This window comes from Tenrec ecaudatus, chromosome 15, assembly GCF_050624435.1.
Source record: "Tenrec ecaudatus isolate mTenEca1 chromosome 15, mTenEca1.hap1, whole genome shotgun sequence".
Classification (NCBI taxonomy): Eukaryota; Metazoa; Chordata; class Mammalia; order Afrosoricida; family Tenrecidae; genus Tenrec; species Tenrec ecaudatus.
In genome coordinates, this window is record NC_134544.1 from 15,055,532 (window position 1) to 15,343,889 (window position 288,358).

At 44.1% G+C, this 288,358-nt stretch overlaps 2 protein-coding genes across 5 annotated transcripts; both read left to right on the forward strand.

The window, feature by feature from the left end:
- The first annotated feature begins 14,540 nt into the window (after positions 1–14,540).
- On the forward strand, positions 14,541–99,509 carry PIGN (phosphatidylinositol glycan anchor biosynthesis class N). Its single transcript, XM_075533215.1, is given in 28 exon segments — positions 14,541–14,780; positions 21,297–21,418; positions 22,055–22,153; positions 25,772–25,878; positions 28,238–28,295; positions 28,298–28,361; positions 30,222–30,352; positions 35,858–35,972; positions 41,804–41,846; positions 45,713–45,772; positions 47,915–48,007; positions 48,735–48,790; positions 52,985–53,063; positions 54,650–54,832; positions 56,002–56,141; positions 57,629–57,692; positions 59,709–59,800; positions 64,842–64,950; positions 68,843–68,951; positions 70,942–71,044; positions 74,980–75,082; positions 79,590–79,676; positions 81,576–81,631; positions 85,363–85,438; positions 88,529–88,602; positions 92,090–92,132; positions 98,882–98,934; positions 99,386–99,509. Coding segments are annotated over 28 exon segments (2,664 nt in total). The 5' UTR covers positions 14,541–14,559.
- Positions 99,510–105,535: 6,026 nt separating this feature from the next.
- Positions 105,536–203,534, forward strand: LOC142427300 (GPI ethanolamine phosphate transferase 1). Of its 4 annotated transcripts, none has more exons than XM_075532535.1 (29): positions 105,536–105,636; positions 107,763–108,016; positions 112,719–112,840; positions 113,318–113,416; positions 117,363–117,469; positions 121,431–121,555; positions 122,576–122,706; positions 125,590–125,706; positions 128,229–128,380; positions 130,137–130,196; positions 130,726–130,818; positions 132,283–132,338; positions 157,298–157,376; positions 158,312–158,494; positions 159,810–159,949; positions 165,603–165,702; positions 165,794–165,886; positions 166,758–166,849; positions 170,753–170,861; positions 173,280–173,388; positions 177,111–177,213; positions 182,113–182,215; positions 183,110–183,196; positions 184,112–184,167; positions 184,476–184,551; positions 186,693–186,766; positions 188,887–188,929; positions 189,378–189,430; positions 201,289–203,534. In XM_075532535.1, exons 2-29 carry the CDS (start codon positions 107,796–107,798, stop codon positions 201,410–201,412), a joined length of 2,907 nt encoding a protein of 968 aa, XP_075388650.1. In that variant the 5' UTR covers positions 105,536–105,636; positions 107,763–107,795; the 3' UTR covers positions 201,413–203,534. The 4 variants fall into 4 exon arrangements, with proteins under 4 accessions (XP_075388650.1, XP_075388649.1, XP_075388652.1 ...); XM_075532534.1 differs by lacking the exon at positions 105,536–105,636 and adding an exon at positions 105,655–105,945; XM_075532537.1 differs by lacking the exon at positions 105,536–105,636 and adding an exon at positions 105,655–105,945 and having other exon boundaries at positions 189,399–189,430.
- Positions 203,535–288,358: the final 84,824 nt, after the last annotated feature.

Here is a 288,358-nt window from a genome sequence, read left to right on the forward strand (position 1 = left end):
AGCCGATGCTCTGAAGGTGCCTTCCTTCCCTTCCCTCCCGCCATGTGCTGGCTGTCCCTGCAAGCCAGGCGACAGTTCCACTGCCGGCTCCTTGGGGAGAGCTCCTAACAGGAAAGGATCAGCCTCCGTGTGGGGGAGGAAGCATCCCCAAAGTGGCCCTGGGGCCGAAGCCAGTACTCTGTTAGGTGTTCACTAAACACGCTGGATTAATACGCGAATCGCACCCTGAAAATATCCATTTCCACCCCCATTCCCAGAGATGTTAAGTCACCTAAAACCCAGAATGGTCCCCTGACCTGTTCAAGTCACCAGCACCGTTCACCACCGAAAGAACTAAAGTCGGGTCTCTCTGACTTGCTCTGGCAAAGACGTTCTTTTTCCATGATGCCCTGCAACGTTCCTGGCTCATCCACGTAGAATGGAATCAAAGTTTTGATTGTGACACAATTATTTTTAAAAGTTTTATACTGACGAGTGGTCATTTCCTTTATCAAACGTTTGCCCATAAAGTTAAGTATACCCCTAACTAGGATTTCAACGCATATCTTTTATGTCCTTCCTTGACCCCAAATCCAAGTTTGTTGGTTGCGGTGGCGTGGGCTGCTGTCATGGAGTCCATTCTAAGAGCCAGTGACTAGACCAGGGCGATAACCCTTGTTCTGTCAGGTGCTATTCGGATGTTTATAACATCATTTACCGGCCATACAAAATTATCAACTTGGAAAGGAACTGCTGTATTTAATCAAACCTTTTAATTAGCTCGCTCCTAATGGGATGGCTAGAATGGCTGCTCATTGGTGAGGTGCATGATGTTAGCTATGGAGCCCAGTGGTGCAGTGGTTATGGGCTGGGATATCATACGTGTAGTTGGCATACATAAGGTTGTCAGTTCAAAACCACCTGCAGCTCTGTGGGAGAAAGACTGGGCTTTCCACTCCCATAAACAACTACAGTCTTGGAAACCCACAGGGGCTATGCGTTAGCATTGACTCAATGGCAGTGAGCGAATTGAATGAGGTTAGCTAGTAATTTCATGGGCCTTGCCAGCCAGATCCTCCCCACCCCTGCTATTGACCTTAGGGTCAAAAACATTTGGCCTACTGCCTGCCTTTCAGGGGAAAAAAAAAAGACTCAGTGCCTCTCTGGCAATTAAAAATTTTTGTATGATAGCTCATCATCCAGGATGAATTGTAGGCATCTGCGTTTGCAGCCCACTTTAGGAACATTGTTTATGGACAGATAGGAACTGTCCCAGAGAGTTTTCAAGGCTGTAAATGTTTATGGAAGCAGACTGCCTCACCTTTCTCCGGTAGAGTGACTTGTGGGTTTGAACCTTTGAGTTAGCAGTCTAATGCTTAACCCATGGCTACCTGAACCCCACATATATATAGGCATGCAGATAGACAGATAGGGATGTTTACAGGTGGTCTGTTTTCTTGCTGGACAGCTTCCAGTAAGCACCGGGATAAGTAGGTGGCAGCTCTGGTGGCACAGTGGTTATGCACAGGGCTGCTAACCACAAGATCTGAAGTTGGAAACCATTGGCCACTCCAGGAGGGAGACTGGACTTTCTACTCCCATCAAGAGTTACAGTCTTGGAAACTCACAGGGGCAGTTCTACCCTGTTGGAGAGGGATGCTGTGAGGCAGTTGGTATGAATTTGATTTTAATGCGCTTTGAATTTTGACTAGCAGCTAAGTTGCATATTAAAGCAGTAAAGTATCTCTTCTTTATCTCTGTGGAAAAATGAAAATGGAGCATTCTCGCATAACCTTAGGTCAGGTTATTGATTTACATGTAAAGGTATGCCAGCAGTTAAGTCCCAGTCTTTCATTTTAGTTTACCTGGGCTGTGGAAATGAAAGTTTCATTTGGATGAGGTTTTGGTGTAGAGGGAGTGTTTTTGCCTGTTTTATTTTTTAGTATGTTAGCATCAAGGAATCATGTATTTAAAAAATAGAATAACGAATGAATCCAAATGTTCTAGTACAAATACTTTTTGTGCTACACATAAAAATATGTTTAATAAAAGACTCCTGGTCACAGGAAAATTGTATAGAAATAGCTAAGTACCTATCTTGTTGCGAGACCTAAGGGCATAGTGGGTTGTATATTGGACCTATCTTGTTAAATCCACTACCATCAAGTACATTTGACACACAGTGGACTCTACAGCACACGTTAAAACCATCCCATAGGATTTCCAAAAGCTGTATGTACATCTTTAGGGAAGCAGAAAGCTTTGGCTTTCTTCCTCAGAGCACTTGGTGGGTTTGAACTGCTGACCTTGCAGTTAGCAGTCCATTGTGTAACTGACAGTGCCACCAAGGCTCCTGTTAGATATTCCCTAGCATAAGGGATTACAGATCCTTATGTTAGGTGAATGTTCCTGAGAGATTAAAATGGACCCAATTTCAGCAATGGAGGAATTGGCGAATGGCATAAAAGGGCATGACTAGAAATAGATTACATGTGTACGGTATTTCCATCTTTTTCATGAAGAAATTTCAGGAGAAAGATGAGGCTTTGCTACTCCCGTGAAGAGTTACAGTCTTGGAAATCCACAAGGTCAGTGCTTACCTGTTCTGCAGGGATGCTATGAGTCAGCGTCAACTCTATGGAAGTGAGTTTGAATTTTTGAGAAAGAGGAGTTTTAGACATCTCTTGGGCTGCTCACCAAAAGGTTGACAGTTTGAAGCAACAAGGCGCCCATGGGAGGAAGATGAGATGGTTTGTGCCATAAGATCACAGCCTTTGAACACGGTGTGATAGTTGTGCTCTATCCTATAGGGTCGCTGTGAGTAGGCATCAATTTGATGGCAGTGGGTGTTTTTATTTTGCATGCAGGTCCCCAAGCAGGATTGTGCTTATGAGGTAGAAAACTTAAGTTTAAATCTCAATTCAGCCAATTCCTGAATGTGAGACCTTGATAAAGTTCCCAGCAATACTTGTATCCGCTTTCCATAGGCGATAAAGTATACAGATCGGTAAGATACAAAGAAATATCATTTGCAACGGATTTGTCACAGCTCTTGGTACCTAAACCAGAAATTATGCTAACTTGGGACAGCCCCACGGAGTAGAACTATGCTCCATAGGGTTTCCAGTGGCAGCTTTTTCCAAAGTAGATCATTAGGCCTGTCTTCTGAGGCCTCCCTGGGTAAACTCAAACCACCGATCTTTCCATGAGCAGAAAAGCACGTCTGCTGTTGGCACCACCCATGGACTTTGCCCTTGTACCAAGTACACCATAAGTGTTGATATATAAAGTGACAACGATGTTTTTAAGGTGAACCAAAGACATACATAAACCATAGGTACATGAATAGATTTGGGGCTTGCACTTAATTCTAGCCCCAATTGGTTCTTATGAGATGGCCCTGCTTGATGCTCACCATCACAAAGGTACTGGGTGCTATAGCAAAGTGCGATGAAGAAACTAGATGATGCTCGGCTATCAGAACGAATAACTTCTGAGGTTTTGAAGGCTTGTTTTCAAACAAACAGCTATATTAGTAAGGGTCAACAATCCACATGAAAGAAGCACACCAGCCTGTGTGATCTAAGGATTGTAAATAATCAAATTCTAAAGGAGGGAATTGTACCAGAGCTTAAATTGTGAACAGCTGGTTTGCAGGAGGCTATGGATGAAAGTTGAAGCTCAAAATCCGTTTGCAGAGTTCACACGTGGATTAAGCCTCCAGAGGACCCTTCTGATCCCAGATGAGAGTTGTGGATGTTCTGTTATCAGAGAGCATCGTAGAGCTAATTATGACAGATGCAGTTAGGTTAAAATGTAATATCATTTGATCTCCCTTTTTTCTGTTGAAAAAAATGGAAGGGGAAATGCATGTGGATTAACCCCCCCAGTGGTTCCCCTCTGACCATTGAGCAGGGGTGTGAGTAGCCTGGCTCTCATGCAGAACACACTGGAAAGTAAATTGTTGCAGATGCAGTCAGGTTAAAATTCACCTTATCATTTGATCTCCCTTATGATCCATTTACATTTATTCTACTGTCTTTTCAATTGAGGTTTTTATCTGTTTTACTTTATTATTGTTGTTCGATTTTTTTTAATTAAATTTTTTTGTATATGCGATCCAGGACAGGTAAATTTATAGAGACAGTAACTGGATTACTGGTGCCTTGGGGGTATGATTGAGAAAGTTGGGGAGAAATAGATAGCTAATAACAAATACAAGAATGAAGAAAATGTTTTCAAACTCATTGTAGTGATGATTGTACAACCCTTCTTGATGTGATTGAACAATTGAATTGTATGATATGTGAATTATATGCCAAGAAAACTGTTGGGGAAAATGTTGCTGTTATAATCATTCCAGAAGCCCTTTCTTGGTGCAGTGGATTAAGCACTGGGCTAAATATGAAATCATGGAAACACTTTGAAGCAGCCCTACTCTGTCCCATAGAGTCATTGTAATTTGGAATCCACATTGGGCATTGGATCTGTTAGTCCTTGATTTTTTAAGGCAATTTTGGTTCATTCTAGATTACCTACCAGTTTTTAAAAGAAAAAATGACACAAACATAAAAATATCAATTGTTTTTGCAGCTAAAGTCTGAAAAGGTAGTTAAGTCAATAGGATGCCAAGGGAATAAGTTTTATTTAAATCCATAAAATATAAATTGAAAATAAATTTAAAATGTTTCCACAGAGAGTTGTGAGAAGTTACATGTAGAAATTCTCCCAGGACTGACTTCCTATAAAATCTATTTTTTCCTGATTCTACTTCCCATTATCATGAACCTGTTTCTTTGACTGACAGGCCCATTACAAATCATTTGGCCATTTCCCAGTATTGAAACCTATTACACAGCCACTATAATCAAAACAGCTGGACCTGATACAACATCAGACACATAGACCAATGGAACAGAATTGAGAACCCCAAAGTAAATACATCCCCCTATGGACAGCTGATTTTTGACAAAAGGCCCAAGCTCATTATATGGGGAAGAGACAGTCTCTTCAACAAATAGTGCTGGCAAAACTGGATTATCTATTTGCAAAAAAATGAAACAGGACCCCATCCTGTACATCATATCCAAAAATAAACTCAGGAGGGACCAACAATCTAAATCTGAAACCTAGAACTATATTATCAATTAATAATAGGGACACACTTCAGGCCCCTCCAAGACGGCATAAACGTACGACCAAGCACAGTGAGAATCACAAAAAGCAGAAGACCAACCAGGTGACTGGGACCTCCTAAAAATAAGACACTTGTGTGTATCTGAAAAAAAATAAAATCATGAGACTTAAGAGAACCCGCGGATGGGGAAATGTGGGCAATGATATACATATCAGACTAATCTTTATAGAAAGCCTCAACCCTTCAACAAGACAAAATGGGCAGATGAGATGGGTGAAGTCAGGTCACTCACAAACATGAAGAAATGCTCCTGGTCATTAGCCACTTCAGAGATGCAAATGAAAACAGCAATAAGTTAACAGCACAACAGAAAACAACTGCTGCTAAGGACATGCAAGACAGGACCCCTCCTACTCTAAACGGAGCAACCCCTGTGGAAAGCCGCCTGGCCCTTCCTCCAAAAGTTGGACCTACAGTGTAAGATGAGTGGCTTTTGTCTATACCCAGTGCGTGTATAGACAGTGGGCGACTTTTGTACTTGTCCTTTTGTGATTGGCTATCTTCGCTGAGCATAATTTCCTCCAACTCTTCCCATGAGACCATGCGCTTCATGTGACCAGCAGGGAGACAGCGGTTGGTGTAAGATATGAAAATAAAAATCATTTATCAAGGGGTTATGAGGGTGGGAGAGGGGTGGAAAGGAAAAAGAGGAGCTGATACCAACGACTCAAATAGAAAGTAAATGTTTAGAAAAGTTGGGCAGAGAAATACATTATGCAGAAACCACCCAGAGGCCGCATCTGACCTCCTCGGGCTTCACAAGGAAGGAGAATCCAAATTCTCACCAACTCAAGGCCTAACCTGTTTGCCATGAGGCAGAGGTCTGACACAAATTCTCTACCCTCCACCCTTCCTTCCCCCGCTTCTGACACCGACTGTCTCCCCAAGACACTGTTATGTTGCTGCCATCCATAGTTTGCTGCAATGGGCACACACAGTTGACAAACAAAATTCATGATTAAGGGGACTTATTTAAAGTTAATAGATTCCTACAAGCCAGGGTCAGAAAACTTAAGTAAACTTTAGGGTGATAATACATATTTTCGACAGAATTTGAGAAACAAAAATGTTTATGTTAAAAGTTTGAATAATTAGTGTTCTAATGATATGAAACCCCTTATTGAATGATGTATTATAATTTCTAATCTTATGAAATAAAATTTCAACACAGAAAAAACAAGAAAACTTACGATACAGTCATCGGTCCCCCGCCATGCCTCTCCTCGGCTAAGTGTCTTTCTCTAGTCCTTGGATTCTCAGACACGTGGTCCCTTGGCCTCTGGTCTCCTTAGACCAGTGACCCACCCACTGTGCTGCCTCGACGTCTCATAGTGTCTACAGTGTTGCTCTGTTCTGTCTCATGGTCCCCTTGCTTGGTCTCTCACTTCAAGCACGGGGATCTCAGTCGTGCTCTGCTGAATGGAGGTGTGGTTTTTTTGTCTGGGCAGACCATACCTCCAAGGAAATAAAGGGTAATGTCCTGGTTCACAGGTCTGGAAATGAACTCACCCCAATTATCAGCCAAACAATACTTGTGATACTTTAAAGCAATAAACCATTTGAGATCAGAAGTGCCGTATTTACCCAAGGACAAAATTCTTAAGAGTTAGGAGAGAAGAAGGGATAGAAGCAGGAAACAGAGGAAGTGAGATAAGTGCGTGTGGGTTGTAATTTTTTCAGTGTCTTGAATTTTGACCGGTTGTGTGTTGGGAGCAAAACGAGAAGAAAGGCGCGACCTCTAGTGGTCATAGGTGCATATTGTGTGTCCTTTAGCAGTGAAAATGCTAAAGATAAGGCAAATATTTGCGTTCTAATTCAGTGCCTGGGATTGTAATGGATGATGCCAGAGATACAGTGTCAGGAGTTAAAAACAAACCAAACCTGCAGTACCTGTCCGAGCTGTTATGGAATTAGAGTAAAATGACAAGCAGACATCCAAGTAGTCAAAGCCATACCCATCATGACAAACAGAAATAACGACTTTGGTTTCTGACTTGGACTGCAATCAGGTGAGACCCCCTTGCAGTGATGCTTGACTGTTCAAGGAGCTGCTGCTGCTGTTAGGTACCATCGAGTGGATGTTTGACTCCAAGTGACCCCGTGTTACAGAGTAGAACTTCCCCCTCTGCTTTCCTAGGTGTTAATTTTAACAAGAAGATTCGGTGCGTCTGAATTACGGTCTTGGGGAAGCATGTTGACAGTGCCATGGACTACCAGAAGGAGGAACGAGTCTGCCTTGGAAAAAGCAGTCAGAATGTTCCTTGGAATCAGGGTGGTGAGACTTGACCTCCAGTACTTTGGATGTGTGATCACTAGATCACACGTTCCTAGTGAAGCACATCGTGCTGGGTAAAATAGAGAGCAAGAAAGAAAAAGACCCCCAACGAGATGGGTGAACGCAGTGGCTGCAGCAATGTGCTCAAACGCGGCCGCGATCGTGAGGATGGTGTCTCATTCTGTTGCGCATGAGCCAGAACCAACTCCGCAGCACGCAACAATAACCGTCTGAGGGAGTGCTTCCCCGGATCTCTCTCCCATGGAGCCTCTCGGCGACTCTACCCACCATTCTGCTACCAGTCAGCAACATCACATCACCTGGAATTCTTTTGTTTTTTTAAAAATAGTTTTATTGGGGTCTCTTAGAAATCTTATCACAATCCATCATTCAAATGTATTAGGTACACTTGTACATATGTTGCCATCAACATTTCTAAAACATTTTCTACTTGAGTCCTTGGTATCAGCTCTTATTTTATCCCCTTTCTCCCTCATGAATCCTTGATCAATTATATGTTATTGTTGTAATTTTGTTTATTACACTGTTGTCTCCCTTCACCCACATTTCTGTTATTGGTCCCCCAGGGGGTGGGGTAGGCTATATATCCAACCTTATGATGGATTTCTCCTTTATTTACCCCCACCAGCCCCTACTCTATAGATATTGCTACTCCCACTACTGTTCCTGAGAGTTTTATGTCTTGAATTTCATGTGTCGAGGACACTTAATTGTACTAATGTGTGTACTCCGATCTAGCCAGATTTGTAAGGTAGAACTAGGTCATGGTAGTGGGGAGGAGGAAGCATTCATGAACTAGAGGAATTATATGTGTTTTCTTGGTGCTATACTGCAACCTGGTTGAATCATCCCTTCCTTGTGACCCTTCTGTGGAGGGATGTCCAATTGTCTACAGATGGGCTTTGGATCTCCCCTCAACCCTCCTCTTTCACATCCATATAATTGTTTGTTTTGGATCTTTTGATACCTGACTCCTCATGACACACAGGCTGGTGTGCTTCATCCACCTGGGCTTATTTGCTTCCTTGCTGTGTGGCTGCTTGTTTAGCTTCAAGCCTTTAAGATTCCAGACACTATATCTTTTGATAGCCGGGCACCATCAGTTTTCTTCACCGCATTTGCTTATGCATCCATTTTGTCTTCAGTGATCATGGTGGGAAACACCTGGGTTTCTTGTGCAAGAAGATGCCAGGCCTCAGCAGAGAGAGGGAATGGAGGATATAATTTGTGAGAGCATTCTACAGAGGACTTGTACCTATGAAGGCTTGCAGCAGGAGAGTCCAACGCAGTGAGGGATCCAAATATCCCACTGCCATCAAGTGGATTCCTACTCACAGTAATCTTGCAGGACAGGGTCTCAGAGTTTCTGAGGCTGTACCTCTTTATAAAAGAGAAAGCTCATTTTTCTCTTGCAGAAATTGGTGGATACAAACTGCTGGCCTTATGGTTACTAGCCCAACATGTAACCCCTAAGCCAGCAGAGTGTAGTGAGAGTCAGGCCAGAAAACAATGACATATACTCTAACATTTCTTGGGGGGTCATTTATCTTTGTATTTGTAAGATATGCCCTTGTCATGGATGTGACCTAATTGATTTTGAATGCTGTATAATGTTTTATTATGAAAAGACCATTTACCAGTTCCCCCTGTTAATAGATATTGTTTCCAATATTTGATTATTACAAATCATGAAAGGCCTGAATTGAATTAAAATTTTTCGCCTTTGCTTATTTCTGATGTGGAATTTTTTTTCTGAGCAAATTTTGAAGTGCTAACTCTACTCATAACTCTGTTATGCAAAAACATGAAGGTAGATGTTAGTTCACAGTATATACACATTTTTAATAATAAAAGTGAAAAGCAAAATTTAAAATTATTAGAAAACCTGTGATATCTAGGATTAAAGAACATTTTATTAAACAACGTTCCTTAGACATTTCTATAGACGTGCAGAGTTGAGCTCATAAGGGATAGGTTTGAGGAAGGATATTACCATTTTAAATTTTCTGTGTAATAGAAGACACCATCTATAGGTGCAAGTGAGAGAAACCAGGCCAGTGACTCTCACCCTATCTGATCAAAGGATACGAACAGATCATTGACAGGAGAGGACGCCCAGTTGGCTAATCAAGACTGAAAAGATGGTCATCCTCATTCCTCAGTCGCAATCAGGTCAGCGAAACTTTCCAACGGCAGGATGCCATGTCATCCTGTTCCGACCGGCCTGAGGTCAGACGGGCGTTACCACACAGCAGTGAGGGTGGAGAAGAGAAGGAACCTTCCTGCATTGCGAGGAGAACCCAAGCTGGGAGACCTTCTGCCAGTGTTTTCTAAAATGAAAAACACCATGTATTCCCCAAACCCCACCAAATATTGGCATTAAGATGACTTTCCAACTTATTTCTCAGCATAATGCTTTGGGATACGACGTATGTGTATAGGTTTTACTGTTGCTGTTGGGGGCCATTAAGTGGGTTCCGACCCATCGAGACTGCCCTGTGCACTCCAGAAGGAAACCCGGCCCGGCCCTGCACCTGCTGCCTCACGTCGTTTTTACCTCTGAGTCCACTGTGGCAGCCACTGCGACAGTCCATTTTGTTCAGGGGCTCCATCTTCTTCGCTGCTTTCTACTTTACCCAGCATGATGCCTTTTTCCAGGGAGTGGTTGTAGTCCAAAGTAGGTGAGACAAGCTCTCGCCATCCTTGCTTCTAAGGAGCATTTGAGTTGTTCGTCTTCTCTGCATATCCTATCTATTGTTGTTTGTTTTAAATCTTAGAGTTCTTATAACACTCCATACATCAATCGGATCAAGCATATTTGTACATATGTTGCCATCATTTTCTACACATTTACTTGATATTTGAGCCCTTGTTATCTGCTCTCTATTATTATTTTCATATCTTACACTGACCTCCGTCTCCCTTCACCTACATTTCTGTTGTTCATCCCCGTGAGGTGGGGTGGGGTTATATGCTGATCATTGTGATCGGTTCCCCCTTCCTCTCCTCCTCCCATTACCCTCCTGGTATCGATATTCCCATTTCTGTTCCTGAGGGGTTTATCTGACCTGGATTCCATGTGTTGTGAGCTCTTATCTGTACTTGTGTGCATGCTCCAGTCTAGCCCAAAGTGAAAGGCAGGACTGGGGTCACGACAGCGGGGAGGGAGAAGCCTCAGAATCAGAGGACTATTGGGTGTTTCATCGGTGCTACACTTCGCCCTGGTTGCCTTCCATCTTCTTTGGCTGCTTCCTGCACTGTTCAGTATTTTGCTTTGAAAATGAAAAAATTGTTCCGTTATTTCAGTAAGTCCTTGAGCAGTAAAAAAGTATATTAGTTCTAAAGAGTTTGACCCTTAATTCAGAAAATCCATGAATATTGCGCCTTGAGGCTTGAGGTTTTTTCTTCAGTTCTTTCAGCTTTTCATATGCCGAGTGTGCCCACAGCTTCCTTTTTGGTTTTCTAACCCCAGGTCTTTACACATTTCATTACAACGTTTACCTTGTCTTGTCGGGCGCCCTTCAGCTTTGCTGGTCAGCTCTTTGACGGAATGTTTACTCACACCTGCTCTCTGTATGCATGTGTGCACACAGGGAAAACATGAAATACACTTGGAAAAATGGTTTGCCTTATTCCCTGGAGTGGTTTCCTAAGGATCCAATGACGGATTTTTGTTTGTTTGAAACCGACACGTGTGTCACAAATACGAGTCCACTTCAGGTTTACTTTTCCTCCACGTGTAGCCACTCAGAGCACGTGTCCATCTGACGGGCAAGGAGTCTGGGGGGTTCTTAAGGCTGTGACCCTTCTCTCTTTGAAAACAACAACAGCTGTATTTATTTGTTTATATATAATATATATCACATTCCCTTTGTTTGTGGAATATGATCTACACAAAGAAAAACATGTTACGTAGTGGCACAGTCCACGTCATCAAATAGGTGACAGTCCCCATTAAACTGCCTGTATGTAGGGTTTTCTTCATCTTTCTACCCTCCCCCACCTCCTTACCTTCTTGTACCTTCCTTCCCCATCTTCCCCCTTGTAATCTCTTAAGTATTATCCTTTGTCGTGAAAACCATTTTTCTTTGAGAATAATAATGGTGCAAAGTATTTGTCTTTCTGAGCTTGACTCACTTTGCAAAGCGCCCGTTCTCTCATCTGGTCTGTGCCTGAAGGTGTTTGACAGACTCCTTCGTGTTCTTTGAACGGCTGGCTAACATTCCCGGTTCCCATGAAAAACTTACAGCATAAAACAACAGAAACTTATTCTCTCTCTGTTTTGGAGGCTAGAAGTAAAAAAATCAAGGTTACTTGTATTATCCGAGTTGTTAACATATTCTTAAAATACTGATCTTAATTTACCATTGGGCAGGAAAATGTTTTTCGGTGGTTTTTTTTTTTGTAATTGATTTCTTTTAAAATATATAAACTCCACTATTTGGGGTTTGGCTTAAAAAATTAAAAATTGAGTTGCAATCTGTTTGTTTACAGTCTGGTTCATACTTTGCATTTGTTTGGTGGTTGGGGTGGTCTCTGTTTCCCAGGATACTCCCAGCAGGGACTAGGACTGGGGTGCCTTTTTCTGTGGACATGGCCAGTTGTCCCTCCTTGGACTCCACTGTTGCTCTATAAGAACAATGGATCTTAAGGCTGTAAGCAGGCCAAAGTTCTCAAGTCAAAGATTTATTTCAGTATTTCAATGAGTATTTGCGCATTAACAAAGTATATTATCTCTGAACGCTGTGCCTCTTAATTCAGAAAAGCTGTGCAGTAGTAAATGCGCAGCTGCCGTACAACACAGCTAGCTAGCTACCTAGATAGATAGACCCACTCTCGGGAGTTACTTATACATATGGGTACAAGTGAAAAGCAATAGAGGTGCGTGCTTTTTTAAAGGCAGGACAAGGAGATCCTAGTGTCCCATGGGAAAGGGGGAGTCTTTAAATCAGCTTGCGCTTCTATACATGGAAATATGCCTGTGCCCTGAGGAGAGTTTAAGGTCTAACTGACAGGCATTAAGTACTTGGGGGGGAAAGACCATCTCTGGGCAGTGACTCCTGTACCGAAGAGCAGAAAAGAGAATCACACGTGACTATTTTGAACATTTTTAGCTTGATCCATTGGGTAATTTAGAGAAATAGAAAAACTTTAAAAAGATACAAAGTGCCAAAGTAAACCCAAGGAGTTTGAGTGTCTATGGCGTTGGGGGGGGGGGGGAATTCATAGATTAACACCCCAACCCCATGAAGAAAACTTCAGATGGTGTCAAGGGGAAACCATCCAAATTCTATACAAACTCGTCAGTTAACTCTTCATGTACAAAGATTTATATATATATATAGTATATATATACATATATATATCTTTGGGTTATATATTCAATTGGATATAAATTCTTTTTAATATGAAACATAAGGATAAAAACATTTGATATAAAGCAGTTTTATTGGCACATAATCCACATGTTCAATAATTTGATAGTTCAGTCACATCAAGAAGAGTCCTTGTGCAATCATTACCACAATCCATTTTAGAAATTTCTGCTCTCTTGTACTCATTGCTAGTGGCTTCCATTTCCTCCAGCCTTCCTGCCATAACCCCAGTGAACCATTCATCCTGTCACCGTCTCTGTGGATCCACCTATCCTGGATGTCATATACAGGAAAACATTGAAAAAGCAAGCAAAACAAAATACCGCATATACTCATGTGTAAGCCAAGGTTTTCAGCACATTTTTAATGCAGTTTTTGTGGTAAAATTAGGTGCCTCGGCTGATATACGGGTTGGCTTATACTCGAGTATATACGGTAACAACAATAACAAAGTAAAACGGAGAAAAAGAAAAGTAGAAAATATTAACTAGAGCAAATTTTAAATGGGTCAAAGGGAGATCAAATGATAAGGTGTGAAATTTTAACCTAACTGAATCTGCAATAATCCACTTTTCAATGCACTTTGCATGAGCCACAATCAACTTTGCAATGTTCCCTGACAACAAGGCTATTTACATACCTTGACTATAATGAAAGGGGATTCGCTTGAAATAAAATCTATGTGTAAAAACTGCCATTGGATTTTGGGTTTCCACTGTCATTCATGGATCCATCTGCAAATCAGATGTTCACAATTTAAGGTCTGACACAATTCCCTCCTTTAAATTTTGATGATATAATTTACAATCCTTTGATCACTCTGGCTGGTGTGCTTCTTCCGAGTGGACTTAGTTGTCTGTTTGAAGACCAGCCTTTAAGACCCCAGATGCTATTCTTTCTGATACCTGAGCACCATCTAGTTTCTTTGCCACCCTGTGCCTTGGCACCCATTCCTTCAGTGAGCTCATCAAGAGGGGAGCACGATTTGACATAGGTTTGATTTTACTGAACCTTATGTAGTTTTAAGACTTACTTGATTAATTTTTGGCTCTTTGTGTCAGTGCTAAATTTCATCAGCTTAGGATGCATTTCACTTTGCCCCAAATATTCTATTTGCTTTCGTGTAAGTGAACTCTTTTTTAGTTGGCTACCATATGTACCCCTGGATTTGATCTGGCCCCTGCCATACTTCCTGGACCTCATCCCTGGAGTGTTTGTATATAGTAGCGTTTCCCCTGTGCTCATTGAACTTTATTTTTCTTTTAAGTGCTTTTATGTTCTTTGTCCAGAGCCTGGGTGGGACAAATGTCTGCTAAAGATTTTTAACCCCATCCACTGACCACATGAAAGAAGGCTAACAAACAGCCTCCCTGAGATTACAGCCAAGAAAAGCCCACGGGGGCAGTTCTACTTTGTAACTCATGGATGGGGTCATCCCACGTCACAGGGCGAGTCAGCTAACAATGAACAGCTCAGCCTGTACTTCATCATGGCCCTTATTTCAATTCTTTCTCTCATTACGGAGTTATGTTTACTTTTGCCACCTGCAGTCAGGGCAAACTTCTAACTTATGTAACATTTAAAAGCCTATTTTCAGTGTACCTGTAGTCATCGAAATATGTGAAGATACTTGTGGCTGCCTGCAGGCGTACCCAGATTTAACTTTGTTCCCACTTGCAGTTTCCCCTGGAGGTGAATTGGCAGCTCGGGCTATGCTGCTGTTCTTCCTGCTGGGGCTGCTGGTACATGTTGTGTTCTTCGCCTCCATCTTTGACATCTATCTGACGTCTCCCCTGGTTCACGGGATGACTCCTCACTGGACACCGTTGCCTCCTCCGGCGAAAAGACTAGTGTTGTTTGTGGCCGATGGCCTGCGAGCCAATGCAGTTTTTAAGCTAGATGAAGATGGAAGTCCCAGAGCACCGTTTATCAGGTGAGCATGCCCACTGGTACAGAGCCATCTCTTGGAAAGGTGTCCTTGAGGTCAAGTCAACAGCAAATGTCAGACTGTTTCTCTCATATGGGTACTGAGATGAAGACTGAGAAAGACATTTGCCATTGTCTTACAAATTAGCGCTATACTGACAGTTTATTTGTTCTCAGCCCTGGTGGCATAGTGGTTATGTGTTGGACGGCTAACCGCAAGGTCAGCAGTTCAAAACCACCAGTCACTCTGAGGGAAAAAGATGGGGTTTTTTACTCCTGTAAAGAGTTACCATCTTAGAAACTCATAGGGGCAGGTCTATTCCATCCTATAGGGTCACTAGGAGTCAGCATCCAGTCCATCAAGTGAGTTTGGTTTTTTGAGCCACAATCACTCCTGTTGTAGAAACTTGATATCAGGTGATTTGAAATGTTGGGCTTAGTTGCTTGGCTAACTTGGATCAGACTTACTCTAGTTTCTTTTTCTTAAAAAAAAAACATCTTAATCTCTTTAATAACAAAAAAAACATAAAATGAATGAAGCCGTCTCACAATAACCTATAACTAGGAAATACAGATGTCAACTCAAAATATCACCTTCTGTCTGAGATGCCTTGGAAGAGATCTCGACGATAGAGGCTGCTGACACTGTTGCACAGAGACGAGAGGAGCAGTGTTGAGACTATGGGATACCTTTTCCTCATCTGACCCAAGTTTGTGGGACAGTGAGACAGGGTGATAGTGAGCTGGCTTCTTGGTCCACAGAGGCAGAAGCCAGGGGACCATGTGGCTGAGAGGTAGAGGACCAGAAAGAGGCTTGGTTGCTGGCTGTGGAGAGGTGCTGCTGTGAGCCAACAATAGAATCCTTACTGTTGACTGATCCTGGCTTGTGGTAACATCCTAACTTCCTGATTAAACTCCCCTTGATCATGTGAAAAAATCCAAAATATGAAATATTACCTTCTGTTAAAATATTTTGAATCGCCTCATATACATGTATATGAATATATATACATACATATATATGAATAGTAAGAAAGAATTGATCCACTTTAATTAATAGTGCACAAGAATGTTGAAAGTACCATATGATATGATTATTATATGTCAATAAAATGGGTAAAATAAAAGTGAAAATTCCATGGACTGACGGAAGAACAAACAAATCTGTCTTGTTAGTACAGCCAGAATGCTGCTGAGAAGCAAGCGTGCCGACACTTCGCCTCACATACTTTTGACATGTAATGAGGAAGACCAGTCCCTGGGAGGGACTGGCCAGTGGTTCATTCTGTTGTCCGTGGAGTGACTCTTAGTTGTAACCAATTCAAAGACATCTAACAATATACAACATGAAGCCATTACAAGTCTATATCACTGTTTAACTTTGGCTTTGGTTAAGTAGCTTTGAAAAGAACTGCCTATTTTTTGTGGATTTACAGAGCTCCTACAAGCCATTTTCTTTTTCTGACTAGTAGAAAGTTCCTCAAAATCTGTATTGTATTCCATTCTATTGCAGCCGTGCACCGCATAACATCAGTTTGGGCACCATCTGACCACATATGTCTGTGATCCCAATGCTGTAAAGGTACATATGGGGAGGCTTCATAAAGTTCATGGAAAAACCCTGAGCCCTGAAGAACTAGATGGTGCCCAGCCACCATCACAAACTTCGCTGGAAAGGATCCCATTAGAAGGTCCTAGATAGCGTGTAAGAAAAAAATGGGAAGCAAAACTTAAAATTCTAGTTGACCAGGCTTGCTGGGATTCCCCAAACCATGGCCCTTCCCCTTCAAGTCTGGAACTGAACTCCAGCTCTGAGTTAGACGAAGCAGCTTTTTATGATAAAAAAGGCAGCATTTGCGCAAGGTCAGAATCCTGAAGGGTTGGAAAAGAAGGGGAAATGGAAACAGGAAACACAGGGAGGAAGTGGGTTAAGCCACGATGCATTGAGGGATTACAACGTATGAGTTGGGTCAGAATATGTGTGCACTGTTGAACGAAACACTATGGTCCACTAATGCACGAGAAGAGGTTCCAAACGTTGATGAAAAACAGATGAAGAGATCATGAAGTTTTTCTGTGGACTTTTTGAAGCCCGCTTGTAGAATGGTTCCTAATAATCTTGGACACGGCTGTGCATATCAAAACAGAACTACATGATTCTCCTGCTGATGCTCAGTGTATCTGGAAGTGCTGCTTTGGTTGGTTTTTTTTTAATGCACAGAAAAGTATACTATGTATGAAGGAGAACATTTGACTAACTCATGTTCGATGGGAACTGTACCTACCCATTTCCAATTGAGGTACAAACTTGACTCACAGACAGACTTAGGAAAGGAACTTGTTTGTAATCCTCGGATTGCAGGCATGAACGTCCTGTGGTGACGCAGGATTCCATCGATTGTACCTATCCTCATGGTGGTGTGGAGAGATTAAAGCAAAGATTTTGTGGATATTGATCCCATTCTCGTCTGCCATCACTGCCCTGCACGCCTCTGCCACGTTTGATTTCTTATTATTGTGCACGGCCATACGGCGAAGACCTCAGTCTGCCTTCTGCAACTCGACTCCAGACCTTAGCACGTAGTAGCCTTTTAACACGCACTTGTGGGCTCGAATGACGAACTCTCATTCTATCTGATATAGAATCCCCAGAAATGAATTTATGAGGGCTCAGAGGAATGTATAATGTCCTAAAGAATAAAACTATAGATGAGCGTCTCAGGGCAGTAGGAAAACGTCAGTAGGAAGACGAGATCAAACTAGGGCAAAGGTCTGTACCTACAAACATGTAACACGGAGTCCTACAAATAATTAAAATGCTTGGGTGATAAAAAACTCAAAAACTTCACCACTATTGAGCTGATTCCAACTCATAGCAACCCTATAGGACAGAGTAGAACTGCCCCTTCACGTTTCTGAGACTTCAGAAATTTCCCAGAGCAGACAGCCTAGCCTTTCTCCTGAGGAACAACCGGTGGGCTTGAATTGCTGACCTTCCTTGCAGTTAGCAGCTCAATGCTTAACCAATTCTGACACCAGGGCGCCTTTTTGGGTGATATATAGTTAGGTGAATTTCTTTGTGGGAGAAGACAGGAGCGAAATAGATTTTGTTGCAAAAGTTGTTAGTTGTCATTGGATCGGTTCTGACCCATAGCAACCCTCTACATAAGCGAATGAAACACTACCTTGTCCGACATCATCCTCACGATTCTTCCTATGTGTGAACCTGCTGCCACAGGCACTGTGTCGAGGCCCTTCCTCTTTTACTGCCTCTCTTACCAGGCATGCTGCCCCGCTCCAGGGCCTGCTCTCTCCTGACAACACGGCCAAACTGTGAGACGAAGTCTTGCCGTCCTTGCCTCCAAGCAGCATTCTGGTTGTGCTTCTTTGACACAGATCTGTTTGTTATTTTAGCAAATTACTAGGATAAAAATATATGGGGGCTTGTCTGGCAGCTGTTATTTCTCCTTATTTCTCCTTTAGGCCTGTGTCACATGTAAACCCACGGCTCACACACTTCATGTGTTTTGTGTTCTATATTTAGTTTCAAAATCTCCATCGTCTCTTGAGCCTGTTGCTTCTTCCCCGCTTTCTGTATGCCTTTTTCCTGTTTAATCCAGTTTTCCATATGTAACTGAAGAAATTGAAGATTATTTCAGTCTGGTAATTTATACAATGGCTTTCAGACCATTTAATAGTTACTTACAGATGGCACGAGGAGCCCTGGTGACACAGTGGGCCATACATTGGGTTGCTAACTGCGAGGTCAGCAGTTCGAAACCACCAGCTGCTCCTCAGAAGAAAGATGAGGCCTTCTCCGCTGTAAGTTACAGTCTCAGAAATCAACAGGGCAGTTCTACTTTGTCTTGTAATCAACTAGATAGCAGTGGAGTTTTCTTTGCAAAGAGAAGGTGGTTATACAGGGATTTATAAAGATATTATTTATTATGGAGTGTCACTATTACAAGTTTCTAAACCACAACTTATATACTTTGTCAAAGGATGTATTAAGATTAATGTGTTTTTTTGAAGAAGGAAAAAGTATTGATGCAGTCTGTGTTTCCATAGCTTTTTGCTCTGGTGGCACAGTGGGCTGAGCCTGGGGCTGCTGCAGAGTGAGTAGCTCCACAGAGGAAGAAGAAGCCCTTTGAATCTGTAAGGATTTTCAGAAGCAGGTCTACGCTGTCCTGTAGGGTCGCTATCTGTGTTAGTCTGGGTTGGCTAGAGAAACAAATTCATAGACACTCATATGGGTAAAAGAGAGTTTTCTATCAGAGAGTAATTGTACATTGAGAATATATCCCAGCCCACTACAGATCAAGTACTTAAGAGTAGTATTAGCCCATATGTCTGATACCAGTCTATAAAGTCCTATTCAGACTCATGAAACACATGCAACGATGCCGAATGCAGGATAATCACAGGCCAGTGGGTAGAAAGTCTTGTGGATCCATTGGTGGTATAAGCATCTCAGCGCTGGCAGGGGTCTCCACATGGCTTCTCCAGCTCTGATGCTCTGGCTGCCACCAGCTTGTCTCCATGTGGCTTGTCAACTAGAATATCTCACAGGGACTTGAGTGTGTGTCCGCCTTCAGTGAGCTATTTATCTCAACCTTCCTAATGCTGCAACCCTTTAATACATGTGTGGTGACCCTCCAACCATAAAACTATTTTCATTGCTACTTCATCACTGTAATTTTGCTACTGTTGTGAATCGTAATGTAAATATCTGATATGCAGGATGTATTGTCATTGTTACAAATCGAACATAATTAAAGCATAGTGATTAATCACAAAACAATATAATTATATATTGTGAAAAAAATATTTATGTGTTTTCCGATGGTCTTAAGTGGCCCCTGTGAAAGGGTCGTTCAATCCCCAAGGGATCGCGACGCACAGTTTCAGAACCGCTTCTCTAGAGCCTCCTGGGTTGACTGCTCTGTCTTAAATTTAACTGGCCCAACAGAGCTCCTACGAAATCATCCTTTTAATTGAATCTCACTTTCTTATTCTCTGGATTCTATTAGTGAAACCAAGACTTATCTCTGTGTATAACTCATTCCATAAAATTGTCTTCATTAACTTTGATCTGGCTTAAAAGACCAGTCGTCAGGCACAGTTATGGGAGTAGCGAAACCAGGAGGAGAGTGGAAGATGGGGAGAGGGGGCGAGGAAGAGGGAACCAATCACAGTGATCAGCACATAACTCCTCCCACCCCCAGAGGGACAAACAACAGAAACCATGGGGGAAGGGAGACAACAATCAGTGTGAGATATGACAATAATAATAATCCATATTTATCAAGGGGTCATGAGGGGGTAGTGAGGGTAAAAAGAGGAGCTGATACTAAGGGCTCAATAGAAAGTAAATGTGTAGAAAATAAGGATGGTAACATATGTGCAAACATGCACGATACAATTGATTTATGGATTGTTACAAGGGCTGAAAGCCCCCAATAAAATCATCTTTTAATAATAATAAAAAAAGACTAATGGAAAGAGCCGAGACATATTTAAATATGTTGTGTTTGAAATAAACCTACACAGATATGAATTGGAATTCTAATAGCAATACTTTTAAATTTACTCAAGTCTACATACATGCACACATATTTTTAATTATTTTTGCAAAACAATTTTAAAACAAACTCTTAAAGATGACCTTTGAACACTTTATCATGTATTTTCTAAGAACATTGTCCCACATGATCACAGTATCATTATCACATCCAATCAATTTAGCATTGATACAAAAATATTGTGTGTACCAGTTGCCAATAGATAAGAAACCATCTCAATAATGTGGCTTAAAAACAGGAATGGTATATGGGACGGGGCTTGAAATGCTTTTGGAAAAATAGAAATAGAACTTTTTGAAGCACACTCTTTTAAAAAAATTGTAAATAAATCATTTTATTGGGGGCTTTTACAGCCTTTATAACTATCTATACATCAATTGTATCAAGCACTTCTTTCTGTTTAAGCCCTTGGTATCAGCTCCTTTTTTTTCCCCCACCCTCATGGACCCCTGATAAATTATTATTATTATTGTGTCTTACAACTCCCACTGTCTCCCTTCATCCATGTAATTGTTGTTCGCACCCCCTAGGGAGGTGGGGGAATTGTGTCTTTGTAGTCGGTTACCCATGTGTCCCCTTCCTGCCTTCTACCCTCAGTGGTATTGCTACTCCCATTGCTGTTTCTGAGGGTTTATCTGTCCTGGATTCCATGTGTCGAGAGCTCTTACCTGTACCAGTGTACATAAGCACCCTCTTATTTTATCTCATGATTCTGTGGTGGTGGGCAGCATCCTGGTTGGTCTCACTTGAATTACCACATTCAGCTGATGGGAGGGCCAGGCCTGGGTTTAGTTTAGTGATATTCGAAAGACTCCGTTCCTTCTTAAGTTTTGAAGGAACTTTTTGTTTTCAATTCCTTTAATAATCTGATTTTTTTTCTGAAGCCCTACGAGAGCATTTAGTCATAGTCTGTGTTAGCCATCCATTTTTATACCTTCTAGGAATGTCATCATGCATGAAGGCAGCTGGGGGATCTCTCATACACGTGCGCCCACGGAATCCAGACCAGGACACGTAGCCCTGATAGCTGGATTTTATGAAGATGTCAGTGCCGTTACCAAAGGTACCGTCCATCTAGATAAATAGCTTAAGGGAAGTTATCCTCTAAACAATGCCTTCTTCATAGTGTATTAAAGATCTCTGGCGGTGTCATGGTTAGGCTCTTGACTGCTAACTGAAAGGTTGGTAGTGTAAACCCACCCAGCGACTCCACGGGAGAAAGACCTAGTAATGTATTTGCAGAAAGATTACAGCCAAGAAAACCAAGTTGATGTATGGGGCAGTTCGCTCTCACAGGAGTCAGGGTGAGTGGAAATAGACTAGACAGCACCGCAGCGCTGCACCAGCGCCGCCTTGTGTCTCCAAGGTCAAGGTGAGCTTTGCGATGCTTTTGGCATGACGTTTAGCAGCCCTTTCTCCTCAGAGTCCTCACTGGAATTAGTTCCGCGAATAAGTGTCCTCCTGGATCATCCTAAACGCTTGAAAAATGTGGTCATTCAAATGCGAGAATTCCTGGTTTTTCTAGGTGTTGCCCTCAACGTTTCAAAAGCAATTGTAGTTTTTAGTCAGAAGTAAAGGAGCTGTGATTTGTGTTGGTTCTTTTCTCTAGCTGAAACTACTAATTATTTTAAAAACACGTTTTAGGGACTTGCTTCCCCATGTATGTTTCCCCCCTCCCCTCTCTCTCAATTACTTGAAGGATGGAAGAAAAATCCTGTAGAATTTGATTCTCTTTTTAATGAAAGCAAGTACACCTGGATCTGGGGAGAACTCAATATTATATCGATATTTGCCAAAGGTAAGAGCTACTTTCCTCGTGTTGTTTTTAAGGTCAGTAGGTTAATTTTTACACTCAGTTAATTCTTGCATTTCTTTGGTTTTTGAGGCATATGGTTTTACAGATGAAGACCTTTGAAATAGGGGCGTGTATGACAATGGAACAAAGGTGTTGTTTTACTTCTCGGTTATATTTGAAATATTAGCAGATCATATGCAGACAGTACTCAGGTTGCAAATGTCCAACTTATGTACAGCCTGTAGTTACAAGACAACCCCCAGGAAGCCTATTATTAAACATTCAAGACATGCACAGGTTCGTCATAACAAGCAGGTGTTACTTTGCAGCGAACGTAAAAATGTTATATTGCCATATTGTTATATTAAAGACTGTATATGCAAGTGTTTTTAAGCATAGAAATATACACTAAATTATTATGTTTTGTACTATATTCTAAGACAAACATTTGGCTAACTGATGTTAGCTTTGAACCATACCTAACTCTTCTGTTTCATGTACAAATTTGACTAAATGTTAAATTTAGGAACTGAGCATCTTCATCTTCTGGGGCCCTTAGTTAATATTATCTTGGATTCAATGAAATCTCTACCACTTAATAACATCATAATCTCAGGCAAGTTAGATGACTGAGCTTCAATTTCCCTTTTTCTTTTAAAATAGGACAATAGTATTTATATCATAGGATTTTTTAAGGATAAATATAATTAATGAAAGCATTTGGCCACCCCCAACCTCCCCCAACTATCATGACCCCTATTCTACCTTACAAATTTGGCTCGACAAGACCACATACACAGGTACAGATAAGAGCTTGCAACACAAGGAATCCAGGACAGATAAACCCCTCAGGACCAATAAAGTGAGTAGCGAAACCAGGAGGGCGAGGGGAAGATGGGAGGAGTAAGAGGGAACCGGTCACAATGATTGACATATAACTCCCTCCCAGGGGGATGGACAACATAAAAGTGGGTGAAGAGAGACAGTGGTCCATGTAATACATGGAAATAAAATTATAAATGATCAAGGGTTCATGAGGGAGTAGGGGTCAGGGAGGGAGGGAAAAAATGAGCTGATACCAAGGGCTCAAGTAGAAAGAAAATGTTTTGAAAATGATGATGACAACATATGTACAAATGTACTTGATACAATGGATATGTATACGGATTGTGATAAAAGCTGTAAGAGCCCCCAATAAAATGATAAAAAAAGAAAAGCATTTAGCCAATTTCTTGTCGTCTGGGTTGTCCATATCTATTCAATATGATGGAGTTGATATCTGCTTCATTATGCCTTCATAAATTATTGAAGAAGTTAGTAGATATTCATATTAGCTAAAGATTTTACAGATAAAATGATTTATATTTGTAATTCTTACTTTGATCAGCCTCAAGTCATAGAATTTGTATTTATTGTGTTTGTGTGTGTGAATAAGAGATTTCTATTATTTTCTAAAGTTGGTTATACTGCCTTTCAATTTTATGTCATTAAATTCTCTTTTAGTGGGAGTACAATGATGGGCATTTCACTTAGTAGGAAGATTCAATAAAATTTTCATAGCCACAGATATAATAACCATAAAATATGACACTGGGTCCTTGATTTATTCTCTCAATACGCCAAGGCCCCTTAAATTACATTATGCAAATGACATAACCAAGAGATTCAAGGCAGAAGAAAATTTTCCGTTAGAAAATATGTTTGCAGAAAAAATGAATAGAGTTCTCTTAGAAAGATGGAGCCTAACAAGTCAGCCAGTTAATCTGAAAACACCGAATCCTCTGTCATCCTCCTTGGACAGTATTCCTCCAGATATCTGAGAATGTTTTCTTTGTGCTTCCAAAATGTATATGCAGGTACAGTCCATGCTCAGCAGGAGGCTTTTCTTGGGTGTGTACTGTTTCGCTCAGAGCTGTGAAGCTACATGTGCTTCTTAGTTCATATGTAGGAGCCAGAAATATCTTTTTCCCAATCTTGTAGCAAGCAGTGTTAAATTGGAATTATTGGAACATGGTAACTTGTTGACCCAGTTGTTATATATCCTGATGGCCAAATATATATCCAGAATTTCATGTCTGGTAATCATAGAGAGCTATTACTCTGTGAAGACCAAGACACTTCAAACCGGCTGCTATGGATATGGCTTTTCTTTGGGAAAGCAGGTTGGTTAGCTTTGTGGGTGATGGATGCTGATGTGTGGGGGGTGTCATGTTGCTATGGCTTGCCAAACCACCCATTTTATATCTTGGTACAGCTGATGGATGGGGCAGGACCTCTATGTGAATCAGCGATAAGCCATTAGGCACGTTCCATTTCTCCTGGCAACCACAAACCCGCTCAGGTCTTGGGGGAAATGTGAAGGTGAATGGCCCAGCGGTGGGGCGGCGCTCTGAACTGAGCTGGACTTTGGACTGACTATCCTCACTTCTCTCTTTCGCTGCCTTTCTGCTGCAAATGCCTATCTGTCTGAGAAACTCATTACAGTTAGTAGATACTTAATAATGTCATGTAAATATGTTAGATTAATATGTGTACTGGCCCTTTCCAACAGTTTATGATCCCTGGTGGCACAGTGGTTAAAACACTCAGCTGCTATCCAAAAGGTTAGTGGTTCCAACCCACCAGCCCCTCAGTGGGAGTCAGATGTGGCAGCCTGCTTCCGTAAGGATTGACAGCCTGGGGCACCCCTGGGAGCAGTTGTACTCTGTCCTTTAGGATTGCTTACGAGTTGGAATGACTCAGTGGCTTGTGATAATAACTGATAGCTGTTATTCTCTGTTAAGGAAAATATGCATAGTCTATGAACAAGAGGAATGAAACATTTGAGTTTTCTTCTTGCTTTAGGAAATTTAGTCAACCAAATAACTTCTAGTTTAGATTTTGATATCCTAAATAGGGAGTCTATGAGCTGGTACTGACTCTATGTGTAGTGAGTTTGGTTTGGAATAAGCACAAATTCCATCAAGGTGATTCTGATTCTTAAGGACCCTACATACCGCAGAGGTTCCAAAACTTATTTGGCTTATTGCTCCCTTTTTAGAAAACAGGTGAAACGAGTCTGAATGGTTTATGCTTCTTACAACCCCCTTCTTTTTATTCAAAGCCCTCCAATTGTGCCCAAGGCAAGCACACTCCTCTTGGATACTTCCAGAACCCGCCCCATCCCCCAGGTGGCGGTATCACCCACTTTGAGAAACATTGCTACCTAGGGTTTCGGAAGTTCTAAGTCTTCAGTGGAGCCGGAAGCCTCATCTTTCTGCAGTGGAGAATGGAGTGGGTTTGAACTGCTGACCTTGGAGTTAGCTGTCCAACGCATACCTCAGTGTCACGGATGCCATCAATCAGTCTTTAGAGGGAGACATACTTGATGTCCCTTGCCAGCGCATGGCTTTGCCTGGTCAATGAACTAAAGATAGTCTGTTCCTGGGACGATGACAGCACCTGCTGCGCTGCACAGCTCCCTGTGGGGCAGCAGCAAGGGCATGTCTGTGAGTCCCCCCCCGCCCCAAACACAAAGTGCTCTGTGGATCATTCTGGCTGTTCACAAAATCCTCAAATAACTATCTCAGATCCCTTGACGACTTAGAATACTTCAAATGTTCCCCCACATCTCCTTTCCAGGTGCTAGTCAAGGCCATGTGTATGTGCATAGTTATGACACGGAAAAGGAGGGTTTGAGCGCCAACAGCCAAACCGAGCTGGATACCTGGGTCTTTGAGGATGTGAAGGTGAGCTCTCTGCTGGGGTTACTTGCCCATGGCGTGTTTGTAACTTGGAAGTGCAGGAAACTGATCAGCGCATCAACATCATTATCGTGGTTATTTTTCCTACTTGGTGATGGTCTCTGATTTGAAAGCAAAATGTTTTGAAAATATTGAGTTCTGAGAAGCTGCCGTTTATAACACTAAATGTTGTAAAGCTACATATTTAAAAACATCCTTGAAAATACCTGTTTCTAATAAGAGAACCCCCCCCCCAAGTCTTTTTTTTTTTTGGTATAAAGTCATATAGCTTATTGTATAAAGTCACTGTAAGTAATTTGTCCACGACTTTGTAAAATATGGTGGGGGCATAGATTGAATGATAACCCTTATGATGATACTTCAGTGTGCTATACTGTCATTGTTGATGCCAATTGATCCAAACCTATTTACATGTTGTAAGTAATGATACTGACTTTTGCTATCGTTAGTTCTAAGCTGTCCTGAGTAATTGAACGGTACATGGAGACACATCAATTTAGATTAAGTTTGGCTCTGTGTAGTAGATATAACTTAAAAACCTACTTCTGTCTCTGTAAAGAGACTACCCCAGCCACCTACCTTTCTCTTCTGTTCTCAGAGCATGAGTTTGCCCTTCAGGGTTGTTCTGTGATCCAAGATGGTCCTGGAGTCCCAGCCATTATTTTGATGTTTTAGGGTAACGGTTTGAAGAGTCAGAAAAGGACATTCCTCTTCTCCCGAATCATATTTGTTCAAAGACACTTGGCTCCATATGCTTTTTTTCCTTTTCTAAATATTATTGATTTTGTTATTGAGATTATACCCATGGAACAAACACTAATTCAACAGTTTCTAAATGTACCTCTTAGTGACTCTGATGACATCCTTTGAGTTGTACAAACATTCTCCCCCTCGTTTTCTGAGTTACAAGCCCCTATATCCCTTTTGCTGGAAACACTTGATGCTAACCCCTGTGGCTACCATCACGTCCATAAAGGGTACATCAAGCTGCCATAGCAGATGGGACATTGGAGGCCCTAAGTCGGAGCACTTCTCTATCCCACCAAGTCAGGGTTTGTACTCAAGGAAAAGGGGCTGGAAGCAGGCTCCCATGATGTATGCTGCTTTTGCTGGGTGCTGTTGAATCAGCTCCTACGTGTAGCAACCTGATCGACGACAGAATGGCTGGCTTGTGCGCCGTGGTGCATAATCAGGATTTATTGGGTGCAGACATTGATGGGTGCCTTTAAATGCAAAGGTGACAGTAAAAGTGGGAGCAGATGAGCGCAAGAACTCGTCCCGTTGGAGGAGAGAAGGTAGGGGTGCATTTCCCCTCTTATGACCAATAGGTCAACCTTTTTCAGGTCACAGGAACCAGACAGAGAAAGTTCGAGCTCTGCATTAGCAGTTCACAGCTTCCCAAATACCACAGCCCCCCAAAAAAGGCAGTATTTTTTTTCATAGCTGAATACTTTTACCAGTTGTAGAGCAAATGATAAATTAAGTTCAATTGTTCTGACAAACAAATTGTATATATACATACATATATAAAATGAATACTTGTGATTTTTTTTACCCCGCCCCCACCCCACCCTTTACTTGTGATTTTTGTTGGAAAGATAAATGTGTTTTGCTGATAAATGTTAACTCTTTTACAATTGGAGACATATGTATGAATAATAATATCTTGGCATGGATGGTGACTTAATTTGAATTAATTTGACATACCCCTCATAAGTATTTGCTTATAGCTTCTTACATTTAAGAGTACAGAGTGAGCCATTTGTTTTGGAAAGGCTTTGTGCTAGTTTATCATTAAGAAGTCAATGTAATTGTTTTTAAGTGATAGTTCATTACATATGCATTTTCCTGTCACACAAAGGGAAGAAGAAAGTAAAGCTGGAGCAAAGGAAAGGAGAGGTTATTCACAGTTATGGTTGGATTTGGATAGAAGCAGGTGGACCAATGGGAAGTGATCTAGTTTTGAATATATTTTAAAGGAAAATGTATTCTTACTATTATCACTATTTTTTTGACTTTTGCCAAAATACTCCTTAATCCTGCTGAATTTTATGAATTTAGATACACAGTGAGCAATGTTATAGATCTTTATAAGATCAAGATCTCTTTTCTATACCTCTTTTTCTGGTTTGGCCTAATAATAACACTGAACTTGCTTATCTGAGCACAGATGTCTAAAAAGTGAGCAAGTTGTTCAGTAGGTCCTGATTTTAATAATAATGAATAATAAAAATTTAACAATCTAATTTCATTATATAGTTATGTACAACTTTAATTAAGTTTTTATCAGTATTGTTATTTAACAACATAAATGTACTAATTTTTAAAAATAATTTTTACATAGGACTTTTTTCATGCTGCCCAAAACAACCAGTCTTTGTTTTCTAAAGTAAATGAAGAGAAATAGCTTTTTTCTTGCACTTAGTAGATGTAGACACCATTGGAAATGCTTATCTACCATCGTCAAGGTAATTATAATGCTATATTCAACTTGGTATCTTGAAGGGAACATATGTCTATGAACTTCTAAAAATATCAATTATACCTTCTTTGAGATCATAACAATTGAATTCAATGATTAATTACTGTCATATATTTAGATTGGGGTTTAGTGATCAGTTATGTCAATGATATTATTGTGTAATATTACCTAATAGTAATATTATATAATAATTAAAATCTTATATGTTTGAGACAGTACATGCTAATTATAAGTAAAATTTCTATTGTGTTCATATACTTCATTTATTAAGCCGCAAAAGTATGCATATTAGAAATGTTTTTAGCAAGCCTTGAAATGAAAAGCATTTTCATGGTACTATCTAGGTGGCCCTCTGGATTAGATGTTGGGCGACTTTACTGCAAGGTTGGCAGTTCAAACCCCTCAGTCATTTTGTGGGAGTCGGATGATAGGGTGTGTTTTCTGGAAAAGATTTACAGTCCTGAAAACCATATGTAGGGTCACTATGAGTTGAATTGACTTGGTAACAGTGGGGTTTATTTTGAAACTTTATGTCATAAAATGTGGTTGGATATTCCTTCTGTGCTCCCTTTCACAAGTATTTATATCTAGCAAATATTTGCATACAGTTTTTAATAACCATATTTTAGCTGTATGTCTTTAAATTGACTTTGACTCATAGTAATTCTTTTTTTAAAATAAATCATTTTATTGGGGGCTCTTACAGCTCTTACACAATCCATATTTCAATTGTATTAAGCACATTTGTACATATGTTGCCCTCATCATTTTCAAAACATTTTATTTCTATTTAAGCCCCTGGTATCAACTCCCTTTTCCCTCCCTCCCACCCTTGTGAACTCTTGATAAATTATAAACTATACTTTCATATCTTACATCATCTGCTGTCTCCCTTTGCCTATGTTTCTGTTATTCATCCCCTGGTGGAAGGGGTTATAAGTCCATCATTGCCATCAGTTCCCCTTGCTCCCCCCACCTTCCCCCTACCCTCGACTCATAATGATTCTGTAAGACTGAGTGGAAGTTCCACTTAGGGTTCCTGGGCTTTAAACCTTTATGGGAGTAGATGCGGTTGGGTGGGTTCTAACTACCAGCCTTTTGGTTAGTAGCCAAGCCCTTCACCACGGAGCCACTGGGGCTACTTCAGACACCGTATATTAGTGTTACTCCTTACCCGTAGCAGTAAATACCTCTTTGACTAAGGCCCAAAACGAGAAGCGGTCCATTTGATACATTTGTCTTTATTGGGAATAGTGTAGATCACCCTCACTATAACAGCACGGCCTATTGGGGTGCAGAGCTTCTCGTGTTAGGAGTGACTAAGTACCTCATTAACAGAACTCCCTGGTGGAATTTGTTCCAGGCCAATCTTGTTCAATTATACAGAAAGCGTAAATGTAATTTTCTCTAAACTTCCATTTTGCTTTACAGCACAAACAATTTAAGGAGAAAACAGGTCTGACTAGAAAGAATATTAACCTACTGATGTGGCAAAGCAATATAGTTTATGTTCTGGGAAACATGAACATAAAAATGGTTTGATCATGTTTGTGACTGAAAAATAAAAACAAACAAAGCAAACAAACTCCCAAACCACCACATTTGCTAATCAGTGCTTTCCTTTAATCCTATTTCCGAAAGCTATTTAAAGCATATTTTTCTCCTTTAAATGAAGCAATAACTTTTTTGTTTTCAACACCCATAGAGCACTGGCTTGAAAATATCAAAGACGCATCTGAAAGTGTTTCAGGAGTTAATGCCTTTGAATGTAATGAGTCCATATTGAATATATCTGATTCTTCTAAAGTAGTGTAATTTAATTTGTGCCTCTGTTCTTTTCTAACAGTGAATACAGGTACATGATTAGAAAAGTTGATGCTGGAGTAAAAGAGATTGTGTCCATGTTTGAGCATTTCTATAAAAACGATGGGAAAACCGCATTTCTCTTTACCTCTGACCACGGAATGACAGACTCAGGTTAGCCTGTCTTTAAGTGTTTACCATGAATGTAGGGGAATGAGCATGCAGAGCGAGTAGCTTGTGAGGGTTAAGTGGTTTAGGACATGCCTGGCCTGCTGGCCTGAGCAAACACCTGTCCCCTCTTCTCTGCCGTGGGCCAGGCTCTGGCTGTGGTAGCCTCTCCTGAGTGTCTCCACACATGCTGGACAGGCCACCCTGGTTCTAGCTGCTGCCAGCACACGCACCCAGCTTCTGGGCTTCTGTAGTCCCCTTCTGCTGAACACAGAAGTACTCTTTCCTCTGAGGGAAATGAAGAATATGCTGGTGTGAATTTCCTAGAATTTTAGGTTAGTTGGAAAATCAGGTCCCCCCACCCCTATTGTGTTCTAATTATTTAATGTGGATTGAGTTGCGTGCCCCCTCCACCTTCAAAATCTGTGTCAACATGGTTGGGCCATAATCTTCAGTGGTTTGGTAAACATATAATGGTGTGATCAACTCCCACAACATGATGTGATGTGATCAACCCTGATCTGATGTGATTGTCCTATGTGTTGTAGATAGTCCATTTTATGATTGTGAGGCAGTGACGTCAATAAGACAGAATGAAGCCTACAGGATTAGGCTGCATTTTGAGTCAGTCTCTTTTGAGATACTAAAGGAATTAAACAAGCAAGCAGAGATGACAGGGACCTTAGTAACACCAAGAAGAAAGAGCCAGTAGTGGAGTGTGTCCTTGGAAGCCAGAGTCCTCCATGCACTGAGGACTTCTTAGGCCACGGGACAATTGAGACCAACACATAAGGAGAGATGCTAGGCTGGGTTGACTAGAGAAACAAATTCAGAGACACTCGTATGTGTGTAAGAGAGAGATTCATTTCAAAGAGCAATTGCATATTGAGAAAACATCTTAGCTCAGTCCAGACCAAGTCCATAAGTCCGATATTAGCCCTTGTCCAATACTAGTCCATAAATACCTCTTCAGACTCACATAGCCACTCACAATGATGCCGAATGCAGGAAGATCACAGGCCGGTGAGTGAAAAGTCTTGTGGATTCAGTGGCAGTGGAAGCATCTCCATTTGGCAACTCCAACTCCTGAGTGTGTCTCCTCAACAGGAAGGTGAAGCAGAGAGAGAGTGTGGCCCACCTCCTGGGAGAAAGAGAGGAACTTTCCAGAATCCTCATGAGAAGGCCACGCCCATCATGAGGCATCATCAGGCTGTGAACTGACTGACAGACTAAACTCCACTCCTTCACTCTATTGATCAAGCTGACATGAAATTAGGTAGCTACCACAGGAGAGCTGAAAAGAGACAGGGACCTTCCTTCAGGGCCAATAAAGGACACAAATAAGCAATATAGAGAAAAAAATTAAACGTTAGAATGTTCAACTTCCTTGTTAATTAAAATGCAAACTGAAACCAAAAGATGCCTTCTAGCCAGTGCATTGCAAAAACAGGGAGCGGGTGCCATGGCCACGGCCAAGAAACCAGGAGCATGAGTGACAGGAAGCTCCCCCAGAGCCTGCCTTGCTCGTGCTCAAAACCAAACCAAATCTGCAAAGTCAGTTGAGACGCATAGTCGTGTCATCAGACTGTCCCACAGGGCTTCCTAGGCCCCAGTCTTGATGGCCATCATTTGTCTGTCCAACATCATATTACTGTGATGTTGGACTTTATGCCGCCGTATTTCAAATATCCTCTGGACACCCACAGTGGACAGGTTTCAGCAGAGCTTCCAGAAGAAGACAAACACACACATCAGAAGACAAAATAGCTAACTCCCATGTATTCCATTTGGCGAGGTTCTTGTGTATACTCACCGTTGACGCTGCAGAAAAAGGTGCTTTCAGTTGCTGGTCTTGTAAACTTCTGTCATGTAATCTCTGCTGTCCTTTCTATCACCACGGCCATATTTACTCAACTACCAATCATTTGTCATGGTTTCCAACTTTCATTCTAAGCACTAGTAATTACCAGTGCCTCTTGATCACACGTTTCATCGATTTCCGACCGCAGAAGTTGGTAAGTATCTATTTCTCTTCATTTTAAGCATTGGTGGTTGATGTATAAACTTGAGTAGGAATTATATTATCTGATCTTCCTTGGAGGCATCTGGACACTGGCAGCGTTGGACCTCAGGACTGATCTTGAAATATTCTTTCTGACAATGACTATGACACCATTACTCTTTAAGCTGTCATTGATAGCTTGGTAGTCCATATGACCGTCCAATTAAAAATGGCTAATTCCAGTCTGTTTCAGCTCACTGATGCCTAGGACATATAACTTTAAACATTCCGTTTCATTTGTGACAACTTCCAATTTTATTTCTCGATTCCTACTTCATATGTTTCATGTTCTGATTGCCTAGGGATGTTTGCAGCTGTTTCTTCCCATTTTGACTTAACACCACAACAGCAAATGAGGATCCTGAAAGCTGTGCTCTATCCTCTCATTCAGGCCAGCTCTGCTTTGTGGAGGCAGCACTTCCCCAGGCTGAGGGGCTTCTCTCTGGCCCACGTTAGGTAACTCCCTGCTGCTTTTCCTCTTTGTTTTAGAAGTCGATTGCCTGTTCATTCCGCCCATTTTGTCTTCTTCTGGAAGCTCTGCTGAAACCTGTCTACTGTGGGTGTCCAGAGGATATTTGAAATACGGCGGCATAAATTCCAACATCACAGTAATATTATGTTGGACAGACAAATGATGGCCATCAAGACTGGGGCCTAGGAAGCCCTGTGGGACAGTCTGATGACACGACTATGCGTCTCAACTGACTTGGCAGATTTGGTTTGGTTTTGAGCACGAGCAAGGCAGGCTCTGGGGGAGCTTCCTGTCACTCATGCTCCTGGTTTCTTGGCCGTGGCCATGGCACCCGCTCCCTGTTTTTACAATGCACTGGCTAAGGGAGAAGGCATCTTTTGGTTTCAGTTTGCATTTTAATTAACAAGGAAGTTGAACATTCTAACATTTAATTTTTTCTCTATATTGCTTATTTGTGTCCTTGGCCCACCTTTTAAATTAAGGGATTAGCATTTTCATTCCTGATATTTAAATGTATATGAGTGCTGTTTTATATGCTAAAAACAAACAAACAAACGCCCTACCATCAAGTCATTTCTGACTCAGCCTGACCCTGGAGGACAGGCTAGAACCGCCCTGCGGTGTCCGAGACTGCAAGTCTTTGCGGACGTAGAATGTTCCAAATGTCTCCCGCAGAGTGACTGGTAGCTTCAAACTGCTGACCTCACAGTTAGCAGCCCAATGCGTAACCATTATATACACATCTAAGGTTGTTACAGGGATATTAAATGGTTTAAAATCAGAAAAAGGTATGCATCAAGCCTAGATCTTCTCACCATTCTTATTCCATCTATATTCTAAGCAAATAATCCAAGAAGCTGGAGTGTGCGAAGAACAGCCAGACATCAGGATGCGAGGAAGGCTTATTAACGTTCTGTGATATGTAGGTGATTCACTATTGCTTGATGACAGTGAAGAAGACCTGTAGCACTTCTTACACCTCAACATAAAAGAAAAAACGACAGCTACAAGTGGACCAATTGACACTATCATGATTGAAATTGGCAAGGATTTCGTTTTGCTTGGATTCATAATCACTTTTCATGGAAGCAGGAGTCAAGAAATCAAATCATGTATTACACTAAGTAAATCTGCTGCACAAGATCTGTTTGAAGACTAAGATGTGCTCAGTTCAGTATTTTCAATAGCCTTATACATATGAAAGTTGGAACGGACCAAGAAAGACTGGAGTAGGATTGATGACTGTGGATTATGGTACTGGAGAAGAATATTGAACATGCTCTGAAAAACGAACAGCTCTGGAGTACTTCCTGTAAGTGAGATTGGCAAGCACTTTTCCGATCCACTTGGGATATGTTATCGGATAGGATCGCCCCTAGAGAAGGACCTCATACTCGACAAAGTGACAGTCATCGGAAATGAGGAAGACCCTCGTAAAATGCAACAATGGGCTCAAACCTAGCAAGAATGGTGGGGATGACACAGGACCAGGCAGATAACCCCATCTTTCTCTGCAGACTGCAGAGAAAAACCACCACCGTTGTGCTTCAAAGCCCCAAACCTAGTTCACAGTATTACCAAGCCTGCTTGTAGAAAGTTAAGATTAACTATTACTATTTTTTTCTTTTACATTTTATTAGGGGCTCATACAACTCTTATCACACTCCATACATATACATACATCAGTTGTATAAAGCACATCTGTACATTCTTTGCCCTAATCATTTTCAAAGCATTTGGTCTCCACTTAAGCCCTTTGCATCAAGTCCTCTTTTTTCCCCCTCCCTCCCTGCTCCCCACTCCCTCATGAGCCCTTGATAATTTATAGATTGTTATTTTGTCATATCTTGCCCTATGTGGAGTCTCCCTTCCCCCCTTCTCTGCCGTCCGTCTCCCAGGGAGGAGGTCACATGTGGATCCTTGTATTCGGTTCCCCCTTTCCAACCCACTGCTTACTAAAGTATCATATTCCCTAATATCCAAGGCACTTTATAGCAATATATAATCTTAAAAAAACTATAGTTTTGAAGTACATATTCACACCTAATAGGACAACAGTTCTCTTACAATTTACCTTTTAAGAAAAAATTCTTACCTATTCTTTTCTATTTCCTTGCTGACCTAAAATTTAAAATCAGTTTATAAACTCTTAACCAACTTTCACAATATCTTCCAACTACAATTTTTATGTATTTTCAAAACAATAACATCAGTAATAAAAACACAAACAAGATAGACATGTAATTGCTAAAAATTGCATCTTTAATTTCCAATGTACAAGTACAGAATGCCTACTCTTTATATTCATCAGTAAAGTTGTACAGTGTTCTCTATGTTTCAGCAATGATCTCTTTTTGCCTTAGAAGAGTATAAATGATTGTTTCCACTTGGGAACTCTGAGAAAATGGTGTTTGTATTCAGGGAATGTGAATAAAGACTTTTAAACGTATTCCTTGCACGTTACACATGTTCTTCATAAAGTGGATTTGGCAGTTATGTTAATCACAGCACCCAACCAGGAGAAACACGCATAAAGCTGCTTCTTTTTCTTTTGTCAGGCACAGGAGCTCGGTAGACGTTCTGTTCTTGTTTTTGCCTGTTTGATACTCTTGTGTGTTTGGCAGGGTTCTCTAGAGAAACAAACCAGGACACTTATGAATATATCTGGATAGGTTTACAGCGAGAGGGACTGTAATGGCTAACTAGTCCATACAGCAGTATAGAGGGCTCAACTCAACTCACTTCCTTGAAATAGTTAATATGCTGGAAGTTCATCCACTTACTTGGACTGTCGGGACCAGTTGGCACAATGAACCGATCACACTCTGGGATTATTTTCGGGCTCATGGTTTCTCTCAGTTGTAAGCCTTTGGAAGTGTGGTGGCCAGAGTTAGCCAATTTCAAACTCCTAAAAGTGAATATTTACTATCTGTTCATTTTGACACCCGTCTGTTTCCCCTCGGTGTCTTCTCTGCAGGTTCCCACGGGGCTGGCCATCCTTCAGAGACTCTCACTCCTTTAGTCGCTTGGGGAGCTGGGATCAAGCACCCTCAGAAAGTGTTGGCCCAGAAATTTGATGATACGTTTTTGAAAGATATGCCTTTTCATTTTTATAAGAGAGAAGATTTTTTAATTAATCACGTGATATAAATTCTTCTGAAATGACTTCTTGTATGTCAGTTGCAGGAGCATCATCTAAATGCACTGCTATGGAGTCAATTCTGACTTGTGGCGACACTAGAGGAGAGGGTAGGACTGTTCTTGTGGGTTTCTGAGACCATAACTCTATCTGGATATAAAAAAATCCCGTGTTTCTCCTGAGAAGGTCCTGGTGGTTTCAAACTACAGACCTTATAGATCACAGCCCAACTTGTAACCACTATGCCACCAGGACTTGAGAGTCATCTGAAGGCCTTGTTAAAAATACTATTCCTGGAGCGGCTCACCGCTGGGCATTTTGACTACACATTTGAGTAGGGTCCAGAAATTCTATTTTTTAAAGCTTCTCAAGTAATTCCTATTCACAGCCAGAATTAGATAACTTTTTTGGGGGGGGGGGAGGATGGGAGGCATTGTACAATAAAAGTATACTCCTTCTTAACATCAGTAAAAGCATACACACAGTGTTCCTTATTTTATTTCATTGCTTTATTGAAATGCTTCCATTTTCTGAGTAGGATTATTGAAATATTTTAATGAACCTTTAAAAGAATCATTGCTATTATGGTTTGGTGTCAATGAGTGGGTTCCAATTCACAGCAGCAGCAGCAGAACGAAGCACTCCCTCGTCCTGTGGCATCTTCACAGTTGCTCCTAGGTGGGAGCCTATTGTAGCCCTTGTCGAACACGTCTCGTTGAGGCTCTTCCCACTGATCCTCTGTTTTACTAAGTTTGCCACCCTAGCAATTGTTTTTTTTCTGGTGACACGTCCAAAGGACATGTTCCTAAGGAGCAGTCCCATTGTACTTCTTTCAACAAAGATCTGTTCATTCTTCCGGTGGTCCATGGTGCATTCGTGGTCAACATCATAATTGAAATCACCGAGGGATGCTTACATGTATATCACTAGGTTATAGAATATAGTTTCCTAAAGACGTATTATGTGTTTCAAAGTAGTAGCATATTTAAACACTGGTTATCTTTACATTCTTTGATATTGAATCTCAATATCAAAGGACAGGATAGACCTGCCCCTGCAGGTTTCTGAGACTGTAACTGTTTACTGGAGTAGAACGCTTCATCTTTCCCCTGTGGCATAGCTGGTAGTTTTGAACTGCTGACCTTGCAGCAGTTAGCAGCCTAGTGTGTACAGGGTCGCTGTGAGAGGGAATTGACTAAAGGAAAGTGAGCTGTTTATAAAATAAGTTGATTTTCTCCTCGGTGGTGGGATGGTGACTTCCTTGAATCAATTGAGATGCTCCAACAAGTGCATGCAATGGTAGACGTGGCCCATGCGTCCCTGTCAGGAGATCGGGAAGGCCTGGCCAATGTCTGGAAGCGAATTGGGTCCACGTCAAAGAAAGACAATCAAATAGATGTGGAGATTATCTGACAATAGCATTAATATCACATGCTAGCAAAATTTTGCTGAGGAAATTTTTAAAACAATTGCAGCTACCAGAAATTCAATCTGACTAAAAAGAAAATGTGGAATGAAGGGATATCACTGAAGATCTTAGATGAATCTTTGCTGAAAGCAGAAAATATCAAAAAGATGTTTACCAGTGTGTCATACTTAGGTTTTGTGTCAATGTGACTGGGCCAGGGTTCTCAGTAGTTTGGTGGAAATTCTCCATGATGGAATCTAACACAATGTACTCTATTCCACAATGAGATCTAGAATAACATAATCCATTCTGTGAGTAGCCAACAACTGTAGTAGAATATAGCCCCCGTGGTTAGGTAAGGCTTGAGACAATTGGAAGAAAGGCGTCATGGGAAGCTTCACGGCTTATGGATCTGGATCCTGCATGGGATTCGTAGACTTCCTGCCATGCTACTTGACAGCCAACGTTGGGTTCATTGGTCTCGCTTGTGGTTTTCATCTGCCTACTTCTTGGTTCAAGTTAGGAGAAGCCTCCTGCTTACCATCTGCCCCATAGACTTGAACTGGCTTGGATTCCATTTCTGCAATGTATGAGTCATTTCTCGATATAAATCTTTCTATATACATACATGTGTAAATGTCACCAGTTTTGCTTCTCTAGAGAACAGCCTAATACAGGGGTATGCTGTGCAATGTACTCAAGTGTGCAGTGTCTCTAATTATGGAGAATGTTAGGAAAGTTAGGTATTCCAGGACAAGTTATGGGCAATATTACAATAGGGATTCAGAAAAAAAAAAGGAATTCCAGAGAACTTAACTGTGTTCAAGCAGAACCTGTACATTGGAACTCAAGACGGTCATTTGAATAGACCAAAGAGATACCGTGCAGTTGAGATTTGGGGAAAGAGTGCACCAGGCTGGCACCCTCCATCGTCGTATTCACTTTGTATGCTGCACAGACGATCCAAGAAGCTGGTCTGTGTGAGGAAGAATGCAATCGCAGGATTGGAGGCAAATTGATACATAAGCTACAGTATGCAAATAACACAGTCTGTCCTGCTGAAAATGAAGGCAATCTACCGATGAAGGTCAAAGACGACGCCCTTCAGTACGGATTATATCTGAATGTGGAGAAAATGAAAATCTTCACAAATAAACCAATAGAGAACATCTTGATAACCAGAGAAAGTGCTGATGCTGTGATGAATTTCATTTTATTTGGATCCACAATCAATGCCCAGAAAAATGGTTGATCTGAAGACAGAACAAAAAAAAATTCTGCATTTTTCATAATGCCAGTTTTCACACCATGACCTGGTCTTGGGGACATAAGCATGTTGGTAGGGGAGGAGAGATTGTAAGGCTGTACTATATCCTAAAGCCACTAAATCAAGACATGGCCTCTCACAACCACTTGCTTTAATGACTCTGTATTAAAATATAAGGATTTGTAGAGAGAGGGGTAGGGAAATGATGTTATCTTTAAAGTCATTTCGTTCCGTGCTTCAGCACTCTTGGGTCAATGACTGTAGGTACACCACTGCTGTAATTTGAAGTAGTTTTAAACCAACCGCCTTTTGGAAGAGAGAAGCTCCCTTTGGAGTGACTTGAAAGACTAACAATTGCCTTATCCCTCAGCAACAGGATTTAATTCATGCCATTTGGCCTGTTAGTTGTTATTATGGTGCTGTAGACTGTATTTTTTTTAACATTTTATTAGGGACTTATACAACTCTTATCACAATCCATACATATACATACATCAATTGTATAAAGCACATCTGTACATTCTTTGCCCTCATCATTTTCAAAGCATTTGCTCTCCACTTAAGCCCTTTGCATCAAGTCCTCTTTTTCCCCTCCCTCCCCACTCCCCCCCCCATGAGCCCTTGATAACTTATAAATTATTATTTTGTCATATCTGGCCCTATCCAACATCTCCCTTCACCCCCTTTTCTGTTGCCCATCCCCAGGGAGGAGGTCACATGTAGATCTTTGTAATTGGTTCCCCCTTTCCAACCCACTCACCCTCTACCCTCCCAGTATTGCCCCTCACATCCCTGGTCTTGAAGGTATCATCCACCCTGGATTCCCTGTGCCCCCAGCTCCTATATGCACCAGTGTACAACCTCTGCTCTATCCAGACTTGCAAGATAGAATTCGGATCATGGTAGTGGGGGCGGAGGGTGAGGGGAGGAAGCATTTAGGAACTGGAGGAAAGCTGTATTCTTTATCGGTGCTATATCGCACCCTGACTGACTCATCTCCTCCTCTAGACCCCTCTGTGAGGGGATCTCCAGTGGCCAACAAATGGGCTTTGGGTCTCCACTCTGCACTTCCCCCTTCATTCACTATGGTAAGATTTTTTTTTTGATGATGCCTTATACCTGATCCCTTTGACACCTCATGATTGCACAGGCTGGTGTGCTTCTTCCATGTGGACTTTGTTGCTTCTGAGCTAGATGGCCGCTTGTTCGCCTTCAAGCCTTTAAGACCCCAGACACTATCTCTTTTGATAGCTGGGCACCATCAGCTTTCTTCGCCACATTTGCTTATGTACCCGTTTGTCCTCAGCGATCCTATCATGGAGGTGTGCACCCACTGATATGATTTTTTTGTTCTTTGATGCCTCATAACTGATCCCTTTGGAACCACGTGATTGCGCAGGCTGGTGTGTTCTTCCATGTGGGCTTTTTTGCTTCTGAGCTAGATGGCCGCTTGTTTATCTTCAAGCCTTGAAGACCCCAGACGCTATCTCTTTTGATAGCCGGGCACCATCAGCTTTCTTCACCATATTTACTTGTTCACCCACTTTGGCTTCAGCAGTTGTGTCGGGAGGGTGAGCATCATAGAATGCCAATTTAATAGAAGAAAGTATTCATGCTTGAGTAGAGGCCCAAAGTCCTTCCACCTCCTTAATACTAAACCTATAAATATAGACACATAATTCTATTTCCCCATCCTCATATATATTTGCATGTACATGTCTTTGTCTAGACCTATGTAAATGCCCTTTAACTCCTAGCTCTTTCCTCTATTTCCCTTGACTTTCCTCCTGCCCCACTATCATGCTCCATCCCCACCTGAATTTCAGCGATACCTCTTCTTTATGTTACCTTACCCTCGATCATTCCCTACCAGGCCTGCCACTCCCCCCTCACCACCAATTTGGATCCCATATTGTTCCCTTGTCCCTGAGTTAGTTAACACCACTTCCTTACCCCCCCCCACCTCCCCCTATCCCAAGTCCCCCTGGAACTGTCAGTCCCGTTGTTTTTCTTCCAGATAGTTCCTCCAGCCTATCTTATTTAGACAGACCTGTGGAGATATTAACATGCACAAAAGCAAGACAGAGGAAAACAAAGCAACAGTATACAACAAACCACTGACAAAGAACAAAACACATCAAGAAAGAAAAGCTTGTAGTTAGTTCAAGGATCGTTTGTTGGCCTTTAGGAGTGTTTTCCAGTCCAGTCTGTTGGGGCACCACGCCCTGACCCCAAAGTCCACTTTCAGCATTCCCTGGGGACGTTGCCACTCCATCCCTTGCTGTTCCGCTGCACTCCCCCAGTGCTTTGCCTCGGTGTGGTGGGATCAAGTCAGGTGCAATTCCCACACTGTGTCTCCGGTGCTGTCCCCTGTAGCACCATTGGTCACTGAGGGGCATCATGTCTCTTAGTGGGGCCAGCCCTGTTGTTCTCTCTGTGGACTGGCTGCTCTATTCAGGAACATCCTCCTCACGGCCTGGTGGGCCAGGCTGTGCTCCACTCTCTCCTCCTGCCCCTTCATCTGCTCCCGTGTGCTCTGATCAGATATGTCCCTCTCCCGGAGCTGCAGAATCAATGCCGTCCTTTGGAACAGATTCTTCTGTGGGAGGGGCTGTAGACTGTATTCTTCCATCTTCCCTTCCTTAACCTTTTGATATTTTGGAGTACTTATTTTTCCGTGAGCATTCCAAACATTTAATGAACCACCACAGAAATGACCCTATATTTATTTTTAAATACCATGTTTTGTTTCATCTTTGTGTTTTAGAGTGCTCTGCATGATAAAACATTGGGCTGCTAAACACAAAGCTGTCAGTTCAAACCTACCAACTTCTCCGTGGGAGAAAGATGAGGCTGTCTGCTCCCCGCAAAATGCACAGTTTTGGAAACCCTACATAGGGTTACTATGAGTGGGAATGGATTTGATGGCAGCAGGTTTGGGATTTGGTGTGGTTCTATATTCCAAAGACAGAAATGTTTCCAAGAGACATTGGTTGAAAAGATAGAAATGTTTGTAACACTATGCTTTCTGTTAAATTCTGACCACTCACTAATTATCAAATGATTTCTTCTTTTAAAAATCCACATCTTGTATCTGGTTGTGTCTTTCAGAATGGAAACTGGAGAGCTGGAAGAGGCTCGATGTCAACCAGGTAGCCATTTCCATGCTAATCTCGTTCTGATTCTATCTTCTAATGCGAAGTTTAGACAGAGACCACGGAGAAAATAGTTGGTGTGCAAATAATAGCACTGATGACTATTCCACAACATATCAAAAATGTAGGCTGTGATAGTTAGGTTTATTGTGCCAACCTGGACAATAGGAACATGTAGGATTAATTAGGTCACAATTTGATTGGGGGGCAAACAGATAAATGGCTCTCCAGAGCCTGTCTGCACTCTCTTTTGCTCTCTGGTGATTGGAGCGAGTGTGCTGCTGTTTTAGCTAGTTTTCTGCCTCAACCTGTAAGGTACACCTGTGAGCCATGCCAACCCATGGATTGTGTTGGTAGAGCTTGAGGCTCTTTGAGACCTGCTTCCCCATGCTGCTGGTGTGCACATCACTTGAGCTTGAGGCTGCTGGATCCTGTCACCTTGCATTGCTTGTGTTCGATATCCCACCGGGCCTGCTTTGCTACGCTCTTGGGCTACTGACTGTGGTGACCCACCCTGCTGTTTGCTGCCTGTGGGCAGACTTTTTTTGCTTGCCTTGCCTGAGGGAGGACCATGCTATCTGCTTCCTTGACCTTGGACCTGGTAGCCCACGTGAGTTGAAGGACTTCCAGTATATTAACTGTTCCACAGAAGTGAGTTGAACTGCATGCTCTGAACTGCTGTGTGGACTATGTGTGAATATATATATATTTATTTATTTATAAGTTTCCTGGTTTTGTTTCTCAAGAGAACCCTGCCTAACATATAGGCCAAGCCACTTTTTCTTGGCATAATAAAATTATTCAAGTGGAAAGTAAAAGCAGTAGACTCATTCCAATGACTTTGGGATAATGGAAGGGCTGTTACGGAAATAAAATTAGTATGTCTGCTAGATGAAGGGGGCGGCCCGGTGGGGTAGTGGTTGTGGACTGCGAAACACGGCATCAGCATTCTGAAACCACCGCCCGCTCTGTGGAAGAAGGCTGGGGCTAGCTACGCTGGTAAACAGTTGCAGCTTAGAAACCCATGGGGCAGCGGAGTGGGGAGCACTATGAGTCAGTTTTTCTTTTGGGGGGTTTGCTTAGATGAAGGGCTTTAGGAAAGTCATGGGAAAATGGAATGAAAAGAGAAGAAAATTTTTCCATTCACTTTTTGAAGCCTTTTGTATTTACTTCTGTGACTATTTCTTGATCATGGCCGCCATGCGTGGGTACTTAAAATACGGAACCAATAAAGCCCTGTTATGGGTTTCATCCCAGTAGCATGTAGCCTCTGCCCTTATAATGAACAGTTTTCTGTACCTTCAGATCCACCTTGCCTTGTAAGTGCACTGGGAAATAAGAAACTGCAGACTGTTCCGCTAGAAACCTTCTAATATAGAAAAATGTGTGGTCAGTCTAAGGATGTTAGGCGAGGAGCAGTAGCTGAGAACAAGCCTAAGGGCGTTTGGCGAGGAGGAGTACCTGAGAACAGGAAGCCTGGCGTCGTCACAGCTGAAGACATGCTGCGTGCATGGCTGTCTGTGGTATTCGCAGCAGAGGTGGCCGCGCTGGGATGTGATCCCAGTTTGCCTTTCCAGGCCACCTCACTAGATGGCATTCCTTTTGTGACGGGCACTTCTAGGGCTGGGCTTTCACTTTTAAGCCTCTAGTTACCTAAAGTGGACTTTTCTCAAAATAACAAGAATAGATTCATTCTAAAGTTGAATGTGGAGATGACTGTACAATTTTTATTCATCTGACTGCACTATTGAATTGTGTGACATGTGACATATATGCCAATAAAACTGTTTAATAAACACACCTGAAATAGGAAAAAAGAAAGCCCCAAAGAAGAACGTACCATGATATCTTACACTGAAAGAACTCGAGACAAAACAACTCAAGCCTAGAGTAGTTGAAATGTTGAAAGTGTTGTTGATTTCAAAGAGAAAAAGAAAGGAACAGAGTCATCTCCCAGGATGGACCCCCATGTGTGTGAAACTGTATACTTCAAAACCAGACTCACTGCCATGGAGTTGATGTGGACTGAGAGTGACGCGATAGGACAGAGTAGCACTGCCCCCGTGAGTTTTCAAGACTGTGTCTTTACAGGCGTAAAAAGTCCTGCCTTTCGCCTGCAGAGTGACTGGTGGCTTTGAACTGCGTACCTTGGGAATCGCAGCCCAACATAAAACCACTCTGCCAGAAAACCAGTCCAATTTATTAATCTATAATAAGAAATCACTGCCCAAGGGCAGGAAGAGGTGAAGTCCTCATCACAAGGACATTTCATACTCAGGACAGGTCATAGTCAGGAAATTATTTACTGGACATGGATTCAGCTATTGCTCGTGGAAGACGCCCCAGTCTGTTGACTAATACTTCCACATTGAGACCCGCACTAGGTGATGAGAATTCCTTCCTCCTTCCCTGGACCAACATGATCATGTGTCTGCAGTGTGGCCAGGCCTGGGTATGGGATATTCTGTGAGGAAAAGCAGACCCGGTCCATGCTGGGAGTTTATATTTAAGGGTGAAACAGACACTAATCCAGCAGTCATAATGATCGCTGTGATACGTAATACAGAAGAGGCCGAGGACATGGTCCACCCAAGTAATAACGATGAAAACATCAGAGTAATCACCGGTTATTGTAAGTTTATTATTATGTGCCCGCTATTTTATCTCACTTCATAGGGCTGTAACTCTGGAGAAACCATTTGTCTTGTATCTGACAAGAACACCGAGGCATTGGCAAGGAAAATAACTGCCTAGGATCTCACAGATGATAAGGAAGGATCTGAAAATGGGCATTCTGACTTTGAAGCCCTTTACCAACACCCAAAATGATAAGGCTTAATATAAAATAGTCCAATAAGTTGGTGAAAATGGAGATTGTTTGCTCTCAGAAAGTATCGTCTACAGACTGATAAGGGGTCATAGCAGGTTGGTAGTGGGATGGGTGGTCGGGACATGAAGATGTGCAGCCAGGAAGAAAGCCAGAAGCACTCCTCAGAGGCCTTGGACTGGAAGGGAGATGTCTGATGCCACACTTGGTTAGGCTTGTAGTGGTTGTTGTTGTTGGCTAAGGAAGCCTTTCTCTCCTGTCTCGTTAGGTTTCCCTCTGACCGACGCCGTCTTTCACATGGGTACAATTTCTCCTACTGAAGTCTGCAGGTGCTATTTCCTTTCGGTCTAGTGAAGGCATTCTTTGGTGTAATACTGCCAACAAAATAAAACATAAACAAAAACCTGTTCCATAAAATGAACCAGTTCTTACCTATGAGGACAAGTACAGTTGTTCTTGTTGTTACATGACCTTTTACATTTGGGACTCCTGTTGCTTTCAAAATGAGTTTTTGTAAGTTTATATACCTTAAACATAAGACAGTTTTAGACATCCAGTGTGTATTAAATGTTTTGAAGGAGATTTATTATAACAAGTATCATGGTCATGTCCCAAATAGAGTTGGGCTCATTACATTCACTCATCTACCTGGTTAGGTTGCAGAGACCAGGCTGTTATGCAGAAATAGCAGTGTTCTGTGAAAATGGAGGATGACCACATCAGATCCCAAAATGGAAGTTGACTGCCGTTACAGAATAGCTACCTTTCGTTTCTTAACTGTCACACATCTGAGAGTCATGACCCAGCCAAGTTGACACGTGACCTTTGACCATTATAGCCCGTTACTCATTCACATATCTCAGCAGTCATTACTGTCAGATGTACAATTAATGCACAAAATAGTGGGATAGTAGATTTTTTTTACTATAGTCATGGAAATGTGAAAAGTCAGACAACAAGATGGTTGATAAGTAAGGGGGCGTGTATTCAGTTCCCTTATTGAAGTCTCTTAGAATTGAACTTTTTCTATTTGTAGATTGACATCACACCATTGATGGCTTCTTTGATCGGAGTTCCTTTCCCCATTAATTCAGTGGTAAGGAAAACCATTTATCTATCTATTTATTTACAATCATTTTATTGGGGGCTCATACAACTCTTAGTACAATCCACACACACATCAATTGTATAAAGCACATTTGTACATTTATTCCCCTCATCATTCTCAAAACATTTGCTCTCCACTTAAGCACCTGGCATCAGCTCCTCACTTTTCTCCCCTCCATACTCTCCTCTCCCTCATGAAGCTTTGATAATTTATAAATTATTATTTTGTCATATCTTACACTGTCTGATGTCTGCCTTTACCCACTTTTCTGTTGTCTATCCCCCAGGGAGGAGGTTATACATAGATCATTGTCATCGGTTTCCTCTTTCTACCCCACCCCCCCTTCACCCTCCCGGTATTGCCACTCTCACCACTAGTACTGAAGGGATCATCTGTCCTGGATTCCCTGTGTTTCCAGTTCCTGTCTGTACCAGTGTACATCCTCTGGTCTAGCAAGATTTATAAGGTAGAATTGGGATCATGATAGTGGGATGGGGGAGGAAGCATTTAGGAACTAGAGGAAAGTTGTATGTTTCATCATTGCTACACTGCAATCTGACTGGCTTATCTCCTTCCCAAGACCCTTCTGAAAGGGGCTGTCCAGTTGCCTACAGATGGGCTTTGTGTCCCCACTCCGCATTCCCCCTCATTCACAATGATACCATTTTTTGTTCTTTGATGCCTGATAACTGATCCCATTGAGACCTCGTGATCACACAGGCTGGTGTGCTTCTTTCATGTGGACTTTGTTGCTTCTCAGCTAGATGGCTGCTTGTTTACCTTCAAGTCTTTGAGATCCCAGAGACTATTTCTTTTGATAGCCAGACACCATCAGCTTGCTTCACCACATTTGCTTATGCACCCATTTGTGCAGCAATTGTGTTGGGAAGGTGAGCATCATGGAATGCCAGTTTAATAGAACAAAGTATTCTTGTGTTGAGGGAGTACTTCAGTGGATGCCCAATGTCCCATCTGCTACCTTAATACTAAATCTATAAATATATACACATAGATCTATTTTCCCATCCTTCTATATAAATATATTTACATATGTACAGGCCTTTATTTAGACCTCTATAAAGAAGCACAATTTTCATAAAATAATCTTTATTCTTACTATGTGAGGTACACTTTGATGTTTCATTTTTTAATTTTTTATGAAGTCTGCAGGTAACTCTAAGTATCGCTGGTGGCGCTGTGGGTTAGGCACTGGATGGCTGATGGCAATGTTGGTGTTTGAAACCCCCCAGCGGCTCTTTGGGAGAGAAGAGAGGCTGTGTACTCCCCTAAAGGTTTGCTGTCATAGAAACCCAGTAGAAGGTTCTCACTGCTATCGAGTCAATGCCAACTCATAGGATAGGCTAGAAATGCCCCTGTGAGTTTCTGAGTCATGAAACGGTCTGAGAAATGTCTCCTATAACAGTGGATGGTGGTTTTGAACTGTTGATCTCATGGATTGCAGCACAAAGGATAAGCCTGGTGCCACCAGGACTCCTGATGGTGGGCTACTATGAGTCACAATGGACTCTATGGCAGTGGCTCGGGTTGTAACTCTTCTCAGTGATTTCACCACTCACTCACTTGTTGCCCCAAAGCTCTGGTGGTTCAAGGGACTCCATGATGGCCTCGCTGACTTTGACCATTACTTTGACTTTGGGCTTTTTGAATATTATCTATTATCTCCACCACTCTTGACTCTGTCCATCTTTTGGGGCCATGACTTGCCGCACCCCCTTTCTCCTTCTGCTGCTTATCTCATTACCTGCCAGTCTGTTAGCATCTGTCGGTGATTCTATTATTGAGCTGTATTACATTGGTCTATGAAGTTGTGAGAACTGAGGCAATGTTTGCCTCATACTAATCTTTCAGCAAATGTTAGTTTCTGTAGAAATAAGTTCACCTTCTTTGCTTTTATTTACTGTACAGCATGTAGTTTGTGAGAAAAAATAATAGACTATGGTTTTTCAATCATGGTTTACCAAAAAAGCTCTTCCCTTAATTAGTCTAGTAATTTATTGTTCTCGTCGCCATTGTTGGTCATTTCCATTGCTTCCTTTATAAGTCTATGTTGTTCTCCATGAATAGGCTGAGCTTTCATTCTGAGACCCGGTCAATGTTGATTATTTGCAGGGGACCCTTCCTGTGGCTTATCTTAACCACACGGACCTCTTCAAGGCAGAGAGCATGTTCACCAACGCGGCCCAGATCCTCGAGCAGTTCAGGGTAGGAGAAGGTCTCACACCCAAGACAGGCAGTACTCAATCTGAAAATCAATTGTACAAAGGAAAATATTTTGGTGTTCATAAATGATTTTCAGTTTTGTGAATTTTATATAAAGATTCACATTATTAAAAAAAATTAATTTAAAAATGTTCACAATGTTGAAGTACAGGTTCCATAAGTCAATTTCTGGGTCTAGAATTCCCTTTCAATAGTGTCCCTAATTGTAAGATTGTCACCTATGTTTATGAAAACCAGAATTAGGTCTGTATGAGATTTATACCATAGAAATAGAATCAGAGATTGCAACATTTCTTGTCATTTCTTGTATATCAGTGTGCGTGTGAGCATACATGTGTGTGCGCATGCACACCCACACACACACAAATTAACTGAAAAACTCAACTGAAAACTCTGCTATTCTTAACACTGGTAATGCTGTTGACTTCTGCTGTTTTTAAGTGTTATAAGAACTGCAATTCAGTTACATTCCAGAATGCCATTTTGCAGGCTTGACATGTTTAATGCTCAGCTAATCATGATAATAAGATCATGTTAAATTTTTTCCTTTAACTGTTTATGGAATAACACCGTAGCCCAAATTTCAACTCATTTTCTAGGTAATTAACCATTCCCCAAAGCATAATCTTCATGGTTGTTTGTATTTCAAAAAGAAACGAATTCCTCCCCATGTACTAAATAACAACATGGCTTTATCCTTGGTTCCCAGGTGAAAATGACGCAGAGAAAAGAAAGAACTTTGCCATTTGGGTTTCGACCATTTAAGTAAGTAACTGAACGTCCTCAAAGACGCAGCTGGTAGAATTTCTCACTAGACTCCATGCTGAGAGATTACTTGACCTAGAACCTTAATCTCCTTTGCATGCTAAGCCAGCTCCACCTGGCCAGCCGGGTTATTGTCTTTGTTAAGCAATGAGCCAGGTGCTAGATACCTTTGACCAGCTGATGGAGGGGGATGGAGAGACAGCCAGGGGCCTTGAGAAACGTTTAGGAATGGCTTCTACAGGTTGTGGGGTGGTGCACACATGATTTTCAAGAGTCACATTCTAGGCTGTTACCATTCGTACATCCTGCGAACAGGACAGGACCTGTTGTGGGCTAGGTGGCAGTTAAAAGATGTGATCAGTGAACATCCAAGCATATTATGCCTGGTTCCTCCACTCTCGTCTTACACCGTCTCGAATGAGACACATGGAAAGGACTACAGGACCATGCAGTATAGAGATGATTATGAGTTTAGTCTTTTCTAAAATGTTTAGAAATAATTGGTGACAAAATCATTTTAAGGATGATGATGTAACAAAATATTTCAACCCAGAGGGAACATATCACAAACATCTTAAAATGTATCTTAGACTTGTCAGAGGGTCTGCAGTGGGTTTATACGTTCGCGGCAGTTGGGTGCCGTCAGGTCAGTGCTAACCTGAGGCGACCCTATGTACAACAGAACAAACTACTGCCCGGTCCCGTGCCAGTTCACAGTTGTTCTTATGGTTGAGCCCATTGCTGCAGCCACGGTGTCAGTTCTTCTCATCACTGGTCTTGCTCTTTATTGCTTCCCCTCTGCTTTACCAGGTGTGATGTCCTTTTCCAGGGACTGGTCTCTCCTGCCAGCAAGCCCAAAGTATATGCCATGGTCTCCCCATCTTGTTTCTGGAAAGTTTCCGGCTGTACTACTTCCCAGACTAATGTGTGTGTTCTTTTTGGCAGTCCATGGTGCTTTCCGTGTTCTCGGCCAGCACCAGCATCCAAATGCTTCGGTTCTCTTCTGACTTCCTTATGCTGGGTCCAGTTTTCACATGCACATAAAGCGATGGGATAGCATGGCTTGCATCAGGTGCACTGTGCTCCTCAAAGTGACCTTTGGTCTTCAACACTTTAAAGAGGTTTGCCCGCTGCATGGCACCATTGGACTTCTTCACCGCTGCTTCCCACAAGCATTGATTGTGGAGCCAACCAAGTTAAAGGCCTTGACAACTTTAGGTTTTTCTCCTTTATCATGATCTTACCGACTGGTCAGTGCTGAAAATTTGGGTTTTTTCACATTGAGTTTAAGTTACATTAAACTGACTTGTAAACCATCCTGAAGGCGGCAATCCTTGATCTTCATCAGTAAGTGCATCAAGTTTTCCTCACTTTTAGTGCACAAGGTTATGTCACCTGCAGACAGAAGGTGGTTAATAAGCCTTCCTCTAACCCCGATGCCTCGTTCTTCTTCAAACAGTTCAGCTTCTTGGATTATTTGCGCAGCATACAGATTGAGTAAGTATGGTGAAAGGATACAGCACTGATACACACCTTTCCTGATTTTAAACCATGCAATATTCCCTTGTTCTGGTCGAATGACAGGTTCCATGTACAGGTTCCGAATGAGCACAATGAAGTGTTCTGGGTTCATATGATAATTGCATGTCCTATTTTACCCTAGTTTCAAAAAGTAGCTTTTCTGATACTTTAAAGAACCTGTGAAAACAAAAGTGTGGTATGTCCTTTCCGACAAATACTTTAAGCCCGTTGCCACGGAGTTGGACTTCCAGCTGGTTCTTTCCGGTTCTACCTTCTTCCGAGAATATGTGTTTCCATCCCAAATAAGTTGAATCGGAACCTACAACCTTAACCTGCAAGTTCCTCGGGTGATTCTGATGTGGACAGAAGGGCTTCGAACAACAGTTTAAGCACTGAGCCACCACAACTTTTGATAAATATGTGAGGTTTTCAAAAGTCTCATGGAAAATTTCATTAGCTTTTTATTTCCCATGAACTTAAACAATCATTTTATTGGGGGCCCTTACAGCTCTTATAACATTCCATACATCAATTGTATCAAGCATGTTTGTACATATGTTGCCATCATCATTTTCAAAACATCTGCTTTCTGTTTGAGCCCTTGGTATCAGATCTTCTTTTTACCCTCCGTCTCCCAACCCCCTCGTTACCCCTTGATAAATTATTATTGTTTTCATATCTTCCACCAACAGCTGTCTCCCTTAACCCATGTTTCTGGTGTTTACTCCCAGGAGGCAATTATGCGTCAATTATTGCAATCGGTTCCCCCTTCCTCCCCTTCTCCCTCTTTCTTCCCCCTAACCTATACCACTATTCCAATTTCTGGTCCTGAAGGATTTATCTTCCCTGGATTCTGTGTGTCGTGAGCGCCTACTTGTACCCATGTACATTCTCTGGTCTAACCAGAACTAAGGCAGGACTGGGGTCATGATAGTGGGAGGTGAGGAAGCCTCAAAGAACCAGAGGAATATTGTGTGTTTCATTGGTGCTGGACTGTGCCCTGGTTATCTCCCTTCCTTGTGACCCTTTTTTGAGGGGATATCCTATTGTGTACAGATGGGTTTGGGGGTCTCTGCTTTACCCCCCACCCCATTCTCAACAATATGTTTTTGTAATTTGTTTTGGGTCTTCTGGTGCCTGTTACCTGATTCTGTCGTTGATACCTCATGATCCCACAGTCTGGTGTGCTTCTACCATGTGGGCTTGTTGCTTATCTGCTTGTTTAACTGCAAGCCTTTCATATCCCAGATGGGCACCATCAGCTTTCTTCACCACATTTGCTCATGCACTCTTTTTGCCTTCAGCGATTGTGTCAGGAGGGTGAGCACCACAGAATGCCAGGTTGTTAGAAACAAAGTGTTCTTGCATTGAGGGAGGGCTTGAGCATTGACCCAACATCTGGCTGCTTCCTTAGTGTATTGCCAGATAAATACATGTACATCGGCCAATACCTCTATTTTTATGAATTAATATGTTTACATAAGTGCACACCTATGTTTATACCTCTACCTATAGATTTGCTTCCTAGATCTTTCATCTGTTTCCTTTTACCTTTCTCCTGCTCAACCATCATGCTCACCCTTCTTCTGCCTCTTAGTAATTCCTCTCAGATTGCTGTTGTGCCAACACCCCCAGGATCTTTATGTCCTCCTCATTGTTGCTTTTAATTCTCTAGTTGTTCCCCTGTCTGTGGCATTGTTTGCTCACTGCTCCCCCGGCCCCTCGTGCTTCCCCTAGTCCCTCTGGAACCGTGTGTCCTGTTCTTTCTCCCCAGGCTGGCTCTCCATGTTTTACTTATGTTGGTAGGCAAAGCAACAATAACAGAGACAAAACAAGAATAAAAAAAAAGATTGCATAAGAAGAGAAAAAACACAAAAAAAGAAAGAAAAGGGAAAAAAACTAGTAAAAAAAACCCCCAAACCAAAAGGAAAAGCATACATAATTCGAGGTCTGCCCGCTGACCTTTATGGCTATCTCCCCACCGATCCTGGGGCGTTCTGGGAACTGTCCCTCCTAGCCTGAGGTCTATTTTTCCCACGAACTTTTTGAAGCCCTTTCCCCACCCCCTCCACCCCACACCTCTACCAGACTGATTAAAAATAGTAACAAAACCTGGATCTAATGTACTCTAATGGTATTCTGGGAAATAACCAGCAGGTGGCAGTGCATGATAAGGAGAAGCAAACCATCAGCCTGTATATGAATGACCTTTTAAAGCAGAAAAAACACTTTATATTGGAAAAAGGAGTACTATAAAGGCCAAAGTGGTTACAATAAAACCTTTTAAAGAAAACAAATTCCATACAATTGGGGAAGATAAAATAGGGCCCTTAGGAAGAGAGGTATGACGGGCTTTCAAAAAAGTTTGGGGAAAGATAATTTTTCCACAAGTCTTTTAAAAGCCCCCTTTTATTTTAGGGGGATAAAAGGAATAGCAGATATACGTTGCCATTTGGAGAAAAATTATCTGTTCCGACTTTAGGTGACTAAGACCAAATTAAATTACAGGCTAGTCTTTGGAAGTGTTCAGTCAATCACATCCTTACAATTGAGTTTAAGCTTTGCTTGTTTATTGCAATTTTTTAATGATTAAAAAATTGATTCTTTTCTTTTCGATTAAAAACATGATTGGGACGCAGAACCATTTTGACCATATGTGTTTTTCTTTTCTAGGCTACTTTCTAATTCCAAACGGCTCAGCTTTTTAAAGAAAGCAAGGTCTTATATAAAGCTAGGGAAGCATGACATTGCAGTAAGTATAAAATCATCGTGCGTGTAAGTGGATGATCCTCACGCTCCCGATGGAGAGGTCAGGGCTATAGATGAAACGCAAAGTGGCAGCCAGTGAGTCTTTCTGGACCGTTAAGAAACGGTTGACTTTCTTCACTACAGGTAGATTTGCACCACATAACACAGTAACACGAGACAACACAGCACAACACAACACAGCACAGCCCTAGAGTCATCGTCCGCTCACAGCCACCCTGTAGGAAAGAGAAGAATTGCCCCACAGTGTATCCAAGCTGTAATCTGCATGGAAACCCACCGCTTCATCTTGCTTCCATGGGGCGGCTGGTAAGTATGAACCACTGACTTTGCAGGGCCCTTCATAATATAATAGGAACAATTTTACAGGTATGTATATATGTGTGTAAGTATACATATGAGTGTGTACATTCATCACAAAGTATATATCTTTAGTGCTATCTTATTTGTGCTCTGGTTAATCTGATATGATATAAGAAAGTCAAGAATGATATAAATGTGAGCTTCAGCCATTTGTAACTTTATTTTCTTATTTATGCCACAGGGAGATCACTTTCTTTCCTCTTGAAAAAAAATCATTTTATTGGGGGCTCTTACAGCTCTTATCACAATCTATCCATTCATCCATCCATTGTGTCAAGCACATGTGTATATTTGTTGCCATCATCATTTTCAAAACATTTTCTTTCTACTTGAGCCCTTGGTATCAGCTCATTCCCACCCCCCTCCCTCCTCATGAACCCTTGACAATTTATCTTTTTTTTTCAATGTTTTACACTGACCGATGAGGGAGGTCACATTCCTAAGAGTAATTCTAAAACACTGTATATATTTTAAGTGATCACAGGCATTTTATATTTAAAATACCCTTTCCTGAATAGTGGAGAAAATCAGAGTGCCATGGAAACAATTAGTCCAGTGGACTAATGGACTACAAGAACATTAGTCTTTACTTTGAGGTCAGAAGAACTAGATGGTGCCCAGCTACCAATAGCTCCGCAAGGGACGGCCTTGTATATAGTGGGAGGACAGTGCGGAACAGAACTAACACTCAGAAAAACATAGCAAAATGACTGCTTGGATGCACTGGTGGAGCCCATGTTGAAGACCCTTAGTCGCTCATCAGGTCTGGAAATGAACACAGTTTTCAGGCGAGCAATGGATGAGCCTATAAGAATAGGAAGAGAAAACACAGGGAGGAAGTGGGGTAAGTGATATTATGTAGGAGGGACTGCAATCACTGAAGTGAAACAAAATGTGTATGAATTATTGAATGGAAAACTGATCTGCTCCATAAACTGTTACCCAATTCAAAAAAAGTTAGCCAAATAAGTTAACAAAAATAAATCAAGTGCTGTTTCCTATCAAGATTGAAAGATAACTATTTTATTCATTACCTTTCTCTGCAAGAAATCCACAGAGCCCGTCCAGGTCCATCACCTATAGTTCCTTGCTGTCAGTTTAATAAAATGATCTGAGTATTATGACTACCATGCTTTTTTTCTTCTTGGAAATTTAGGGTTATTTTTCTTTTCTTCCATTGTAGCAAGTTATATTTTCCTCTCCCCACAGGTCTTCCTTTGCAAGGAGCTGATTGATCTTGCATTGAAAGGACTGTCTTATTATCATACTTATGACAGATTGTTCTTGAAAATCAATGTTGTTAATGGTTTTGTAGCATGGATAACGTATGTTTCTCTGATGATCATCAAGCCTCATGCCAACCTGGCAGGAGGCAGTTCTCAAGAAGTCAAGGTAGGCCCACGGAATACAGTAAACATTCATGTCATAGTGTGAAAATAACCAGGATGGAGGAAAGCTATCTCACCAAATCAACAGGGAAGGTTCACACAGTGGGTACGATGTTGTATGAGTATTAAGCTCATTCTGATTTATCTCTGATTTGGTTTTATTGCATATGGTTATTTTTTACCTTGTCTATTTTATTTTCTTAGATGAAAAAGAGACATATTGATCATACTGGTCCTAAATGTCACAGGGCTCTGGAAATTGCTTTGTAAATAATCTATTTTTTCAGTGGCATCAAGTCTGTTGACATTTGTTTTTCTTACAAGCTGCCCTGGTGGTGTGGTGTAGGCTTATGTGTTGGCCTGTTAACTTCGAAGTTAGTAGTTGGAAACCACCAGCCACTCCAAGGGGGAAAAGTGAGGCTTTCTGCTTCCATGAAGATGTAACCCTTTACCACATGTTCCCCAGTTGCTGTGGAAAGATTACTCATTCCAGTCCCAGGCCCTATGTCTAAGCCTTCACTTTGGATTGGTGGATTTGTTTGGTAGCTTCAGGTGAAACCTTTTGTGTAGAACAACTGCACTGGGATGACTGCTTCTATTGCGTGCCGTAGATTTACGCACATGAGCACCTGCCTTCCTTGTGTGCTTGCCAACTGCTCCTTGCCCTAGAGAAGTGTTTTTCTAAATGCACTGTGCCAATTTTTTTCAACAACATGTATTAAAAAAAAACTCCAATACCTTCCCAAATCTAAGTCTATCAGTGCTTATAAAAATGTTTTTGAGGTATTTGGTAAACAAATCTAGAAGATGCGTGTTATTTGAGTAAAAACATGCGAGTTTCTTTTGCATTCTCTCAGGATGTAAGTGCATGCTAACTTTGATCAGGACAGGTGATGAAAGCCTTGTCCTGCTCACTTTCCCTACGTCAGTACTAAAGAATCCTTTCAGTGATTCTTTCCGACTGCAAACTTTCTCCAACAACTTGTCCCCCGATGGTGTTAGTGTCCGATGCAGGCCTTTGTTAAAGTCAGTGGTGACCCAAAGAATAGAATTCTTGATTATTCAACTGGCTATCTGCCAGGAAATGAAATTACTATGTTTTCCTCACTTCACAAATTAATCTGTCAATTAGCATGGGTCTGGAACCGTTTCAATGTTTCCTTTTATTTTCAGAAGCCAAGCCGTCTCCTGCCATGCAGTTTTGTAGCTATTGGCATTTTAGTAGCATTTTTCCTGCTGCTCCAAGCCTGTCCCTGGACTTACTACGTCTACTGCTTGCTGCCGGTGCCCATATGGTATGCGGTTTTAAGAGAGTAAGGAACATCTTTCTTTCTTGTTTAATTTTTGTTTTTGCATTATTTGCAATTAAATGTATATTTAAAATAGACTTGGTTTCTGTAGGATACTCATCAAAGACATGTTTGTTACACCCTTTCATCATCAAGTCGTCTTAGTTAATTCGAGACACTGAAATGTGATGCATGAACATCCTTTTTGTCTTCTCTTTTCCCTTTGAATACAATGGATATATTAGTGTCACCCCATGTTGCATCAGGATCCCTGGTGGTGCAGTGGGTTCCCATTTGGACTGCTCACCACAAGGTCAGCAGATACAAACAGTCCGTTCCTCAGTACGAGAAACATGAGGTTTTCTATGCCTGGAAAGATTTGTAACTTCGGAAACTCAAAGGGGCAATTCTACTCTGTTCTAGATGGTTGCTATGAATGGACTGGATGACAGTGAAAAAAAGGAATTTCCTTTTGATATTGTCTTTGAAAAAATGTATAACTAATATTTCCTCCCCCAAAATTAAACAACAAATTCTTGGTAACTGATCGGTCAAAGAAGAAATCACAAGAGAAATTAGAACATTCTTTAATCAAAATGAAAACAAAACTTCACAAAATTTTTAGTAGGTAGCTAAAGCAGTGCTCAGAGGGATATTCGTAGTAATATGTCCCTGCATTAGAAAACTATATATCCCAAATCAATAAGCCACCTTAGAAAGCCAGAATAAGAGGAGCAGACTAAATCCAAATGAAGCAGAAAGAAGAATATTTTTTAAAACGTGGAAATAAACAGATAAAAGCGAAAAATTATTTAAACCAACAGTTAGTTGTTTGAAAAGTTCAATAATATCAGCAGCAAAAAAAAAAAAAAAACCAAACCAAGCAATACAATACAATCCCCAAAGACACTAGATTTTGGAAACCAGATCAGATGCAGCATGGATCCGAGGTGGAATCTGCTGATAAGTTTTAACTGTTCAAGTCAGGCTTCTGCCTTTGACCTTCTATACCCAACTCACCAATGCACTCTGGTTAGTGACCCCTTTCCTCCCATCCCTCAATTGTGGATAAAGGGGGTTCTCCGGAGGTTTATATCCTAGGTAGTTCCACAAATGAATCTTGGGCTCCCTCTGTCATCCATCGCCTTCTGCCCACCAGGTTCTTTCAATTTCTGCTCTGAAACTAATCCCTCGGGCTTCAGATGATGTGCATCACAATTCCTTTGGTGACTGATGACTGTGTGCTTCTTCCACGGGGACTTGGTTCACAGCTCACTTAGATGGCTGCTTGTTCAGAGAGAAGCCTTTAGGACCCCAGACGCTATTTGATCTGACAGCCAGGCACCATCCAATTTCTTCACCGCATTTGGCTACAGCACCCATCTCCGTTCCCTTCCTGGACGTGAGTATTGAGCAGGGCCGTGACACGAGAACTAATTGCTCTTAAGTTGGGGCTGGGATTTAGTGTGAGCTCCCACACCTGAACTCCGTTCTTCCGTGAACATTTGCAGCCCCCTGGAAGAAGCAGAGCTGATGCGTCCACATGAAACACTCCTTGGGTTTATTGAACCTCAGGTAGCTTGACTTTGGAGCAGCTGAGGAACTGCTCAGAGAAGCCCCAAGCAGATGGTCTTGCTGTGAACTCCAGGCAGAGGTGTCAGCGCTCTCCTGGCCTTGTGCCGCTCCCCCCGCTCGTCTCTCTTTAGTTACGAGGACATTACCCTGTGTCCCCACAGCAAACACTCTGATGCTTCTGCTTTTTGATGGTGGTAGAAAGAAGATAGAAATACCTTCTGCCTGTGTCAGGAGACTTTACAAAAGATCTCTGAGTACCAGGATGCCTGGTACTGTCTTCCTGGATTCAACTAAGACAGTAGTTTAACGGAAGTTCTCATCTGGGCTCCAGTGTTTGCTCACTGTAGCAAACCACCTTCCTTTGAGGGGCTGGCATTGCATGGTCTAACACTTGGAATGTGGCTTTTCCTATAGAATCTCAGAGCCAGGAGTAACTCACAAGGGCAGCAGTTCAAAACCATCAGCTGCTCTGAGGGGGAAAGAAGAGGCTTTCTACTCCTGTAAAGAGTTATAGTCTCATAAACTAACCGGAGGGCAGTTCTACCCTACCCTGTAGGGTCACTATGAGCCAGCATGGACTTGATGGTAGTGACTTGTCTTGTCTCATTTATTAGGCACAGGGCTGCTTCTTACACCCTAGCTTCTCTGAGCTCAGTTTCCTTATCTTATAGCTTGTGAAAGATAGAGCTTCCTCCTAAGGTTGTTGTGACAATGAATAGAGATCCTGCCCTGCTATTTTCCGTACCTTACCTCATATATATGAGGGGTGCTGGTGGCCTGGTGGTTATGAGTTTGGCAGCAATTGCAAGGTCAGCAGTTTGAAACCACCAGTGTCTCTGAAGGAGAAAGAGGAGACTTTCTATTTCCGTAAAGCGTTACAGTCATGGAAACTCACCAGGGCAGTTCTACCCTGTCTTGTAGGCTCACTGTGAGTCAGAATCGACTTGCTGGCAGTGAGTTGGTTTCTTGGTTATGAGGGGGTTCCCCCCCCCACCCAGAAACTTTTTTCAAAGCTATGTATTTAAATTTTTTAACACTATAATCTTATCACCTTCAAAGTACTCTCCATTACACTTAATACATTTGCCAAATCTGCGATCTAATTCTTGGAAACATTTTTCAAACTCATTCGTTTAGATGGCTGACAGCACCTCCCTCATTTTTTCCTTCACCTCTTTTATGTCATCAAATCACTGTCCTTTTGTGGAAACAAATGAAGTTGCACAGAGTGAGGTCAGGTGAGTAGGGTGCATGGGGCAGAGAGGCATGCTGGTTTGGGGCCCAAAACTGGTACATTGAGATGGCTGTGTAAACAGGTGCATTGTTGCAGTGGCAAAACCAGTTCCCCGTCTGCCACAAATCAGGCCTTTCTTTTGCATCCTGTTATACTATTTTTCAGAACCTCCAAATAGAAAGCTTCATTAACAGTCTGATCTGGCGGAATGAGTTTCAAATGCAGTACAAATTGACTTTTTTGTCCATTCAGGAAGTTGATGGATGTTCAGAATAGTTTGTCACCCATCAACATTTCATCTTTTTTGAAAAGGGAAAATCACTCTTACACTTGAGGTTTTCCCGTAACGCTATTCTTGTAAGCTGTGTTCAGCATCACAATTTCTGTGGTATTGTTCCCAAGCAGGAAACAAAATTTCACAGCCACATGCTGTTCTCTTAAATTGGCCATCACAAAAAACCAGGTTTGAGCGAAACTGCCGTTCCCCCCAAAAAATTTTCACTGTGACCGGAGCGAACCTTCCCAGGCAACACCACTGGGTGCACTAAGTCTGAGCGAGTTGCTGCATGCCTCTAGTGGGAAACATGGGCACTGTGAAAGCTCCGCTCCGAGGAGCTTTTTCCCAAATTTTTTTTTTTTTTGGTGTTCTCTCTGATATGCTGGTGTTTTACAGATGGTCCCTCCAGCACTGTTCAAGGGACACCTGTAAGGTTCCGTATTCTCCATTGTGTGCCATTGACGGTTTCCTGTTTGCCTGAAGCTAGCATGTTTTTCCCTCACAGGTTGCCTCGCTGAGCTGGACTGCCTTCTCTTTGCTCCTGGCCGTGTTTCCACTGATGCCCATGGTCGGACAACAGCCAGACCTCTCTCTCGTGTACGAACCGTCGTCAACTTTTCGTTTTTACCTTTAAGTTCAGTTGTTTTTCTTAACATTCTGAGGCACGAGCTTACTTTTGTTCACAAATTTAAAATCACTTGAAGCAATGAGATATTAAAATGGTAACATGAAGCCACCAATCACGAACGATCATTTACCCTCCTGGTTCTTGACCTCTAGCCCGAGCTGGTCGGAATGGCATTAATGAGAGATGTTCCCTCATAAGGACACTGTAAAAGAAAATCTCAAGTCACGGAGTCCATTCTGAGTCATGGGGTCGCTACGAGCTCCACTGCCCCTGTGAGTTCGAGTCTGTAACTGTTTACCGGAGTGGAGCGCGCTCTGTCTCCCAAGGAGCGGCTGATGTCTTCGAACTGCAGACCCAAGTACGCCAACAGGGCTCTGCCAGTGACCCTCTAGCGCAGAATCAAACTGCCCCTGTAATTTCTGAGAGCAGAAAGCCTCGTCTTTCTCCCCTGAAGCCCCTGTGAGTTGGAATTGAGTGGATGAGTGTCATTTTGGAGAGCTACCTCCAAGGTGGGGACAAACAAGGGCATTGTGCTAAGCAATGATCAATTAAGGCCCCCTCCCCCACAAAAATCCTCTTTTGCTATTCCCTTCACAACACAAAAGGGCTTTCTTTTTGATGAAAACAAAGTTCTTTTGTGATGAAAAAGATCAGAAGGACATTGAAGCAATCCACATGTCTTTGAGCTTGGTCATACTTAAACATCTTAGAACAAATGAAGGTTCCTCCTCTGCTGAGGAGGTAAAAGTCTCCTTGGAGGGGAGCTCTGCTGTCACCTTGACAACGTCCCCCGGTTTAATCACGGGAGCCCCTTATAACGACATTGATTCCTCTTGTTTCTGTTACCCCTCATTGCGACACAAATACATTTCCACTTATTGGTAAAACCATCGATCCCCCTTTTAAAATGATTTCTTCTGTAGTTCCTAATCATGCTGTCAGCTTTGTTATTTTCTCCCAAACTTGATGCAAGCAATGAGTCGTTAGACAGTTCAGCCTGAGCTCTCATGGTGAGAGGTTAACTACAAGAACACGACCTACACTGAGGCATGACGGTTGACGGTAAGTTCATGAGATGGTGCAGCTTCCTCATAGTTGTTGGAGGAAAATATCATTATGGAAATGGACCTAGAATTATTCCACGAAGTCTATTTATTAGCAGAATGAAAAGTTTTATATTTTATTCTTGAACACCTATCTCTTCTAAAGCATGTTTCTATTTTAATGTTTTTGTCAAAGCATTTTGTAGGTATCTCGAGTAAACTATAATTAGTGAATGAATCAAATTCAATTTTGCCCATTGGTTTTGTTCTGTGAATAATGTTCCTTTCTTACTGTTTGTATATGGATCCTTTCTTTGCTTTCATCAGTTCTGGTGCTTACATAACCTCTGTGTTAGTCCAGGTTGACTAGAGAAACAAATCCAGAGACACGCATATGTGTGTAAGAGAGAGCTTTATGTCAAAGAGAAATTGTATATTAAACAAATGTATAAGGGTGCTTTGCTCAATTGATGTATGTATGGATTGTGATAAGAGTTGTATGAGCCCCAATAAAAATATTTATTAATTAAAAAAAAAAAGAAAGCATCCCATCCCAGTCCTGATCAAGTCCATAAGTCTGATATTAGCCCATATGCCCAATACCAGTCTATAAATTCCTCTTTAGACTCACACATCACATGCAATGATGCCAAGTGCAGGAAGACCGTAGGCTATTGGGTAGAAGGTCTTGTGGATCCAGTGGCAGCAGAAGCGTCTCAATGCTGGCAAGGATCTCCACATGTCCCCTCCAGCTCTCTGAGTGTCTCAACAGTAGGAAAGGGAAGGCAAAGAGAGTGGGTCTGGTCTCCAGTGAGCTATGTATCTCTGTTTTGCCTCCAAATGAGGTCATCCAGCTGTAGCCTGATTGACACGGTAGACTCCACCCCTTTGCTCAAGTTGACAGTAGATTACATAACTGCCACGCCTGCTCAAATGGTATTGAAATACCAGAGCAGGACTATTGTGGTTAAAGACTGTCGAGTCTGTTCTGCCTCATTGTGAACCCGTGTGCCACTGACTGAAACGCTCTCACCCTCCCGGCCATTTCTGTGTTTGAGCCCATTGTTGTGACCACTGTGTCAGCCCATCTTGTGGGGGTGTTCCTCTGTCACTGCTTTATGAAGCACGGTGTCTGTCTCCAGGACTGATCAGGACCTGCCATATGCTAAGAGGAAAAGAAATTGGGTGGGTGGTTTTTATAGAAAATTGCCTTTTCTGTATTCAAGGAAGACAACACATGAACCAAATAGACTCATCAGAACATGGCAAGTCCAATTTGCATTAAAAATCATCTTTTATGTACTTTTAAATGAAAGCAAATAAGTTACTTTTATCTATATTGGTTTTATCATTGCTGGTCTTGTAAATTTTAAATTTAGTGTCCTGGCTCCTGGAAACACTTCCCACCTACAGTGTGATCTGAGGACCTGTCCTTTCTTTAGGGGATGTTGAACATCTGTGTGGGATTTTAAGGCTGGAAGTAGAGGTAAAAGTAAAATAGCATATAACATACTTATAATAGCTCTGATTTGGTTTATATGAGGAAAGAAAGAAATCAAACCCAGCAAAGAACCTTGATATCACACATAATGATTTCCAATAAGATTTTCAACTATGCAATTTGAATATGTAACTATTCCCCCACTCCCACCTGCACCTCCCCCTACCCCGTGACTCTCCAAGAGAGTTTTTGAAGAAGCCACACAAAAGAGCTTTTCTACGCGATTCCTGCTTCACACTCTAAATGTCCAGCTCTGTCCTTTGCTCGCTATTAATTCTCTTTTCCGTGTAACTAGCTCTTTCTTCCTCCTTCTATTGTTAAGTTTGGAGTTCTGTCCTCAATATAGAGTGGGTTATCTTTTATTACCGAGCTTTTTATGAAGTGGGAAATGGAGCTTGAACAATAGTGTATTGTGTCATTGAAATGGGACGTCTTTGAGTACCAAGTCTATGCCTGGTATTTTTGAAGGCATGTGATTTGTTATTATATCATTGGTGAAGACATGCCTTGGGGATGTCGATCCTCACAATACAAAACGAGTCACGTGAATTGTTTTTGTTCCCTAGTGTGTGTACAGGAGCCCTGGTGCTGTAGTGGTTACACGTTGGGCTGACTCCCGCAAAGTAAGCAGTTTGAAACCACCAGCTGCTCCTCAGGACAAAGATGAGGTTTTCTACTCCCATAAGGAGTTACAGTCTTGGAAACCCACAGGGGCAGTTCTACCTTGTCCCGTAGGACTGGAACTGACTTGCTGGTAATGAGTGCATGCATATACAAGTTATGCAGACACTGCAGTCTATTAAGTGAGCAAACATTGGGGAAAAGTTGGAAATAGTGTGAAAATGACCAAAATGTAACACAGAGGCATGAAATGAATGCACGCTGCTGGGAAAATGGTGCCAATAGATTTGCTTGATGCAGACTGGCCACAAACAACCCCTTTGTTAAAACAGACAAACTAACAAAGAAAAACCCAGTATCTACGAAGCGCACTGAAGTGCAGCACACTATGACGAGGCACGCCTGCATGGCTGTACAGATGCCTCGTGCCCCGCTGCCCTCGGGTGGAGATGCTGGCTGCTGAGCTGCTCTGTCCCTCCCGCCCTTCAGTCAGGGCACAAGGCCAGTGGCAGAGAGGAGCTGTGTGCCCTGCAGAAAACATTCAGATTAAAACTGTATCACCTTTTTGTAAGCATTAGGTATCCCAATGGCATAGTGTTACTCACTGGGCTGCGAGCCTCAAGGTCAGCAGTTCAAACCCACCACTCACTCCATAGGAGAAAGAGGGGGCTTTCTGCTCCAGTAAAGAGTTACAGTCTCAGAAACCCACAGGGACAGCTCTGTTTTCGTTGTTGTTTTGTAAGCCATAAGAGCTCACAGCCACAAATGTATGTGTTAGTTAGTGTGATATGTTACTTAGTATTGTTTTCTAGAAAGTTGTCTATGCCAACCCCCTACTCCAATCAAACTACTGAAATTAAAGATTTTTTAAAATGAATTTTTGTAAGTATGAATTAGGTGTGTGTAGGGGGTTCCATTTCAGACCATCTCCCCTGCATTCAACAATTCCAACTACTCACCAACCACCCATTCCCTGTATTCGACACCCACTTAAGCCCACCTCTGAGGGCTCACCTCCCTCTGTGGCCCCATCTTCCCTTTTACTCCAGTCAGCACTTGCCAACCCTGGTGTCCGGCGCTTCATCTTTCCTCCCTGTGCCCCCCCCCCCCAACCTGGAAAGCATCCAACATCTCGCCCTTTGGAACGCAAGTCTCTGTCTTGGCTTTTGCCCTTACAATCGTGGCCTCAGCAATAGCTGCCTTTTTGTGATTGACTTGCTTCACTCAGCAGAAGGTTCTCCAGGTCCGGCCATGCCATGAGGGGCTTCGTGGTCTCGTCATTGTTTCCAGTGATGGTTCGCGTTCCTTCGGGCATAGGTACCAAAGTTTCTCCCTCCATTCTTCGACGGATGGACATTTAGGCTGTTCCCAGCTGCTCACTGCTGTGGACCGAGCTGCCGTCAGTGTGGGAGTAGTTCCTATGTCTGTGTGTCCTGGGGCTCTTGTTTCTTGGGGTCGAAGCCCGACAGAAAAGACCTACTGTCATATTTATTTCATCTCACTTCCTTCAAATACCTCTCTAAAATAGTTGATTTCCTTTCTCTACAAGTAAGTCTATTTTTAGATTATTATCGTAGATAATAAGTTGCCCCCCCCCCCATGGTCTCTTTACTACCTCATTTGTTCTGAGACCAGAAACACTGCATGGCGCCTAGCTCTCCTTACCTTTATCTGAAGATACACGTTTTTCTCATTATACTGGTGCGTCCACTCTGCTACTTTATCTATATTCCACCAAAGGACCAAGAAGGTTCTACATTAAACGGTCTCATGTTTTCATCTGTTATATGTGTTGATAAATATCTCAAAGAAAATTGTACATTTTTGCCTTGTGTTTTAAAACAGAATGGGTGCCGGCTTGCTGGTTCTTCTACTATCCCTTTTGGTCATGACGTCTCTCATGAAAAGAAAACGTCATTTTGTGAACAAGGAGCTATTGTTATATATGCCGCAGGTCAGTGACAGGTTTTTAACATTGTCCCACCAATGACAAATGCCACTTTGAAAGTATCCTTATGTTAAGCCACTTCATTCCTGACAGCCGAGAACATGGTTTCTGTCGAAAGATATTCCAAGTGACTATCTTCTGCAAAAATGAATGGAATAGCAGAGAAGTTAGCCGGGGCATGGGGGCAGGAGGAGAGCCCAAAGGCAGCAGAGGAAGAGGTAAAGGAGACCCCGGAGGCATCTGCTCTGACCAAATGTTCTTTGATTTGAGCTGGAAGCCCTTCCCAGGGCTCCGCCTGAATTGTCCTCTCATTTACCTTGTCTCTTTGAAGGGAAAGCAGCTTGTGGGCGAGTTTAAGTGAAGAATAATCAGCTCATGACATCAGATGGTGTCCTTTGATGTTTGATACAAGGGCTAGAGCTTTGAACTTGACCTGCCCAAAGGGAATCAGTGCCCAGCTATGCTGCATACTAGCTAGAAGATTTTCAGTAATTCAACTTTCCTTGCTTTCTCCTTTCCGTCTGCTCTCTCTCCCATGCACGGTCTTTCTTTTTTTATTGATCATTTTATTGGGAGCTCTTACAAATATCTTAACAATCCATAATTCAATTAGGTCAAGCATAATTGTACAATTGCTACCACCATCAATTTCAAAACATTTTCTTTCTTTAACTTGTAGAGATAAAATCTCATAAGGTTTGGAGAATTAAAGAGATAATAATGTAACATTCCATGAACTGATTTTAAAAAAACACTGGGTAGAGGCCAGTAGTTTCCCCTCTGAGGCAAAAAGAGCATATTTCGAACACCGAGAAATGAAAAAGAAAAGAAAGAAGCACACAGACACACACACACACACACACACGATTTTCTCATTTTGTGTAAACCAGGATGATAGCATTTCCAAGAGAACATAAAAAAGGTGGCTTCTAAAAGGTGGCATCATAATTAATTCAAGGGGAGTTGCTGCTGAGTTGCCTGTGCACAACAAAATACCACGTGGGATTTGATTCCTGGCTCTGGAGAGTTAGGATCACGGGTTCATGGGACATTCCTGGTAATTTGTTAGTGTGCTTAGTGTTTCTGTGTTGCTTCCTAGTTTGGTACAGAGTGCTTCAGTCTTAAAAGTGGAAAGTGGCGATTCAAGGCACACAACTGGCCTCTGCTCACTGAAACACCAGAGGAAGGCGAGTCAGGAAGAGGAGGATGCTGTGGAGGGTGTGGCTAACTGCCTCCATGAACAGTGGCCTCCTTTGCCAGGAGACCAGAAGAACTAGATGGTGCCCAGCAACCATTCCTGAACACTGTGATCAAAGATTCGATACAAGAATCCTGATCAAAGAAGGGGGATGTACTACAGCATTTCAAATTTTCATGAACTCTAGACTTTTTGGATGTAGGAAGTGTATGAACGCCCCCCAAAACTATTGCCCTGAGATAATCTTAAAACCTTAAACCAACCATATCCCGTAGAGTCTTAAAACAGAGCAATAGTTTAACTCAGCTAGTAAAAACGGTCTGCTTTAACCATTGTGCTTTTTAAAAAACGTTCTATATAGGAGCAAAAGGGGTCTTGTTGGCATATTGGGCTCTATATTGAGCTTCTAATTGCAAAGTCAGTGGTTCAAATCCACCAGTCAACTAGCAAGCAAAAGATGAGTCTTATTCCTATAAAGATATAAAGTCTCAGAAATCCAAAGGGGCAGTTTGACTCTATCCTATAGGGTCAGTGTGAGTTGGAATTGATTCTATGACAGTTAGTTGGGTTTAGTTTTTGCTATAGAGAATAAAACAACAGTAATTTGAGAGACAGGAAGTTTAGGGGGCTGTGAACTTGTTACTAAGGGGGTGACAACTCAGACAGTGGTTCAATATGAGACTGTTTGCGCAATTCAGAGAATGCAATCAATGCCCCTAAATTGTACATGTTTCAACTGTTGATTGATTGTGCATGTTGCCATGTGTATTCTCAATAACAACGAAATAAATAAATTTAATGAAAAAAATTCTTGATGGGAACGATAGAGAAGTTACAAAAAGCGAAGAAATATTTTGTCAAAGATATTCAAATGATTCAAATTTGTTTCATTTAGAATAGCGTACCGACTAGTCTTGTGGAGCCTATAATATCTTTGATAGAATCCCCGATAATAACGGGCATTTGGCAGAAGTGGATGTTTCCAAGTCTTTAAAGGAGCAAAGATGTTAAAATTGCTACCTGTCTTGTTATAAAAGTCCTTAAGTAAAGGGTAAAATAGTGGGGGGGGGGGGGGAATCCAGTTTGTTTTCAATGCCTGTCTGGTAAATTTTATTTAGTTCTTTTTTTCTTACTGTTTTAAGATATAAGTAACCCCAAGCACACTAAACACTTGTATGCTTGCACGTTCCCTGGCGTGTGTGCCTCAGGAGGGCCTGGGCACAGTGGTAGGCCCAGGGGCTGGCACCACGGGCTCCACAGAGCAGCAGCTGTGAGGCTGATGTGGCACAGGCAGTTGTGCACGGGGTTGTTATGGGCTGGAACCGATTAATGACACTTCACGGCAACACGTTCACAACAGGCACAGTTGTGCTGTGTTATTGGAAATGATGATAAAACTGCAGGTCTTTGCCGCGTATTCCAACCACACACACACACACACACTGTCTCTGTATTTCTAAACTAACTGTAAGCATGGGGAGTCACTCAACCAATAGTCACCGCGTGCTCTCTATGTGCAACAGTCGCCTTTCAGCTGCAAAGCGTCTCCCCATGGTGTGACAGCTAGATCCGACACTAGTCAACTTTCAAAGATACTTCTGTTTCCTTGATTTCTCTTTCTATTCTTACTTTTTCTCTGTCTAGCATAGATATTGTCTTCTGACTAATAAGTCTACCTCCTACCAAACCATCTATCAGGAAAGAATTTTCCTTGATCCAAGTTTTTCTCCGAGATACACGACTCACGCTGCGTCTTATCCTTCATTGATTCCAATGTATACGTTGTGTTTTTTTTTTTTTAAAACTTCGTATCTCGGAGTGAGAATGTGGCTCACAATTCAAGGGACCTTAGGGCTTTTTCATAAAGAAGCCCTGATGGCCTGGTGGGGGAAAAGATCCGCTGCCAACTGGACAGCACCACGTTTTGAGGCCCATCAGCTCCCCCACAGGAGAAAGGTGGGGCGGTCATTCCAGAGAAGTTTGCAGTGGAGCCCATTCTCTCCTGGGAGGTCACTCCATGTCACGATCGATCGACTCAAAGGCAGCCATTTAGCTTTGAGGATTGGTTTACAGCTTAATGGACAAGTGAAAATACAAGAGTAATAGAATATTTATCTACCATGAGGGGACTATCTTTCTAATTTGATCTCTAAAAGGACTTACTTTATTTACAGGCATGTCTTTCAGGTAGCAGTTCACCCACAGATTAATTTCTAAGTTATCTCTGAAGTGTCTCTATACTGTCTGTGTCCCCAGTACCAGGGACACTCTCAGGTCACATGTATTTACCACAGAATAGTAGGGTTGACAAGGAGGGCCAGAGGCTTTAAGCCCAGGCCCCCTAAGTTCTTGACACCTGAGGCATATGTGAGTATGTCTCCTGCTCCCCGTTCCCAGGATGTAAGGAACATTCAGTGCGGATACTGATCACTCTTTCTAAGTAGAAGCGGGTGATCATGCCAGCCAAAGCACTCCTGGCACTACCAAGTGTATCGTTTAATGCTTGCCGAGGAGAAACTTTACTTGGTACAATTTCATTGTGGCCCACCTTGGCCACAGGTAACTGAGCTGCCTTTTAAAAGCAGGCTCCATTTAAATAGCCTATTCTAGAAATCAAATTAGATTCCACTTGTCCCCAGCACTCCCCGGGTTGTGTCCCTCCCCCCGCTATAAGTGACCCGTCCTGGTCTTTGTTTTCAGGTGCTGAGCATGGTGCTGGCCATGCTCGTGGTGTCCAGCACCCACAGCAGTCTGCTGCGGAAGCAAGGGCTGCCTCTCGCCAACCAGATGGTTAGCTGGGCGATCCTAGGTGAGCTGTCTCTCACACCCACGAGACGATTTGCCATCATGCATTCTCAAGGAGGTGATATTGGTTCTTGGAGGTGGGGGCAGTGAACTTGTCTGTCCATTTTCGTGTGTAAAAGCACTGATGCCAGAGCCTGTGCTGCACGTAAACACACAGACAGACAGACAGCCCCTGTGCTGACGATGGCTTGGCTGTTATAGGGCTCTCTCTTTCTCTGCCTGGAAGATCTCATGACCATGCAGATGCACCAATTCTGAGGGTACCGTCACCCTAACTCTATTCGTCCACGACGTTTTGGGAGCTCCCTGCGCATAACTCGTATTGTTTTCAATCCTGCAATGATTTGACTTCTGAATTATATATATATGTATATGTATGTGTGTGTGCATATATATATATGACATTTAACTTCCCTGTTAACTATACATTGGGTCAATTTATTAGCTGTCACCTAACTTTTAGGATGCTGACCAAGAATAATGAGGAAGTGTCCCCATGGTGCCACGGTTCAGCTCTTGGGGCTGCTAATCAGGAGGTCAGCGCTTGGAACCCTCCGCCGATCCACAGGAGAAAGTCCTGACTAACTGCTTCCGCAGACACAAGTGCAGTCATCCTCTGTCCTGTGAGGCCTGACCAGCCAGATTAGACTCCACAGCCCCGAGCAACAGTACTAACAATGAAACCAGCTAACATGGATCCTGCAACCACCATGTGCCTGGCAGGGAGAATGACGAGGCTTTCTACTCCCTTTAAGAGTTACAGTCTCAGAAACCCACAAGGGCAGTTCTGCCCACCCTCTAGGGCCACTACGCATTGGCATCAACTTGAGGGCAGCAAAAAGGATATATGTGCCGGGCAAGGAGCCCTGGTGGCATAGTGGCCTACATGTTGGGATGCTGACGCCTAGGTCAGTTCAAGGCCAATGGTTATGAAGGTCAAAAAGGAGGCTATCTCCTATGGTAAGAATTTCAAACCCAAACTAAACTCACTGCCATCAGGTTGATTCCGACTCACAGCAACCCTATAAGACAGGGTAGAGCTGTTCTCCCCGTCCCGCCCCCACCGCCGCCCCCCAGTTGCTTTCTGATCTGAGAAGGTAAATCTCTACGGGAGTAGAAAGCCTTGGAAACCTGAGGGAGCAGTTCTACTTTGCCCTCCAGGGTCACTAGCAGTCGGAATTGACTCAGTGGTACTTGGTTAGCACGTACCAAACACTGAGCCCAGGAAGCACCTTGTAGGTGAAATCGTGTTTAAACCTCACAGCAACTTTTCATGATTATCTCTACTGGATGAGGAGAAAGCTCTTGTCCATCTACAGAGTTATTCCATGATTAAACTGTGTCTCATCCCGTCATCTGTCCTCATACCCTGGACACGTTCACACTCAGCTACTGTTTTCTCTCTCTCTCTCTCTTTCATACACACACACACATACACACACACGCGCGCGCGCGCGCACACACACACACACACACACACACACACACAGCTACTCTAACTAGTTGGGGTCTGAAATTGTATTCTTCTCCTTTACAAAGCAGAGATGGGAGGCAGTTACAGCTTGCTACCCCTCACACCTGCCTTTCTGTAATTAATAGGAGAGGCTTTGTGTGGTGGTGTTTAGGGGGATCAGTCTCTGAACAGGAAGCTGATGTTGAACTAAGATACTCATTAAGGGAAGATGGACTGAATCTTGAATAAGATTTCTTATTTCCTTGGCAAATAATCACTTATTTATGTAGACATTAGCATGATGACAGTGAACCATTAAATCCAAAATATAGTTCAAACAATCAATTATAATCTTAATTAAAATATGAGCTAGGTTTCAGATTTCTTACAAAAGGAACTAAGGCAAACAATACTATCAGGTTCAAGATCCTCACCCCACCCCCACCTCCAAAGAAGCAATGGGAGCCTGCTTGCGCTGGGCTTCTGCAGGCCTGTGGCTGGGCTTCTGGTCCTGACAGGGTTCTGCTTTGTTCTGTTGCAGCCTCCTCCCTGCTGGTGCCCCTGCTGAGTCCCATGAATCTCTTCCAGCCGCTCTTCAGCATATTTCTTTCCTTGATGCCGACCTACCTACTTCTGAGCACAGGGTACAAATTATATATATTTAAGACATTATAGGATAACATTTAAAATTCATTTTTGTATTCTTTTTCCCAGTGTTCAATAATTCCACCAGGAAATGTTTACTAAATATTGAGCATTCGTCTATGCATGCACAAGGGATGCCTTCAAAAGTTCATGGGAAAATGGAACGAAGAGAGAATGACATTTTCCATGAATCTTTTGATGCCGCCCCCCCTCCACACGCATTGTACAAATAGTTCTCTGCTCACAGGAACTATGTATGACTTGGTTCATCATCATCGGGTGGTCCTTGTTTTAACTATTGCTGGTTGTCTTGGTCTCGGCTTCATTGCGGAGGTCCTAACTGTCATTTTACTACGCAGTGTTAGACAACGGCGAGTGATTGTGCAGGCATTTAACCTTTAAATTTAGGACGATCTGGGGCTTTCTTGTATAGCTCACATAACTGGTCTCTTTCATGTGTTCTTTTCTGTGTATTCTTCTACAAGCTCAGTGTTTCACTTGCACGCTTCAATTGTCCAGTGTCTGCATTTTCTTTTGCTACAGGGAACTTTCAGAGTGCTTTCCCTGTGGTTACAGAACTCATTTTTATTTCAGATGTAAGTTTCCCTATGCAATACCCCACCCCAAAACAAACAAACAAACAAACAACAACAACAAAAACCCAGCACCTTGATTGAAACATCCTGAAACCTTATATAGAATTCAGGGCGGTGCGGGTAGAGGGGAAGCCAGGGCTCATTTGCTTATGAATTTTCTTTCAGTTCTATTTAGAGTGAGGAAGCGAATAAACACCACACACAAACACACACACACACACACACACACACACACGAGTTCACAGTCTGGCTTAAGTGTAAGATGTTGGTGTAGATTACAGTGATCCTAGGGAAGGGACTGTTGTGTTGTAGACAGCGCAGGTGGTCTTGGGTCTTGGGTTTAGATGGTCTTGGAAGGCACTCTGGGTCCCGCACTGGGGCTCCGTCTCTAGGAAAGGCCTCTCCAGGCCCCAGTGCAATGCCGAGTGTGACTGGTGAGACCAGACCACCTGGCCTGTTTCTCATTCCGCCTTTTACTACTGAACAGGACACGTGTGCTTGGCCTTTCTTTAGCCTGGGTTACGGAAGTTCCCTTCCAATCTGTTTTTTAAAAGAGTTTTTATCAAGAATGTGTGTTGTATTTGGTTGGATGATTTTAAAAAATGATTCTATTGATAGAAGCTTATCATTGCCTTACGAGTGTTGAATCAGACCTGCATATAGTTTGGAGTGAAAAACTAGATGTTCTAATCCATTGTACAGCTCTGGATCTGTTTCCCTCCCTGGGGTAGTGGTTGTAGCTGGTTGTGTTTATTGAATGAGCTGCAGAAATAGATTTTATGGCATCTGTCTCTTCCTTCTGGAATCTCTGATTACTTTCTTCCCTCCCTCGGTCCCCTGGTCCCTCCCTCCCTCTCTCCCTCTTCTCCCCTCTCTCTCTTTCATATAAAAACCAAACATTGAGTTCCTAGGGGTTGCCCTGAGTCAGCATTGCTTGGTCAGCCAAGGCCTGGGAAGAGGTGGTACTTAGCTTCTGCTCTTGTGTGTGGCTTTCTGGAAGCACTCGAGCTCAGGTAGGTTATTCACCCGTGTTGGCTGTTCCTTACTGCACGGACTAAGCCAGGCCTTCACCCGGGGGCAGATAGCTCCCTCAGGCCCTCTCGATTCTCTTGTGAGCAGCTGCACAGTCTTAAGGATTGATCACTCAGGAGGAGGAGGATTTTTTTTGAACCCTACTAAAGGATTTCTTTTTAAAGATCAGTAGGATTTGTAGGCCCAAAGACCAGGCTTTCTACTCACATAAGCAGTGACAGTCTCTGGGACCCCCAGGGGGTTTCTATGAGCCTGCACAGACTCGGTAGAGCAAGAGCTTGTTGGATGTTGTGCTCCCCTGGACCTTCCTCCTGCCTTTCCAGCAGTTCTGCTAGTCCGATGCTTGTGCCAACCCATAGCAAAGCTTGGGGCCAGCTGTGAGGGTGACCATCCCTGGTCACGTGCCACTGACATGCCTATTCTAGCTGGTGACGGTGCTCTCAGGCACACACGTTTTCCTCCCTGAGCCCCAAATGGAATCATGCTTGCTTCTGCCTGGGACAATGACTGTGCCCAGGCAGACAGTTCAGACTCCCACTATTCTCGACAAATGTTGGTAGGTTTGCTTGAATAGACACTTTGCAATTTACTGCATGTTTTTGTCAGTTTCCAGAGTCTTTAAATGACTGTTTTGGACAAATTTGTGGAGTTTTGTCTTTTTTATTCGGAGAGCGAATTTGCCAAACTCCCTACTCAAGCCCTGGCTTTTATGTTCATAGTATCGTCCACCCTGTAGATTTACTGTCTGGGATTTAACCATTCTGTTGTGGATACAGGCTGTTTCCTGTTCTCATTTTGTAAACAATATTACAACCAACATCTTTATAAAGGAATAAAAACGGGAGGAGAAGGAGGAGGAGGAAAAAAAAAGGAATAAAAACGTGTGATTATTTCTCAGGACAAATGTTAGAAGTGGAGTTATTAGATTATTATATACACACTAGTATATGAATATGCACATATTAATATGTAATAGACCACATATTAATATACACACAGTAAGATATATGGTATGATTTGATTATTATATTAATAGGCATGTGTTAACATATGTACATACAGTGATATAGAATATATCACACACTGAAGTATTACTGTAATGTTCATGCATCTATTAATATGTGGACATAAATCTATTTGCATAGTGTACTAATATACACATCAATATACACATAGACCATATAGAGATTAATGCTAATATCTAGTAATATGCAGTAAAATCTAGTAATACACATAGAGATTAATGCTAACATCTAGTCATATGCAGGAGCTGGGTGGCATAGTCGGTTATGCATTAGGCTGCTAACCACAAGGTCACAGTTGAACCCATCAGCTGTTCTGAGGGAGAAAGGTAAGACTTGCTGCTCCTGAAACGATTTCCAGCCTCAGAAACCCACAGAGGCCGTACGACTCGGTCTTAAAGGTGATATGAATTGGAACTGACTTAATGGCAGTGAGTTTTGCTATAATAATTTACTCTATGTTAGTACACATTATTAACATTGAATAATTGTGTATTTTAGAAGTGGAATTGTTCTATTAATATACACATTATTATTGTATTATTAATACCTCACTGCCATAGAGTCAGTGCTGACTCACAACAGCCCCCTGTGGGTTTCTGAGACTGTAACTGTTGATGAGAGTAGAAAGCCCAGTCTTAGAGCTGCTGGTGGTTTTGAACTGCGGACCAAGTGAATTGCAACCCAAGGCATAATCATTATACCACCAGGACTCCTCTGTATTAACAATAATATGCATTATGATTATTGTATTAGCATGCACATTGTGTTGTATGTTAATCTCTGTATGTTGTGTTGCTGTACATATAGTAATATAAATGCTATTTAATCATGCTTAGCTTCTTGGAGATTCCTGATGGACTGCTGGGTTGCCTTTTAGACAGCTGGATACAGGGCACTGCCCCCCTTGTCCTCTTGCCAGCACTGAGGATTTTGTTAACTGATACTGCAGTCCCATTTCTTTTGAACTTTGTCTGAATGGGATTGCTCCCCCCCCCCCCCGTAATTTGTGCCTCTGCTATTTACAGTATAAATGATTTTTAAATCTCCCTACTATTTTAAGTACAGAGTGATCTCAAGGTTTAATAGGAAGAAGCTATTGGACTTGCATTTTAAATGTTAATATCTTTTTCTACTTTTCCCTGTAGGGAAACTTAAAAAACATTTCAATTTTTGTGGCTTAGATATATGATTATGATGATTTTAACTTCTAGAACAGTCTGCATACATTTTCATTTGAACTCACTGGCTGTGTCTGAATTTCTTTTCCTCTCCCTGGCCCAGGCATGAAGCCCCCTTTCTGGTAATACTGTCTTGCTTGATGCTCTCCTGGATCCACCTGGAACAAGAGACCCTCCCACAGGCTGTTGTTTCCTTTAAACAGAAGGTAGCTCGTCAAACTGTTACCTAGTCTGTATGAGAATAGTTAAACATTTCTTAGGATAGAAGGAAGTTTTAATGCATGGCATTAAAAACGCATTCTACTCTTTTACGGTGGAAAATCTTCTTCTATAAAGATTACAGCCAAGAAAGGTTATGTCTGCGCCCAAACCAAACTCACTGCCATGAAGCCCATGCTGACTCACAGTGACCCCACAGGACAGGGTAGAACCGCCCTTGTGGGTTTCTGAGACCGCAACTCTGTACAGGATTAGAAAACCTCATTTTGCTGCCTCAGAGAAGCTGGTGTGTTCAAACTGCTGACCTCGCAGTCAGTAGCCAAACACATAACCCACAGGCCAGCAGGGCTCCTTAGGAGACACTGTCGTTTTACTCTGGAGCACATAGGGTTGGCTGTAAGTCGGATAGACTCAATAGCAATGGACTTAAATGTCGTCTAGTAGACATTGATGATTTACTTAAACAAATCATCCCTGAGGAAAATCTTGCACCTGTCATAGAAAAGCACATTTTTTGTTGTTGTTCACAGGCAGTCTATTAAAATACCAAATGCATTGCCGCTGAACTGATTTACATTTATAGCCCTACAGGGCAGGGCAGAACTGTTGGATAGGGTTTGCAAGTGGCTTTTTAAAGACATCACCAGATAATGTCTCGAGGGGAAGGCAACGGGATCAACAGACCTGGGGAGGGGGGGACTAGGGGAAGACGGAGGCAGGGGAAGGGTATGGTAGGTAAACCACGCCATAGACAGGGGGACAACTGGGGAATAAAATCAATAATGAGGAGGATATAGAGATCCTGGGGGGTGCTGGTGCAGTAGCAATCTAGCTGAGAGAAAGTCCTATGAGGCAGAAGTAGGGCGAGCATGATGGTGGGGCAGAAGGAAGATCAAAGGAAACAGGAATGATCGAGGAAGCAAAGCTGTGGATAGAGGTATAAACACAGATGTGTCCATATGCAAATACATTAATCCATAAAAATGGAGGTGTTGGCCTATCTACATGTATTTATATGGCAATACAATGAGGTAGTGGACTGACTTCGGGTCTCTGCTCATACCCTCCCTCAATAGAAGAACACTTTGTTCTAACAAATTGGCAATCTGAGATGCTCACTCTCTTGGCACAATCACTGAAGACAAAATAGGTACAAAGCAAATGTGGTGAAGAAGGCAGATGGTGCCTGGCTTCTAAAAGATATAGCATCTGGGGTATTAAAGGCTTGATGTGAAACAAGTGGCCATCCAACAGAGAAACAACAAGTCCACATGGAAGAAGCAGACCAGCCTGTGTGATCACGAGGTGTCATCAGGACCAGGTAACAAGCATCAGAAGACCCTTAACAACCAACCAACCAAGCAAAACCATATGGTTGATACTGAGGGGGGTTGGAGCAGAGACCCAAAGCCCATCTATAGATGATGGAACATCCCCCACAGAAGGGTCACAGAGAAGGGATGAGTCAGCCAGGGTGTGGTAAAGCACCAATGAAACATACAATATTCCGCTGGTTCCTTGAGGCTTCCTCACCACCTAACCCCCATCCCACCAAGACCCCATTGATGCCTCTCACTTCAGACCAGACTGGAGCATGTACACAGCTGTAGATAAGAGATAAGAGCTCATGACACACTCGACCCAGTAACAGGAACTGGAATAGTGGTGCCAGAGGGGAAGGTAAAAGGGTGGCATAGGAGGGAAGAAAGGGGAACTGATCACAGTGATTGACACACAACCACACACCCCTCCAGGGGAAGAACGATGGGAGCCATGGGGGAAGGGAGACAGTGGTCAGTGTGAGAGATGGAAATAATAATAGTTTATAATCTATCAAGGGATCATGAGGAAGGGAGGGGGGAAAATAGGAGCTGACACCACGGGCTCCATAGAAAGTATTGTCTAGAAAAGAATGATAGCAACATATGTAAAAATATGCTTGATACAATTAATGCATGGATTGTAATAAGAATTGTAAGAGCCCTCAATAAAATGATCGTGAAAAAAAAGACATCACCAGACAATGGCAGTAATGTGTAAAGAAAGAAAGAAAGAAAAAAGGGCATGTGTTTCCTAGTTTCTTAATGCTATTTTAATAGATATATCACATGCAGGTAGTTTTAATGACCAGAAATTTCTTTTCGCATAGTTCAAGAAGCCAGAAGTCCCAAGCCCAGGGGGCTGGCTCTAGGGGAAGGTGCTCTCTGTACACTCCTGGGAGAATTCCTTGTCTCTTCCACGATTCCTTGGCGATTTCTGTGCGATTCCATGGTTCCCTGTTTGCGTGCTTCCTGGCTCTGTGTCTGTTTTGCTCCTTTTGTATCTCAGACTCAAGTGGGTGAAGACACTCGCTGTGCCGACAGGGCCTGGTGAACAGGACCAAGAATACCCTGCTGGCCAATGACGTAACAGCCACCAGCGTGTTGCTCTGGTGCCTCTGAGTCGGTTCTGACCCATGGTGACCCTGGGCACACCAGAATGAAACACTGCGGGCCCTGTGACACCTTAATAATTGTTCCAGTGCTCGAGCCCATGCCTGCAGTCACTGTGTCAGTCCATCTTGGCCAGATACCTCCTCTTTGTCACTGCATGTTGTCCTTCTCCAGGAACTGGTCTCTCCTGACACCATGTCTACCAGTCTAGGACTTAGAATTTACAACACAGGTTTGGGGGGGGAACACAATTCAATGCAAAACTGTAGATGAAAGAACGGAAGAAATGTTCCTTGTCGTACTTTCACCTCTCTTTTCCCTTCCTTTTAATCTGGTCCTTTTATTTCTGATGTCACAAGGGGGTTTATGGCAAAATTTCACACACATTTCTGATGACATTACCTTTCTAGCCATCCTATTCCAAAATACCGACACTCTTGCCTCTGTAAGGAGCCCTTCTGGGGGATGAATTGTGCGTTATTTTGAACCCACCAGCTGCTCCCAGGAAGGAAGGAAGAAGCTGGCTGTTTCTGGAAAGGTTTTCAACTTTGGGATCCCTCAGGCGTCCTGCTCTGCCCTATGCGGCTGCTGGGAGTTGGAATGGACCCCAGAGCATTGGGCTTGGCTGGGTTTGCACAGCGGCGATTGTGGCCACGTTACATGGATTATTCATCCTGGTGTTCCAGAAACTGGCTAAAGGTTATCTTGAGCACGTTGAACAAGAGAGTTGGACTGGTATCACTTGCCTTTTTTTCTTCAAAAAAGGAATTGTTGGTAGAACCTTTATGATTTCACTCAGTTTAGAGAAAATGGACCTTGCCTAAAAAATACCTTCATAGCTCAACTGTTTTAAACTGGCTCCTATGGAGCTCAGAGACAGTATTTGGTAAATGAAGGAAAATTAAAACGAAAAGAACTTCTGTTGAAGTATATTGAATCATTATTGTGCTGACTGTTCAGCCTTGAAATATTAAAGTCACACCAGAAAACCAATTTTGATCGGATTCAAGAAACTGGTTGGAGGCTCTCCTTCATACCAATATTTCAACAGATGAACGGAGGTTCATGTCATTAAATGTTTTCTTGCCCTCCTATATTAAGTGATAGCCTAACTTCAAAAATACCCTTTATTGAACTTTTAAAAAAAGACCATTTTTGCAACAGATAGCCTTACCTGGCCTTTTCTAGATAAGCTTAGCACAGCAGTCCTAGAGCTGCAGTGAGTGAGGGGCATGACTCACTGTCTACCCACCCAAGGTTTCTGTTTTGTGGGGGTGTGGGGGGGCATCAGCAAATGATGCCCTCTTCTCCTTGGATTTGAGTAGCTCTCTCATTTACTAGAGAAAGGAATATTTTGCTTTTATATTGGGCTAAACCAATTTATCTGCAGGTATATTTACCTGGATGATCAAAGAAACGGAAAAATCTTTTATGCATGCATATTTGTAAATAACACATCATCGTACTGAGTTTTGACCAGTCCTCTCAAGAGAAATTGGAGTCTCTGAAAAGAGGAAAGCTGAAGGCTAAGGAAAGGACCGGTTTACAGCACATACCTACCTGTGATCGGTCCATCATGAGCGAAGCATTGGACCATTTGGTAGATTTTTTTTTCAAGTATCACAATGTTTATTGATAGATACAAGTATATAAAATCAGGGCATGAACATGACTTGATAAATTAAGTAGACTTAATTTCAATACTATAATAAGAGGGACCGATTAAAATTCTCACCATTTGTTTCACACCCACAAAAACCACTTCAAGGGCATTAACGATCTCTCAAAACTGATCAGTTTTGTGCAAGTAAACCATGTTTCTTTTTTTTTTTTTAAAGACTTGTGCACTTGCCCAGGCTCAAGGATATTAAAATCTAGCACATAAAGCCCATTACTAGAGGTAGAAATACAGGCAATGTGGTTAAGCAGTAAAGACAAGATTAATTGTCGATATGTCAGCATTGGGTGTCTTTTTAGCCATTTTCACTTGGACTGGAACGTTCCCTCTGACTGTAGAAGACAAATAGCCCCGTGTGCCAATATTTTTCTTCTTATCTCACAGCACGCCAGCATCACGTTTTCCCACCATCTGGATACAGCCCAGTCTCAACAACTCTACCAGGACGACATCCGCAGGGTCTTTTTCTTTGTATCCTTTGTTAGGATCTGCTTCAAGGAGCCACACCCACTCACTGGATGGAGGGAGATGATGCCAACGGTAGGCCTGCTTGTCCCTGCACCGTGGTGCTCACTGGAAGCCATTTAACCCCTCTCTCTAAAACTCAAGTTTTCTCATAGAAATCACAGTTGTCAAATAATTTTCTTTTAAAACATTACGTTGTTTATTGTGGCTAAGGCGAAAGTTTACATGGCGAGTGGGCTTTTCCTTCAACAATTCCTACACATTTGATTCATGCCATTGATGACATTCCCTACAATGTAACCACCCTCTGCTGACTGCCTTCTTGTGTTCACCATTTCCACACATCCTTTCCTGCCTTCCAAGCTTTCCAAATCCACTCGCTGTCATTGACTTGATTTGCACTCACTGTACAGCAACGTAAAGGAAAGCGTAGAACCAGCCCGGTGGGCTTCTGAGACTGCAAATCTTACAGGAGTAGAAAGCTTCATATTTCTCCCAAGGAGGAGCTGATGGTTAGTGCCTAGTTCCTAAGGAGTGCTGGTGGTGCTCCTTAGCACTTACTCTTAACCACTGGGTTGGTAGTTCAAATCTACTATCTGCTCTGCAGAGAAAAGGTCTGGTCATCTGCTCCCAGAATGATGTACAGCCTTAGAAACCCCATGGGACAGTTCTACTTTGTCACACAGGATCACTGAGTCAGAATCAACTCAATAGCACCTAACACCAACATGTTCCTGATACATAAGAGAATTAGACTTGTACTCACCGGTTGACACATTAAAAAAACCAGGAACACAAAAAGATTCCCTGCCATGGAGTCAATGCTGACTCATATTCGACTCCCTGTGAGTTTCCAAGACTATAACTATTTATGGGAATAGAAAGCCTAGTCTTTGTTCTGAGGAGCCTGGTGATGCTTTTGAACTACAGGCCATGAGGATCACAACCCAATACATAGCCACTACACCACCAGGGCTCCTCATATCCTAGACCTGTGGTTCTCAACCTTCCCAATGCTGTGACTCTTTAATACAGTTCTTCATGTTGTGGTGACCCCCCCCAACCACAAAATTATTTTCGTTGATACTTCATAACTGGTATTTTGCTACTGTTATGAATTGGGCAACTCCTGTGAAAGGGTTGTTTGACTCCCAAAGGGGCTGCAACCCACAGGTTGAGAACCGCTGTCCTAGACACTAAATAGTGAATGGATGGATTCATTTGAGATCCAACTCACCAACTCAAATGACACTGGAAGTTTTTCCACAGAAAGATTTTATGTCTCATATTCCCTCTTAAGGGGTGCATATTATTTTTGTCTTTATTTATGACAATAAAATATCTAACAATTACTGAGCCCTCTCAATAGGCCAGGTACGCTGTTACCTACTTTACTAGTGAGCAGTAAGTTCTTGGACTCCAACAAACTGTATCTTAGGTCTATGGGATCCTTCCATAGCTCCTAGCACATGGTTCATAGATAGTGGACACAATCAGGTGCATATGAATGGAACCCATCTTTCATCATTCAACAGGGCATGTTCTCCGTGTAAAATAAGGCTTGAGCAACCAGGACACATGCGGTAGTCCAACTCCCTGGTGGTAGAGAAGAGGCAACGGATCCATTCAAATGTGTCCGTAGGTACTAGTGGCTCAGTGAGCATGCGCTCCAGGGCTCATTGTTCTTAGTATATTTATTAATTCTTTAATCACATCACTTGGTTCTTTCAAAATTCATACCCCAGTATATATAAGAGATCAGTGATTTAGAATATCTTGTCAGGAGATGTAAATGTTAGGAAGCCAATGATCCTTAGTAGAATAGTTTATGATTTGTACATTTTTAAAAATAAGTAATTTGCTATCAATTCTGTTATGTTCAGAATTTTTCTTAACTGTATGTAGGTCTTCTTCTTTGTGACAGCATTTTTTGGAACTGGAAATGTAACTTCTATTAACAGGTAATTTTAAATGAAAATCTCATATATCTCATATATCTATATACATGACCATAACATTTACACTGTTGCATCTCTACAGCAAACCATGTTTTTCTTCTCACCCTTCATCTCCCCTCTCATGCTCTAAAATAAACATTTCCAGTACTTTGAAAATGTATGTCTGTGTATTCTACCAGATATTAAACATTTATATCCATACTATAATTTAAAAATTATACTATTATTTGTTTTTAATATCAAATAATGCATTTCAAGATCATTGTACAAGTCTACCTTAGTCTTTCTGTTAATAATATTTCTCAATATCAATGTACCATAAATTAATTCATTACTGGTAGAAATTTACATTTTTTAGAGTTTTGAGGTTTTATATACTATCCCTGAGAATACTTTATATATTAACAAAATAGTCCTGCCCTAATTGGTATCACAACTTGTCATTTTTATTTTGGCTTGATTTAGAGTATGTCATAAGGAATTTTAAAAGATCCTACTTACTTTTTGTCTGTGTTTTATTTTTGTCCACCTTGAGGGCATCCCTGTACATGGGATTATTAAATTGTGGTTGGTAGGCATTGTTGAGTTAGAGCTTCTCATCGCGGCCCACTGTAGGAGAGACTGAAACACTGCCTAGTCCTTCGCCATCCTTACAATCACGACTGCACGTTAGCCCATTGCTGCAGCTGCTGTGTCAGTCCATCTTGCCAAAGGTCGTCCTCTTTCCCGCTGTCCCTTAGCTTTGTCAGACATGATCTCCTTTTCCAGCGACTGCTCTCTCCCAGCAACAGGCCCAAAGTACACGAATACAAAATTCTGCCAACTGCACTCCACCCCCCCCCCAAGCAATCAAACACAATTTATTTTAAAACTAGGGTCGATTGCATAAAATGAAATTTTATCCAAAACTTTCCTGATAGAGCAGGTTCCCAGCTATTGATCAATCAAATCAGTAATTTTCGCAATATTCAAAAATGATGTCATTTGATCGAGGAGTCAAGTCTGTACCCAGCCATCTTTCCATTCTTTGTGCTTTCTAAGAATGTTGTAACTATTTTCAAGACACATTTACTTTGTATCCATAATTGTTTCATTACAATTTTTCTTCTATATCTTAGTGCAAGAAAATCTTCATTCATACTTTTTCCCCCAAAGAACTCATCCATTCCCCCGTTTTCTGTGGAGCGAAAATCCAGACGAACCCAGGCAGATACAGCTAACGGCGTCCCTCCTGCGTGGGCTTCTCTGCGTAGTGACCAGACCAGAGAGATGCCTTCGCTGTTGTTTTCCGCGTGGCTACAAGATCATGGCGTCAATATCCTCCCTTTCCTCTGAATCTTGATCTGGTATCCAACATTGACCTTTTACATCCCCAAAATCGAGTATTGCCATGCTCGGCCTTCAAACACCGCCGCGGAGTTTTTCCTTCCCGAAGGGCCTCTCTCCCTGCTGTGCACGCGCCGCCCCGGCGTGTCTTCGTCAGATAGATGGGCACGAGGACGCCTGTCGCCCACTCGGCCGCCCACAACAAGTGCCACTCCGCGAGCAGTAGGACGCCCGAGACAAGGAACTCCAACTTCACTTTTAGGGAGCGCTCCAGACGTGCTTGTTTTTCTCTGGCAGCCCAATTGCACATTCGGCAGCCTTCACCAGCACCACAATGTACATACACGGCTTTTTCTGTGGTCCTTCCCTGTTCAGCGTTCACATGCATCGGAGGTTACTGAAAATACACCGCCCGGACCAGGTGCCCCTTAGTCCTCAAAGTGACGTCTTTGCTCTTTCACACTTTAAAGGTCTTTGCAGCGGATTTGCCCGTTGAGGCCCATTGGTTTTTTGATGCTGCTTCCATGGGGCATTGATGGTAGAGCCAAGTAAAATGAAGTCCTTGCCCACTTCAGTCTTTTCTCCACGTATCATGACGCCGCTTACTGGTCCAGTTGTGAAGATTTCGGTTTTCTGTCCATCGAGATGTAATCCATTTGGAAAGTTGTGGTCTTTGATCTTCCTCAGCTAATGCTTCCAGCCCCACTCCGTTCAGTAAGCAAGCTTGGATCCTCACAGGTAAGCAACGAGCCTTCCGTCCAGCTAGAGCCACACTCTTCCTCATACAGTTCAATGTCTTAGGTTTTTGCTAAGCAAACCATTTGGATGAGTGTGGGGACAGGGCATACTCCTGATGCGCCCTTTCCCTGACTTTGAACTCTACCGCATGCTCCTACTCTGCGCAGATGGCTGCTCCCGCTCTCTGTACACGTTCCAAATGAGTACAGTGAAGTGCTTTGGCATTCCTGTTGTCAAAAACTGCCGTGCGTAATTCGTATCGATCCCCACAGTTGAGTGCCTTCGCACGGTCAGTAAAATGCAGGTAAACATCTTTGTGGCATTCGCAAGGTTTTAACCCAGACTTATCCGACCTCAGCAGTGACAACCCTTGTGCCACATCTTCTGAGTATGATTTGAATTCTGGAAGTTCCCTCTCAATGTGTTGCTGCAAGAGTTCTTCGAACGATCTTTTCTTGTGTATGGTATGAGTGATATTGTTTGGTAATCTCTGTATTCTGTTGCGTTGTATTTTTTGGAATGGACACAAATATGAATCCCTTCCAATTGGTTGGCCAAGTAGGTTTCACCCAAATTTCTCAGCACAGACACATGAGGGCTTCCAGAGGTACATTCCTTTGTCGAAAATCTCAGTTGGTATTTGTTACTTCCTGGAACCTTTTTCTTTTGGTCAGGCGCCACTCCTGTGCACCATAGACGACTTCCTTTAATATCATATGCTAACTCCTGAAACAGTTGAACATTGACTGTGTATTTCTCATATTTTCTTTTGGTGCTTCCTATATTGTTCAGTAATTTTCCCATAGAATCCTTAAATGTTGTAGCTCAAGGCTTGTTTATTATTATTATTATTATTATTATTATTATTATCATCATTCTTTCAACTTGAGAAATGTTGAGCATGTTTTTTTCTTTTGGTTTTCTAAATCCAGGTCATTGCACATATAAAACTTTATTTTCTTGAGCTGCCTTTTGGAATCTGCTGTTCAGCTCCTTTCCTGCCTCATTTCTTATATCCACTTTAGCTGCTCTACTCTAAAGAGCAGGTTGCCAGTGTCTTGTTGTAGTTGGATTGTTAACTACACACAGAGACACACTAATGTGTGTGCATGCACGCTCTCTCTCTCTTTCTCTCTCTGTTTTGGTGGCTTCATTTTCATGTCGCCTTTTGTTATGCAGTTGGAATTCATGTTGGTACGAGAAGTGAAGCAGAACTCCAGTCTTTTATATGCATCTTATTAATGGTTGTATCACTGCTTTTTAAAGTAACCCTTCTTTTGCACACACTTGATATACTACCTTTATCAAATATTGAATGTCAATTGACATTTGGGCCAATTCCATTTCATTTTATTTCTTGAGAGAGTTTTTTTAAATGTATCTGGATCAATGTACTATATGCAGAAATTTCAGAAAAGAACGTATAATTAGGAAAGTGGAAATTTTGTCTAGTGTAGCTAATAAAATATGCAATACCAATTTGGGTGTATGAATGGTTTCTAAAAAAATGTGTATTCCATGGACTTCCCAGGAAAGTATATATGTTGTACTCGTGTTTCAGTAAGAGTAGAATTGGGGAAATTAGATTAAACATTCTTTTTAGCTCAACCATCTTTTGAAGTTACAATATGAATGTTAACATATTTTTTCTTTGTTTCAAGATTTCTTAGCTTTGGTTCTTTTTATGTCCATTGCTTTTTGACCAGGCCTAAGCCTTTTATCGCAGGACCCTTGATAATATGGAAGGTTAGTTTTCTTATTTTTATAATTTATCAATTACTAAGTTTATGAGCACTGTGACATAACCCAGAGTTAAGGAGCCGTGGGAAAAAATACACCCCCCAGACTTGCTCTCGATATCCCCTGCTGAACTGGAGGTGGGACTCTCGAGCCCTTATCCCCAAATACAATTCGTCTGTACTCTTAAATTTCAGATGTCAGTAGAGTGAAGTCCTGGAGATTCGTGTCTAAGTCCATGCTAGTCCTAGAAAGTCTTATCAAAGGTGATGAAAGCCAGAAGGGAAGCACTGAACCAAACAACAGTGTCCGACATGGTCTAAGACTCCCTGAACTCTCTCCTTACCCATCAGCCAGCCGGCATGGCTGACCTGACCAGACGCACTGCCATCCCATCGATGCTGACTCACAGCAACCTCTCTGTGGGTTTCCGAGACTGTAACTTGACAGGAATAGAAAGCCCAGTCTTTCTCCCAAGTAGCTGCTGGTGGTTTCAAACTGCCGACCAGGCTGATCAGAGCCAATGCATAGCCACTACCCACCAGAACTCCTATCCAGCATGGCATCAGTCCCCAATCCGTTCTCATAATCCATGCTCTTTGATCTGATTAATTTACTCAACAAATGATGTACCAGGTACCATGCTGGGTGCTTTAGATGCCAAGATGGCCTGCCTTACTCTTAGCTTTCCAGAGCTTCAAAGTGACGTACGAGCCGTGTTCCTCACCTTCTCTTCTAGGGGCATGAGGTTGGTCTTATTCCTCCCATCCTCCTCCCCCGCATGGATATCAGGTCTACCACAGTGCCTGGCACAATCAATCGGATTCAGTTGTGCACACGTGTATTTATTTGTCTTAGTAAAGTAACTACTACCGCTCTAAAACCTTCTGTCTGAATCACACATGTTATTATAGTTAAATAGGATATCTAATCTATTTCTTGTTTCTCAACTACTAAAAATGTAAGTATAAGAAATAGCAGGAAGATGAAATAGATATGTATCAATTGTTAAATAGAAAACTGATTTGCTCTGTAAACTTCCATCTAAACTCACAATGAAAATGTTAAAGAAAGAATTGCCAGAAAGATGTTGAACATTTTCCAATGTTCTGTTCTGTATTGGATTTTAAAACAGGTTATTGTTTTCTTAATTTTCATTCAGAGTTGTTTTGTTTTAAATAGTAGATGTTGATCTACTATTTAAATGGTCTACTAATTAAACGAATTATTTATTTTTTTACTATGCCAATGAATTGGGGCTTTATTCTGATCTTAGTGGGTGGCCATTAAAAATTAAAGATAGCACCAAACAAATCTTTCATTATCGCAAAACTCTGTGGGTTAACATGGATCATAGGGGGCTGTGATGCCCACTGTAGAGCTTGCTATTTCTGTCACGTGTTCAACTCTGGAGGCATAGCAGTCAATATACAACAGACAGCCCACAGTATGCAGTCTATGAACTGTGCAGTGGGTTTCTATCCACTCCATTTCCTATAATTAAATGATCTAATCATCTATTAAAGACCATTACCTTTTCAGAAACCACAAATGAAAGAAAAATGAAAACCTAAATTGAAAGAAATAACCAAAGTCAAACCTTTTGCCCCCAAGTCAGTTCCGACTTATCTCCACCTTAAGGGACAGAGTAGAACCGTCCCATAATATTTGCAAAGCTGGCTTCCTCATGGAAGCAGGGAGCCACATCTTTCTCCTGGGAGTGGCTGGTGGATTCAAACCATTAACCTTTTGGTTAGCGGGCAAGTGTTTTAACCACTGTGCCATCAGGGTTCCTTTAAATGCGAATGCTAGGCCTCTAATCTCCATGCTTCTGTGACCTTCCATGATGGAGTGCACTGAATACCTCTGAGTCATGGATGGGGCAGGAAGTGAGGACTCTCTAGTTTGGGGAGCGGATTTTCTGCATTCCTATCTTGAAAAGGATAGGATCATGATCATGTCCTCTCGAGTGTCAATCCTTTTCCAAATCTCCCCCCACCAGCTTTATTGGGAAACATTAAGTATAATATTGTTAAAATGTTAGTCATAATCAATACCTCAAAATATTAACATTGTTAGCTCAGGAGTATGGATTTTTAAATTAGTCTATAGGGCAATATATGTTTTAAAAAGTTTTGCAATAGGCCTACATTTCACAATCGGAATTAAAGTCCTATTTAAGAAAGTCGAAACAAGCAATGACAAAGCAGTTGAATCCTGTTTGTAGGGTTGTAGCACCAGGGCCGTCACGTACGTACCTGTCAGCTTCTTGTACTGTGGTGGCTCATGCGTTGCTAGGAGGCTGGAAGCTCTGCCACCATATTTTAAATGCCATCAGTGTCACCTGTAGTGGACAGGCTTCAGTGGCACAGCCAGAGACAGACTAGGAAGGAAGACCTGGAAGCCACTTGTAAAAATGAACCCTATGGATCACGACTATTGCCCAATCGTGGTGCTGGAAGAAGTTAAGCCCCCTAGGTTGGAAGCCACTGCAGCATGGACACAAAGAGTACACTCAGTCACACCTATGATGATGAATATTGTCCAGGATCGGGGAGCATTGTGCCCTAATATGCATAAGCTCCCCTTTGAGGTGGAGACAATTCTTTGGCCCCTGACAGCAACCTTTATCAAATAAACGCACGGGTCTGGGGACTTTGAAATCAAATGACCAACTAATAGCTGGTGAGATCAAGTGTTCCATACCTCTCACGCCCCTTTCTTTACTCTTAAATCTCAATCACGTGGGATATATTGCACCTAAAATCCGTTGGCACTCTTGCATATTGTCATTGTTAGAATGCCTTAGACCGAGCACAATTCCTTACTAGATTATGATTTGGCATCTGTGCTGGGGTCTTTTCGGTCTTTCATCCTGCATACTTGGACACCCCAGCGTCAAAGGTGAGTTTCGCCTCTCCTCTGTCTGCTGTTGGTATTGCCCTTCTGTTCCCGTGCCTGCTCGCCTCTCGTGCACACCCATTTAAAGGTGACTTCCAAACTGGACGCTAGTCCCATAAGAAGAACTAGTGTTTCTTTCTAAAGGTTTCTCAGACACCGCAGTTGTGCATGGCATGGTTTGTTGTCTCATTGAAACAGACCGCGATCCCCTTTGTTCTTGTGACGTGTGCTTTCGGAGCAGTTCGGCTCACCACCCAGCTGTCCTACAAAAGGTAAGAGAAGCGCGTGAGCCCCCCCCCCCCCCAAGGAAATGCGACTCGATATTGAGGACCGTTTCTGTGATTGCTGCAAATGGAGTAAAACGCTGTCCTGAGAGGAAATTAGTTCATTAGCATCTTTAGCTGACAATCTGCTTTCTCAGCAATAGAATGTTATGAGACGATTATTCAGGGTCGATGAAGAAAATAGTAGCATGTAATTGTTACATTATTGTGGTTAATTCCTTTCTTGTTATAGAGATAACTGTTGTCTAGTGTGGGTTTTAAATGTAAAAAACAACAACTCATAAGGGATAGCAGTCTAGCTAGATTTTTTTGGCTTGTTTCTCAGAAATGCACTGGGCCATCTGGATATCCACATGTGAAAGAATGTGGCTAATCTTCGTGTAGTAAAGAGTGGACATGCCAGGCCCGAGACAGCTGTCATCAGAAAGGCTTTCTTCAACTTTCGCCATTGGTTGGCATGGGGAACTTGATTTGGGGAGAGTTCTTACCATCCTGGTAGGAGCCCCGGTGGCTCAGAGGTTAAGTTCTTGGTTGCTATCTGAGAGACTGGCAGTTTGAACTCACCAGTGGCTCCATGGCAGAAAGATGGGGCAGTCTGCTTTTCCAAAGGTTCCAGCCTTGGGCACCCTCGGGAGCAGTTCCACTCTGTCCTAGGTGGTCGCTATGAGTCAGAACAGACTGGACAGCAGGGAGTTCTCTGGTTTTCCTCCATCCCCTGATACACATGGCTCACTGCATCAGCACTAGGCAAACAATGTTGGAGCTGCCCATGCTCAACTGCTTCTTTCTTCTGTGGTCAGGAATTGTGCGAGACAGAGAGTGTTGACGGGGCCAGCCCAGATGAGCGCCTTGGGCACTGAGTCTCTAATGGCAGGTCGAGTTTCACAATATTCGTCCTCATCGCTGGAGAAATGCCGTGAGTCTTGTGAGAGGCAGCCCCGTGGATGGGCACAATGTGGCTCCCTCTGGACTCTGTTCCACCTGCTTTCGCTTTGCTGTTGCTGCTGCTCTGTGCGCTGGCATTGTAACAATCCACAGCTGTGGGGATGACTGCTGGCAGTGGTTATGCAGCTAGCCGCAAAGTCAGCAGTTCGAAACCACCTGCCACTCCGCAGGGGAAAGATGAGGCTTTCTACTCCTGTGAAGTATTACATCCTTGGAAACCCACAGGGGCAGTTCTACCCTGTCCTATAGTTGGAATTGACTTGATGACAGTGAGTTTTTTTTTTTTTTTCAGCTTGGCGAGGACAACTGTGTGCCTGAGGCCTGGGGCCTTTTAGTGACTCATCCAACCTGGGTGCGATCTTTCTTGCCATATACAAAAAGCGCAAAACAGAGCTGTGGACCTAAATGTCAGAGCTAAACCTTAGAGAGAAAACATAGAAGTAAACCTTTGTTATTTTGGGGTGGGTGAAGGTTAGGTAAAGCCTTTTTTTTTTTGCTCTTGTTCAATATTGAGAAAAGTTTCCTCATCTCCATTGAACACAACTGATTTTTTTTATTTTGCTGCTTCTGTTCTGATTTAATGCCAGAATGATTAAATCTGGTTTTACAATTTTCTCATGTAAGCCTAATATCTCATAATTTCCCTTTAGAGGTAAATTATTTTTGTGCTGATGAAGAATATTTTCCGATGTATTAAATTTGTAGCACTGTTCAGTTCTGCCCACACTTCTTTCATGTTGCGAGTGCTCAACCAAACGATCATCAACTTTGTGGATCTCGATGGAAACCAGGCTGCGAAAGCTCTCCAACCTCACATCCTGATATAGCGTCTTCTGAGCAGGGTTCAGGACGCCAGAAGCCCAAGCAGCAAAGGACACATGTTTGATAAAATAGACATTATCAGAATTTTAACATGATTTGGAAAGATTGGAATTTATATAACCCGAAGCCAAAGGAGGGATTAGTATCTGACCCTAAATTGTGGGACGCTGGTTTGCAGAAGGCTCGGGAAGACAGAGGGAGCCCAGGATACACTTGTGGGAACCACACAGGCAATACGCCTCCAGCGATCTCCCTCTGTCCGTCACTGAGGGATGGGAGGAAAGTGGTTACAAACCGAGTGCACTGGAGACACCTGACTTGGACAGTTTAAACTTTGTCAGTCGATCCCCTCTGATGCATGCTGGCCCTGATGTGGTTTTCCACATTTTCTGTATTTTTGTTTTGTTTTTGTTTGTTCATAGTAGGGCTTATCTCAAAGGTGTTATATCGTTAGGGGTCACCCTCTTGACATTTTCTTACGTGCTTTTCTGTTTTTTTGGTATATGAAATTAAGGATTGATGAACCTTTGGGGACAACAAGTAGGATAAGGGTTTTGGGGGGCAGGGGGTGGGGAGGTGGCGGGGTACAGTGATGGTGGTGTTGGAATGGTCAAAGGGAGACCATGTCAAGGTGTCCAGGAAGGACAAGAATGTTTGGAGACTAACTGTGGTAGCAGCTGTACAATTCTGCTTGACATGATTCAACTATGGAATGATATGATACACGTATTAACTCCAAATTAATAATAAATTTGTTTAAAAGAAAATGCAAAGGTAAGTCACATACTGGAAGTCAGTGTTTGCATATAGGTGTAGGACTTGTATCTAGAATATAGAAAGAGCTCTTATAAATTTATGATAAGGTAGCCCAATTAAGAAAATCAGCAAAGGAATTTGTAGTGGATTGATTTGTTGTTCCTGCCTTTCCCCGCAAAAAGAGCCGCGCATGTGTGTGTGTCTGTGTGTGTGTCTGTTTACAGAGGCTGGAGTTACACTGTCGCTCACAGCAGCAACCTGTATGTAGTGCTCAGAAATCTTTTTCATTAAGAAACTAAAGGGGCACTTTTCAAAACCCATACCTTAAAAAACATCTAACATTTAAAGGACTAGCATATTTAAAACCATGTTAGTGTTTTCTATTGTTCCTGAAGAACTGGATTCAGGGAGGGCATTTTTTCTACTACTAATGTATATTTCCTCAAAGAAGGAAAACACTTGGTAGCAATTAAACCTGTTTAGAGTGGGTTCTGTCACAGGAAGGTTAGAGTCAGGGCTAGACGATGCTGTCACTTGGACTGTGTCAGTGAGAATGCACACGTCAGGTAGAGGGTTGTACTGAGTGCCACTGTAGTTTCTTCCAGCTCTGAACTCAATTAATACACTTCCTTGTACGTCTGTTCAATTGGACTTACATGGAATGGTCTGATGTTTCTGAAACATGTGATCCATCGGACTTGTGGTGTGTGTATCTGTATATGTGAAACATTGAATTCTGTTATTTCTGTAATGTACCCTTTTACGTCACTGCAATGAGTGTGCCAAATCTTCAGTCACATGGTTGAAGTTCAGCGCATGCGCAGAGTAATGTGAAACTAACTCAGTTACAAGTGTTCTCAGAAGCAAAATATTAAAATCCTAGGTCCTTTGAACACTATTGTTGGAAAATATGTATGTCATATTGTTTATCACGCTTTTATTTTTTTTTTAGCTTTTTCCTCACTGTTCTTGTCATATCCAACATGATGGCTCTGGTAAGACTCTACTGGTTATTCATTATAAAGAATATTCTAAAGATCAAGGCTGTGTGTATTTAATTTAGAGAAATATAAATGCATGTCAACAAGCGGGCTTCAAAAAATTTCCTGGAAAAATGCAATGAGAAGATAAAGGAATGTCCACGGGCTGTTGAAGGCCCCTTACGTACATGAGTCTTCAATATGGAGTAATACCCGTTGATATAACATATCTCCCTTTTTAATAGCATTCATCGTACAGCAAGTGCTAGTCTGAAGGTGTCACATTTTATTGCTTAATTTGCTCTAACCGATTATTTTATGACCAGCATTTATGTTTCCAGGGAACCTTGGCGGTGCAGTGTGTATCCATGCTGAGCTGCTATCTAACTGAAAGTTTGGGAGTTGGCAACCTGGATAGGTGATTCTCGTAGTTAGAAGGCCGGTGGGAGGCAGAACCAATGGGGTTGGCTTTAGTTGCTTATTCTGCATTGTGTGTATCTGAAATGAAGTCACAGAAAATTAGTAGAAAATAAATAACTCTGGATTAAGGTCAGAAAATATCATTTTACTATTTAAAATGCTGGTTTTAAATCATTCTTCTGGATCAAAAAAAAAGGAAGAGGAAGAAAGGGAAAATGGGAATATGTTTTTTCTGTTTAATCATTTTATTGGAGGTTTGTACTACTCATCACAATCCATACATCCATCCATTGTGTCAAGCACATTTGTACACTTGTTGCCATCATCATTCTCAAAACATTTGCTTTCTACTTGAGCTCTTATTATCAGCTCCTCATTTCCCCCCTCTCTTCCCATCCCACCTCCCTCATGAACACTTCATAATTTATAAATTCTTATTATTTTGTCATGTCTTACACTGTCCAATGTCTCCCTTCACCCACTTTTCTGTTGTCCATCCTACAGGGAGTAGGTCACATGTATATCCTTGTAATCGGTTTCCCCTTTCTACCCCACCTTCCCTCCACCCTCCTGATATCGCCACTCTCACCACTGGTCCTGGATTCCCTGTGTTTCCAGTTCCTATCTGTACCAGTGTATATCCTCTGATCTAGCCAGATTTGTAAGGTAGAATTGGGATCATGATAGTAGGTGGGGAGAAAACATTTAAGAACTAGAGGAAAGTTGTATATTTCATTGTTGCTACACTGCACCCTGACTGGCTTGTCTCCTCCCTGCGACTCTTCTGTAAGGGGATGTCCAGTTGCCTACAGATGGGCTTTGGGTCCCCACTCTGCATTCCCCCTCATTCATAATGATATGATTTTTTGTTCTTGGATGCCTGATAACTGATCCCTTTGATACCTTGTGATCACACAGGCTGGTGTGCTTCTTCCATGTGGGCTTTGTTGCTTCTCAGCTAGATAGCTGCTTATTTACCTTCAATTCTTTAAGACCCTACATGCTATATCTTTTGATTGCCGGGCACCATCAGCTTTCTTCACCACATTTGCTTTTGCACCCGCTTTGTCTTCGGTGATTGTGCCAGGAAGGTGAGCATCATGGAATGCCAGTTTAAGAACAAAGTATTCTTGCATTGAGGGAGTACTTGAGTGGAGGCCCAAAGTCCTTCTGCTACCTTAACACTAAACTACCTTAATACTAAATATATGCACATAGATATATTTCCCCATCCTCATGGATAAATATATTTACATGTGTACATGCCTTTATTTAGACCTCTATAAATGCCCTTTGCCCCTTACCTCTTTCCTCTATTAACTTTTACTTTCCTCTTGTCCCACTATCATGCTCAGCCTTCATTTGGGTTTCAGTAATTCCTCTCAGTTACATTAGCCTTGATCATGCCCTACCCGGCCTCCTACACCCTCCTCACTTGTTGGATCACTTGTTGTTCCCTTTTGTTTGTTAGCACCACTTCCTTTCCCCCACCTACCCCTCTCCCATGTCCTCCCGGAACTTTTTGTCCTGTTGTTTTCTCCTCCAGATTGTTCATCCAGCCTATCTTATTTAGACAAGACCTGCAGAGATAATAACATGCACAAAAACAAGACAGAGCAAAACCAAGCAACAAAAGAAAAGCAAACAACAACAAAAATCCAATGACAAAAAACAAAAACAACAAAAAATGACACAACAACAAAAAATAAAAGCTTGTAATTCATTTAAGGACTGTTTGTTGTCCTTTAGGAGTGTTTTCCGTTCGAGTCTGATGGGGTGATGAGCCCTGGCCCCAAGTCTGTTTTTGGTATTCCCTGGAAACTTCATTGCTCTGTTCCGCTTGCTGTTCTGTTGCACGCCCTTAGTGTTTTGCCTCAATGTGGTGGGATAAGATCGGGTGCAATTCCCACACTGTGTCTCCAGTGTTGTCCCCTGTGAGGGATGCTGTGTCTCATTGTGGGGCCGGCAATATGGTCTTCTCTGTGGATGGCTGCTTTGAGTGGGAAACTAGTCCTCAAGGCTTGGTGGGCCAGGCTGTGCTCTACTCTCTCTTCCTCCCCCTTCATTTGCTCCTGTGTGCTCCGATCAGACGTGTCCCTCTCCCTGAGCTGCAGCGTCAGTGCTGTCCTCTGAAATAAATTTTTCTGGGGGGAGGGTCAGCTGTCCACATAGTTGGGATTGGGGCCGGCCCCTCAGACCTCTCCACTGGTTCCCTACTCCTTCCCGGCATGTTGCATTCACATCTTGGAGCACCAGGTTGAAGTCTGTTCCCTCTTTCCCTGTGGAGATATAAGCAATACCCTCTCCTTGGGTGGGTTAGTGCCCTGTTTCCCTGCTACCATTTCTTTTTTAAAAACAATTTTTCCCTCTCCTTTTTAGTTGGTTACCATATATATCCCTGGGTTTAGTCTGGCCCCTGCCATACTGCCTGGACCTCACCCCAGGAATGTTAGTATACAATAGCTTTTCCCCATGTGCCTTTTGCATTTTTTTGCTTACCTCAACAGGCTCATGTTGTACTTGACCTTTTGTGCTTGGCGTACTTCGCTTAGCATAGTTTCCTCCAGTTCTTCCCATGTGGTGACGTGCGGCGATATGGTTTTTCAGCGGGAAGATGTCAGCAAGACCATAGCCTTGAGGAGGGCCGGTGCTGCGCGTGCGCATTGGCCTCACGTAGCCTGTGAGTGAGAAATGGAACCTACGGTAAAAGTGACACGATACACTGATACACTCGTCAGGTTCATTGCCCAAAGCAAATTCCCAGTCATGGTCGTGATTTAAATGAGGAAAATGCACTTTGCATCGCAAAGTATTTCTAAATGAGCAAAATGTGCCTTGTATCACAAAGCGTTTCTTCATTTGCATGGTGTTCAGAGTGCTTGTCTCCCTTGAGCCTTCCCTTTGGACCCACCCATTCGTTAGGAGCACCTTGTCTAATTCCCAGGTGTCTGGAGAGCTCTCTGTTGATGATTTCTAGTTGGACTCCACTGTGATCAGAGGACACAGTTGGACTTAGTTCATTTAAAATGTGTACGTTTGTGTAGGTCAAGGTATGATCTATTTGGGGGAATGTCCCATGAATACTTGAATGTGTAGGCTGTGGTTCTTGGTTGAAGTGCTCTGGAATTGTCATTTAGATCCTGTGGGTTGTTTTGTTTTACAGTTTCATTGGCACATACTCCACATACCATAAGATGGTGTTAAATTCTTTGTTGCTGCTTTACAGTTTCATTGGCACATACCTGTAATCCACATATCATAAGAGGTGTGAAATTCTCCCAAATCCTTACAGATCTTCTGTTTAGTAGTTCTTTCAGTTATTGAGAGAGAGGTGTTTTAAACTCTGCATGTAATTGAGGATGTGCCTATCTCTTCTTAGGTTGTTCTCAGTTTTTGATCAATGTATTTTTCAAAATAAATTTTCATGATTTACTCAATTGCTTGCCCCCACTTTGCCCTTGTGCTTCTTGTTTCTACTTCTCCTTTCCCAGCTCTCCGTGCTTTGTCCTCGGGTGTTTGATCTTTGATTGAAAATGCCTGATTCTTCCAGCACGGGGTGAGTTGAGCTCCACATCTGAGGAATGCCTAGGGCCATGGTCTTGTGGGTGTTCCCCAGGCCCCAGGCCGGCAGCCCGGTCTCTTTGATGATGGTGAGTTCTGTTCCACTTTCCCCCCACTGTGTCCGGGACTTCTAACGTGTGCTCAATGTATTTCGGGGTCTGTTGTTTGGTTCACATGCCCTTTGGAGTTTTTCATCTTCTTGTGCACTGACATTGTTTCTCATTATATAAGGAACCTTGTTGGCGTGGTGGTTATGTGTCGGCATTCTAACCACAAGGTTAGCTATTCAAAACCACCAGTCACTCTTTTTTGGAGAAAGACGAGGCTTTCTACTCCCGTAAAGAATTCTGCTCTCTAAACCCCCCAGGGACAGTTCTCCCCTGTCATATAGGGTGGCTATGTTGCCAGCTTGATGGCAGTGAGGGTTTTAAATATATATATATATATATATATATATATATATATATATATATATATATATATATATATATATATATATATATCAATCATTATGTTATATCCCTGCTTCTCTCCCTTTCTTTTTCCCTCTTCTCCCTCTCATCTTTTAGAAAGGACAGGTATATCCTTAACCCTCTCATTGTCCCCATCCTACCTATCTTTAGCTATGTTGCTGTTACAGATTCTCCCCATGCCCTTCCATCCAGCTCAGGGTTCGGCCCCAGCCAGTCCTCTGAAACTGTCTCTGCACTGACGTCTCAATGGACAGACTTCTGGTTCTTATCTTATTTGACCTCTACCAACAGTTGAGACTGTCAATTAAACACTATCCTGAAACCGTTCTGACCCTTGGTTTCCATGCACCACATTCTGCCGGTTGCCTCTCCACTTCTCTGGCTGAAACACTGAGACCTCCCTCACTTCTCCCCACCCCACTCTTCTATTAACCAAGTGCTGATGTTTCCAGGTGTCCTTTGCTCTCTGCATCCTCTTCATGGAGTTTCTTCATCTTTTTCTTTTTTGTCATTTACCTTTTGTCTGTGGATGACTTTCTAGATCTCTATCTTTAACCAAATCTCTGGCAAGAGCTTCAAGTCCACGTTCCTTTTCCTGATGACCACATCTGTTGGACAGCCCATTCCACACTCACTGCCATCAGATCCATTGTGACTCGAAGCAATTCTTAAGACAGAGTTGAGCTGCCCATAGGGTTTCCATGGCTGTGAGCATGGCCGCATCGTTCTTCCAGCTGCTGGGTTAGAAATGTAGACCTTTTGGTTAGCAGCCGAATGATTAATCACTGCACCACCAGGGCTCCTATGGACAGCACATACTCAACATACCCATGGACACTGAGTCGATTCTGACTCATAGTGACCCTGTAGGAGTTTCGAGGCTGCAAGTTTTGATTGGAGCAGACAGCCTCATCTTTCTCCCTCAGGTTGGCTGGTGGGTTTGAGACACCAAATTTGAGGTTAGCAGTCCAAGCTTTAGACAGCACATTAAAAAAGCAAACTCACTGCCATCAAGTCGACTCTGACTCACAGCAGCCCGATGGACAGGAAGAACTGAAGCTGTAAATCTTTATGGGAGCAGAAAGCTTCATCTTTCTCCCATGGAGTGGTTGTTGGATTTGAACTGCTGACCTTGTAGTTAGCAGCACAATTTGCAACCCAGCACACTAAAGAGACCTGTCCAGGATACCAAGGTCCCAGAGATCAGCTTTCCTTCCTTGAGGTGAATGACCCGAACTGCTGACCAGGGCAACTTGGCCAGCATATAGGCACCTCCCATCCAACATGCCCCAAGCTGAACTGATACTCAATGTATATTTTGCCTCTTTTCAAGTCTGTCTTCCGGCTGTGCTCCCTGTCTCAGGAAATGACTTTACCATCCACCCTGACTCCCAAAACAAACATCCAAGACCCTTACTGCGTCTTCATTACTAACCTCGTCCCTGTTCGTGTTGTCTGTTTCTTGAATCCCATCTGATGTTTCAATCCCATTGTCACAACCCTAATCCAGGTCAGCATCTTTGTTTCTTTTTTTCTCTCTCTCCAAAATGACCATCACCCTGCAGCCAGAGTGATTTTTTCTGAAAGATGGCTCTATCTGATCACGTCTCTCCTTAGATTTGTTAATATAAAGTCCAGTCTTTCATAATCTGGCTTCTGCTTACTTAACTGGCCTCATTTTCACTCACCTCCCATTGTTTTTTTATATACCAGCCAGGCTCTGTCTGGACTCACTGTTTATACATGCTCCTTAATCACCGGTCAAGGAGCCTGATGGTTGTTTCTCATTCAGATTTCACCTTTCTTCTACACACATCAGGGGTCTGTGTCCCTCTCTCTTTCCCACAATGACCCGGATTTTCCAGTGGTGACATGCATCACACCAAGCATGTAACTCTCTGATCTTTTGATTGAATCATTCATTAGACCTTACCCCTCTGGAGAGGGAGTTGATCTCCTGGAGACATAGGGATTGCACACAGTAGGCCATCAGTAAATACTTATTAAATGGATGAATGAGACGGGTTCTCTCCACTTAATTTCTTCGGTATCATTTAATGTCTTTCAAGTTGGCTAGCTCTGTGGGTTTCAGGTTATTCACAAATATCACTTTCATGTTTATTTGATTTACTTGTTCTATTTCTGGCTTCTGTACTATTGCCACTTTTAGTAGTAGCAAACTCTTCAGAAAAGTTTACATTTTGACACCGAAGGGTCAGAAATCCATCACACACACTTCTAGAACATGTGCTTAAAACCCAAATGAAGTTCCTTCTGATTGGTGGAACCCCGTTTTGCTTCATTTCACAGCACTTTTTCTTCTTGGTGAAGGATTACGGCAGCTGGCTCGACATTGGAACAAGGTAGAGTACGTATTCACATGGCGCTCTTCGGGGGCAGGGAGAGAAGTCCCGCGGTGTTCCCTACACCTGGAAGAACCCGAAGTGATATAGAGGGATGGCTGTGGTGTGGGGCAGTTTCACTTTCTCCTATAGGGCCTTCCAGAAAGTAAACATGTCACCCTATGACACATCTGCCTACAATTTCGATATGCCACTTATGTGCTTATCTATTTTATATGATGTACTTCCAAATATTACTGAGAGGAGGATTAAGAGTTTCCACCACCCTACCAGAGGCCTGGACCAAGGGCTTTGGAATTCCTGTTCTGTGCTTTCCTCGGAGCAGTTGACAAAAGTGTCCTTTAGACTCTCATGGAAGAGAGATGAAATCCTTTGTTAATGGGCCTGGAATGTTCTTTTCCTCCTAGGGGTTCTCCCGGCCAGTAACACGCTTCCCGTTTGCCCTTTGCAGCATTACCCACTATGCAATGGCCCTGTTCCTGACCATCTTCCTGGGCCTGGTCAGCGGCCTGGCCCAGCTGCTCACGACAAAGAAACTCCGGCTGCCGGAAAAACCCAAAATCCGTCTCATGTGATGGAGCGGAAGCATGTGTATCCTGTTTCTCATTCTCCTTCTAAACTCACCACGGGTGTGCCACCCATCCCATCAGGGACTCAATAAACTTTTCAGAAGATGGCTGTTGATATTGTCTGCTGCCATGAAGGAACTGGGGCTTGGAACTCAGAGTGCACATGTTACTAGGGAGAAGGGTGTGTCAGTCAGACCTGCAAAGATTGACAGCCTGAGAAACCCAAAGGGGGCACGTCTACTCTGTCCTGTAGCGTCACTGTGAGTGGGTATCAGGTGGATGGCCTTGGGTTAGGCTTCTATGCTGTGCAGGCAGGAAATAGCGTTGGAGCCTGGCCAAGAGTCTGGGAAATCCTCCCTATTTTTCTTGTTTCCTTGACCTGGGAGCTCTTCTCCCAGCTCCCCCCTTCCTGTGCACCCCCAAGGAGGATGTAGTGGGACTGTGTCCTAAATCAATGGTGTGGCTGAAGGGAAACACGGACTTTGCAGGTGGCACCAGAGCCTGCATCAACTCTCAACCCTAGATTTGCAAGTTGGGCCCCCGATGGTGCAGTGAGTTAACTATTGGGCTGCTAACCAAACAGGCTGCAGTCAGAACCCACCAGTCTGCCACCTCATGGGATTGCAACCCGTTTGGTGGGACAGTCCTGATTTATAACAATTTTTCTCGCGTCCTGCGGCATTAAAAAAAACTCCCAATTTTTGGAAAGAATGCACAAGCTAAGGTATGTGGTTTTTGCTGTCATGTGGATATTTCACCAGGATATGAGTTTTATCAATGGTGTCCCGCTTTACCAATGTTAAGATCTGGTCACCTTACCATAGGGTCATTATGAGTTGGAACGGACTTGGCGGAGGTGGGTTTGGGTGATTACTAAATTGTTCCCCGAGAAAGAGAACCAGGATTTATTTTTAATTTACAGAAGAGCCAGCTGACCCAAATCCTTGCAGGTGTTTGTCATTTTTCTTAAGTATGCACTACCATCATCTGTGTCTTAGTGCTTAAAAGAAAATCAAAATGGAAAGTTAAAACCTGGAACCTTCTTCAAAGGGAATTCTCTATTTTCCCATAGGTTGGGTGACAAACTCAGAAGGTTCTAGAAGCTCAGTCAGGTGTCCAAATGTTATAAACAGAGTTGCACTGAGTTGATTCCAAGATATAAAACACAGTAACAAACATACTGCTCTCGAGTTGATGCTGATTCATGGGAACCCTATAGGACAGGGTGGAACTACCCCTGTGGGTTTCCAAGACTAATTGTTCACAGGAGTAAAAAGCCCCATGGAGTAGCTAGTGGATTTGAACTGCTGATTTTGTGGTTAGCCCAAAGTATAACCCAATACATCATGAGGTCTCCTATTCCAAGATAGTTGATGGAATTTATCCTAACTTGAAGGGTAAACTGCCTCGACAACCTGCTTCAGCTGGCACAAGGGAGTAGTCACCCTACCGCCCTAGATTGCTAGCCAACCTCTGAGCCTTGAGCCCAGGGCAAGTGCAGAGGGCTTATTAGTGATGTTTTAGCTTATTGTGGTTTCAGTCAGCAAACGAAATACTTTGCTTTTCCCCTCTTCATTATTTAAATCTCGTGATATTTCTGGCACTCTATAAGTAGCAAATGCTGATTATTATTGCCTTGCTCAATGAAAGTACTGAAAAATTTATTAAAAACAAAACATAGACTCTGCCTGTTAAGTCCAATAGCTTATTTCTTTAGCGGGCTTTGTTCCAACAGACTTCTTCAAAGCCCAGCGTTAAACTTTCTCACATGATCACAATTAGTTTGATACATGCCACCATATTTCTGATGGTGAGGTTTGAAGTCCTGTCATTGAGATCCTACCCCTTTTTTAAAAAGCCAATTCTAAAGGACAAAATATTTCCACAGCAATTTCTTGTTTGGGTTTTCCAGTAAGTTACCTTTCTATGTGACTATCGACCTGTCTTTTTGCTCTTGGCATTACTTAGAGGGGGCTACTCCACTGGATAATGAAAGATGCATAGCCTTGCTTTTTCTCTTATCTGAACTATGAGGGGACTTCATAAAAGTTCATGGAAAAATCTAATGAAAAGATGATTTTTTTCATGAATTTTTAAATCCCTCTCATATTTTTTAAAGGATCATTTTATTGGGGGCTCTTACAACTCTTCTAACAATCTACACACCCATCCGTTGTGTCAAGCACATTTGTACATTTGTTGCCACCATCATTCTGAAAACATGTGCCTTCAATGTAAGCCTTTGGTATCAGCTCCTCATTTGTACCCCCCCCCATGAACCCTTGATAATTTATTATTATTTTGTCATGTCTTACACTGTCTGACATCTCCATTCATGCACTTTTCTGTTGTTCATCCCCCAGGGAAGGGGTTATATGTAGATCCTTGTAATCAGTTCCCCCTTTCTACCCCTCCCCTCCACTTTCCTGGTATCACTGCTCTCACCACTGGACCTGGTATCACCACTCTCACCATCTGTCCTGGATTCCATGTCTCCAGTTCCTGTCTGTACCAGTGTACATCCTCTGGTCTAGCCAGATTTGTAGCTCTTACAACTCTTATTACAATACATACATCAATTTTATCAGGCATATTTTGTACATATGTTGCCATTGTTTTTTTCTAGACATTTACTCTCAATTGAGCCCTTGGTATCATCATTTTTCCTCCTACCCACCCCCTCCACCCCCACGTGTCTCCTTGGTAGATTAAAATTTATTATTTTCATATCTCACACTAACTGCTTTCTCCATTTCCCCATGGTTTCTGTTGATCTTCCCCCATGGAGGGGTGCATGTGGTTATGTGCCAATCATTGTGATTGGTTCCCCCTTCCTACCTACCCTTCTGGTATCACTGTTCCCATTCCTGTATCCCATGTGTCGTGAGTTCTCTCTCATCTATACCTGTGTACATGCTCTGGTCCAGTCCAGAGTGAGAAGCCACACTGAGGTCACGACAGTGGGGGGTGAGGAAGCCTCAGGGAACCAGAGGAATATTGTGTGATCCATTGGTGCTCCACTGCACCCTGGTTGACTCATCCCTTTCCTGCGACCCCTCTGTGAGGGGATGTTCCATTGTCTACAGATGGGCTTTGGGTCTCTGCTCTGAGCCCTCATTCTTAACCATATGGTTTTGTTTGTTTGTTATGAATCTTCTGATGCCTGTTACTTGGTTCCAGTGATACCTCATGATTGTACCAGCTGGTGTACTTCTTCCATGTGGGCTTGTTGCTTCACTACTGGATGGCCTCTTGTTTATATTCAAGCCTTTAAAACATCAGATGCCACATCTTTTAATAGCTGGGTACCATCACTTTCTTTACCACATTTGCTTATGCACCCATTTTGTCTTCAGCGATTATGCAACTCCCTCATATTTACAACTAAATTTTATCCATTGTCTTCATACTTGTGGGGAGGCTGATCCACAGTAGGTTGAACAGAATCACAAAGTACTAGGATGGCAAAGTGTTTGTGTTAGAAAGCTCATTTTACCATAAAGGAAATAAACAAAAACAAATTGGTAAAACCTCAAGGGGTTTAATGCTTAAAAACATGACCTTTTAAGAGAAAATACCATAGTAAAGGTTTTTTTTTTGTGTACCACTTTTCATTTTGCTACAAATTCTTAGCAATGAAGCATAAAAATGTCCTGTGAGTATACATTCTCTGTTGCATTGTGGAAACTACTTTCCCCGAAGATCAGAACGAATAAAACTGCCAGATTCTAGCACTTTTTCTTTTGTTCATTTGTAAAATGGGGGTAATTCCATCTAGTCCAAAGACTTCTTGTAAATCTTAAATAGTAAAGGGGAAACACATCCCTGACAGGGTTACTGAAAGTTTCTGATACAGCTCAGGGGAAGACAGTCCATTTTAAGATCAGTCCTAGATATAACCCTTTCTTGGGGAAAAAAGAGATTTCTTACTATATGAAATATACAAACCAACTATAAGAAATACACTCCCAATTATGAAAAAAATATAAAAATTTGTGCCTTACAATGAAAATTTCCATTTATATGATCCACTAATTTCATTAAAATATTAATTTTTTATAAGAAATTATATTTGAATATTTACAAGTCTTCTGACTTGCTTTATCAAGGACCATAGCTCATAATGTAATAAATGAATTTACTTAGAATTTCTATACCAGCTCAGACTCAAAATGGGAGAAGAGCCAAACCTAGGTCTGGCAATATGCTTTTACGTATTCTGAATACATTTTGTCGGCTTGACCAGTTTCACCTTTATCAGGTAGAGGTGTGACAAACGGTACTGCAGGCACATTGCCCACGTGGCTAAGCAGCCTCTAGTTTAGCTTCTTCTGTCCCACTGGTCTCATCCACAACCACTTTCCCAGTCTCCAAATTCTGGGTAGTTGCAGAGGCCTGGAGGTTTTGAAACGTTCACTATGGCACACTGTAATCCCAAACCCTAACAGATAAAGTAAAATATTCTAAAGCACGTGAGGTAATTTTTTTTAGACTCACTGTATTCACCACTGCTAATACCTTGAAAGACTACATTTTATGGTTGGCATGTCAAAGTGCATCTATGTCCCAAGTGAATAAGCATCATTCATTAACAACAAAAAAATTGCCCCTGGGGGACAGACAACAGAAAAGGGGGTGAAGGTAGATGTCGAACAGGGCAAGATATGACAAAATAATAATTTATAAGTTATCAAGGGCTCGTGAGAGAAGGGAGAGTGGGGAGGGAGGGGAAAAAAAGAGGACCTGATGCAAAGGGCTTAAGTGGAGAGCAAATGCTTTGAAAATGATGAGGGCAATGAATGTACAGATGTGCTTTACACAATTGATGTATGTGTGGATTGTGATAAGAGTTGTATGAGTCCCCAATAAAACATTAAAAAAAATTTTTCCAGGTCCAATTCAACTCTTAGATGTCAAGATGTTGCATCTCCAGGGGCTTAAGTGGAGAGCAAATATTTTGAGAATGATGAGGGCAATGAATGTACAAATGTGCTTTACACAATTGATGTATGGATTGTGATGAGTTGTATGAGTCCCTAATAAAACGATTTAAAAAAAGATGTTGCATCTATATCTCAGAAATGTAAACGCTTTACGCTTTAAGAATTAACTTTAAACTTTGTAAAACATGCTGACATTTTTATGACGTTGAAACGTGTCTAGACAAGTAAATTGTATCTATTACCTATAAGTAAACTCGATGATGGCATAAATTTTGCTTTACCTTTCTATAGACCCCAGTTTATAAGAGTGGATTCAAGAAGTTAGTTGAATAGTGGGGTTGAAGGATAATGTAACTTTTCCATGAATTTTAAAGCATACATATATAGATATACTTTGTAGAGAGATAGATATAGGACACATGACCCCCACGTTCCATTCTGTTCTAAGGTTCCAAGGAGAAGGAACCAACTAAATGGCACTTAACATCACTTAACAACACAGAAGCGTTTATTTGGTGTTTCTGGATGGCGCACCCTGTGAAGCGCTCCATTAGTTGAAATGTTGGGCTGGCGATAAGAAACCCTCCAGAAGCACCTCGGAAGAAAGCCCTGGCGGACGGCTTCTGAAAGGTCGTATCTTTGAAAACCTTACGGAGCAGTTCTATTGGGACATATACGTGGTCGCCAGGAGTCGGGAAGAACTAGGAGGCAACTCAAAGCAGCTGCTCCGGGAAAGCGGGCGCGCCACCCGCGGCGGGTACTGCGCGGCCGCTCGACGTTGCCCTGGCTGGGGTAGTCGGGCAGCCGAGGCAGCTCGCGGCCCCACTTTTGAAGTGCCGATCGCCATCAGTGGAGAGTAGGGCAACCAGGAGAGCCTCACGCCGCACTCCCGGAAGGTTTCACGCTGCAGCGCCCTACCACTCAGCCTCCGCTTCGCTGCAGAGGTCTTCCGGTTCTCTAGTCCCGCGAGATTTCGCGCGTGTCCTGCCCCCTCGCGGCCCCACCTCCACCGGAACCCCACCTCGGGCCCGCTCCCCCACCTCCAATGCCAGAGAGCAGAGATACAAGCCTGTGGTCTGGCTCGACAGCAAAGCCCGCTCCCAACTCCAGACTCATTGGCGGAAGGAGGCCGGGGGCGGGAGCTGAGGGGGCGGGACTCTAGAAGTATCGCGAGAACAGCGGCAGATCTGGTAGGAGCTGCGGGGAGTTCCGTGGTGGAGGGCCGCTTGCATGTTGGCTTTGGGAGACCCTCGAAACTGCGTTTTGTGGGGATAGAAGGGCGCTGCTTGAGGTCTTTCGCGGCCTTCCGCGTTGAGGCCTCATATCCAAATCAGTCGTGGCCCGGATGAGCCACATGGAAAGTCTGGGGGCTCGTGCCGAGGTGGGGCGGCCCCCAAACTGTGGCCTGCCCTCGTGCAAGCTTCCTTTTCTCGGTGTTTCCTTCCTGTGGGTGACGTCCCTCCGGCCAGCGAGCCAGTGTCCAGTCTAGGAGTCTGAAGGTGGTTTCCTTTCCTCCCCTTAAGCCATGTGCTTGCTGTCCCTGAAAGCCACGCGACAGCTCTGCTGCTGTCTCCACGGGGAGAGCGCCTCCCTAGAGAGGGTCAGCCCTGGGGGGTGCCGAGGCGGGAAGGAGGCGCCCCAAAGTGGGTCTGGGGTGGGTCCTCCCGCGCTTGTGACCCCCGTTTCCCGACCGGGCCTGCAGGTGCTCAAAACCACGCAGGATTATATGACTCGCATCACAAGAACCCTTCAAAAATAACCATTTCCGCCCCCTTTCCAGAAGCCCAGAGCTGTTCGCTCACTCGGTCAAGTTCCCTGCACTGATGGTACTGAAAGTCCTGCCGCCTCTGTTGAGGTAGACATTTAGGCTAGAGGAAGTTGTAGTTTTCCTTTATCACACTCAACTCCCATCTAGTCGATGCCGACTCACAGTGAACCAATAGGACACAGTAGAATTGCCCCTGTGAGTTGGTTTCCAACAGTTAAAACACTAACTATGGGAGTAGAAAGCTCAGTCTTCTATGGAGCGGCTAGTGGGTTTGAACTGTGGACCTTGTTGATTCCAGCCCAATGCATAACCACTGTTCCACCAGGGCTTGTTTATCATAAGCATTGTCAAGTTTAGGAGCTCGAGGCTTTTACAGTTTATGTCATTGCATCTTTGATTGCAATTCGAAGTGGTGTTAGGAGATACTTTCCAGGCAGCTAGCGGCTGGCTGTATCGTGTGCTATACCAGATACCCAGGGATAATTTACTCTTAGAATAATTACATACAGTATTATTTAATGTTTCACACTGTCTCGTTTTTCTCCCCTACAAATTTGCAATCTAATCCAATTTTGGGCATGCCTTCTTTGTATCCTAATATCCTCGCACAGAATTACGTACCTAGTATTTGGTGTAGTGGATTAGGCCATGAGCGAACACAGAAGGATCATGACTTCCTGGACCCACAGGGCCAGTTCAACCCTGCGCTATAGGTCCCTGAGGGTCCTATAGGGTCTCTCAAAGCTGGAAGCCACTGTGGCAGTAGGGTTGGTTTTCTGTGTACAGGACATTTTTGCGCATGAACAAATATAATCTTGTTCTTTACTATTAGTTTAGGGAACTAAGAGCAAATGATAGAGGAGTGAACTTTCAAAGCATGGAGGAAATGTTTAACTTCACCCCTTCTGATTCTCTTAAAAAATGAATGAGCCAAATGAATGTTAACTGGTTCAAGTCTGTGTTCGCCCCAAGAGGTTGGCTAATATCTTAATCCTTGGGGCCATGAGAATCCCTTAGAGCTGTCTGCTAGCGTCAAGAAAAAATTGAATTTATAAATAAAGAATTTGAAAAACTCAAGCTTAGTAATAGCTGCCATGTGAGCAACCAAGAATGCCCTGAGCTTTACGTTCTCTCTTATACAGGATTTCAGTGGACTGGATCCTTGCTTATTCAAACCCACCAACCAAGCGGAGCAGTTGATATCAAACTCTGGTTGTCCCTAGTGTACAGAGCAGAATATTTAAAAACATAACATTGCCACTGCCATCGAGTCAGTTCTGTCTCAGAGATGCTGTAGGACAGGGCAGAACTGCCCCCTGTACATTTCTAAATGTGTAACTCTTTACAGGAGTAGAAACCCTGTCTTTTCCCCCATGGAGTAGCTGGTTTCCTGATTTTGAACTGCTGACCTTGTGGTTAGCCCAATACGCAACTACTAACCACCAGGGCTCCTTTAAAAACATAAGGCCCATCTGTATGTTTTCAACTGTTTGGGAATACTTTTGGCTGCCTGGAGCATACCAGATTTAATTTTGTTTCCTCTTTTAGTTTTCTCCTGGAGGTGAATTGGCAGCTCGGGCTATGCTGCTGTTCTTCCTGCTGGGTCTGCTGGTACATGTTGTGTTCTTCGCCTCCATCTTTGACATCTATCTGACGTCTCCCCTGGTTCATGGGATGACTCCTCACTGGACACCGTTGCCTCCTCCGGCAAAAAGACTAGTGTTGTTTGTGGCCGATGGCCTGCGAGCCGACACACTTTTTAAGTTAGATGAAGATGGAAATCCCAGAGCACCGTTTATCAGGTGAGCATGCCCACTGGTACAGAGCCATCTCTTGAAAAGGTTTATGGTCTTAATTAACATTCTATAATTTACTTCTAGGTTCTTATATCCCTTTTAATGGCTACACTGAAACTCAGCTAAAATTCATGGTTAAAGGGTTTGTTAACAGGTTGAAATGCCAATGAGAATTGCTTAGATAATTGTTTATCAGGACATATTACAACGTTTTAGATCTGCTAATAAATGCCATAAATAAATAAATGCCCAAAGGGGGCATATCACTTTGTTGTAAGCCTCAACTGTACGGCATTCAGCTCAAACTGGGTCATCACACCCTGCTTCCTGTCTTAAGTGCCCAGAGGTTCCCCACTCCATACGCTGTCCTCCTGCACAAAAGCACTCAGCTTTACTTGGTCCGTGGGTTGGGAAGTCCATCAGTCTGTTCCATGCTGACTCCTGGTTATGCTGCTGCTCTTTTGATGGTACAGCTGTCTTCTGAATTTAGGAGGTTCATTGTACAAGGATCTGGGGTCCAGATGATACGCTCCACTCCTGGCTCCCTTGCTGGTAATGAGATCCCTCCTGCTGCTTCTCAGAGGACTCATTTTATACACAGCAGGATAGCATTCCAGGGAATCCTATTCTCAATTTTTCACAGGTGAATCCTATTGATATCTTTCTCCACCTTCTTACCACACCCATGCAGGGAAATTCATTTGGTGGGAGTTGGAGACTTTGACTAGATGAGCCCTATTAACTAATTCACTGCCCCTGCAAAGGTTACCCTGAGTTCAAATAAACAGCAAAATGTCTGACTGTGTCTCTCATATTGGGTGCAGGGATGATGGTAAAGAGACAATGGCACATGTATGTGTGTTACAGATTGCCACCACATTCCCTGCAGGTGTCATCTGTACATGATGAATTGACATGGATGGTCTTAGCTGCTTGGTCTGACAGGTCCTAAACTGGACCAGAACTCTATTACAGTTTTCTTAGAAATAAGCCTATTTAGAGATTTGTAATAATAACAGGCCTAAAAATTAGCCTCCCCATACCTTTGATTACTTAACCAGGAAACCTATAACTTACCTCCAAATACCACCTTCTGGAAAAGGCCCTTACAAGGAGTGCAGTTCTGCTAACTGTGATTTTGCCCCATTAGCCAGCAAGCAAAAGAAAAGTGTACTATTTTAGATTCACGGTCACCCTACAAAGAATTGGACTTATCAGTCTCTATGTAATTAAATCTCCCCCTGTGCCTCTCTGAAAGCTATTGTGGGGAAATTAAAATTTATTGGGAGAGTTGTCTAACATTCCAGGACAACTCACACTTCCTTCCTCATGCTCACCCACCACCATCACTTTCTATACGGTTGCCCTGTTTTGTTCTTCTCTATGGATCTTATCACTTTGTGACATTATGGTATGTGTGTGTTCATTCATGTGTAAATTCCTGGAGGCCTGGGATTTGACTGTTTTCTGCATCGCTTTATCCCAGTTTTTCCAAATGTGGTACATGCTGAGCAAAGAACTTGTTGACTGGCTGAAGAATGAGTGAATGGATCACTTTAACGCCACATTGCATTTTCAGAAATAGATTGTAGGGGCTTAAGAAAAGACATAAAATATAGGAGAAAAAGAAAGAAAGAAGCAAATGAGGACCCTGAGCAACAAAAATAGGAATATAAATCAAGCCAAAGTTAAGTATTCATAATTTCATAACAGAAAGTTCCACCAGTACAGGAAATATTGGGGTGAAATGCTTGAGGGTGGCTATAGAAAGTAGAGAAATGTAGTTCATTGTAAAAAGATAGAAAGTACTGTTGGGAAGAAAGCACCAAATGCGCTGGGTGCTCGGTGCGCTATTCTGATGGGCCTTCCTGAAGGAGGCACGGGGCCTGTGGTCGTCGGGGAGCAGAGGCACTGAGGGTCAGATCGTTAACGTGCTCTCTTCTGTGGGCCATCGTATGCTTACCTTTCAGAGATACCTGTTTGTCCTAAACCCGCCTTTTGAAAGGTTTTATCCTCTTAAAAAAAAAATTACGAACTCAATAACAACAACCCAAAACTCACTGCCGTAGAATGGATTGCCTCACCGCGACATTTAGGAAAGGGTAGTACTGCTCTTGTGGGTTTCTGACTGTAAATCCTTTTTAAAAAAATCATTTATTGGGAGCTCTTATAGCTCATATCACAATCCATACATATATCCGTTGTATCAAGCATATTTGTACATATGTTGCCATCATCATTTTCAAAACATTTTCTTTCTACTGGAGCCCTTGGTATTAGCTTCTCATTTATTTTCTTCCCTCTCTCATGAGCCCTTGATAATTCATAAATTGTTTTATTCATGTCTTCCACTGACCGCGGTCTCCCTGCATGCACTTTTCTGTTGTTCCTCCCCCTGGGAGGGGGTTCCCTTTTTCTCGCCCCCACCTTCCCTTTCCCCTTCTCCTGCTACTCTCATTATTGGTCCTGAGGGTTTAACTGTCCTGGATTCCCTGTGTTTCCAGTTCTTACCTGTATCAGTGTACTTGCTCTGGTGAGAATGTAAATCTTTATGAGAGTATAAAGCCTCATCTTTCTCCTTGAGTATAAAATAAACTGATTGAAATGCTTTTAACACAAGGGGCATATAAATTTCCTTATAGCCTTCTCTCCTTTTAAGTTCCATGTTCATGATTTAACCCAAGAAGCTAAAAAAATGCTTTTCTTTTAAAACTGGGCTCTAGGTAGTCCTAATAGCAGCTTCTATATATTTTATTAAAATTGGTTTTATTCCAAAGTTAGTCAATATTAAGAGGCTCTAAACCAATATATGAACATATTTTTATAAAGATGTATGATGTCAAGCGTTGATTTTTAAAAATGTCAGTAACGCACCCACTACTTTATGTCTGTGTCCCACTGGTCTTTCACTTGTAGTTACTTTCTGTCCAAAACATCGAGAATCACTCGGATTGCAACTGAAAGAACGTTGATACATTTTAATAAATATTTTGCCGGATGTAATCTGAAATTTTCAAGTATAATTTCTGGTAGCTGAATCCACACTTCACAGTTTTTTAAAATTTTGATAATTTCCAATTATACAGAAGTGGAGTTTGTTTAATTTAACCTCTTTGTACCAGTTGTTAGCGTTTTTCTTCAGACATTCTTTGCATGTACCCACACACACTCTCTCTCAATTGCTTTTTATTTATTTATTTTGAGACAGAAAGAGAGAGCTTTATATTTATTTCTGTTGTACAGATTAAAGAAAACTATAATGAACTATGGTATACATCTGCTTTAGCCCTAGGGTTCAGGAGCAATTTGTTTCTGCTAAAGATTTCCAATGTACAAGCCATTACGATTCCCTGATTTATGCTCTGGCCACCGTCATGGTCATCATGCCGTCTACTGAGACAGCCTTGTTCCTACTGGTGGTTGTGCCACTGCTGACCCAGAATCCTAGAAGACAGGTCTAGGTCTGGGGAGGCCATTCTTATGTCCAGCAGCACCTATCTCTGATCTATACAAAATAACTATTACATGCTGTGTGAGAGGTGAAGGCACTTCCATCTGCAGTAGATTTCTTAACACCTTAAAGAGGGAACATCTTCTAGTCTCTCTTAGGGGACAGAGATATGGAATTGTGTACTGCATCACATATAATACATTCACAAAAGCATTCCTTGGGCTTTTGTGTCTACATTATGCCAAAGTGGCTCTGGCATTTTAATATTACTTAGTGTGACCACCATTAAGTCCGGGTTGTAGTCGACCAAGCAAGCAGTTAACTCTGTGCCTCTGCGCGAGGAAGGGCCTCCAAATACAATCTCTCCGTAGACCAGCTTTCTGTTTCTCCCTTGTGACTTTAACCCCCTCCCTGATTCCTAAGATGTTTTATCAACATAAAGAGCAAAATCTTACCATTACCTGCTCCAGGTACTGGTCTCTGCTGATTACATGCCCAAAGTATGAGGTAAGACCCCATCCTCCTCAGTTCTAAGGCGCTCTGGCAGTCCATGATTTATTGAGCGTTCCTCACCAAGCCCATGATTCAAAGGCATCAACTCTTCCCCAGTCTCCTTATTCACTGTCCATCTCCTGCATGCCAGCCAGTCTCTGGAGGGAGGTGTGGCAGTCTGCTTTGGTAAAGATTGGCAACCGTGGAAATCCTCGGAGGCAGTTCTCTGTGGAGAGGGTCACCATGAGTTGAAACAGACATGGCTGAGCCTCTCAGTCATGACTTCAGGAGTCAGGTCCGAGCAGAGAGAGCCCTCAGTGACTTTTCATTAAAGAGTTTGAAATCAAGGCGTCACGGCACTTTTACCCGGAACTCTTTAGCACGCATATTCCAAGAACAAGAGCATTTCTTCTACATGACCACCATACTCTCATCATGTCCAATAAATATGTGTCTGTAATGACATTGAGTGTTTCTGTTACTTCTATGTAATAAACCGTCTCAATACTTTGTGGCTTAAACAGCAACAATGTCTCTTGCCTCGATTCTTTGTGGTGATTGGCAGGGTCTTGATTGGTTTCCCCTGGGCTCCCCACACTGAGCAAGTGAGAAAGCGGGGAGTAGGCTCAGACGGGATTCAGAAGATTCTAAATTGGCTTACATTTTGACTTAAAGTTTGATTCCTGTAGTGATCTGATTGTTCTGAAGCCCTGTGAGAGTATTTGATCATGGTCTGTGTTAACCATCCATCTTCATGTCCACTAGGAATGTCATGATGCATGAAGGCAGCTGGGGGGTCTCGCATACACGTGTGCCCACGGAGTCCAGGCCAGGGCACGTAGCCCTGATTGCTGGGTTTTACGAAGATGTCAGTGCGGTTGCCAAAGGTACTGTTTACCTCAACAGACCTGTTAAGTAGAAAAGTCAGTGCTGAATTGTGTCACTAAGTTAAAAGTGTGCTCTGAAATACTTTGGGTAAGAATTTTAGCATGCTTACGCATATGAATACACTAGTATTAATTTCGGAATTAAGCTTTAGTGCTTTATCATCTTTAGTGCTTTATCATCTTATGCTATTGAAAATTATGATTGGCTTAACCCAACCACCCATCATGTTGCCAATCATCCTAAAGCTTTCAAAGTGACTCTGCATTTCAGTGAGAAATAAATGATCTCTGAATGTTTTGTTTTATGTTGTGTATGTGTGTTATGATACACATAACATTAAATTTGTTTCTTGTCTTAGATTTATTCTGAGATTGATTTTTAAAAAATATTATTTGAAGAATATTTCTCTGGGGCCTTATTTCACTGTGTACAAATCATTGGTGTTATATGTGCTTACCCCCCTCAATTACCTGAAGGATGGAAGGAAAATCCTGTAGAATTCGATTCTCTTTTCAACGAAAGCAAGTACACGTGGAGCTGGGGAAGCCCAGATATCTTGCCTATGTTTGCCAAAGGTAAGAGTATTTATTGTATTTTTACCTTGTTCATTTTTAATATATTAGCTAGTTTATTGCTTTTGAGACCCTTATGTTCACTTTCCAACATCTCAGAAATAGTAATGTTCAATGTAAGGTGGATAGAAATGTCAGTTTAGTTTAATTGGCAGTGTTTTTCCCCCTTCAATTGTTATTGAAAAATGGGACATCATACAGTTGGCAGTATCATTGATTCAATGAAACACTGTCTGCCTCATTAGCTCTATAATCTTGAAAACCTGTCTGAGCTCTGGCTTTCCTTTTGGTAAAATGTGATGATAATAATGATTTCTATCTTAAAGAGGTTTTTTATGGATTAAATTAGATAGTGCATATCCAGCATTTACATGGTGACTTTAAGAAGTTAGCAGATGTCATGGCTTGAATTGTGTGCCTTCAAAATAGAAGCCAACCTGGCTGGGCCAGGCCTCAGAGTCGTTTGGCAGTGTTGCAATGATGTTCTCTGGCAGTGATATAATGTTGTAGCCATCTTCCGTGATGTGATCACAAGTGATCAGCTAGCCAGTTGAAAGGAGATTAGGGTGGAACATTACTCGGGTCATACCCCTGATTAGATGTTAGAAGAATTTCCCTGGGGTGTGGCCTGCATGACCTTTTAAAAGAGATAAAAGAAAGTGACAGGGACCTGACTACCACCAAGAAAGAAAAGCCAGGACTGGAATATGTCTTTTGGACCTAGGTCCCTGTGCTGAGAATCTCCTAGTTCCAAGGGGGAGATTTATGCTAAGACATATGGGGATTTTGAAGGGATGTTCAGTGCACAGCTGCCGAAGGTGACAGACACCTTCTCCCAGCCCCAGTGGAGAGAGAAAGCCTTCCTTTAGAACTGGTGCCCTGAATTCCGACTTCTAGCCCCTGAAACTCAAGAAACCAGACTTACTCCTATTAAGAGGACAGACTAAAACTGCCCCTGTGGGTTTCTGAGATTATAACTCTTCACAAGAGTGAATGGCTCATATTTCTTCGTGGTTCCAAACTGCTGACCTTGTGGTTGCAGCCCAACGCATAACTCATTATGTTAGACAGGGTTCTCTAGAGAAAAAAAACCAGGACACTTGTGCTTTACATATATTAATATAGATAGATATATAACATAAGAAATGGGCATTTAATTCATCTATTGAGCAGTACAAATGACTCAGTACAACTCACTTCTGTGAGACAGCTAATACAACGGCAGTCCTTCAAGTCTCGAGGGCCACTGGATGCAAGTCAAGGAAGCAGACAGCTGAGTCCTCTGTAGAGCAATGCAGGCTATCCAACCCCAGGCAGCAAACAGCTAGGCAGGTCACCAACAGTCAGCCAGATGACAGGGTCCGACAGTCCCCAGCACAAGCGATGCATATTCAGTAGTGTGGAGAAGCAGGTCTTGAAGGAACCTCAAACTACAGCGACACTCTCTGCGGGTTAGGTGTCCTTTGAAAAATGAGGCAGAGAACAAGCTAAGGGAGCCGCATCCTGGTCCGATCATCAAAGAGCAAGAGACAAGAAAGGCAAGGCTTGCCAAGCCATTTATAACTCTCTGCCCTTCAATTAATCTGGCCTGTGTTCATTGGCCAGGTTGACACAATAAACCTACTTATCCCACTCATAGTGTCACCACTCCTCTCTAGCCTCCTACCCTGTTAGAAAACAAATGTCTATTTTTTTGCAGCCATCTATTTGTGCTGTGTCTGTTCTAGCAGCCAGCACTAGTAACTAAAAGGGAATTTAGCACTGGGAGCAGGGCGCTGCTCTAGAAGATACCTAAAGCGTAGAACAGGGTAATTGATGGAGGTTGGAATTTTTTCGAGGTACCTAATAGTAAAAGCATAGATTGCCTTGAAAAGACTGTTTATGGAATTGCCACTGTCAAAGCTACTTCTAATGAGAGCTCAGAAGGAATTGAAGAGAGTTGTAACACCAGAGATGGTGTAGCGGATGAGAAGCAGCAGCAGAGACACAACAGCAGCAGAACCAAGAGGCTGGTGGAGATGGTTCAAGAGCCACCCCCTGGATGGAAAGAACTGTGTACCTTTGGACTGGAGTGTGGTGTCCCTGGGCACTTGTTGTGGGAGCAAGGCTTACCTACCATGGAGTGAGAGAACTGAGGACCTAAGGGGCGGAGCCTTACTAGAATCCGGTGCCTGCCGACTCTTGAGCAGAGCTGAAGAGCTTGGTAGCGTTTGACTAAGCACTGCAGAGACAGGCTCACTCAAGAGGTCTGGGGTGCTAAGAGGCCAAGGGACAAAGGAAGCAGATGCTGCAGAGACAGGCTCACTCAAGAGGTCTGCGGTGCTAAGAGTCCAAGGGACAAAGGAAGCAGACGCTGCAGAGACAGGCTCACTCAAGAGGTCTGCGGTGCTAAGAGTCCAAGGGACAAAGGAAGCAGACGCTGCAGAGATGAAGAGGACAGGAAGTACAGCTGCCTACGCATAGCTGCCTGGATGTCAAAGGGCCGCTTCAGTTCAAAGAGTCAGATCTTCACCAACTTGGCTTCTGCTTCTGAGCTGTGGTGCGATGTTTACAAATGCCAGAGGGACCGACTGGAGCCTGAGGGTGTGGGGCTGCCAAGACCAAGGGAGGGAAGAATAGGGACAGATGGGGCTGGGTGGGGTGCTCATTCACAGACTAGAAGGATGGAGCACCCCCAAAGCTGAGTGGCCATCCTAGTGAGACTGGAAGGTGGGGACAATGTGCAGAGCTAAGGGTCTCTGTTTGGAATCTAGAGCGCATGGCCAATACCAGGGGTCTGGAGGGCAGGCCTGTTACCTAGAATCTAGGTTCCTAAACCTACTTGACCTACTGTCCCCTTTTGAAAAAATTACCCAGCCCTTCCTTGGCTATTGATCACCTCGGTACTGCCGTCCATAGTCTAGGATATAGTACCTGCGTTCACAGGCCCACCCCCCTAGGATCATTCCTTGCCCCCGGGGCGGTGGTCTCACCTACTTTGGAAAATGCTGGCCTAGATGGGTTCAGAGACGAGGACGGGTTATTCTCCAGCCTTGAGAGCGAATGTGAATACTCTGCTGGCGCTTTCTCCGACTTGGTGCCCGTGATTCCCTCTTCCCTTGCAATTTCTCACTTGTGACAGAAATGCCTGTCCTGTGTCTGTTCAACGGCGGTACTTTGGAAGCTGATAAGTGATCATGTAGATTCCACAGGTTCACAGGCACAGAGACACTTTTATGGTTCGGACGTCTTGACTATTGGTTTAGAAGTTGGTTCTGATGCATAGTAACCCCACAGGACAGAGTAGACCTGCCCACGAGAGCTTCTGGACTGTAATCCTCACCACAGTGAACTGCTCCATTTGTCCTTCTACTGAGCAGCTGGTGGGTGTGAACTGCCAACCTTCAGGTTAGCAGCTGAGCAGTTTAACCACTGTACTACCATGGCTCCTTATTCCCCTATATTAAGAAAAAAAATTTTAAGGTAGGTTTATTCAAAGGATAAGAGAAGTGATATATTTGAGGGATTTTTTTCATGGCTTTGGAGATTCTATGAATGAATAGCTCCATTTACTTTACAGACTAGAATCTTTGAGTAGTTCATCCCGTGAGGGAGACTGGTGATAGCCTTGTAAGACAGCGTAAAGCTGCCCACTGGAGTGTTGGCGCTTAATCCAGGCAGCGCGCTCCTGTTGAGTGACATCTCCTGACATCAGTGTCACTTCCCAGCAGTGTGACTTGGCCTAGTTAAGGAACTGATCTGTAAGAAAGAGCATTTTAGCAGGGAGACAAAAGGCGACAGCACCCACTGACCTGCACAGCAGGGGCCCTGGCTTGCAGTGGGCACTAAGGGCGTGTCTGGGCGTGCTTGTGGAACATTCTGGCTACTCACAAAAATCTCTGAAGAACTATCATTTTATGAGAGTTAAAATGTTTTGTTGTGAAAATTCTTTTCTTAAACTAATTTGCAGGTGCAAGTGGAGACCATGTTTATACACATAGTTACGCTGCTGAAAGAGAGGATTTTGGTGCCCAGGACGCTAGGAAACTGGACACCTGGGTTTTTGATCATGTGAAGGTGAGCGCCCTGGTGCCCCACAGCCCCCACACAAGTTACTTTTATATCTAAAGCATCAGAAACTGATTCGCCAGTAACTGTATCTCAGCTGTTTTTGCTTTTTTTCTTCTCTGCGCCCATCAACTTGAACATTCTGTATTGCTGCAGGCTATTTAAAAATATTGAGTCTATCTAAACAGTACGCATTCTGTAATGGCCGCTTACAGAAATAACACTTGAAAGCCCAGTTGCTAACACGGAAGGAACCCTACCTTGGCTCTTTTGTTCCCTCACTGTGGGGAGACCTTCTAGAGTCTTAATGGACACATAGAACCTGCCTCGTGCAGTCCTGCACCCATTTGAGATGTAGGAAAGCCTTCTGACAAGTAATGCGCAAATGAAATGCAGCCCCAGTAACAATGCAGATGGTGTTGTTAAAACAATTTTTACTGTAAAGAAAAGACTAGATAAGCAAATAAAAATGACAGCGTTACAGGTAGAAATGATTGAGATGATGTATAGTTAGCAAGGTCGTCATTTGAGAACATCTGAGGGTTCAGTTAAGCAGTAGAGACTTGAATTATCTGATAGTGACAGTTATCACAATTTCATTGGGGAAGCAGTAGAATTTATATTCTGGAAAACGTGGTGTGATTACCTTACTTATGACTCACTAATCCATTGTTCTTCATCTACCGGTTAGAACACCCAATTCATTCCATGTAGGAGGAGACTTCAGAGCGTTTGTGGAAAATGGAATTGAATGGTAAAAATTATAGACATTATTGCTCAACTCTAGTGCCGCTAAGCTGTTTAGTTCAGTCATAAAGGACGGAGGGTCCCGGAAGTTACACTGTGCCATTGCGATCTTTTCTTACGCCATTAACTGGAGAGAAATGGGTGCCCTTTAAAGATTGTTTAATAGTCGAAGCAAAATAAAGGCAGAAGGAGCCAAGTTGGGATGGTTAGGTGGAAACCTAATGATTTCCCATGGGAACTCTTGCAAAATTGCCCAGTTTCGTGAGAGGGCTGAGGAGGGGCGTTGGCATGATGAAGGGCTGGTGTATCTTTCCCAGGCATTTTTCTGTGAAAGTGTTGGCTAGCTTTCTCAAAACACTCTCAGAACAAGCAGGTGTTCGCCTGCGTTTCCCTCCAGAGAGCCTGCATGCAAACGCCGGGAGCATCCCCAGAGCCTCTGCCATGACTTTGCCGTGATCGGTCCACTTTCACTTTGATGGGACCACATCAAAGCCAAGCCATTGCTGTGAAGGTTTTTTCTCCTTCAGGAAAGTATTGGTACAGTCATCTTTCGTCTCCTGTCATCAATTCTTCCAAGAATGTTTGAGGAGCATGAGCTCACTTGTTTAAAATGCCCATTGAAGGCTCGAGTCTTGTCAACAGCTCATCTGGGTGCAACAATTTTGGGCAGAAAGTTTGCTCAGCTTAAATTTTGTTTCGTTTAGTCCATTTTTAAAGCCAAACCAATTGTAATGTCTCTGGTGTTGGCTATTGCTTCTGATATTAACCGTTGGTCCTCTTCAGATGCATAATTTTGTTTGAGGGAAATTGATAGAGACCTGGTTTACTATTAAGTCTTAAACAGTACAAAAATAAGACCATCAGCGTCAGGTCATAGCAGTGCCTGAGGATTCATGGTACTGTGGCTCCTGACTGACGGAGGGCATGGGACGCAAAGGGTGCTCACAGAATCATGACTGGCAGTCGATGTCCTGATCACAGTTACGAGCAGGACTGCAGACGAGAGGAAGGGGCCGTGGTTGGGACACATAAACACTATTGAGTGGAAAAGCGACAAGGTTCGTCCTGAGCCCTCAAACCACCTTGGTCAATGTGTAGCTTATGACCATGTGGCACTCACAAACCCACTGATATCGAGTCAGTTCTGACAGTTCTCACAAACTCACTGCCCCTGTGAGTTTCCAAGACTAACTTGTTATGAAGGAAAAATCCCATTTTGAATTGCTGAACTTGAGGTTAGCAGCCCAGTGCGTAACCACTGCTCCCCCAGACTCCATGTGGCCACAGAATCCCAGTTTCCATGAATGGCACACTTAGGAAAGTCCCCAAAAGGGGGGCTGTCCCTCCCGGGGCAGCCTAGGGCAGTGGTAGCAAAGACGGCCTGAGAGCCTTTGACATTGCTCATCCGTGTTCCAAAAGAACTCTCTGGAAGCTGAATCTACGTGGAGACTCAGTGGGTTTAGGGCTCCCACTGTAAATCCTAAAATCCTACCCTTCCACAGATCTAACACACCTACTGCCTGTCATCAGGTCGATTCTGGCTCATGACGCTACACGGCAGACTAGAACTGCCCCTTTGGGTCTCTGAGGCGCTATATCTGTATGGGAGCAGACATCGTCCTCTTGGGAAGCAACTGTTGACCTTGAGATTAGCAGCTCAAAGCAAAACCAGCCACTCAGCATTTTGAGTTCACTGGCAAACTGATGTGGACGGTTTGCGGCTGTGGGCTTCGTTTCCAACCCCAACTTCACTATCCGTCTGTAAACTGCTGATCGCTTTGGGGCCTTGTCCCCGTGAACTCCCTGAGCATCAGTGATCTCCCATTCTCCCCCTCCCCCCCACCAAGCTTCACCTTCAGTTTGATGCCTGTTGCTTCCACCTGAGCAGAATTCATCTGAGCGCCTTTCAAGCAGATGCCTGATTGTTTGTGGTGTCGCAAACCAGGCCTTGTTCTGATACATTGTAACAAATTAGTACATTTTTGTGTGTGTGCAATCACAATTTGAAATCCCAACATTGCTATTTTATCCCCTTTCATAGTACATACACATTTCCATGAACTTTTTGAAGAGTCCTGGAGAGAAACTTGCCTTGGTTTACCCTTCGTGCCTTTTACCAGTGGAGCACCGTGGACTCATATTGTGACTTCTCTGTTACAGTCTTTTTTGTTAGTTGTTAAGTGTACCCCTCAGTATGTCTGTAGTTTTTTTTGGCTTCACTTTGTATGAATTAAGTGCTCAATACATTTTTGATAAATTCTATTTTGACTATCAGGTATTTCCCTTCAAAATTTTCTTTTAATCTCATAATTTCATCGACCGGGAAAACATAAGCAACATTTTTTGTTAATCATTGCTTCTTTTTAGAAATTTATATGTAAATAGGAATTAACTATAGGCTGTTAAAATGTAAACAGCCTATCATTTGACCTATTTTAAACATTATTATAATACTAGGGAGTATGGATCTGACTGGGAGAGTGAGTGTTAGGACAGTTTTAAATCATAATTTAGTATACTAAGTCACATCTGGTTAAAGACTTTGGGTTTCTAATTTGACATACATAGCCCCCAATCTCATGAATTCCCATATTCTGGGTATGATTCTTTCTGGTTGAGCTGGGGGATGATACACTCTGTGGCTAGCTGGATATTCATGTTTAGATTTTTTACTATTATTGTTTCAGTATTTTAACCTGCTGGTGTTGCAGAAGGAGTCTGCTGGTACAGTGGGAGAGAGACGAGGCGGTCTGCTCCGAGACCCACAGGGGTGGCTCCCCTCTGTTCTGTAGGGTGGCCATGAGCTGGAATCGACTTGATGGCAGTGAGGTTTTTGATTTTGCGCATTGAGGCTGGATAGTGAACAGAAATGCATCTAAGATTGATAAAACATTGTTAAGCTGTCACCCTCTTATTATTTTATTTTTGGTTTTTACTAACATATCCTGTCTACTGCGTCTTAGTGGGTTAGATCTGGAGGGAACCGTGGTGTATGCTTATGACCTTCTTCCTGCAGTTTTAAACAGAAGCTAGCTCACGTCCTAGAGCACTGGGTCTGAACTGAAACGGAGGGTGTGGTGCTCAGTAGGTCCTGAGAATAAATTTAAGCCACATGAGGTCATTTAATTTCATATATATGTACGACCTTAATAAAACATGTTCATCGATGTTAATATCTAACAAAATGAGTGAACTAATGATTTTAACTGTTTGTTCCATCTAGGAGTTCTTTCGTGCTGCCCCAGCCAACCAGCCTTTGTTTTCTAAAATCAACGAAGAGAAAATAGTTTTTTTCTTACATTTATTAGGAATAGATACAAATGGACATGCTCATCGACCATCCTCGAGGTAATTTTCATATTGCCTTTAACTTTTTTTTTTTTTTAGAGAAACAGCTTTTCTTTTTGAAATTTTAAAGATATTTATGGGTTGTTTTTGTAATTGCAAAAACAATGGTTATTTTATAACTAGTGTTCTATAGAGTATATTCTTAATTATATGAGCTAGAGCAGGAAATAGTTGTTAAAATCACACAAACTGGAGCTGCACATTAATATAAGTGAAATTTGATCTGTACATAGATTCAGTATGCTTCGTTTATCAAGGTAGAAAGTAAACCATGAAGTAAAAAGCATCTGTTGATGTTAACCTTTATGTCATTTACAGTAATGTAGTTACTTCTTACTGGCATGTTCTGTATAATTATTTTTAGTCTAGCACATGAGTTTTTGCATATTACATTCCAGTAGCACTCTGTCTCCAGCAGCAAACATTTTTTCCTTACTTTTCAAACCATAAGTGAGAGGAAGAGTCCATGTCATACATTTGATCTCGGTCCTGAGTTTGGTTCGGCAGCCTCACCGTAACGCTCCTTGGCGTGGCTGCCAGTGCTAGTCGTGAGTGCTCCCTGTCGCTCTTCTTGCATGCGCTGCACCGTTTCCATGGATGGAATGAATGCATCCTCAGTCAACCTTGCTTAACTGTGTGCAAGGTTGAAATACAGTCTGCTAAGAACTCTGACTGCATTTTATAGCCCTAACAACATAGGTAATATAAATAGCCTGTACTTGACACTGTACTATTTACCCATTAGTATGTCAAAGTCACTGGACTTTGTGTTGTGAAAGATGTGTACTTGAAAGTCATCATTATTGAATTTGGCACTTAAAATATTCATTAAAATGTATTCTCTGATCTGTAGCTTCTTTTAGCTAAGCTATCAAAGATACAAAAATCTGTCCTAAAGAGCTCTGATTTTTAAACATTAAAGGTGTAACATAAAAGCAATTAAATGTAATGAGTTCATGTTGAATACATTTGATTTCTATAAACTAATGTAATTTATTTGTTCAATTTCTCTGTAAACAGGGAATATAAAGACAATATTAAAACAGTTGACGATGGAGTAAAAGAAATGGTGTCTGTATTTCAACAGTTTTATGGAAATGATGGGAAAACTGCATTTATCTTCACCTCGGACCATGGAATGACAGACTGGGGTTAGTTCATCTCTATGTGGTATAATTGAAGTAAATGTTGCTTTCTTACTATAGTGAGAGAATTATATGTCTCAGTATATAATTGTTGACTTAAAATGATAGCTTACAAGGAGACTGATCTCATTTTAACGATGAAAGGAATATATGCCCTCAGAACATCAGAAAGAAACATATGAAGAAATCTACGTGGGATCAACTGTCAATGAGGGTCCAGAGGGTGCTGTTAAGATGACGTTACTGAGGGGCTCCTGAAATCCCACCCTCAGTGAGCTGGTTTGCCCCATAAGAATCCCAAGGCAAACACACATTCAGAGAACAAAACAAGGCCAAGATGAGACTTGGGTGCCCAGGTCACAGTACAGGGGGGAAATGAAGTAGGTAGGGCCCATCTCATAAAGGGCTTCTTTTGCCTCAAGTACACCTGCCTGCTTGCCCCAGAAGGAAGGACCAGAGAGACCCCAGCTTCATCTCCAGGACAGCCTGGCCAGGCCTGCTGGCTGGGCCAGAGTCTGGCTGTAATGACATCCACTTGGGGCAGACAGGCCATCCTGGTTCTAGTGGCTGCCAGCACACGCTGCATGCACCCAGCTTCTGGACCCCTCTACCCCCTTCTGCTGAACACACGCCACGGGAGTCAGGCAGCCGGCCGGCCTCCTTTCCCTTGAGGGGAGGAAACAGTGCAAGTTCAAACTCCTAGAAAATGCACATGACTGACTGCTCGGCTAGTTGAGGCTTCAGTTTTATTCTTTGTGTTTTGAGCCTTTAACCACGTTATCAAATAACCATGAAAGCACAAATTTGCTATCTGTATTACAAAATGTTTGTCCTCTGTATGAATATTTTTATATTGAATTTTCCTATTGTTTGTTATGATGTGTGTTAGTCAGCATCCAGTAGTTCATGTCTTAGTGACAGGCGACCCAACAACCAGTAGTTTCATACAGTAAGCACGTAGGTCTGACTCTCCCGCTCTGTTCAGGATGCGTTGGCACAGGACACCTCGTTGGCATCCCCCAGCCCCGAGGCCGACAGGTTGCGTTTCAGCACAGGTTCTGACGATGCCTGCATTGGTAGGGCATGTGGCCTAAGGGGCATGGGCTCTGAAGGGCTCTGCCCTCGTCCACTGACCACACCAAGTTTATGCCTGACTCCAGAAGGGTAGGGTCCCTGGAACTCACCCCTGTACCTGAGTTGGGGGACAGGGCGAGTTGGTGAAGATCACTAATGACAACCACATTTAGGTGGTTTGCTGTTTTCAGAATTTCAGATGTTACTATAATCAGTTCCCTTGCACATAGTTCTGTAATCTTATGTGTTGCTTCGTTTAGGATACCCAAAAAACCTATTGCCATCCAATCATTTCCAAATCATATTGACCCTGTATAGTGTTTCTGAGGCTGTAAATCTTTACAAGAGCATAGAGCATCATCTTGCATGGAGCAACTGGCAGATTTGAATCACACGCCTTGTAGATAACAGCTAGCATGCACCCGTCCACTCCAGCAGACTCCTTACTTTTAGGATACACTCCTAGGAGTAGGATGATCTGCTGAGTGTATATAGTGTAAGCACGGTCTAATCTATTTTTGACCTAAGCAGTTTAGTTACCTGTTCCTTAGGGGAAGAAGCTCTGGTGACTCACCACAAGGTCAGAGGTTCAAACCCACCAGCTACTCTGCAGGAGAAAGACGAGGCTACAGCTCTTGTAAAGACTTACAGCTGTGGAAACCCTGTACAGGATGTCTGTGAACCAGAAGGGGCTCGATGGTTGTGCATGTGGGGTTCATCAGTGGTGGCCATCAGATCTTCTGGAGAGGCTGGCTGCAAAAGCTCTTGTGGAAAAATTCCATTATTTTTAACTCAATTTTCCATGACCTTTTTGAAGCCCCCTTGTTCTATTTTTGAGCAATGAATGGTATCTTGTTTAGTCCTTGTCATTTTGGATAAAGGAAAATAAACTTTTTGGTTTAATTTTTATTTCTAACTCACAATGAAATTGAATGCTTACATCAAATATTTTTCTTTCTTCCTTTTTGTACCCTTTGCCCAGTTTTTTGATTAAGGAATCAGCATTTTTACTGATATTTAAGAATGTTTTTTATATTAAGGTTAACCATTGCTATAGTTTTTGTATTTTCTTTTTTAGTTTGGTCTATGATTTTTTGAGACTTTTCTCCCCCCATATTCATAGCACACTGTTTTGATTATTATAGCTTTAAAGTGTATATATTAAGTAGGACAAAATTATACTTAATACTCCTTTAAAAAATTAATATTCTTTTATACTTATCCAAAATAAATTCACGGCCACTATCATCTCTTTCCCTAATATTTTTCCTCAGGAATTTTTAATTGAGATTTCCAAAGTTGTAGAAATTAATTGTAGAAAAACTGACATCTTTAAGTGTCTTTAAATCTAGAAATCTGAACTAACCCTTAAGTAGACTTCAGAAAAGTGTTTGGTGTTCTGTGTAAAAAAAAATTTTTTTTTAAATCTCTCTTGGTTTAAAAGAACAGAAATGACTGGCATGTTAGCAGAGAGAAAGACCTTCATGACACATGGCCTGTGCATGGCTGCCACTCTCTTGGTCACCGTGTAGCTCATAGTTTGGTGTCATAGCTATGATTCCCATTTTTGTTGCTATTCTTATTTTTTTTGTCAGCCACAGGGACTCAGCAGACATTCTGCTCTTTTGTTTTGCGTGTTTGATACTCCAACTTACTTGATGGGATTGTCATCAAACTAATTGCTCCCCAAAGTCATATGCTTTTGGGGTCATCTAAACACAGGCCGACCGCTTCTACAGCTAATAGGGTAATAGAAAGACCTGTTAGCCATTTGTCTTGACGCCCGTCTGTATCCCCTCGGTGTCTTCTCTGCAGGTTCCCACGGGGCTGGCCATCCTTCAGAGACTCTCACTCCTTTAGTCGCTTGGGGAGCTGGGATCAAGCACCCCCAGAAAGTGTCGACCCAGGAATATGATGATGCATTTTTGAAAGGTACGTTCATATAATTTTTACCCAGGGTAGCATTTAAAACTACAACCAAGCACTTTTAGTATTAAATAATCACTTTTCAAGATACTGTTTTCAACCTCCCATTTTGCTGTTTGTATCAGTACGGTTGCTGTGTATCATGCCTTTGTTGGGCGGCACCTGGGGAATCACTTCTGATTCATAGTGACCTCCAATACAACAGAATGGAATACTGCCATTGCCATCTGTACGGTTGTTGTCACACTTGATCCTGTTGTTGTAGCCGTCGGGCCAGTCCGTCCTAGTGAGGGTGATCTGCTAACCCACTCCAGTTCCTCAGGCGGTACCTATAGCATGCACTTCCTGTTCTGCATTGTTAGATATCTGTCTTATGCAAGCCTTCGTAGTCTAAATCGCACTATTCTTTACAAGTCTATTTATTTCTAAAATTTAGATAGACCCTTGAGTCAGATCTCACTTGCAGAGCATATTAATCTGGTAGATCACACGTGTATCACTGTCCCTGTTTTATAACTGAACATCAAGCATTGCCTTATTCTCGTTTTACCAAAGGTTTTACGTGTTTCCTAAGTCTCCCTTGCTTCACAGCCTATAAAGAAAAAGGAGATTCTTCCCACCCCCACCCCCATTTTTTCTGGAGCACTATTTTTTAATTTAATCTTTTTTTACAGAGACACAGTTTACATATCATAAAATTCTTTTTTTTTTTAAAGCTGTACACTACTTCCTAGTATATTCAGAAGATTATACAACTCTCGCCAGTATCCATTTCCAGAACATGTTCATCAGCCCAATTCAACAGTCCCTCACGTTCCTCCTTGTCCCCAGTCACTCCGCAAAACGAAACCCACTGCCGTTGAGTTGACCACTGGGTTGTATATTGGGCTGCTAACTGCTTCTGTAAGGTTTGTCGCTTGAGAGGCGGTTCTGCTTTGGCCGGTGGGGTTGTTATGAGTCAGAACTGACTGAATAGCAGTGGATGAGGCGCATTTCACACAAAGAAACAGAGAAGTGTTGTGCATTGAAGTTCTAGCGCTTGCTTGTGTTCTCTCGAGAGTGACTTACCAAACATTTAGCGGCATTGTGTCGAGGCCTTTCCAAATGTCTCGCAGACTCAATTTTAGACTTTATTTCATTGAAGTAACTTACTAATTGATTTGAAGAGAAGATAAGTAAAACTCCCTAAGGTTTCTTAGAAGTAAATCCTAAATTTTATCATGATTTTCCACACCAAGCTAAAACAAATGTATCAGTTACAAAGTTCACAGTATCCGCATGATGTATCCATTAGACAAACCTCTAGCTAGGCACTGAGATATTTATGCCTCGGGCCCTCATGCAGGCAGAAGGGCACAGTGAATAATTTGCTCAACAGCGTGCCTTCAGTAAATAACGGCACATTTTTCACTGGGCTGTTTTCTACAGTTTTATCAGGGCTGGCAGAGAGTGGAAGGCCAAGTTGCAGGTCTGTAGGAGACAGTTGACAAAGGGGCCCCAGCACACTGTCGTGATAGTTCCAGACTTATTGAAGCAGAAAGCAGAAGGAATCCAGAGGACTCTCTGTTCATCTCCTGGACATCTGTGGGCTAGCCCTTGCTTTCACAGAGCTTAGCATTCTAGCGAGAGACGGAAAACACTGCACAGAGAAGCCCTACATTTTGCTCACTGCCATTAGGGCTCTGGGTGAAGCGACAAACACCCGGCAGAGATGGGAGTGGACTCTCTCCCTCCACATCTGTGCAGATGTCGTCATTGTCAGTGGCCATTGAGGAACTTCCGGATCCTAGTGACTGCATGTGACAGAGAACCGCCCCCTAGGGCTTTCAGGGCTGCGGTCTTTACATAGCACATCTCCAGGTCTTTCTCGCACAGAGCCAGGGGGTGGCTTCAAACCACCAACCTTTCACTTAACCTTTGCACCAGCAGAGCTCCTTCGTAGAGTAGGTGAGGTAAAACTCCTCTTTAATGTACAGGTGGATGAATTGTCTGTGACCGGTGGGGAATCCCTGGGTGGTGTAACAAGTATTGCAGTTGGGTGGGACCCCAAAGGTATGGTATTGGAGTCCATCAATGCACTATTCAACACTCTTGGGTATGACTACAGGGGCATCAGAGCTGCAGTCTTAAGAAACAAGCCCCTTGACTTGGCTGCAGAGGCTACCCGCTGCCGTGAGAACTGTGTGGAGCAGAAATGGCGGGCGCCGGCACCAGGCTGACAGTTGTTATTGTTGCCTTTACTTCCATCTTCCCGGTCATTCACCTTTCGAGGCTCTGAGGCAAAGGAGCATTATAAGCATGTACTGAGTCTCCGCAGAGGATGCTACTTTCTGGCTGTTCTTTCAGAATTTAACTGAAACAAATGAACACCCCTACATGTTTGAGTCCCCGTTATATTTGATTTTGACTTCAGTTATAGAAACATCTCTACACTTAAATTTGCCATTCCATCTTGACCACTAAGAATCTTGTGATCTCTGTTTTTAAAAATCCTCCTCTCCTGCCACGTGTCCGCTTGTGTCTTTCAGAGTGGAAGCTGGAGAACTGGAAGAGGCTCGACGTCAACCAGGTGCCATGCCCACACTCATCACCCTCCCCTGTACTCCTGCCTCCTACGAAGAGGTTTAGCAAGACAGGCGATACGACAGATGTGCTAGTGCGACAGGGGCCTTCAGACAGTGTATGGGGAAATTCATCAGCTTTTACTTTCCATTTTTCCATAAACTTTTTGAAGCCCCTTAAATTAGTAAGGGCTTTTTGTCAAACATTTCAATTACCAAGGGAATCCTTTTCAGACAGCAGCTTACTCAAATAATCTTTCTTATGGCAAAGTAAAAAGGCCTCAAGTGAAACTCCCAGGAGAAGCATCCCCTGAGCAGCTGTAGGTCAGGAAAGGATTGTTACGGGAGCTGAAGGCTGCGCGCCCATTCATGTCAGTGACTTCTGGCCATGGTCACCCCACTTAGTTACTTTAATCAAGCCCATATGATTCCACCTACTGTTTCCTTCTCTCTTTTTAAAATAAACACACACACACCTTTATTTCTATTCCTAAGCCCTTACAATTGCAATGGAAAAAAGCGATACTGGGCAAATGCTTAGCCTAGAAAAGGCAGACTAGTAGTGGTTTTTGGAAACATGCACCATGGACTATGTCCATAGCTGTCCTCACTATTTACAGAACGAGCTGCCTGCCACGTAGCTCCAAAGCGGCCAGGGTCGCCTGCCTTGCCCCAGGCGCCTCACTGACAGGCATTCCTCAGTGTGGTGGGCGAACCGAAGGCTGCCCTCCCACCTTCAGGCCTCCAGGTACAGAAACCAGATTTTTCTTAGAATAAGAAGAATAAATTCTTCTCTCAGGATGGTTGCCCATAAACCAATCCAATATATTAATCTATAGTAAGAGATCACTGTCCAAGGACAGGAAGAATGAAGTCCACATAACAGGAAGGCTTATCTCAGGCCAATTCATCATAAAAAAATTGTTTAATGGACATGGATTCAGCTATTGGTAGCCGAAGGCTCCGTGTCTGTTGGCTAATGCTTCCTCACCAGGCAATGAGTTTCTTATTCTTTCCCTTGACCACCTTGTCATTTGCTTGCAGGATGTACATCTCTGTGTGCAGTATAAGGGTATAGTGTGAGAAAAACAGACACAGTCCCTATCTGGGGGGACTGTCCCTGTTCAGATAATCAGACGGAGCAGGAGAAACTCAAGCTGTGACCAGCCTGCCAGAGTCCTGTGAAGCCATGAGAGATCGGTCTGGGCCGTTCTGGTCAAATGCACTGGCCGGGAAAGGCTGCCTGACGAACTGAGAACCAAGCTGAGTGAGGAAGGAGTTGACAGGCCAAGGCAGCAGACGAAGGCTTTCTAGGGAGAGGGAACAGTGTGGGCACAGCGCTGGGCTAGGAGGACACAGACACATGAAAGAATCGTCAAGGAAGCTGGGCCCCAGAACAGCAGGGGCTGTGGTGGGGCGTGGAGCAGCAGGCAGTTAAGGGGCGCGTGGAAGCCCAGGGCACGTCTGCAGTCTGGAGAGGGACATGCTTGATCTTTGGTGGAAGTCCTCTTCTGGTTGCTGCGTGGAGAGCAGTTGAGAGGAGACTGGCAGTGGACTGGGGCAGGGGGAGGAGGTTGTGGAGTTTTCCAGGTTTCTGGTGGGTGGTACTTAAAGACAGGTAAGATGGTAAAAGGTGAGAGAGATTGAGAGCCTAGGGTCAAACTTGGCAAATCCCAACAGATCAGAGAGACTTCCCTGAGAGGGGGCGGGGGGGCGAGAGGGAGAGGGCCTCAAAGGGGAGTGGTCTGCAGAGTGCTGCTCTTGGCAAGCACTGGCAGCAAAGGTAATGGGTGTGTCCCCAATATAGTTGGTGTCCGTGGTTTCGTTGGCTTGTCGGCAGCTGTCATCTTAGGATTGAATGCCTTCTCTTTGCAGGCTGACATCGCCCCACTGATGGCTTCTCTCATCGGAGTTCCCTTCCCCCTTAATTCAGTGGTAAGGAAAACCAGTTTATTACCAACTCCACTTAAAAGTATATACGTGTGTATAAGCCGAGTTTTTCAGCACATTTTTTAATGCAGTTTTTCTGGTAAAATTAGGTGCCTCAGCTTATACTTGAATATGTACGGTAGATCACCCAGTAACATTCGCACTTTTGAAATGGGTTTAGGTATACACTTTGATCACACTTAAAACTGTATTTTCGTACTTATTTTATTTATTTTTTTTGAGTATACGAGGGGGTACCAAGATAAACTGGAATTCCCCCCCTCAAAAAAATCTGATATGTATCTTATCAAGCCAGACTCATTGCCATGGTGTCAATGGCGATAAGATAAAACTGCCCTTGTGGGTTTCTGAGAGCAGGCTCCATCTTTTCCCCGAGGAGACGCTGGTGGTTTCAAACTGCTGACCTTACAGGTCGCAGCCCAGCTCGTACCCACTACGCCACGAGGGCCCCTCTCGTACTTATTTTTTCTACATCTATAATGCTTCTTAATTGTGTCTTATTGATTATTTGCAGGGGACCCTACCTGTGGCTTATCTTAACCACACGGACCTCTTCAAGGCAGAGAGCATGTTCACCAACGCGGTCCAGATCCTCGAGCAGTTCAAGGTATGAGAAGGCCTCACACCCAAGATAGACAGCATCTTAGTCTTAAAAATCCTGTCTATTAAGTAAAAGTAATTTGTTTGTGTTTTCATAAATGTATTCCTGATAACAAATTACTTTAAATATGCATGAGGGAGCTTCCAAAAGTTTGTTGAAAATTTCCACTCTCCATCAATTGTATTTTCCCATGAGCTATTGGAAGCCTCATGTGAGCATATCATTTCCGAGATACAGATTTCTTGAGTTAATTTCTGGGTGTAGAATTTCCCTGGAGGAATGTTCCTTGTGAGGAGATCGTTACATGGGTTTATGAAGACCAGCAGCTATGTCTGTATGGGATTCACCCAGAGAAGTCGAATAAGGGATGGCAACGTTTCTTAGTAGTCCCTGCTCATTACCTTGTACATTGGAGCGTACAAGAACCACGTCAATGCCTTTAACTCAATTCCAGCCCATAGACGCCCTCTAGGACAGAGTGCCATTGCTCACCACAAAGTCAGTGGTTCAAACTCACCAGCCCCTTGGAGGGAGACAGATGTGGCAGTCTGCATCTGTAAAGAGTGACAGCCTTGGGAGCCCTGTGGGGCAGTTGGACTGCCCTGTAGGGTTGCTTTGAGGTGGCAGCAGTGAGTGGGGAAATCTAGGAAAGCAGACTGCCTCATCTTAACCCCAAACTCGGCTAGCATTCCATTGCTGAACACTGCTCCACCAGGACTCCTGTGGAAGCTGAAGAAGCGGACCTTTAACTAGAGTGCTTATTTTTCCTTACCAGAGATTTCATTCATTTATTTGTTTTCACAATTTTTAAAATTGTGAATTAGGTGGAGATTTATATTTGACCTCATGTTTCATATTCAAGAGTTTCAAGCCACTTATCAAACCTCACAGTAGCTTACCATTACCCTATGATTCCGTGTTGCCTGTTTGGGGAATGCAGCCCTCCCTCATGCAGATGGCACCAGCACCCCTCTCATCTAGGATGTCAGCTTCTTTCTCTTGCCCGCCCCCCATTTGATAAGCTCTTCAGTCTATTCCCTTTGATATGGAAGCGCTTGCCTTGTTGTTTCTTCTAGAACAGCGGCATCATCCAACATTTGTCCTTTTGTAGTGAGTGGACTGATTTCACTCGGCCTAATGTTCTCCAGATTGATCCATGCCATGAGGTGTAGCTGAAACTCTTAACACTGTTCATTCAGATTGATTTCTTTTGTTTTTGACTTAACAAGAATTGCAGTTTTCATTTTATTATGCATGTTACAGACTTGACATGCTTGATTCTCTGTTAATGTGAAAGTAAGAAAATGCTAAATAGTCTTTAATATTAATGAAATAATATAGTAGCATAAACGTCCCTTTAATTTGAAAGTGCTTAGTCATCCCTAAAGAGTATTATAAAGGGCATTGATATTTCAGAGTAATGGTTCCTCATCTGTGGTTTATTAAGACCTTTCCATACTTGGTTCCCAGGTGAAAATGGCCCAGAAAAAAGAAGTGACATTATCATTCTTATTTACTCCATTTAAGTAAGTCCCTTACATTTTTTTTTATTCACTTGACGGAAATTATTTATCAGTGGTCTCTGAGTATATTACTGATAGACTGAATTCATCTACTTGATACATTACATTTTGTATATATTAGTGCCAACTCCAAATTGAAAACTTGTTTTTATGTTGTTTTACTTAAATAAAGAGCCAGATGCATGGAGGGAGTGAGGAATGCTAAGGAGATGAATTTGACAGATCTTGACTGGTGGGCTGGGTGATTGAGGGCAATAAAGATGCGGGAAGTTAACTATTTCTTGGCCCTGGGATTGGCCAGTTGGGAAGCTATTGTGGACGGTAGAGAGATGAGCTAATCTGAGAGGCAAAAATGCATGCTACTGAGCCCGACTTATATTTGAAGGCAGCAGCTAGTATATGAGAAAGAACTTTGCTCTGAGGAGGCTTGGTCATGCGATTTAAGAGAGCGGAATTGAATCTGTAAAATATAGAAGTCACAAAGTAATTTTTCATATAAGTTAAGATCGCACTTCTAGTACTTACATGGAAGAATAGCTCAAATGTAGTTTCCCTATCATTAAGACAGAACAAGATGACAGATTTGTTCTCTCTTATATAGCAACAGACAACCTAAAACTGGTATGTTTGTCTACAACAATAGGAAGTCAAATGGTGTATTGCATTAGGAAAATTTGCCACAAACGAGTTCTTTCAAGTATTAAACGGCAAAGATGTCACTTTGATGACAAGTGTGCTTGTCCCAAGCTTTGGTCTTTTCCTTTGCCTGACAAGCATGTGAAATGGACAGGGGAAAGAAAGCTGAAGAATCGGTGCATTTGAATAATGCTGTTGGAGAAGAATGCTCAATAGGTCGTGCGTAGGCAGGAGAAGGCACACATCCTTCTTGAAGGAGGGAAGCCGGAAGGCTCCCTAGTAGTGAGGCTAGCCAGTCTTGCCTCCCTTCCTGTGGACACATCGTTAGGAGAGACCAAGTGCTAGAAAAGGAGATCCTGCTTGAAACAGGAAGTCAGTAAAAATGAGAGGAACCCTCCACAAGGTGGGTTGGCAGGTGGCTCCAGCAGTGGCCCAACAGTGAAGGGAGGGTGAGGGTGAGGGTGGCAGAGGCCCAGGCAGTGTTTAGCTGTGCTCAATGTCAGGTCGCTGTTAGTGAGAGCCGACTTGACGACGACTCACAGCCACACAACTCACATGCCTCTGTTTGTGTGTTCAGTCTAGCTGTTCTTGGAGCTGCTGTTACTGATTTCACAGTTAAGGAAATAAGACATGGGACAGTTAAGTACTTCTCATGAACTTATGTATCCTATAAATGGCACAGTAGGCAGGCCTCAAGAACTCTTTCCAAAGTAGCTTTGTAGATGCCCAAACCATGTACTTAAAGAAATTCATGTCACAAAATCTGTTCCACAGAAATACTTGTACTGTGTGGTATTGTTTATTATAGTGAAAACTGAAAACAACTTTACCCGTTGCTAAAGCAGAGTGGTGTCCATAACAATGGTGACAGCCACACTGAATTAGCACGTGGTCGTTTGAGAAGAATGAATTGTATCTATATTTATGTGGTGGCCTTTTGGGCTGTGAAGGTCAGCAGTTCTCCTCTTCCCAGTGGCTCTGAGGGAGCAAGATGGGGCTCTCTGCTGCCATATTTATAGCCCTGGAAACCCGAAGGGGCAGTTCTGTTTTGCTCTAGAGGGTTGCTGTGAGTTAGAATCGACTCAAGGTCAGTGTGTTTTTTTTAAAATATTTATATGGGAAAATTTGTAAGATAGATTGTTGAGTGGAAATACAAGTATATAAGTATAGACATAATCCATGAATTAATAATTAATGTGATAATGTAGCTAGCACTCTATCAGCATATGACTTTGCAGATTTTCCCTGTACAGTCATGCATATGTACTACTAATGATTTTTTAAGGATTAATGGTTTTATACTACATGAGTATTTTAAGTAACAGTTGGCACGAAAGCATCATAAAAGATGAAAGAATGCTATCACACATCCTTTAAATGAATACCCAAGTTCTTGTAAAACTATTGTATGACATTCTTCTCACTTGAATGAGTAACTTTAAGAATACCATATTTATTTATTTTTCTTAGAAATATATTATTCACTACTCAGTACCTAAGTTGAGACAATTCATTAAGACATTGATATCTAAAGATTCATAATTGAGATTTTATGGACAGGAGGAATCATTTCACCATCTTGATTAGATTTTAGATTGATGTGTTGTTAGGTGCTGACCAGTTAGTTCAGACTCAAAGCGACGTCATATACAATAGGAGAATAAATTGTCTGGTCCCATGTCATCTTCACAATTGTTTCTGTATTTGAAACCATTGTTGCAGCCATTGAATCAGTTTATCTCTTGGAACTTCTTCTTTTTTGCCAACCCTCTCACCAAGCACGATGTCTTCTCTAGGAACTAGTCTCTTCAGATAACATGTCTAAAGCACATGGAGTGGAATTTTGTCATCCTCATTTTTAGGGAACATTCTAGCTGCACTTCTGAGACAGATTTTCTTATTCTTGTGGTAGTCCATGGCACAGTTAACATTCTTTGCGATCCTGTCATTCAAAGACATCAGTTTTTCAGTCTTCCTCATTCGTTGTTCAGTTTTCACGTGCACGGAAGGTAATGGAAAGTGTCATGGTTTGGGTCAGGTGCATCTTATTCTTCAAAGTGACATCTTTGCTTTTCAGCACTTTAAAAGAGACCCCTTGCTGCAGATATTGCAATACGACATGGCATGTCGTTTGATATTTTTGCAGCTGCCTCAGTGACTGTTCATTGTGGATCTAAGCAAACCAAACCCTTGTCAACATCAGTCTTTCTCTGGCCCAGCTGTAAGGAGTCTGATTTTCTTTCTGTTGAGGTGCAATCCATACTGAAGGCGGTAGGTAGTCTTTGATTTTCCATAGTAAGTGCTTTGAGTCCGCGCTCACTTGCAGCAAGTAAGGACATGCCACCTGCATTCTGCAGGTTCTGCCTCCCTATTCTTTCCTTTTGTCTTTTTCTAGCAGTCTTGTGAATAATGAGTGAGTAATAAAACCGTCCCTACTGTGATTTATTGAAGAGCCCTCGTGGCATAGGGGCTTGTGTGTTGAACTGCTAACTAAAAGTTCGAAACCACCAGCCGCTCTGTGGGAGAAGGCTGGGCATTTTACTCCAGCAAAGGTTTACATTCTCTTCAATCCACAGGGCTAGCTCTGCTCTATCCTACAGGACCACTGTGCATCACAGTCGACTCGATGGCAGTGAGTTTTGAGTTTTCACCCTGATGAAATGAAAATATTCCAACAAAGGGGAAAAATAACATCACTAAGATCCTATTGTGGTAGAATAACCGTTCCTCGGAAGTTAAACATCGGATTACCATGTGACCCAGCATGGGACCCAATCCCAATCTGAGGCATGGGCCCCAAAGAACTGGAAGCAGGAATGCAAATAGAAACCGTGCACCGATGTTTATTGCAGCAAGATTCGCAAAGCCCAAGGGTAGAAACAACATGAATGTCCATCAGAGGATGGCTAGTCAAAATGCTGTACATGTGCACTAGCTCCTGTGACTCAGCCTTCAAGAGAAATTGAAGCCTCAGACATGCATGGATGAACTTGAAGACATGATGCCCAGGGAAATAGTCACAGGGTCAAACATCGTCGGATTCCACACGTATGAAATAGGAAAATGTGTGTTTCCCAAAGTGCATTATTAGTGTGAACCGAAATGGGAGAGAGGAGGGAGGCATCTTTGGTTAGAGGGCGCCGAGTTGCTGCTGATGGTGAGGGGATAATTGGGAAAAGGAGAGCAACTGTGATTGGTTGTACAACTTAATGAATATAATCAATGTCACTGACTGATACATGCAAATATTATTGAACGGGCATGCGTTTGGTTATCTATATGTTTTAACCATATTTGAAAAAAAAATCCCGTATCTTAGATTTGTAAAGGGGTCTTATGGATCCACATAGCAACTACCTATTTAAAAAATAAGCAAATTGTCTATTTGCTATTTTTAAGAAAGAATAAAATTAATGAAAGACCAAAGAGTTATAACTGTACAAAAAAGGAATGCTAAATCAGATCTCATAGCAGTGTGAACACCCCGTCCTCCCGCCCCAGCTGGTCAGACATGAAGAATTGCTCCTGATAAGATTCCCGTGCCCTGAGTTCATTCTTCCTGGAAAGGCAAAGTAGAAGTAGAACTGCGCCCTACAGTTTGCACACTGCCTCGTCTCTCCCTCTCCTGCCCACCCCAGAGCTGCTGGTCCATTTAATCTGTTGATCTCGGGCTCAGTAGCCCAGTGGGTAATCAAGGACTCTATGCTGGCTTACCCATCTTGTAGGGTGTTCAGTAACTCAGAGTCAATTTGAGGCCATGTGTCTGGACTCTGATTATATACCCAGAAATGCCCAGCAGGTGGCGAAGGAAGAACAGGAGAAGCTCCAAGGAGGAGAACTCTTCATACTGGGAAAGGTGCTGTAAGTCACAGGGGAACAGCAAAGCATTTCAGAGACACATTCTCTGTCCATGAGCAGAAAAACCAGAGCGGTTTTCAGGGAAGTATTAAAAGGCAGTGAGATGTTAATCCTGAGGAATAGAATGTTGGGCCCTGGTGGCATTCTGCTTTAAGCCTTGTGCTGCAAACTGTAAGGCTGGTGGGTCAAACCCATCAGCTCCTCAGGAGACACAGGGGGGGCAGTCTGTTCCCACAGAGATTTCTAGGCTCAGAAACCTTACAAGGCAATTCTACTCCGTCTGATAACTGAAAAAAAAACAAAAACACTACCGTCAAGTTGGTCCCAACTCCTAGTGACCCTACAGGACAGAGGAGAACCGTGCCTGTGGGTTTCTGAGGCCGCAAGTCTTAATGGGAGCAGAAAGCCTCGTTTTTCTCCCCCAGAGCAGCTTGTGGTTTTACGCTGCCGACCCTGTGGTTAGCCCAGCTGGTGACCACTATGGTTCCTATAGGGTAGCTGTAATCAATTCCTTAGCACTGGGTTCAAATAAAACTTTCATTTGAAAATCATTAGGTAATGTCAGGAAACACACAGAAATGTAAAAAACATTTTTCAATGCATATCCAACTAAGATGACCAAAGACATTTGCTCCTTTTAAGTTCTCCCCTTAGGCCAAATTGAAATTTTGGTTATAATGTGACCCTTCCTACCACTTCCCTTTACAAGTGAATTGTTTAAAAGAAATGTACTTCTCTGCTTCAAAGCTAAAATTGGTCCTATTTTTGAAAGAGCTTCATAGGTTGCATGCACACAAGGGAAACTATTATTCATTAACCAAATTTTGAGAGGAAGATGATAGTCCTCTAAGATTCTACATCATTGATGCCGACAGAGGACTGCAAAATATCCTGGACTAAGTTTTAGATCTGAGTTTCTCTGTCTACCTCTTTTTGAAGTATTTCCCCCATCAGCCTAAATAGGCATTGCAAAATTAATGGAGAGAGCTTATCCTTATTAAAGTGACAAAGTGATTGTGTATTTCAGTGAAATATTCTTGGAAACAAAATCGGAGTAAGGCTGACATAATAGTTCCAGCAGCTACCATGTCCTTCGAGCACCAGTCAGTCCACCTCGAGGAGTTGGTGGGGCTTATTCTCATCTTCAGTGTTCATCCACAAAAGAAGATGGAATAGTAGTAATCAACTCAAAACGCACAATATGGGGTTTCCTCCTTGTTTTTTGCTAAAGCATAATGTCTTGATTATAGATTCTTTTAGAATGTAATGTTTTCACTAAAAGACTGGATCAACAAAGAAAATTCTCCCTCACAAATTACTATGTAGATAGGTTGGATTTTAAGCGCATTCCCTTTTAAATTGGCGATCTGTTTGTTGGTGCACATCTGTAACTACGGGTGCATATCAAGGGAAGAAAAAGGCTGGGAAAGCTTTGACCTTTTCTGCTCACAGGGATCCTGCATGCAGATCGGATCCCTGTCCTTGGTTGCTGTGACAGATTCCTACCACGTGGGTGGCTTCAGATGACCAAACTGTATTCTCTGATAGTTCTAGAGTCTGGCAGACAGAATGAAGGGGTCAGCAGGGCAGTGCTCCGGCTGAAGGCCCTCCAGAGACTCTCCTTCACCTCTTTCTAGCTGCTGGTGGCTGCCAGCTATCCTAGACTTGTAACTCCTTCACTCTGGTACGGTGGGCTCCACCATCACATTGGCCCCTCTCCCCCGTGTCTGCCCCCCTGTCTCCCTCTCTTTGTGGAACACTGGCCCACCCACTCCAGCATGAAATCATCTTCCCTTGAATAGATCTGTAGAGACCCTGTTCGTTAAGGTCACATTTACAGATACCAGGGGTTAGGGTCAATAGATGTTTTGGGCCAACACAGTTTAATCCACAAAGAAGATAATGGCTGGCATTTGCCATCATTTTAGCCCCGGCAGAGAAATACCTGCACTGCTCCATTCATTCACCTAAACAGTATATATTGTGTTCCAGCTTCCAGGAAGAGCTCACATTCAGCGCCCTGGGGGTGCTGTTGGGTCTGCGTTGGATTGTTAACTTCCAGGTCAGTGGTTCAAACCTACCAGCTTCTCCTGGAGAACAAGATGAGTCAGCCTATTACCACAAGATTTACATCCTCAGAGAAATTATATAGAGTTGCTTTGAGTCAGAATCGGCTTGATGATAATTGGTTTTGGTTGGTCTGTGTGTGTCGGGGACCGGCTCTGATGAGAAAATACTGACAGTATAGCAATGTGTTCGCATAAAGGACAGTTCAGTGTGGCCTGAGGGACATTTTATTTCTAAGAACACAGAAGCAGCAGACCCACTGAAGAGTAATACAAACTTACACTTTCAAAGAAGAAAATCTTGTGCTACTTTAGGAATCAAAGAAAAGAAACATTAGTGTTTGAGCCGGCCACTGCCAATGCTGGTTGCCACCATGCACTCCCTTGTCTTTTTTGGGATGGCCCTTGGTTTGCCTTTGTTTTGCTCTCATCTTTATGCAGGTAGAGGTTTTTAAAATGCAGAGGATGCACAGGGAAGGTAGGTGGTTAATGATTATTTCTGTTTGCTTTGGAGTCCTTTGAAATGTAAAGTTTGCCCATTTGGCTAGGGGCTGGGGGCATGGGGAGTAGGCAGTGAGTGTTACCTCCGGACCTTCTCCTTCCTGGGAGCTCCAGCTGATATAACCATTCCTACCCTGAGTGGAGTGCCTTCAGAAGTTGGATGCTTTTTTTTTAATGTCATTTTATTAGGGGCTCAATACAACTCTTATCACAATCCTTACATACATCAATTGTGTAAAGCACATTTGTACATTCATTGCCCTCCTCATTCTCAAAACATTTGCTCTCCACGTAAGCCCCTGGAATCAGTTCCTCATTTTCCCCTCCCTCCCTGCTCCCCCCTCCCTCATGAACCCCAGATAATTTATAAATTATTATTTTGTTATATCTTGTACTATCTGACGTCTCACTTCACCCATTTTTCTCTTGTCCAGCCCCCAGGGAGGAGGTTATATATAGATCAGTTGTAATCCCTGTAATCCACCCTCCTGGTATCGACACTCTCTCCTCTGGTCCTGAAGGAATCATCCGCCCTGGGTTCCCTGTGTTTCCAGTTATATGAGGATGTCGAAATAGATGTATGTGCATCTATCTATAGATTTAGTATTAAGGTAGCAGATGAACATTGGGCCTCCACTCAAGTACTCCCTTAATGCAAGAGCACTTTGTTCTGTTAAACTGGCATTCCATGATGCTCACCTTCCCGACACAATCGTTGAAGACTAAGTGGGTGCGTAAGCAAATGTGGCGAAGAAAGCTGATGGTGCCTGGCAATCAAAAGATATAGCGTCTGAGGTCTTAAAGGCTTAAAAACAAGCGGCCATCCAGCTCAGAAGGGACAAAGCCCACATGAAAGAACACACCAGCCTGTGTGATCACTAGGTGTCGAAGGATCAGGTATCAGGCATCATCAGAACAAAAAACCATATCATTGTGAATGAGGGGGAGTGCTGAGTGGAGGAGACCCAAAGCCCATCTGTAGGCAATTGGACATCCCTTATTGAAGGGTCTCGGGAGGAGACGAGCCAGTCAGGGTGAAGTGTAGCAATGATGAAACATACAACTTTCCTCTAGTTCCTCCCTCCCCACCCCACACTATCATAATCCTTGTTCTACCTTGCAAATCTGGCTAGACCAGAGGATGTACACTGGTACAAATAGGAACTGGAAACACATGTTGGATGCTCTTAAGGAGTCTTCTGTCTTCAGTGTTGTGGTTGTTAGCTACTATTGGGTTGGTTTTGACTCATAGAGCCCTGATGTACAGCACAAAACCCGGCCTGGGCCTGCACCACCTCACCATTGTTGTTATGTGTGAGCCCATTATTGCCACCACAGTGTCAATGCATCTCGTCAAGAGCGCTCCTCTTTTTCGCTGCCCCTCTACCAAACATGCTGTCCTCCATGAACTGGTCTCTCTTGACAATACATCCAAAATACGTGACACTAAGTCTCACCATCCTTGCTTCTAAGGAGCTTTCTGGTTGTACTTCTTCCAAGACAGATCTGTTTGTTCTTTTGCCAGTCCATGGTGGTTTCTGTATTCTTCTCCAGCAACACATTTCAAATGCATGATTCTTCTTCCAGCTTCCTTATCCAGTGTCCAGTTTCCACATGCAGGTGAGGTGACTTCTGTCTGAATTGGGATTGGAAACATTAAGCTATTTAACTTCAGTGACGACTGTGTTGGGAAGAGGGCTCTTTTGTTGCAGTTGGCACCTCAGATCAGGGAACAATGTGGGGTAGACAGCATGCCAGGTTGCCTTCTTTCAGTGGGCACATTTCTGAGGTAGTGAGAGTAGCCGGGCTCTTGTTAGCTCAGTGCTAATTGTTGTGGGTTGTAGTGGGTCTGCGGAAGGTAATAACACAGGGCTAAGGACTGTAGGAATTGATGGCAGGTGGTTTGCCGGTGAGTGTTTAACAAAGGGCTTGGTTAAGGAAAAAGGCCTGATTTGTAGCCCTTGCCAATCTCCATGGTTTATAGTGTTCTGTTGTTGGTGGGGGCTGTCCAGTGGGTTCATAATGATAGACCTGATGTGCAACAATAAAATGCTGCCTATACCATCCTCACAGTTGTTACTATGTTTTAACCCGTTGTTGTAGCCACTGCCATTCCATCTTGTTAAGACTCTTCCTCTCCCCACCCTTCACTGACCGTCCCTTTACCAGTCATGACATCTGCCTCTCAGCATAAGCTCTCTTGATATCATGTCTAAAGTATGGGAGATGAAGTCTCGCCATCCTTGCTTTTAAGGAGCAGTCGAAGTACTCTGGCCAGGGCCAAATCCACGTTACCATGGTGATGCTACTAGGAGTGGGGAAGGCGTGCACACAGTTCATTCCTGTGAGCCAGAGTGAGCGTGCCACTGATGGAGGGCGAGCAGGGAGAGGGGAGGAGAGGCCGAGGTGTGGGAAGGGGATTCAGACCTGGAGAGCTAATGGACCATGCGTTGCCGTGTTGATTTCGACTTGCCCTTTGCCAGTAATGGTGCAGGGAGTGGGAGGTCTGCATCTTAGTGGATTTATGTGTTGCTCTTTATCTGTGATAACTTCTGATTTGAAAACTAATTGGAAGAAGATAGGTGGGTTTTGGGTATTTTTTGCCTTACGGATTTTTTTTCATATAAAACATACCGAGGAGAGTATATTTTAGCAGAGGAGAGAGCAGGTCTGTGTCATCTGTTAGAAATGATGGGGGCAGAGTGCGTTGTGAGTTGGTCAGCTGGCTGAACCCCCAGCTGTTCCTCAGGAGAAAATGAAGCTTTCTATTCCCCGAAAGAGTTGGACCTGCAGGTTTCTTAGACACCTGCACAGGCAGTTCTAGTTGGCCCTAGGGGACTGCCGGAGGTTGGAATAATTTGATGGCAGTGAGATTGGTACACATTAAAAAAATTATTATTTACCTATAATTTATTGGGGGCTCTTATAGCTCTTATAACAATCCATATATACATCCATTGTGTCAAGCACATTTACATATGCCATCATCATTTCGAAACATTTTCTATTTGAGCCCTTTATATAAGCTCATTTTTTCCCTTCTCTCATTAACTCTTGATAATTAAATTTTATGCCTTTCATCACCCACTTTTCTGTTGTTCGCCCCCCTGGAGGGAGGCTTCTAAGTCAATCATTGTGACCCATTCCCCCATTCTCTCCCCATCTTCCCCTACCCTCCTGGAATCGCTCTCTCATTATTGGTTCTGAGGGGCTTATCTGTCCTGGATTCTGTGTGTTGAGAGTTCTTATCTGTACCAGAATACATGCTCTGGTCTAGCTAGATTTATAAGGTAGAATTGGGGGTCATGATAATGGAGGGGAGGAAGCATTAAAGAACTAGAGGAAAGTTGTATGTTTTGTTGATGCTACACTGCACCCTGACTGGCTCATCTCTCTCTTGTGACCCTTCTGTGAGGGGATGTTCCAATTGTCTACAGATGAGCTTTGGGTCTCTACTCCCTCCTCCGCCCCCATTCACATCGATATATTTTTTTGTTCTGGGTCTTTGATACCCAATACCTGATCACATTGACACCTCATGCTCACACAGGCTGGTGTGCTTCTTCCATGTGGGCTTTGTTTCTTCTCTGCTAGATGGCTACTTGTTTATCTTCAAGCCTTTAAGACCCCAGACACTATATCTTTTGATAGCTGGGCATTTGGTACATATTTTAGCGACTATGTTTAACATTTTATTAAATGGTCTGTTTTAATGACTCAACCCCACTTGGGTTTTGTAAGACGGTGGACAATTCTTCCTCCTCCCCCAGAGCAACCTAAATGAATTTTCTACTATTTCTTTTTCACAACTGCCATGTGTTTGCCTCCAGTTTAAGGACCTGAGTTCTCCAGGGCATGGTTCCTCCCTGAGTTGGGTACTGCCCTCCCTAACCCTGGGGGGCCCTCTGCTCCAGAGTCCCTTGTTTAGATGTAAATACCCTAGGCCCCCCTGGAGGTTTGGATTGTGTTTCTAGCTCTGTGATGTGATCCTTCAGGAGTTTCCTTGGCATTCCTCCTGCCTGGCCCCCAGCCACGTCTTTGTTTCAGGCTTTCACCACAAACAAACCCCTCTCCTCCTCAGGGCCTCTGAGGGTTTTCCCTGGACGCCTGCAGTGTCTGCTTGAAGGGGGTGAAACCACACACACATTTTGAAATGTAGACATTTTGCTTTTGTTTGGAGTTGTCCTGGACAATATAGTTATTCTGGGAGAGTTATTCTAAAAGAAATATGAAATATTTTTGACTTTTAAAATATTTATTAAAATGTTTTAGAAGAGAAAAAAAATCCCCCAGGAGTTAGAAAAGAGATTTAGGATTTTTTTGTTTTGTTTTTAATATATAGCATCATTGTCTATTCTTTAAGAAATGGCATATTTGGATTACAAGGATCCACATGTGACCTCCTCCCTGGGGATGGACAACAGAAAAGGGGGTGAAGGGAGCCGCCAGATAGGGCAAGATATGACAAAATAATAATTTATAAATTATCAAGGGATCATGAAGGAGGGGGGAAAGGGGAGGGAGGGGAAAAAAGAGGACCTGATGCAAAGGGCTTAAGTGGAGAGCAAATGCTTTGAAAATGATTAGGGCAAAGAATGTACAGATGTGCTTTATACAATTGATGTATGTATATGTATGGATTGTGATAAGAGTTGTATGAGCCCCTAATAAAATGTTTAAAAAAAAAAGAGTGTAGGGGTGGAGTCTAGCCTGTCAATCTGGAGATTGCCAATGAGACCTCTGTGTGGGCATGGCCTTCTCCTGAGAATTCTGGGAACTCCAGTACTCCTTCTTGGAGGCAGGAGATACTATTGGTATTGGACATATGGGCTGGGATTGGACTTATAGACTTGGACTAGACTGGGTTGGGATAACTTCTCAATGTTCAATTCCTCTTGTATATAAATCTCTTTCTTATACATACACACACAAAAGAAATGCATATTTTTAATTTAAAAATTTTAGTTTTTTAATAAAATTAAGTATAAAATTACAAATTGCTTTATAAAAGCACCATGCAGATTTTATAAACCCATCTTACCACTGCCACCATTAAAATAAATGCTCACATCTGTAACCACTACGCATAGTTTTCTATGTTAGCAAAGGATTTTTAGGTCTCAATGAGTTCATTATATCAATATTTACTTAGTGGGAGAAAGTGAAAAACGACAACAGCAAAAATGCATTGATCGGTATATAAAGCATATACTGAAAGGATCTTCAAATAGATGAAGTCTCGTGATAACTTTTCATCTGGTGTACATTGTGTCATTTTCAAATGTCTTTATTTATTAATAAAAATGGAAATTATGTGGGCAAAATCCTGATGTAGATATAGATTTTTAAAAAGATTTTTGTCACATATTGTTGTAATTGTAAACTGATATCAAATATAGTCCTTTATAATTTTTAGTAATCAACTCACTGCCATTCTGTGGCTTCTGACTCAAAGTGACCCTGTGTAGGGTAGAACTGCCCTTTTTGGTCCCCCGGCTGTAAACCGCTCTTCGAGCAGGAAGCCTCCTCTTTCTCCTGAAGAGCACCTGGTGGGCTGGCACCACTGACCTGGTGTTAGCAGCTCAGAGCCCACTGTGTTAACAGGACTCCTGTATGTCATAACAATTGTGTAAGTTCACTATATCTTAAAATGATTATATTTTGAAAATTACACTTTATGAGTTAGATATGATGTGATGAAAGTGCTCAAGTGTACTCAGGACAAATTAATTTCTCACTAGGGATTATTTATAAGCAGAGCTAGTCTACCACTCTGTTTTATAATTATATTTATATGGAGATTACATGTATTAATCATCTATGATTTATGGTGATAAGGGTACATTTTTATTATGAAGAATAATTTCAGCATTGTGAAATTTTAAGAATGGAGTATTATACCATGATTGAATTGAAAGAATCTAGGTCATAACATTTATAACTATGATAGAAAGATGAATTTACACTATTCAGAATACTTAGAAATTTTTAATTTTACTCAATTTTAAAACAAGGAGGTTGAAAAAGTGTTTCATAACAATAAAGATAATAAAACACAAGCTTAATAATCATTAAGGAAAAACACATTGAAATTGAAAGTACTATTTTCCCTTAATAAAAAAATATTTAATGCTATGTCTAAATAGTTACTTTTACAAGTTGCTTTTGGCAGTATGAGAATGTGTGTTAATCATTTAGAGGCTGTATTCCACATAATCTGATACCTTCAAGGATATCTTTGACCAGTCAATTCCATTGTGGGATGTGGCAGTTACATAATCTGTCAACTTGAAGCCTGTCAATCAGGTTGCAGCTAGAGATTTCATTTGGTGCGATGGCGATAAATAGCTCACTGGAGGCCAGATCCCCACACTCTGCCTTCCCTTTCCTGTTGTTGAGACACTCAGAGAGCTGGAGGAGACAGGTGGAGACCCGTCCCAGTGTTGAGATACTTCCACTGCCACTGGATCCACAAGACCTTCTACCCAATGGCCTGTGATCTTCCTGCACTTGGCATCATTGCATGTACTGTGTGAGTCTGAAGAGGAATTTATGGACTAGTGTCGGACCTATGGGTTAATACTGGATTTACGGACTTGATCTGGACTGGGCTGGGATGTTTTCTTAATAGACATTGCTCTTTGATCTGAAGCTCCCTCTTAGACACATTATGAGTGTCTCTGGATTTGTTTCTCTAGTCAGCCCAGGCTAACACATGGGATATACACATGCAGGAAATAATTGCAGAAAAGTCATGGTTATAATGTTTATAATCAAGAAAAATGGGAAAACATGTAAATGAGCAAGCATGCTATGAGTAGTAGAGGGCCTGTAAAATAACCATTAAACACCCTGCTTACAGAGACCAATATGTCTTTAGAAAGTGTTGATGCTGTAAGATAAACAAAGTGCACATTATAAATGCATCATAATGTATTTGTATGAGTGCAAATACATTAAAGAGTCAGTCGCATATTTTAAAAACCAGAAAAACAAACCTACTGCCATGAAGTCCATTCTCTCTCATGGCAACCCTATGTAAGAGTTACCAAGACAATAAATCTTTGTGGCATCTGACTGTCTTATCTTTTTCCTGTTGGATGCTGGGACGTTTGAACTGCTCACCTTACCATTAGGACGCCCAGTGCTTATCCCACAGTGCCACCAGCACTCCCAATCTCACTGCATAGATTGAATCTATTATATGTTCATATTATTATATATTTGTAGTATCATTACTGCGTACTTAGCGTGACCCCATAGGACAGGGTAGCACTGCCCCGTGTGGGTTTCTGAGACTGTGATTCGTTGATGGAGTAGGAAGACTCATCTTTCTCACGAAGAGCAGCTGGTGGTTTCAAACTGCTGACCGCACTGTCAGGCCAGTGCATCACCACAATGTCACCAAGGCTCTTTCTCATATTTCCGTATATAGTAAATGCAGTATGTGTAGTACATTTAACCAAAAATGTCAACACAGGTAGAATTTGCCTTCTGTGAATTATTTCTATTTTCTCTATTCACCAGTTTTTCTATTGTTTTTAAATGAAAAAACTATTTTTTTGTGTAAGAAAAGCTTTCTCATCTAGTTTTCTGAAATAGATTCTCTGTGAAGGCACCCAGAGAGAAGCAGAGTTTAGTAGCAAAGTAGGGAAATTTTAAGATAAATAAATATGATCAGGCCTGTTTTGAACACAGACTTGTGTTTGGACACAAGATTGTGAACATAACAAAACCTTCTGTACTATACTGCAGAGGCTCTGAGGCAGGGGTGCTGATGTCCAGGAGGAGCAAAGGCAAGCAGTGGGCAGTGGCCAATGGCTGGCATGCCCTTATAGGCAGGTAACGATGTTTCCTTTGTCTTCACAGTACACGCAGTGGCTTGAAGGCACGGTCAGGTTGGCCTTACACAGGCACCATTCCCAGCACCCTAGGAGTTTAATTTTCTCTGCTGTGTACATGATACAGCAGAGCCTCCCATTCTTAGTCTTGCTGCTTGTGAGAGGGAGAGCGAATGGGTCTCTGCGCTGCAGCCCACGAGGGATGCATGCAGCCCCTCCCCTGTGCCAGGTGCTGTGGGAGTGACCAGTTGACCATGGGACGTAAGTCTACCACTGAAGCTGATCGTGCTCTGCCCCTTCTCTGGCTGAGGAAAGCCTTGCTGCACACAAAAACAGCGAGCTGGCCAACTGGACCTTGGATCCACATGTTCTTACCCCGACCCGCCGCCCTGTTTGCCAGTCCAGGCTTAAAGGCCCTCTTGATTCATAGCTTCATTTACTTATTTTTTAAGGGTATGTGGTCACTTCTCCCTTCCCCCCAGGAAGTTATTAAATTTATTAATTATTCTTTTAAACCAATTTAGACCTCCCATAAGAGCCCTGGTGGTGTATTGGTTTCAAATTGGGGTGCAACCCACTTGATTGCCAGTTGGAAACCACCAGCAGCTTTGTGTGTGTGTGGGGGGAAGACAGGGCTTTCTCCTCCCTGAAATAGCCTTGGAAACCCACATGGGGGGCCACGATGAGTCAGCATTGACTTGATGGCAGTGAGTTTGGAATTGTAGAGGTCCCCAGTAGGCCAGTGATAGAGCAAATGAAATAACTTCAGTCTGTGGAGTGCTGGGTCCTGAGGATGGGAATGTAGCAATGCTGATGTTGCCTCGGTTTGCTTAGTCATCATCCTCCGAGTCTGAGCTTAGTGGTAGTTGGCCTTTATGTAAGACTAAGTTTCCCGTCTGAAGAACTTTGTTCATTTCTAAATGAGGCATTGTGTGTGAGGCAAACAAGTTTTCTGTCATAACCGTTTTGTGAATTTACCTTTAAAAACACTTACTGTCCAGTGCAGTGGACTTAGTTATGCCCTCAGTGTGTGTGGCCCTCACCACGCGCCACTCCGGGAAGCTTTCGTCACCCCACAGAAGCTCCGTGCCATTAGGCCCGGGTCTCCATTCCCTCCCTCCAGCCCCGGGTCAGCACTCCTGCGAGTTTCTTGTGTCTCAGTAGCTTTTTGTAGATCTGGCTACTTCATAGATGGGGCACCCTGCAGTATTTGCCATTGTGGTTTGGCTAACCTCAGTCATCATGTTATTTTCAAGGCTCGTCCATGTGTGTAGCGTGTTTCCAAACTTCATTTATCTTTGACTACGAAAGGCTCCCCCTGGGTTTCGCAGTCACTGGTGATGGTACTTAGTTGTTTGCACTTGGAGCCACAGTGGCTTACTTGCACTGGAACACAGGTGGGCATACCGAGTATCTGTTGAGTTCCGCCTTTTTTTTACCATTCATTTGAATTTTTATTTTTTATCATTTTATTGGGGGCTCACACAATTCTTATCACAATCTATATATACATCCACTGTGTCAAGAACATATGTACATTTGTTGCCATCATCATTCTCAAAACATTTGCCTTCTACTTGAGCCCTTAATATCTGCTGCTCATTTTCCCCCTACCTCCCCACTCCCCCCTAACTCATGAACCCTTCATCATTCATAAATTATTATTATTTTGTCATATATTACACTGTCTGATATCTCCCCCGACCTTCTCTGCTGTCCCTCCCCCAGAGAGGAGGCTATACGTAGATTCTTGTAATCGGTTCCTCCTTTCTCCCCCACATTCTCTCCACCCTCCAGGCATCGCCACTCTCATCACTGGTCCTGAAGGAGTCATCTGTCCTGGATTCCCTGTGTTTACAGTTGCTATCTGTACCTATGTACATCCTCTGATCTAGCCAGATTTGTAAGGTAGAATTGGGATCATGATAATGGGGGTGGGGGGAAGCATTTAAGAACTAGAGGAAAGTTATGTTTTATCGTTGCTACCCTGCACCCTGACTGGTTCATATCCTCCACACAATCCTTCAGTAAGGGGTGTCTGGTTGGCTACCAATGGGCTTTAAGTCTCCACTTTGCACTCACTTACATTTTCAATGATATGATTTGTTATTCCTTGATGCTTGATACCTGATCCCTTTGACAGCTCGTGGTCACACAGCTGATGTGTTTCTTGCATGTGGGCTTTGTTGCTTCTGAGTTAGATGGCCACTTGTTTATCGTTGAGCCTTTAAGACCCCAGACACTATATCTTTTGATAGCTGGGCACCATCAGCTTTCTTCACCACATTTGCTTATGCACACGTTTGTCTTCATTGATCATATCAGAGAGGTGGGCACCCATTGATATGATTTTTAGTTCTTTGATGTCTGATAACTGGTCCCTCTGCACCTTGTGGTCAGACAGGCTGGTTTGCTTCTTCCATGGAGTTCCACCTTTTTACACTGTAACGCATGTGGGCAAACTGAGTATCTGTTGAGTTCCGCCTTTGCGGGGTCATGCTGTGATTGATTCGATGTTTACTTCTATGTTAGTCTAGGTGTTTTAGAGAAACAAATCCACAGAAACTCATGTATAAGAACGAGTCTTATATAAAGGGTAAGTGCATATCAAGAAAGCATCCCAACCCAGTGCTGCCCAGCCCACAAGTCCAACATTAGCCCATATGTCTAACACCAATCTACAAAGTCATCCTCCATCTCACAAAACACACTATGATGCCGACTGCAGGAGAAAGTCAAATCAGTGAGCGTGTAAGCATCTCAGCACTGGCAGGGGTCTTCCACACGGCTGCTCCAGCACCCAGGGCTACATTGGAGTAGGTCCATACGACTTCTCCTTGGGGGTGTCTTGCAGGAAGTGAGCCCTGCCAGCTGAAGCAGGGAACAGGCAGCTGCACCCTGGTCTGACCATTACAAAGCAAGAGACCCGAGAACTAGAAAGGCAAGGCTCACCGAGCCATTTATCTCTCCGCCCTTCAATTAACCCGACAGGGTGGTGCTATAAACTAACTACCTCAATCCAACCTTTGCCAACATGGCACCTGTATAAAGGTTAACCCTTTATATAAAACTCTTCTAGATGAGTTGCTGTGGATTTGTTTCTCTAAAATACCTAGACTAACACAACCTCTCTGCAGAACCACCTATTATTTTTGCACCCTGGCCACTCACTTTACATCTTCACCAGTCATGCCCAAGGGTTTTAATTTCCCTGCATCCTCCCCAATGCTTAGTGGTTATTTTTGTGTGAATGTTTATAGGGGTTCTCAACCTGTGGGTTATGATCCCTTCGGGGTCAAACCACCCTTTCACGGGGGTTGCCTGATTCATAGCAGTAGCAAAGTGACAGTGATGAAGTAGCAACAAAAATAATTTTATGGTTGTGGGGTCCCCACAACATGAGGAGCTGTATGAAAGGGTCGCGGCATGAGGAAGGTTGAGACCCTCTGATTTAGAGCCTTGAAACCCCAGAGTAGATTGGAGGGCAATGGGTTTTTGCTCTGTATCATTGCTTGTATCAGCATTCATAATTCATAAAAGTATAATTTTTTGCTCCTAGTTTTGTCCGCTTTTTTCCACCTTTTCATTTTTATAGCCACAAAGAGGCCATGAGGTTTAAGATGCAACACGAGTACACCTGCTTTCTGAATCCATCCCATCCCCTCTTCTTTCTGTTCCCTACCCCTCCCACTTAGAAATGTCTTGATCCCAACTCCCTGCTGTCCAGTTGATTCCTGTTCACAAGGCCTTATAGGGCAGTGTAGAACTGCCCTTAGGGGTTTTCCAGACTGTAACTCGTGGGTAGAGTAGAAAGCCTGATCTTTCTCCCGTGGAGTGGCTGGTGGTCTCCAACTGATGTCCTGAGGCTAGCAGCCCAACAAGTAACCACTATGCCACCAGGGCTCCTCTGTCCCAACCAGTTATCCAAATTTAGGAGCCAAACAGTTAAAACATCTTTTAGCTTATCCCTCACTTCCCAAACTGCCCTTTCTTCTTATCTAAAACTCAAAAGCTAATTAGCTTTGGATAATGCCATATTCTGTGCTACACTGACTTGCCATCAGCTCTCACTAACTTAATTCAGGAATTAAAATAGAACTGGATATTCATTGTGTAGAGGCACTTATTCTACACTTCTTATTTTTATCCTGATTTTAGAAAATCCATTTGCTTTATAGAATAAATGGTAAGACTCTGAATACTCAAGAAATTCATGTCATGGTTTTTTAACTTTTACCTGACATGGTTTGTTTTCTTCCTTTATACCACCATGCCCCTTGTCCTAAGTGTATTTAAAATTTTTTCTTGTTTTTTATTTCTATATATAGTGGATTACATCTAGTCTTTCAGCCGTTGTTAAGGTTTAAAACAATTTTTTTAGTTGCTCATATTCATTATACTTAACAGAAGATAAGAATTTCATTGCAGTCTAATTTTTATAAGGGTATGAGGCCTAATTAATGCTGCATATATTCCAAGGACTTTAAAATTTAGTTGAATAATTTATTATTATACTGCTGTTATTCAGCTTATACCTGAAACTCATATTAGTACAAGGAAAGGAGAGCTATCTGCCCAGAGGGAACTTGAAGTCTTCTGCATCACTCTGAACCCTTAGATGCAATGATTAAACTGTCTTCTCTGAAAGAAAAATTAAACTTTGATAGCACAACCAAGCAAGTATATATATATATTTTTTTTCCCAAAGTAAGGGCAACCAATCAGTATCCTCTTTATTAGCTGAGAACGTGCTTCCATCCTTGAAGCCTTCTCATCAGCTTTTTAAGTTACTTGGTTTCTTCAACCTTCCCTTAAGGAAAGGTCCTCTTCAGCCTTTTAGTGGCTCCTTGCTGCTCTTCTGACTCTTCTCCAAATGCTCCATGTGACTGCTCTGTACCGGGACGCTGGACACACGGAGTGCGATGCACATGGACCATTGCAAGGGAAGTGGTCGGCTCTGGTACTGTATAAGAGGCCCGTTAGAGAAGGTTCCGTTGAAATAGAAATTGGGTAAACAATTAAGGAACTTGGGCATGTTAGATGGAAAATCCTCAGACCAGCCATTAAGATAAACCAGCCATCAAAACTTGGTATTTTTCAGATCCGTGAGATACATAATCTCTGTTAATATCCATGTGTTAAACATCAAGTAGTATACCAACATATGCCTTCTGGTAATAAAAAAAAAATGTGGTAAAGTGCTTGGATTTCCTGCCTGAGAGAGACTGACAGTGGGGATCTTGACCTCCACGGTTGGAGAGGTGAATTCTGAGGCGACCTGGACACAATGGCCTGAGGTTCTCGGTCGCTATGTGGCTGTGTGTTAGCTTTTCCTGAGATCCGATGACATGCTGGCAGTTGGAGCCCTGTTTTATTCCAAGGCTTTCTGTTGTCTCCGTTTCTGCATGCCCGTGTGTCAGAGATAACACTTGCTCTTCCCCGGGCCACTGGGCTGCCTGTCCCCCCATTGACCCCATCAGTACCAAAGACACAGCTTCCTGTAAGAAAAACTGATGAATCTTAAAAAGAACTTTTACTGAAGTAAAACATAAAGGAAGGACAACACATACATTTTAAGTGTATAGCTGAGTAACTTTTTACAAAATAAACCCACTTGTATAACCAGCAGCAAGATAAAAATACAGACGATTCTGTCCCAGTGTACATCCTCTGGTTTAGCCAAATAAACCCACTTGTATAACCAGCAGCAAGATAGAAATACAGACGATTCTGTCCCAGTGTACATCCTCTGGTATAGCTGGATTTGTAAGGTAGAATTGGGATCATAATAGTGGGGAGAGGAAGGATTAAAGAACCAGAGATATGTTTCATCATTGCTACACTGCACCCTCAGTGGCTCGTCTCCTCCCCATGACCCTTCTGTCAGGGGATGTCCAGTTGCCTACAGATGGGCTTTGGGTCCCCACTCTGCACTCCTCCTCATTCACAATGATATAATTTTTGTTCTTTGAAGCCTGATACCTGATCCCATAGACACCTCGTGATCACACAGGCTGGTGTGCTTCTTCCATGTGGGATTTGTTGTTTCTCAGATGGTCACTTGTTTATCTTCCAGCCTATAGGATCCCAGACTATCATTGTAGGCATACCTTTGGATACTTGGTGTGTGTGTTACTTGCATACACACAGCAGTGAATACACACACACACACACACACACACACCTTTTGATGAGTAGACACTTAAGAATGATTATGATGTTGCATCATAGTTAATGTATATTGTGGTGTGGTTTGCTGTCAAGTTGGTTCTAGCCTAGAGTAACTATGGGCCATAAAGTAGAACCGTGGAGTAGAGCTGCCCCAAAGGGGGTCCTAGGCCGTCAGCCTGGGATCACTTCTCTGGGCCTTTTCTCCTGCACGGACGGGGCTGGTGGGTTTTTAACCACCAACCAGGTTAACAGCTGAGCACCTGGCCATGTGCCACCAGGACTCCTTAGTGTAAGTATTTGTTTAACTTGATTGGATACTGCCAAGTAGTTTTCCAAAATGGCTATACCAAATGGGTATGCCCACCAGCCTTAGCAAGACTTTCATTTGCTGTGTATCCTCATCTACATGAACACGTTATTGAATACATACACATACAGAGCGTATTGAACATACATGTGTAAACCATGGCCTGCAGGAACCAGAAACTTCTTTTGTGACAGATTCTGCCCACCACCTCCTCGGAAAGGACTCATCATCTTGACCTCTGATCGGCCACAGATTATTTTTGCTTGATTATCATTATTACTATATAAATTGACAGCTCTCTTCTCTGTTTATTCTGGCTTGTTTTGCTGGTATTATGTTTCTGAAGCTCCGCTGTATGTATTTGTTCTCATTGTTCTCTGGTGTTCAGTTGGGTGAGTTTACCCTTTCTGATGATGGGTGTTTGAGTGGTTTCCAGTTTGGGGCTATCATGGATAGTGCCACATGAACATTCTTAATATGCCTTTGGGTAAAATATGTACCTATTTCTGTTAGTTATATAACAAGGTAGGCTGAGTCAGAGGATATGTGCCCAGTCAGCCTGAGTACTTAACATCAAATAGTCTTCCACTGTGGCTGAACCTGTCCACGCCTCCTAGTGGGGCATGCAAATGCGAGTGCTTTTACATTGCAGCAACACTTGATATTGTTCGGCTTACTTATTCTCAGCTATTTAGGCTTGTAGGTGTTTTGTGATCATCACAATGTGGTTTAAACTTGCAGTTCCCTGAGAACCAAATAAATTCAGCTCATTTTAATCTTTACTGGGCATCATCATGAAAACTAGAAGAGAAATGTTTTGCATTTTTTCTGGAGGACAAGTTTATGAGAGTTTTAAATGTCACAGGTGTGAAGTGAGACTAATTTTTATGAATATTGAGCATGCTATGAATATCCTGTAGTGTGCCCCAAGATTTATAAAAAGCCCACTTAGGGAAAACGTTAAATTAACTTATTTCTTTGCCTCAGTACCCCAACTTACATACATGCCATGTTACATCATCTCACCATGTCATAGCCTATAACAATATAAGTGTTTCTTTTTAAAAACATTCTTCCTAAAACTTCACCTGAGAATACTTAGCAAGTAATTAACTCTTTAGTTCTAGACATGCTTTATATTCATCTTTTTATTTATTTTAGCAAATTTTTAGGTGCTTTAAGAATCACCATGTCTGTTATTTTCTTATTTTTCTTTCCTTTTTAGGTCTGTAATATTTTGATAGCATTTTAATCAGTTAACATTTATTGGTTGATTTTATGTGCTTAGCACTTTGCCCAGAATTATTACAGGTATAATGGAAATATAAGACATTTTCTTGGCCCACATGGAAGATAAAATTTAATTGAAGAGAAATAAACTGATCATTAGACCAGAATAAAGTGCTAATGGTGAGGTGAGACTTGGACCATAAAGGATGTGAAAGATTTGATTTTTGAAAGGGGAAAGGGATGGGGAGCGGGGAGGGAGGGAAAAAAAAAAGAGGACTTGATGCAAAGGACTTAAATGGAGAGCAAATGCGTTGAAAATGATTAGGGCAAAGAATGTACAGATGTGCTTTATACAATTGATGTATGTATATATATATGGATTGTGATAAGAGTTGTATTAGCCCCTAATAAAATGTTTTTAAAAGAAAGAAAGAAAAAAGGGGAAAGGGGGAGATCTTTATAAGCAAGAACTCAGATGTGAGTGCAAGACTGGTGAAGAATGAAGAGTGTGACTACTGTATTGCTGAGGCTGTGTACATCTGGGATAAGGGAAAACTTACGTAGAACATGGCAGAGGGTCATCTCCAGAGGTCCAGAGGTTGGGAGTTGATGAAGTTGCTAGTAAGAGGTCCATATCAACCGCAAATAAGCAGTATTTTAAGAAGCTAAGTGGCTGGAGTAAGGGAGCTGTGGGAGTTGAACTAAAACAGTGGTTCTCAACCTTCCTCATGTCTCGACCCTTTAGTACAGTTCCTCATGTTGTGGTGACCCCAACCACAAAATTATTTTGTTGCTATTTCATAACTGTAATTTTGTTACTATTATGAATCGTAATGGAAATATCTGATATGCAGGATGTATTTTCATGGTTACAAATTGAACATAATTAAACATAATTAAAGCATAGTGATGCATCGCAAAACAATATGTGATTATATATTGTGAAATATTTGTGTTTTCCGATGTCTTAGGCCATCCTAGTGAAAGGGTTGTTCGATCCCCAAGGGGGTCACAACCCACAGGTTGAGAACCACTGAACTAAAAGATTTTTGCAGAAATTTTGTGTATCTAAATAATAATAAGGCCTTCTTCTACTTTCAAAAAATACCTTTGGCTCAGTATCATTCCATGTCTAAGTCTTTTCTTAAGAAATATTTCAAGATCATGGTGTCTGAAGGGCCAGCATTTGGAGTACCTTCTTTTTCGCCCACAAGCTCTTCCTGTCACCCCTTGCCTTTAGATTCCCACGTGAGTTCAGGGCTGGGGAATTGTCCGACCATCAGGAATAGGAGAGCCCAGTGATTAGGTTCCCCTGACTTGAAAGATCTGGGGACCCTTAGTGCAGACACGGGGTCCTAATTAGGGGCCCTCAGAGAGTACTAGGGGGCCCATAGATGAGCTTCTGGAACCCATTTTTCTGAAACCATGTATAAATTTTGGGGGACATGTGCATTTTTTGAGAGTTTTAGAATCTGAAAAAGTCAGTGCCATCGCCCCTATCCAGATTAATAACCGCTGCTTAAAAAAGAAAATGGCAGCCACCTAGTGAGATTGTAACCAGTGTTTCATTTCCCGTAACTTGAAGTCTTATCTCTTCAGGGACTGTGGGAACCAAATAGAAGGCAGGTACTTGTATTAGGTTGACCCATCTGACGTTGCCAATGTTTAATTTGGTAGTCTTTAACATACAAAAACAGCAATGGAAAAAAAAATCCCTTGGTGAAACATTCCTGGCCTGCTTCTCACCATGTAGTTTTCCATGGTGTTGAACCTTCGTCCTAATAAGCCCCTGTGCTTGATCCAAGTCTTCCCCAAACCTTGTCAGGATGCCCCCTCTGGAGCCCCTCACCCCGAACCAGGTGCCATCACCGTCTGAGCTGACCTTCGTGCCTTGCAGAAAGTCACCCTAATACGGCATTGATCAGATACGTGTTTAAACCTGGTTTGGGATTAGACCCATGCATAAATGATCTGAAACCTAGTAACAAGACTTTTTGACTTACTCTTGTATCTTCATGTGCGTGTGCGTGCACACATATTATATAATAAACTCACTGCCATAGAGTCGATCCAAACTCAGCATTTCAGGACTTCAGAGACTAAATCTTTATGAAGCAAATCACCTCCTATTTCTCTTGAGGACACACCGGTGGGTTTGAACATCAGACTTTGGGATAATCAGTTCAGTCACGTCTAACCCACAGTGCCACCAGGGTGTGTGTGTGTGTGTATTTCATAAATTTCATTATCTTTTCATTCCATTTTTGATGAACTGAAGCCCTCCCATGTATTTATAAAATGGAAAGGAATAAACATTTTAAACCTGTGCTTTTTTCCCTCTCTCCTTTGTAGGTCACTTTCTGATTCTAAGCAGTACAACATTTTAAGAAAAGCAAGATCGTACATAAAACGGGAGAAGTATGAGAAAGTGGTAAGTACACAGACCCTCTGCTGGCCGTCTTTTTGGGGTGGGGTGAGGTATGGGGACGAGAGCAGAGAGGGCAGCCCAGGGAACTGTCCCCGTCCCTAGACAGAGTTGGCTGCCCTGAGTGGCTACATTAGCCTTGGACATACTCCTCTTATTATAGATAATTCTGGAGTATATTTTTTAGGTGAACATTAGGAATGAGCTACTACTACTATGCCATTTTTTATATAGAGAAAGATTTCAACATGGCACCACCCTACTGAGTATATATGATTATTTAACACATGAGAGATTGGTACATTGGAAATACCTATATGCATTAAGAAATCTGACTATCCACACAGGAACATTACCACTTTCCAACTCTTACCCTAGTGTGTTTTTCCTTCACTGTTTTCTTTTTGGTTCAGCAGTCTCATGATCTTAAGGCCAGAATTCTAATTTTCTGTTTCCAAAATGCCTAAGCAATACTCTCCATTTCTACTGCTTATTATTTAAAAAGTTTTTTTTACAGTTTTAAAATGGTAAGCCACTCCCCACTTCTGGAACATTAAGTGATATTCTAAGTGATTTGGGTACCCGATAGGAGAAAATCAGCAATGCTGTAAGAATTTGTCTCTCAGTTACTTGGCATCTGTATTGGAGCTGTTAGCCCCCTCTTTGTGTCACCTGAAGATTATTCTCCCAAAGTGAATAAGTTTAAAATGATTCACAGACAGATTGGTTGCCTTTAAAATGCCCTCCCTTAGCAAGATGAGAAAATAAGCTCATTTTACTCAGGGATGTTTCTTGTACTTGAATAATTAAAATCTGTTATTGATCTATTATCTATAATTTGACTCTTAATTTTAGTACAGGAGAAACCTTGTAATGTTCCTTTTTTTAATGGTTTTTCTTATCTTTTCCTTGTGGCAAGTTACATTTTCCTTTTTCCATAGGTCTCCCTCTGCAAGGAGCTGATTCATCTCTCTTTGAAAGGATTATCCTATTATCACACTTACGACAGAGTCTTTCTGGGCATCAATGTTGTTATTGGTTTTGTGGGGTGGACGTCTTATGCTTCTTTGCTGATCATCAAGTCTCATTCCAATCTTACAAGAAGCACTAGAAAAGAAGCCCAGGTAGGTCCAGAGAATATAACGAAGAAAAGAGATTTAATCAGATCAGCTGTAATGCGTTCTCCCAGCATGCAAGGCATTATATTAAGCTCATTCTTAATCACCTCTCCCTCGTTTGCTTTTGTTGTGTTGGGCCATTTCTTGTTCTCAGTTATCTCAATTTCCTCAGTTGAGAACGAGGGTTACATTTGTAACCATGGCTCTAATTTAGGAGGGCTGTAACGGCAGCTGTACGAATGATGGAAATGGTTCTCTGGTGTTACAGTCTTCACTGTCTGTTCTTCCTTGTAACTGTTGGGCAGGTTGTAAATATCCCATAGGGTTCTCTTACAAGTAGTCAGAAGAGGATTTCAGAAGAATACATTTTATCTGCTCATAACAGTTTAGGAGCTAGAGTCAGGCCTCCGTCCGATCTGCCTGGGCCTGCACTCTCAGTCACAGCCCTCCTTTGGCAGCCGGGCCCTAATTTATCCTCACTTCCTACTTGCCTTCTGGTGATACTTTAATGACGAAAGAAGGGGGGAATATCTTAGTCTTCATCTTGCTTAGCTTTGGGCAGCAGAGCACAGGAATGAAGAGAAAAACAAGGAAGGGAAGCTAAGAGGCCGCCTTTCCTCTCCTGTCCCGATTTTCCCATGCTTTCCTCTCCCGCTGTGCCAACCTCCCCTACAGTCCCAGTGTGCTTTGTGCCCTTTCTCAGACCCCGAAACTCCTGGTCTGAAAGTGATAGCTTCCCCCGAGTGCTGTCCTGCCCCCGGCCCTTGCCTTTGTCCTCCTGACCCAGAGTCCGTGGGCTGGGCAGACCCATGAAGGCTTCCTAGGACTCACACCCAGGAAGCTGAGCAGGTGGTTGGTGAGTGGACCTGCTGTGGTTGAGCAATGGCGTGTGGATAGCAGGTCAAGTTGGACTCTGAATAACTTGAGATCTTATCCCAAATGAAAATTCTGTCCCACAGTTCCTTGTGGGCTACGTGCTGGGTATTGCAAGGTGGCCAAGGAACTCCCTCAGCTGTCATAAAACTGCTTCTACAGAGAAACGTGGTCAGAGTTCTGCAGCAGGCACTGGCAAACACACTGAGACCGGGGGGCACTTCCCACTTGACAGTTACTAATCGTAGAACTTCTATGTGTTTCAGCTCTCTCTTCTCAAATGACAGCTCTTAGATTTTTTTTTTAAGGTGAATGCAAATCTTAATTATCTACTTGTAGAGCCTTTGGAAGAAAGTAATGCATTGTTTTCACTTTATAAAATCCCCTTTAAAAACTCTGTCAATTAGCATGAGTCTGGAACCGTTTCAATGTTTCCTTTTATTTTCAGAAGCCAAGCCGTCTCCTGCCGTGCAGTTTTGTAGCTATTGGCATTTTAGTAGCATTTTTCCTGCTGCTCCAAGCCTGTCCCTGGACTTACTACGTCTACTGCTTGCTGCCGGTGCCCATATGGTATGCGGTTCTAAGAGAGTAAGTCATGCATCCTGCTACCTCGATTTGTCACTTCATTTACACTTAAGTCTGTATTTAAAACAGATTGGATTTCTGTAGCCTAGTAATCAGAGTCGTAGTCATGATCTTCTCAGCTTGCCAAGCCCTTAATTCATTTGGAGGTATAACTGTCACGTTGTACGTGAGCCTGGGTTTTGGTTGGACTTTCCCTCGGAACTCCTTTATTGCCTGCAGGTAGCAGTGGCCTCGTGCCTTCTCAGCATTTCTTATACAAGAAAATTCGGGACTGAAAGTCCAAGAATTAACACTCTATATCTTGCCTATGGTAAGGAGCCCTGGTGGTGGTGTGGTTCAGCACCCTCCCACGAGGCCATCGAGATGTGGCAGTTTGCCTCTGTAAAAATTACAGCCTTAGACGCCCTATGGGGCAGTCCCGCCTGCCCTGTGGGGTTGCTGTGAATTCAATTAGAATTCAACTCCAGGGCAATGGGTCTGTATTTTGGTTTGGTTATGCCTTTACATTTTGAATTTGTGTTATTATTCCAGATTCCAGCAGAATGTTTTTCAAAGAATTACATATTTTCTTTCCATACACCTTGCTAGATAAATGAATTCTTTAGAATTAATCTTTAAAATAATGCATCAGTACAGAAATTGTGAGCTCCAAGTTCTCTGCTTCCAAGAAAGAGTTCCTGCCTTCCAGGAGAGGCCCCAGCTTTGACCCCAGCAGCACCCACCTGAGCAGATGCTAGCAGAATTTCCAGAAGAAAGCAGAAAGGCCTGGACACAGCCATCTGATCCCAGACCTACCATGGGAAGGGTAGAGGATCAGGAAGCATTTCCTTTCCTGGTACACGAGGGCCCCCGGCATTGGGGGCTTCTAGATGGTAGCTTATAATAACGGAGCATGGTTCTGGTGGTATTCTCAGGGAACCAGGGTCATAATGGAGATCTTGTTGGTTTCTCTATTTGTCTCATTAATCCAAAGTTCTAAGATTAGTTTTGGATGTCATAGATGTCCTGAGAAAATCAACCCCCTACAGCAGAGTAGGACTCAGAGGCCAAAATAAGGGTATTTTGAAGATTGACTATTCTATGCATAGGATCCGTGGTAGCATCGTGGGTTTTGCGTTGGCCTCCTAACCACAAAGTCAGCAGTTCAAACTACCAGCCTCTCTGTGAAAGGAAGATGAGGCTGTAGAGTTATGGCCTTGGAAATGCATGGGCAGTTCTACAGCAGACTCCTATGGGATCACTAGGAGTCAGAATCGACTCGATGGCAGTGAGAGTTTTTGTTCTATGTGCATTGTGACATGGTGTTTATTTTTTATCCTGATTTTTCTAACTCCAACTTCTTTTTATTTCTTGTCTTCATTGTTGTTGTTTTTTGTCTATACTCTTTTTTTTAGGGGCTCAAACAACTCTTATCACAGTCCATACATATATCAATTGTGTAAAGCACATTTGTATATTCATTGCCCTCATCATTCTCAAAACATTTGCTCTCCACTTAAGCCCCTGGCATCAGGTCCTCATTTTTTCCCCTCCCTCCCCACACCCCACTCCTTCATGAACCCTTGATAATTTATAAATTATTATTTTGTCCTATCTTGCCTTGTCTGACGTCTCCTTTCAACCACTTTCCTGTTGTCCATCCCCCAGGGAGGAGAACAAATGTGGATCCTTGTAATCGGTTCCCCATTTCCAACCCACCCTCCCTCTACCCTCCCAGCATCGCCACGCTCACCACTGGTCCTGAAGGGATCATCTGCCTTGGATTCCCTGTGTTTCCAGTTCCTATCTGTACCATTGTACATGCTCTGGTCTAGCTAGGCTTGCAAGGTAGAATTGGGATCATGATAGTGGGAGGAGAGGGAGAGGAAGCATTTAGGAACTAGAGGAAAGTTGTAATTTTCATCGTTGCTATATTGCACCATGGCTCATTTCCTCCCCGAGACCCTTCTGTAAAAGGGTGTCCAGTGGCCTACAAATGGGCTTTGGGTCTCCACTCTGCACTACTCCCCTCATTCACTATGGTAAGATTTTTTGTTCTAATGATGCCTGATAACTGATCCCTTTCAGCACCTCATGCTCACACAGGCTTGTGTGTTACTTCCATGTGGGCTTTGTTGCTTCTCAGTCAGATGGCCGGTTGTTTACCTTCAAGCCTTTAAGACCCCAGACTCTATCTCTTTTGATAGCCAGGCACCATCAGCTTTCATCACCACATTTGCTTATTCACCCGCTTTGTGTTCAGTGGTTGTGTCGGGAAGGTAAGCATCATAGAATGCCAATTTAATGGGGAGTTCTTGAGTGGAGACCCAATGTCCTGCTACCTTAATACTAAGCCTATAAATATATGCACATAGATCTATTTCCCCATCCTAATATATAAATATATTTACATATGTACATGTCTTTATCTAGACCTCTATAAATACCCTTTGCCTCCCAGCTCTTTCCTCTATTTCCTTTGACTTTCCTCTTGTCCCACTATCATGCTTAGTCCCCACCAGGGTTTCAGCAATTCCTCTTGGTTACATTACCCTTGATCATGCTCTACCAGGCCTCCCACACCCTCCTCACCACCAATTTGGATCACTTGTTCCCTTGTCCCTGGATTTGCTAACACCACTACCTATCCCCCCACCTCCCCGTCTCCCATGTTCCCCCGGAACTGTCAGTCCCGTTGTTTTCTCCTCCAGATAGTTCATCCAGCCTGTCTTATTTAGACAGACCTGCGGAGATAATAACATGCACAAAAACAAGACAGAGCAAAACTAAGTAACAACATACAGCAAAACAACAACCCAATGACAAAAACCAAAACACAACAAGAAAGAAGAGCTTGTAGTTAGTTGAAGGATTGTTTGTTGGCTTTTAGGAGTGTTTTCCAGTCCAGTCTGTTGGGGCATCACGCCCTGGCCCCAAAGTCCACCTTCAGCATTCCCTGGGGACCTCGCCGCTCCATTCCCTAGCTGTTCCGCTGCACTCCCCCAGTGCTTTGCCTCGGTGTGGCGGGATCAGATGGGGTGCAAATCCCACACTGTGTCTCCGGTGTTGTCCCCTGTAGGGCTATGGGTCATTGAGGGGCATCATGTCTCCTAGTGGGGCTGGCCATGTGGTCCTCTCTGTCAACTGGCTGCTGTAATTGGGGCCATCAACCTCACAGCCTGGTGGGCCAGGATATGCTCCACTCTCTCCTTCTCCCCCTTCATCTGCCCCCATGAGCTCCGATCAGATATGTCACTCTCCTGGAGCTGCAGATTCAGTGCTGTCCTTTGAAATAAATTCTTCTGGGGGGAGGGGCAGGTGTCCACTTAGTCGTTGGGATTGGGACCAGCCCCCCATTCAGCTCCTTTTGTTGCTGTTAACTTCAGCAATGAAAATTTATGTAAAAAATAAAATTACTATTAAAATGTGTAAAATGTTTATTTTAAAAGAGAAGGCAAAAAACGATACTGAGAAAGAATGCTGCTGCTCCAGTTAGAGCAACGATTCTCAACCTGGGGGTCGCGACTCCTTTGGAGGTTGAACAACCCTTTCACAGGGATCACCTGATTCATAGCTGTAGCAAAATTACAGTGCTGAAGTAGCAGCGAAAATAATTTTCTGGTTGGGGGGTGTCACCACAACATGAGGAACTAACTATATGAAAGGGTCGTGGCATCAGAAAGCTTGAGGACCACTGAGTTCGAGGACCACTGAGTTCGAGACCACTGGTGGGTCTGCCTATTTGACTCAGGTGCTTTTCTGTTGTTGTTTACGCATGATTTTACATTTTCTAGAAAGAAAGGCCCTATCATTTTTGAAAATTCTATCCCACTATGGAACTCCTCCTGAATTTTTAACGGTTTTCATGATGGAGATGATGTTTCAGTCTCCAGGGAAACATTTCTAATGATGAAGAGAGGTTTCCATCTCAAGGAAAATCACATTTAGAAAATACCTTGTTTTCTATGTTTACTCCCCCCCCCATTTTATTTTATTTATTTTTTATTAATAAATCTTTTTATTGGGGCTCATACAACTCTTATCACAATCCATACATACATCAATTGAGCAAAGCACCCTTATACATTCGTTGCACTCGTCATTCTCAAAATTCACCTTCCACTTGGGTTCCTGGAATCAGCTCGGTTTCCCTATTGGGAGCTTTTAAAGATATATAACAGTTCATAATTCAATTTGATCAAGCAGAGTTGTACAATTGCTATCACTATCAGTTTCAGAACACTTTTTTCTTAAACTCTTTGACATCAGCTTCCCTTTATCCCCTCCTCCCCCAGCGTATACCCCAGGAAGCTTTATTATTATATTATTTATTATTATTGTTAGATATTTTTGCTCTATCTTTACTTTATGATACAATATACAGAAAATTAAAAATAAAAACTAAGTTTCCTCTAGGGGAAAAAACCCCTCCTGTTAGGTTTTATGAAATCCTTTCTTATTCCTCTGTCCTTATCTGCTGTTGAGAACAAAAGAAGCATTCTCTTTCTGACTGGTGGCAGAATTTCTTCTCTGTGGCATCTTAATAGTTCTGATACCATTATGTAATTATGTCACCATTCTTTTTAATTACAGCAAGGTCCGAAACCAAATGATACTGATGTTTTATAATTGCTCATTTAATAATATGCAGCAATTGCAGAAGTTAAGTACATCATACATTTTAAAGTCTTCTGAATTTACATTTAATTACAGTCAGGGTACAATTTGTGATGTCTTACAAAAAGTTATTTAACTTGGTGGACAAGGGAAATTAAAGCACTCTCTGCTTAAATTAGTAAAATCTAATTACATTCAAACTGGTAAGATTTCAATATAAGGTAAATATTGGTGAAGTTTTCCCCTTTAGTTTTCGATTTGCCAGCTTGTGGGTTCATTGTATTTTCTTTCTGAGAGTCCACCTGTTTTGCACATATCTACATTTATACAGTTGTACATCTGTCTCTACATTTGCCGGTGTCTATACTTAAGCTAAGATTAAACAAGACTCATTTATTGCATTACTGTTGATAGGAATCAAGTGAGCCTTGGTAATCATTATCAAATGAATTCAGAAATTAAAATGTTTCCAAAATAGGTTCAGATTTCTAAAACAGAGGTCAATAAAACAAGTGTATTAGGATGCATCTTCCTGTTTGAATAATCCATAAATTAAAAATTCCCTGGTTTCTAGATTTGCTCAAAATCTTTCTTCTTTGCTACATAAAATCTGAGGGAGCCCTGGTGGTGTGGTGATGACTCACTGGGCTGCTAACTGCCGGGGAAAGATGGGGCTTTCTAGTCCCAGAAAGCAGGGGTTCCCCACCTGTGGGTCCCGACCCCTTTCAGGGTCGAATGACCCTTTCACAGGTGCCACCCAGTTCATAACAGTAGCAAAATCACAGTTATGAAGTAGTAACGTAAGTAATGTTATGGTTGAGGGTCACCCCAACCTGAGGGACTGTGTTAAAGGGTGGCGGCATTAGGAAGGTGAAGAACCGCTGCCTTAAAGAGTCACAGTGTAGGAAACCCACAGGGTAGCCCTGTTTTGTCCTCTAGCGTCACTATGCATTGACATCAGCTTGATGGCTGTGAGTTTGTTTTTGTTATACATCATATGTACCTTACGGTTTTTCCTGTGTAGAGCGTGAGCAGCCTCTGTCTGTGATCTCTTAACCAGGTTTCAAGTCGTTCAAGACCTGGCCGCATCACTGTCGGCCTTCCCTCGGAGTCGTCTCGCTGGCTCTCTGGTCGCCTTTACCGTGGCGATTGAAGTCTTGGTGAGTAGCCACCAGGCTGCAGTGCCTCTGTCGCCCAGGTAACCTGGCTCAGGGAGCTCACCTTGCCTTTCTCCTGTGCCCGCATCTCCAGGTTCTCAGTTTCTTCTACCGCCGCGTGCTCACCGCCGGGCTCGTTGCGTTTGCCATTTGGCCGTTTTTCACGCCGCTGTGGACTCGAGCAAAGGTACTTGTTCTGATCTTGTCTCAGGACAGACCAGCAGCGACTTGGTTGGCGTGTGTGTTGAATTCAAGGAAATGCCTGTTTCTCCAACCAAGGGGGAGAAAGTGTCCTTAGGCAAGGAGCCCGCTCCTTCCGACAGGAGGACTGAGCACGTTGAGAAGTTTCCCTGGCTCACGGCTTCTTGGCAAAATGAGCCAGTGATGTGGCGATTGCAATACGACACGAGGGGACTTCAAACTGCTCCTAGAAAAATCTCTGAATTCCGTTCTTCCATGAACGTTCACAGCCCCCTTGTAGAAGCAGAGCTGATGGGTCCATCTGAAGCACACCTCGGGTTTCTCAAACCCATTACCTTGACTTTGGAGCAGCCAAGGAACTGCCCAGAGAAGTCCCAAGAAGGGCAGTCGTGTAGATGACCATTCTGTGAGCAGAGGCGACCGTCCTGTGGGCAGAGGGGTCACCTATTCCTGGCCCTGCACAACCTCCTCAGCTCTTTAATAATTCAGCCGTTTCCCTCTGAAAAGTGTTTATCTGGGATAAACCCCACTGCCATTGAGGTGATTTTGACCCATAGCCACACTATGTAAGGTTTCCGAGGTGGTAAACCTTTGTGGGAGCAGATCTTACTCCCATGGACTAGCTGGTCAGTGGGTTTGGACCACCAGCCTTGCAGTTCGCAGTCCAATGCTTACCTGGCGGTGCCACCAGAACGCCTGTTCGTGTGTGCCAGGCATCCATAAATAGTCACCGTTACTTTCAGGTCAACAGCGGAAAGGTTTTTGCCTTTACCTTTGAGTTTAACAGCTGCGTGTGTGTGAAACACAGAGAGGTTTTGTACGGTGTTTATCTAAAATTGCCCCTTTCTCACTCACAGGTCACCTCGCTGAGCTGGACTGCCTTCTCTTTGCTCCTGGCCGTGTTTCCACTGATGCCCGTGGTCGGCCGACAGTCGGATCTCTCTCTCGTGTACGAATTGTCTAACTTTTATTCTTTAAAACAAGATTGTTGTTTGTATCAATACTATGAAATATGATCCTAATCATAGTCATGAGTCCCCAATCACGTGGAGACAATAGAAGCTAAAATACTTTCAAATTGCCATCATGCCTTGGGCCTGGGCTCCGAGAAGCAGGAAGGCTCCCTGGAGACCTGGCCGGCCTTCCCAAAGCAATGTGCCCGACAAGGAAAACTTAACATGGCAGGGAAGGAAAAAGAGCTGCTTGTATTCCTTCTGTGTAGTAGGGCATGTGGGAAAGTGTCATATGAAAACAATAAAACTGTTGCCTAAACAAAAAGGCCTTACAACCCTTCATGTAATTTCTGTGTTCTCTGCCTTCTGGCACGCTCACCTTAAAATGTCATGTCCCACAGCACTGCCATTGAGTCCTTGACAACTCAGAGTGACCCCCTAGGACAGAGTAGAATTTCCCTTGTGGGTTTCCAAGACGGTAACTCTTTATGAGAGTAGAAAGTCTGTCTTTCTCCTGAGGAGCAGCGGGTGGTTTCAAAGTGCTGACTTTGCAATTTGTAGGCTCTTTAAAAAAAAAAAAACGCCTTACAAAAATGAAATTTTATACTCTTCTCATCTGAGTGTAAAGGTGTTCATAGGAGGAAAACTAACTACTTTGCCAACCTTGCCACACTGAATCACTCATACTGTGATGCTCGTGTAGCTGACGGGGCAGCACTGGCCAGGGTCTCGTCATGGTGTGCATAGGACTGCGGTGAGTTAGACGACCCCTAACACCACCACCACCACCGCCGCTTACCCAAATGAATCTGTAAAGTACCCTCTTAATTTTACTTTAAAATGAAAAGAGAAACAAGAGCATGTGTAAGATAGCTGTTAGAATCCTGGTACTCTAAAGTAAAAACATATTTGCAAATGAGTTGGAACAGCAAATTATCAAAAAATAGAAAACAAGCTAAACAACCTTGATCATATATGGTTAATATTTATAAAATATAATAACAATCTATTTTGAACCTATGATTTTTCCCCCTGATGATTCCCAGGAAGAGTATTTGAAGAATGGAAAAAAATAAAGTCCTAGGTTAGGGTTCTCTGCTTCACAGTCTTCTTAGATGTCTTGCCCCTTTTCTCTCAGTTCTGTTATGTTGTTGCTGTTGGGTGCCATCGAGTCAGCAATGACCCATAGCCACCCTGTGCCCAACAGAAGGAAACCCTGCAGGCCCTCAGTTGTTTCTGTGTCGGAGCCTTCGGATGCAGCCATTTACTTGAAGGTCTTCCTCTTCACCAGTCATGGTGTCCTTCCTTCTCCAGGGACTGGTCTTTCCTAATCGCATGTCCAAAGTATGTAAGGCGAAGTCTTGCCATCCTTGCCTCTGAGGAGCACTCTGGCCACACTTCTTCCAATATAGGTCCCTTTGTCCTTTTAGAAGTCCGTGGTACTTCAGTATTCTTCTCCAACATCGCAATTCAGATGCTCCGATTCTTCTGCGGTCTTCCTTATTCCGTGTTCAGCTTTCACATGCATATGCGGCGATGGAGAAAACCATGGCTTGGGACAGGCACACCTTAGTCCTCAAAATACCTTCCATGCTCTCCAGTACTCTAAAGAGGTCCTGTGCAGCTGTTTTACCTAAGGCAGTACATCTTTTGATCTCTTGACTGCTGCTTCCATGAACATTTGTGCATCCAAGCAGGACAAAATCTTTGACAACTTCAGTCTTTTCTCCATTTATCTGTTCCAGTTGTGAGGATATTGGTCTTTCTTACATTGAATTGTAATTCATGCTGAAGGCTACAATCCTTGATCTTCATCGGTAAGTGCTTCAGTTCCTCCTCCCTTTCAGCAAGCAAGGTTGTGTCATCTGCATATCGCAAGTTGTTAATAAGGCTTTCTCCAATCCTTATGCCATCTTCTTCTTCATATAATCCAACTTCTTGGATGATTTGCTCAGCATACAGATTGAACAAGTATGGTGAGAGGATACAACCCTGATGCACACCTTCCTTGATTTTAAATCATGCGGTATCCTCTTGTTCTATTTGCTCACTGCCTCTTGATCCCTCTAGTCTATTGCTAAGGCCCAAAATCTGTTCAAATTAACTTTGGTCATCTTGTGTTCAGTTTTTAGGAACGCATAGAGCTCACACAATAGGACACTGTTTCTTTGAGGTAGATGGTCACCTTCAACACCAGGCGGCATACGTACTATGCCTGGTGGTGTACCTGAGCGAACATCCTTCTTCGTCCCCTTCCTGTACAGCTGCCCTTGTGAGGAGACACTGGCAGTCAAGCACTGGCTTGGTTTCCTTTAACCAGGGCACAAGGTCAATGGTAGAAAGGCGCTATGTGTCCTCCAGCCACTTCCACTAACAATGACTCAATGTACAACAGAGAAAACACCGACCGGTCCTGCACTGTCCTCCCAACTGCTGCTGTGCTAGAGCCCATTCCTGCAGCCACTGTGCCAAAGGAATCTCTTTAAGGACGTCCCTCTGTCACTGGCACTCGAGTTCACCTAAGCCGATGCCCTTTCCAGGACCTATTCCTGCCTATTCCTGGTCTATCCAGAGTTAACGAGACAAAGTTTTGCCACCCTCACGTCTAAGGAACGTTCTTCCAAGCCAGATTTGTTTATTTGTCAGGAAATCCATGATCTATTGAAGTTTCTTTGCCCACACTCTAATTCCAAAGCATCCATTCTTTTTTGGTCTCAATCACTGCCCAGCTTTTGCCAGGGCGCCTTGGGCCTCAAGTGGCATCTTCGCGCTTCAGCACTTTAAAGGCGTTTTTGGCAGCAGAGTCGCCCAGTGCAGCACATGGTTTGATTTTCTGGACTGCTGTTTCCATGGGAGCTGATCTTGGATCCAAGTAATGGGAAATACTTGACCTTCTTGTCGTGATGCTGCTTATCGATTCAGTCATGGACGTTTTTTATTTTATGCTGAGGGCTAATGCCGACTGAAAGCTCCAGTCTTTGATCGCCGTCAGGAAAGGGCGTCAAGGTCTCCTCAGTTGTGTCGCCTGCGGCTGTTGTTGTTGGGTGCCAGCGGGTTGGCTTCCGCTCATGGAGAGTAAAAGGAAACACTGCCGCGTCTGGCACCATCCTCCCAGTTGCTCTATGGCTGAGCCCCTGCTTGTGGCCGCTCCACTGTGTCCGCCCGTCTTGTTGAGGCCTTCCCTCTTCTGGCTGCCCTTCTTCGTTACCAAGCGTGCTTTCTCCAGGGACTAGTCTAGAAAGCACGTGAGATGTAGCCATCTTTGGCTGCGCCTCTTCCAAGACAGATTTGTTTGTTCTTATGTCAGTCCATGGCACGTGTCGATATTCTTTGCCAGCGCCGTAATGCAAATGCATCCGTTCTACTTCAGTCTTTCTTACTCGGTGTCCAAGTTTCACATGCGTATGAAGCAGTTGGAAATGCCATGGCTTGGGTCTGGCAGACCTTAGTCCTCAAAGTACCATCTTCAGATAGCAGGCTGTGAACCCTAATGCATGCTGCCTGGCTCCTCATCATATTTGCTCGGCATACAGATTTGAATAAGCATAGTAAAAGGATGTAACCCTGATATATATCTTTTCTGATTTGAATAGAAATAATACAGATTATAAATGTAGATTTTGCATTAATAAGTGCTCAATCACAGTATGTATTTCAAGGTACTGATGATTTATTTATTTATTTGACAAATTTTTATATTTGTCAAAGACTGTGTTTCTCACAATATATGTATCTTAAATTGTTTTATTTCTGTCACACCTGTTTATCCACTTTACTATTTCACCTTGATTAAACCAGATGACCGAGACGTTCTACACTGATTGAAATGTATTATTGTATAATCTGTGCTCTGTAAGAACTGACGGAAATTTGAAATTTCGAATTGTGTTTTGAAACAGAATGAGTGCAGGCTTGCTGATTCTTCTGCTCTCCCTGGTGGTTGTAACATTTCTCATAAAAAGAAAAGAGAGTGTTTTCCGCGAAGAGATCCTGGTACATATATTACAGGTCAGTAACAGATTGCCAGCCTCGTATTGCCCTCATGGTAACACTGAGACAGATCTGATGGTGGTGTTTAATTTGATTGTTCTTAAGGTGCCATGGCGTTTAAATCATTTGATTCCTGCCAGCTAAAAAAAAGTGAACGACTGCACATGGAAATATGTTCTCTTACAAAAGACAAAACGGCACAGTAGGCATCCTGAGGAAGACGGGGGAACCCTTGAGAGGAGCGGGGACAGCACCTGCCCAGAAGGTTGAGCTGCAAAAGGACCGACCGTCCTTCCGGGCCTGCCGTCCCTGGTTTCCTCCTTTGAGTTGAACAAGCTAACTCGAGCCTGAAAAAGCCAAGGCTCTTTGAAGTGAAAGCAGCCACGGGAAGTGCTCTTATGATGAATAGCCAGGCAAGGTTTCCAGTGGCTTCCCAGGGGAAAAGGCACTTCTGCTGTTGGGTTGGCAGAGTGGGAAGAGCTGTGTGCTAGTCCTTTAAAACCGAGTCTGACTCCAGCTGGGCTGCTCACTAGCTGTGTGATCGTCGGCCATTGCACTTCAACGTGTGGGGTCCGGTTTCAATATGTAATGTGCAGGTACCATGTACAAGCATCGTTAGATCAGAGATTGATTGCTGGTACATACGCTTTGTCAACTCCTAACTCTTTGGCAGTTAAGGACAAAGCCCACCTGTTTTTCTTTGAAACAAAAACTCCACTTCTAAAACTGGAAAAAGCAAAACTCGGGAGTCTTGTCAAAACGTTTGCTTAGGGCAAACCGGGGGTAATGTATTTCCAAGAACACCCTGAGGAAAAGATAATAATACACCTAAGAGGTGATAACTTCGATTTATTCCTTTACACAAATAGAAAACTGACATAAAGAAATGTTTTGTCAAAGAGCCTGCTAAGCTATTGAAGCCTGTGCTTAATTTATATGGTGCCCTGATTGACTCCGCATTAAAGCTCGTAGTTACTCTGACAGAATTGTCAGTGAATGAGTGCATTGAGAACAGTCACTCTTTCTGGCGCTCACTCTGTAGGTACAAAGAAAATATTATGGTTCTTGTGAGAAAGATCCCTGAGCATAAAGTAAATCCATTACAACATTCCCCTTCCCGATAACTTTGTTAAATTGCATTTAATTCTTGTTTATCCTCTTAACCTTTGTTTCCCCCTAATATAAATTTAAATACGTTACATTTCCTTATTTCTTTCTGTCGCAATGTTAAGCATTTCACCTTCACAATCAATGATACTCAAGGGCATAATATTTTTCTTAATATAAACATACGTTTCAGGGTCACTTCCACTCACCCCATGGGCCTAATCACAGAAATAGTTACCATGTTTTTCCATGGTAACTTTAAACCCCCCTCTCCCCGCCCCCCCCCCCCCCCGATTCCTACCATTGGACGGTCGTTGCGGAAACACTCATGGGGTGCCTACTAGGTGCTCGGCTGTAACTTTTAGCCACAGACATCTTCTTAGAATGGCTGCCACCCGGCTACACACTACCAACCTTCTGAAAGGACTTCTGCTGACTTGGGCTCTCTTTTTACTCCTTTAGTTTCTGATCTGAATAGCAGGCGTCTTTCATTTTCTCTTGATCGACACGTTGCCTTCTTCACCCAGTCACTTCTCCACAGTGGGCCCCTCATTGATTCGCAGACAGACACGCCTCCCATTTTCTCAGCTCTGTAGTGAGAGGCTGCCTCACAAAGGAAGGACCCTGTGTGTGTGTGTGTGTGTGCCATAGCTTTGTTGACAGCAGTTAGACTTCTCCATTTACTGACAACATCACAGTGGGAGCCAGGGGGCGCTGTTGGGGAGGATGGGGCCGCAAACTGAAGTGGGTCGTGGGTGCCCCACTGGCCGCTCCGTGGAGGAAAAGTGCCGCAGCCTGCTTGACAGCCTCAGACTCTACGGGCAGCTCTTCTAGGTCCTGCAGGGCTGCTCTGAATCGGAGTTGACTTGAGAGCAGAGGGGTTGCTTTGGGCGTGGCACTAGTTTATACGCAGTCCTAACGAGTGTTTGTGCTCCTGGTGTGTCAGTGCGAGGTACATGCTCAGGCCACAGATTCACGAATGGATGCATGGACGGATGGATGTCATAGCACGGGAGGGCCAGAGGTTGTAGGAAGATATTACAATGGTCCATACAGTTCACTCTCATATGTCCATGATTAAGAAACCTTAAACATTAATATTGAATGCTTCCAAATTAAAACGTGGTAATAGATGCCAGAATGTTCTTGAAACGGTTAAATGCACCATTCCTGCGGGTGGAGGCTCCTTTGCTTGGTAGCAGAGCACTGTCTTGTCTTGGCCACAAGAAGGTGAGCTAGGTCCAATGTGAGCACCTCTTTGTCCCCAGCACTCCCCGGGTCATGTCCCTCCCCCCGCTATAAGTGACCCGTCCTGGTCTTTGTTTTCAGGTGCTGAGCACGGTGCTGGCCATGCTCGTGGTGTCCGGCACCCACAGCAGTCTGCTGCGGAAGCAAGGGCTGCCTCTCGCCAACCAGATGGTTAGCTGGGCGATCCTAGGTGAGCCGTCACTCACACCCACGAGGTCACGTGACATCAATTCCATTATCTCCAGATTGCTCATTGCCATCTGCAGGGGTTTCAGAAAGTTTGTGGAGACATGCTGTTACCGTTTCCTCACATTTGGTCCCGCGCCCTTTGGAACCCTCTTGGAAGAGTAGCCGGCTGGCGTTTCCTTCTCTTCTTCGAATCCGACAGAGAAATAGAACCCCCGCCAGCATGCAAGTACACGTAGCCAGATATAGGAATGACTTGAGAAAACATTTATGACCCGGTAAATGATGTAACTCCAGAGAGGAGTTTCTGAAGAGGCTCTTAGGGTTCGTTTTTATGTTCGCTCATCAATTCTCTAGCCTTCTTACATAGGGACTCGGAAACAGTGAAGGGTTGTTTTTGCTGACAGTAACTTTGATCAGTCACCTGCCAACACATTACCCCTGTTCTAAACCCTGTGAACCATTTCAACCCGTGTCCGTCCTGAGAAGAGGGAAAGGGCCCAGGTGGCACTGAGGACAAGCCCACGGCAGCATCAGCCGTTCAAACCCACGCACTGCTCGCAGGAGTGAGGCCGCCTGCTCCCGCAGAGATCCAGGGCAGCGGTTCCCCCCCTTCCTCATGCCACCACCCTGCACACCGTGCCTCGGGGTGGTGACCCCAACCATAACATTATTTTTGTTGCTACTTCAAAACTGTCATTTTGCTACTGTTATGAATCATCATGTAAATATCTGACATGCAGGATGTATTTTTTTTAGTTGTTTTATTAGGGGCTCATACAACTCTTATCACAGTCCATACATCCATCACTTGTGTAAAGCACATCTGTACATTCATTGCCCTCATCATTCTCAAAACATTTGTTCTCCACTTAAGCTCCTGGCATCAGCTCCTCATTTTTCCCCCTCCCTCCCCACACCTCACTCCTTCATGAACCCTTGATAATTTATAAATTATTATTTTGTCATATCTTGCCTTGTCTGATGTTTCCCTTCACCCACTTTTCTGTTGTCCGTCCCCCAGGGAGAAGAGCACATGTAGATCCTTGTAATTGGTTTCCTCTTTCCAACCCACCCTCCCTCTACCCTCCCAGTATCGCCACTCACACCACTGGTCCTGAAGGGATCATCTGCCCTGGATTCCCTGTGCTTCCAGTTCCTATCTGTACCAGTGTACATGCTCTGGTCTAGCCAGATTTGTAAGGTAGAATCAGGATCATGATAGTGGGGGAGGAGGAAGCTTTTAGGAACTAGAGGAAAGTTGTATGTTTAATCATTGCTACATCGCACCCTGACTGCCTCATCTCTTCCGCGAGACCCTTCTGTAAGGGGATGTCCAGTGGCCGACATAAGGGCTTTGAGTCTCCACTCTGAACTCCCCCCATCATTTGCAGGATGTATTTTCATTGTTACAAATTGAACATAAGGCATAGTGATTAATCACAAAAACAAGATGTCATTATATATTGTGAAATATTTATTTCTAATGACAAATAAATGAAATTTTGTCTTGAAGCATGGTGTAGCATGGGTAACAATCTTCACTCTGAGTATTCGTATGTGGGTGTGTCTGCATGTGGGTGGACCCCCTGGAGACAGACAGAGGAGTAGTGTCTCAGTTCCTAAGACCATCAGAAATATGTTTTTTCCGATGGTCTTAGGTGACACCTGTGTAAAGGTCGTTCAAACCCCCAAAGGGGTCGCGGCCCACAGTCTGAGAACTGCTGATGGGTGGTCTGGGAATCCCCTATGAAGGAAGGGTTGCTGTGAGTAGGAATCAGCTTGATGCCGGAGGGTGGGAAGAGGAGCTCTGTTTGTGCAGCTGTCATAGCTCTTGACTGCAGCCAGGAAGGTTGGTGGTTCTAACCCACTAGGCCATGCTGCAGAGAAAGAAGCGACAATCTTCCTTCATCGAGATCTGTAGCCTTAGAGCCTCTGGGGCGCTTCTGCTCTGTCCTGTCGGGTGACGGTGAGTTGGAATCAAGTTAGTAGCAATGGGTATTTAAGCAAGTTGGCTGTGTGTGTGAGTCAGCCATTCTCAGGCAGAAAAGCCTGCCTATCTTTCACTTTCATACAAAATCTCTAGCTCTCTTGCCTTGTGAGCCGAAAGTGTTTGGAATGTCTTTACTTTGTGGAGCCTGCTGGTTTGCTCTCTGTGCTGGGCACGGTGCTCACCATGCCCGTGGTGCCATCACCTGTGAGCCACGCTTTTGTGCATGTTCTATGCGCACTTGCCTGAGATAATCTTTCAATGTGCGGCCCCAAAGAAAATCACTGCCAACTGAGTTGATTCCAACTCCGAGTGACCCTGTACAGGGCTGTCAGGACCACATCTTTCCAGAGGAGCTGGTGGGCTTGAACTGCCAAACCTGTAGTTAGCACTCTAATGTTTATTCCACAGTGCCACCAGAAGTGTTTAATATCTGTCTAAAATCTCTACTTTGCTGATTATGTTATTTGCTATTTTTACTGATTTTTCTGCCCATTTGTTCTGTCTGATATTGAGAGTGGCCTGGTCAAGTTTCCTATTCGTCCATTTCTCTACATCCCTTCTTCTTGGCCTCTCCCATCGATTTGTGTTGTCTAGATTGGCAGGCTTCCCCATGGTCACACAATAGATCAATGGTTGAGCTAGGACCCGTTGCAGCCCAAGTTCTCTGCCTCTATGTCTGATCACGCCACCCAAACCCAACACACACACACACACACACACACACACACAGTCATCTGAACTAGTGAGTTCACAAAGTGAGACTCGTTCCCGTTACAAATCACTGGTTAATACGGGTGTTATATTTTCCTGCCTCCTCTTTGTATGTCCTCCTTTACTGGAGTCGTTTTCTTTCTCTTTTTTTGTGAGCCCTGTAGAGAAAGGTTAACGAAACTACCTTGAAGTTATTCTCTCCTGCCTCTGTTCTCCCAGGTGTCACACTGTAACTGTCAGGGCAGACTTGCAGTAGAGAGAATTTTCGTCCCGGGGGTGAGGGTGGGCTTTTGGTGGTGTTTATGGGACTGTGGGGCTAACAAGCCTGAGGCCTCTGTGTCCAGCAGCAGGCTGGGCACTTAAGCAGGAGGTGACACTGCGATTCTGAGACAGATTGCTCCTTCTGTGTCTTTGCTCTGAAAGCCTTCACATGTCAGGGGACGCTCGCTCATCATGGCGGGGGTGGGGTGAGTGCCTACTCTGAAACGCCCACAGTGATGGCGACCACATCATCAAAATACTTCCCGACATCTCCTAGACTGCTTGCTGGTTTATGCAACAACTGGGTGCTGGGTGCTCAGATAGCCTAACCAAGTTGAAACATAAAATTAACCATCACAGGGCAGCTTAGGAAAAATTCTATCTTTTTTGATTTTTATCTTTGTGTGAGTGATCTTTGAAGAGGGGTCTAAATGCCTAATGGTGGGGAATGGTGCTGAATCTTGAATAATCGATATTGCATTTGATAACAACAAAGTATTCGTTTAGGAGTGAATATCATGGGAGCCGGCTAAACTGAATCGGAATGGAGAAAATCTGAGTTATTGAAACCAGAATATAATGAAATGTAACTTTAATTAAAAATGTCAAGTGTCAGGTTTCTGTAAACAAATGTGTAGGGTCAATATAACCTCCTGCTATAGGGTCCCCCAAAGAATCAATGGATGCGTGCTCGCCCTTGCCTTCTGCAGGCCTGTGGCTGGGCCCTGGTCCTGACTGGCTTCTGCTTTGTTCCGTTGCAGCCTCCTCCCTGCTGGTGCCCCTGCTGAGTCCCACGAATCTCTTCCAGCGGCTCTTCAGCATATTTCTTTCCTTGATGCCGACCTACCTACTTCTGAGCACAGGGTATGAACTCCTGGAAATTGTGGGGTTTAAATATGTTGACACTTTCTCCCCCAGCTCTTAACCTCCGGGAGTGAGGAGTGTTTGTGTGCCTGGAGAGATGAGTCACAAATGTGTGACTGTTGGAGCCGTCCTCGCAGCCTGCAGTCTTGTGGGTTTTCTTCTCACGTTCTCACTGTTGCTTGTTGTCTTGTCTTTGGATCTATTCCCTGCGCTTGCTAGAATATCATGTCACTGAAGCCTTAAGAATTCTGCCTGTTGATGTGGGAATTTCCATCTCAGGCAATGAGGTAGAGTGACTTTGATTTATTTTTTCATGTAAGCCACGCATTTCAAGTTTTAATTGTGTGTGTGCGTGTGTGTGTGTATACATGTATTGTAGTATCAAATACTCTTGGTTTGGGAAACTTTTAGAATCATTTTTTCCCCAAAAGTTGAAGGGCCCTGATCTGGTTCACTGTTGAAAATGTCTTGACACAGAGGAGCCGCTTGATTGGGGCTGAAACATTCTCAAGGGACAGTGAGGGAGGACAGCAGTGTGCCCGCCTTTACTTTGAACACGTCCTTGCTTGCTTTTGAATGTTACATCATCTCTGTGAGAGTGAGAAATGTGCACATTTTAATAAACCCTGAATAGGATAAAAACATGAATAAATGCTACATTTAGTTCAGATTTTGACCCAAGGATGGGATCTTGATCCAAGTTAGACTGAGATTATTCACAGTTAATTTTTACTTTATAAATCCATTTGGGTCCAAGACTTGTGTTCACTCGCATTGTGGTAATTGGCATTCTCTGCCTCTCTGGTTTCTAATATCCATCAGGCAATATCCAGGATGAAAAGATATATTAAGGCAGCTAACAGGTTCTAACGACAGACACTCTTAGGATACTTGTTTCTCAGGACATGTTGAAAGTTCTTTCATGTCTGCTAATACATGCCCAAATGGGCATACTGCTCTGCCCTTTCAGCGCCAGCTCTGGGGCAGCAAACTGAGCTCCCTGAATTAGTGCCCAGAGTCACTCCATTCCAGTCAGCTTCAGCCTGAAGGCACTTGGCTCCACTTCCGTGGGTCAGCGGGTCCATCTTCCCCAGCTAAGTGCCCAGAGGCACGCTATTCCATAAGCCAGCCTCCTGCATAAAGCGTTCAGCTCTATTTACTTGCTTCGAGGGTTGGGAATTTCACTACTCTATGCCACGCTTGGGCCATGCTCAGGCCCCTGGTTCTGCTCCTCCTCCTCCTCTGATGATGATGATGATGCAGCCGTCTTCTGGATCCAGGAGGTTCATTGCTCAGGGCTCTCGGGTCCAGAGGATGCACTCCATTCCTGACTTGCTGGTAATGAGGTCCCACCTGCTGCTTCTCAGAGGGCTCATTTAATATGCAGCAAAATGGCACTCCAAGGACTGCTGTTGGCAGTGATTCACAGGTGAATCCTATCACTCTCTCCCCACCACCTTCTTAGCAGACCCACGCAGGAAAAGGTCCTTTGGTGGGAGTCAGAGACTTTGGGCAGAAGAGCCACAGTAAATCATTCCCTGCCCCTGCGTCACTCTTTGGGAAACGTAGTTGTCCTAGTTCAGGATTAGAGGTATGTCCCTAAAATCTTTTCATGTCTTGTGCTTTGGGCGCCATCACGTAAATTCGAGCGCAGAGTTAACCACGAGCTGTTCCATAGGGTTTCCTGGGTTGGACTCGTCACTGAAACAGTTCACCTGGTCTTGGTCCTGTGGTGCCACTAGGCAGCTTTGACCTGCAACCATCCAGTTATCAGCCAAGCTCTCAACCAATTCTCTGGATGTTTCTTTCTTTCTTTCTTTTTGGTAGTGGACCATGACATTGTAAGTGTCATAGACCCCAGGCCTACTTCAACTCCCCAGGTAGCAGCTGACCCAGAGAACCCCAGGCCTTCTCCCTTACCAGCATGCCCATGCTTCCTGTCCTTTCCACACTCCCTTCATAATCGGATCTCGGGCACACTTGCCAACATGTGATATGAATAACATGGAAATTTCACCAGTTACCTAATCAGATCTTAAGATGGGCTTGCTTTGAGTTTTTGAACTTTGAATTTTAAACCTTGAAGTCTCTGAGCAACTCAGTGTCCATAAGTGTGGTAAATACCCTAGGGCCTGAGGATCCTTCCTCTTATCCCCTTGACTGGTGAAAGGATAAATAATTTTGTGATATCAGAACCCATCATCAAAATATATGTGAATTATGTGCATGTGCATATAGCCTAGACAAGAGAGGAGCTGACAAGTTCAATTCTAGTGTGGCCCATCATTTGTGGAGACACACAGTTTAAGAGAGCACATTTACGGGTTAGTATAAGGAAATTAATGTTTGAGAGGGTCTAGAAATCCTTGTTAACTTCTACCCAGTCACCTAATAATCGAAATCCATTTCTTTTTTTGACCCTTCATGTTCTAAAGCATTCAATTCAATTGAATATATAACAAATTTAAAAATGTTTTTAAAAGTGGCAAGAGATTTAATTCCATGAATTAGAAAGAAGGAAAGAGAGAGGAGGGTGGGGGAGAAGAAAGAAGGGAGAGATAGAATGAGAGGAGGAGTGGAAAAGTTTCATGGTGCAGTGAGCTTAGTCTTCTAACTGTGATCGTGATAAGCATTACAGAGTTCTCAGCCCTCTCACATACACGCGGAAACTGGGCGACGAATACGGAAGACCAAAGGAGAATTGCTGCACTTGAGTGTCATGATTGGGGAAGACGACTGAGTATGCTGTGGGCCGTCAGAAGAATGAACGGACCATCTGTCCTGGAGGAAGTATGGCCGTGCTGCCCTTGGAAAGTGAGGACAGTGACACTTCATCCCACGTCCTCTGAGAAGGACACCATGCCTGGTCAAGGGTCAGCCCAGAAGAGGAAGCCCTTCCAGGAAGTAGATTGACACAATGACCACACCGACGTGCTCAAGCATAGCACCCACCGTGGGCGTGGCCAAGAGTGGGCAGTCTTCTGTGCTCAGAGCTAGGCCCCTCACCTAACAGCAGCAGCCAGAACGGTGCTTTCGGGCACCAGTTGCATAAGCTCATTCTAAGCAAATCTAACAAGTTAGGCTAGAAGTAAAAGTGCCATCGGTGACCTTATTAGTAAATGCATTAAGAGATACGTTACTCAACATTGGAGAAGATGCTTAGCCGAAGAAAAATTTTTCACCAGTAGCAGCAGCACGGTCAGCAATGTCGTAATTGTCAGTGTCAAATCAGGTCTGCAGAACGTCGTCCACCTGTTCTGGGTCTGCACCACTGTTTGGCATGTCTGTGTCGATGAGTGGAATGCAGTTTGATTTTTTTTTCAGAACTGCAATGGCAGTAATCTTAACAATGCATCCTTGATTTAGTGAATAACATTCATTTTTAATCAGTGCTTGATTATTTTTATGCAGATGGAAGCTATTGTAGCACTTGAAAATAATTTGTTCTCTTAAGTTGGTTAAGCATTTCCCGCTGAAATTTCATTTACATTTTCCATTTGCTTATAAAACATTGCAAAGCTAGATGCTTTTCTAGCCCTCTTCAGTTTGCACAGAGACCAAATGAGCAGACCCTCACTGAGCAAAGGGTCCTCATAAACCCTCAGAGTCCACATGGCATTTCATTGCAATTACTGTTTATTAATTAAGATATGCAGACAGTTATCCCAGGTAGTGGTTGTCTGAAAACCAAGTCCTATAGGGTGACTGTCTGCTTTGTCTGCCCCCATTGTACAAAGAAGGTCGTTGTAGTCACAGGTTGTTTGAAAGGGAAATGAATCGGTGGCACCATCTGTTGAAGGGTGAAATTTGAGTCCTTAGATTATAGTTGCATGTGTAATTGCAAACATTTAAAAAGGCTTGGGCCCGACTTGCTCAGAGTTCCCTTCTTTACTGACTCAGTCAGTGGTGTTTTCTCCTTCCACCTCTCTAGTGCGCTCAGCACTAGGCAGACACGCGACAGCACGAGTATTCCACAGCACATAACCGAGCTGTAAGCAGCGGCCAACCAGGCACCGGATTTTTCAGGGTTAGACAGTTGCAAAATGGAACAAGGGCACTGTTAGTGTGAGTTGTAAATGAAGGATGAGGAGAGAGGAGTTTGAATCTGTGAGCTGGATTGGTACCATCTGGTTTATGTGGATTTTGAAATAAACTTTAAGGAACAGACTCCCAAACTTATTTGGCCTACTATCCCCTCTTCAGAAAAAATTACTCTGCACCCCTGACACGTACACACTTTTATTCTACAGCCTGTAATCCAGGCCAAAGTGTAGGAATCCGCTTTTGCACCCCCACCCCTGCATGGTTCCTGCACTCCCCAGGGGATGGCATCCCCCACTCTAGGGAACACGGTTTTAAAATGGCCAGGGTATAGGGATTCTACATTTTAAAAAATCATTGTGCAAACCACGTCACTCCTTGTTAGAAAGTGGGAATATGATTCTTTTCTTCCTGTTGACATTTCGGTTTGTTTTGCCTTTTTAAAGAAATGTGACACGTTTATCTTACTCTTCTTCCACACGTGTGTAACTTGGGACTTGTCTTCCTCTTTTTGTCTGAACGCTTGCCTTCTTTTCATGTGGTCTCTCTTTGCCCGCATGTCTGCATTTATTTTATGGATGTTTTTTCCCAACCATACTACTGCAAACATGCAGCAATCTCAAGATTTAATAAGTTTCCCCCAAAACAGGTAGCATTAATGTTGACATTTAAGTGTTAACTTCCTTGTTTATCTTCTGGAAAGCCTAGAGCAAATTTAAATTTTGCGATCGTGTGATTTGGAAGTATTATCCAGATTATTTTAATTTGAAGAAAGATTTCTCTATATAAATTTGCCGTTCTCATTTGCCTGATGTTTTGTTTCGGTGTTTCTCCCCCCCCCCACCCCCACCCCTATAGGTATGAGGCTCTCTTCCCATTAGTGTTGTCATGTTTGATGTTTGTCTGGATACACCTGGAGCAAGAAACATTACAACAATCTGGTATTTCCTGTAAGCAGAAGGTAACATTTCGCGATCATTGTCAGGCTTACTAGGGGGTGAGAATAGTCTCCATCCATAAGGAAGCTGCAGGGCAGCATGCAGGGAGCATCGCTCACAGCCATCCTGTGTGGCGGTGGAGCTGCCCCACGGGGTCCCCAAGGCGTCTGTTCTCTTGACGCGAGCAGGCCACTCACCTTCCTTGGCGTGGGTGCGGGCGAACCTCCCTTTCACACTGACTTTTCTTTTTTTAGGAAATAAGATTGAATAGTGCAGCTGCCTTGTTGGAACTCATTAGCTTACTATTTTGCCCCCAAACAAGAATATTTTGTGTATTCAAAATAAATTTTCTGCCACTAGAATTACCAGAAAAACAGAAATGGGCATTTAAAAATTGTCTTTTGCCGTGCTTGGCACTACCACCCGAAGGAGTCCTGGTAGCGCCGTCGGTTCAAACCCAGTGGCCACTCCACAGGAGGAAGGCGAGGCTGGCTGCTCAAGTAAAGGCCCAGGCCGTGGACCCTCGGTACGGGCGCTGAGTCCCAATCCACACGATGGCAGCAGGTTTGTCATAGCCTACTCTGAGAAGAGCCGGACACTGGGCCGCCCCAGCCTGTGAATCGAGGAGAGCTGTACAGGGAATTCAGGACAAAGCCATTAGGTAACACACACACACGCCTGGTTTTCACTTTTATTACACATACAGAACTGTTACAGCAACTATGACCAGTGCATTATTAGTAACATAGCTTACTTTTTGGCAGATTTTATTTAAGTATAATTAAACCATAGGGAAAGATTTCTTGTTGCTTTGTTTGTCAGCATGGGGCATCTCTCCAGCCCTTATAACTTAGACTTCAAGTTTTCCCTAGAGTATTGAAGTATTGAGTATTAATATTTTTCTTATTACCGCACAGCTCACCACTATTGAATTTTCCTACAATACGGATATAGCTCAGTTTCGGCAGCTCTATCTGGACGACCTCCGCAGGGCCTTTTTCTTAGTATCCTTCATGGGACGCTCAAGCTGCTTCCGCCTTCCGTTTATTGGTGTAAGAAGATATAGAAGGTGGCTTCTGCCCAGTCACTGTCTCCACAGTAAAGCTTGAGGCTCTTGATGACTCTTCTACCATCGGTATTTGTTGCTTAATACTTTCTATATCCTTCTATAAATCCTGAATTTTAATCTATGAGCACTTTAAGACTACTTTATTCACATTTGTAGTTTTAGTGCCTAGTTCTGTCTCTGTAAATGTTGGTTGGTGAGTTGCTTGGTTCAATGACTGTATCCATGAATATTTTTAAGACTCAGCCAATCAGCTGATATACTATCTTTTCCTTTAAGGGGTTACTTTTTCATGAAAAGATGCTATGATTCATACTGCTCCTTCCAGCCCACTCTGTGTGTGTTCACACAAGAGTGAAGTAGCTAACGCACCTTGAGCCCTTCGGACAGCAGGCACTTTCCGGGACTCACAGCAAGTGCTCCCAAGAGGAGGGTAGCTGTACCTTGGTTGCTGGACGAACACACATCAATTTTTTAAATGGTGGAAAGATGTGCGAGCATTTTTGTGCCATTTCCTATTGAACTGTTTTAAGACATGATACCGTATTTCTCTGTGACACTTCCAAAGGGCCAGGAATGAGATTAGCATGTTGTGGGCACACAGGCAATTGACTACAAATACAGTGGTCTGAGCAGTCTCATTGTCCTTGTACATAGCTTCTTCAATCGGGTTTCTTACAGAACGCATTTATAAGGAGATGCACTATAGCCTTCATTTAAAACTCTTTTCTGACCCAGTGTGGAGGTGAAAAATCAAATTACCCTCATAATAGAACTGCTATATCCTTTCTCAGTGGAAAAGTGATTTGTTAAGAATGCTGGCTTGTTTGGATATTTCCTTAACACGGTGTAGGTCTTCTTCCTAGTGACAGCATTTTTTGGAACGGGAAATATAGCATCTATTAACAGGTAATTTTAACTACTAACAGGTACACATTTCTATAAAACCCAAACCACGCACGCTGGAATCTGCCCCTTCTGTGGGCGCTGTGCACTCCGCTCCGAGTCACGTGGTCTGGAGAGGGCTGTGCGTCAGCCCGGCGCAGCTGCTCCCTGTCGCGTGGCTCCGTGATATTCCTTGACATGACGGATGCCTGTATTTTAGTAAGATTCTGTTTGGGAAACCTGGTTTGAAGCATCCTTCTGAGAGCAGTGTCTGTCTATTGAGTGCCAGCGCGGCTCCTAACGCCTTTTGTCGCCCCCTGCCGTGACTGCAGCTTTGACCTGACCTCCGTCTACTGCTTTCTGACCGTGTTCAGCCCTTTCCTGATGGGAGCCCTGATGATGTGGAAGGTGCGTGTGCAGGTCCTCCCGCGTTTACGGAGGGAGAGTGACGTGCCAGTAACACTGTGCAACGTGACAGAGGGGTCGTGAAGATTACGGTGAGAGAGAGACAGCGGTGGGAAGAGGGGGCATCAGACGTGGCCTTGATCCCACTGCAGGACTAGAGGTGAGCCACTTCAGCCTGCCCCGACCTCCTCATGCTGCTGATCTCTCCGCTCCTCCGCACCCGTTTGACTCCACGACAGTAAGGATTTCAGTTCCATGCTAGTCCCTGAAAGTCCTGTTAGAAATGACTTATGCCTGTGGGGGAGCTGTCATCAAAATACTGTGCCCTGAAAGATTCTAAGGCTCCCTGAGTCCACATTCCCCTCCCGTGACACCGAGACTGCCAACATGCTACCAGCTCACAGGCTTTTCTGGGAGCACCCATCCTTAGGACAGTGCCACTGAGGGCTGGCGTGCAGGAATGTGCCAGGCCCCGTGCTGGCTGCTGAGGCTGCAGCGAAGGTAGTGGCCCACTCTCGGCTCTGCAGGATCCCACGATCTCTCCTGGAACAGCACTCAGGTGCCTCCCCTGTGTCCTTAGGGCAACTCACCGCACTTGTCTTCTTTCCTCCGCCTGCCTCTGCCTCATCCTCTCGACCGGAGTGCTTGGCACATTGTCTGTAGATAGCACACATTTGTGTGCATAAAGTCACTGATCCCTGCCCCAAATGTGATCACTCGCTATGAGGAAAACAAACACAAAAAAGGGTGCACTAGAAACACTGCCTTCAGGTCCACCCTGGCTCACCTTGTCCTTCTGCCCCGTGGGCTTCCCAGGCCATCAATCTCTAGAAGCAGACCGCTTCCTCTCCTGGAAGTGGTTGCAACAGGAACAAACTGCCGACATGGTAGTGAGCAGACTACCTCAACGCACCACTAAGTGTCCTTTGCTGTTTATATCTCGCAGGTGTGATCGTTAAAGATTATGTTTCTCTTCATTATTATCAGTATTTACTTTTTGTTACCATACTAATAGAAATGCAAACTTAAGAAATACTTCAATAGACATTTAACACGCTGCCTTTAATTTTTATTCACTATATTTTTAAATGGTGGTGTTTTTCCCTCAATTTACTAGACAATCAGCCTTTCATTAAAAACCAGAGGGAAAAAAACCCAAACCAAACAAACAAAATGCTTGGAGAGCTGGATTTCTCCTGTCCAGCAAGATTGCATGTGCTTCAAGGGGGAACGTCCTGGCTGACTTGTGCTGACCTGTGTGGCCGGGAGGGGAGGTTCTGCTGAACTTGCTTGTAGTCATGTGTTTCCAACTTGGAAAGAGTGAATGCCATCATAAACATCAGCCATTTTCCATGTTGTCCTCCCCTCTCTTGAACTGTCACGTATGTATATTCAAGTAATTGATTGTTGGTGAAGTATCTCAAAATATTAATAGCGTTGCTTCTGAATTGTGGGTTTTCAACCAGTTAACATTTTTAATAGATCTTTTCTCAAAATTTTGCAATGGGTCTAAATTTTATAATCAGAGATAAAGCATTGTTGGAAAGCCCCAGAAGCAATATAAAGCAGTTGTGTCATCATCATCTCAGATAGCGGTTGGAGCCCCCCAGCAACTCCTGGGGAGAAAAGAGCCTGCGGTTTGCTCCCTCCAAGCGAGCAGCCGAGGCAGTGCTCTGAGGCAACTCTGCCGAGTCACGGGAGCCTCCATGCTCCGAGATGGGCTCCTGGCTCACAAGGTGAGCATCAATGACCTGATGGTTCAGAGATCGATGACCCAAGTTATCAGGCTGCGTTACTGGTTTGATCTGGGTATTCTCGTCCGTTATACCATCCTGGAATCATTGTAACATTGTCGTTCATTGTTAGAATGAGTTGGGCTCATTGTTAGAATGATAGGCTTTTGTTTGGAATAAGGATGGGAATTTATTTTCTTTATTGCATGCACATGAATGTAGGTTTTCTTAGCTTCATCACTATTCTATATATCATTGAGTTCATGCTTTTATTTCATCCAGTGCTTGTTCTTTACAAATACATACATATTTGTGTGTGCAAGTTTATTTGAGAAGTTGAAAATATTCCTATAAGCTAAAATAACATTGTTTTACATGCTTCATTTGCTCATTTGCCATTCTTTTAAACAGATTTTAATCCCCTTTGTTCTTGTGATGTGCGCCTTCGAAGCGGTTCAGTTAACCACCCAGTTGTCATCTAAAAGGTAAGGTGAAAGTTCAAGAAACCCTTGGGGCACCAGGTTTAGGACTGGTATTTCCTGTGACTGTAGTAATTCACGACAATATGCATTGTTTATGACAAGCATCAGAAAAAATGTTACACTCATAACCAGAGTTTAGTGTTCATTAGTGGAAATTAGCTGATTCGGGCCTCCAGCAGACTAATATGCTCTCCTGACAATAAGAGATCATGACAGTGTTATTCAAGACAGCAAAGGAGCATCCCTGGAAAACCGTGGGATACAAATGGAAAATCATGGTGGTGACGGCCTTATTTGTTGTAGATAAAATTAGGCTGACAAAAAATAAGGGTCCCACTCTGACTCCTCTTGACTTATTTCTTAAATGTGTCTAGTATTGGACTAATGTGTTACTATGATTTCATATTACATCACTTCAACTGAACTAATTTGCATAGCATAGTCCCTCAGCCTTGCTTTCTACATACTTACAAAGGAGGCTGGAGGTCTCCTTCCTGAGTTTCAGCCATTCCGGAGCATTCAGTCGTAAGCAATCAAGACTTGTCGGGAGAAGCTGTCAACTCAACTCTTTGCTCCTTTTAACCAATGGCATTGCCTCCTCAGCACAGACCCGGCCAGCTTCCCTGCAAGACACTTCCATAAATAGGAAGCTGCTTAGCAGTTTTGTTGTTCTCGAAACAAACCAGCGTCTTCAATGCAGAAAGAAATAACTGAATTCAGCGTAAACTTGCCTGTTCTTGATGAGCGCAAGCTAGAACTGTGTTTAGCATATGATTATGCACATGGCACAGTTTATTTTAAATGTTTCCTTCCACTGTTTAGGATGAGTGGAAATCTCAAATACCATTTCCTTTAGGGCAGTGGTTCTCAACTTTCCTAATGCCGTGACCCTTTAATAGAGTTCTTCATGTTTTGGTGACCCCCTCCTCCCCCCTGCGACCATAAAATTATTTTCATTGCTACTTCATAGCTGTCATTTTGCTTCTGTTATGAATCGGGCGACCACAGGCTGAGAACAGCTGCTTTAGAGCATGTTTTCAGGTTATCTGTATGATTCTGACACCGACAGCATTTAGATCCTGCCCATGTCACATAAAAAGAGAGCATTTCTTCCCCTCAGGTACCTTCAGAACTGGTGCTGTGAGTTGCCATTGCCCATTCTAACTCACAGTGACTCGTGTGTGGCAGAGTAGCCCTGCTCCATGGGGTTTTCTTGGCTGTAATCTTACGGAAGCAGATGGCCAGCCTTTTCAGTGAGCAGAAGAGATGTAGGAAGTAACATTGGAGCAGTCGGTAGGGCGAGCACACCTGGAGTGGGTTCTGATCCTGAAGACGTTAAGCTAGGGCTGGACACAGCACCTCTATCGGGAATGATCCGGTGGGACACGGCCTTCTGGATGATCACTGCATTCTTTCCAACCTCTTGTTAGACAGTGCCGTCGCAAAACCAAGTCATGGACAGCCACAGAAATCTCATACCTTCATCTTTTAAAAAGTAATCGCAAATGGATCATAGACCTAAGACTTGTAGAGGAAAGTTCTGGGATTTCGGGCCAGACAAACAGTTAAACATGCCATGCAAGCCAAGAGCCATAAAAGGAAAACTATTAGAGGGTGGTCGCCAGGGAGGCTGGTGGGTGGAGGGTGCCTGCGGTGGTGCTGGGGCCTCCTGAGGGAGCCCATGGTGCTGGGAACGCTGTGTGGCCTGCGGGGTCACCTGTCACTGGCTGCAGCCTGGCCATGGTGCGCCTGTGTTTGACAAGGTGGTAGGGTGCCGTTGGGAGAAACGGTGCAGGCTGTGCGGCTTCTGTCTATATTACTGCTTATAACTTTATGTGCATGTAATAGAATCTTAAATTTAAAAATACAGTTAAGAAGTCATAGCCCATGGCCTTTTTCTACTACTGGAAAAAGTCTCCAGAGTTTTTTGAAGCAGGCTCTTCACGGTAGGGAGGTCACCCAGGAGGATTGGGAAATCTGCCCCACGGACCGTTGTATTTTCAGAAGCAAACCTGTTAAGAAATACAGCGTTCATTGACGGTTTTCACTTGGCTTTAATGTGCTTGGAGAAAAAGTGCCTCTTGTGTTATACCTAATTGTAAAATTGTTTTGCTTCTTTTCAGCCTGTTCCTCATTGTTCTCGTTATCTCAGACATTATGGCTCTGGTAAGGCTTTATTGGATATTCGGTGTAAATAAGATCAGGAAACTAACACTGGGCTAATTTAATCAAGGGAAGTATGACTATATTTTTATACCTGAAATCTTTAGGTAATCAAGTTATAAGGGTTGGCATAATTGACACATGAGGGTGACTTCTCTTATATGAGGTGACAAGCAGTGAGTGCTCTTCTTAAGGTGTCAGAAATCTTATACTTGGTTTGTTCTAATCCACCATTTTATCACTAGTGTTTCACATTGCATTGTATGTGGAATGAGCTTCCCATAGGACATTCATAGAGAAAGTGTAGCTTTAGGTAGTCATCATGTTCCTGTGTGAAATGTTAATTTTTAAATGCCTTCAGATTCAAAGCGAAGTACAAAGGAGGGAAGGGAAGGAGCAGCTAGACTTGTTCCTTCTGATTGGTGGAACCCCGTTTTGCTTCGTTTCACAGCACTTTTTCTTCTTGGTCAAGGATTCCGGCAGCTGGCTCGACATTGGAACAAGGTAGAGTACGTATTCACACGGCGCTCTTCAGGGGCAGGGAGAGAAGTCCCGCGGTGTCCCCTACACCTGGAAGAACCCGAAGGAAGCGGGAGGAAGGGGGAGCCCATCACAAGATTGCATTTATAGCCCACCCCCCAGGGGGACTGAAAACAGAAATGTGGGGAGTCTAAGACACGAAATAACACAATGATGTATAATTGTTCCAGGATTCACGAGGGTGGGAGGGAGGGGTGAAAAGGAGGAGCTGATACCAAGGACTCAGGTAGAAAGAAAATGTTTTGGAAATGATGATGGCAACATATGTACAAATGTGCTTATCACAACTGAATGATGCATTATGATAGATTTGTAAGAGCCCCCCAATAAAATGATGATATAAAAAAGGAAGAAACAGAGGTGGCGTGGAGGGAGGCGGAGCGGGGAGCAACCCTTGTAAGCCTCTGAAGGCGACTTGTCCTCTCCTCGGTTCTCCTGTTCTGTGGTGTAGACACCGTAGCTCGAGTGCCGAGTTGGCGTGAGGAGAAGGGGGAGGCCAGGGCAGAGAGGTAGAGAGGTGCCCGAGGAGCCGCGGGATCTGCGCTGCATGGGCCGTCGGGCCGACTCACGGCTGTCTGTCCCGGCCATCCTGTTCTCTCGCTCTGCCCGCCGGCCTCTCCCAAGGAGGCAAGTTGCAGCGCGAGCGTTCCGTGATGCCCTCGGTCCCCTGTCAGCATTATCCGCCCTGCATCTCTGTCAGACGTTTACCACGGGAACATCTTACCAGTGACTAGCGCCTTGTCCTTTGAGTTGTCCCGGAACCTGAAGTCACCATTTTCTCTTTCTTACGCTTTGATGCCAGTGCCAACAGCTTGCCATAACCTCTTCTGCTTCTTTTCTTTGAGAAGAAAGCAGGTAGATTCAGTCATTTGTGTTTTGCTTTCAAAGCCAGGCCTGTTTCATGAGCTGCTCGCCACTCCTCACTGCGTGGCTGGGAGTCGTAGTGAGGCTGGGGAGACGCTGCATGGCAGACCGTCTGTCTCTCTGTGGTGCCTTGCTGCTCACCGCTGCTGCTCATCTGTGTGCGCGGCTGCCTCTCAACGCCTTTGGGTCCAACTCGTCTCTTCCCTTCCCCACCTGCTGGGCACCTCACTCTGCGCCTCACTCTCCTGGGTTTGTTTTCATTCTCTCACAGTGGAAAGCCCAGAGGAAGTGTGGAGGCCTCCTTAGCAGCCAGTCATCCCCACAGGGCCCAGTCAGATGGCGGGGCAAAGGGCAGGCTTTACGCCAGACCGCCCTTGTCTGACCTTGGGCTCTGCCACTTTCAGGCTGTGCCACACGGGCAGGCGGTGCATTCTGTGGAACCTCCGCTGCCCATGGGGGGTGGCGGGTGGGAAGCCATTCGTGTACAGCTTTGGCCTGGACCCAGCATCTTGGAAGCGCTCAGGAAATGCTGGCCACTGCCTTGGGTCACCCCGTCACCCGCCGACTTTGTTATCCTTCATGATGTGTCCTGGATTTCATACCTGTCTCTGTGTGCTGATGGGCTCGTTTTCTTCCGACGTACTGTCGGCATGTTGTTTGAAGAATGTGTCGGTTAACACAGGCCGACTTCTTTGATGGCAGGAACCGATTTGGGTTTGACACAGAAGAAGTGCCAAGAAACCGAGAGGATAAGCTTTCGTGTGCAAAGTACCAGATTGCTTTATGCACCGTGTCACTCATCTCGATTGCACTGCTTTAGAATTTCATGTTCTCTCTGATCATCTTGAAGTTATCTTTGCCTGGTGAGTTTTCTTCAAAGTGCACATGTTTACTGTCATAACTGCTAACGTATACAAAGCACCTCTTCGTGCCGGCGATCACCGTTGTGCTCAGCAGGCATTTTTGAACACCAGGTGTGTAGCATAGAGTCCCGGGCCCTCCGGGACTGGAAAGCCAGGTAGGAAGCAGATTCCAGAGTATGCCCTGCCTAAGGGCCGTCGAGGCACTAGACTACCTCGAGGTTGCTGGGAGGCCTAGTCGGAGCACCTGGCAGAGGACGGGCAGGGTGCTGGGGAGGGGCTGGCCAAGCACTCTGGGTCCGGACTTGAGAAAGCATGTTGGGTCACAAGACTTAGGAAGAAGGTGTAGCGTGAGAAAAGGTGACCCCGCCTAGTTAAAGGCAGAAGACAGGTCATGTGGAAATGAGACTGACGGAAGTAACCAGCAAGTCAGGAAAAACACAAAAAAGCAGGCGAAAGCAAACCACAAGCCTTTGCCTTGGGAGTCAGTTCTAACTCGTAGTACCATATGGGGCAGTCAAAGTGCCCACAGGCTGAGATCCTCACAGAGAGCCTGCTGTACCTTCCTTTCACCGATTTTGTACATTCAAGCCACTTACCTTTCTGTTAGCAGCCGAGTGCTTAAACACTGCGCCACCAGACTTCCTAGGAGCTCAAAGGAGCATTTGGGGAAGGAGGGGCCGTACTGTCTGAGGTGCTGCAGAGATTGTAGAAGATGTCCAGGTGCCCGGGGCTGAGCAGCAGTGGGCACTGGCGCTGTGTTTTAAAGACAGGCCGCGGATGCATCCTGCTGTGCATTCACTGAAGGCCTTTTACTTGAGCCAGAGAGTGGATGGGATCAAGTAACTCGTGAGGGAGCAGGAGAGCCCTCGCAGAAAGCCCCCTCCCCTGGGGCACCGCCTTCCTGTGCCTGGGTCACCTCTCTGCCCTTCCCAGCCGCACCCAAGAGGAAGAGCTCTCTTTTCAACAGCCGTGTCCTTGGCGTCCTGACTTTTCCCTCCTCCTGAGTTGTTGGGTCTCTAGTCCCCACTCTGTCACTTCATGCCTCCTGTTCCTTATTCAGTTCTCAGTCGAAGAATCCTGAAAGTGATGAGAAGCAAATATAATTATTTCCATTTTTCAGAAGAGGCATCTGGCGTAGAAAGCCTAAGAATACACAATCACCCGGCATAGCTGGGTTTCTTTCTTTCTGTGTTTTTATATGTGCATCTTCTGTGTAGCTCATGTCCTAAGGGAAGACCATACCTGCTGAGCAATTGGCGTGCACGCCGAGTCGCTAGGCTTTGTGAAGCACTCCAGGATGAGTGGAATTGTGGCCTCAGAATTTGTGCTGCTTCATCCCTGTAGATGGCTGCTTCATCGGGGAAGATTCCAAGATAAAGCTTGTCAAGGACATGCTAGCCTGCGGGTGTGGCCCCTGCGCTCAGACGGGAGAAACCCGTCCATCGTAGGATGGAGCCAGACGAATAATAAATCGTGGAGGCCACAGTGACTGAGGGTACTGTGTGCACACTGTGACACTGAGCTGGTTCTGGAGGGAAGGTGGCCTTCCATCTAGGGGACTTGGTTTGTGGCGAGAACTTCAGGGAAAGGGAACAGACAGTAACAAAGCTGTAGGCGTGAGAACGCCCGGTGAGTGTGTGTATGGCGTGTGATGAACAATGCAGATTTCAGAAGTCAGAGACTTGAGAGAAGTTTCTGGAAAGCGGTTTCTGGTCCTCTGGGAGTGCTTCACAATGCCAAAGAGCGCTTTGTGCAAGACAAGCACGCAATGTATCTAATTCTGGGTCCTGGAAAAATCACACAATTAGATTTGCGGAGAACTGCTTATGCCCATTGTTGGTGTGACCGTCGTCGCTGATTTGGACAAGCAGTCAGCAAAGCGATGGAGTCACCCTGCTCTTTGCTTCCACGTTGACCACCGATTGCCGTTTCACTAGGTGAGGGAGGCAGCGGGTGAGGGCTGGGTGGGCACCTGCCTAGAAGTGGAGTGTTCACTGCATCAGCCCTGTCGGCCGTCCCCGAGTGGTCCTTATGTGCTCCTGGATCACACCTCGGCAACCCGTCTCCATCTGTCCAGCACCTGAGCTCATGATGTGCCTCCAGGCAAAGTGTTTTCCTGTTTCTTTCAAGGTCAGCCCTGCCCGGCTGCAGTGAGGTTGCAGATGCCCTTGACGATGCTGTAGGGCTTTTCACCAAGCCCAGGTTGCCAGCGTTGACTCTCTTCTTCCTTGAGAGTTTTTAAAGATGCTTTGAGTTGCTGTAAAACTTGCAGGCAGCATCTAGCATGCCGTTCTTGGCACTTTGGCGGGCGGCACCTCCAGCCCTGTTCCTTTCCTGCCTTTCCGCAGCCATCGAGGGAATGCAGAGTTCTCCAGGCACAGTGTCATAGAGGGCGCTGAGGATGGTGTGCGCGGGGCATCATTCAAAAGGAAGCAAACCGAATGGTGAACGGGCGCTGCCTGACTAAATGCTGATACTCCTACTCTGCAGTACTCCCGGCTAGACAAGTGTGTTGACGCCATGACTCAGTTCTGTACTTAAGTTTGTAGATTAGAATGTGATGTCGGAGAAATGAAATCCAGGAGCAGCAGTGTTTTTCCCTGTTGTCCATAGAGTTACTATGGGATAGGACCTGCTCTTGGCCACCTAGCGTCAACAAAAACCAAATAGACTGTGAATATATTTTGTGGTAATGGTAATTTTTCTTACAATGGGAGCTGCTGTATACATCCGTTGACCATAATGCTCTGATTCACTTGGGGCACTATGCCTGTCAGTTCCATGTATACAACATTAAAAATCTGAAGCAGATGGGCAGATGATAAAGGCATAATCAGCTACTGAGTCATGTCCGTCTCGGTGCTTCATCAGGGGTCTGCGCCCAAGGTGAAATGGGGTGCTCGCTTGCAGAGATTCCTACCCTTAAATCCCACTGCTCGCTGAGTTGATTCCAACTCATAGCCACCCTATGTCCACCTGTCGAAGGTTGGCGTGTTAGTGGGTTAATAGTGGCCCACAGAACCTGTTCTAGTCATCAGACTGGCAGCAAGGGGACATCTTGCATATGTTCCCCACGTAACCTGGTCATTCCTGCTGAAGCCTCCTTTCTCTGGTTGCTGTCTCAGTCTCTTGTTCTGTCATCCCCAAAGGTCCCACTTAAGAAAGGAAGAATATTGAGGAGGGCTGAGTCAGTGGGGGTGGGGAGTGAATACAGACACAGGAAGGTATCTGAGACAAATTCGGCTCTCTAAATCAGTTGCTCCTGATGGAGGCTGCACTGTGTGGTTTTGCTGCTGGTTCTCCGGTTGGTAGCGCTGTTGTGGTCCTTCAGTGCTGGTGAGTCGGAGCAGGAGAGTGCACGGCCCTGCACCGTCCTCACACTGGTCATGCGGGGGCCCATGGCTGCAGCCAGGGGTCAGCTCGTCTTGTGAAAGATTGCTCATGTTTTTCCTGTCCCTCTGCCTTCCCACGCATGTTGTCCTATTCCCATGGCTGACCTCGCCTGAAGTCTCACTGTCCTCGCCTCTAAAGAGCGTTCTGTGTGTATCCTCTGTCTTCATCTTCCAACTTTCACTTGCATGTGAAGCCATTGAAAATAGTATGGCCCCGGCTCCAACCCCAACTATGTGGACCCCACCCGAGCCCCCCACCCAAAGAAGAATGCACTTCAGAGGACAGCACTGGGGCCACAGCTTGGGGAGGGGGCATGTCAGATTAGAGCACACGGAAGAAATGAACAGGGATGGAGAGGGAGGAGAGGACATCCTGACGCATCCAGCCCCGAGGACGATGTTCCTGCTCAGAGCAGACAACACAGGGAGGACCATAAGGCTGGCCCCACCGCGGAACACGGTGTCCCTCACTGAACCATGGCGCTGCAGGGAACAGCACGAGACACAGTGCGGGAATAGTGCACGGTCTGGCCCATCACTCTGGGGCGAGGCACTGAGGGCGTGCAGCAGAGCAGCAGGGGGAGCAGAGTGATGAAACCCCCGCAGGGAATACTGAAAGGAGACTTTGAAGACAGTATGGCACCTTAGACTCAATTAGAAAACACTTCTAAAGGCCAACAAACAGACCTCGAACTATTTATAGGTTTTTCTGTTTTTGTCAGTGGCTTTCTGTTTGTTATTGTTACTGTTTTTGTTGTTATTGTTTTGTTGGTTTTGACTTCCTTTGTTGATTTATTTGGCTTTGCCTGGTTTTTGCACTTACTAATATATCTGCATGTCTATCTAGATAAGCTAGGCGGGATAAATAATGCAGAGATGAAAAGAACGGGACCAATGGTTCCGGGGGAATATGGGAGGTGGAGAAAGGAAGGGTGGGGGGAACCAACCCAGGGAGAAGGGAACAACAAGTGAACTAAAATCAATGGAAGGAAAGTTGTAGGATGCCTGGTGGGGCTTAATCAAGGGCAATGTAGCAGCGGGGAATTACTAAACCCGAATGAAGGCCAAACATGATGGTGGGACAGGATAGAAGTAAAATGAAATAGAGGAAAGAATCAGGAGGCAAAGGACATTTATAGAGGTCTAAATACTGGCATGTGCACATGTAAATACATATATAACGGGAATAGAACTATGTACTCATATCTATATATTAAGAATTAGGTTGCAGATGGACATTAGGCCTCGACTCTAAGTATCCCCTCAACACAAGAACACTTTGTTCTAACAATCCGGATTTCTGTGATGCTCACTTTCCCAGCACAATTGCTGAAGACAAAATGGGTACATAAGAAAATGTGGTGAAGAAAGCTGATGGCGCCCGGCTATAAAAAGATAGAGCATCTGGGGTCTTAAAGGATTGAAGATAAACAAGCGGCCATCTAGCTGAGAAGCACCAAAGCCCACATAGAAGAAACACACCAGCCTGTGTGTCATGAAGTGTTGATGAAATCAGGTATCAGGCATCTAAGACCCAGAATTAAACCATATCCAAGGTGAATGGGGTAGAGGAGCAAGGAGTGGAGACCTAGTGCCCATCTGTAGACACTTGGACATCCCCTCACAGAAGGGTCACAGGGAAGAGATGAGCCAGTCAGGGTGCAGTGTAGCACCGATGAAACACACAACTTTCCTCCAATTTTTGGTGCTTTTTTTCACTCCACTATCATGACCTCAATCCTACCTTACAAATTGGATTAGACCAGAGCATGCACACTGCTACAGATAAGAGCCTGCAACACAGGGAATCCAGGATAGATAAACCCCTCAGGACCAACAAGGAGAGTAGAGATACCAGGAAGATTAGGGGCAGGTGGGGGAGAAAAGGGGAATCGATCACAAGGATCAACCTAAAACCCCCTCCCAGGGGGACAAATAACGGAAAAGTAAGTAAGGGGTGATGGAGGACAATGTAAGATATGGGAAATGATCTATAACTTAAGGGTTCATGAGGGAGGGCAGGTGGGGGAGGGAAGGAAGAGAGGGTAGCTGATCAGGGGTTCAAGTGGGAACAGAAGGCTTTGAAAAGGATGATGGCGGCCTACATGCAGATGTGCTTCACACACTGGAGGAATGCATGGATTGTGATAAGAGTGTAAGAGCCCCCAATAAAAGTATTTTTAAAAGAAAAGAAAATATTATAGCCAAGTCAGGTGTCCCTTAGTCCTCAAGGACATCTTTGTTTTATGTAGGTCTTTTGCAGCCAATTTGACGGACCACATGTACTGTGATTTTTCAACAGCTGCTTCCAAGAGTGTTGATTATAGATCCAAGTAGAATGGAATCCTTGACACCCTCGACCATTTCTCATGATTTTATGTGTTGATCCAGGTGTGAAGATTTGTGTTTCTTTACATTGAGTTGCAGTCCATACTAAAAGCTGTAGCCTTTGATTGTCGTCTGCAAGTGCTTCAAGTCCTTGCTTTCAGCAAGCAAGGTGTGTCTTCTCCCTAAGACTGTAAATGAGCCTTCTTCCAATCCCGATGCTCCATTTTCCAAATGCTCCAGAAGCTTCTTGTATTATTTGCTCAATATACAGATTGAATAAGTATGGTGTATTTGGCTAGGTTCTCTAGAAAACAAAAGGAATAAATTTATCTATCTATCTAAATAAATAAATAAAGGGAATAGCTCACGTAGGTATAGAGACAGGCAAGTTCAAAGTACCTGAGTCAGGTATCAGACCAGAGGCTTTTCCTGTCTCATGTAATAGCAGGGGCTGGTGAGCCCAAGATCAGCAGGTCAGACTGTAGGCTTCTGGCACCAGAGGCAAATTAATCCATGCTTGTCAGGTAAGAAGGCAGGCTGCTGATAACTCCTAGGATTGGCAGGCAAGATGGGAGACCACTAGCTCAAGTTTAATGAACTGGCATTTTGATGAGCCAGCTACAGGATCCAGAGCCAGCAAAAAGCAAAGAAAGCTTTCCCACTGCACCCACTTACATTGGAGGAGATCTCCTCATGGGTAATTGCTAGTCTTAACTGCCAGGGTGCGCTTTAGGTCAGGTGTGAAAACATGGGTGTAAAGCGTTAATAAAACTGTTTGATAATTTTTGTATTCTGTTGGTCGGCTTTCTTTGGAATAGACACAAACATGGACCTCTTTCACCCAGTTGGCCAGTTAGCGGTCTTCCAGAATTCTTGGCGTAGATTAGTGAGTGTTTCCAGCGCTGCGGCAGCCTGTTGAAGCATTTCGGTTGCTATTCTGCGGTTCCTAGAGCCTCGTTTCTCACCACTGTCTGCAGTGCCACTTGAACAACTTCTCTCGGTACTACCAGTTCCCGAACGGATGCTGCTGCTTGAAGTGACTGGATGTCCGCCTGCTCCTTTGGGTCCAGTGTCGACGTGTCCCGTCCGTCTCCTTCAGTATTGTGCCACAGAATCTTTCAGTGTTGCAACTCAAGGCCGGGATTATTTCCCTTCTGTTCTTTCACTTTGAAGTATGCTGAGCTTCTTCTTTCCTTTTGGTTCTCTAACTCCAGTTCTTTGTGCATTTTATGATAATTCTTTGTCTTCACGAGCTGCCCTTTGAAAATTTATGTTCGCTTCTGTGGTAGTTCATAATCTGGTGTCAGCTTGTGAAAGGGTGGAGTTTAGCCTGTCAATCAGGTGACAGATTGATGACCTCATTTGAAGGTGCTCTGGAGATAAATAGCTCATTGGAGGTGGGGCACCGACACTCCTTGAGAAGCCACATGGAGCTGCACTAGAGCCCTGGAGCTGGAGCAGCCATGTGGAGACCCACACCAGTACTGAGATGCTTCCACTGCCACTGGATCCACAAGACTTTCCACCCACTGGTCTTTGATCTTCCTGCATTCGGCGTCATTGCATGTGTTGTATGAATCTGAAGAGGAATTTATAGATTGGTATCGGACACATGGGCTAATATCGGATTTATGCACTTGATCTGGACTGGGCGGGGATGTTTTCTTAATTTACAATTACTCTTTGATGTAAAGTTCTCTCACACACATATGAGTCTATGAATTTGTTTCTCTAGTCTACCAGGACTGACACAATCCCTTTACATAATTATTTCTTCAGTGTTTTCAAGAGCAAGTTTCATCCACGTTGACCTTTTCTTTCTTTCTGTTGGTAACTTAGAATTATGAAACAACCTCCTTATCTCCTGTGAAAGAGGAGTGACATATTTCACAGCACTGAGTCATGCAGTTAGCTAACGGGTAGAAATGGTTCGTGCATCTTCATGAGCCTCTAGTTGATTGCTAGGAAAGGATTTGCCTCCTGGTGGGTGATAGTTACAAGAGTAAATCTTAAGTGTCATGTAATAGGGTTTCTCTGCCCAGGTGTCATTGCTACAAATTTTTTGTTGTTGTTTTGCTTTCTGTTGATATGAAGGCTGCTTTTAAGTTTTGGACTGTCTAATAATTCCTGTATGAAAGTCCACGTGAGAGCTAGCTTGCTTCTTGTTGTGTTGCTAGCCTTGTGAAACTTGACGACAGAGTTCCTTTCATGGAACCAGTCTTACATTGCATCCCTGCAGTGGATTTCCTTCCCGACAAACTTTATTGTGAACATTTTTGTGTTGGCCAGTTGGTGGCTAAAACTTCAATCACCCCATGCCTCTTACTCACAGTTCTGGCACGATGTCCTTTTGTCCTGGCTGTTTTGTTACATTGAAACGGTGACAGTCTGCTGGAGACTCTTAGAGACGAGCGGGGGAAGCTAGCTCCACAGATGTAGGAATGGATAGGTACGCAGGGGTGGGCTGGGGTGGTCTGCAACCACAGATGTAGGGATAGGTACGCAGGGGTGGGCTGGGGTGGTCTGCAGCGTGTGTAGCATCCTGGGGGAAATGGCAGTGGGTTTTCAAAATGCCTTTGAGAGATTCCTCAGCCACCAGCGTCAAGTTCACAAGTGGGTGTTCAAGAAGAAACGACGCAGGAACAGCACACGGGCAGTGCCTCTTTTCTCTGAAAGAGCCTTCAGTGCCGTTTTCCCGAGTGCCGTGAGGACAGCGGGAGACCCCGGCATGCACGGGGGCAGTTAGGGCTACTCTGTGAGCTCAGTGGCATCAGGGGTGCTGGAAGCAGCTGGGTGAAAAATGCCCTGCTCGGACCCTAAAGCTGTGATGGGCCAACAGAACTGACTTAGTGTCTTCTTTCGATCTTTGACACTTTATCGTCATTCATGGTGAGTCGCAAACTTCACAGAGTGGCTCCTTCTACCTGGGATCCGGAAGGACGTCTGTTTTTAAGACCAGAGAAAAGGCCCCTCCGAGGCAGCTTTGAGAGCTAGAGAAGCGCACCTGATTAAACCTGCCTTCTAAGGGCCCCAGAGTGAGGCGAGTGGCCTCAGCGTCACCCCTTTGACGGAGCTGCAGTTTCATCCGATTTGATAGTGGAGTTCCTTTGGGCTTTAATTACTTCCCACATGGGCTCTTGTTACACTTTATTAAAATGCAAATGATAACAAAAGTATTTAGAGTTTCTCTTCAGATACAGTGAAAACTCACGATCCTATTTGATGCCTTTAAAATATGCTCTGAACCTGAATGAAGTATCATCAAATGGCTTTACTCATACAATGAATATCAAACATCATTAAAATCAGTGATTCTCCAACCTTTTTTCTCTTCCGGTACTTTTGGCATGTGTGACCCACTTGGGTTGGGAAAAGGCACAGGCCGTCTTGCCTGCGAGCCCCGGGGCCCAGGGTGAAAGACCTTCTGGGGGATTCTGTGTGCACACCTTGATAGTCATTGATTTCAGTGCTGCTCTGTCACGGGAGGTAGGATAAGAACAGCTCAACTCCTTGCAAGATGAAACTGGATGGCCTTTTAGCTCTGCCCTGCTGCAATGACACCAGCCTTTGATTGATGGGAGGTGTCACAAGTGGAGTGTCTTATGGCTCCATTGGGTGAAGATGATGAGCTTCCTAATTGTTTCCTGCCAGTACCGTCAGCACCCGTGAGCCAGCAGCCCGTAGTGCAGGCCGTTTGTAAGGAGATCAGTGATCTGTGCCGAGTCTCTTCTAGACAGACCTTCCATTCTGCCGGAGGGTGGGTCACCACTGGCTTTACTCGACGTATTTCTATTAAGAGATCAAGCCAGATAGACTATATTTTGGCCTAAAAGTGAGAACACAATTGAACAGAACAAGAATCTGCTAGAACATACTCTTTCCTTCTTAGCAATTTTATCAAGGTATAATTTATATACTATAATATCCATCCATTCTTTAAACAAATTTATAGTTGCACAACTGCCCAGGTGATCTCGATTTTGCACATTTCCATCATCAAAGCCCTGGGTCCTCCTGACCCATGCCACGCGCACCCGTCCACCTCCCCTGTGACTGCTGATAGGGAAGGAAAGCGTGAGTGGAAAGCAGAGGGGTGGGGTGAGCAGCAGCACCAAGTCCTTTGGAAAGGAAACCAGGATAAGACCCACTGTTGAGCGGAGGGGTTGGCTTTCAATAGGATCAAGAAGGGGAGGGAAAATGATCCCAGATCTCGGTTTGTGGTAAGTGTCTGACTTCGTGTAGTTATTAAAACTTGATTTAAAGGAATGCCAGTATAGTGCAGCCCTTCGCTGATGGGTAAATGATTATCTCACACTTTTCTTCCTCTGAGTTCTCTCTGCTCATAGCATGCCCCCTTCTCCTCCCCCCATTGTAGCATCAGCCACTACGTGATCGTCATGTCCATGACCATATTTCTGGTGTTTCTCAATGGCCTGGCCCAGCTGCTCACCACAAAGAAACTCAGATGGCTTGGCAGCCCCAAGAGCCATCTCATCTGATGGTGCTGAAGTTGTCCCTCTGCATCTGGATCCTGGTCCTCATTCTCCTTGTCACCTCTGCCACCGAGCCGTCAGATCCCACCAAGGAGTCGAGAAGAAGGATGCTGATGTGTGGCATAGTCTGTTCCTAAAAGGGAAATGCTATTTCGAATTCTGAACTGACAGGTTATGGGACACGAGTTTCCTTTTATATAGACAGCTTTGCATGCAGGAAATAGCGTCGGGCCCTGGAGGCGGGACGGAGGACAGCGCTCCCCATTGCCCCGATTGCCTTGACTGGCAGCTCTTCTCGCAGATGCTTCTCTGTTTCCCTTGCAGCACCCCGCCTCCACCTTACAGCTTCCCGTGCACCCCAAGGACGATGTGTTCCTGTGGGGGCGGGGTCTGGGACGGTTGACTGCACCCTGAATCAGCGATGTCGCTGAAGGGAAAGGGAATCTGCGGGTGGCACAAGAGCCACCACGAAACCGTGTCAGTAGGGTGTGCTGTTATATGTCACTAAAGCGTCAGAGGGAAAGCCACTTGCAGATGTCTGTCATTTCCTTCCCTGTGCACTGCTACTGTCTTGGCTGTCCCATGCGGTTCAAGTGACGACCTTCTTGGTCAGCCAGCAAAATGGAAATCAAACTTTTACTCTTCTCCCTCCATCTCTGGAAGCTCAAAGAATCTCGTGGCAATAGCCAAGCAGAAGTGCCTGGTCGTCATGTTTAACCCACAGGGAAGCATCTAACCAGCAGGCATTTCAGTGGCAGACTCCACATGTGTCATGCCCACAGCATTGTTTCAACAGGGTTTTATAGATCAGTGCTTAAACTTTCTGACAGTGTCAGAAGAATTAGTCTGACAATTACTGTTTGTTCCGGCTGTATAACCCCAACCCAAAGCCCTCTCAGTCAGTGGAGATTTCCGTTTGTAGAACAATTCTAATGGACATAACATTTTGAGAGCAAGTTGTATGTGAATTTTGCATAAAGTGACCTTCACATATCACTACAGACTTGGCTTTTTGCTGTAGACACACATTCTTCTTCTATTTTCCTTCCTCTTGGTACTGCAGATGTGGTGCGCCAGTTGCTTTGGGTTGGTGCTAAACTGCTGGTGTGAGCTTCCTTTACAGATATGTATGTGCACACACGCGCACGTGTGTGTGTGTGTGTGTAACTTTTGGATTAAATTGCAATGCTGTTGTTGCTAGGTGCCATCACGATGGTTCTGGCCAGGGCGACCCGAGCACTAGCTGACCGCAGTGGCGGGAGTCCCTCTGCAGATTGCTAGCATTTCGAACTCAGTGGGTGAGTGGGCAAATTCAACTCAGCAGGCTTGAACGCCAGCCGGACAGGATGTGCTTTCTTCCTGTCGAATTGTGAAGAAGCGTTGCGTTGCCTTGTTTGTGTGAACACGTTGTGTTGCCGCAGCAGAAACGCCATAGGACAAGAAAGGAAGCAGCGAGGGTGCTGCTCTGAGCCCCTGCTGCAGGCTGCAGCTCTGAAACCTCAGCGGACACGCAGGAAGCTGCTGCTCGCGTGATACTGGCCGCTCGATGGAGTGAGCTGCTAGCTTCTCACAAGTCTGAGGAAACGCACTGCACACACGCACTGTCTAACTCTCCCCAGGAGTCCCCCGGGGACCCAGGCTGTACGGCATACACACTGTGAGGGCCCGGTGCCCTGTCTCTTGGTGCTGGCGGAGGCTGGCTTCGTCTTGCTGTTGCTGTGTGAATGAGGGATGAGTTTACTAAAGGGCACAGTGCATGGTGACCAGACTGGACCACTCTGACTGTTCCCAGGAAGCGTTTGCTCCAGGGCCCGTTCCTGGGACAGGCTGACCCCAAGCCTCTGGTTCCCTAGTGTGTATGAAAGCAATGTTGACGCTGCACCATGGCTGGTCTGTACAGTGTGCACAGCGGCACAACGAGAAAGTTTGAAATCGTGTCCAGATGCCCCAACACTCACGTTGGGAGATTGGCACCAATAGAGCCACACATTGCAGGATTGCCCTGACCTGCCCGGTCCTGTGTGTGACACACGGGGAAGCCACGCCCGCCAGGACCTGGGGTGGTGAACCTCTGTCAGTGTTGTGAAAGGTCTATTTTTATATTGAATTCTGAGAAAAATAAACAAGATATAAGAACATTGTATTGGTTCATTTTTCTGTGTCATATTAGATTTCTATCTCGGGATTTAAGACATCTGCTGACTAGCGTTGTTTCTCAGTAGGAATTAAAAGGTGCGAGCTGGAACTATTTATAGGCTTTAAAAAATTTTTTCCTTTATCTCATGTCTATCCATATAAGATAGACAGGATAACCAATCTCAAGGAGAAAATAACAGGGCTGATGGCTCTGGGGGACATGGGAGAGGAGGAGGTGGGAGAAAGGGAGGGGGAGGCAACAAGCCCAGAGACAAGAGAACAATAAGAGACCTAAAATCGATGGCGAGGAGGCCATAGAATACCTGGTTGGTTGGGGGTTGGGGAGTAGTGATCAAGTGCAATGTAGCCAAGAGAAAATACTGAGAATCGAAGGAGGGACGGACATGATAGTGGGACAGGAGGAAAGTAGAAAGAAACAGAGGAAAGAACTAGGAGGCAAAAGACATTCATAGAGGTACACATATAGGCATGCACATATGTAAATATATCAATTATTAATAGGGATATAGGTTTATGTACATATATTTAAATGTTAAGTATTAAGGTAGTCCTACCTACCTCAACGCAAGAACACTGTGTTCTAATAACACCTCCTGACACGATCGCTGGAGCCAAAATGGGGGCATAAGCAAATGTAGTGAAGAAAGCTGATGGTGCCTGGCTATTTAAAAGATAGTGCCCGAGATCTAAAAGGCTTGAATGTAAACAACTGACCATCCAGCAGAGAAGCAACAAGCCCATATGGAAGAGGCACACCAGATTGTGTGATCATGAGGTGCAAACAGGATCAGTTATCAGGCATCAGAAGACACAAACCAAACAAATATATTGATGCAAATGAAGGGTTGGAAAGGAGACCCAAAGCCCATCTGTAGACAATTGGACACTCCCACGCAGAAGGGTCACAGGGAGGAATGAGTCAGCCAGGGTGCTGCATAACACCGATGGAACACAACATTCTGCTGGTTCTTTAATGCTTCCTCCCCCCATGATGACCCGGCTACACCAGAGCATGTCCACTGGTGCAGATCAGAGCTCTCGACACACAGAATCCAGGACAGATAGACCCCTCAGGAACAGTAATGGGAGTAGCGATACCATGAGGGTAAGGGGCAGAAGGGGGAGAAATGGGGAACCTATTACAGTGATCGATGTAGAAGAGGAGCGTGTACACATCCCTCTGAAAGCAACACCTTGTGGGTACTACTGGGAAAACACTCACAGGAAGCAACCCGTGTTTGTGGAGAAACTGTAGCTGTGATGGGCAACAAGCTCACTGTCCAAGTGCATTTCTGCTGTGCTGAGCCAGACCTTGGGGGCCTGGTGGGGTGCCACGCTGTCAGGACAGCATCAGAAAGCTGCCCTTTGATGCCTTCATAGGTGCCTCTCCACGCTTCTCATGCTGTGGCAATCAGGACCCTGATTCTGTTGCTAACACAAATCTTACTATGAACAATTTCATTGTAAGATATGCGAATGAGATGCCAATAAAATTGTTAAATTTTAATTTTAAAACAAACCATTCCCAGTCTCTTGCATTCAGGGATACCAGTGTGGCCCATCTGGGTGATGGGAGACAGGTGGACTAAGTTGGGACGGAGTGCATCAGAAAAGCTTGGAAATTAGTGAGCGTTCCTCTGTGTCCGTGGCCGGCCCCTTCTCATGACGGTGATGCAGACATGGTGCTGCAGGTGGGGCATTTGCTCTGCGACCTTGGCGCACCCACTGTGACTTGCCCGGCAGCTCTGACATTCCCTGCAGGTCTCTGGGCTTCCTTGGATCCAGTGTCTTAAGCTTCTGATGACTTTCTACACCAGTCAATGGCCTAAGCCGATTTTCAGCACTGGTTACTCACAAGGGGAAACAATGGATGCACATGCCAGGAATGCATTAGTGGACACGGCTCCTCAGTGTTTCATCCTGTTTCTAACGATGGCCTTAACATTTTAAATAAACACTTATATGGTAGCCCCTACCATCTGTCAAACCCTGTCATAGATGCTTTATAAACAAACACCCACTGAATCCTCATCATAACAATAAAAAAAGCATTGCCAACAAACAGATCTGAGTCATCGCCTCTCTAGGGTTTCTGAGACTGCCAACCTTTACGGGCGTAGCCAGCCTCGCCTCTCCCCTGAGGGGCAGCTGTTGGGTTTGAACCATCGACCTTGCTGGTGAGCAGCCCAGGTGTTACTGTTCTGCTATTCTACTATTAGCTGCAATTGACTCATCGCCAGTTACTAAATGAGGCTTCTTTTGTTTCCACACATGAAATGGATATTTACATCTCCTCCTCCCTGCATGCTTTCTGCCATTGTCTTCGTAAAAGCAATAGTGCTTCTGAAAACAACAAACCCCACACTGTCACTATAGCTCAGCAGATGTGGAAGTTAGATGTTTACAGGAGTGTGTATATCACCAAACATAAACAGTGTATTGGGAAAATACCCTCCTGACGTCCTGATGTGTGTAGTCTGCTTGGGGTGCCCCCTCCTTGGAGGCATGGTTCAGCTCTCTTCCAAGTGGTGCGTGAAACAAAAACAAAAAGCAAGGTTTTCCCTCACTTAGACTTTTATTCGAATAAAAGGATAGAAATAAATATTGGTCGCTCTTCAAGCAACGGCATCATCCTGGTGAATGGTTAAGTTTTCAGCTACGAATGTACCAGCTCCGGGGGAGAGAAGACCGACCTGGCAGTCTGCTTCCAGAAAGAGTCCAGCTGAGGAAGGGAATGGGTGGTTTGGCCCTGTCCTGCACAGTTGCCGGGCAGGAAGGGATTGGCTCAGTGGCCCACAACCATGTTCATGCAGTTGACGTTTTATAAAGACCTGGAAATCCAGTGTCAACTTGGTGTAGTGGATTGGATGGTGCTCCCCACCAAAGATAGGTCTACATCCTGTCTCACAGACAAGGATTTCAGGTCATCTGAAGCCTCGGGGAGGGTGCCCCTGCCAGCCCCATGATTGAAGATTTGTGACCCCCAGAGCTGTGAAAGAGGACCTCTCATTTGTATTCACCAAGGAAGCCAATAGGCTTGGGGAGGTGGCTTCTACAGAATCACCAGTCACCCTTCAGACAGCCTGCCAGGTGTGCCAACGCCCACCCCCAAATTCTTACCGTAACAGCAGACTTGCAGAAACAGGAAGACAGAAAAGAGAGAGCCCATGCAGTGGAGGACTACACAGTGCTCCCCACTTCTTTTGCATGTTGATTTTGTAGCACGAGCTGTGTGTGTGTGTGTGTGTGTGTGTGTGTGTGTGTGTGTAGTCAGCATCTGGAGACATTAAGTGTTTCTTTCTGGAGCCAAAGCGTCACACAAGTTTCCGAATCCCTTCAAAGAAAGGTCCGTCTGCTGAGTTGTCTCTCGGTGGGCTCGCCAGTGGGGTCCTCCTCTCCATCTCAAGGATCCCCTTAATAATTGCAAACAAGTGTTTCCCAGAAGGCTAAAGAGCTAGCACAAATACACTCGAATCCACTTGTGACTTTTTAGAACAGTTTTATTGAGACGTAATGAACTTACAATTCAGTAGTCCAGTGGCACTAAGAAGGATTGGGCCTGCATCAGCACAGTCCACCTGGGGACATTTCCTTGCTCCTTGGATTCATGGCTTTTGAATCTCTGCGGTCCCCCCACACCCCCCGGTGATGGTGCATCCAGTTACTGTCTTCATGGACCCACCCTTGCTGACATTCCTAGACAGAAAAACAGACAAGGGAGCTGGCAACAATGTTCACGTGTCTCTTGGAGACAGACCCTCACCTGCCCACGCAGAGCTATGCAGAGAGGAAGACGTGGTCAGCTTCTTGTCTCCCCTTGGAATCACGGACCACAGCCCTGGCCTGGTGAACTCACGTGACCAAGAGGTGAAGCAGCGCAGTTCACTTGGAGATGGGAACACAGAACCGCCCGCATGGAAACCTGAAAGGTCTCTTCTCTTTCGAGGTTTCTGGTGGGGCCTGGCAGTTCAGGAACATTCCTGCCATAGTTCTCCAGAAGTGAGATTTTTCCCTTACCCCTGCCATGTCTCTGGTTTTTATGTGTCTGGATTACACTGGCAGCAGAAAAGGTGAGCCCACTGGCCCTTCAAAACCTTGCCCTCTGGGGCTCACTCGGAAAGAAGCATGTTTGGGGTAGTAATTCTTTGGGAGCCAGGACATAATCCAGCAAATAGGAGGAAAATTTCCCCCAGGAGCCTGCACTGGGGGGCACCTTAGCCCAGATCCAGTCTCAGCCTAAGTTAGACAGGTCACCAGAGGCCACAGGGACAGGCCTGGCACACTGACAAGAACACACCCTGACTGGCATAGGGAGACCTCCAGCATGACCCTCCCTTTGTTCAGCTAACTGGCATTCTGGATGAGAAGATGCTATCCCAGGCTGGCACTGCAGCCCTGAATGCCTCGGGGGCCTCTGGGGCTGAGAGAGACAACTGAGGTGAGGACCTGAGATCCACCCCTGGGCTTCCATAGCCCCAATGCTATTTGGTAGACCTGCCCTTCCAGCGGCTGACCAGCTGGCTGGCATCCAACACAAAGCTGATGCCACCTGAACCCAAAGCTTGATGAATCTGACCTGCTCCCATGGACGCGTTGGTGGGCACGGCAGCCATGTGTGACTGCTGCCTACTGTGATATCTTTGCCCCTGCTTTCCCCATAGTCCACCCCATCTCCACTCGATTGCTTTTCCTGACTGACGATACAGGGCCTGACCTTGCTCCCGACGGGGTGCTGGGGTGGCAGTCAGCCATACTAGACAACTCGCCCCTCCTGGGCCAATGGAACTTTCCCAGAGGGGGCCGCGTCCACAAATAGGCTGTCAACGGAATGGATGTGTGGTCGTCTGCTTCCAAGGGCAGCTTCACTTACTGGCACACTGCTGTGCTGTCCTCCTGCCCCTCTTTCTCCATCCTTCTCTGCCTCCCGAAAGCTTGGCCGGAGGGAGCCCGTGTGGATGAGCTCTGGGGACGGGAGCATCTGATCCAGGTGGTGCAGGTGGGAGAAGGCCTGGCAGGGAAGGAGGAAGGGAAGAAAGAGGGTAAATCCCAAAAGGTCTTTAGGGCTGGTTTGCCCCACAAGGAGCAGGAAAAGTAAAACGTGGTGTGAAGCCACCAGAAGAAGGGGCAGTCCTTGCCTTTCTGCCCAGGCTGCCCATCCCCACCCCTTCCTGTCCCCAGGAAGGGGAGGTTGCCACTGCAAGGAGAGCGCCAAAGAAGGAAGACAGGAAGAAGGCCTGAGGAAGTGACTCTTACCAAAACCGCCAGGAGCTGTCCCTGCGCCATGCCTTTCCACTTGAATCATTAGGATCACAACCGGGCTGAGAAAGCATAGAAACGTGCTTTACAGCCTTCTAGAAATGGGACACAGAGGATCCCAAAGCTCCGCCAGGCCGTCTTTCTCCCCTTGCTACTGCCATCCAAGTCATAGCATTTCCTTCGACTGGCAGATATTGTAAGACCTGCCTGCCGCCTCCTGTGGCTGCTGTTTCTGAGCAGATGATCTCCACGGCCAAAGGCAAGCTGCTTGGACCCCTCCGCCTCTGGAGAAACTGACACCTTGAAAGGTAGAACAAATGAAAGACTTCAAGGAATAAAGTCAGGGGGTCCCTCTGTCTGCAAACACACACACACACACACACACACACACACACACACACACACACAGCCAGTGGGATCAGGTACGCAAAGGCATGACACCTGTTCCTTGTTCCTGCCATCACCACCACTATGATCATTAGGAGCAGAGGCAGGAGGTAAGGCCCGTTGTGGGACAGCTCTGTTGACTGTAGGATCTAGTGCCAGCAACAGTCCTGCAGGAAGGCCCTCAGCAGTATTTCCCAAAGTGGGGGGGGGGGGGGGAATGATCCAGGGGGTGATCATTCTGAAGTAAGAACCGGCAGCAGACTTTATGTAATGGTTACCCAGGCCATTTTGTAAGTCGATTACTCGCCAACCTGAGAGTTGGCTTTTTCCCAGAGGCCCGTGGGCTGCTGCCTTCTTTTGCTCTGTGGCAGAATCAGTAAGTCTGGCTGGTTCATGCTTGGTAAAATAGAGGGGCAGCGAAGAAGAGGAAGACCCTTGAGAAGATGGATTGACACCGTGGCTGAAACGATAGTGTCAAACATAACCATTGTGAGGATGGTGCAGACAGGGGGTGTTTTGTTCTGTTACACAAAGGGTCGCTGTGAGGGGGATCCACTCAGCGGGGCCTCACACCACCACTCCCTTTTCCTGGATGATAGGCTCTAGTCCAAATATTTTTCATTGCCAGCACACCCAGTAATTTATTTATGTTTCCTAAAAAGGAAGCGATAGATCAAATAAGTTTAAAGGGATAATGTTGAAATGCAGTATGTGCTGATGGAAAAAAAATAATAGATACACTGAAATGGGAAGAGGTATTTAGCATTATTGTATCTTCTTACATGCACGCTTGCCCCTTAAGGAGAAATCATTCTTAGACCGCCGGACTCTGCACATTGGCAGAACGAATGGCTCTGCAGGTGGTTCTGTGATGGCAACTGAGAGAGTTAAGGTTTATTGTGCCAACCTGGCCGATAAACACAGGTGGATTTAATTGAAGGGTGGAGGGATACATGGCTCAGTGAGCCTCGACTTTGGAGTTCTCAGGTCTTTTGCTTTGTGATGGTCACACCAGGGTACAATTGCCTTAGCCAGTTCCCTGCTTGAGCTGGCAAGGCTCACTTCCTGCAATACATCCCTGAGGAAAAGCCACATGGACCTACCCCAGTGCAGCCCTGGGTACTGGAGTAGCTGTGTGGAGACCCCTGCCAGCGCTGAGATGCTTACACACTCACTGACTCGGCTTTTCTCCTGCAGTTGGCATCATTAAGTATGCTTTGTGAGACGGAGAACTTTGTGGATTGGTGTCAGACACATGGGTTAATGTTGGACTTGTGGGCTTGGGCAGCCCTGGGTTGGGACATTTTCTTGGTGTGCACTTACCCTTTATATAAAACTCTCTCTGATACATATGAGTTTCTGTGGATTTGTTTCTCTAAAGTACTCAGACTGATAACACAGCGACTATTGTATCAACACACCTATATTCTCTTTCCTACTTCCTGGTGACTTTGGCTGAGTATATCTGATCCCTCCTGCGGGTTCACTCTGGACAGGCTCCTGACAGGAATGGCAGTTGTGGACCCTGAGCCCTGAGGCCCGATGGGACTCCCCACCTGGGGAAGGCTCATTGGGTACATTTTTCAGTAAGAACAGGCAGCAGACTTTATGTAACAGTTACTTACTTATAAATCTATTACTCTCCGACCTGAAAGACTTGGCTTTTTTCCAGAGGCGTGTGGGCTGCTGCTTCCCTTTGCTCTTGTGGCAGTATCAGAAGAAACCTGTCTTTGGTTCGTCCCAGCCACAGCATTGGTGGTCATCAAACACAATGAAATTGTTCATCGGCTTTTGAAATTCCAGAAGACTCTGATTGCTTAACGTAGACCCTTCTTTAGCATGTATGACCCTGGGGCCTTGTTCAAATGGGTCCCTCAGACAATTGTTTTTCCGTCTACTTTAGAATTATGCGCTGCAAAGGGATTGCCGTGGCAGTGACATCCTCGTATCTTTCCTATCTGAGCATTCACCTCTGTGGAGCCGTAGCTAACCCTTCTGTATGAGCTAAGCATCCCATCACATTCTTTTGTTTGTACCTTGAACAATGATGTACTGCGTTCTTGCTGTGGGCCGAGAACATCCCAGTGAATGGCAGAACATACTGAGAGTGAGTTGGGGTTTTGTGACGTAGCAATGGGGTAGGCATGGGTCTCAAGCTCTGGGAAAGTTCAGAGGGGAAAACGGTGACTTCTGACCAAGTGGAAGTATGGGGGTGATTTCACAGCTGTGGTATGTGAAGTCAGTCTTGTGGGGACACTGAGCCTTCACGTGGAGGGACCATCGTGGTCCAGGTAAAAGACAGAGGTAGGACAGGAAGTGCCTTGGAAAGTCTCTGCAGGAGCCCTGAGGGGCTGGTGGTTCGAGTCAGGCTGTGGTCCCCATGGTGGGCATTTCCTAACCTCCAGCAGCTCCGAAGGAGAAAGACTGGGCTTCCTACTCCCATAAACAGTGCCCGTCTTGGAAACTCACATGGGGTCACAATGAGCCAGCATGGACTCAATGGCAGGGAGGGAGCATGCTGGCTGAGTTGGCTGGATGTAGGGGTCCCATGGAGCGGGGAAAGTTGAGCACTGAAGGCCGAGGTAAGCAGCCCAGAGGGAGGCAAGGTATGGTTTGGATGCAGGGATGTGGAATATGAGGGGTCTGAGTGCAGTCCTGGGTGGCATCCACTGGAAGTTTGCAGATGCTGGACTTGAAACCAGCTCTGGCTGGGCAGGGCCCACGGCATCATCCTGAGCGCGTGTGAGAGGCTACCTGTGAACAAATGGCCGGCTGCTGGTGCTTGCCTCGAGCTGGATCTTCTGGCTTACTCTCCTGTTGTGACGGCACCCTCTCTCTTTGGTCTTCACTTGTCCCTCTATTTTTAAAAAAAATCATTTTATTGGAGGCTCATACAACTCATATCACAATCCACCCATACATCAATTGTGTAAAGCACATTTGTACATTCATTGCCCTCATCATTCTCAAAAGATTTGCTCTCCTATTAAGCCCCTGGCATAAGCTCCTCATTTCCCCCTCCCTTGCTGCCATCCCCTCTCTCATGAACCCTTGATAATTTATAAATTATTATTTTGTCATGTCTTACACTGTCCAATGTCTCCCTTCACCCACGTTTCTGTTGACCATCCCCCAGAGAGGAGGTTATATGTAGATCCTTAATATCGGTTCCCCCTTTCCAACCCACCCTCCCGGTATCGCCACTCTCACCACTGGTCCTGAAGGGATCATCCACTCTGGATTCCTTGTGTTTCCAGTTTGTATCTGTACCAGTGTACCTCCTCTGGTCTAGCCAGATTTGTAAGGTAGAATCAGGATCATGATAGTGGGGAGGGGAGGAAGAAGCATTTAGGAACTAGAGGAAAGTTGTATGTTTCATCATTGCTACACTGCACCCTGACTGGCTTGTCTCCTCCCCGCGACCCTTCTGTAAGGGGATGTCCTGTTGCCTACAGATGGACTTTGTGTCTGCACTCTGCACTCCCCCTCATTCATAGAGATATGATTTTCTTGTTCTTTGATGCCTGATACCTGATCCCTTTGACACCTCATGATCACACAGGCTGATGTGCTTCTTCCATATGGGCTTTGTTGCTTCTGAGCAAGATGGCCGCTTGTTTACCTTCAAGCCTTTAAGACCTCAGATGCTATATCTTTTGACAGCCCAGCACCATCAGCTTTCTTCACCACATTTGATTATGCATCCATTTATCTTCAGCGATGGTATCGGGGAGGTGAGCACACAATGATATAATGTTTTGTTCTTTGATGCCTGATCACTGATCCCTTTGACACCTGTGATCACACAGGCTGTTATGCTTCTTCCATGTGAGCTTTGATGCTTCTCAGATAGATGGCCGTGTGTTTACCTTCAAGTCTTTAAGACCCTGGATGCTATATCTTTTGATAGTCAGGCTCCATCATCTTTCTTCACCACATTTGCTTATGCACCCGCTTTGTCTTCAGCGATTGTGTTGGAAAGGTGAGCACCATGGAATGCCAATTTAAAAGAACAAAATGTTCTTGCATTGAGGGAGTACTTCAGTGGAGGCCCAATGTCCATCTGCTACCTTAATACTAAGCCTATAAATATATGCACATAGATCTATTTCCCCATCCTAATATATAAATATATGTACATATGTACGTGCTTTTATTTAGACCTCTATACATGCCATTTGCCTCCTACCTCTTTCCTCTATTTCCTTTGACTTTCCTCTTGTCCCACTATCGTGCTCAGCCTTCATTAAGGTTTCGGTATTTCCTGTGTTTACATTACCCTTGCTCACACCCTACCAGGCCTCCTATACCCTCCTCGCTACTGATTTGGATTGCTTATTGTTCCCTTGTCCCTGGGTTTGCTAACACCACTTCCTTTCCTCCCACCTCCTCTCCCATGCCCCCCTGGAACTATAGGTCCCGTTGTTTTCTCCTCCAGATTGTTCTTCCAGCATATTTTATTTAGAGAGACCTGCGGAGATAATAACATGCACAAAAACAGGACAGAGAAAAACCAAGCAACAAAAGAAAACCAAGCAAAAAAGCCAAGGACAAAAACAAAAACACAACAATAACAAAAAAGAAAAGCTTGTAGTTAGTTCAAGGACTGTATGTTGGCCTTTAGGAGTGTTTTCCGGTCGAGTCTGATGGGGTGCCGAGCCCTGGCCCCAAAGTCTATTTTTGGTAATCCCTGGGGACTTCGTTGCTCTGTTCCCCTTGCTGTTCTGTTGCACACCTTTAGTGTTGTGCCTGAGTGTGGTGGGAAGAGATCAGGCGGAATTCCCACACTGTATCCTCAGTGTTGTCCCCTGTAGGGTTATGGTGCCCCCTCTATTGTGCTGGAAAGAGCCTGGGTCTGTGATTGGGGGGAAAATTCCAAAGAAAACAAAGAACAGTCATCAGGGAAAGAAACAAGTGAACCGGCATCACCGGACAATGGACTATGATTCAGTGTGTGCACATTCACCAACAAGAATACATCACAAAGCCATGTATGTGGAACCTTCTCCACCATTAGCATCATGTCTCTCTACCTACTCAGACCTATTTCTTATGCCCTTTAGTAGAGACTTAACCATTTTCTCTCGTGCAATTGTATTAGCTTCCATCTCCAGCCTCCCTCCTCCTTATCCGTCACAGCCCTGGATCACAGCTTCCCCTCCGGGAAGACGTTTCCCCTCGTGCCCACGAGAGCGGCTGGGGTTTCTCCCCTCAGTTCTCCCGTGGCATCTGTCAGGGCTTCGGCATTGTGACTTTCCAACACTTGGCCATGGCCTGGCACCCGGATCCCAGTCGGTATTAGACGGTGAGCGGAAAGGGGAAAGGTGATTGTGGGAGACATGGGAGTGGATGAGCCCTTCGAAGGAATGCACATGGAAACAGCAAGAAGTAAGGGGGGATTCTTCGGCTGGACAGAAATATTCTGATCTGATACATGTGACGGCGTAGACAAGTCTTGAGAACACTGTACGGAGTGAAAGAAGACACTCGGCAAAGGACAACTGTGGTGTAAACTCAAATTCCAAGCTCACTGCTGGCCAGTCGATTCCAGCTTAAAGCGACACTGGAGGACAGGTGAGAACTGCCCCTTGGGGGCTCCTGAGACTGTAATTCTTTAGGGGAGTAGGAGGCTCTTTCTTCCAGCTAGGGGCTGGTAGTTTCAAACTGCCAACCATGCATGTTGCAGTCCAGCTTGTAACCACTACATCACCAGGGCTCCAACTAGTGTATAAACCCACTTAAACGAACTCTCTAGAACAGGCCAATGCACAGAGACAGGACACAGGCTTGTGGTTATCAGAGCTGGAGGAGGGAGGGAGTTGTTGCTGAAAGGGTCCTGGGATCAGTGCGGGGCGATGAAAACGTTTAGGGAATAAAGGGTCTTGATGGTTACTTAGGGTCATGAATGTAGGCAGCACCATAGGATTGTACACTTAAAGAATGGTGGGAATGGCAACCTTCATGTGGCATATATATTACACACTAAGGCTTTTCAAAGGAAAAGAAACGAAGTGGGACCTTGTCAAGTACTGAAACTTGGGGGGTGACTAAGGCTGGAGTTTGTAGGTCGCAGAAGCCCAGTGGTGCCAAGTTCATATTTGTACACATCCAGCTGTTTAAAAGCTCTCTGCAATCAGCAGGTGTGTAGCTCCTGAGAGCCTACCTACCCCTTCCCATGTCTGGAAATGTTTCACAGTGTCCTAGAGAGCCCTGGGAGCGGTGTGTGTGGGGTGGTGCACACTGGACTGCTAAATACAATGCCAGCGGTTCAAAACCACCAGCTCCTCCATGGAAGAGAAGGGAGGCTTCCTCCTCCCATAAAGCGTTACAGTCCCCGAAACCCACAGGGGGCAGTTCTTCTCTGTCCTTGAGGGTCGCCATGAGTTGTAAATCGACTTGATGGCAGTCAGGTTTTTTTTTTTTTTTGAGAGATGAAGAATGCTATGTAGTTGAGTGACCAGATATTTTTTCCTCCTCCTTTAGGAGTTATCAAGGGGACACCCAGGCAGATGGCAGGAAGTCTTCCGCACAGGATCTTGCTCTACCCATTCTGTTGGCCCCAGGGTCCAAATCTCCCATTCCTGGCTCCTCGGCCCAGCAAACTCCTTGCATCCTGTTTGGCTCCCTCCTTTTGTTGCGATCTGGAAAGTCTTTCAAGCAGAACAGGGGTCTGCCCTTGAGGGACCACTTCTCATGCTGCCCTTTGCCTGAGATCAGAAGACGGTGATTTTAAGCATCTTTTCTCCTGTGAAGTTATTCCCAGCAGACGGCTGGCCCAGCAGTAGCTAACCAGCCATGGCCACAGACAGCAGTCTAAAGATGCTACAACAGGGCATGTGGGGTACCAGCCCCCACGATTGAATGGGTCCAAGGATAGTTGTGTAATTGAGGGGTAAAATTAAAGAGACATCAGACAAGATAAGGCATGCAATTGCTCCCCTCCCGGATGGCCACGATCTCAGCAGCCAGGTCCTAGCAGAGAGAGCAAATATATTTCCAACCAAGACTTATATACACGTAGGGGACATGCAAGCCCCCCCAATTATATCATAACAGGAAGGGGTTGTACCACAGGCATATATGCAATAGGAGGGGGATGGGCTAGGGGTGTCCATGCAATAGGAAGGGGAGGCACGAGGGGTACACATGTGACAAGATGAGCGGACTCTAAAGTCAAGATCGCAGCTAACCTTGATCCTCCTTGAGTTGGCTTGACCTGGTCTTTGGGCTCTCTGCCAGGGGAACAATTCACTATCCTTAGCAGCAGGGTATGGGCCCCACGTAGGGTGGGACAGACTATAGGGTCTGATTGCTGTAGATGGCTGATAACCCTCAGGCAGATAGCCTTTAAGCAGTTGACTTCCAAGGATGTAGCCATTGACCATGTGTTAGCAAGCAGCATCTTAGGGTTGACATATAATATGGGGGGGGGGGGAACAACCTGGGGAATAACCTTTCTGTATCCCACAAGGTTGCTTCTCTGAAAAAGGCAGGCCAGGGAAGTCTTCTCTGATGACCTGGTGAGATAGTTAAGGTTTATTGTTCCAACCTGGCTAATATATACATGTGGGATTAATTGAAGAGTGGAGAGATAAATGGCTCCTCGAGCCTTGCCTTTCTGGGTCTCTTGTCTCTTGCTCTCTGATGGCCGCACCAGGGTGCAGCTGTCTTAGCCAGTTTTCTGCCTCAGCTGGCAAGGCTCACTTCCTGTGAGACATCCCTGAGGAGAAGCCACGTGGACCTACCCTGATGTAGCCCTGGGTGCTGGAGAGCCCATGTGGAGACCCTGCCAGTGCTGAGATGTTCATACTGCCACTGGATTCAAAGGTTTTCTACCCACTGGGCTGTGATTCTCCTGCATTCGGCATCTTTGTGTGTTTTGTGAGTTTGAGGAGGACTTTGTAGATTGGTGTTGGACTGATGGGGTTGGGATGCTTTCTGAATGTACACTTACCCTTTCTATAAAACTCTCTCATATACATATATGAGTTTCTGTGGATTTGTTTCCCTAGTTTACCCAGACTAACATGCCTGGTAATGAGAGGAGGAAAGTGGGTGGGGTCCTGGGTCACGGGACCCCCAAGGACTGGCTGTCTTTTTCCTTCTACAAGTTCCTCTGAGATGAAGGGAAATGGGTATTAGCTAGATGTAATTACGTTTGATCTTGTTTGGGGTTTTAAGCAAACAAACAAAACATAACTATGCCGAGTGTTTATTCCTGTTAATGTCCCCTAGCTCTTTGCACACCAGTCATTCCTGTAAGATATGATTGCTTGTAAAAATATTATTTGTTTTGTAAGTGTGGGTGAAAAAATGCTTTGAAGGAACGTTTAAGTTCAAAAAGACTGTCCATCTTTGGCTCAAAGTGGAACGTAGTCCCTCTGAGGCTCTGCAGACACCAGCTACCGAGTCTCTAAGTCTGTCAAAAATGTGAGATGGAGGGACTCCGGAGATTAGCCTCAAATCTTTGCCATGGTTTTTCAAGCTGTGAGCCTTGGGCAGATCCCCTGTCACTGCGTGTGCGCATGTGTGTGTCTGTGTCTGCGTGTGTGTGTGTGTGTGTGTCTGTGTTCCTATGTACATGAAGATGTCAGACTGAGGGCAGAGGGTATTGGGTTTGTGCCACCTTCCCTTCCCTTCCCTTCCCTTCCCTTCCCCATCAGTCCAAGCTCCATTTGAACCTTGCCTCCGGCAGACGCAATCTGCGAGTTCTCAGAGAAAGTACTGGTCTCTCTGGAACCCAAGTTTCTCCTCTTTATAAACCCGGAAGCTCGTGAAGGTTGTGATGAGCATAAAATGATACAGCAAGGAGTGTGCTCAGTCCAGGGCCCAGCACAAGACCCTCACCATCCCAGATTAGAACCAGCCACACACTGCGTTCAGTTGATGCCGACTCCGATTGTCCCTGATGGGACAGCGTAGAATGGCTCTGTAGGGCTTCTTTCTTTCTGGTTCCTCTCTCCTGCGGACCTGTGGTGATTTTGAACCAGTCACTGACTCTCTTTGTGATTGGCAGTTGAGCGCTTTAGTCACGGCACCACCAGGACTGCTCTAAGGGCGTGTGATAGGCCACAAAGATGACGCTCCTAGAGCTGAAGTCATGAGTACAAACCAGGGGTAGAGTCCTTGCCAGGTGGCAGCTTTACAAGCGCAGGCTGATAACCCTGCGCCCATGGAGTCTATCTGAACTTTAGCAGAGACCAAATCCAAGTGCGTGACCCGTGGCTTCTCCAGTGTCCAAACCAAGTGGGATTGTTCCACGGATGTACATGCTCAGGCCCCTTGGGGCCAGCAGAGGCGGCCTGCAGCTGTTTCTATTTTGACTCTTTCCCTTGCTCTCTCTGCTCCATCCCCGGGGAATCCAGACCTGCCAGAGGGCCACGTCTCTGGGCAGCATCCTTTCCCTGGGAAGCGGGGCTCCTAGTGAGCTCCGGGAGTGTTCTCTGCGAAGCCTCATGTCTTGATGGAAAGCCTTTCCATTTCCACACAGATCAGCATTGTCCTTTGAGCTGTTGATCAAGTCTCTGCCTGGTCTTCTCTGGAGGGGGCAGGAGACCACCCGACTGCTACTAGGGAGTGGACTCAGATTCCCACGTCACTCCACAGGGCTGGCTGTCGCTGAGTTTTCAGAATCACTAGCCAAGCCCTTCGTAAGAGGCACTTCTGGGTGGGCTCAATCCCTGCCCTTTCAGTTAACAGCCAAGCATGTCAACTTCTGGCTTCATCCAGGGACCCCTGTGGGCAGGAATCCAAACTCACTGCCCTTGAGTCAATTCCTGCTCACAGGATTTCTGAGGCTGTCAATCTTTCCATGAGCAGACAGCCTCATCTTTCTCCTGCAGACTGACTGGTGGGGTTGAACCACTGACCTTTCGGTTAGCCGCTAGGGGATTTAACCACTGCACCCCCAGGGCCCCTACCTTGGCAGAGGCTCCAGTTATTTAATCAGACTGCCCTGGTGCCCTGATGTAGCTATGGTCAATCAATGAGTGTGATCAATTGACATTACTGTTGAGATCATGCTTCAGATGGCAGTGGGTTCATATCGAGAGAAGGTTTTCAGAGAAAAATCCCATTTTTATCCAGATGGGAGACTGCTCCATCCTCCTAACCCACCAATAGCCTTCTCCAAGACATATGTGTCGCCCTCCCCCCATCCTGGATGTCTAGTCAAGTTTGCTTATCACTCTGGTAGGAGTGTCTGTTGATTTGGGGTGGCCATACCACAATACTGTATGGTCACAACTGGATGGGCTTTTCTCATCTTGAGAAACTGACCCCCAGATGAGGTGAAGTGTCCTCTGTTGAAGTGGTTTTTAATATGTACATATAAAGGGGGTGGTCTAGGGCTCATGGGCTCTCTACCTGGTTGCTTAGGAGACTGGATTAGGAGATTCCATGACCTGAGAGCAGAAGCCAGTCTTCATCGTGGTGTTAATCCGTATAGTTGTGGCTCGTACAACACATGCCCATTTGTAATTGGCCAATTTCAGTCAGCATAATGGTTTCCAGGCCCCTCCGTGTCATGAGGTGTTTTGTGGTTTCACTGCTGTTTTCTTAAGGATGCGTAGTATCACATGGTGTACGCCCTGGTGTTTCTGTATACATTCTTCTACGGAGGGCATTTGGACTGTTTTCAGCTTCTTGCTATTGTGAACTGTGCTGCAATGAACATGGGAGAGCATGTTCATGTTCTAGCTCTTCTTTGTGGTATGCTCCCAGAAAAGGTATTGCTGTGCTGTACGGTATTTTTATTCCCAATGGTTATAGGTAGCACCGATCGCTTTCTGCTATGGTTCTACAGGTTTGAAGCCCACCAGTGTGTGTGAGTTCCAGTTTCAGCACACCTTCTCTAGTAGTTGCTTTGTTCTGTTTTTGGAATTGGGTTATCATTGTGGGTGTAGCCGATATCTCATCACTGTTTTGATTTGCATCTCTGGATGGCTAGGGATAGCAAGATTTCTCCAAGTGTTTCTTAGCCATTTGAGTATCATCCCTTGTGAATTGTCTCTTCATATCCTTTACCCATATCTTAATTGGATTTTTGTTTTTTTTTTCTTTTAGTGGTGTTGCAATATTCTGTAGATTTTAGTATTTAGTCCCTTGGCATGTCATTGTTAAGTTTAGGGTTTTTTTGCCAATCCGTGGGCTCTCATTTTACTCTTTTTTTCCCCTTAATCATTTTATTTGGGGATCATACAACATTTATCACAATCCACCATCCATCCTTTGTGTCAAGCACATTTGTACATTTGTGGCCCTCATCATTCTTAAAACATTTGCTTTCTACCTGAGCCCTTTGTATCAGCTCCTCATTTTCCCCTCCTCCCTGCTCCCCCATGAACCCTTGATAATTTATAAATTATTATTATTTTGTCATGTCTTACATTGTCCAACATGTCCCTGCACCCACTTTTCTGTGCTCCATCCCCAGAGAGGGGGTTATATGTACATCCTTGTAATCATTTCCCCCTCTCTATCACACCTTCCCTCCACCCTCCTGGTATTGCCACTCTCAGTACTGGTCCTGAAGGGTTCATCTGTCCTGGATTCCCTGTGTTTCTAGTTCCTATCTGTACCAGTGTCCATCCTCTGGTCTAGCCAGATTCATAAAGTAGAAGTGGGATCATGATAGTGGGGTGGGGAAGTGGGGGAGGAAGCATTTAGGAACTAGAGGAAAGTTGTATGTTTCATCATTGCTACATTGTACCCTCACTGGCTCGTCTCCTCCCCGAGACCCTTGTATAAGGGGATGTCCAGTTGCCTACAGATGAGCTTTGGGTCCCCACTCTGCACTCTCCCTCATTCACAGTGATATGATTTTTTGTTCTTTGATGCCTGATACCTGATCCCTGCAACAGCTCGCTCACAGGCTGATGTGCTTCTTCCATATGGGCTTTGTTGCTTCTGAGCTAGATGGCCGCTTGTTTATCTTCAAGCCTTTAAGACCCCAGACGCTATATTTTTTGATAGCTGGGCACCATCAGCTTTCTTCACCACACCTGGTTATGCACACATTCGTCTTCAGCAATTGTGTTGGGAAGGTGAGCATCATGGAATTCCAGTTTAATAGAACAAAATATTCTTGCGTTACGGGAGTATTTGAGTGGAGACCCAATTTCCATCTGCGACTTTAATCCTAAACCTATAAATATATGCACATAGATCTATTTCCTCATCACCCTACATACATATATTTACATATGTACATGCCTGTATTTAGATCTCTATAAGTGCCCTTTGCCTCCTAGTTCTTTCCTCTATTTCCTTTTACCTTCCTCCTGACCCACTATCATGCTCAGCCTTCCTTTGGGTTTCAGTAATTCCTCTCAGTTACATTGCCCTTGATCAAGTCCTCCAGACTTATATACCCCCCTCACCACTGATTTTGGATCACTTGTTGTTCCCTTGTTCCTGGGTTTGCTAACACCCACTTCCTTTCCCCTGCCTCCCCATCTCCCATGCCCCCCCAGAACCATCAGTCCTGTTGTTTTCTCCTCCAGATTGTTTATTCCACTTATCTAGCTAGACATGCAGCGATAATAATATGCAAAAAAAAAGACAGAGCAACACAAAGCAACAAAAGAAAACAAAGCAACAACAACAACAAAAAGGAAAGCCTATAAATAGTTCAAGGATTGTTTGCGGCCCTCATTTTATTCTTTTGATGAAGTTTTTATGTGTTTTATTTGTTTTTCTCCCATTTGGAGGGAACACACATCAGAATTTTAGGTGATTGGATACATGATATGGCGGAAGTTATGGCAATAAAAACCCCAAAGAATAATAATACATAATCTATTGAGGGTTCGTGAGAGATGGTAGGGTGGGGTGGGAAGGGATAAAGGGGACTTGATATCAAGGAGTTCAAGAAGAAAAGAAAATGTATTGAAAATGATGGTGACAGCATTTGTATAATTATGCTTGACCTAATGGAACTATGGATTGTAATAATATCTGTAGGAGCTCCTAATAAAATGTGTTAAAGAAAAAAAGTGTTTTAATTTGAATAGGCTCTAGTCATCTATTTTGTCTTCCACTGTGTACCTTCCCCTTACTATGTTTGGTAGTCTATGCCTGCTCTTAACTTTGCCCCAATTTTCTCACCGATGATCCATGTCGCTCTGGAGATTACATTTAGGTCTATAATCCATTTTGAGTTTGTTTTTGTACACAGAGTGAGATATGGGCCTGATTTCATTCTTTTGCATCTAGAAATCGATTCCCACTCTCACCATCGAAGAGTGTCCTTTTCCCATTTAATGTTTTTTGGTCCTTTGTTGAAAATCAGTTACCTGTAAGTAATGCTCTTTCCCCTGGATTTTCTATTCTGGTTCATTGGTCTATGCATCGATCATTGCACAAAACAGTTTAGACTTCTGTGGCGATGTAATAGGTTTTATAATTGGGCAGTACAAGGCCTTCTACCCTGTTCTTTTAAAAAAGAAGTTCTTGACTTTACCTTATACTCTTCCTTCCTTCTCTGAGTTAATGAACCTAGTGGTGTCACCTGAGAAGGTTCTCTCTGCTCACAGTGAATTTTTTCATAAAAGCAGTTTCTCTCAAATCTCATTTTTTTGTGATGACCAATGTAAAAGAACAGCATGCAGCTGTGAAATTTTGTTTCCTGCTTGGGAAAAATGCCACAGAAACTGTTGTGATGTTGGACAGAGCTTACAAGGACAGCACCATGGGAAAAACTCAAGTGTAGGAGTGGTTTTCTCTTTTCAAAAAAATGTTGATTGATGACAAACCTCGTTCTGGGAATCCATCAACTTCCCAAATGGATGAAAATGTCGACTTGTAGTGCATTTGGAGTTCATTCCACCAGGTCAGACTGTTAATCAAGCTTTCTATTTAGAGGTTCTGAAAAGATTGCATACCAGTCTGGTGGGGGGAGCCTTGATTTGGGGCAGACGGGGGACTGGTTTTACTGCCACGACAATGCAGCTGCTCACACAGCCATCTCAGTGTGCCAGTTTTGGGCAAAAAAACAGCATGCCTCTCTTACCCCACACACCTTACTCACCTGACCTCGCTCCTTGCGGCTTCTTTTTGTTCCCCTAGAATGCAGCAGGGCGTGACAGGACAGTCATTTAAAGATGTAGAAGAAATGAAGGGGGGAAAAAGGAGGTGCTGTCAGACATCCAATCAGAGGAGTTTGAAAAATGTTTCCAAGAATAGAATCACAGATTTGAAAAATGTGTTAAGCTTAATGGAGAGTACTTTGAAGGTGATAAGGTTGTATCGTAAAAACAACAACAACAAAAAAACAACCAACATAGATTTGGGGGTGGAGTGGGAAAATTCTGGGGTTATTTTTTGGTGGGGGGTACCCCTTGGTATATTCTGTAATGTGGCAAGCCTCACTTTAAAGTTCTTTTTATAGATCCAATCATATATTCTCCAGAGATAGAGGTGACTATGTGGTTTGCAGATAAAGACACTTTTTTCCTCTTTTTTTTTTAAGTCTATAGAAAAATATAAAAGGAGGACATTTATTTATTCCCACTTTCCTAATAGAACTCAGGCGATCAGATGAAGTAATGAATAAAAATGAGCTTTAAAGATTGTAAAATATTATATAAGTCCTACCTGTTTTATGCACAATCTTTTATATTATTGTTTGGGGGACTTTTTTTTTCAACCTTTATCTAATTTCAGCTTTCTGAGAGCAGAACATAAAATGAGTATTCAATAAATATTCATCAAAGAACAAATATTGGCCTTTCAAAATGTATTAGATATATGTTTGGGAATTTCTCATTGGAATACCTTCAAAATTGCACCACTTAGAAGATCTTGCTGATGAGAATTCTGTTCACTAATTAAAGTATGATATTATTAGCTAATGAAATAAAAACGTCATTCACAAGCTGCAAAGATTTCAATTTGAATAGACAAATACCTGGCCGGTGCATATTTCTTTCAAATCTGGGATTTAAACTGAACAATGATAAAACTATAGCAAATTCATTGCCATTGAGTCAATCCTGACTCATGGCGACCCTATAGGACAGGGTAGAACTGCCCTGTAGGTTCCTGCCCTTGTGGGTAACTTTTATGGAGTAGAAAGTCTGACCTTTCTTCCACAAAGAAGCTGGTGGCTTTGAACTGTTGACCCACTACTCCTAGTCCACTACGCCACCAGGGCTCCTCTAGCATTTAAGGCAGCTTTATTTTTACTTTCCCCATATTTTCCTAACTTTTGGAAAGTGAAAAAAGTACACTAGTTTAAGAACCAAACAGAGTTTTCATCCAGCATATCAAAGGCCACACAAGAGAACCCACACCCATTGTTGCCAAGTTCACGCCAGCTCACAGCAACCCTGCAGGACAGAGAACTGCCCCAGGGGATCTCCGGTCTGCAGCTCTTCCTGGGGGCAGATTGTCAGCTGCATCTCTCTCCTGCGGTACTTCCTGTGGGTTCAAACCACAAATCTCTAGCTGGCAAGCACTTCACCACTATGTCACCAGAGCGCCTTCATTTTTTAAAAAAAGTTTCATGTCTATAGATACTTATCTTGCCTCCTTAATATCTTATTAAAGTGAAAGAAAATATAAAACTGTTTACACGAAGGAAGACAGAGACCATAAGAGGTGAGAAAATCAGGCAGTAGATGTTGACAGAATGTGGAGAAACCAAACTCACCGCCATGGCGTCAGCAACCCTTCACGACAGCGCGGAACAGCCCCTGTGAGTTTCTGGGCCCGTAAATCCCGGAGTAGAAAACCTCAGCTTTTTCCCATGGAGAGGCTGGTGGTTTTGAACTGCTGACTTTATGGTTAGCAGCCCAATGCATAAGAGGTAAAATGAGTGCCTGCAGAGAGGGCTGCCAGAGAGGGCTGTATAGATCATTACTGGGGAATCCAGCAAAGCCATAGGAACTGGATACCCGGAGACTGTCAGAGAGCTGTGCTGGAGTGCTGGGAATGGGAATTGCTTCAAAGTTTGAAGAAGTGGCCAGTTGTCTTCCCTTACCCATTGTATCACCTGAGGCTAGCCTGCCCAGCAGTTGGGAGGAGATAGGATGGGGATAGGAGATTGGGAGGAGATAGGGAAGAGCCAGGACAGGCGACAGCCCCTTGTGTCTGCCCCTCTCAGCACCGACTAGAACACAGGGCACTGAGTTGACTGGGCATCCTTCCAGCGTCCCAGTTCGTGCAGATTTCCCTTAGGTACAACTCTAATCTGGAGACTGACGGCAGGGTTCCACTGGTTGACTTCTGGCCTGCCTTGTAGGAGAACCAGCTCGATCAGGACCACAGTGCACCTCATGTGCAGACCGCCCATCTGTCAGTGGTGGGCTGTCTGTCTGTGGCTAAAACGCTTAAGGGGTTTCAAGGGAGCTTCCAGATGAAGGCAAACAACATACTTCTGCAACTCAGCCAAGAAAATGCCACGGCTCCCAGTCGTGTGCCCTTGTCATGCCCAGAATCAGACAACATATGTTCTGTAGTAGGGGGTGCATGGGGTGGGGGGTGTTACTCTAAGTTGGGAACTGACCTCTCAGCAGCAAAGAGCAACAGCAACCTGAAACTACCTAAGGAAGGAGATTCTGGGACCCATCATTCCAGTCCGGTGATGAGGACAGTTTACATATATATAAGTACGTGAATCTCAACCTCCCTGCCATCGAGTCAACGCTGACTCAGAGTGATCTGCTGTGGACTTCTGAGACTGCAGCTTGGTGGTTTACAGGAATAGAAAGCCCAGTCTTTCTCCTGTGGAGCTACTGGTGGCTTTGAACTGGTGACAACTCAGATCACAGTCCATCTTGACCTGCACACCACCAGGGCTCTTTTCTCACATATAATACATCTCTATCTATCTATCTATCTATCATCTATCTATCTTTCTAAAATCTCATTTTATCTCATGACTTTAAAATCTACCCACGTGGTGATGATTCACAATCTGGAACCCCTGTCTGGCCTCCGCCTTGCAGTCCGCAGCCCGACGTGTACCCACTACGCCACCAGGACTCCCTATCTTTTTCCCTACTGGGCTCCTAATGCTCATTATGCACTTGATAAAACCCAAACCACACCCACTGCTGTAGAGCCCAGGGACTCGCAGAGACCTGTAGGGTGGAGTAAACCTGCCCTGTTGTGCTTCCTAGGCTGTGTTCTTTAAGAGAGCAGACAGCCCCACTCTTCTTCAAGGGGTAAATAGTGGGTTCGAACTGCTGACCTTTGGGTTGGCAGTTGAGCTCATCACCGCTGTGGCTGATACTAGAGGCTGGATAGTATTTGCTGGATGAAAAAAATCATCTAAGAACTTCAAGTTAGTTTAATATTCCAAACATTTTACTCTATTAAAAGGTCATGCACTGAGTTAGAAGAAGCAGCAGAAAATATCAGCCAACTCATTCCTTGATCTCATTCATATTCTGTGGACACAGTAGACGCCAGCTTTTCAAAATGCCATTCTGGTCAGCGACGGCACCAGACCGTGGATTCGGTTATAATATAAAGGAAGGGGCCATCCTGCTCCCCAGGATTGGAGGCCTTGGTTCCATTTCTGTACTCTCTCCCCGGCCCTCTTCTTGGAACTGGCTGCCTGGGGCCCTCCATAGGCGTCTCAGAGCCCACTGCCGGCTTAAGAAGCCACACACGGCTCAGGCACCCCCTCTGCTCCCCGGTGCCTCTCTGCTACATCTTCTCTCCTCAGCCGCTTCCTGGCGCAGCAAGAGCTTCAAAATTAAACTGCAATTCCAAAGCCAGCGAAGCAAAGGCGGGAAAGGGGGGTGAGCTGCAAGCATGTGGGGGCAATTTTGTTTGGAAGCACAGTCAGCATTCTTTGCAAACAAGCTGTGGCCACGTGGGGCTGGGTGGGCGTGGTCGGAGTTTGAAAACACAAAGGAGAAACGGTGATAAATGCTGAATTGTAAAGAGCACCCTCACTAATAACTGGTGTCAGGATAAGAAGGGACATCTTGAATGTAGGTGCTCTTTAAGGAGGCAAAGTCTCTCTCTCTGTCTCTCTCTCTCTGTCTTTAACCAGTATATCAGTAGATTCCAAATACCCTGGGGTGAGTTGAAATTCTTATCATGTGTTAGAAATACTGTAAACAATTGGTTGGGACTTGTTTCTTGGCTAAAACTGGTGAGCCAAATTCAAGTTTATGCCTTTATCAACAGAAAGCTGTTGGTGGTCTTGTTGCTAGGTGTCACTGAGTCAGCTCCGACCCGTAGGGACCCTACACTCAGCAGAATGAAGCGCTGTCCGGTCCCAGGCCATCCTCACAATGGTTCCTAGGCTTGAGCCCACTGTTGCAGCCACTGTGTCAATCCGTCCCATTGAGGGTCTTCCTCTTATGCTGCCCCTCTACTTGACCAAGTATGACGGGATTATTGGTAGAGCGATGGTTTCTAATACCGATTCCTAAAGGAAGCATGCGAAAGATGTGTAACACATAGGGGTTGACGCAATCAATAGCCATTGAACTGTGGCCAGAGGTCTGGCACACTGCTGAGCCCTGGGTAGCAAGAGCAAAACTGGCCGCGACTCTGCCTTCATGGAGCTTGCAGTTCCATGGGAACACTCATTCATCAGGTGATCACACGGACAAGTGGCAAAATAACACCTGTGGCGTGTTACCCAGGAGCATGAACGATGGTTCCTGGAGAGGTGACCCTTGGGGCCATTGGGAAAGGCTTCCCGGAGGTGAGGACTGACCTTCAGGTGGGAGGTGAGCAGTGTAAATGGGAAGAAGAGGAGGCACAGAACCTGTTCAGGGAAGAATGGGACAACCTGTGCGAAGGTCCTAGGCCAATCAGGGCTGCAGTGTGTGTGCACACCTGCAGTGGGGGCAATGCACCTGGAGTGAGGAGCATGACCGAGAGTGTCAACAGACAAGGGAAAGGAGACAGGAAGGGGCATGGCCATGGAGGGTCCTGACTGTAGGGCACGTAAAAGATTTTGAAGGTCTGGGAACAGCCAGGAGGAGCCACAGGAGAGGGATGGGGTCGCTCACCCGCTCCGCATTGCAGAGATAGGACTAGGGGAGTGCCGCATCTTTCTCCCAAAAGGTGGCTGGTGGGTTGCACCTGGTGACACTCAGATAAAAGCCAAGAATGTGTCAAGTGAGGACTCTAACCAAGAAGCAATATAGAAATACTTGAAATAACAGATTTTTTTTCCCCACCAGGTGTTGTGTTAGTCCAGGTTGACTAGAGAAACAAATCCAGAGACACTCATATGTGTGGAAGAGAGAGCTTTATATCAAAGAGCAATTGCATATTGAGAAAACATCCCAGCCCAGTCCAGATCAAGTCCATAAATCCAGTATTTGCCCATATGTCCGAGACTAGCCTATAAATTCCTCTTCAGACTCCACACAGCACATGTAATGATGCTGATGCAGGAAGATCACAGGCTAGTGGGTGGAAAGTCTTGTGGATCCAGTGGCGGTAGAAACATTCCAGCACTGGCACAGGTCTCCACATGGCTCCTCCAGCTCTCTGAATGTTTCTCCTCAACAGGAAGGTGAAGGAGAGAGAGAGGCTCCTTCAGGACTCAGCAAGTCTCTGTCTGGCTCCTCAACAGGAAGACAAAGGCAGAGAGAGGGGAAGTTCCCAGAGTCTTCATGAGAAGGCCATGCCCACAAGGAAGCATCATCAGGCTGTGACCTGATTGACAGGCTTGACTCCACCCTTTCACTCTTAATATCCTCAAGTTGACATGAGATCATATAACTACCACAGGTATTATTTAATATTTTTCATTAATATTTTAAAACTCATAATCTAGTTTTGTGACTCTCTTATTGCTATTATTTAAGTAATAACTATGAAACAATAAACTACCTTTAGGTGCATTTTTTTTCATACTTAAAATGGACATTAGGACAGCAGATTGGTTGTTTGCTGGTTGTTCAAATAACTGGGTGTAATTTGAATCCCTCCCTGGGATTGGTCACTCTTGATAACACGTCCAAAAGACAGGAGATGGAATCGTACCATCCTCACTTCTGGAGGCATCCTGGTCGAATACATTCAAGACAGATTCGTTTGCTCGTCGTGTAACAGATCATTGTAAAAGAAGAAAAGGTACAGTACTATCAGCAAGCTCTTGGAATTGGTAAACATTGGTTGCTTTGGATCATTCTTGTGGCAAGGACTGTTGGAGGTGCTGGAAGACCCAGAGGAACCAGAGCTTAATCGAGCTGTCCTACGGAGCTTACAGTCAGATCTGACACGCATTAGAAAAGGTTGTCCCATGAATAGATAATAAATCACAATGGACATAACGCTACAAAACAGCAACAAATGCAGGATGCGCAGAGATCATACAACATGGATCCAAAGAGGGCTGGGGTGGCAGGAGAGGCTTGGAGAGGGTACATTGACTAAGAGTCTAATTGTGCATGTCATTATTAGAAATTACTGGGAACTTCTGTGATCCCCTCCATTCTCGACTCCCAAGTCCTGTGTCATTTGATGATCGTGACGATTATGCGCTTGACCTCTGTATATAAGTGGAGGTGAGTGGGAGGAAGACATCCGTATTTCTAGCAGAAACAAAAGAATCCACTTACTCTGGGTGCCATATTTGAGCCATAGGTGATGGTTAATGAAACAATGAACTATTTGATCAGCGGGGACCTCCTCTGTTGTTTTGTCTATAAATTAATGCACCAGGAGGGTAGTTGTATTGATATTTCTAAATGAACACCCTTTTCCTTACTAAACCAATTACTTCCAACATGTTACAGTTCATCACCTCAAATGAGGATTTTTTTCAATCAGCGGAAGACAGAAAATCCATAAGTCGTTTATCCGCATGTGAGGCTGTTTGCATTTCAGTGCTGCCCCCAGTTTGAATTCTCATCATTCTTTGTTCTCTGAGCCCAGGCCCTTTGCCAATGAATGTGTTGATCTGTCAAGGAGCCGAGCCGCCACTCTGTTTTAGGTTTGCATCTCAGGAGCCAGCTCTCAGAAACTTCTGTGTCATTGATTGTTTCTGACAATGAAGCCCAAGCCAGGGCTCATTCTTCTGAGTTAACCCACTCCTTTACTCAAGTCTATGCCACTGACCTATAGGGCACTGTGTGCGGGAATGAACACGGAACTGATATAGCAGATGTTGGAGTTCCCACTCAGTAACTTAAAAGGATGTATTGTGGGAAGGTGTCTTAAGGTCAACAAGTTTCTTCAATGAGTCTGCCCTTCCTGTCGAGTTGTAGACATTGAAGTGGTGAATAGACTGTAAAGTGTAAATCTGTGTTTCTGAGTAGAACTGCCCCGGTGGCTCCGATTCCTCGTCTCTTCTCATAACTCTGTCCTTTGGCACATGACGTTGCAAGTCCTCTTCTCAAAAGGTGTGGAGGTCTGTTTTCCAACTTCTTGGTGTTAATTTGGTGAAGTTTCTTGCTTTGATCACTAGAATGTGGCAAACATTGAAAGTGTGTGGTGCTGAGCATAGGCCTTAGTTTCTGCTTGGTCTTGTGGGCTCTGTCAGTTGCCATGAGAAGAAGGTTATGTCCAGGTGGGGCCTCAGGAACCAGGAAGAGGTTGGAAGACCCATGGAGCAGTGCCATTCTGGTCTGGCTGCTGAGCCCAGCCTATGCCAGTTAGCGCTGAGTTGGCCCCAGCAACATGGGCAAGTCCGGCTGGATCAGCAGAATCCAACAAACTATTGAACTAAACAAAGGTGTTCTATCGTGGAGCCCTGAGGTTTTCTTGTTGTTTGTTGTGTAGCATTATTGTAGAAATAGTTGACTGATAATATTGTTTATCAAATCAACCCATTCACCCAACCAGCCAATCAACCATCCTTTGGTTATCTGAGACCATGGCTTCTTCCAGGAACAAAGACGAGAGAGTTGAGTTGTGAATTGACTTTTCTTTTCTGTTCTTCTCTACCTAATCTAATTTTAAAAGTAGATGGTTCAAGAGTTGCAAATGTGAAATTCTCTGTACAGTATCCTGAGTTAGCGGAATAAACGACACAGTAGAAATCTAAGAAATAATGTTGTTTTTTTAATGTTCACTTCTGATATGTGAAAGGGGAGTCTATGATGATCACATACCTGTTACCTTACTATCCAGTTTATCGGCTGAACTCTTCTAAATGTATATGAACTAGTCAATAAAAGACTGGAACACACTATGAAGTTTCACCAATGTCTTTAGGGTGAACTCACCTTTGGGAGTCTTTTGGGACAATTCTCATCTAATCTAAGGTTCCGAGGAAAATAAATTAATAAAAAACAGTAGCTACTTCTTAAGCTATTAAGTCTATTCAGCGAAATAAAATGTGAACTACTTGTGAAACCATATTATTTCATCATGTCATAGGATCAAAAATCCAGAAAGTATTACTCCTCCTACATAATATAAGAGAAGGCTCCCTGGAAGAAGAAGCATATATGAGGGGGTTCTCATCACACACACACACACACACACACACCCCAAAAAAAACAACAACAGAAAAAACTCTCCACTGGGTAGAGCTTTCACAGTAAGCATTTTCCCTATTAGAAGAGCATCAAGCAACTCGCTCTGAGTTTGTGCATCCAGTGGCATCACCTGGGAAGGTTCTCTCTGGTCCCAGTTAATTTTTCCATAAAATCAGTTTCACTTGAACCTCATTTTCTGTGATGGCCAATTTAAGAGAACAGCATGCAGCTGTGAAATATTGTTTCCCGATCCGGTAAATGCCACAGACTGTTGTGAAACTGAACACAGCTTACAAGGACACACTATGGGATACTGAACACAGCTTAGAAGGACAGCACTATGGGAAAAACGCAAGTGTATGAGTGGTTTTTTTCATTTCAATAAAGGTGAAATGTCAATTGATGACAAACTTTATTCTGGATGTCTGTCAGCTTCTCAAATGGATGAATATGTCAACAAAACTCATGCGCTGTGCTTGAAGACCAACAATGGACCACTGAAGAGAAGGGAAGTTGTGCAGTTTATCTTGGAACTTGGTTCAGGGAATTTTAACAGAAGATTTGGGAATGAGACTGGCACTGTGAAATTTGTGCCTCAGGTTCTCACTGACCAGGAAAAAGTGTGTGACTGGAAGCATGCTGTGATATGAAAGAATAGCTCTAAAGCTAACCAGACTCTTTTCCCAAGGTCACTACAGGTGACAAGGCATGGTGCCATTCTTAAAACCCTGAAAGCAAACATCAGTCAAGCCAGTGGAAGACGCCATCATCACCTCGCCCCACAAAAGCCCACCAAGTGAGGTTAGAGATCAAGACAACGCTCATTTGTTTGTTTGTTTGGTTTTTTTTTTTGCTCATTTGTTTTTTGATGTGAGAGGGATAGTACATTTGGAGTTCATTCCACCAGATCAGACTGTTAGCTACGCTTCCTATTTAGAGGTTCTGGCAAGATGGCATCACAATGTATGACCAAAAAAAAGGGGGGGGGGCCTGATTTGTGACAGATGGAGGACAGATTTTGCCATCATGACAATGCACCTGCTTACACAACCATCCCAGTGCACCAGTTTGGGGCAAAAAAAACAGCATAACTTTCTTGTCCACACACCTTACTCACCTGACCTGGCTCTGTGCAACTTTTTTTTTGTTTCCTCGAATGAAGAGGCACAGAAACGAACAGCAATTTGATGAAGGAGAACAGGTGAAGAAAAAAACAAAACAAAAAACGAGGAGGTGCTGTCAGCACCTGAATGAATTTGAAAAATGTTTCCAAGAATGGAATCACAGATTTGACAAATGTATTAAGTGTAATGGAGAGTACTTTGAAGGTGCGAAGGTTATTTTGTAAGAAAAATTAATACATAGCTTTGAAAAAGTGTGTATGTTTTTCGGGGGCATACCCCCTCATACATCAGGAATTTTAACAAGAAAGGGCAAGGCTTACATAAAGGCCATTCCAGATAAACTGGCTCCTGAACTTTCTAATAGCAAGGATGACTTTTACTACCTAACTTATCCCTAATATCATATTACTTAAAAAAAGATTTCTTCATTACAAATAGATTTTAATTTATTAAGAGATATGTCTTCTCTGGATACCAAAAGTCATGAATTACTGTTAATCAGAGTTTCTAATCTGATGAGATAATCAGGATTTCCATACTGAATTCGAAATTTTGACCAAAAGCCAAGAAATGTACTATTGCAGTTGACCTCTGAAGTCATAATCCCAGGGGACTGCTCCATTTCTGTTAGGATGGTTGAAATGTTGGCATGAATTAACCATAGGTGCGCATCGTTATCCTACATCGGAGGTACATTTTAAGGAAATGTTTAAAAATAGCACCCACGGATGGTGGCTTTTAATATGATTTTCCCAGTGCGTTGCACCAGCAACTCTAGTGCTGACTCACAAAGTCAGCGGTTTGAAACCTCACACACCTCTGCGAGGGAAAGAAGAGACTTTCTACTTTCATAGAGAGTTACGGTCTTAGAAGGACTTACAAAGTGTTAGGAGCAATGTGGTTCTCACCTATAGGGCCGCTCCGTGTCAGGATCAACTGGATGGCAGTGATTTTTTTTTTGAGTGCTTGGAGCCAGGGAAAATAAGGAGGGTAAGGGACCTGAGAGGGCCACGCATGGAGAGTCTTAAATGTTATATGTAACCAATCGCGAGTTTCTTTCATAGGCCATCCCTAAAGAAGCCATTTGGTTGGATGTAAAAGGATTGCTAGTTTGAATTTAGTGAAGAACCCTTATATATCTCAGCCCAAAGTGAACATGAAGTGAGTACGTTTCCACCGCATGAGCATGGTGCTGGCAAAGCCTGCATCTTCCCCTGCTGTGGAGTGCCCTCTGCCCCATAGTTAGGAGGAAGGTGGAACCTTCGCCATCAATTCTGCCTCACGCACAGGCTGCAAGCCCGGTGCTGTGCAATCAAATGAGCTGGAGTTCTGGAGTCGGACCATCTGGGGTCATGCACTGCCTCTACAACATCTTAGCTTTGCGTCCTTCAGCATGTTGCTTAAGACCCCTGGTGTTCCCTTTTCTTACTTGTAAAATGCGAAGAATAATATTATCTCTAGTAGAAGGCATTTCTGATGGTGACAGAGATAGTCTTTGTAAGTTGTCCAGTGCATGGTATGACTTCATAACTCATTTCTTTTAGATTTGCCTGGAATCCAAATGCCAAGAGACTTTACAAACGCTGTCTTCTCTTTTCCTGCCATCTTCTAAGATGTCAAAGTGGCAGCCAAGACCCTGTGGCACAGACATATGCCCCGACACCAGGCTTGTTTGGCTGTGCTGGCATTTGACTTGGCAGTACCACTGGTGGTGATGGCTGATTTGGGTGTGGAAGTTCAAGCAGGGCGGTTTTCCTGGAAGTTCACCCCCCTCAAAAAAACCCAAAACATGTTTTATACAACACATCATTATCAGTGTTTTAAAGGAAAGGACAGGCTGAAGACCTGGAGTTCTGGGACAGGGCTGAAGATGGGAAGTTGTAAATTCCATGGTTCTCCATATGTTGATGAGGTTGTGACTGCCGTCACGACCGCGGTCAGAGATTTCTTCAGCAATTCCTTTCATTTGGCCGTAGTTGAAACTGGCACTATGGGAAATATGAATATTTTCCAGGGAACATCCGCTGATGAATACCTGCCCCCTAACTCCACCGGGTATCCTGGGCATGTACCAAGGGCTTTCACACTTGTGGTTTTGTTTTTCATGATGACCTTTGGAGGAAAGTCAGGTGGGAGGGATTAAACTGACTTTTCCTAATAAGGAATCAGAACCCCTGAATGGGCAGGAGAACTCACCTGGTGAGGGTGGTTAGTGTGTGGAGAGGACTCCTATCTTTGATTTCCCCTGGAGTTTACTGTGTGTGTACCAGTATGAAGACTGTACGTCACAATGTACCCCCCATTGGGAGAGTACTATATTCCCCAGGACTTCTGGTGGCACAGTGTTTAAGCACTCAGCTGCTAACCAAAGGGTCAGTAGCTGGAATCTACCAACTGTCCCAAGGGAGAAAGATGTGGCAGCTGCTTCCACAAGGATGACAGCCTGGGGAACTCTACAGGTGCATGCTCACTCTGTGCTGCAGGGCCGCTCTGCGCGGGAATCAAGTGAAGACAATGAGGATTGTTTTCTCCATTTTGTATTTTCTTACTCAACCCTTTTGTATTGGATCCTGTCACTTATACCATGTTGTGTTGATTTTAGAGTCACAAGAAACTTAAATGTACAATTTCTCATCCAGCGTGGTTTTTCGGAGGCAAATTGGCAACACAGCCCTTTCTTCATCCAGGTGGACCCCAAGCCTTCAGACAAAATAGACTTGAACTTCTTAGCTTCCTGGCTGGGGTGAGGGGTGCATTATTGATCACCTGGACAGAGTCAGTTTTGTTTCTTTGTTTGTTTTCATACTGGATGTCAGTTGCAACTCAAATATTTCCCTTCCTTTCTCTGGGGTCATCAGACATAACAAACCCACTGTCCCTCATGGGACCCCAACACTCTTCTGGGGCTCAGAGCACCTTACGTTTCTTCCATGTAATTCGGCACTTGAGGGCCATGTTGAGGCACAGGAGCATCGAGTTTCAGACAGGAGATGTCACCCATTAGAAGCACATGGGTGAAGAGCAACACTTTGATGAAATCATATGTAGAACATCGCATGAAAGTTGCCGTTGCTTTTTACAATAACCCCGGAGTTCTTATTCCATCTTGTTAGTAATTCAAGTGGTTGATGGGGCAGGCCACTGCGCATGCTTTGTCGGAGTCATTTTGCTTCTTAGTCCCGAAGGTAGTGGCCTAAAATGGCGATTTGTCTAGGATCTGGGATTCAATAAGGGGTGGCTGCAGTTGGACCGGGAAGAGGGATGTGGTATTTATTGTGGAAGAGCCCCAAGTCCTTGTGGACTTCTGTGAAGTCAGTTCTGCCCACAGTACACACCACTATCCAAACCAGGGTCTCTAAGATGATTGCATCCTTCTTCAAAAGCAGTAACTATTGACACAAACCAGGCAATGCATATGAACAGGTGAAGTGGGCAAGGAGGAACTGTGATAATAAAAACAGCAGCTGAAACATATGGATAAAGACGATACAAATTAATGTCACTCAAGAAATGGGATAGAATAGTGTAATAGATTTCTTTTTCTTAGGTAACTTATTTTTTTTCTATTTTATTGCATATTTCTAATCCATCCTATATCTATTAGACACACTGCCATTGAGTCAATGCTAACTCATAGCAACCCACTGTGAGTTTCCGAGACTGTATTGTTTCCAGGAGTAGAAACCCAGTCTTTCTCTTGAGGAGCTGCTGTTGGTTTCAAACCACCAACCCTGCAGATTACAGCCCAATGCATAACCATGACACCACTGGGGCTCCTAACATATATGTAAATTAAATTATGAAGCATAATAGTTATCTAGTGCATTTAAAAAGAAAATTTATTTTCTCAAAATTTAAGAAGTTAGAAGTCTGAATTTATGACAACAGATCTAAGGGACATCTTTCTCTGTCAGCTCACAGTTTGGGAAGAATGTCCTCATCTCCTTTGAGCATACGGGGCCAGCATTCCCTGGAGATTTCCAGGTGTCCTGGTGCCAATCTTCCCCTGGGTCTACAAGGTTCTCAACACAGGGGCCCTGGGTTCAAAGGACACATTGTAGAGATTAATCCAAACTACAACCTAGTCCTATAGATTGAGTCTTGCCTCATTAACATAGCTACATTTAGTTCAACTTTGTTAACATTATAGAAGTTAAAAATTGCAAAACTTATGCCAGTTCACAAAACTGAGGACAATCACATGACACTGAGAATCACAGCCTTGCCAAGTTGGTAGAAAATTTTCATTATCTTTTAATTCCACTTTCCATTAACTGTTTGAAGCCCCCTCATATTTGGGGGGAACACAGCTGAATCCCTAACACATAATCGTGTAAACTTCTGTCAATACATCACCTACCATAAGAACTGGAACATAGACAGTATCCTTGCATCAATCATGTCACCATTTTACCTTTCTCTCTCTACCTGGAAGATCTCTATCTGAACTTCTCTAACCACCATTCTTACGTTAGAATAATCACTCCCTCGGTGGCAGAGGGCTTATGGTTGGGCTGCAATCCTCAAGGTCAGCAGTTTGAAACCACCAGCCACTCCCAGGGAGGCAGGATGGGGCTTTCTACTCCTGTATACAGTTACAGTCTCAGACACGCAAGGGGCAGTTCTGCCCTGTCCCTTAGGGTCACCCCTCTAAGGTTGGCATAGATTTGATTACAGTTTGGTTGTTGTGTTAATTTTTGTTGTTGTTGTTGTTAGAGAGTAGATCTTTTGTTTTAAATCAACAAAGAAAAACCTAATTTGGTTCCCTATTAATTCTGAAGCAAATTTCCAGTGGATTATTAGGATATGGCCTCATCTGCTTTTCATGTATTCTTTAAAAATTATTAATTATGTTTATTGGGGGCTCTTACATCTCTTATCACAATCCATACATTCATTCATTGTGTCAAGCTCATTGGTACATATGGTGCATTTTCAAGGAATTTTCTTTCTTCTTGAGCCCTTGATATCAGCTCCTCATTTCCCCCCCTCCCTCCCCTTTTCATGTATTCTTTGAAAGTGTGACACTAGGATTTGCGGTCTCTAGAAACAATGACCATTGTGTAATTGCTGCTAGGCTTGTGGGATTAATGCCTCAGAGTCAACCAGAGGTAGGGGTTTCCCTCTTCAGGCCTTTAAAAAAAAAACATAATTTCATTAGGAGCTCATACAACTCTTATCACAATCCATACATACATCAATTAATTGTGCAAAGCACATTTGTACATTCATTGCCCTCCTCATTCTCAAAACATTTGCTTTCTACCTAAGCCCCGGGCATCAGGTCCTCATATTTTTCCCTCTCTCCCGGCTTCCCCCTCCCTCATGAACCCTTGATAATTTATAAATTATTATTTTGCCATATCTTGCACCGTCCAATGTCTCCCTCCACCCACTTTTATGTTGTCCGTCCCCCAAGGAGGAGAGCACATGTAAATTCTTGTAATCGGTTCCCCCTTTGCACTCCCCTCCCCCAGTATTGCCACTCTCACCACTTGTCCTGAAGGGATTATCCACCCTGGATTCCCTGTGTTTCCAGTTCCTATCTGTACCAATGTACATCCTCTGGTCTAGGCAAATTTGTAAGGTAGAATTGGGATCATGATAGTGGGGAGGGGAGGAAGCATTTGGGAACTAGAGGAAAGTTGTATTTTTCATCATTGCTATACTGCACTTGTTTCCTCCCCGCGACCCTTCTGTAAGGGGATGTCCAGTGGCCTACAAGTGGGCTTTGGCTTTGGGTCTCCACTCTGCACTCCCCGCCTCATTCACAATGATATGATTTTTCATTCTGATGATGCCTAATACCAAATCCCTTCGACACCTCATAACTGCACAGGCTGGTGTGCTTCTTCCATGTGGGCTTTGTTGCTTCTGAGCTAGGTGGCTGCTTGCTTACCTTAAAGCCTTTAAGACCCAGACACTATATATTTTGCTATATATTTGATAGCCAGGCACCATCACCTTTTTTCACCAAATTTGTTTATTCACCTGCTTTGTCTTCAGCAGTTGTGTCGGGAAGGTGAGCATCATAGAATGCCAATTTAAATAGAAAAAAGTATTGTTGCGTTTAGGGAGTACTTGAGTGGAGGCCCAATGTCCATCTGCTATCTTAACACTAAATCTATATATATGCACATAGATCTATTTCCATATCATCATATATAAATACATTTACATATATACATGTCTGTATTTATACCTCTATAAATGCTCTTTACCTCCTAGCTCTTTCTTCTATTTCCTCTTGTCCCACTATCATGCTCAGCCTTCACTTGGGTTACAGTAATTCCTCTCAGTTACATTACCCTTGGTCACGCTCTACCAGGCCTCCTACACCCTCCTCACCACCAATTTGGATCACTGTTCCCTTGTCCCTGGGTTTGTTAAACCACGACCTTTACCCCCACCTCCCCCTCTCCCATGTCCCCCCAGAAGTGTTGGTCCATTGTTTTCTCCTCAAGATTGTTCATCCAACCTATGTTATTTAAACAGACCTGTGGAGATAATAACATGTACGAAAACAAGACAGATCAAAACCAAGCAACAAAAGAAAACAAAACAACAACAAGCCACTGACAAAAAGCAAAATAAAACACAACAGCAAGAACGAAAAGCTTGTAGTTAGTCCAAGGACTGTTTGCTGGCCTTTAGGAGTGTTTTCCAGTTGAGTCTGAGGCCTCTTCAGGGTTCTTATGGGCACTGTGAGTCTCAAAAGCCTCTCTCCTCCTGCTTCTCCTGTCCTTAGTTACACCTCTTTATTGCTTCCTGCTTGGGGGTCTGGGCCAGCTGTACTGGAACCAGATGAGGGACATCTGGACGTCTGCAGAGTCTAGGACCTTCAGGGCAGGAAATGTAGCAGTTTCGAAATTGGGCCACAGAAGAGTGTGAATCATTTGCATAATCCATTAAAAAAAGCAGAAGCAGAGAAAGGTTGTTTTCTGGGATGTGAAAACTCTCCAAGGTGAGGCTTCCATGTGGGGCATATTTGCTGTGGAATTACTTCAGGGGCATATAAATCATGCAAATTATATCATGATCACTCTCGTTGCAGACAAATGCATTTTTTTTCCACTTGGAGAGTTTTTAATTTCATTTCCCTTTTATCAAAGTAAAATGATATGCAAATGGGATTTATGTATCTTTTATTTGGGGTAGTGTGCAAGATGTCCCTAGTGCATCTACTCCTTCGGTCTCTAGGCCATTTGCCTTTGGTTGGCCATTTTACCAGTTCCCATCTTCAGACCTTCTGGTGGCTGTTTGGATACCTTAAATAATAGGCTACTTCTTGATTTGTCAAAGACATAGTGATTAACCCACACTTGCCCAGTTTTGATATTAATTTTGGGAGGTTTTTAATGGTTATTAGTCCACCATTAGGTAACCTGTTTTCTCCCTGTTTTGTATCACACCCACTTTGGTTAGCTCTCTCTCCTTCCCTGCTGTGAGAGATGCTTGTGTTCGTGTTCCCTCCTTCCATGCGTTCCTCCTTCCTGACTACTCCCCCTTCACGTGAATGAGCTCTGCCTTTAAGTTCTCCGTGTATGATAAAAAGGATTCCTTAAGCAACCCGCCAGAGAGCACCCACCCTATTCTCCTGAATGGAGTGATGCGATAGCACTCTTGGTGTCACATGACACCACAGTTGACTTTCAGATAAGAGATGATCTGGACACCTCTGTTCTAATGGAGCTGGTCCATCAAAAGCAGAGCAGTCCCCCCCAGTGGCAGAGGGAAACGTCAGAGAAGTCAAAGAGCAGGACCCTACCATTGGTCTCTGAAGATGACAGGGCCGGGGGATTACGTGAGAAAAATGCTGCTTGCGGGACCCACTCCTGACTAACAGCCGGAAAAACCTGCCAGCCACCATTACGATGGAGGGGAACGGGGCTTCCCAGAATTGCTTTTGTTTGTTTGTCTTTGATTTTGTTTGAAAATATGCAATCATGTAATCCATAGGGTCTTCCAGGGTGTGTTCTTTCAACAGCAGCGGGCTGGTGTTTCTTCCACGGGCTCCGGAATGGTGAGAGCTTCCCGCCGTGCTTCAACTGCACCACCCGGAGACTCCCATCCGACCACCACAGGGAGCTAAAGGTTGCTGTCACCCGGAATGAGCTCAGAGCAAGTATTTCCCAGGGCACTTGGATAACAGCCCAACAGGAGGATTTTTTTTCCCATTAAGCTTTTTCTTGTGAATTAGGTGAAAATTTTCAGAGCATATCATCACTTTAACATTCAACAATTCCTACATATCTTAAAGAGATATTTCAGTTGCCTTTCTTTAAAATTTAAAAAACATTTACTGCTGCTGTTAAGAAGTTGACTCACGATGGTGGTATAGTCAGACAGCTCAGCATCCACTCACAACAAATCATCGAGGAAACAAGTTATCAAGGGTGGGTGACAACTTGGGAACCCTGAACATCAAAGACAAGGCTGAAAAACCAGACCGGGTGCCACATGGAAGGACAGATTGTGCAAAGAACAGTAGACATAGATTCTTCCATAGAATCCTTGATCAAAATACCCAGTAAGGGGAGCCAGTACTCCTGTCTCCTGTCAAAAGAGGCCATTGTTCAGGGAGACCAATTGTTTTACAGGCACCCTTTATATCTTACTCTTTTCTAAAATAATTTTATAAAATAATTACTTAGCAAGCCTGTTACAGAAACCTGAGGATAGCTTCTGATACACATGTGGTTTAAAGGTTCGTTGGAGTAGAAAATTGTTTACAATTTCACAAAACAAATCAGGCAGACTCAGAAAACCCTGAAGACATGGCCGGGTTCTGTCCTTGCTAACAACCTTCTGTGCCTGTGAGGACGTGTGGGTGCAGGGGATGGGCTTCCCCAAGGTAGGATTCTTTCTTCCCAAGCAGGCCAGTTACCATGGGAAAGGGCCTGTAGGAACAAAAACTGGTGGATTTTGGAAAACCCTCAGGCAAGGGCAGGATTCTGTTTTGTAGCCAGCACATTGAATTGGCTTCTAGTCTGTGTTATGGGGAAATGAATGCTCTCTGTGCTGTCTTCAGAAATTCAAGTGTAGTCTTCCTATTTCCAAAGGAGGAAAGAAATTGCCTGAGTGCTAAGGTTGACTACTTCCTGAAAGGCTCTGTGCCCCAGCACGCAACTGTACTGGAATTATTTTAGGAAGGCTGGTTGTCAGCTTTCCCTGTTTGGGTTGAAATGAACTCCTAATGTGAATTCTAGACCGTGGCAATCCCCACTTTAAAAATGGATTAAGTTCCCTAAACTGAAGTCTAAGCCAGTTGTTTAGAGAAACAAGAATACCGTTTCCCCAGGGAATCAATGTTATACACGATGGTTAGAATCCCGGGCCAGTACACAAAGCTCTGCAATAGTCTCAAAGTCCTAAAATGAACATTGTAGACCAGTGTTTTCCAAACTGGGACTAAAATTATATTAGCGGCAAGCCTGCGGCTTAGACACGCCCAGTCCTTGTTTTCCCCGATGACAGGCTTAGCTCCCTATCAGCTGGTGCCTTTGGGAGCTTGACAAGCTGGGAAAGATGGGCAAGTGTTGATGTGTCTCTATATGTGTCACTTTGGGTGCTATAGAGTTAGTTCCAGCTCCCAGCAACTGGTTGCGCAACAGAACAAAACACCGCCCAGTCCCGGGCCACCCTCACAATTGTTGCTGTTTGAACCAGTAGGTCGTAGCCACTGTAACCATCTCACTTGGCGAGAGTCTTCCTGTTTGTCACCAACCCTCTACTTTCCCAGGCATGATGTCCTGCTCCGGAGACTGGCCCCTCCTGATAACATGTCCCTAGGACATGAGGCAAAATCTCACCATATACATTGTCCTCAAGTCCTACTCTTCTGGCTTCTCTATTTGTTTTTTGAGATACATCCTTGGCCACGTGGTTGAGTCATCGCTTCCTGCGCGTGGACCTGGTGAATACCACTGAAATCCTCGTTCCTATCGTTGTTCTTCCCCAGGCCTTTCTCCTTGTTCTCAAACATGGTCCCTCTCCCTGTTCTCAGTCCTCCAGGACCCGCCTGGAGATAAGCCGGCAACAATGGCACCTTCCAAAGGGGAGGATGTAGAACGAAGAAAAGAAAGGAGAAAGTTTGGGAGAGAGTGTAGAGGTTGGTGGAGGCAGTGAAGAAGAGACCTTTTTTTTTTTTTTAAATCATTTTATTTGGGCTCATACAAATCTTATCACAATCCACACATACATCAATTGTGTGAAGCACACTTATACATTCGTTGCCCTCATCGTTCTCAAAGCTTTTGCTTTCTGCTTGGGCTCCTGGAATCAGCTCCTCATTATTCTAAGCCCCCCCTCCCGCCTCCCTCCCTGTTCTCCCTTACTCATGAACCCTTGATAATTTATAAATTATTATTTTATCATATCTTACACTGCCCAGCATCTCCCTTTACCCACTTTTCTGTTACCCATCCCCAGGGAAGAGGTTATATGTTGATCCATGTAATCAGTTCCCCCTTTCTACCCACTCTTCCCTCCCGGTATCACCACTCTCACCACTGGTCCTGAGGGGTTCATCTGTCCTAGATTCCCTGTGTTCCCAGTTCCCATATGCACCACTGTGCATCCTCTGGCCTAACCAGGTTTGCAAGGTAGAATTGGGATCATGATAGTGGGAGGGAGGAAGTGTTTAAGAACTAGAGGAAGATTGTGAGTTTCATCAATGCTACACTGCACCCTGAGTGACTCATCTCCTCCCCACTACCCCTCTCCAAGGGATGTCCAATTGTCTACAGATGGGCATTGGGTCCCCATCGCGTATGCCCCTCATTCACAATATGATTCCCCCCCCCCTTTTGGTGCTTGATACCTGGTCCCCTCGACCCTTCGTGATCACACATGCTGGTGTGCTTCTTCCATGTGGGTTTTGTTGCTTCTGGCTAGATGGCCGCTTTTTTACTTTCAAACCTTTAGGACCCCAGATGCTATATCTCTCGATAGCCGGATACCATCAGCCTTCTTCACCACACATACTTATGCACACATTCGTCTTCAGGAAGGTGAGCACACAATGATGGTTTTTGTTCTTTGGTGTCTGGAGAACAAAACTTTAAATGAGGCTGAGTACAGCAGCCAAACACGTGGAGGCCCATGAGTTTCTCAAAGGTGGAAACGAGAAGCAAATTGTGGACTATAGGCACCCAATGGAATATTATTGAGCCATAAAAAGGAATTGCATTGTGATATGTGTTGCAGCAATGAAGAACTTTGAAACCGTTGTGCTAAGTGAAAGATAGCAGTCACAGAGATCACATATCATATGATTCCACTCAGAGGCATACCTCTTTGTTTGTTGCGTGGTTTTTCCAAATTAAGGGTTTGTGGCAACCCTACGTTAAACAAGTCTGTCAGTGCCTTTTCTAACAGCCTGTGGTCACTTCTGTCTCTGTGTCACATGATGGTCACTCTCTCCACATTTCAGACTTGATCACAATGTAATTGCCCCCTTCCTAACGAACCACAGTATAGAGTCAACAGAACTTTGGTATGCTCTGGGAAATAAAACATGTGTGACTCACCTAACTGTGATATTAATTTTGTGTTAGTCCCCATTTTTGTTTTTCGACAGTGGCCTGGAAATGACCGTGCGCAGTGTCCAGGTCTACCTGTGTGTGAAATAATCCTGAATAGGGCAGTCTGGGCCAGGAACTAGAATGGTCACTTCCAGGGACTGCGGTGGGGGAAATAAGGAGGAACTGTTAAGTCCAGGGATTTTTTTCTTTCTTTCTGGGTGATGAAATGAAAGATTTTGAAATTAGATAGAAGTGGTGTTTGCACAACACACTGTGACGCTCTTAATGCCACTGAGTCGTAAATTTCAATACAGCTGATTTATGTTACGTGAATTTCACCTTAATAATTTTTTAACTTCCTCTTCTTTTTTTTAAGGGAAAGAGTTCATCCAGTTTTCCAACCCCACTGGTCTTGGATTTTATAACCTTCACCTCTAGCTCTTTCTTTAATTACATCTCAAAGAAAGGTTTACATTTCATTTAGAGACGAGCCCCAAGGAGAGGACCTGGGTTGACTTCCAAATCTTGTTAAGCGTTGTATCAGTATTCAGGAAAATAGCCCCAGTAACAATGGGAGCAATAAAGTCACCCTATGAGTCAGTGATAGAACTGGGAATGGATCCCAACGAGCATTACCATTGAGACTCTTCTACATTCCCTTGATCTCTCTCCATGTCCCTGGAAATTCTGACATAATCTGAGATGACTTGCGAGTGATGTCATCCCACCCAACCAGGAGAGAATGCTCAGAGGCGCCCTGGACACCAGTACAGATCACCCTGTCCTCTCGGGGTTCCTGCCTTCTGATTCAGGTTTTGCCCTTGGCACGATGGTGAAGCCCTGTCTGGACTGGCCTCTCCTCGACCCTTTAGGCACCCACTAAGTGCACTCCCTTTCTTGGCCCGCTTTCCTCACTTCTCACCGATGCCAGTATTTCAAAAAAGAATTTGACGTCCCTTCCTTAAGCGTGTCTTTCCTGCATGTGTCCCCAGCTAATCCTGCCACCTCTCCCCCTTCCCGGAGGATGGGAATCTCACTTTGATCCTGGCCCAGCTAGTTCAGCTGGGTTCTCAGGACCCAGCGTCTCTCTGGAGAAGTTCAGGGCTCACCATTTCAGACCAATCTTCAGTGTTTTTGAAGTGTAGACACCACAGAGAGGAGGGACAGTCGGGCAAGGAAACAGGCTCTAACAAGGCAGCACGGGAGGCACGACCATTTTTGTGAAATGGACGCGCATTCGAGCTTTGCTCAGAGGCTCAGGGTTGGGCTTGTACCCCCAAAGCAGTGGTTCTCCACCTTCCTCATGCTGCTTCCCTTTCAGATAGTTCCTCATGTGGTGGTGGGCCCCCCAACCATAAAATTATTTTCGTTGCTACTTCATCACTGTCATTTTGCTACTGTTATAAATCGAGCAACCCCTGTGAAAGGATTATTTGACACCCCTCCCCCCAAGGGGTTGCGGCCCACAGGTTGAGAACCGCTGACCTAAAGGCATCAAAGAGAACCATTGGCTCAGTGGTCCACTTTGGACTAGATCCATTGAGTCTCAAGAGCAGTTGGCCTTCGGGAAGTTTGTGGGCAATTTCTATATCCGACTCCCCACAGTGTATGATGTCCACCTTCCGTCACCCTCCTCCCCCACGCGCCTCCCCAGCGCATCAAGGGCCGCAAAGGTGGGGCATCAGCTGAAAGGCTCGCTAGGAAGGCTGAGCTCTTCAGGCTTAGCCCCTCCCTTAACTGGGCCAGCCTCTATTTGCAATTCCAAGAGCATGACTTATTATCTATTTCCCAGAAGCAAATCCTATTGCCAAGCAATCCCTGACTCTCAGGTGCTGTGGGAGCCGCCCCCTTTCTAGGAACTCCAGGTGTAAGCCGCGTCAGGTGACCCAGCGAGAGAGCGGTGGGGGTGGTGGGTCAGGGTAGATCTGGGAGCTGTCAGCGGCAGGGCTCCTCCAGGGACCCGCGTTGGCTCTGTGGAAGGCCTGTTCCCATCTGTCAGGCTGCAGGCACGTGCCCAAGAAGGAGGCTGAGCAAGAAAGAATATTTCTGCCTATGCCTCACTCCCAATTTTCACATGTTTTGATAAGTAAACTAATGAAATCTCTTGGCTCACTAAGTCTCAAGGATCTTTAGAAGACTCTGTAAGATATGACAAAATAATAATAATTTAGAAATCATGAAGGGTTTGTGAGGGAGGATGGCCGGGGAGGGAGGGGAAAAGTGAGGGGCTGATACTAAGGGCTCAAGTAGAAAGCAAATGTTTTGAGAATGATGAGGGCAACAAATGTACAAATGTGCTTGACACAATGGGTGTATGTATGGCTTGTGATAAGAGTTGTATGAGCCTTCAGTAAAATGATTAAAAAAAAGACTCTCCTACATCCTTTTATATATATAAAAAATTGCTTTGCTGTGATTTCATTGAATAGGTGACATTGCTTCTGAGGACTCTGCTCCGGGAGTGTGTAATATATATATATATATTTCCCTCCTCATCCTCAATATTTATGCCTACACTTGGAGTTCCATCTTCTGGGGGAAGTTCCTTACTCTCTGTTGGGGAAAATTACTCTTGGGACTGATGCCAACGCTCTGGGTGACTTTGAGTGCAGACAGTTCCGAGCTTCGCCCAGTGAGGGCCCCTTCGTTGCTGTGTGCATCTGTCAGTCACCTCCAGTGCCCCAGGAAATGCCGGAAATCAGACTGATCAGGACAAGTAAAATGTCACACAGGTAAAACCAACACTGTGCTGATTCCTTCTGCAGTAATACACACCAAAGAGGTCAAATAAGTGATGATTTTTAAAAATCGTTTTACTGGCGGATAAGGCACATGCCATACAATTTAATGGTTCCATCATACGAAGAGAAGGTGTGCAATCAATCACCACAATCAATTTCAGAACACTTTCTTCTCATACCAATTGTTGTTGTTAGCCCCCCCTGCCCCACAAATTTGCCTGCCCTACCCATGGGAACAATTAATCCAGTGATTAATATCACCCATGGAATTAATTACCCACTAATGACCCAATATTATTCATGGGAATAGTTAGTCCAGTGACTGTCTCTATAGATCTACCCATCCTGAATTTCACATATAGAAAATCATACAAAACACAAATAAGAAGCAAATCAACCAATCCTCCAACCAACTAACAAAAAACAACAATGACAAAACAGAGAAAAACCTCTGAATTCTACCTTGCAAGTCTGGCTAGACAAGAGGATGTACACTGGTACAGATAGGAACTGGAAACACAGGGAATCCAGGGTGGATGATACCTTCAGGACCAGGGATGTGAGGGGCAATACTGGGAGGGTAGAGGGAGAGTGGTTTGGAAAGAGGGAACCTATTACAAGGATCTACATGTGACCTCCTTCCTCTCTGGGGGACGGACAACAGAAAAGGGGGTGAAGGGAGACGTCGGACAGGACAAGATATGACAAAATAATAATTTATAAATTATCAAGGGCTCATGAGGGATGGGAAGGGAAGGGAAAAAAGAGGACTTGATGCAAAGGGCTTAAGTGGAGAGAAAATGCCTTGAAAATGATGAGGGCAAAGAATGTACAGATGTGCTTTACACAATTGATGTATGTATGAATTGTGATAAGAGTTGTATGAGCCCCTAATAAAATGATTAAAACAAAACAAAAACCTCAATCAAAAAGAAAGCAGAAAATATTAGAAAGTAAATCAACTTTAAAATGGGCCACAAGGGAGATCAAATGTTAAGGTGTTGCATGTTGGCCTGACTTCCTCTGCCATAATAGACTGTACAATGCTCTGTGTCTGAGAGCAAAGCTGGTCACTTCCTGGACTATGGTCAGAAGGGGATTCACCAGAGGCTTAATCCATGTGGATGTTGGGCTTCCACCGTCGTTCACAGCCTTTTGTGAACCAGGTACTCAGAATTTAAACTCTGACACTGATCCTTCCTTCAGATTTCAATTTTATTACTTGCAATCCTTGGATTACACAGGCTGGTGTTCTCCTTCCATGTGAATTTAGCGGAGACCTAAAATAAGTAATTCTTTAAAAAAATCTCTTGTCAGTGCTATTGCAGGGGTCAAACTGAGTGAAAGCAATTTGGGAGCATCACTTTTATAGTATTTCCATCTATACGCTATTGCTAAAAGGGGGTGGAGGTGGTGGGGAGGGCACTTGAGAACGACTTGCCTTCATGTCCCTTTTCAAGTAAAGACCCACAATACTGCTCTGTGGGTGCTCATTCCAACTCACAATGACACTACAGGACAGAGGGGAACTGCCCTGTTGGCTTCCAAGGCTGTACGTCTCACAGAGTAGAAAGCCTCATCTTTCTCTCGTGGAGCAGTTAGTAGGTTTAAACCTCCAATCCATCTGTTAGCAGCAGAGGTTTGGATCACTGTGTCACCAGGGCTTCCCCTAAAAATGGTAATCATTTATTATCTTACATGGTTTCTGTGGCTCAGAAAATGAAGAGCAATTTAGGTGGATCATTCTGGCTCAGGATGTCTTGTGAGTGTATAGTGATCTGAGGGCTTGGTTGGGGCTGGAGCATCCATTTCCACGACGGCCCACTCAGAATTGGATCCTGGCTGAAATCCTCAGTTCCTTACCACGTGGGCTTCTCTGTAAGCCTGCATGGGTGTCCTTACAGCATGTCAGCTGGCTTTTCCCCGGGAGAGTACTTTAAGAGAGAAAACACACGGTATTTTATAATGTAGTAATGGAAGACATGGACCCTCAGTCCTGCAGTATCCTCTTGGTTACAGAGACCAGCCTGATTCAATACAAGAAGGGACTATATAAGAGTGTGAATTCCAGGGGCTAGGAATCATTGGAATGATGTGAATGGGGGGAGGAGGCATGGAGTGGAGACCCAATGCCCATCTGTAGACAATTGGACATTTCCTCACAGAGGGGTCACAGGGAAGAAATGACGGCCAGGGTGCAATATGGCACCAATGAAACACACAACTTTCCTCTAGCTCTTTGGTGCTTCCTTCACCCCACTATCATGACCTCAATTCTACTTTACAAAATGGATTTGACCAGAGCACGCACACTGCTACAGATAAGAGCCTGCAACACAGGAGATCCAGGATAGATAAACCCCTCAGGGCCAACAAGGAGAGTAGTGATACCAGGAGAATTAGAGGAGGGCTGGGAGAGAAAAGGGGAATTGATCACAAGGATCAACCTAGAACTCCCTCCCAGGGGGACGAATAGCAAAAAAGTGGGTGAAGGGTGATGGAGGAAAATGTAAGATATGGGGGGAAAATCTATAAGTTATTAAGAGTTCATGAGGGAGGGCAGACAGGCGGGGAGGGTAGCAGATACCAGGGGCTCAAGTGGGAAGAGAATGCTTTGAAAATGATGGCTTATGTGCAAATGCGCTCGACACACTGGAAGAACGTATGGATTTTGATATGAGATGTAAGAGCCCCCAATAAAAGTATTTAAACAAGTAAATAACTTTCAATTAAAATAAAAAAAGAAAATCATTGGAATGGTCTTGGGGGCTCTCTACCACATCCGGTGATCTTGGTTCCATAATCTTGACCAGATGAAATCCTTGGGAACTAGAGAGATGCCTCTTTTCTGTGGTCTGTGGGCTCTAGACTGCTTCTATCTTTAGTGATGTCTCTCTGGCTGGCTGTTTATATGGTTTCCAAGCCTTAAAATGCCCCAGGATCAGAAATTACAAGGCTTGGAAAGTTCAACAGTTATTCAGTTCCATCCTTTGATAATAAGGAATTATCATGCCTTCTGAGATCAGGATGTTTTAAGGCAAGTTAGTGGTAACAACCCATGACTGGTGAATCAGTGTGAAGGGCTGGAACTTTTTTTGGGGGGGGGCTGGAACATTTCTTAGTGACTTGGATTCCTAAGATCCAGAAGGTTGAGAGGCTAAGAGCCACCTGCACATTCTTTCCTTTCCCAGCTCCAGGCTTTGCTGTCTGCAATATTGTACATTCCTCTGTACGTGCAGGCCTTCATCTTGGCATGAATTAGAAGTCATTTTGAATAAGGAGATGGGAACATTGATGATTGTGTTCGTCTGGGTACATTAGAGAAACAAACCTACAGAAACTCATATATCAGAGAGAGTTTTATATAAAGGGTAAGTGCACATCAAGAAAACATCCCAACCCAGGGCTGCCCACACCCACAAGTACAACATTAGCACATATGTCTGACACGAATCCACAAAGTCCTCCTCCATCTCACAAGACATACACTATGATGCCGACTGCAGGAGGAAAGTCGAATCAGTGAATGTGTAAGCATCTCAGCACTGCCAAGGGTCCCCACACAGCTGCTCCAGCAGCCAGGGCTGCATCGGGGTAGGTCCATGTAGCTTCTCCTCAGGGATGTCTTGAAGGAAGTGAGCTTGACAGCTGAAGCAGGGAACTGGCTAAGGCAGCTGCACCCTGAAGCAGGGAACTGGCTAAGGCAGCTGCACCCTGATCAGCTGCAAGAGACCCGAGAACTAGAAAGGCGAGGCTCACCAAGCCATGTATCCCTCCGCCCTTCAATTAACCCCACATGTGTTTATAGGCCAGGTTGGCACAATAAACTTTAACTAACTCACTGATGAGTATGTATCGGGCCCACCCAGGGCAGTTTGAAGACAGAAGTGTTGCAGAGGAATTGCTTGTGTAGAGGATTTGTGCCTGCTTTCCTCTTCGATCTCCGTACCATACAGATTCCTTTCACTGCGTTTTGGTGGCAATTTCCCACCCAGTTGGACACAGGCCAGAGAGAACCCCTCAAATGAAAAACTTCAAAAATCAGATTTAAAGTAGGACAGACTTGTATAATTTTTTTGGTTTTGTTTTGTTTTAACCGTTTGGCAGTTTAATTTGAAAAATATGAGCGCTTGAAGATTGCACACTTTTGGCAGTTTTGGGATGGTCTGTTTCCCGGACCCCTGTCAGACATCAGGCCTTGCTGCTGTGCTTAAACTGTAGCAGATACTAGCCGCACTTCTGAGAGTGTTTCCTAAAGTGGGTTCTGAAAAGTTTGGGTTGTGCAAGTGGGTGTGTGTTGGACCCTCACTACCGAGGGAAGTCCAAGGCTGCCAGGACAGGAGTGGAAGAAAGAAGCAGCAGTTAGCCAGAACCCCAGAAGGAAACACCTGTGAGCAGTGAGAAGTTAAAAGAAATGCAAGGGGGCTTTAAAAAAAGAAGAAAGGAAACGATCATGGAATTACTCCAGGAACTTCCTGGACCCCCCTTGCGTGATCCAGGCTAAAAGGAAGGAGAGCGTCTCACTGAAAACAAACGAGATCACCAATATCTACGTGGGCCTCAGGAGAGACCGCTGACTTTATGGGGAAGGTAGATCCACAGGTGCTTCTGAAGGACATGGATCTGTGTGGTGACCTTCTCTACCCCAACGGCACCTTGGATGACTTGAAGAAAATGGCCAAGTTCCAAGGAATTCTTCATGGCGAAGGGTGCAAAAAGGTGTGATGTGCTTTCAGCAAAGCCAAACCAGTGGCCACTAAGTCCTTGTCATGACCACACACCCTCCACCCCCCCACGTGTGTCACAGTAAGACTGTGTAGCGTAGCATTGCAATGGGTGGGTTTGGGGATACAGGTCACCAGACCTTCCTTCCAAGGCATTCGTGGGTGAACTTGACCTTCCAACCTTTCAGCTAACACTGAGTACATTCCCATTCCCCCACCCAGGCAGGCACTCAGCGCAGCGAACACCTTGTAGATTTTTCTCTGACAAGCCAGAGCCGAGACTAGATGCTCCGCGCAGGCTGGGTCCCAGGTGCCATCGCCGAGGCTAGATGCTCCGCGCAGGCTGGGTCCCAGGCGTGGCGTGCTTGAGGACTGAGGCGGGCACAGGCTAAACTGAAAAGATCCAGGGAAGTGTTCTTCCGTCAAGAGGGGGGGCTGGGGGGCCAGTGTCCCCCAAAGCACTCTGCCAGATAAGACTACTACACGTCTAGTATAAAGTAGAAGGAGACCCAGGGGCATAGTGGATTAAGCCTTGGGATGGTCACCTGCAGGCCGCCAACTCAAACCACAAGGTGGAGAAACCCGCAGGAGGAAGAGGAGGTTGTGCTTGCAGATTTACCTTCAGAAGCCGCAAGGAGGAGGTTTACTCTCTCTTACAGATCACTGTGAGTGTAAAGCCTGCCCGCATGGCGAGACTCCCATCCTAGATTCCACAGCAACAATGTAGACCTAAGAATCCTCCAGGTAAGTGAGCATTGCTCTTGGTATTGCTGTTAACTATTTCAAGAGGATCTTTATTCATCTTCCCGTAGGGATTTCAGCACTTCACGAATATCAGCATGTCACAGGAAGATAGCAACTTACAGATACCCAAGGGGTCCTGGTGGCGTAGGGGGTTATAAGCTGGGCAGCTAACCATGAAGTCAGCAGTTCGAGATACTGAATCACTCCAACAGGGAAAGATGAGGCTTTCTACGCCCGCAGAGTTAGAGTCAGAAACCCACAGGGCAGCTCTTCCCTTGCCTGCAGAGTCGCTATTGCTTAGAAGTGACTCCATGGCAGTGGGTTTGGGTTTTTGGAGATTCTTAAGCAGTATGCACAATAGACCCTTTTTTCATCACAGACAAGAAGGTTTAAAAACGAGCAGTTATTTTTGTGTTGCTCATGTGAATTGGTGTTGGTGGTATTGAGCAAATGACTCAGTATTGGGTGTGTCATAAATTCTGTGACTTTGAAGGTAGATGAGGTGGAGAGATGGCCAGAGCTGGTCTGCTTTCTGTGGGACTCCGTTGCCCTGATCTCCTCCCTGCTCTGACCTGACTAGGTTAGTTTACCCAAATCACAACCATGAGGGGATACTTGGGATGAGCTGTGTCTTCTTTTCAAAACCAACTCTATCGTGGTGAGGCTTTGACATGCTGTAAGTCATTCGTACATTAGCATGAATTAGTATGAGCCAGGCATAGTGGATATTGATGACAATGGTTTGAAATCATGTGTGGAGTAATTGGTTGGCATGTTGGTGACTATGGAGTATGAAGCATTTTGAGCGGAGGACAGTCTTGAAATACTAAAATCCTGAAATGTGCCAAACTCACTACCATCGAGTTGATTCCAATGCATATCAACCATAGAGGACAGAGTGGACCTGCTCATTGGGGTTCTAAGGTTGTGAATCTTTAAGGGACCTCATCTTTCTTCTGAAGAGGGACTTGTCACTCCATACTGCCCTAACTTGTAACCAATGAGAGGGACTTGTCACTCCATACTCCCCTAACTTGTAACCAATGATGCTCAACCTGTACCCACTGTGCCACCAAAACCAAAAACGTACTGCCATTGAGTCAATTCTGACTCTTGGTGACCCTATAGGACAGGGTAGAGCTGCCCCTGTGTGTTTCTGAGACTGTGATTCTTTATGGGAATAGAGTTTCATCTCTTCCCCCTCCAAGCAGGACTGTGGTTTTGAACTGCCAACCCACGGTTAGCTAACCAATGTGTAACCCACTACACCACTGGGGCTCCCCTGAGTTTGTTTTAAAAAAATACATGTCTTGCTTATTCAACACAACAGCATCCCAAATCTTGGACAGTATTTTCATCTCTGAACTTCCGCTGCAAATGAAAATGTTAGACTGAGCCATGTGTGCTTTCCTAAGTCTAGAATTGACAACAAGTACCACCTGATCAAAGTGCAATTGTCTAGTAGAAGGATGTAGAAACAGTAGTAAAATCTACTCGACAAAATTATCCCAATGCCAATGGTGTTAATCTAGGTTGACTAGAGAAACAAATTCATAGACACTCATGGAAAACTTCATATCAAAAAGTAATTGTACATTAAAAAACATCCCAGCCCAGACCAGATCAAGTCCATAAGTCCAATATTAGCCCATATGTCCAATACCAATCTATAAATTCCTCTTCAGGTTCAGGCAACACATGCAATGACTCTGAATGGAGGAAGATCACAGGCCAGTGGGAAACTCTTATGGATCCATTGACAGTGGAAGTCTCTCAGCGCTGGCAGGGGTCTCCACATGGCTTCTTCAGCTCCAGGGCTCTAGTGGAGCTCCATGTGTCTTATCAAGAGGAGTGTCTCGCAGGGAGTGAGTGTGTGTCCCACCTCTAGCGAGCTATTTATCTCTTTAGCGCCTCAAAATGAGGTCTTCAAGCTGTGATATGATTGACATGCTAAACTCCACCCCTTCACTCTTAAGTCTCAAGTTGACAACAGATTATGTAATTACTATACCAACCTTACTCCCAAAAAAGTTAGGAAATGACTTTCCTTCTGTACTCTTATTCTACACTGACCCCACTCCTGGGACCCCGAAATAAAGAGTGTTCCATGCTCCACCCAACTGCTCAGAGCTTCTTAGCTTGTCTCAGGTAAGTTCTGCGAATTTTACCTGCTAAATAGCTTTGAAATCTATGACTATTCCTTCCTCCAATTTTCTCATGGGGCCCTAATTTGTCATCTGGTCTACCAACCTAGTTTCCTATGGGGGCTTCCATGACTGCTCCAGCCCTCTTCACACCCACAGTCACGGTTTGAAATATATATATATAAAATCTCAATGCCCACAGGGTGAGGTCTTCTCATTTTTCTGACATCCTGGTCAGAACTCTTGCAAGGACCTATGTGAGTTTTCTCCCTTTCCTCCACCTCTCCAGCCTCATCTCTTGCTCTCTGCATGTCAGCTACACAGCTTCCTTCCAGCCCTCAGGCTCCCTGCTGCCATCTGTCACAGGTGCTACCATCGCCACCTCTCAGCTCCAGGCTCCTTTCCTCGGGGAGAGTTTCTTTAGTCTCCCTGGCTGGCTCCATCACACCCCCTGCTAATAGTTATCATGAACCTCTCCCTTTTCCTTAACACAGTTGCACTTTGTAGGTATTATGTCATTTGTGACGAATGCCCGTCTTCCACGTTAGACTTGTCACATGCTCCAGGTGAGCACCCCGTCTTAGCCTGGTGCTTGCCTTGAGGGGACTTGTCATAAATATGAGAATGTTAGTTTCCTTCATTCACACCATGGCATGAGTCATTTCCAGGCCCTTAGAGCAGATGTTCCCAGCCTGCGGTCCAGGCAGTAGCTTCCAGGAGGAAAACATATTTTTGTGTGGTGCATTTGTCTGGGGAGAAGGGTCCGTATCGTTCAACATATTCCCAAAGGAGCCTCTGAGCTGCCTTCCTCCCCTTCAGAATTTTACTGGCAGTGGTCCTAGAATTATTTGGAATGTCTTCGCTGCTCCTTCCTAACCAGAAATCTCATTGCTATCGATTGACTCTGACTCACCTGGACTGTGGATAAGAAGGGGTGGAACTGCTGCTCAGGCTTTCTGAGACTCAATCTTCACAGGTGCAGACAGCCTCCTCTTTCTCCTGCCCTCTTAACCAAAGGAATCCTGAATCACTAATGGGTGTCAAACACACACCACCCAAGGTAAAGTTGAATCCAAAGTCAAGGCCTGACGTGTTTCACAAGGATGAGGGGGCAGCAGAACGTTGGTGGGAGAGCTCCATTTCCAGCACTCAAACATCCGTACATCCATGTCCACAGCTCTGAAACCAGAACAACATGGTGTCTAGCTACTACCAACTGCTGTAGATTACATTAGAAGCTTCTGGACAGAGTGGTGGAATCAGGTGGAACAAAACTCAGAATCATTGAGAGAGAGAGAGAGAGAGTAAGAGAGAGAATAGGCTTACTGGACAGATAGACACTGGTGGAACCTTTGAGACTATGGCCCTTAGTCACCTTACAGGTCTGAAACTGAACTCAGTCCCATAGTTCAATTTTCAATGAAACAGCGACAGGGAAACAAGAACATGAGAACAATAACCCTCAGATTAGAGAGGCGCAGGTACCTTAGAATAAGCAACTATTTGAAATCAAAGGGGCAACATTTACCCAGGAATGAAGTTAAGGAGAGCTAGGAGAGGAGGAATGGAAACAGAACACACAGGGAAGAAGTGTGATATGTGATGTTGCTTTCTGAGGATTGCCCTCGATGAGGTGAAACAAAGTGGGTACATGTGCCGTGGAGGGAAAACTGATCTGTTCTATAACCCTTCTCCCAATTCTCAAGAAAAAGTTTGAAAAAGAAATTCCATTACTTTTCATTCCAGTTTTCCATGCTGTGTTAGTCTGGCTAAACTAGGGAAACAAATCCACAGAAATTCATATGTATGAGCTTTTTTTTAATTAAAAAACATTTTATTAGGGGCTCATACAACTCTTATCACAATCCATACATATACATACATCAATTGTATAAAACACATCTGTACATTCTTTGCCCTAATCATTTTCTTTTTTTAATTTTTTTTAAATTTTAACAATTAGGGGCTCATACAATTCTTATCACAGTTCATACATATACACACATCAATTGTATAAAGCACATCTGTACAGTCCCTGCCCTAATCATTTTTTTCTCCTCTTTTCTTTTTTTACATTTTATTAGGGACCCATACAACTCTTATCACCATCCATACATATACATACATCAATTGTATAAAGCACATCCATACATTCCCTGCCCCAATCATTCTCAAAGCATTTGCTCTCCACTTAAGCCCCTTGCATCAGGTCCTCTTTTTTTTTTCCCCTCACTCCCCTTTCCCCCTCCCTCATGTGCCCTTGGTAATTTATACCTCGTTATTTTGTCATATCTTGCCCTTTCCGGAGTCTCCCTTCCCCCCTTCTCTGCTGTCCCTTGTATAAGAGTTTTATATAAAAGGTAAGTGTACACTAAGAAAGCATCCCAACCCAGCGCTGTCCAATCCCATAAATCCAACATTAGCCCATATGTCTGACACTGATCTACAAAGTCCTCCCCATCTCACAAAACACACACTATGATGCCAACTGCAGGAGGAAAGCTGAATCAGTGAGTATGTAAGCATCTCAGTGCTGGCAGGGGTCTCTATGCAGCTGCTCCAGCACCCAGGGCTCCATCAGGGTAGGTCCATTTGGCTTCTCCTCAGGGATGTGTCGCAGGAAGTGAGCCTTTCCAGCTGAAGCAGGGAACTGGCTAAGGCAGCTATACCCTGGTGTGACCATCAGAAAGCAAGACATCCGAGAACTTGAAAGGCGAGGCTCACCGAGTCATTTATCGCTCTGCCTTTCCATTAACCCCACCTGTGTTTATCGGCCAGGTTGGCACAATAAACCTTAACTATCTCACATGCACTTTTAAAATCCCCCTTGTGAAGTTACAACCAACCACTTTTCTATGTAGACAGTTTATTAAATACATAGATAGTGAAAGGAAGAGATTTCTCAAAGTTCCAGTTCCCCAGGGCCCTTGTCCCACCTACCAAAAAAGAACAACCCTGAACCAAAAGAGACTAGTGACATCAAAGGGCGACCAGGAGCCAAAGCCAGTCTGCTGTTAAGTGGTTTTCCACCCTGCAGCCATAGTCCAGCTTCGTGAGACCAGGAATTCCTCACGCCTCTTCCGAACCTGACAGTCTCAGCCTCGCCGCAGCAGAGAGCGACGTGCTTGGAAGAGAGCAGCTCCTGACAGGCCTCCGGCTCTGTTCTGGGATGATCACAGGTAGTCAAGACTTGTCTGGGAGGCCTCTTTGGAAATGTGCAAGGCCACCAGGGCTCCAGGGTGGAGGAGTTCCTTATAATATGTTAATGAGCCATTGCTCCCAAATCACTTCTGACTCACAGTAACTCTAGAAGACTGAGTAGAAGTGCCTTCATTGGATTTCTGAGACTTTCCTGGAAGGAAAAGGAGCCCTGGTGATGCAGCAGGTAAGGTGCTAGGCTTCTACCCATCAGCCACTCAATGGAAGAATAATGTAGCCGTTGGCTTCTGTAAAGATTTATAGCCTTGGAACCACTATGGGCAGCTCGACTCTGTCCCCAAGGATTGCTAGCAGTAGTTGGCAGTGGCTTGGGGTTTGCTTTTGTTTAGTCATTCTAGAATCAGACATTTCTTTCACCTACCCAGGGGCTGGTGATCACTGCAGATCGTTGACTGGCAGACAAGCGCCTTGTGCACCACTCTGCCACGAGAGATGCTTAGGTTAAGGTGAGAGAGTAATTCTAGGTAGCCTAAGTGAGAATCATGCCAGCCACTCAAGTCATTGCACACGTGAGCAGGCTGTTTCTCATCAAGGGGTAGCCCCTGGTATCAGCTCTTTGCAACGGACTGGCTTTCATTCTTCTGCTCTAAACAATTAGAATCTGTCTCGAACAGCTCAACCATTGCCTTCTTTATTTATTTATTATTTATTGCCTCCCATGAGAGCTCACCCAGCAAGAGTAGTGTGGTCCATTACTCTGGCCGAGCTGTCTAGTTGTAAGAACAAAATTCGTTTGGGTCCAGGACTGGTATTTGGGGGCGCGGATAGGGAAATGCATTTGGCATTCTCAACAATTGCTTCAACAATTGAGAATGAGGCCCACCTGAGAGGCATCAGTGGGTATGGGAGGAGCAGGGTTTTGCTGCTGAATATGTGCCCTGCTTTGGGGTGATTCATGAGCTCACAGGCGACAAGTCTGCTCAGTTTCCATGTCTCTGTTGAACTCACTGTTACAGGCTTCTAATTAAGGGGTAGAGACTTGCTCAAATTCCTTGGAAGAGAGGAGGGGTGAACCTGGAAAAAGATCCAACTTCAGATCTTGTACACTGAGCTGACTTAGCCCTAGGTCATAAGCAGCCCACTCTCGGATTTTAATAAGCTTGAGGGTTGGCACGTCTTAGCAGTGAACAGGCTTTAAAGGAAATGAAACCAACTCACGAGGTTTAGTCCACTTGTTGTCTAGCAGAAAATGCACAACTTAGCGATAGGAACACCAGTAGGTAATGTCTCGGAAGCAAGTACCAAATTTGATTTGGAAAAAAACCAAACAACCAAGATTTGAGACTCAGACTAGTTTTCGAGTCTACTTTTTAACTGATTACACATTAGTTTCCCTAACTTCATAAAGGCTCTTGGTGGTGTAATGGGCTGCTATCCTCCCGGTCAGTAGTTCACACCTGCCAGTTTTTCTAGGGGAGAGAAAGATGTGGTTGTCTGCTGCCTTCAAGTTTTACAGTCTTATAAGCCCATCCTGCAAGTCATTACGATTGGAATCGGCTCAATGGCAATGGGTGTCCACAGAACAAGGAATAAGGAGAGGGCGCTTCAGGGCAATGGCATCACCAAATAGATTTCCCTTTATCATGGTTAAAGCCATTTTGAGTATTATTATCAACAAGCCCCAAAGCATTGTGTGAATATTACTCACAAGACAATGTGTTCTAGGGAACTCAATAGCCATTCTCTAGTCAAAGTGTATTTCTATCATATACTACATGGATTTTCATGGGCAATAAATAAACCAATGGAAAAATAATCATCTTGTAAATGCACTAGATAGCCAATTGCCTACATGAGCTTCCTTTGCCCGAGACCAGAAGAAATGATTGGTGCCAGGCTACGATTGCTACAACATTAAAAAAAATTAAAATTAGCAACTTCTCAGTGAAAGATTACACAGTAAATTAGGTCCTCATTGAATAATTTTATACAAACTATTCAATGGCATTGGCTAATATTTTTAAAAATTAAAAAAGCAGAAAATAATAATAAATAGAACAATTGAAGTATGGGTGAAAAGGTGAAACAAATGATATGATGTTAAATTTTAACCTTACTATATCTCCATTGATTCCTTTCTGAAGCACTCTGAGGGCAGGGCTGTTCTCACCCCTGGTCAATGGTCTGAAGGGATTTGGTGGAGGTTTACTCCTCTTAGAGACCCTGCAAATGGATTTTCAGCTTTCACCATCTTCTATAGCCTCCTGTGTACTGGGTGTTAAGAATTAAGCTCTAATGCCTTTCCCTCCTTTGGATCTTGAATTTTGTTACTTATGATCCAGGCTGATGTGCTCCTTCTGTGTGGCCTTGGCTGATAATCTGGCTGATTATTTAAAGACCATATCACTATTTAAAAAAAATAATTTTATTGGGAGCTCTTACCCTCCTTATTGCAATCCATACATCCATCCATTGTGTCAAGCACATTGGTACATTTGTTGCCCTCATCATTTTCAATACATTTTCTTTCTACTTGAGCCCTTGGTATCAGCTCACACACCCCCACCCCCAATCTCGCGAACACTTGATAATTTATAAATTATTATTTTTTCATGTCTTACATAGACCGGGGTCTCCCTTTACCCACTTTTCTGTTGTTCATCCCTCTGGGAGGGGGTTATATGTCAATCATTGTGATTGGTTCCCCTTTTCTCCCCCCACCTTCCCCTTCCTTCCTGTTATCACTACTCTCATTATTGGTCCTCAGGGGTTTATCTGTCCTGGATTCCCTGTGTTGCAAGCTCTTACCTGTACTAGTGTACATGCTCTGAGCTAGCCGGATTTGTAAGGTAGAATTGGGGTCATGATAGTGGGGGGAGGAAGCATTAAAGACTAGTGGAAAGTTGTATGTTTTTGTTAGTGCTATAATGCACCCTGACTGGCTCGTGTCTTCCTTGTGACCCTTCTGTGAGGGGATGTCCAATTGTCTACAGATTGGCTTTGGGTCTCCACTCCGTACTCCCCCTCATTCACATCGATATGCTTTTTTTTTTCTGGGTCTTTGATGCCTGTTACCTGATCCCATCAATATCTCATGATTACACAGGCTGGTGGGCTTCATCCATGTGGACTTGTTGCTTCTCAGTTAGATGGCTGCTTGCTTATCTTCAAGCCTTTATGACCCTGGACATTATATCTTTTGATAGCCGGGCACCATCAGCTTTCTTCACCATATTTGCTTATGCATCCCTTTTGTCTTCAGCGATCATTGGGAAGATGAGCATCTCAGAATGCTCTTCTGTTGAGGGAATACTTGAGTAGAGGCCCAATGTCCATCTGCTACCTTGATACTTAACATATAAATATATGTCCATAGGTCTGCTTTCCTATCATTATTTATAAATATACTTACATAGGTATATGCATAGGCACCATTTCTTCTGATATCCAGGCACCATCTGATTTCTTTTCCACACTTGGCTTGCTATAACATTTTGATCGAGGGCCTAATTGATGGATCTTAGTCAAATGAAGAAAAATATTGGAAGAAACTTTCAAGTTCATCAGGAAACCCCATGAAGACAGCATCAGTCTAGTCAATGCTTTCGTTCCATTAACAGAACATGATTTTCTTGAGCATTGGCCCTTGTAAAGAATTACCAATATGGGTTTAAGTTGATAAGAGCTCATCTTAAACATACTTGAGAAGTTTAAGATGTCACAAAGTGATGACGACGGTGGTGGTGGTGATAAAACAATGTAGTGACAGTAGTGACACAAGTGAAGTATGTAACCAATGCCACTGAACTGTATATGCTGAATTGTGACTTGCATATATTTCTTATTATCTATCTATTTACCTACCTACCTACCTACCTATAGATAAATAGACTTGTATGCATTGTGGCTCAAAAAAGAAAACAGAATTGCCTTATGGCATTCATTGAAACAGAACCGAAAGTCCTATAGCATAGACCTATAGAGGACCTTGCTGAATGTCAGAGATTCACCACAGAACAAATTCAGCTCAACTATTCCAGGAACCCAAGGGCCACACGAAGGCTTTGTGTCAATTATGGCCCCTCTGGCCTCCAATGAGCCCACTGATTTATACCCCCAATCCTGGTTGGGGAGGCTGATGTCATTTGAACATGAAACCAAAGTCTTTGGTAAAACTTTGGTAAAACTCAGAACAATGTTATGAAATGGAAATCCAACCGCTGTGTTCTAAAATGCTTTCTCAGACCAGAATTTGCTAAGTGCCCTTGACTTTCATCAGCTCACCTGTGAAATCGAAAGCAAATTCTACTCTGTTCTCTCTCTGACTTTCAAAGTGGCCACAAGGGTTGATGAACAAGCCCATGCCAATCAACGGTGCAAATATAAAGCTCCGAGGTCAATCAAGAACAATAAGCCTGGCCCTACCTAGCCTAGAAATGGGATTTAATGTGAAGGCAGGAAATGATTACATTTAAATGGATAAAAATGAGTAGTAGTCTCTTCCTCTTTGGATTTTTATTTAAACCTGGAGCTTTGGGAGAGAAACACCCCAGTGGGGGCAAGGACAAGGACAAGGACAATTATCTGGAGAGAACAATGTGATTTGGAAGATCAGGTGCAGGACTAGCTGCTGAAGGCACAAGTCAGGTTTCACAGAGCCCAGAAAGAAAGATGTTTCCTGTGCTGCTAATCTATACAATAAACAAAAACAACAACAAACCACCTCTCTGCCATTGAGTCGATGCTGATTCATCGCGACCCCCTTTGGGTTTCCCAAACCTTAACTGTTTCAGGGAGTAGAAAGCCTTTTCTGTCTCCCCAGGAAACTGCTGGTGGTTTCGAACTGAGGACCATGCGGATTTCAGCGCAACATGTAACCAGTACAACACGAGGGGCCTCTCAATTTATATAGAAGGAGGCAAAAATTAAACCGGCGACCCTCTCCCTCAGATGTCAGGGATGCTGTCCGGAATCCTGACAAGGACAGGAAACCAAGGGACATTTCCCTGCTGCCATTGAAACAAGCCCTCGCCCCGCCCAAGTGGAAAGCTGTAATCATGTTTATCCTTTAATACTGCTTTGCATCCGAGCTTGGCAAAAGACACCTCCAAATCTCTCTCTCTTCTCCTTAAGCGTTTCAATTTCCATGCTTAATGGCTGATCGCGTCCTCGCACTGTGGTGTGTACACAGACTGAAACTCAATAAGCGAAACCCCAAATCGAATCGCAGCGTGTGAGTCAGTGCCCTCGCTGGCGCAGGATGGGGGGCCAGGAGGTTGGGGGGGGGGGTGGCGTTGTACAGCGGAGCACAGTGACTCCAGGCCAGGCTGCCAGTGCTGGGGCTGCTTCAGGCCAGGATTGGATCAAGGGTTCGGGTGCTGGCGTGTCCAGTGACTCACCAGCTAACCAAGCGCAGATCAGCCCAGGGCGATGGGAATTAACAGAGAAAGGAACTGTGTACAGCAGACAGTGGGTGGGGCAAGCGGGAGGATGTGCTGAGAAGTCTTTAGGGGTGGGGGGCGAGGGAATCCCCGGGGCCTGCCTGCACCAGACCCTGGGGTGTGCATCCCCAAATGGGATTGATTGGTGACGAGGATGGAGGCCTCAGGGAGCTACCTGGATCACCGAACTGGAAATGAGGGACACAAACTGCACTCAGCTGGTTGTATCTTATGTCTGTCCATCCCCCCCACCCCGCCCTTCATGGGTGGTCGCCCTCATGAGGTTGAACTTCCAGCTGTCTATCAGGCTGTGCTGGGTCAGGGCTGTGTCTCTTGTTTACACCAGAACTTTATCTTTGCCAAAGCGATTTAGAGATTGTAGTCTGTCAGCCCTTTGAGCCCGCCCAACAGTTCCACAGGAGAGAGACCTGGCGATCTGGTCCTGACCACCTTATGGGACAGATCTACGATGTGTTTGCATCCCTGGAAGTTAAAACCCACTCAACAGCAACTTGTCAACAACCATGATGGGAGAAGGGCATCCGTGTCTTTCCCTTAGTGACAGACAGGAGTTCCCTTGGGGCCCAAACTTAGCGCTAATTTTTATTTTAATTAAGGTATACGTTATCTAAAGTTATACACACTAAAACTGAATGTGTATTTAAAAATGCACACACCAGTAGCCTGCTGCCCATCCTCCCAACCCCAGAGGACTCCCTCCTGCCATCCCCAGAGTAGACACATCTGGATTTCATCCCTATAAATCGGTTTGTCTCATGGGAAACTTCATAGAAATGGAGCCCTGAGAGTATGGAGTCCTTTGTATCTGCCCCTCTCACCCAACACAAGGTAATGGAGTTTCATCACAGTTTTTTATGTTTATTCGATGCCAGTGACTCATTGAAAGAGCCCTGATGACTTAGTGCTTATGTGTTGGGCTGCTAACCATAAGGCCAGCAGTTCTAAACCATCAGCCCCTCCAGGGAAGAAAGATTGGGTTTTCTACTCTTGGAAAGAGTGAAATTCTCAAAAGCCCTCATAGGATAGTTCTACCCTGGCCTATCAGGTCACTGTGAGTCAGAATGGACTTGATGGCAGTGAACTTGAGAATTTGAAAGACAGATTTTTCCTTCCTCTTCTACATCTATTTTTTCTAAAGGTTATATTCAGGATGAATATTACTAATATATAATTTTAAACTAAAATTTCCCATTTTATATATCATACACCTATAAAGAGGGACTTTCCATTTTAAAATATTAAATATTAATGACATTGGTCCTGAACATCTCGCTCGGGGGGTCGGGGAGAAGGCATATGTGTGTACATATGTATATATCTGACAGGCTTGTAGCAGGGACATAGCAATCCCAGCTCATGCCACAGCCACTGAACAAACCCTCTGCATGTGGCAGTGAACATGACAGCGGGTGCCTGTCAGCTGCCTCCTGCCTTTTGTGAAGGTGGCCTTTGTTCTCGAAGAGCCTCCGCCTTGCTGTTGGCTAGCTCGCAGGGCGGTTCAGGTGATTGAGATTTAGGAGGCAGCGTTCAATGTCACCTTTGATGCTCTGAAATTACCCACACGGTACACCAGAGGTCCTCCGTAATCGCCAGCCCCGCCGCACAGGCTCCGTTCTGCTCTGTGTCCTCACTGGGTCTTGCAGCTGGTGACTGATAGGATGGAACAGCAAGGCCCCTCCAGAAGAAGGTTCTGCTCTGAACAGCGACCTTCTTGCAGCGATGGCAACCTGGTGACCTCCCACGATGGCATCACTTTCATTTTTGTAGAGAATTTGAAGCACCTCACCATTACTGACCAAGAATAGCAACATAGGTTTTTCCCCGACTCTCTTTTGCCTTTTCTGCTTTAGACATTCCAGGGAGCAGGGTCTGAGCTTCCAGAACATAATGGGGACAGGAGCTGATGGATAATGGGATGGGACCAAGGAAGTACAGATGCTGCACCCGGGAGTAAGTGCTCATCCCTGAGTGAGCTGTGGACCCCCTGGGGGTGCAGGTGGTTGAATGAACAGGTTGTCCCAGCTGGAAAGGACCCCTTGTCCAAAGCGTGGACAAGGCGCGCCTTTATGCCGGGTGCCTGCTTTGTGCAGTCTTCTTCCTGCGAACGAGCAGCCCCACGTGGCTAGCTGATGCCCAGCCAAGGGGTGACAGAGCCTGTGCACTCATTCTCAGTGCCACATGCCGTACACATACCCAGAGGGAGTTCATAGGAGCCCTGGTCCCACCGAGGCGCAAGTGCTTGGCAGATGACGGAAAGGTCAGAGGTGTTTTTTCTTTATATATATATATATTTTAATGAATCATTTTATTGGGGGTTCTTACAGCTCTTAAAACAACCCATACATCAATTGTATCAAGCACACTTGTACCTATGATGCCATCTGCTCCGGGGAGAACCATGTGGCAGTGGTACTATGTCTGCCCCACAGGCTCGCCTGGCTTCACAAAGGTGGTGAGTTTCTGCAAGTTTCACAAGCAAGAGGCAGAGGCATTTATGAAAAAGGAAAAGTGGATTTTCTCTCTCTCTCTCTCTGCTCGGACCTGGTCCTGAATTCATGACTGAGAGGTTCTTACTCAACAACAATAAATGACCTCTGTGGGATTGTTTTAAAAAATAAATTTACAACCCCTGTCAGAAATGGAGAATCCAGTAAACAAGGTTTCTCATCCATTATCATCACCATCTAACTCACTCTATTTACGTCTCCTGCCGGACGTTCAGGCTGGATTCAGAAGAGGACGTGGAACAAGCGCTGTCATTGCTGATGTCAGAGGGAGCTTGGTTGAAAGCAGAGGAATCCAGAAAGATGCTTACCTGTGTTTTACTGACTATGCCAAGACATTCAACTTGATGAATAGCTTGGAAATGAATGAACATTCCAGAGCACTTCATTGTGTCCATCAGAACCTGTACATGGATCAAGAGGCAGTTATGTGGACAGAATAAGAGAACACTATATGGTTTAAAATTAGGATAGGTGTGTGCCATGGTTGTATCCTTTCACTATACTTATTAAGTCTGTATGTTGAGCAAATCATCAGAGAAACTGGATTAAATAAAGAAGAAAGTAGTATCAGGGTAGAAAGAAGGCTTATTAACTACTTGCTATGTGCAGATGACATAACCTTGCTTGCTGAAAGTGAGGAAGACTTGAAGCACTTGCTGGTGAAGATCAAGGATATCAGCCTTCACTATGGACTACAACTTAATGTAAAGAAAATAAAAATCAGGGAGGGGGAAAATGAGCTGATACAAAGGGCTCAATTAGAAAGCAAATGTTTTGAGAATGATGATGGCAACAAATGTACAAATGTGCTTGACACAATGGATGGATGTATGGATTGTGATAAGAGTGTGCGAGCTTCAATAAAATGCTTAAAAACAAGAAAAGAAAAATTGACACAATTGGACCAATAAGTGCCATCATGATAAGTGAAGAAGAGATTGAAGTTGTCAAGGATTGTGTCTTGCTGGATCCACGTGCAATGCTCACGGAAGCCGCAGTCAGGAGATCAAAAGAGGAGTTGTACTGGGTAAAACAGCTGTGGGAGACCTCTTCAAAGTGATGAAAAACACGCGTGTCACTTTGAACACTAAGGTGCACCTGATCTATGCCATGGTATCTCCTATTGCCTCCTATGCATGTGAAAGTTGAACATTGAATAAGGAAACCTGAAGAAGAATCAATACATTTGAATTTTGGTGTTGGTAAAAAAATAAAAATCTCGAAAGTATCATGGAGTGCCAAAAGAACAAGGAGATCTGTCCTGAGGAAGCACAGCCAGAATGCAAGGATTGCGAGACTTCTCGCATGCTTTGGCCATGTTGTCAGGAGAGAGCAGACCTGGAGAAGAACATCATGCTTGGTACAGTAGAGGGGCAGTGAAGAGAGGACAGTCCTTAGTGAGATGGATTGACCCAGTGGCTGCAAAAACGGGCTCGAATATAGGACCAATTGTGAGGATGGTGCAGGACCGGGCAGTGCTGATATTTCTGTTGTATACAGGGTTGCTATGAGTCAGAACTGACTCTATTTCACTTAACAACAACAACAGCAACAACATTTTAAGTCCTCTACCACCTGGCCACACCCATTTGGGTTACGTGACGACTGTGAAGCCAGGAGAGTAGTTATTTAAATCCTACTCTCTTTAAACTCACTTTCTTATGAAAGTGAATTGTTGGCTCGGCTGTTTATCAGTGCTTTCTGTGATCGTCTATGGGTGGTAGATACTACTGACGTTAACCTGACATCATCATTTTGGAGCTTTGCCTAAATCATAAACAACATCCTTGTACTAATTTATTTCTACCAACATTGGGTTTCCTTGGTTTAGAAATAGCCTATTCTCACTCACTGCCATCAAATAGATTCTGATTTATCGTAACCCCATTGGGCAGATTAGAATACCCCTTTGGGCTTCTGAAACATGGATCTATATGAGAACAGACAGCCTCACCACTTTCCCAAGGAGAGCCTGGTGGTTAATAGCTCATTGCACATCCCATGATGTCACCGGGGTTCCTTAGAAGTAGCACCCCATTAGGGAATCACAAAAGATTTCTTGACTAGAAGGTATTCCTTAAGAAATTTTAAAAAATAGCTAGATGGATCAAGTAAAACTGATTGAAAGGAACATTTGTGATGGAATGTTTATTGCTATGCAGTTCATAATTATCCTGAGAAGTGTTAAGAGAATTTCTGTTTCGTTGGGCTTTAAAAAAGGAACTTTCAACAAATGTACAAACGTGCTTGACACAAGATGTATGTATGGGTTGTGATAAGAGCTGTATGAGCCCCCAATAAAATGATATATTAAAATAAAAAAGAAAGGAAAAGGAAAAGTGGCCTTGAAAGAGATGAGGGAAATCATACTTCAAAAGGACTGACCTTCCCGATCCATATGCGGGGGTGGGGGTGGGGGAGCTGCTGAGGATGAGCTGGCCAAGCTGACCCAACCTTGGTTTTCGAGTAAAGCAAGGACTGTCGCATGACCATCAGATGCACCCGCATCAGACGCCTCTGGGATGGAGCTGTGTTTTGTTTAGGAGTCCAGGGCTCTAGACATTGCTTAGGTTGTGGTTGTATTAGGGCTCAGATCCAGACAGGGTGACTTTGCTGTTCTTGGTTCATCTCAGGTATAAATGTTTGCTTGGCTTTGTTCCCTTGTCCTGCATGTGGCTTCTCATCTGTCTCATCTTAGCAATGTTTCGATTTTGCTTCTGGAGGCCCCATCTCCAAGGGACAGATTCGACCACTTAAGCTGCTTAGTGACTTTCTAGTTCACCATCAGTAACTTGACCCCCGGTGGTGTTTATGCATTGAACTTCTTTCTAATTGCAAGATCAGCAGTTTGAAACCACCAGCTGCTCCTCGGGAGGAAGAAGAGGCTTCCTACTCCCATAAAGGTTCACATTCTTGGAAAGCCAGAGAAGTAGCTGTCTTCTGTCCTATGTAGTCCCTGTGAGTCAGAATGGACCCCATGATGGGGTGGTTGTTGGTTTAATCATTAACTTGTTGTTTTGTTTGATGAGTTTTACTTGCTCCCTGTTAAATGTACAAAGACCCTTCTTAGACATTTACCAAAGCTTGAGAACCCTAACATTGCAGTTTCAGAGTTATCTTCTCTCTGGGGGCCCTGCAAAGAACTCCCAGGAGTTTACGGTCTCAAGAGTACTTTGCTTTCCTAGTCTGTTTCTCCATTGAAAACAAGGACTCAGCACCACTCTGGTCCCCTTCGACCGGGCCTGCTCTACACTATCTGTGCTCTGCACTGAGTCTCATCTTCCCTTGACAGCCACACGCCCCAGAGCACGCTGCAAAAGAGTTGGTGGAAGAGCCTTGAAGGCATTATTTCCACATGTGAAGGTGGAGTCTTGGTCTTGTATTGCCGAATTCCTAGCATGATCCTGATAATTGATACAAGCAACTCTCTCTCTCTCTCTCTCTCTCTCTCTCTATATATATATATATATATATATATATATATATATATAAAATTGTATTGGGGCACATGTACTGTAAGAGACCCCATGAAAGTTTAAGAAAAAGGTTTTCTTTTTGATGACTAAGGGCACCTGGCCCAAACCATGGTCTTTTCAATCATCCGCTCTGCGTGAAAAAGCTGGACAGTGAAAAAGATCGATGGGAGAGGGGTGGACACGCTCAGGTTGTGGTGTTGGCAAAGGAAAGTGATTGAATAGACTGTGTGCTGCCAGAAGAACTAACAATCTGTCTCAGAAAAATTACGACTAGAATAGATGCATCTTCAGGAACTGGGATGATGAGCCTTCACCTTACTTTCTTTGGACATGTCATCCGGAAAGACAAATGGCGAAGAAGAGGAAAAGATGTCATCGTTGGTAAGGAGGAGGGTCAGAGCATGAGAGAACACGCAGTGAAATAGATGGACCCGGGAGCCCCAAGGATGGACTCCAGTCCACCATGACCACGTGGATCAAGCTGGGCGATGCTTTGTTCTGTTGTACACAAGGTCGCCAGGCATTGGAGCAGATTCAGGGTCAACTCAAACCACCACCACCACGGTTCTGTTGCCTTAAAAAAAATGTTCCCCTCATGTATTCAGTTGTGATCTATACAGGCAGTCCCTGGGTTCTGAGTGTCTGATTTATGTACTGCCAAGGAGTTATGGACCAACCATCGAAAAGCCTATTTAATTAAAATTTTTGAGCTATACTACAGTGGTTTGTAATAAAAAATAGGTGTTACTTTGCAAGCTCATCAGAACATGATGATTCTGTTAGATAATAATCATGTCGTAGTGTATCTGGAAATGTTTGTATAATATTGTTATGCACAGAAATGTAGACTATGCACTAAGAGAAACATCTGACTAAACGAGATTAGATAGGAACTGTACCGAACTCTCCTGATGTATGCTCAAAGTCAACTTAAAGAAAGGCTTAGCATGGAACCTGTTCATAATCTTGGAACTGCCTGCATTAAGATCTCCCTGAGAATGTGCTTGCCCTGGCCCCCCAATCTGAGGGCTCAACAGGAACAAGATAAAGAGGGTTCTCTATCAGTCCACACCCATATGCTCTGTCAGTAACAGAGTAAGTAAAAGGAACAGAGTTTTCTTCCCATGCCCATTTAAAGTAGAACATCACCGGAAGGATATCAGTTCATTTCATCCATTGTGTCCTAGAGAAACTGTGTTTTGTTGACCTTAGGCTGTCCATGCAGTCTTGGGCTGCTGGTGTGAGCGGGTGGGAGGGGAGTGCTGGGACTCCCGACTCATTCTTCTGACTCAGTCCCCCAGGATGTGGTGAAGATGTCAGCTTATAATGGGAAGCTTGTCCCCATGAGTCTGGTCTATTCCCTGCAGTTTCTTCTGTCAGGAGTATGTGCCTCTGTTATTTACTGGAGGTGTATTAGTATTTCTTTCAGAAGACCCAAGAGAAATCTGTTCTAAGAGCAGAGACTTTTAGGCGGATGTTACAGAGAAGTAGAATAAAAAGCCTGTGGATAATAAAACTCAAAGGTTCTGATTAATTTATTATTGTAACCAATGAGATCAGAATACTGAAAAATAAAATCCTCTATTGATTGTTCAATAAGCAGTTGGTTTATGAAGATTTAGTTGATGCTTATCCTGAGAGGAAGAACATACTGTGAGGGTACTGTCAAAGATCTTGTGTCTTTAGTTTATCCTATAACGTGCTTTTCTGATTGCCATTGATTGAAAAGAGTATTTATAGAGAAAAAATAAGATGTCTTTGAAAATTAATCAATTTCTTGTCAGTTCAAGGTTGGATATATAGCCCACACTCCAGGGGGATGAATAACAGAAATGTGGGTGAAGGGAGACAACAGACAGTGTAAGACACAAAACAACAACAACAATAATATTTAATTGATCAAGGATTCACGATGGTGGAAGGGTGAAGGAGGGAGAGGAAGAAAGAGAAGTGGATACCAAGGGCTCAAGTAGAAAAAAAATGTTTTGGAAATAAAGATGGCAACCTATGTACAAGTGCTTAATACAATTATGGATTGTCACAAGATTTGTAAGAGTCCCCCAATAAGATGATTAATAATAAAAAGGAAACAATTTCTTGGCAGTCATTATGCCCACTTTTGTGTTCAAACAAAAGCATGATTCTCTGTGACATACCAACAAAAGTATGGTTCTACCTGACATAAAATTTCACCAGTAATGAGGCAGCAGAAATATGTTAATATAAACATATTTATATATTATAGAAATATAAATAACATATAATTCTGTATTTAAATATATTATGCTATAAACAAAACATTGCATTATAATATGTTTATACTAAAATATAAATATTTATATTAGAAGATGTTATAATATATATATTAATAATATTTTGCTTGCAGTCAACTAATCCAGAGTGATTATTGAGTTCTCTTTTTGATTTGCTGCTTTTTAATATTGGAGACATAATAGTGATGGCGATATAAAACTTTTATAAGATTTTTAAAGTCTTCAGGCTAGCCAATGGATAGCTTGGAAACTCAAAAGATAACTTAGGCATAATAGATATCTTTACAGTTTTGTTATTGTGATTTCAGGGCCTGAATTTTGGAAGAGCATTATCAAAAAGAGTTGTCAAAGGACACAAGATATGAACAGGACACATAGATGCCTAAGGACAAGAAATGGCTTCAGGCTAGAGTTAAAGGAAACACAGCAATAAGAAATCCTTACTTACAAGAAATTCAGATCTGGAAGTGTTCTGAGAAAGGAGAGGAAGGGGGATAAAAAAGAAGAGAGGGAAGGAAATATATTCACAAATATAGAATGAGTTACTATGGACAATAAGTATTCTAACGGGCTTATTTCCTTCTTGTTAAAAGAAGAGAGATTTCTTTTTTTCTCCTCCTCGTACAAAAGAACTAGTAGCTTCCGTCTGCTGGTCAACCTCAGCTGCAGGTCAAAAGCAAACTCGGAGCCCAAGGCTTACTGTTCCCACCACTGCGAATCACAAAAGGCCGTTCTGCTTTCCAATCGACAGCAGGCATTTTCTGGAGTGATATGGATAGCTAGCAGAGGAGCTCTTTTTGGCTGGTGACTAGTCACAAACCCAATTCTCCCAGAGACTCTGCAAGGGAGAGAGTAGACACGGCTTCAATTGGGGCACAATTGGCCACCCTCCGACAGGAAGTGAAATGAGGCTCGATCCAGAAACACCAATGGAAAGAAAGCCAGAAGTTTCCGGTGGGGGAAAAAACAAATAGTGATAGTCAAGTTCGCTTGCCGCATGAGATTCGTTTTGGTAGCCCTCAAAAGGGACGTCTTGGTTTAAATAGCACATGATACCTGTGTGCTTCTTCGTTAAGTCACTTTGTTGGATGAGTCCCCTTCCTCAGACACATTTCAGGGGGGCTTCCAGAAGTGTGTGAAGAAGACCCAGAGCCAACATCATTCAGAAAATACACTGGGATTTTTTTTCATTGCTTGCAAAACACAAAGGCGTCAAACTTCAGAAGAGCGGATGTGTCAACTAAGAACAGAGCAGGTGAGATTTAGTGGAAAGAGTAGCACGCAAGCTTAGCAAATTTATGTCAGTCTGCTCTGGATGGAAAGAGAACTGGTTTTTTAATGTACTATGTATTTACAAGGTTTATGCCATGCCTTCAGGCAGCATTGGTAAGCAATGTCAAGGAAAATTCACTCCCTGTTTTTTCTTCAAATCATTGCATTAGGACATAATTCAGACATTAGATCGTTCACTAGTTCAGTCATACCAAGCAGTGTCGTACAATCAATACCACGATCATTTTCATCCTTCTTATACGCCTTGCTATCGGCTCCCCATTAACCCCCTCCCTTCCTTGCTGAACCCCTCAGGAACCCTTACTCTAGTTATGGTCGCTCTGTATTTTTTAAAATTTTAATATAAGGAAACGAAGTTCACAGAACGTCCTCAAGTTTTTATTATCTTGGGGACTGTAACCAGGCAGGGTAGCTTCCTTATCTGGAGTTTATCTCAAAAGGCGAAGATGGTTTTTTCCCCACTGCAGTGCCCCATCCTCCTGACCACATAATGTAGCCTAGGGAGTCAGGGACATCATCTGCTGTGTGGAGATGGCGATATCGGGGTGTATTGGAGATGGGGAGCGTTCCAGTCCCACCTTACAAGTCCCCTAAACCTACTGCTCTCGAGTCCATACCAAGAGAACCGATGGCGTCATTTTTCACCCTTGGAGCAGCTGGTTGGATTGAACCACAGACTTGGTAGTTAGAGGCCCAATGCTTATCCCTTGGCACCGTGAGCACCTCACTGTGGCTGCTGGGGTTTAAGGTCAAGTCTTTTAAGTCACTGCTGCTCAACCTGGCCTGCATGTTAGACATAGCTTGTAGCTTTTTTGTAAAAATAAGACTTCTCAGATCTCACTGGATCTAAGTCACCGGGGCTGGACACGGGTGCTCTTTTTCCAAGCCTGGGACACACAGGCAGGGTGGGGAACCTCCATCTGGGGCCTTTCCCAACATCTTCCGCCCCATGTGTTGCCAGGCCTTTCTTCAGCTTTTCTAAGCTTCGGTGTTAGGGTGGATGCTTTCTAGCTGCATCAACATATTTTCCAAATCCTGCTGAAGAAACAGGAAACCGGCTTGTGCTCCAATTTGTAACCTAAAGTAGAGCACCCTGAGGAGAGTAGGCAGAGCAGGGTTCTAGGAGCCGGGGGGGGGGGGGGGGGGGAAGCATTTGGCCACACAGATTTGAACTAGGAAGACATTTGTTTGGAAACTCCACTGACCATCATTTCTCGGTCTTTGACGTGAATTGATACCAGTGGAGTTTATAATTCTCACCAACAAAGCGATTTTGGCGACATGTTCGGTGCCATGCTTCTATGGAACCTTCCATGCTTCATCCTGGGAAAGGATATGGAGAGAGAATGGGTCTGCGGAAAGCCCTTCAGCAATATATCTCTGAATGTGCCCAATGAGATACCCATCTAAGGGATAAAAATCATGTGCCTTGCGCCAACGCTGGGGACCAGTCCTGACTGCACCCTCGCGGTGATTCATAAGGCACATTGCAGCAGGAAAGGATCTTAGAAATCCTACATGACTTGAAGCAGCAGTCTCCAGACTGAAGAGAGCCAGAATTTCCCATCCTTGCTTGCCTCTCTCCCCTTCAGGTACCAGCTGCTATCATCTGGCAGAACGACTGACCCCTGCAGAAATAGTTAACTTGGGAGAAGGGGACAATGGTATACAGGAAGAAAGAAAAGAGGAGGGCTGGCTATGAGGGGGTTGATAAGTGGTTCATGCTATTCAATATGACATTGGTGATCTGCTTCCCAACATGATCGCTGAAGACAAAGTGGGTGCATAAGCAAATCTGGTGAAGAAAGCTGATGGTGCCTGGCTATCAAAAGATATAGTGTCTGGGGTTTTAAAGGCTTGAAGGTAATCAAGCGGCCATCTAGCAGAGAAGCAACAAGTCGACATGGAAGAAGCACACCAGACTGTGTGATCATGAGGTGTCAATGGGATCAGATATCAGGTATCAAAGACCCAGAACAAAAAAATCGTATCAGGGGAGGCAAAGTGGAGAAACAAAGCTGATTTGTAAACAATTGGCCATCCCTTACCGAAGGGTCACAAGGAAGAAACGAGCCAGTTAGTGTGCAGTATAGCACCAATGAAGTATACAACTTTCCTCTAGTTCTTTAATGCTTCCCCCATCCCCCATCATCACCCCAATTCTACCTTAAATTTCCAATTAGACCAGAGCATGTACACTGGTACATATAAGAGCTCTTGACACACAGAATCCAGGACAGATGAACCCCCTCAGGACTAATAATGAGAGTAGCAATACCAGGAGGATAAAGGGAAGGTCGGGGGAAAAAAGGGGAAACTGATCACAAAGATCTACATGTAACCCCCTCTCAGGGGGATGGACAATAGAAAAGTGGGGAAAGGGAGACAGTGGTCAATGTAAGACATGGAAAAAAATTAATAAATTATCGAGTGTTCCTGAGGGAGGGGGGAGGGAAGATACGGGAGGGGTGAAAATAGCTGATAGAAAATGTTTTGAGAATGATGATAGCAACGAATGTACAAATGTGCTTAACACATTGGATGCATGTGCCGATTGTGATAAGCTCTATATGAATCCCCAATAAAATGATTTAAAAAGAAAAATACATAGGCAATAAATCATAATAACAAAAGTGGTGATCTGGAATGTAAGTCCCCACCTAACTCACAATAAAAAGTGAAATGAAAAGATAGTCGAGTATAGGAAGTACGGCTAGGGCTAAGGCATTAGCCGTGTCTCCAGCACTTTGGCCAACGTCTCCGGTTGGGCTTCCTTTCCATGGCACTGTGGTGGGTGTATGCCCATAGCCTCCACTAGACTGCGGTGTGTGTGATGTGGCCAGGGGGTGGTGGGGCTCTGACATGTGATACATGACAGACAGACAATGGAACCAAGATTCCTTTATTCACACATTCAGCAGTTCCTCTCCCAATGGGATCCAAGAAACCAGCCAACTGCAAGTCTTCTCATGAAGTGCCCGCAGGTCCACCTTCTCTATCAAATCTCATTGCCAGCTGAGCATGTTTCCAAAACTATGGCTCTTGTCATTTGATAGGTTGTTGCTACTAACATTTCACCAGGATAATCTCTTCGATGTTGTGCAGAAATCCCTTTTATCTTCCACATTGTTCCAGTGACAAATTGTTTGCATGATTATACATCTCCAGAAGCAGACGTGTCGCGAGGACAGCAATCTTATGGAAAATTCATAAGCATTGTCTGGAAGAAATTAGCCAGTGGATACAAAGACTGAAATAAATGCTGGGATGATTATTATCGTTGCTGCAGGTGATGAATATCAAGCCCTCATCTCGATCTTTGGACAACTGCAATTACTCTGCAATGAGTTAACTAGCTACTATACACGGATCATGCGCCTCCTAAAAGCCACATCCTACCGGATAACAGACAGAACCAGCCCTGTCTAAGGGGGAACTGGTAGCAATGATGACTGTATAATCCCATGTGAGGGGAGCAAATAGCAGAATTGCAGGTGAACAAATACATTGGATGATGTAAGATACGGCAAAATAAGAATGAGATTATATAATATAATAATAGGGTAGGGTGGATGAGGTAGTTTATTGTGCCAACCTGCCTGATAAACACATGTGGGGTTAATTGAAGGGCGGAGAGATAAATGGCTCCGCGAGCCTCGCCTTTCCAGTTCTCGGGTGTCTTGCTTTGTGATGGTCAGACCAGGGTGCAGCTGCCTTAGCAGTTCCCTGCTTCATCTTGCAAGGCTCACTTCCTGCAAGACATCCCCAAGGAGAATCCACATGGACCTACCCTGATGCAGCCCTGGGTGCTGGAGCAGCCGTGTGGAGACCCCTGCCAGCGCTGAGATGCTTACACGTTCACTGACTTGGCTTTCCTCCTGTAGTCGGTATCATTGCGTGTGTTTTGTGAGCTGGAGGAGGACTTTGTGGATTGGTGTTGGACATATGGGCTAATGTTGGATTTGTGGGCTTGGTCAGCACTGGGTTGGGATGTTTTCTTGATGCACACTTAACCTTTATATAAAACTCTCTCTTATACATGAGTTTCTGTGGATTTGTTTTTCAAAAGTACCCAGACTCACACAGTGGGGGAGGGAGGAGATAAAAGAGAGCTGATATCAAGTAGTCCAAGAAGAAAGAGAATGTTTTGAAAGTGACTGTGGTAGCAAGTGTCCAATACTGCTTGATGTGCTTGAACTATGGCGTGCGATGATATCTGTAAGAGCATCCAATAAAATAATTAAAAAAACAAAACCTGTCCCTATCTTTGGAGACTTTCCAACCTAGTTAACATGACTAACGATGAACGGAAGCAATATGAGATCCCTTATAGGGGTCCCTGGGGTGTGTGAATGGTTAGTGTGCTCAACTGATAAGTGGAAGGTTGGAGGTTCGAGTCCCCAGAGGAGTCTGGGCGCAAGGCCTAGTGACCTGCTTCTGAAAGGTCTCTGCCTTGAAAACCCTACAGAGCCTACTTCTTCCCTCACACGGGATCCCCAAGAGTCAGAATTGACTGCCTGGCAACTGGTAGCTCAGTAAAGCCGTCGAAAGCCAGCTCGTGAGTAAGGCGGAAAGCCATGAGAGGAGGAAGCTCACAGGGCGTTTGAGTCAGCATTGATACCAAGCAAGCGAAGAGTAGTCAGCTCCCTGGCCGGGGCAGAGAGCTCCTGGGACCTGGAGAGGCTAGGCCATCCAGATGAGTTGCGGCGCCCACCGTTTTACTGCAGAAAAGGCTAATGGAGCCGTGGTGGCTCAGTGGTTAAGCCCTCAGCCGCTGACTGAAAGGTGGATGGTTCAACCCCATTCAGCAAGTGAGCAAAAGAAAGGCCCAGCAACCTGCTTCTGCGACGATGACCAGATGGCCCCCTGGAGCAGGGCCACTCTGTCCTGTGGGCTGTGATGTGTGGTAGTTACATCATCACTGTCCTGGTTTTATTTCTCTAGAGAACCCCGTCTAACACACTCTGGGTCGAAAAGGACTTAACGTCACCCAACGAGACCACAGTGGACAGTAAAGTGATCCATTTGCTCTGAAAGGCTATTTGAAGAAAACAAACAAAGGATCAGGAAGAGGCAGAGTTAATCAGGAAAGATGGAGAGGAATTTCAAAGGATGAATGGAGGAGCCAGGACATTCACAGGTAAGAGAAATGAACTTCTAAGAAGAAAAAGAACCAGACTCATAGATAAGTAATAAATCTATTGGGTGAATTATTTAGACTAGCCCTTCATAGTACATCAAATGAAGGAAAGAAAGTGTGTTGTATTTCAGAGATTTGCTTCTGCCTTGAATTTTGAAGTGAGGATGTAATTGATAGGTGAGTGGGGTCTTAGGCCTGGGATACCCTTTGGGATGACAGGTGATGGCTGGGGACTGAGGAATGAAAAAATGCCTGGCTGAAAGAATGACCATCATTTAAGAATACAGTTTCCATCTGTCTTAGTGCTTCGTTTGTCTTTGTGCTAATTTAACAGCAATTCCCCAATGGAGTGGCTTCAACCAATGGAAAAGTATTAGCACCTTGCTTAGGAGTTGGAAGTCTAAACTGAGGACAGCAGCAGCAGGAGAGAGCTTTCACTCTGGGGCTCATAGTTTAGGGTGGAGGGTCTTGCCTGTTTTTAATACCCGTGGACCTAGCATCCCTGAGAAATCTCCATGTGTCTTGGTATCATTCGTTCCTAGGGCTGAGGTTCTCCATGCAGACAGCCTTGAGTCAAAAAGACAAGCTTCACCACGGGCTTGTCTTTCTCGGTGGCAGTCACCCGCCTCCTTCTCAACTTGGTTCTTCCTCCTTTCAGCTCCTGTAATATAAAGGTGGTGCGGGCCTCACCCCAGGGACACTGCCCTTAGATCAGCTCTGACCTGAGGAGGGTGTTGTGTCCCGCTCTAATACACTTACCAATAATTGACCAATCAGCATCAGATCACAGCATGATTGCCAAACCATTGGGAATCATGGCCCGGCCAAGGTGATGCATATTGTGAGGTGACACAACTCAAACCATAAAGCCACCCCTTGCCATCAAGGTGATTCTGACTCAAAGTGACCCATCTAGCATTTCCAAGACTGTAAATGTTTGCGGGAGCAGATCGTCCATAGCCTCCTCTTTCTCCTGAGGAGGAGTTGGTGAGTCTGAAGTCCTAGCCTTGTGATTAGCAGCCCGAGGCCTCACCCAAAGCGCCGGTGGTTAAGACGGGAGAAAAACGGGGCTCCTAAACAGGAGTATGAAGCCCAGATTGGATTTCTTTTTAAAACTTGTCTAGGAGGAAAATATTTCTCTCCTGGCTCAGGATCTAACTCTCCCAAACGTGGAAACAGTTTACAGATGACGAGCTCTCAGAAATTGCATCTGGCAACTCCCTAACCCATTTGAGACGTTGCTGAAACTTTCTAACTGTGGTCAGTATGAGGGGACATTTTGGTAGGAGAGAGCAGAGCTCACACTGCCATGTGGCCGCCTGAGGAATCGGGGGCTGTCAGTCAGGGTGTGAAACTGTGACCAGAGTCAGGTGAGTCCACACGTTAGAGAAGAGCAGGATGGGAAAGGGCCACGCAGTCACAGGGTTACACTGCATCTGCAAAACAAGGCCTGGTGCGCGGGGAATCCAGGGCAGATGATCCCTCCAGGACCAGGGGTGTGAGGGGCGATGCTGGGAGGGTAGAAGGAGAGTGGGTTGGAAAGAGGGAACCCATTACAAGGATCAACCTGTGACCTCCTCCCGGGGGGATGGACAACAGAAAAGGGGGTGAAGGGAGACGTCGGACAGGGCAAGATATGACAAAATAATAATTTTTTTAATCATCAAGGGTTCATGAGGGAGGGGGCAAGCAGGGAGGGGGGGGGGAATGAAAACAAGAGGACCTGATGCAAAGGGCTTAAGTGGAGAGCAAATGCTTTGAAAATGATGAGGGCAAAGAATGTACAGATGTGCTTTATACAATTGATGTATGTATGGATTGTGATAAGAGTTGTATGAGTCCCTAATAAAATGTTTAGAAACAAAAAACAAGGCCTCCTGGGACTGCCCGAAGAAGCCAGGAGACACAAAAAGAATCTTCTCCTAGATCCTTCAGAGGGTACACGAGCCCGCACACGCCCTGCATTTGTGCTGCTAGAAGTGTGAGATGATGCATTTCCGTTCCGATAAGCCACCTAGTCTGCGGTCGGTCCGTTGCTGGAACAGCCCAGGATAATGGCACAGGGAGCAAGAGGAGCAGGGAGGGCAGGAGGGAGAGGAGGAGGGAGGGCAGGAGGGAGGGGAGGAGGGAGGGGAGCAGGGAGAGGAGGAGGGAGGGGAGAGGAGGGAGAGGAGCAGGGAGGGGAGGAGGGAGGGGAGGAGGGAGAGGAGCAGGGAGGGGAGCAGGGAGGGGAGGAGGGAGAGGAGCAGGGAGGGGAGGAGGGAGGAGAGGAGGGAGGGGAGCAGGGAGAGGAGGAGGGAGAGGTGCGTATTGGGGTCTTTTTATCTTCCCAGTTCCATTCCACTCAGGGGCCCAAAGAGCAAACTCAGCGAGGAGCTGACAGCCCTGCATACCCTGTTTCTCCCAAATAGCTTTCCATGTTGTGAGCTGCCAAGACAAGTATCAGGCCCTGGGAGCACACACTCCTGGGTGTGGAAAAGAAGAGAATACTGATTGCCGCGTGATCAATGGCACTGTGCGGAGACTGGAAAGCACAGACAGGCGGCGGATCCATTTCCGAGGGTCTTTTCTTTGAGAATGATCTCAGAGGTCGTGGAAATATTTAAGAAACAGTTTATAAATCAGTCCACCTCTCACGGGGGTGTCCGGACTACCAAATGTCACAGCTCAGGTTAAGTCAAAACTGGGACCACCACAGTCCCTCTGTCTGGATGGTCTCAATCATGACAAATTTCTGCCCACTGGAAATTTGGTTATTCTGAGGATTAAAGCGGATAATATTTCCACAGCACTGAGTACTCATCAAATGGGAGCCATTGGGGATTTTTAACCAATCCCTACTTATTAATATTCTATGTGACTTTTTCAGGCAGTCTGTCTTAGTGTTGTGGGTTGCTGTCACCGAAATACCACACATGGGTGGCTTTAAAGGACAGAAATTAATTTTCTAACAGTTTAGGAAGCTAGAGGTCCAAATTCAGGACACCAGTTACAGGGGAAGACTCTCTCTTTGTTGTCTCTGGGGGAGTCTGTGTGCTCCTGGTGCCTTGACAAAGGTCGCATGCACTTCCAGCTTCCCTAGTTTGTGCTTACACCGCTCTGTCGCTGGGTTTCTCTTGATGGCAAAGCCATGAAGACTAAGGTAACGGGTGTGTCCAAAAGGTGAACACCCGTTAAAAAGTCAAATTGTCAAATGGTATGTGATATATATTTATAATAACAAGAGAGAGAGAGAGAAGCGATTGAGGCTGCTTCCATACAACCAAACACTTCAGGAGATTTGGTGTCTTAGTTTGGAAGTTTAGGGTCATGATTTTATGGGACATCTCAGTTTATTGGTCTAATAAAGGTTTTAGTGCTTCTGTTCTACTTCCTAGTTTGTTGTGCAGTGCCTGGCATCTGAAAGCTTGCAAGCAGCCATCCAAGACACAACAATTGGTCTCTATTCATCTGGAATAACCAAGGAAGGAGAGTCAGGAAGAGGAGGAAGCTATGGAATGAGTGGCTAGTTGCTTCCAAGACCAGTAACTCCCTTTCCCATGAGACCAGAAGAATTAGATGGTGCCTGGTTACCATTGTGAAACTTTCTGATCCATCCAAGATTTTATGGGGAATTGGAAGGGGGAATGGGGATCAGAATTTCAAATTCTCCTGGAATCCAGACTCCCTGGTGCCATTGTGGCTGGGCAAGCCCCTGTAACTATGGTCCTGAGATAATCTTCAAATCTTAAACAAAAATATCCCTAAATCTCTTATTAAAATACAATAGTTTAGCTTAGTTTATAAAGAATAATTGATGGATTGTGCATTTTAAAAAAACTACCCCTCTAGGATCAAATTGACAACATCAACTTGAAAAGTTAGATAAAAAATTCAGGACGAATTGAGATTATGTTAGGAGAGGAACAATCTTTTAAAAGAAGGTGAAAATGCCTGCATGCTGTGAAGAATTTAATCATTTAATCTCATCGACCTGTCCCCAAATCTGGAACCAGATGTATTTTCTTTTAGTCGGAAGTTGTGTTTAGAGAACACAACCTCATCTCTCTCAGCATTCACTAATTTTGAGGTTATCATAATATCTAGGTCTTATTAGTGGGCGGGACAAGGAAATATATGTATGAATAGTCAGGTGGTATTTTTATAACATCTCTTTTAACCATGAGTTTCCCTTTCTTTATTTGCACCGAGCTGTGAGTACTCGTCTTGCATCCTGATACTCCCAACTCACATTCAGGCTCTCAAGATTTCCTTCTTAACCTTTCCAGTTACATAGCTCTACCCCTTTCTCTGTGGGAAACATTCCGGTTTTCAACTCCAACCAACAGCTTTCTGAATTGCTTGAAACTCAAAATGTACAGACTCAGAATAACAATTGCAACACTACCATCGACAGACAGCGTGATAACAGAAAGCGGTTTCCTTGTTCACGGCTCTTTTTATGTCCTTAGGTTATGTCTCACATTTAAATTCCTCATCTTAAAAAGTCACTTGAAATAAACCCATTCTGTGTGGTTCATTACCAGCTTGGTTCTCCATTAGGCTCATATGTTCATTTTGCTTTAGGTTTTTTTCAGGATTGACTGTAAAATTTAAGTTGACTTTATAGTCAAAATAGATTCAGACAAGGGTAGTGTCATGGATTTAATTGTGTGCCCCCCCCCAACCCCCTCAATATGTGTCAACTTGGCTGGGCCATGATTCTCAGTGGTTTGACAGTTACGTAATGATAAGATCTGGCAGTTATGTAATGATGTAATTATGATGATGTGATCAGCCAATCAGTTGTAAGGGGTTAGGGTGAGAGGCAACACAGCCTTACTCGGGTCGCAGCCCCAATCTGATGTAAGGGGGGCTTTCCTGGGGTATGTCCTGCATCATCTTTTATTTGAAAAAAGATCAAAGGGGAGAGAATTGAGCAGAGAAAGAGGGACCGGACTACCGCCAAGAAAGATAAGCCAGGTGTAGAGTTCATCCTTGGAACTTAAGCTCCCTGCGCTGAGAGCCCCCTAGCCCTAGGAGAATACCGATGCCAAGAGATCTAGAGATCTCCAAGGGATGTCAGACCCAGAGAGGCTGTAAGGCGACAGGGCCTCGCCTACACTGATGGAGAAAGGAAGTCTTCCCACAGAGCTGGCACCGTTCGTTTGGAATTCTCGCGTCCCCGGCTGTGTGGGGAGAAGTTCGGTAAGACTGTGAAAAAGAGGAAGACCCTTGATGCGCTTGGCTGACACAGTGACACGAGTACAACAGCAATGAGGAGGATGGTGCAGGCCGGGCCAGCGCTTCCTTCTGTTGGACACAGGCTCACCACGTGAGAGCCGGTCCTCGCAACGGCAATGACTGACAGTCGCTTGTGGGGTTTTGGCACTGGATGACTAAGACGGCTAGCTGGTGTCCCGGGCATCTCCAACCTATTCCCTGTCTTCATATAATTTTTGTTTTTGCTTTGTGCTTCCTTCCTTCCTTCCCCCCAACCCCCTCTTAACATTAGCAATTTAGGTCAATAAAAACCCTTGCTTTCTCCACCTGCCTTTCCCCATTTAATACACGCTATAGGTCACTTCATGGGACTGTTTTAAATAACAAGACTCTACAATCCCTTGTCCACAATTTCCAAATCCTGAAAACTCCCCAGCCCCAACTTTTTATTATATGTTTATTATACCAACTCATTTGCCAAAAAATAATCCCTCGGGTCTGAACTCACATAAAGTAGTCTCTTTAGTTTCCATCCTTATGTGTATTTTCGTACTTTTTGATGCTGGCATATTTAATATATTTGACGGTGGGTCCTGCCTTATACCACCAGGAAGGTGTTAGAAAATACCTGGTGTGTGCACTGTATTACCTTTCTGAAATCTGGAATATGATCAATTATGAAACACGTTTGGCCTCAGGGGTTTCAGATATGACATTAGTCGTGTCTGAGTCCCTTCCTTCGGCAGCACCTTCTCTGGGATTTCCTTGAAGCGCTCTGACTCTATCTAGTTCAACCTGCCATTAGAGCGCTGTCAGGTAAACAATGTGACTCCACAGGAGTCCTAGCTTTGTGGGTCCTTTCTCTGTCATCTCAGTGGGCAAAACATGGTCCCAGGAGGGTGAGCGTCTTCCAGGAACAGGAAGCCTGGCCTTCCTCTGCATGTTGTTTTAACAGGGACCCTCACATTTCTGGAGCATCTAGCATGGACGTCTGGACTAGAACCAAAGAGCTGGGGTTGTTGTTGGGTGCTGGTGAGTCCATTCCAACTCAGCCGCGCCGGGTGATGGAGGAGCGCTGGCCCACAGGAGTCTCTTGCAGGCCGTCTTTCTGAAAGCAAGTCTCCAGGTCTTGCTCCCATAGAGCCTCTGCATCGGGTCTACCCACCAGCCTTTCAGTGAGCAGCCAAGCATTTAACCAGTGCCCCACCAGGACTCTTGATATTCTACCAGGACCCAACTCTGCTGGTAAATGATTTGCAGAATCATGTACCTCCTAAAATTAGTCTGTGGTTACTTGTGCTTTGCTCTGTTGTGTGTGCGAGCGGGCATTGAGGCCTTTTACTGCAATAGAGTGGTTCACTGCTCACTTGCTGCTCCTCCTTGGGAGAGGACTATGCGTATTAATCAATGGAGCCATTGGATTTGCTCTTGTCAGTGGATTGTAAATGAACTACTAGGGAGAGCCTGTCAGGGTTCCATGTTATTTCCCATGTCCTCTTTTCCCTCTGCCACATGCTCTTCAGGCCCTGTGATGGACGTGAGGCATGAGCCTTTGTTGCTATCAACCACTGAAGTTTGGAAGATGCTTGTTACCCCTGCAGAATCTAACTTGTACTGACGAATCCTTTTGCTTATGGTCATGCAACCAGCAGTGAGATGTAATAGGGAGCACTGGGGCCTCGTTTTTAACAAGCAAACAACCATGGTCCTTTTGATTTTCTAAAGCTCTCTTTTCTTACTTATCCAATATTTGGAATGGCTTGAGATCCCTAATTAGTATTGATGAAGTTCTTTAAGATCCTCTGCATGTGACAAATATAAAGCACCAAAGCAGCAGAATCGGAGCTCTGGCCCACATCAAGGATTGCGAATCTACTGGCTATCAGACAGCGAGTGAAACAAAGTGACTGTGAGATTTGTAATCTAGGAAGTCGAAGAAGGATGGAAATGAGACGAGAGGTGTATTCTGATGGGACTTGTTTGGTATTTTAATTTTACTCACTTGGACCTGACAAGGAAGGATTTTTAGAGAGAAAAAAAAGGGAGGGGTTCCATTTATCACTCTTTCTCAGTTCTTTTGCCAGAATAAGGGCATGGAAAGGTTTCATTGACTGGGGAAAAAAAGGACAATTTCTAGACTAGAACTTTTTTTAAAAGTTCACTTTCAGCATTGTTTCGCTCTGTGTTTATCTGCTGGTATAAACATGAGGAGTTTGAGTTTAAAGGAACTTCTCTCTTTTTTTCCATTTTATGAAAACGTCTAGAACCAAGCTACCCCGCTCTCCCCCACACTCACACAATGGGGGAGAGGGGCATTAGAAAGAGCTTGGTGTTCCGGCAGTAACAAACCATGAAGGGCTTTCCTCAACTCTCACAATTGACAACGTGAACATAAGGCTCTGGCAAGTGGATGATCCTACTGTGGACTGCTGAACAGTGGGAGATGCCATGATTATTAGGGAGCTGAAGACCTCTCACCCGCCCCCAAATGCTGTTCAACGCTCCTGTTAGTGAAGGCAGGCTCGTGTAAGTGCCCCACATACTAGGAACACCTTACTTCTATTTAAAATAGGAATTGCCTCAACAAAGAAATAGCATGCCTAAATAAATAAATAACACCCCCCCCAAAGAACAAAAACAAACAAGCAAGCGAAAATAGCCTGTTTATCTATCTCCTAAGATGCCATACATGTATACGAGTGCCTACTGTGTGCCACACCTTCTAACACTCATCTCTAGTAGAAGCAAATTAGGAACAGCTGCAGGGCTGGCACAAGATTCCTTGGTCATCTTGGGCTCAACCCATAATTACAGAGCAATGGAAGAGGTTAGAATAGACTTTTTCTTTTAAAAAATCATTTTATTGGGGGTTCATACAAGTCTTATCACAATCCATTCATTCATCCATCCATTGTGTCACTCACATTTATATATTTGTTGCCATCATCAATTTCAAAACATTTTCTTTCTACTCGAGCCCTTGCTATCAGCTCATTTTCCCTCCCTCCCTCATGAACCCTTGATAATTTATAAATTATTATTATTTTTTCATGTCTTACACTGACCGATGTCTCCCTTCACCTACTTTTCTGTTGTCCATCCCCCTGGGAGGGGGTTATATATAGATAATTGTGATTGGTTCCCCTTTCTCACCCACCTTCCCCTTCCCCTCCTGGTATCTCTACTCTCATTATTGGTCCTAAGGGGTTTGTCTGTCTTGGATTTCCTGTGTTTCCAGCTCTTATCTGTATCCATGTACATGCTCTGGTCAGGCCGTATTTGTAAGGTAGAATTGGCATCATGATAGTGGGAGGGAAGAAGCATTAAAGAACTAGAGGAAAGTTGTATGTTTCAACAGTGTTATACTGCACCCTGACTGGCTTGTCTCATCCTGTGACCTATCTATAAAGGGATGTTCAATTGTCTACAGCTGGCCTTTAGGTCTCTACTCTGCACTCCCCCTTATTCACAATGATATGATTTTTTTGTTCTGGATCTTTGATGCCTGATACCTGATCCCATCAATACCTCATGATCGCACCAGCTGGCATGATTCTTCCATGTAGACTTATTGCTTTTCAGCTACATGGCCACTTACTTGTTTATCTTCAAACCTTTAAGACTCTGGGTGAGAGCCAGGCACCATCAGCTTTCTTCACCACATTTGCTTATGCACCCATTTTGTCTTCAGCAATTGTGTCAGGGAAGGTGAGCATCACAGAATGCCAGGTTATTAGAACAAAGTGTTCTTGTGTTGATCAAGTACTTGAGTAGAGACCCAGTGTCTGTCTGCTACTTTAATACCAAACCTATAAATATATGTGCATAGATCTATTTCCCTATCATTATATAGAAATATATTTACATATGTACATGCCTGTTTTTAGACCTCTATAAATGCCCTTGGCCTCCTAGTTCTTTCCTCTATTTCCTTTTTCTTTCTACTTGTCCCACTATCATGTTCAGCCTTCATTCGGGTTTCAGTAATTCATCTTGGTTACATTGCCCTTGATCAAGCCCAATCAGGCCTCCTACACCCTCGTCACCATCAATTTTAGATCACTTGCTGTTCCCTTGTCCCTGGGTTTGTTAATACCTACTTCCTTTCCCCATCTCCCCTTCTCCCATGTCCCCCTGGAACTGTAGGCCCATTGTTTTCTCCTCTTGATTGTTAATCCCGCCTATCTTATCTAGGTAGACATGCAAAGACAATAATATGCACAAAAACAAGATAGAGCAAAATAAAGCAATAAAAGAAAACAAAGTAACAACAACATCAACAAAAAAACAACGACAAAGCCTATAAATAGTTCAAGGTCTGTTTGTTGACCTTTAGGAGTGTTTTCCTGTTGAGTCTGATGGGGTGCCACACCCTGGCCCCACAGTCTATTTTTGGTATTCCCTGGGACTTCATTGCTCTGCTCCCCTTGCTGTTCTGTTGCACTCTCTCAGTGTTTTGCCTCAATGTGGTGGGGTCAGATTGGGCACAATACCTACACTGTGTCTCCAGTGTTGCCCCTGTGACACTATGGGTCAGTGAGAGACGTAGTGTCTTGTGGTGGAGCTGGCCCTATGGTCCTCTTAGTGAATTGCCTGCTCTGAGTGGGAATATCATCCTCAGGGCTTGGTGGGCCAGGATGTACTCCACTCTCTCTCCCTCCCCCTTTGTTCGCTCTTGTGTGCTTTTTATCAGACGTGTCCCTCTCCCTGAGCTGTAGCTTCAGTGCTGTCCTCTGACGTGGATTCTTCTTGGGGGTAGAGAGGGGGGCAGAATAAACTCTTGAAGCACGTCCATTTGTATTGGCTTATAACATCTCAGATGAAAGTGTGCATTGCAAAGACAAGGGAGAAACACAGAGAAGCTTCCAAATGGAAAAGGCTCAAACTGGGCACTGGTGTGGGGATGCCTGGGCCTTTAGATGATTTGGCAACTTCTGGGCAGCTAAGTGGCCAAGATCAGCGTGCTCGTGAGCTCCCTGATTCACCCGGAAAACTTTTATTTCCAGGTAGAGCCTACACTTCTTTTGAAGGATGATTACAGTGACCATGAGGTGGACATCTAATTGACATGGGTTCCAATAACACTACCCTTTAAAAAATGTGATAGTTGTATACCCACTGCTATCCCGTTTCATTCTTGAGTTGTGACATACCTCTCAAGGACAGGTCTGTATCTGTGTGGATTCAATTTTGGTGTCTGTGGGATTCAATTCTTTAGACATCTAGCATTTC

Coding starts and splice junctions, on each gene's coding strand:
- LOC142427300 (XM_075532535.1), top strand. CDS start 107,796: ATGCTGCTGTTCTTCCTGCTGGGTCTGCTGGTACATGTTGTGTTCTTC. Junction 112,841..113,317: donor TGTCAGTGCGGTTGCCAAAG/GTACTGTTTACC, acceptor AATTACCTGAAG/GATGGAAGGAAAATCCTGTA. Junction 166,850..170,752: donor CAGTCGGATCTCTCTCTCGT/GTACGAATTGTC, acceptor GTTTTGAAACAG/AATGAGTGCAGGCTTGCTGA.